A 237,260-nucleotide genomic window follows, 5' to 3' on the forward strand; every position below is an offset into this window, starting at 1 on the left:
TTAGGATGAAGATGACTTTAATATCACTCGTAAGAACTTCAATTCTATTAACTTTTTTTTTTTTGAATTGTTTCTTCTCTCACTTAGATTCATAATCTCTCTTTCCAAGTAGAAAATGTGCGACAAAAGTTTCACTTCCAACAATTTTTTTCTTCGAATAAATTGTTGTCAACAAAACTTACCACGAATTGATGATGTCCTCAACAAAGGATCACGATTTAGTCGAGGTATATAGTTTTGATATCACTTGTTAGAAACACTAAAATATTTAAATCGGATATCTCTAGATTAGTAACGATATGATATTGTTTATTTTGTATTTATATATTATTGTTTGCCATTATTTTGAAAGCATTCAAAAGGTCTAATAATGGCAAGGAAGATATATATTCACAACCTTCTCTTTTCCCAGGTATTTTGAGACTTTTGGTTCTCTTTCCAACCATTCAATTGAAGAAAAAAAAAGAAGAAGAAAAAGGAACGAATTTATTCATGTGGGTGAATTGATACAGAATGGTCCACATGGGTTGGCAACCTCAGCAATTTCTTTTGAGTTGACGAGTGATTATTATAATTAGTTTACATAAATAAAGTCGAAATATTAGAAGGTTATAATGGTAAATCATCAAATGCTTGATTTACTCCAGAAATTCTCTTTAGAATGTAGAAAGCAACCAAGAGAGAGCCAGCCAAAAAGCACATCTTTTTCAAGGTGAGTGATAGCCCATTCCCACTCTGCCCAAGCTCCACTGAACCCCTTTCTTCACTCCTGCAAAATATATAAAACACTTTTCTTTTTTGAGTCATATGCTTTCAACTTGTTCCCTAAATTTCTACTAATGTTATATAATGATATTGGTTCAAATATCTGAACTTCAAATCTTTCTACTGTGTTATGTGTGGGAGAGCTTTGAGTTATAAGACCATGTCAGTTTAATTAAGTTGTTAAGATTAATGGAAAATTGACAATGTTAATCAAGAGTGGATAATTTGCCTTGGTCTTGGCTCAAGCTGAGTGCCATCCGGTCTCCGGGATCGGAGCTCTGATGTCTGCTGCTGTGATGAAGTTGTGGCGGTTGGAGCTGGCAAGGATTCTTCAGTAGGGATTGAAATGTTCTTCACCTGTAATAAGATATAGACTGCTTTAAAAAGCTGAAATGCTTAATCTAATTATGTTCAAGATATGATATTCTTTAGATGCTTACCATATTCCTGAACAAGAGAGAGTAAATCATTTCAATGTATCTCATCTTGGCTTGTTTTTGATCCTTCGTTAACTGTCTCCAAAATCCATAAATTGATCCCATATTCAGAGCTTTCTTTGCATATATGTTCCAAGTGTAGCTGAAAAACCATAATCAATAAGTGAATTCCAACATTCCAAATTGGTTAGAAATGGTGTTTTGTGCCTATTTACCATTCGTGTATTCGCTGAAGACCAGCTTCTGACATCTTGTTCCAATATCCACCGTCTGACTTGCATTTCTCAAAGAAAGCAACAATCTTTTTGCTTGCTTCTTCTCCATTATTCGGATCAATGTGGAAGCCTGATACTCCATCCACAATTATCTCGGCTGGGCCTCCTTGGTTTGTCGCAAAAGTAGGCAATCCAATGTTCATCGCCTCAATGACTGTTAGGCCAAAACCTTCATAAAGTGCAGGCTGCACAAAAGCTCCTTTTGTATCAGCAATGCAACGGTATAGCTCTCCATTGCGGTACCGATCGGTTTGAGCTGCTATCCATCTGATTTGCCCCTTTAGTTTATATTTTTCTATCAGTGAATGCATCTTTTTTATCTCAGCAATTTCTTCTCTGTCCTTCGATTTTGATGGATCAAAGAATCCAGCTACCAACACAAGGTTTACTAAACTTCTCAGCCTCCTGTTTTTACCATACCATTCAGTCAACCCAGTAATGTTTTTCACCGTATCAAGCCTTGCCATTGAGAAAATAATTGGCTTCTTCTTATCTGCAAGGTAACCTCTGTTCCATATTTTTAAGATTGAAAGTTAGGGAAGTATACTGATAATTTTCTAATACTGTTCAATGGACAAGAGATGGAGACTAGGTGTCAATTACATGTGCTCATCATTGTTTTCTCTGCTATAAAGTAGTTCCTCGATTTCAGGATGAAAATTAGTCAGCCGCTTAGATTTCTCAGTGAAAGGAAAATAGACAGATTGATCAGCCCCAGGAGAAGCAATGTTGAATTTGGGGTCAAACACATTAATACCTGAGACTACCCTATAAAGTCCAGGCATAGTAAAGGCCTCATGGCTTTCATATTGTCCTGGCCTGTTTTTGCTGTTGGACAAAACTTTTTACTTAGTGACTTAGAGTATATATATTTCTAGAATACAAATCCAGCTTTCATTACTATATAGAATTTTTCTAACCTTCCTGAAATTTCTTGATATGTGCTTGTTATAATGAAATCAGTTGCATTCATTGAGATCATGTCAGCTGTGAATTGACATGAAAAATGATACTTTGGATCAAGTTCCTTCCACTTAGCGTCCGAATCCTCATATTTTGTTTTCTCTAAAGCGTGTGCTATAGTTCCCTGGTAGATCCAAAAAAGAATATGCTAAAAAATTTAGAAAACTAGAAACCAAAAAAGGAACCGAACTTGACAGATTTTTCTCAAGCTTTTATATTTTGTTCCTGATCTTTTAGATTGTGAGTTGAGCAAATGAAGTGGACCTGTGTAATTCCAAGTTTCTTAGCCATCAAAGAAGCAACCAAGTTTCCATCAGTGTAGTTCCCAATGATGAGGTCCGGTTTGCAATCCATGACTTCAAGGATCTTTGCCGTGGCATCCTAGAATTACAAAGTGGATTGAAGGATAAAAGTTAGTAGATGATGAATGAGCTGGTTCGGCAAAATGAAAAAGTTTTCGAGGTCAAATGCCTTGGCAAATCTCTCTAAGTATGGATAGACATCAAAACGCGAAACCCATTGGCGAAGGACTCCGTTTTGTGTGTAGAATGGGACCCTGAGAATGTTAGAATGCTTTGTGTTCTCAATAGGCTCTAACTCAACATTGCACTTCGTCCCTCGTGCATCAGGTATTAATCTTGTCACCTAAATATGTCAATTGTAATACACATTGAAGGATATGCTGCAGGTGGCAAAAACAAGGACAATGTTGTTGTGATCTTATGTGCATACGAAAAACATACCACAAGAATCTGAGGCTTTGCTTGCAGGCCTTGCTGCTCAATTCTGTGCAGCAGCTCTTCTTCTAAAGCTCTCACTTGATCCAGAATGTACACAATCTATCATTTATGTAGCAGGTGAGTGACATAGTTCACAGGAAGATATCATTGTATTGCTGAAATAAACAGTTGATCAAATTCTGACCTGACCACCGGTGTCGGGCAAGCCGAGGACACCTGCCTGGCCGAAATAGCCGTGAGGTGAAAAGATAACGATATTCAATGTGGTTGGAAGCTTGCTAAACATTAACTCCAATTTTGCTGGATCTGGTGCTTGCAGGACCTCAGAAAGGAGTAACATTGTTTCCCTAACCCTCTCAGAAGTACTTCCCCATCCTTTCTCAAATCCCCATCCTTTCATCCTTTAGGCATTAAAGATAAACAAAAATACAATCAGATAAAAGTTAAGAAAAATGGGAAATCAAAACTAGATTCCCTACGATCTAGGGAAATCAATAAGAATTCTTGGTTACTTGTGCTTAAATTCTTCATATGGTGTGTCTTTTGGCAGTGAAGATACATATACTTGAGCTGCAAACAATGCTGATTGAAGCTTGGAAACGGTGTTAAGTTTCTTATTGATCATAAGACTCTGCATGGTTTAAATTCAAATCAAGATCCGCTGTCAATCCTTGATTTGAATTGCCAAAGTTTTTCTTATAACCTTCAACTTTCTACAATTGAATGTTCATATTTTCATACCTGTCCTCGATGCTGAAGAGCCAGCAGATAATCAACAAGTGCATTAACATTCTGTTTATCCTCACCAAACCTTGAACCGATGAACTTTGAGATCAAGTTGACTCCGTTTCCAATCGACGATGGAAGGCTTAAGCGAGGGGCAGTGAATTCAATGGCTCCAAAATCTATCTCAAGAGCATTTTCATCATTTGCCCTGCAGCATCAAACCAATCATTTTGACAACTTTTTCATTCATCAAATCAAAGATTACTACACAACGCAAGTGCACATAAAAGAACCTTCTCTCAAGCTTTGACTACTGGAAAGATGAAATCAGAACCATTTTATGACTCACCAATTCTCATCAAAGATAGCTTCCTTAAATTTCAAGTACTCTGAAGCAGTAAAGTCTCCTACTTCCAAACTTGTAGCATTCACCATAACAAACTCCCAGAAACCGGGACTCGGCCTCACGGCTAGAGCGATGTTTGGAGGGACAACAGCAGCCTCCTGCATATAACCCATCAAAATCCATCCTCCTTCAAAGAAGAAACAGTAGAGAGAAAAAGTTTTAATATTACCTGAGTGTTGCTTAGAACGTAGCCAAGAAAGCCTTCCAAAACATGGCTTCTTTCACGCTTGTCTTCAATTGTTATCTCCACGTCCTTCATCAAGTCTTGACATTTCATCAACCTCTTCCCATTCTCAACAAACCTACTCACTCAAATGGGTTATATTCACATCTCAAAAAGCTACAATCATTCTTTTAATCTTAGTGTTGCTAGAGAAACTTTGTACCTGGCAAAGCATTTCTTCATTTGGTTACGGGATCTTCTCAATGCATCGTTTAGACTGTCAGAAATTGGTGTGTCTAATCTCATCAAGCTGGCTGATGCCATGGCCATTTTTTTCCCACAATTACACCTTCTTTCTTATTGTCTTCTGCAACAGTTTTTGAACCTGATGATAAAGTGACGATTGCCTTGATTTTGTCTAGTAACCTGAGATATATATACCTTAATTATCGAACATTGAAAAATGTTTGTGTTTGATGAAGAGTGAGAGAGACAAAAAGCTGAAACAGAAACAAGGATAATGATGAAGAGAAGAACATTTCAAGGGTTTGAAATATTGAAAGGAAGAAAGGAATTGTAATTGTAGGAAGTTATTTCAGATTTCCTTTACATAAAGGCTTTTCAAGAGGTGGAGGTAAAGAACTTCAAGCAAAGCAACTTTCCAGTTTCATTCGTATAGGTGTTGGAAAGGGAGGCTTTTATTCTTTCCTTCTTGAAGTTCCATAAGTGCAGCAGCCTGAGATTCTTAAGATACAATTGGAAATTTTAGGCCTTTAGAGTAATCATGAGTCCATGATTGAGAAGCTTCTGCTTTGGAATGTTTGATAATGATTTATTTAATCAAGGTTGTCACTTATAGATTACTTGACACGGACAGGCAAGTATTTTGTCAAAATTAATTATAAATGAGCATGTTTTTGCCTTTGGAGAAGCAATTGAAAAAAAAAAGGGGTAAATTAAGCATTTTTGAAACTCTGAGAACTATTATTTGTTTATCAATTCAAGCATAACTAAATTATTTAAATTATATGTTCTTGAAACATAAAAGGACATGGACAAGTCTCACCTATATATATGTGTGAAATCACATACATAAAAGAGACCATTAGTTACTGAATGTGAAATTTTCTGATTAAACAGTTTGTTCGAATGTAAAGAACAAAGATAAGGAGTCGTGAAATTTAGTTTGTCAATTCGATATCAGTTTAAATAAGTTATATTCACTTTGGGGTTGATTTGGCAGTGTAATATGATGTGCCATGAACTGGTTTTGCTTCTCTCCATCATATTAAGCGACAACCTGAATCAATCTGACTCAGCTCAAATTATAAACCCAACGATTAGGTTGTGAAGCAAGATGATGAGAAGTATAAAAATGTACCATGTCAACCAGCCCTACCAATCAAGAAGGCCTAAAAAGGGTTGTTGATTCCCCCATTATTCAGAGTGTCCCTGTCGAGTTCCTTGAAAAAGACATAGGAATGAATAATCTGGCAAGGGATCTATAGGGGTAGAAGTGCACTCAATTTCTATTTCCATTTAATTCATGTAGGGCCCGGTTAAAAGAGGTTGACCAAGTTATGCAAGGATGACTTTTAAAAGCATCATAGCAAGATCCTATAGATAGAAAGATTAATGGGTTGGCAGACAAAAAGGGAATCAAAATGGGTTCTAATCAAATGTATTGCCTTGCAGAAAGAAAGAAAAAAACAACAATTTAAGGAATCGCTTTTAATTTCTTTTGTAAATAACATTTTTGTGAATGAAGTCTAAGTTGATTTTTGACATAAGAAAATGGGAGATCGTAAGAAAGGACACAAACATCAACAATACTGTTGTCCGATCAAGGAATAAAGCAAATAAAGCAGTAAAAATAGTTATGAAATCTGGTGTTTGAGATCACAAGACTCGAATGGAAGGCAAAGCATGAGCCCACCAATGTGACACGAACGAAATAACAAACGAAAGCTGCGAGAATACCAAGTGTTAATAGTTAATCACACACGAGTGGGAAGTTTTCGGACGTTCAAACCAAAGCTCCGGGAAGAAATAAATGACACACCTTCAAAGACTTGGGAGAGAAACTAGTGGTAGTAAATAAAAACAAGTCATCAACAATAGAACATAACCCTCTTGACATTCTCTTTCAGAGCTGGCAAAGGTCGAACAGCAGCATTCAAACCTGGTGCCCGTGTACTGCGAGCACCACCGACGCCACCACGTCCAGCAACTTCACTGCTAATTGACCCACTGTCAGAGGTTTCAGGTTCCATATAGAAACGAGCTCGGAAAGCAGCAAGATGAGCGTAGTACGCTGGGGGCACTGTAGAAGGTAATACCAAATTAACAAACCATGAACCAAGGAAAAGAAGAACGAACTATACAAATAATTCTCAATGGTCGATTAGACAGTAGGGCAGAACAAAGTGATATCGTGTCAATTGAAAACTTACCAATAGAAACGGAGCGAGTACACCTAGCATATCTACAGAAACAAAAAAATTCACATATTTAATTAAGCCAATCTCACACAAGTAAAATAAAACTGAAGAACTTGGCCCGTAGTATTTTAGGGCTACACCAGGCAGAGCCAGATAAGTGGAAATTATTCAGAATGTTAAAAGGAAATCGAGAAAAGAAGTAGTAGCATATAGCAAATTTATTGGGAGAAAAATCACTCACGTGTAACAAAGATTATTCGTTAGGGTCTGCAATCCATCAGCAGTGAACTTGTTCTCATCCCATAGAACATGGTAATGAGCAGGACGACTTGTACCCTGGTCAACAAGCATCAAAAGGTCATTTTTAACGGATCTTTATCCTCATTGACATTTTAAACAATTAAGATAGTCCATTGTTCTACCTGGATTCCAGCATGACTGCACAGGTAAAAATCGAACTCCGTGGGGTGACAAATTTTAGAATCGACAACCGTGCCTGACATTCCATCAGCAGAGAGTAAAAATCCAATTTTATTAACAAAAATAAAGAATCAACAATTAATTAAGAGTTAAGAAATTGTTCTTCAATGATAAACAAGTCTTTTGCTACTAGTGAGGATTTATCAGTTGGTATGCACCAATTGTCCAGTTAAAAACCTTACAAGTAGCTAAAATTATGAAAATTTGAAGTTGAAAAGAGTTCATCATAATGCTTATATTATGTCCTCAAAATAATTGACTTTACATCCAGTATCTATAAACTCCAACTTCTCCTACTTCCACATTAATTAAATGTCAAGAAAGTAAACAAACTCTAGTCGACTTAATCTATACACAACCGATAAACTGTATACTAAATTTTACCAGGTAATATGTTCCCACTCTTATCGACTGTATGGCGATCAGAATGGTTATTAGCAAACAACCTAGTGTGATGACGCTTCTGTACCACCACAAATGTCACTGGAGGTTGGTAGTTTGGTTCCAAAGAAGCACATGCCTAAAACAAAATCAATTCAAAAGGAAAGATGTCAGAAAGATCCAATCCCTGCACTAGATCTCAAAACACATTGAAGAATCAACTCATGAGAATATTTGACATTCCCGTTTACCTTTCTAATGGCATCCAGCTCATGCAACAAAACTTGGTAGAACTGTCCTTCGCTAACCCCATCCCTACAAGAAAAAGATTCAGATAAATGTCAAATGAAAAGCAGATGAAAATAATTTTTTTCATGGTCAGTCAATAGATAAGAGACAAGAAAATGCCTGTAAAATATAATGCGTTGAGGTTTCTGTCCAGTTGCTCGACGGAAGGAGATGAGGAGTTCCCTGCATCACCGGGAACAAGGAAAGACAAAAGATAAGGACACAAGTTTACTAAGACAAGTTCATTATGCAACCAGAAGAAAGCACGCACTAAAAACCACTAGGTTTATGAGCCATACTTGATCATTCCACCCGTTACTGTCCCCCTAACAGGATCCTGCCATGTTTTGAAAAGATCTTGAATGAGTTCTTGCCTGTGGGCTTGAGCACTAACCAAACCAGCATATTTTGTAACTTCCGGCCAATCTTGAGAAGCCACAACCTATTTTCAAAATAATACAATGAACTTAGTGGCTTAAGATTAGACAGAAAAATATAGAATAAAAGAAAGGCCACGTCAATCATACAGCAGCAATGGATGGACTGGAGTCTTCTCCTGGGTGAGGATGAGTTACATCGGCGCCAAATATAATGGTAGGCCGGTCGCTAACCAAAGGTATGCGCCTAGATAATGCATCAACAAGAACCGTATTCCTTCCCCCAACCTTAACATTTATTTTTAAGGCCACATTGGCCAAATACTGTTTACTCATTTTGAAAACATGTTTAGTCAAACAGCACTGGGAAACGAGGCCAAGATCAGTTTCACAGATACGCTTTAAATCACCTACAAAAAGTATAACAAAAAGTATAACAAAACAGACAGAGATATAAATAACAAACACAGAATTTCAGTTGACATACCATAAAGGGATCCGTTGTTATCTGGTAATACAACAATAAGCAAATCAAGCTCCTTGCCCTGGGGTTGGAGAATGCTCATTGCATCATGGTACCTAGTTTTAAGGGCCTTTTCCACATGATCTGGACGAGCAAAAATAGGGGGAAGAACTGGTTCTGGATTGAAAGCCTACAATCATCATAGAAATTTTTTGTCTTAAAGGGCTTCAATGACTTGATGTAAATCTCACCAATAATAGAAGGCAATAAATTAATTAATCTAAAAGAACCCAAGTTATTACCATGCCAGAAATGTAACACATTTGAGCAAGTTCATAACAAAAGCCACGAGTAACACTGTCTTGCACATAGCGAGAGAAATTAATGCACATCCAGTTGTTAACAGTACCACCATTGAACATTTTCTGCAATATTCATAATCAACAAAAGAAAAATGTCAGTTTTTTATTTCATAAATAACTATGGAAACCATCAGTTGACAGTAGTTCAACATAATAGTGGAGACAACACAAGCAAGCATACGTCAACTTATCTACAGCAAACAAGGAAGGGACATTTCTCTCTCAAAAAACACTAGCATCCCTACTGTAAACAAAAAATTTGGAAATTTTTCATTCAGATGACTGCGACATCTCACTCATTGTAGAATACATATAAAAAAATTAGTCCATAAACTGTAGAAAACATACTATACATAGACTAATGTTCTTTATTCTCCTCTTGTAGTATCTCCACACAAGGAAGAGAAATAGGAAACTAAAAGTTCCAAATAAAATAAAAGACTGAACTACATACAGAAGAGGTAACCCGAGAAGGGAAAAGAAAAACCTCTAAAATGCAAATTGACACACTAAATCAACTACAAGCATTACCTTATTCATCATATTCCATTGTCCAACTTGAGGCAAACAATCTTTTTCTCTGCCGGTGTCATGATATTTTAGCTGCAAAAGAACAAATGATCATACATATAGTGTAATATAATGGAATTCATACAGCAATCTTGGCTCAATTATAAACGAATTAGGATGTGTTACCCATGGTGCTGGAAGAATACGAGCTTCGACAGAAGCAAGCTTCTCACTAATCTTGATTCCAAACTCCTTGGCATATGGATCATTATGGTATGCATTATGGTGTACCGTCTAAAATTAAAAGAATGTTAGTGTGTTTAACAATGGTCTATCTGAAAGCCGAATAACTAGAACTCTAAAATTTATGCTTGGGGGTGGGCAGGGGTGAAAATAGCCATTATATAAATTATAGGCTTCAAAGATAAGAGCCATTCCCAGACCTGCATAATGTCTTCCTCTCTATCTTTAGGCCGTTGGCATGTAACCTTGAGCAGAGCAGTTATTTGTCTTTCATTAAGCCTTTTGGAATACCTCTGGCCTTCAACAATCTTACATACCTGAATCAAAATCATTTTCAATGCTAAAACTCACAAAAGATATTGGGATACATGACATAAATTAACTATCCTAGAAAATTCAACCAGCAAAGTGAAATATATGTAGAAACATTACTTCCATCGGTAGATAATTAGGTCTCTGCTGATTCCCTACTTGAAGACAAGGCCACTGGGTATGTTGGATAACAAACCCATACGTTTCGTAGAAGTACTCAACCACTGACTTCATAGTACCTCTCTCATCGACAGGGAAACTAATACAAATACAAGGAGTATAACTGTATAAGTGACGTTGTTCAATACATACAAGGTACAAACTTTGTCATGCAAGACTTTTCAATCCAAGTTCAAATATTACATACGTTAGCTCGCGTGTTGCTTGTGATGTCAGACCAGAAATGCGATATTTTCTGCGCATATTCCCACGATGTGTCACTTCAACCTTGACACCTCGAAGAGCCTTCTTTATCTGAAATCACTTAGAAAAATTAAAACAAATCTCAAGTTCAAATATTACATGGTTATGCCCACAGAATTGGCATTACCATGAAAAGTCATAACATGAAAAAATTAGGTTAAAAAACAACTGAAAATGATCCTAGGAGTTCCATGAGCTAGTTAATTAAAGAATCAAAACCTAGACATTGACAAGCATCCAACCTTCACACGGTCAGCATCAGATAATGGTCTGGACGACACATCACGATTGAGAAGTTGAGTGACAAATTCAATGACATGCAAAGGCTCTATGAAAGCAGTAGATGACATATCTGCACCCATTGATGAATGGTCACTTACCCGAAATAAAACAGAAAGGGAAGAAACATAAGACTGAAAAAAAACAAAACATTACTTTCATTTTTGGAAACATAAAATGCAACCACCAAAGAGTGGGGTTAATACCAATATTAAGGGAGAGTCCCATTTGAGTAGGGCGGATACTCTGATAGAAACCACGCCAACTTTCCAGCCCCTCACCCAGTGTCTGACGTCTGCCAAGGTCTGGAGAGTAAAATGATCGGGCCACTGGACAATACCTAGACGACATAATAATCCTATTCAATAATCCAACCCAAGAAACTAAAAACAAACCGGAGATGTATGGTAATAGTTATGCCTTGAAGTAGGTAATTCTCGTAATACAATATCCAGAACTTGAAGAGCTTCTTGAGGGGCATCGGCCTGTCTGCCTTGCAAAAAGAGTCCAAGATGGTGTAGATCAGCACGTGCAGCCAATTTGATTACAACTTTAAATTCCCTTTCCCGTCTGCACAAAGAGAAAAAAATCATTAAGAAAAATGGAAAATGTATATAGCACACAAAGAAAAAATTAAAGAGGTGAGAGTAGAGAACCTTTGTCCACCAGATCCATCTTCTTCATCAAAAAGAGTTATTCTAAACTCATTAGATGTAAAAGGGAGGGGACCAGCCGTATATAAACTTTTTCTTCCATCATAAGCAGGAAGCCGATCTCCAAGGTGTGAGACTCTATATAATTTAACTAGCTGTTCCATTACAGCTCGGTTGTAGACACGTGAAGTAACTTCTGGGGTAATAGTAACCTAAATGCAACAAAAAATAAATGTCAGTGTAGAATTAAAATATACAAAATATATGCATAAGAAAATACGAGCAGCAGTAAATGCCCACATCATACTGATGAAGATCTTTGTCGGGTAACTCAGCAAAGAAATGGTTAGCCTTAACAATACACCTTGTGCCAGAGCTACCCTTTCCTGGTCTCAGTGGGAATCTCAAGGATTTACTAGATGGTGGTGCAGGTTGAATTGCTTGACTTTGAGAGGACTCCTGTTGAATGGAAATTTGTTGAAATTGTTGATCAATTGATGAAGTGTCAGATGGATGGGAGGAAGAACTCGCCCCAGATGAGACTGGCTGAGTCATCCCTCCTTGATACATTGGGGTTGCTTGGTGCAGCTCGGGAACTAGTGACCTGGATGGTCCACCAGAAGAAGGTCCTCCCCCAATGCCACCACCACCCATGCCACCACGATTACCACCACCACCACCATAGTTGTTATGTCCTCCATGATATGGCCCACCTCTACCCCTGCCTTGGTGATCGGGAGGTCCTCCATAGTGCTGATGTTGAGACGTTCCTCGGCCACGCCCTCCACCACCTTGGCCTCCACGTCCCCCTTGAGAACCCCAACCTCTCCCACGCTGGTACCCACTACCACCATGTTGCTGTGGGGTGTCTCTCCTTTCAGCTGATCTTTGGGAGCCACGACCACCACCATCTTGAGACTCAGAACTTTCACCACCAGCATCGGTTCTCTTCTTCCTCCCCATGATCACTACGAGAAAATGGAGAGCTGAACCAGACGAGTTAGAATTGATAAATGATGACTAAAAGTAGCGCAGACATTCTATCAGCACACACTTATTGTTGACTATAGACAAACAACAGGATTCCTGATGATCAAATACATATAGAACTGTAAAACAATAATAAAAACCCGACATAACCAGCAATCCGAGTAAAAATATTCCCCGCTAATTTAAAACACAGAATAAATTCGTATTTCCTCAATGCTTGATCAGAGTGGCTTTCTTTAAAAATAATAAGAAATGAAACTAAAAACAAAAAATATCAATGCGAAGGATTTTGAAAAGAAAAGTCAAACAGAGATCAAAGAATTTAACAGTATTTTCTAATCGGTGAGACAGTAAAAACGGACAGGAAAATTATAAGCGTTCACCAGAGAACCAGCAGCAAAATAAAAGATGAAATAGCGCAGAAACCAAACCCTAACGATAAAAGTAATTCCAGCCATAGTATTGACATCAAAACCAACAAGTAACTACAAAACCCTAAACGTAGCACAAGAAAATATGTTTAGAGTACGTTGAGAGGAACTAAAAATCAGTAAATCACTGAACAGGATCTATCGATCTCACACCGACGAAAGAGGAATAAAGTTCAAAAAACGCAAAGGAAGAAGTGAGAGAAACGGAAAGATCCGAGAATATAGAGTTCTGAAAGCAACCGAGAAAGCAAAGAAGACGGAAACATAGAGTAGATCCACAGAGAGTGGAAGATGAAGAAAGCAAGAAAAAAGAAGGTAATCAAACAGAAAAACCAATCGCATTGAGAAATAGAAGAAGCAAGTAAAGAAGAAGAAAACCTAAAATGGAAATGAGTAGATGATTAACCTTAAACGAGTATGTAGCCGGAGAAGCGCCGGCAGCGGTGTGATGGAAAAACGAGAAGAAGAAAAAAAAAAGAAGAAAGAAAGAGAGAAGTAGTGAGTGGCGTGGCTTTGGTTTGCTTTACAGAGGAAGAAATGCAGAGAATGGTAATAATAAAGAGCAACAGCCGAGAGAGAGAAAGCCCTTGGTTTTCGCCTGCGCCTCGTTTCGCCTCTCCTCTACTAATCTAAAAACACTACTTTGTTACTTTCACTTTCTTTTGGAAGGACACCCTATAATGCTCCCCACACCCTACATATAAAGCACCGGGTAGGTCTTCGAAAAAGACAACTCCATCCCTCTCCCCTAAAAAATGAAATAACAGATTATTTTAATTCTAAACAATTTTAATTATTCCCAACCCCCCTCCCTCCCTCCTCCGTGGCATATATCAAGACAATGACTGGTCTACTCAATTACGTGGCAAGTCTTCTGCGTTGCTTATGTGTCATTGCCAGCTTGGGTGGTGGGCCCCTTCATTCCCAGTAAATAGAACTGTACCGGACAACGGGGTAAAGTGGTAAACGGGTAGTGGCTGAAGTTCACATGATTGGCCTTCGCCTTGGCCCCGACCCCTCCTCACACCACACCGCCACTACTTCTGCCCCCGTTTCTATCCATTTCCCAATACCTCATCCCTTCTCTCTACTCGCTCTCTCCTCTCGCCACCTTTCCTTCTTCTCCCCACTGTTCCTCACGCTCCGCCGTATCTTCCGCCCACATTCTCACTTACCCCCTCACCTCGCCCCCCATTATTTAATTAATTAACACCTTTTCTTTTCTTTTCTTTTCTTTTCTTTTCTTTTCTTTTCTTTTCTTTTCCTTCTTTTTTTTCAATTTATATAATTATATCTTTTCCCTATGTTAATTTAATTTGTAATTATTATTTGTTTGTCTATTTTCTCTCCATATTCTTTTATCAGAAATAATGTATTTAGGTAATCTAAATCCAAAATGAAAAACAAAAAACAAAAAACAAAAAAAACTATTTAATCAAGACAGCCACGTCACTGCTGTTTGATGAATCTATATACCTTTCTAATGATAGGCCAATTTGAAATGCTTTTTTTAATAAAAGGAATATATTTATAAAATACAAATATATATATATATTAAATTATTAAATTATTAAAAGTGAAAATAGCGATATGAAGGGAAGCATGATGGAGTCTGGCTGTACCATGAATCTTTGCTATTACTGGGTGATTCTTCATTTTTAATTATTAATTTTCTTCTCACTCACATTACTATATATCATCTTATTGTTTGATTATTGCAGCACTCTATTTAATAAGAAAATAACAAAGTTTACTTACACTTTTCTTCAACATAACAATATCAAATATTATTTGGAAGTCTTACGTTTACTAATTGTACCTTCTGATTACAATACTTTGAAATCTATTCAATAAATTAGGCTAATTTGATAACAAATTAATAAACTAACGTGTATTTCGTAACAATTTCTATTCTAATTCCTATTTTTGCCTATTTTTAAAATATAACTTTATAAAAGACAGACTTTTTCTTTTCTCTTCTTTTCTTTTCTTTTTCTTTTAGCAGAAATGGCATTAGGTTGAAGTTGTGTTGATTAGTGATTTTTTAAGTTCTTACATAAACTAATTACTTGTTTGTTTTTCAATAGATTCGATAAAATAACAATGACACTGCAACCTTATATCCTATTAAAAGGCAAGACACCATTACTCTCTAAGAAGGAAAAAAGAAAAAAGATAAGTCAAAGTAAAACAACTTTAGGTCAATAATGTTAGAATTAAATTAACATGTCAACTGATTAATTAAAGTGTTTTAAAAAGGATTAAGGTGACAAGCAATCCCCATCCTTTATGTTTTGAAAACATTAAAAATGATAGCTTAAATAACATTTTTGTTTCTTTTCTTAGGCTTTGGTGAATGAGTTAAATGTGGCAAGTGATAACATTATTCACATCCAATAATTGTGTAAAATTTCAACTTTGGAGTAATGAAACCAACCCAATAACAATAATAGTGTGGTTGTTGTGGAGAATGGAGGACACCAAATATAAGTTTGACATAGAATAATAACAGTAATTTAATATAACAAAGTTAGTTTTGTAAATGCACTATAGTCGTTTATAATACCTTACAATAAAAGCATATCGAAAAGTTTATATTATATAACAAAAAATCACTTGTACATAAATTGAAATCCGAGTTAAACCCTAGTAAACATAAAGTGGCCGTTGAATGAGCTTAATACAAGAGCATGTGTTTAAAAAGGAAAAGCAAAGGAATGCTTTACAAAAATGTTGTTGTTGGATGGGTGAGTCTCCAATGGAAACAATACACTTTTTTACTTTCTTTTTTAAAAACTTATAAATTGAAATAAATGTCCAATCAAAATTACATCTTCTCCATTATTTATTTTTCTTGCCTTTTATTCTAATCACATCATTATCAATGTCTATTTTGTTGTGATTAAAAGCAGCTTATGTTGGACAAGCTTTTCTACTCGTTTTTTAATCCCTTTCACAAATATAGTTGATCTTTTAATTTAATTTAATACTATCATTACTATTTATTTATTTCACTTATCAATTTAATTAATCAGTTACTATATTAATTATCAAACTTTACATAACAAATATTGTGTGTATATATATATATATATATATATGCATGTGATGAGTTGTGCAAGTTTTGTACTGATTATATGCTCGCATGAATTGCATGCGGAAGATTGAATCTTTAACGGATGTTATGTCAATATTATTGAACACAACACGTTCATGTCGTTTTACTTATAATTGGAGGACTTTAATTAACTATATGTCATAAGTTTTGCAATCACTTCTCAAATGTGATTTATGAATAATATGCGTCAATGTGTGAATAAATGTTTTGTTTACCTAGTTAAGTATTTTTTTTTTCTTTTTTGAAAAAACTTGATTATATGTAACTGTTTATATATGAAATACAATTGATTTTGATTAGTTTGTTGAGTACCAACAAAGTGAACATTGATTGTGATAGGATTAAGACATGTTATCATTTTGTTTGACTCTCTACACCATAAAAAGCATTCATCAAGTAAATTATATTACGAAGAGACACGAAAAAGATAGTCAAACTATAAAAATAATCTCGGACTCTGTCTTTTGTTCGTATATATATTTCGAAATCATATTATTGATTATTGGCATTGGCAAATGTATTGAAAATAAGTGCCAAAATCCAATGTTTTTTTCTTTTCTTTTCCTGTTATGACTTGGTGGAAAAGACAAAATCTAAATTGTTGTAAAAGACTAAATAGGTTTCAAAGAGTAGGAAGTGTTTCGTAAATAGCAAAGGGTAAAAGCAGAATAAAAATTGATTTTTAGAAACTTATTTGGTTAGAGAGTCGTTGGGTATGGAATTGCATTATCAAATAATTGTGGGTTGCTAAGGTGTTGGCCCGCTACGCTTGCAGAATGGACCGCCCAAGGGCCCCAATATACTATTGGTTTGGTGTTGCCCAATTCCCCACCCCTTCAATTTATTCATTAAAGAAAAATTGGAATAGATGACTATTTAAATAATAATAATTAAGAAAACAGCAATATTTTTAAAAAATTGTAAATATAACAAAACTATTACTGATAGACCTGTATCATTATTGATAGAATTTATATGATATATCAGAATAATATTTGCAACATAGTCTATCAGTATAGATTTATATTATTGATAGAGTTTGACAAATTTTGTTATATCTGTAAATTTTTTAAAATTGTGTTATATACTTAATTAATTTGAATTTAATTGCTAAATTTGCAACTATCCATTTATTTATTCATTACTTTTTATTTAGGAGCTTTCGTAAAAAAAAAAATAATTAATTATAATTAACGATAATTTTAGGAATAATAATTAAGAATATAACAACATTTTAAAATAATGTAAATATAGCAAAATTATCGACTTATATCATTGATAGAATTTGAAAATTTTTGTTATATTTGTAAATTTTTTAAAATATTACTATGTACTTAATTATTTGACATCCAATTGCTAAATTTGTAACCATCCAAAAAATCATGATAATAGAATTTCTGTCACAACATTTTTTAAATTTACAAAAGTAGCAAATTTGAAATGATAACTCTATGATTGTCGTCACTAATTTTGTCATATTCGCAGTACACAAAAAATTTGTATGATAAGCTATTTTTTTAAAAAAATGTTTTTGTTATTCGATCCAGTTTTACTTCTTTTTATTTCTCTACAAATTTTACACCACACACCTATTCAATCAACAATTTCAAATTACATCATTATAGTTTGAAATTAGTTATTATACTAATCTAGTTGAAATGATTGAGCCATACTTTAATGCATATTATAAGTTATGTGTAATGTGTTTCAATTATGCGATTATTTTTATAAATTGCATCAAACGTGTAGTAAGTCATATCCAACATTTCACGTTGAGAAGCATAAAGGTAGTAACATAATAAGGTCTAAATTAATCTATTGTGAAAGTTTATAATTTAAATTACACCATTATTATTTAATGTTTAATTAATTTGATACAAAATTCAAAACTGACGGGTATAAATTATAAATTCTTCCAAATATAATTGTAACTATTGGATTTAAGTAATTTGAGTAATTTTATCCGTCCACATGTAGACTTAGGATAATTTATAAAGAAAAAGAATGATGTTTTTTTTTTTACTTTAAATAGCAAAATATTAAAAGTATTTAAAAAATTAAATATATCAGTTCTACATAGGTCTGGTAAAGTGAACTTATGGGTATAATATATAATAATTTTGTTCTCTCTACGTTTACAATATAAATACATACTTAGAAAAGATAATTCTGATATATATATTAATCCTAACGTTTTAGTTTAACGTGTAACGACCAAATAATGCATTCAATTTATTATAATGAGTATTCTTTTGTAAGAGGTTGGAGTTTAATACATCTCACCTATATATTATAATCTTTTTAAAATGTTAAAATATATTTCCAAACTCTCATTTTGTTCTTCAAAAAACACATGTGAGCCTTCAAAAGGTTTAAGAATATCTTTAAACTGATTTAAAAATGTTAAAAGATATCATTATCATTAGTATTATTCATCGAAAATCATTGACTATACTTGGTTTTGAAAATACAATAATTTATAAATCAAACATTAATGGTGAAAGTCAATTGATCAACTATTTCTTTGTTCCATAACGATCAAATTCACGTATACCATGCATGCACCTATATTTTCAAGAACACAAGAAGTATTAATATTATTATATATTACCATTAATTTTGGATCAACATTTGGTTTATACAAACAAACCTTAATGCATGGTAAAAATGAATTTATGGGTAGGGACTAGGGACTAGGGAGTATTATTATTATTCATTCATTCATTCATTCATTCATTCCATCAAGATCAGATTCAAATTTCATACTATATAATTTGAAGAAAAACAGACGACGACATCAGTTAAAGAAATTAAACAAGGAAATCAATGAAGTTGATCGTTTTAGAAATTAGAACATGGAAATACTGAAAATAAGCAGTTTCGTATGAATTAATGCAACTCTCCACTTGCATTTAAAGCCAAAATTCATGAGAAAAAGCTAAAGAAAAAGAAGAAAAAACAACACAAACTCAGTAACTCCTCCCCTGATCTCTCTTGATCATAAATTATTCATACATATAAAAACCAATCTTGAGAGCAACAAGAACAATATTCAATCAAAGCCAAATTAAAAATGACCAGTACTACTACTCAACAACTCTCTGTTCTGTCTCTCATTTCCTTCATTCTTCTGATCTCTACCGCAGTTTCTTATTCAGAAGCCCATGGCTTAAACATGAACGCCATTGACAGATGCTGGAGATCCAACCCATACTGGAGAAAAAACAGACAACAACTCGCCACTTGTTCAGTAGGTTTCGCCGGAAAAATGACCAACAACATGGGAAGAAATCTCATGCACTACCAAGTCACTGACCCAAGCGATGACCCTATAAACCCACGTCCAGGTACTCTCAGATACGGCGCCACAATGATCAAACACAAAGTCTGGATCACATTTAAAAAAGACATGCACATTGTGCTTCAGAAGCCTCTTCTTGTCAGCAGCTTCACCGCCATCGACGGCCGAGGCTCCACCGTCCACATCACCGGAAACGCCTGTCTGATGGTGGTCAGAGCCACCAACATTATAATCCACGGCCTTATCATCCACCACTGCAAGTCTCAGGCGGCGGGTCAAGTCATGGGTCCCAATGCTAAGGTAATTTCACTTGGAAACGTGGACGGAGATGCCATCCGTTTAGTAACGGCCTCGAAAGTTTGGATTGACCACAACACGCTGTACCGGTGCGAGGATGGGTTGCTCGACGTCACCCGTGGGTCCACTGACATAACCATTTCCAACAATTGGTTCCGGGACCAAGACAAGGTTATTCTTCTTGGTCATGATGATGGCTATGTTAGAGATCGGAGCATGAGAGTCACTGTCCTCTATAACCATTTTGGACCAAATTGTAACCAAAGAATGCCCAGGTATAATTTATTTAAATATCGTTTATGAAATTAATCAATTAATTAAAACTAAACTAACATTCCTAAGCATTTCATAATATTAATATCTTTTAGGTAACCATATGTGTAGGATTCGATATGGGTATGCACACGTTGCAAACAATTTATACCAAGGTTGGACGCAATACGCAATCGGAGGGAGCATGAACCCGAGCGTGAAGAGTGAAGCCAACCTTTTCATCGCATCAAAGTCAAAACAAGTAACAATAATAATAGAGTTTGGATTTTATAAATAGTTTTACAATATACAGTATTGATTTTGTGCTTTTTTGTTAATGGCAGGTCATATGGAGCACAGGGAAAGTAGAGGAGGCAAAATGGAAGTTTCACTCAGTGAGAGACGCATTTGAAAACGGAGCATCGTTTGCAGAAATTGGAGTGGGGAAAGGAAGAGTAAAGCCAAATTACAATCCCCAACAGCGGTTTCCAGTGGCAGATGCTAAGTGGATCAGAGCATTGACAAGCTCATCCGGGGCATTGCGCTGCACATCAAATTCTAAATGCTGATATATCTCTACTCATAACCTTATAGTTATTGTTAATTTTTAAATAAATGGATCTCATCGAATATTTTGATCCACTATAAAAATAAAGAGAACATTTTGATTAATCACTACTTTTTGTTATTAGTATATAATAACAATAATGCAATGCAGTTTCATTTCCAGTTAAGTTAACAAAGCTGGCTAAGGATATGGGACAGTAGCCACCTGATATCTGATGTACCAAACTTATTAATTCATACGAATATATATTATAATATATAATGTGTGTATGGATATAATGAATATAACAGAGAGATGAGAGATGTAATGTAACCAAGAAATGATTAGTGATATTCAAAGGCACACTTAATTAAGAAGGAGAAAGGGAAAAATTGATGAACACACTTAAAGAAAGAGCCTTTATTTAAGGATCGAAAGGAATATCAAAGAAGGAATTAATTAAGTACCGACATTTCTAAATATGGTGAATTAAAAGGAAAGAAAATAAACAAGAAATATTTAATCAGTAGCGTCCTGGGAGAAGAACTTGGAGAATACGTATTAGTTGTAAGAAGAAAGAAAGAAAGAAAAAGAGAGAGAGAGAGAGAGAGAGAGAGAGAGTGTGTGTGTGTGTGTGTGTGAGTGTGTGTGTGTGAGAGAGAGAGTGAGGTGTGTGAAGCTAAGAAGTAAAGGGCTTGTAAGAAACGTTTGTCCAAGAATCTGGAAAAGAGAAAAAGAAAGGAAAAGAAAAGAAAAAAGAAAAGGATCCCTAAAGAAGAGGAATTAGAAGGAGGGGATGGAGTTTTTGGTATATATATCGGGGAAAATGTGGAAGTGGGAAAAGAATTGGAAATTAAAGAAGAAGATCTCAAGAAATGGCACCAGTAGGGTTGCCTCCAGGGTTCAGGTTCCATCCCACCGACGAAGAGCTCGTCAATTACTATCTCAAGAGGAAGATCAGTGGTCAGGAAATCGAGCTTGATATCATTCCTGAAGTGGATCTCTACAAATGCGAGCCCTGGGAACTATCAGGTTAATTAATCAATCAGTCAATCAATCAATTTCCCATTTTAGTTACCCATTTTAGTTACTTAATGATTGATATTTGGGGACATTAAATTATATTTGTAGAAAAGTCGTTTCTTCCAAGTAGAGATCCAGAATGGTATTTCTTTGGGCCAAGAGACAGAAAATATCCAAATGGGTTCAGAACAAACAGAGCCACAAGAGCAGGGTACTGGAAATCCACTGGAAAAGACAGGAGAGTGAGTTCACAAAACCGAGCCATTGGGATGAAGAAGACGCTTGTTTACTACAGAGGTCGAGCCCCTCAAGGGATTAGGACCGACTGGGTCATGCATGAATATCGCCTCGATGACAAAGATTGTGAAGACAGCTCTGGCATTCAGGTATTCTTTTTTTTTTTCCCCCTTTAATTCTCTTTTTCCCACCCACAATCATTACCACATTCATATTTTTCTTTTCTTCTCTTTTGATTTTTGTTTCTTTGCGATCATATTCTCTTCTTTAGAATTTTTATGATTGGGATTTAAAAGAACATGAGCTGCCATCAGAAGGGAATTAAGAGGAGAACTTTGACAAAGCTTTTTTTTTCTTTTTTTTTGGGAGTCATCAATTTGTATCTTTTGCATTGTTGGGGGATATAAGAAAGCTCCATAAAGTTTGTGTCACACATTATATTCTTCTAAGTTCCTAAAGCCAAACCCAAACCCAAAGCTCTACTCTACGGTGTTTGAATCAAAGGACTTCACCGAAAGTTATGTTATATGCTCTCTTCACCCTCTCATCCACCATTTTGAACTTTAAACCTACTGTTTGTTTTACTGTCCCATGCACGCATGCTCCTCTCTCTAACATTTTTCGCTACATTGTTCAAACATTTTCCTTTACATTTAGGCTAAATAATCATTTTGAAAATCTAGACTCTTAAAACTTTTAAAATTATTTATTTATCTCTCTGAATTCATAGTTTTATGCATGTTTCATAGAGTCTCTAAACTTAAATCTCGAATGTGTCATTGAAATTGAAAGCTTACACATTTTGTTAAGACATTCATTTAGGTTTTTGAAAATGGAGCATATTTTTCTCTCAATTTTTGTAATGATTTTTTAAATTTTAAAATAAAAAAATAATCCTTTAAAGACATAGCTTATTTATATATATATATATATATATAAAAGACAAGGAAAATAAATAGAAAAAATTAAACATGAAATGAATGATCAAACACAACCTTAAATAATATAATTATAAAGCTATTGGATCATAGTGTTTAAAGAGAGATGTGTTCCAAATAATAACAAAATGAACATAAATATCTAAAAAAAAGAATACATTTTTCTTTTAAAAATTATACATTTGAACTATAATTAGTTGCTAACTAAACAGTCCACCAACAATAATAATAAAAATATGAACATGGAAAATTTTTGCTGTGTTGTTCTAAATAACATAGATTATAGTTGCTCCAAATGTTACGTGGAATTAAGAGAAATGGATAGGTAGTTACTGACAGTTATTATTATTTTTTTCTTTTAAGCAAATTGTAATGTAATGATGTTGAGTAGAATTTGAGAGTAGAAAGAAGAGTAGAAAGAAGAGTTGAAAAAAAAGAAAAAGAAAAAAGAAAGTCCATTTAGAGGGAAGCATGATAAAAAGAAATGAGTGGCATACATATTCTTTACTTGTACCAGGATCTTTCAAGTCATAAAGAAAGTTGAGTTTGGCTTTTGTTTTCTTATAGCAAATGAGACAAAAGTGCTATCCCCTATGGTTTAAAACACACACACACACACACACACACAAACAAACTGTTATATTTGATTTTAATATATTCCATCTTTACAGCATTTTAGATGATGATCTATTCCATTATGAAAGTTATTGTATTCTCTCATATTAATAAAAAGAAAAAAGAAATTATCTACCAAAATGAAGCTAGAGAGAGAAAGGCAAAAGAAGAATGTCCCCCATCATTTGCTTTTTTTGTTAGTTGTAAGAAGATGTCTCTCACTTTTCACTTTATTCCATCACTAAAATCACCCAATGGACCTTTCTTTGTCCACGAGTTTTGTTCTTGTTACTCTTTCTAAAGCGTTCGCCATCAATTTCTCCTTACATTCCTCTCTTTTCACTCATCTCTTCTCTTGACATGAACTATGTTCAGATTGAGTCTTTACAGTTGGTGAATGAAAAAAGAAAATCAAAAGCTGAAATTAAAAATATAAAGCAGAAGAAAAGAAAGATGACAAATCAGAAGGGAGATGAAAATTGCAAGTGTTTTTTGTTTTGTTTTGTTTATTGGGTTGCAGGATTCTTACGCCTTGTGTAGAGTATTCAAGAAAAATGGAATATGTTCAGAAGTGGAAGAAATATTAGTAGGTGGGCAAAGCAGCAGCAGCAGCTTGTCATTTATGGAGAACTCAAACTCAACATCACAAACTTTAGTCAATGATTACGAAACTCTATCACCTGATATTCTGATGGCAGCTTCATCTTCTTGTGTGGAAGAAGAGGAAAAGGATGATTCATGGATGCAATTCATTACAGAAGATGCATGGTGTGCTTCCAATTCATCAGCCATCGGCCTCGATGACCTCTCTCACCTGACTTTCACCAATTGAAACTCATATTGGTTCCTAATAATTTTATAGATTTAATGGTCCCTATATTTTTTCTTTATTATAATAATTTATACGAACGACGTGTATCTCTCTCTCTCTCTACATATATATACATATATACATACAAGTTGATGGGATTGGGAAGAAAGAGCAGAGGAGAAGGGTGGTGATATTTGTCAATTTCCATCTGTAGATTATGTATTTTGGATTGTGGGTGTGGTTGGTGACTTCTGTAGGGTCAAATTTAATCAAATCAAGTAGAAACAAGACCTCTATGGAATATATTTTGGTTTCACCTTTTCTTGGTGAATTATCTCATCTCTGGCTTACTTCATTAAAAACACCATATATATACTTTCTAAAGCTATCCATAATATCCACAAGCAATAAACACACTTACTTATTGATAAGTTGACAGGAAGCCATTATCGATAAGTTTCACAAGATCCTCCACCACCCATCTCGAACACTGCCAAGATTGGTCTGTGTAGATAGAATTCAATTCATGACAACGTATTCATTTCACATATAAGTTCAGCCATTAACACTATCTCACATCCTACCCACATGAAATCCTTGAGATTTATTCCAAGCTTTAGCACACCTTCTATAATTTAGAGTATAACAACTTACTCATTTCACCTCCCATAATGCTGATATGTCCCAAGGATATAACGTTACCTTCAATGAAAGACTAGCGCACATGAAATCAGCCTTTTGCTTACTTCTGTGTGTTCAAATCTTCCATTTCTGGAATTCTGTAGAGCTTAACATGAAGGAGCTTGCATTTCTATGGCCACCACCTCCAAATTCCTGAGAAATGGAAGCAAAGAGGTTGAGATCTCAAAAAACCATTGCCATTATCAGCTCATTAATGACTTAATGTTTGATTTCAAAAGATCAGAGGAAGCATTGAACCTGTGAGATGGGAGTTGTGTCTTCTTCGTTCACACTTCTAAGACTTATTTTCAACATCTGGTCATTCCCAAGTTCAGGGACTCGGTATACAACAGCCCCAATGCCTCTACAAGAATACAAGGGAATGAAAATAAACCAGACAAATTGTCGAGAATTCAAGACAGAGATGGATTGAAGGGTTAATTTTTTAAATATCTCTATCATTTAAATGAAGCTAGAGCCTGTTCAAAATGATTTTTTAAGTGTTTATGAAAGTATTTTTAAGCGAAAAAAGGTATATCTTTAAGTACTTGAATAGTCACTTCGGACGGTCTTAGTTATGATTACAAATACGTTGTATAACTTCTATAAGTTACGATTGCAAATTACTGAACAACCACCAAGACAAAACAACCTTATTGGGAGTGGGGGGTACATAAGCTTTCATACTAACAATCAATAAGGTACACATAGAAGGTCAGCCCAACGGACAAGAATTTAAGAGCGTGATTCAAAACCTTCTAACAATAAAATTACCAAAATCACAGCAGGAGCTAATAAAAAGAAGAAAAGGAGAAAATACGTTGCAAAAAGTTCAAGGGATGTATTAATGATCAGTGCAGATACCATCATACTAGACAAAATACAAGAAAAGAAACTAGAGAAGAAGAGCTACCGACTTTCCTGGCCAAAGAACTATTCATACTATATCTCCGTACATCCATAGGACAATGAGATGAAAAAAATGATTTAAAAATATACAAATAAGAAACAACCATTTCTTTTCTTGGATAATTTTTTTTATGAAATAGACAACTTTCATTGAGAAAGAATGAAAGAATACAAGAGACAAATAAAAAACACAAGCCCACCAAAAACAAACAATAAGTCTTGTACAAGAAGTGCTTCCAACTCAGTAAGATGTTACCAAGGGAATAGTTAAAAAAAAGAAAGAAAAGAAACTTCAAAAGCAAAGCCGAAAAAGAAGTATGGAACCTCGCTAAAAACCAAACCTCATAAGGGTCCTTCTCATAACCTCTAAAAACTCTCTTGTTCTTTTCACCCTAAATATCCCAAAGGTATATAAGTAGAAAAATTGACATACCTGAAGTTTAAGTTTTGACTCTTAGTAGCCAATTGGTGTCCTAATTCACTTCTTAGTTCTGAAACAGAATCTGCATCAACAGCCTATTGGGGGACAAACAAAATTAGAGAATATAAAAGATTAATTTTGGACTATTTCTCAATCTTCATTATTTTCCAATTTTTAGCTCCATTCTATTAAATAATTTAATGGGCAAAGACTAGCATGGACTGTAAATCAATGCTTATTCATTTGATTAAGAAGATGACCATTTTGCAAAGAAAAATTCAGTAAAAATGAAGCTCATGAGTCATGACCAAAGACCTTAAATACATTTAGTTACTTGAATTAAAAACAACTACTTGAAAAAAAAAATTAATCAAGCCAACATAACAATTATACAATATGGTGAGTAACAATTAGTTTCAAATTTTGGTTCAGTTAGAAAGATGGATAAAAGGGAACAAAAGTGAGACTAGTGGACATACCAGACAACGTCCAAAAGCTCCACCACCGAGTGTAATGCTATATGATTGATTCAGAACACCGTCTATTAATTTTTGTTTGTGAGATAAACTCACTATTCCTTGACTAATCATAGTCTCCATATCCAGAGATAGTAACTGCAAAAACACATACTCCTTAATCATCTTCAGTGCTATTGCTATATTGTAGTCATCCAAGAGAACGGTGACATTTTACAAGAGAAACGAGAAGGATGTAATGTGATATGCTCAAGAGTTTGAAAAGCTATGCATTTTTGCAACTTGGTGTCTTTCTAATCAATCTTGCTGCATGAAAGCGATCAAATGAACTGTAAAACCATCCATGTTACCTAGAAGCCATTAAGATTATTCAACATTGTGGTGCATTGTTTAAGTAATTGAATATTTTCATGGAACAACCAAGCACAAAGAAGATACTTGATGAGTAGACAAACAAGTTTGAAAATCAGCAAAGCAAGAACAATCTCACACAACTCTCAATGACCCCGGAGAAATCACCTGATTAAATAAATTAGGATTCAAGAGAGCATCAAACTCAATATTCAAATCTTTCAAACCGCTGCTTAGAGCTTTACTATTTGGAAGACTCCACTTCCAAAGATCCCCATCCTCAATATATTCATAAAGTTTCCTCATACGTTCAAATTCATTCAGCACTTTGTGTTGGGAAGAAGAACCAACATCAACATCAAAGTTGGCGACAGCATCTTGTACAAGCTTTTGCTTGAAATAGTCAAAAGCAATAGTAGCTCCACTTCTCTGAATATCAATAACTTTAATCACATTTTCACCAATTGAACAATCATGAGTGAGCTTTTCAAGAGCCGTCTTGTGGTGGTCCAGTATAATCACTCTAACCATATATAAAGAAGTGAAGAAAAAAAGAGATATCAGACACAATTTCCAAGCAACCATAGTAAATTTAAAAATTCCATTGATAATATAAAACCACAAAAGACCTGTTAACTTTAGAAGAGATGTCCTGCACAAATCCAAAAGGACCCACATAGTCCAAAAGGTAAACGTCGGCAATTTGATGGAGGGGAAGCTGGTCGGGTCTGAAAGAAAATAAATCAAAGGTAAAGTTCAGAGTTTTAAGAAGGTGGAAGGTAAATGTAAACGAAGTGAGCAAAAAACGTTAACCTGAGGGGATTATAGACAGTATTGGGGAAAAAGAGAAGAGGTGATTGGTTTTTAGAAACAGTGGAGAAGTAGAGATGAGCTGCCAGAGCGGCGAAAGCGCCGTCGGGACATGGATAGTGATATAGCACCGCCGTAGATTTTGTGATTACCGAATTCATGATGGAAGAGAAGTAAAACCCACAACTTTCACTTCATCAAACCAATCTAAATCTTAATATAATCTTAAACCCCTCCCCTAACTAAACTTAAGCTTCAAATTTTATATCTACTAAATTCTACTATATTTTTATTATTATGAAGATTTTAAAAACGAAATATTTTGACCTTCTATCTTAGGATTCCTATTTTAATCCACAACATTCAAATTTAGATAACCTATTTTAATATTAGTTTTAATTTTATTTTTTTAAAAAAATATCACTTTCAAATTTTTCCAACTATATGTGGAATGAGGATTCACACTTTAGACTTATGTTAGTTTCTTTTTTATATATATTTGAGATAAACTAATTTCAAATCTCATAATGAGAAGGCTAAGTACCAAATAATTTTACAAAAATTAGACATAATTATGAGTGAAAACTAATTCGAATTTATTAAGAAAAAAAAAAAGGAAAAAAACTTTATATAATTTGTTATTGTGATGCGGTGTCGTATTATAGATCTGGACTAAGAAAACTGGGGTACAATCCGCTAATATTCCGGATTGCGAATTCCTCGAAATCAAACTGTTTAGCGGCTTTGGGGTGGAACGCCGGAGAAGACGAAAATGACCGCCGGCTTGTCTTTCACGGTCACAGCTGCTCCGAAACCATTCTTTCAGCTTCAGACTACTCATCACAGCAGTATCAGTTCAACCGAGACGCGTATGCGAATTCGAAGCATTCAATCCAAATTGGCTTACAGTTCTACGCCACTCCCCTTCTTCTCTGCGAGGAAGACTCAATCAATTTCAGATTCACTGCTCTTTTCAGTAGCGTGTGTCTCTTCTTCACCTTCATCTTCTTCTTCTCCCAGAAGATACACACCTTCAACCAGGCTCTACATCAGTGGTTGGTTTTCTTTCTCTCAGTTGTGTATTTAGTCATAATTTGGCTGGTTATGTATGTGGAGACAATTTGGATTGCTTGAATCATTACAACTTCACGCGTGCAGGACTTTCGTTCCGGACCACTGAAGAGAGCTTGCGAAATGCTTTCAAAAGCTTTGGCCAACTTGTAGAAGGTCGTCGAGTAGTAGTTCTCTTGTGCATTCTGAACGTTCAATTATGTTTCAATTGTCGATATCTGGCGCTAACTGTTATCATTTGTTATTAAATTCAGTCAATTTGGTGATGGATAGACTAGCCAATAGACCAAGAGGATTTGCCTTCCTCCGTTATGCTTCAGAAGAGGAATCTCAAAAAGCTATCGAAGGAATGCACGGCAAGGTAATTTACGTGCTCTATCTTTGCAATTGATACTCTGTCTATTTTCTTCCAAACGAGTGTAATTGTTTTCTTCTGTGTTATGCATTATCCTCTTAATCGCCAAAATCCACTTCAAATGCCCATTTCTCTCATTCACTTCGATTTTGGTAATGCATACGATTAGCCTTCTTGAATTATATCTGATTTACTCAGCAACTCTAGCTGAAGACGGTAAATCCATCTATAAGAACTCTAAATAACTATAATCCACTCCAGAATTTGCGAGGTTTAATTCCTTTAACTGCCAGAGCAAGCCTTTCAGTATTTATGATATAAAATCACAGACATTATAACACACCAGTTTAGGCTTTACACAAAGGGGCAATAAACCTTGAAGTTCTCTATAATTTTAGCTAGAGAATAGATATCTAGAAAGGAAAAGCTGGATGCGATAGATTTAAAGTCGCATTTAGAGGACATAAGGTAGCGTCCATCCAGATCCAGTTATTCTTAATCATTGCTTCCTTTCCGAACTGTGGAACATTATAACTGTTATACCTTCAAACGAAAAAAAATGAACTTCAATAGATAGTTAATAACTGAATGTTCATATAAGCATTAGGTATTCATAACCTTGTTTTATTGCATTGGTGAACGTGTATATCAGCAGATAGATTACTTGTCATGGTTAGATTAACATTGTTAGGAGGAACAAAGCCAAGTGACTGAACCTGCCCTCGCAGTTTCTGTTTTACCACATACAAAACCTTGGATGGAACTCACTAGAGCTTTGCAAATGATCTAAATATTGAATAGACATTGCCTCTTCCCCTGTCTCCTGAGCCAAGTGAAACTTACCAGCAGACAGTTACTAATTCCCTCCCTCATCCTTTCCTCCTTAAAGCTTTCATATTAGCGATCACTTACCATCGAAACTAAATAGTTCCAACTAACTTCGGCTAAGGGCAGAAGTGTTTAAAGCAAAACATTAGTGTTTTTAAAATTTCACAATGATTTTTATCATTTGACTACATACTAAGAAAATTTTGAAATATGTTTTTGGGTAAATTTTCATCTTTCTAAAAGTGATTCCAACTCAATACCATTGGTGGTCATTCTCGCCTTTGCCCTTCATATTATAAGTAAACCATAGGGGAGGCTTAGGAGGCCTATCAAATACCGCAACCAAAATATAAAATGTTTCTTGAATATTCGGCATGCTCCACATAACTGATTGTAATAAAATTCAGTACAATTTAATATGGACTTGGAAGAGAACTGATTAAAGATGGTTAAACCCTAATTTGTGGCTTGACTTGTCATAGAACGATCCCTGTTCAATGAACTTGTTATATGAAAGGATTTATTTGTAATTAAAGTTTCAAACTCAAACCACACTATATTCAATATTCACGTTTATAGCTAAAAATTTGTGTATCCGAGTGCACAGTACCACTGTTAAATTTAAGTGTACTTTTTGGCCTCGAGGTTTCCTCCAATTTATAGTGACAGCTACGTTTGTCGAAGTTAACAGTCAAAGAACTTATTCCCAGGTTTATTTGATGGATATACCCTTCCCACCTCTTCTCATCGGGAAACATGAATTGATATGATATTCTCTTCTCGGATTCCATGGATAAAATTCCGATGCTTCCTAAAGAGAAAAAGGCTACTTTTGAAATCAAGCTTGTAGCTGGGAGGGTCTGATCTATGCCAACCAATTATAGAAGATTTTTGTTTTTATTTATTTATAGTAAATAAAAAGAAAAGAGAATCTGTGATGATCTTGTTGTCTTATCTTTTTTGGTGCATCTAATTTTCAATTACAGCAGCATCATGAACTAATAGGGGAAACTTTGATTTAGTTTCTGGATGGCAGGGTGATTTTTGTGGAAGTTGCAAAGTCCAGATCGGAGCTACGCCAAGGCCTTGAAGAAAACTCTAGTTAATGCATGCTTTAGTATATAGGCATCATTGTACCCCCCAAAGTTCAGATTCATTTTTATAAGAGCCCAAACATATTTTAGGAATATATATATAACTAAGGGTTGGGCTCTGCATTGTTATTGGTTTGCGAAACCTTGATCTTGACTATATGATTATAATATAGTCTTAGTGTATTTCAGGAGCAGTGTTCTGTCTTGAAATTAAGTGGTATTAATATTGGGGATTGGTACAGTGGATAACCTAACCAAACATGAACTTCTAAGGCATGGTCTATGGTCAAGGTCCACAGGTTGTAACACGTATATGTGAATGCTTAAATCATGAGAAGCGCAGATTTTTAGAAATATTAAGAAGAGGACTTTTAGGGCTGTTGATTGATACTAGACATGTACCCGTGAGAGAAAGTGTGGGACATAGTTGAAACAAACAAGAAGGGCCCCTTCCCGTTCCGTCCGTGCTGAATTCTGTCGTCAGGAACAAAGATATAATTAAGCCAAGGACAAGTCAACGATTCCCCTTGGAATCACAGGCACCTATAGAATTTTGAAGTTTATTTAAACTAATAAGTTTCCTCGGTTTTTGTACTTAGGTTGTTCATGAACCATCAGTGTAATGCATATTAAAACTGATAATTAATGATATTGACTTTGTAATGACAAATGTTGTGGTCAAGGTGTTGGAGAATAAAGGAGGAATTTTCCCATGACTTGGGATCTGTATTTTGAGTTATATTACTCTAGTTGAGAGTACGGAAGTGAATAATCTAATTAGAGACGAGTGTTCAAGATGGCCACTGATTGAATGCTTGGAAAGGTGGTTTTACTTGTCCTGAAACTGCTCGTCATTCTTCACCTTCAGGAAGGTTAAATATTTGATAGTTATACATTTTGGTCTTCAAATTTGAACCAGTTTGTTCAAAGATAGGTTAAGATTAATCGTATCTCTCTAACAAGCTCTATTCGCCTAGAAATTTAACCTTTTCCATTATGAAGATAAGAATTAAAAGGAAGAACCTCCAAAAATAACATTTGCAAATATGTTAAAAGTCATTGAGCAACACCCTTCTGTTTTACAGAATGAATAATTGTCACTCAAATATCCACCCCCCCCCCCCAATGTTAAATCAAACCTCGATCCTTCTGTTTGTTTACTTTAGATGTGATATGTTACAAATCAGGCCTCCATATTTTCATCTCAAAGTAAGAGAGAAATCTCAGAAACCCATGTCAGAGCATCGTGGTTATTTGCTTTTTATGGACCATAATTCTGTTGCCGATCAATTCCACTACGATTTTGCAGAAGTTGGGTTAGGAGCAAACTCGAGCTCTCCGGCTCTCTCTCTCTTCCGAAACGATCAGCGCAGAGCTTGTATCTCTCTGAGCCAAGCATCTCTTGTAAGGCACGAACCCCTTCTTACTCTCATTTGCATTACCTCTTCCTACCAAACAAGGCTCTTGACATTCTACCTCTGGGCTTTGGGTTTCATTTTGATCCTTTCTTGGGGAGCCAGAACATGAATCCGCAAAAGAACTCTCCTGGGAATTGTCATTTTGGATCCTTTCTTCCATAATATGGTCAGTAGATGTTCCAGTTGAAGTTTGATCCGATGGAGCAAGATAAAAATATGGCACAGTTTGATACAAAGACCAACAAGTTTGAGATGCATTAGGTAAGGCCTTAACATAAGGGACACTTCTGTTCTGCTTCCCTAAGGTTAGTGAAGGTGCTCCACCAGGCGACATGTTCAAATCACCGTTGTTATCCATTCCAAGAGCTAAACTTACATCCATATGTTTTGAAGTTAGCATCTCAACAGAATTCTCAGCATACACTTTACATTCACTCTTACTGTCATCTTCAAATGTCAACGTTTCAGTGACTTCAAAATCAAGAGGGGATGGTTGTTTGTCATTAGTTACCATTACTGTCCTTCCAAAAAGCTTTATGCTTTTAACAGGAGAATGTAACTTGTTATCCACTTTCTTACTTGCTGATCCTGGCTTGAATTTCTGGATGATTAGGCACGAGATAAACAGAAAGAAAAAAGTCAGATCCTAGACATCCAGTCAAGTACATAGAGGAAATAAAGTGCAAGATTAAAAGGGCATTTCAAATTACCAGAGTTAAAAATTCTTCTGGGAACCGCTCTGAGGATGATTCGAGTGACAACATTCCTTTTTCTTCCCCAACAATTGATTGAAGGTACAGCTCCCCCTTCCTAACAGGGGAAGATCTAGTTGGCTGCATGTCAACAGCTTGTGAAATTGGCGATGGGCATCTATTATGTTGCTCCGAAACCGCAGAAATTTGATCATCCGAACTAAATGCAGTCAGTACAGAGGTAGGTGAGTGGGTCTCTTTTTCAGCAAGTGATAGGTTTGGGGATGGAGACCTCTCTGATTCTCTTGCAACTGATATTGCCTTAAGAGAATCAACTGCTTTACGAGGGTAAGGATGCAGTGGCTTCCTTTTTGGTCGAGGTGGAGGAATCTCAATTGGGTTAATGGAGCTCTCATTGCTTCCACTTGACTCTCGCACTACCTGAAACACAAAAGACAACATAAAATTTCAGGTAAGAATGGTTGCTCAAAACGTATGTAACAAAATTACGTAAAAGGTTTGGTGGCGATCTATTTTGGTAAAAAAATCCACTATCATTCTGTTCATATTTTGTTTGGGTAATGATTATACAAATATATTTTTGGGTACTAAAACAAAAGGCATTTTTGACCTTAGAGAAGAATTTCTGAGCATGGCTTCGGATCTGAACAGCTGTTTTGGTGCCAACATGTTCTGCAGGAAGATCAAGGTAGCACTAAATGACGGGTTGGGTATTACAAATACCAGATTCATACAATCCATTTCAAACTGGGGCTTACCTTTGATCTGACGCCAGCCACGACCGTAGAGTTTCAGAGCTTCGAGAAATCTCTGATGCTCTTCCTCTGTCCATTTTTCCCTTTGTTTGGAAATAGTGTAGGGCTTCCTAACCTGTTCGTACATAGGAATTCCATTTCAATTCAAAGCTTAACCCTTTCGGAAAAGAAAAAGAGAAGTGAATAGAATTAAAATTTGTCACCTTCAATGCACTTTCATTGCCATAGGAGGATAGGGAGCTAACTCGCATCAGTGGATCTAATTGTGCTCCATCATTGGAAAGGCCATTATTAGCTGCAATTGACCCGTTTGACAGCGTGCCTTCATTTTTTTCCTACATTCCATATCGTAATAAAAACGAAACGTTAGAGCGCACAAGAAATTGGACCTAGTAACTCTAGAATTCCAACTAACAGCCTAACAGCAACCCATTTCAATTCTTGTAACAGTGCATTGCATAACCCAATATGCTTAGCAGTAAAATAAAAGCGTCGACTGCAGGGGTACTCAGCAGCACAAAGTGCAGAAGAAGGAGAAAAGGTTAACTTTACGAGTCCAATCCATTCACAAAGAACGAATCTTATAAATTACATGAGGATCTATTGGTGGCACCCAGTACGACTGGAGCAATAAAAAATAAAAAATCAGAACCAAATGAGTAAAAGGACAAGATTTTGGCTCGACTTTGTAGTCAATTACTTTAGTAAAGGACAGAGCAACAGGAGTTAGGTTAATAAAGTGGAAAAGAGATTAGAAAGAAGAAAAACCATCAAGTGAGATTTGGGTACTAAAGAACGTAATAAATGAATTAGGTACTCAAAATCCAAACAGATGGACGCTCCTAGTCCTACAAATCAATCAAGTCTCACAGAGAAAAAGTCCATTGGAAACAACAAGAAGGCAGGGGAAGAAGCAGTGTGTAGGATTTTTACCTGGACACCCATCAGCGCTTGCAACAAAATCGGGGAGGAAGTTCAATCTCGGAGTCAGAGTCCACCAAAAGGGCCTGAAATTAAAACAAAAGTGATGTTTTTAGGACATAATTACCACTTCCAAAATTAGTTATCAAAATCGAAGTTTTGCAGAGAATCAGCAAAGAGAAAATACACGATGGAAACATAAAAAGAAATGGAAGATTGAAGTAAGAAACCCAGAATAGAGGGATGAATTAAAAAGGAAAAAAAGAGTTAAAAGAGTAGAAAGAACAAACCTGATAAGTGGATTGGGAATAATGGATAGATTGTGCGCAGAAGAAGAAGAAGAAGAAGAAGAAGAAGAAGAAGAAGAAGAAAGAATGGAAGGTGAGATTGAGAAAGGGAGTAGTAAGTAAAAGAGGGAGGAAGGAAAGGCGAAGCAGGCGAAGAAGAAGAAGAAGAAGAAGAAGAAGAAGAAGAAGAATGGAGAGAGCAGTAGAGATGGGAATTGAGAAAGAAGGCATAATAAAAGAAAAGAGAAGAAGGAGGAGGAAAGAGGAGAGGGTGACACGTCAGACGCATATATTTTGGGAGTTTTATTAATTCCACATGGAAACCTCCAGAAGGCCTTTTCAATCTTGTGGCTGAGCTTCCACTTTGCCACCTACACGCGTCACTCTCTCGCCACCCTTTTTCTTTTTCCATTACCCTTTTATTTATTTTTGCAGTTTCATATTTTTAAAAATTACAGATAGATATTTGAGAAAATATATACACACACACATATATTAGTGAAAGACGAAGAGAAGGGTGGGCGGATTTAATCACAATATCCCAAAGTAAGTAAGATATATAAAAATTATTAATTTTTATAATATTAAGTGGAAAATTAGATATTTTTTAAATTTAGGAGGGTGGTGTGGTGTTGACAGGGAAAAAGGGGAGAGATGAGGTGAGGATGAGATTATTATTATTTGGACGACCAATCCCATTTTTTCCTTTTTCACTTTTTTTCCATTTTCAATGTGTTCCTATTTCTGCGTCCAAACACTCCCTATCTTTTCGTCACTTTCTTCTCTCCTTATTTCCCTTCCCCTTCCCCTTCCCCTTCCCCTTCTTCTTCTTCTTTCTTTCTTCCTTTTTATTTTCCTCCACCAATTTTATTTACCCTTTTTTTTTTCTATTTATTTCTCCCAACTTAACTAACACTGTCTCTGACTCTCTTCATTTTTTCGCTGCCCTTTTCTTCTTTTACTTATTATCCATTACTCTACTTTTGGATATTTTCATTTCTTTTATTTCTCTTTTTTTTTTTTAAATATCGGTCAAATATATTATGTTTTGGTTAATTTTGAAATTTGTGTTTTAACACATTTTTATCATTTAACTTAGTTGGTTTAGCCATCTCAACATCCCACTATCACACTCAACAAATCTAGAGCTAATTTTGAAAAAGTTAGGTTTTGTTTAAACAAACATTTTAGTGGTTAGTTAAATTGAAATAATAATAACAATGAATCATAACGCTGTTTATTTTTTAATCTTCAAATTTGGTTTTGAAAACAAAACAAAACAGAGAAGAGACCATCTTATTATGTAAGGTTGAAATATTAAACTTAAGATAAAAGACAAATTTTGACCACAAATTATTTAATCAAATTACAAATTAGAAAAACAATTCTTTTATATTTATATATATAGTCTTAATTATCCGTTGGCTCCATGGACCCCAAAGAAGTCCTTTTCACTCATGGAATATTTATTTTTCCATAACAAGCAAAAAAAGGGAAAAAATTGTAATTTCATAAACAACGTCCAGAAAAAAAAGATGCAGTTTTTGGTTTATATTTAAAGCAAAAAATTCCTTAAAGTTGGGTACATTGATAAGAGGGGAAAACCAATCATTTGTGAATTTTAAAATTTTGCCAAAAAGTATCATTTTTGCAAATTATATCCAAAAAAAAAAAAAAATCTATCCAATGAAGAGATTACTGTAATTTTTTTTAACCAATGCTTTTCTCTTAATAAACAAACCATATTTGTAATACAATGTTTACTATGGCTTCATGAAAGAGAAAAAAGAAACAAATTTCTCTAAAATTATTGAAGAAAGATTTGGAAATAATAATATGAATGATATGAAATGGGGTGTCCTTGTGGAGGCAGAGACATATATGGGACAGATTAAAGTAAGATTAATGTGTGTGTGCCCAATCTTTGTCATTATGCACATGAAATTGAAGCCTATGATTTTACAACAACTCAACAAAAACACTTAACATCAATATCTTTCTCCATTCAATATCTCTCTTTTCTTCTCAAAAATCATTAGATTTTATTTTATATTCAGTGGAAATCACTATTTGACACTAATACATATTACATATATAGTCTTTCTCCTAAATGATTTTAAATAGTACACTTCCATATCAAACTGCTTTCAAATCTCAACTTTTATCTATCCAACCCTCTTATTGAAAAAAAAAAACAACAAAAACAAAATATACCATCTAAAATTATCTTAACTTCACTCAAACCTTCTAAAAATTAGGAATTTTCGTTTATTAAATCGATTCGAGCGCAATGTGATTCATGGTTTATGAATGAATTAACATGTGTGTATTTCATGGATCGACCATTAACTTAACTAAATTTATCAAAAGAAATTTTCGTTTTATTAAATTAAAATGTGGAAAATGAGCAAGGCACAAACCACCAATGGTCTAACACTCAACCACCAACTATATATGTTCTATCATTTCTTAACGCTCTTTTAATCTATAACATTGCAATTTTTTTAGCATTTATCAAACAAATCCATTAAAACGTTTTGTTGGTTTTGTTATTGAATTTGTACTCGAGATTAGAGGTTCAAATTTTCATATCATGATGATTAAAAGTCACATTTAATTCTCTACGCTTTACAACTACTATTAAATCAAAAGAATATGCTACGATTGTATGTGCTACAACACAACTTATCAAAAAAATCAATCGAGTCTTGCAAATTACTAACAACAAATTTATTTACACGAAAATGTTAGAAAATGAAACAATTAAGACTACTTACAACTTGACTAAAAGTTTATCACCAATTGTCAACACAAGCTATAACTCGTCAACTAAGAAATATAATACACTTATTTTTCTCCTTAATTATAAAGTATATAAGAAGAAAACCGTACAATAAATTACATAGTAAATAGATATAGTTTTGAAGTATATATTTTGCATTTCAATATATTTATATTGAATTGGAAATAAAAGTATCTTGTGTGTCAGTGTGTGTGTGTGTTTCTTATTTTCGAATTTAATGATTGCCATTATTTAACAGCATACGTGTTTAATTAGTTCTACTTGTTAATTATACTAGTTGACATATTGACATATGGTATAGATGAGATTGAGAAACATATATAGTATATAGACATCTCTTCATCTAAAGATGAAATTAATTACAAACCTACAAATAAGATATGTTATTAATTTCTTTTTAATGCTATAAATTGTCAAATTAACCAATCCATGGGATGGTTAGACCAATGTTTGAAAGTCGTCGTGTAAGATCAAAATGTTTAGAAATTTAATATTTAATTATTTACTTACAAAGATGATAAGGAATTTGTTTTAAAAAAAATATCTGGACGGAAACTTTTTGAAAATCTTGAAATAGAAAAGGAGAGGAATGAATTTATAATTTGAATAATGATTGAGAGATTGTGTTTAAAAAGGAAGAGATAACATTTTGATGGCTCACTAAAAAAACACCGACTAATTTCTTTAATTTTAATTGTATTAAGAGAGAATAATTAATATGTGGCGGAGAGATGGACAGCTGTCCTTCTCCAAATGTTTGGTCTGTGAAAAAGACGTGGATGAAATATTGATGAGCTGTCATCACAAGACCCACTTTGCGCTTTTCCTTTCTTTCTTTTTCCTCTTAAAAATCATCAATTTTAATCCACAAGTCGCCCTCTAAACCCTATCCTCATTGCATACTCTCCCTAACCCTAATTCATTTTTTTTTTCTTCAAAATCTGTAACAAAATTTAACATGAAAAGGGTTTTAGAAGAGTTTGTGGAGAAATGAAATGATTGGTTACGCAAAGTGTTTATAATAATTTATAGGTAGTTTAGGCTTGAAAGAAAATATTAAGCAAAGCGAAACCTAAAAGGATAGAGAGAGAGAGTGAGAGAGAGAGATTTGAGGCCACAAATTTAAGAGAGAGAGGGAGGAGGAAATTGATGTAACTTAAACTCAAAGTTGAAGCATGAAAAAAGGGGAATTTATTTATGTTGAAATGAAAAAGAAAGGGAAAAAAAACAGCTCTTAGTGTGAGTGAAAGGCTGAAGATCAAAGTCCAACTAAGAAAAAGAAAAGGGAAAAGTCCAAATTAAACCAATAAATGCTTGAATTTGTATCAAAACGAGAGGCGGATATTTGTCTAAGATATTCCTCTTTCTCTCTCTATTTTAAGTGTAAATGAATAAAAAAGTGATAAGCTTTGTAAATGGGACCTTCCCCTTTTGGTAACATCCGCCGGAACCCCGTGCCACGAGACCACCAATCACGTGCCATTTCTTTCTTCTTTCTATTAAACAAATCCGTAATGGCCTCAGCTCAACCTCAGCCTCACCCTCACCCTCACCCTCTCATGCCTTTCATCTCTTCTGCTTCTTCTGTCCCCTTTTGTTCCTCTTTTTTTAATCTAACAAATTTTGAGAGCCATGATTTTGATCCTTTCCCAGATCTATATGCTCTCCTTCTGGCTTCTTCCAAATTACTTTATATATTTTTATATATATTCCAGACTACTCTCCAAAACACACACAAATACACACATACTACTCTCTTCCCCACTTCTTACTCAACCCCTTCATTCATCTTCATCATTTTTTTTTTCATTTCATTCTCTCTTTGTCTTTTTTAAGTATTAAACAAAATGCCAGACCATTGCAATGCAATAGCATTTAATTGGTTCATGCCTCTCTATACCTCTCTCTAACTCCCACACACATCATCTCTCCCCCTTTCTAACTATTTTTTATTGAGCATGTGACTTTTTTTTTTGATAATTTAAAGAAAAAGGAACAAAAGTGCTTTGTATCTGATCTTACTGGTAGACCAAATTGAATAATCATCCAACTTGGCAAATCTATTGACGTTGGAATTTGGTTTATTTGGAGGAAGTTCAGTGCCTAAATAAATAGGTAATTAAAGTTTGGTGATCTCCAATTGTTGTGAGCATAGGCCTAAATCCAATTGTTGACAATTCTTTGGATCTCTCTATAACTTAAGCCCATTGGCCCAACTCCTTCGCCATGATGTTTCTTTGGCTTCAATACATCCATTACCTGTGGATATATTATCCAATGAATTTTGGCCAACCAAATTTTACACCTCATAAAGTCACAACAAAAAAAAGTTTATCTCTTTATAAACTAATAACATTACTATATCATTCATCATTTTGTGTATATATTTGAGAATAAGAAGAATTTAGAGCAGCTGTGGTATTTAAAAACAGCTGAATTACTTCTACGCCAACTACATGAATAAGAAGGGCACACAGATTGAAAGCATTTTTTGGATTGTAAGTCACTTTTAGTCCAATTTTGGAAAATTGGAAATGCAGCAAACAAAACAAACTTTCTTTATTATCTATCTATATTTTCATACAAACCACAAAAAACCACATATTCCTCTCCCTGTTCCTATACAAATTACAAACAGTTGATGAACGGAAAGGAAACCTCAAAGCTCCTCATTAGAAGAAAAAAGAAAAAAGAAATAAAATGAAACAACGTATTCCTCCTCGTCCTAGTCTAGTCTCCTTTTTTTCTTCTCTTTTGAGAAAAGAAAACAACGTTACATCCTAACTTCTCAGCTGTTAATGAAAGGTATCGGATTGTAATCGGAAGCTTTTGATGCAATCGGCGCTCATGGCGTCCCTTACTGCTCTCTTCCTTTTGGGAAGACAAACTGAAGAGATTGTTTTGGCAGACAACACCTTTTTCACCAGCAGTTTCCACTTCGCATCCTCTTTTTCAACATTCTCTTGCTTCATTTTTTGTTTGAATTGTCTGCCAAACCAAACCCAATAACGGTTAAAAAAAACAAAAAACTTGCAAAATCATCATTGGGTCTCCCCAACAACTGCAACAATAATCCATCATTGACTCAAACACGCTCAAGTAAAAAGGGCGAATTTTGATTCATTCGGCTTTTGGAAAAAGGCATCCCCGCCTAAGACCTTTTTCCTTTTCTTTTCTTTGAAAAACCAGCCGTAGACTTTCCTAGAAGCCCATCCCCAACAATATTTAATAGGAAATTGGGATGCTTTTCTTTTTTTTTTTTTGGTTTTGATCGATTCCTTTTACGCATGTCTAGTTATGAGTCAATAAACGCTCAACAATGAAACAGTCAAAGTCAAAGTCAAATCAAAGTTTGTTAAAAGATGGGATGGGTGGGTTTTTTTTGTTCATGTATGTAAAACGGGATGAATTTAGGTATGAGATGGATGGCATAAGAAAAGAGGGGTATTGAGAACGAACCTGCAAAGAGGGACTTTGCAAGCATCGGATTGGTGGCAGATGGAGGCATGCAAGCGTAGAAGCTGCCACATTCGTTTGCACCGCCAGCAAGCTCCTCCGTGGACTCTGTTCTCACACGTTGCAAAGTGCTTAATCAGAAGTTGAACTCCACGACACGTAGAGTATTTAGAACATGGCTGCTTCTTTGTGGGTACCACGTCCAGCGGCCCAACGTTTGTGCACCCTTCTTTACAGATGTGCTCTAAACACTCCATTGCGTCGCTTAGCTGAAGATAAACCCTCTGCTCTTTCCTCTGCCTTCTGCATCTCTTTTTCCTCTGCACATAAATGCAAACAATGAATAATTGAATTGATGTTGTGTCTTGATGTGAACAAGGAAAGAACTAGTGGAATGAATAGCTAAAAAAATACCAATTCGGATTCATCCATGAACTGCAGAATTTGAAGCTCGAGCCAAGAGTCGTGTTTTTGCAGGAATTTCCAGCCTTCCGTTTTCTCAACGGCCTTGAAGTGGGTGGACACCATTTTCATACAGCTGAGTGAGAGATCCGGTGCATCGCACATTCTTGCGAGTTGGAGTATATCGATAACGCTATGGATGGACAAGTTTCTAGCCAAGTGCTTAGTGCATCGCTGCTTCAAATGTGGAACAAGGTAAACGTGTGATAGCGCCAAAAGATGAATTCCATATTTCTTTAGATATTCTTCAGGGCACCTAAATGCAACGCCGACAAATTTAGACTTACTCCGCCTACCAAGACTGACTGCTTACCAAAATTAAAAACTGACTAATTCTAATTACAAATTGCCAATTGCATACTGACCTAGATGTGTAGAGGAATTGAACGAACGAAACGACTGCCTCACACGGAACTCCAAGCATTTGAATCACTTTCTCGGAGCTCCTGTGCTTTCGCGGTTGCTCGATCATGTTTTCCAACACCGATGAAACCGAGGCCTGTAATTGAAATCAACAAACTCAGATCCCCCAATCCAATGCAAAATCAAGAAAATCGCACCCAATAACCCCAATCCGTTTGGTCTAACGACAATTAACCAACACTCTAAAGGCGAGAACTTGTTCAAATTTCAATTAATTCGAGAGATTTAAGAAAAGACCAAGATAAAGAAGTACCAGTACGGTAGAATGCGCAGGTATACGAAGTCCACCGGAGGTAACGATATGAATGTCAGACTCCGGCATCTCCTGGAAATCCGATTTGCGATCCTTGACAGGGGAGGCGAGAAAATGGGGGTGGATTTCGGAAGGAAGATGAAGGGCTTCCATGAGAGAGATGGAGATGGAGATGGAGATGGAGAAAAATAATTGAGTGTTGTTGGTGTGAGGAAGAGAAGTATGAGAGAAAGAAAGAGAGGTGGGTCTTGGTTGGCAGCATTGAGTTAATTATATATATAGGCGGCGAGGGAAAGAGAAATTTAGAAAGTGGAGGAGTGGCACACGAAGACGAAGAAGGCAAGGAGTCAGATGGGATGGGAGATGAGGTGGAAACACGCGCGAGAAAAAAAGGCACGTAAGGGAAAGGAGTGGGCTCCCAGACTCCCAATCGGACCCGGAGAATGGTCCCAGTCAGACTCGGAGAATGGTCCAGGTTCCAGATGATTGCAAATTACAACATATGTTAAACACAGCATTTATTGCCAATTTACTAAATTATTTGCACGCCAATATTTAGGAGAAGAATTCAATCTACGCGTTTCTTTGTTTCTTTGCCACCTGTCAATTACTCCAAATTTCCCTTTTCTTCTAATCTTATTTATTTTAATTTGCATTCTTATTTTCTTAAATTTTTAATTCTTAATACTAAAAGTATAACCTTATTGATTTTTTTTTTTTACCATTTTGATTTTTCTTTTAAACTTTCAAATATATTAAAACTGCATTTAAAAACTATATCAATTGTATTGGAGTGTTATAGCATGTTTAAAAGTTGCATCTAAACATTAAAAATTATATATGAGTAATACACGTTTATAGGAGATTTGGAATAAAATAAAATATATTTGATTTTTTCCATTTCAAAATGATTCTTATATTTTTTTATCAAGTCAAATTATAATATTATTAAAAAAATTTAAAATTAAATGCAAGGGTTTTAGATTTCATCAAATAATGTATATTCATGAATTAGTGTTTTTTTTCTTCTATCGTGATAGATCCCAATAGAATTTGAAATTATGTGGCTATATTTTATAAATATCTTTAGAAGTGTGTCATTTACAATAGATCTTATTAATATATTAGTTTTAAGATACAAATTTATCATTTAACAATATTTTTTATTACAATCATTAAATTGATACAAAATCTAAAACTCAATACAAAACAAATTGACAAGTTTGTGAACTAAGATAATAGCACTATTCTTTTAAGTATAAGAGTTATTTTCTTGTTTTAAAAAAAAGAACAAATTATCAAATATATTATTATAAACTATGTATATATATATATATGTTAGAGATGGTTTTAATGATTATCCAGAAGCATTGAATTGAAATTGATGACATAATCAAATAACAAACATTAAGTAATGGTAAAAGTATAGAATCCAAAGTAGATAATTTAATTTAAAAAAGAAATGTAGAAAAAAATCCAATAAAGTCTAAAAGTGCTCAAATGGATTTACATTTAATATGGAAAAGTAATACATCAAAAGTTTCAACATGGATTAAAGAACAGAAAAGAAATATATATATAGAAAGAAAAGGTTAATTTACTCCTTCAAAACTTGAAGGTGATAGAGAAGGGTGCAAGGGAGAAATGTTACATCCAAAGGCAATTAAGCCTAGAAAAATCCACGTAGGCCCTACTTTTTTGGAATCTAATTTAGCAAATATCTTATTACAAAAGGGGTGATCTTTTTAGTCCTACGTGGAGAGGATAAACCAACTCAAGCTGAAGGGAAAAGGCCATGTATGCTTAAAATGACCTTTGGAGTTCAGAAGAAACGCTTATTCCTCGTCCTACGTGTACATTGTCTTAATCCCTTTTCCATCTCACCAGCATATAGCCTTTACCACGTGGCATACCACTTGGTCATACACAAAAGGAAAGGATGTCACATAGACATGACACATAAACATTCTTTTATTTTCTACTTGCAATAAATTAAAGAATGGGTTTTATGGTTTAGGATTAGGATGAGATTTTGTTTTGACAAAATGTTGGTCTTTGAGATATTAATTTTGTTCAAGTGGTGCCCTAAGGCCTTTTTTTTAAACCCTTTTTGCTTCGCAAATCATTAAGAAAAAAAAACCCCACATTTTGTCATATATATATATATATATTGTTATTGTTACTTACCTTTTCTATGTTATATTCTTCTAAAAATGTTTCATATTATATATTATTAACTTAAAGGGTAGTTATTTATAACTTTTACTTCACAATTAACTCATTATTTTGTTAAGTCACAAATTAATATAATAATTATAACTAAAATATAGGAAAATTGTATTGGTTTAAGACAGTAAAGTACACCCATTGTTAGTTTAAAGAAACCTATACCCATACCCTAATCTACTTGGCTTGGCTTTAAATACTTTGTGCCCATTGGTATTTTGGTTATGGAAAACTTTCCTTTAATCCCAATCCCTAGCAACTGGATTCTTGCCGTCTCTGCCTTTGATCAGGCTGCTGCTTTCTTGGCCGATCGTTTGAAGTTTGGAGGGACATGAGGTTTCCGCGGTCAAATGCCCTTCAAAGTTTGTACTCTTTTAAAATAAGGGGGCAGGGTTTTCCATAGGAGGTTGGTTTGGTTGTTTCTGCTTCACTCAAAACTTGGTTCAAAGATGGGTTAGAAGAAGAAGGTAGGGGAGGTCAGAAGGGTCATATTTTGCAGAAGGATTTGATTTGGAAGGCTTTTGGAAATGGAAATTTAAAGGAAAGAATAAATGGGTTTCTCTCTCTGCATTTTTAGATTGAAAACAATTATGAAGAGGTAGGGGTTTTAGTAGCTACGCATGAATAAACTTCCATAACATGTAACATGAAACTGCAATGTAATTCCATATTTTATTTGGACTTTTATCAATTTTTGTGAACAAAAATTATTTTTAAAATTGATAATAACATAGGTTGTGGGTAAGAGATTAATAATTATAATAAACTAGTGCATAAAAACACAACTAAATTAACCATAAAATAATCCTATTTTTCCTCCTTAAACTTCGATTCAAAATTAAATTACATAGAAAAATGTTACATTTTAATTTATACAAAATAATTATTCCTAAGGTTTGAGGTTTGTTCCTCCACCTCACATGGGTAAAAAGAAAGGTTACATTTTATCTTTTTCCTTTTCAATTTAAAATTAATGTTTTGTTATTCCTCCTATTTTCCATCATCATTTGACAGTATTTTCTAATAATATATTTTTTTCCAATCTTATTGTAACTATATAATAATTTTGAAACTTATGTTTAATTCAATAAGTTGGGTTTTTAATACGTTAGCCGTTAGCAATTATTCAGTAGAAAATAAGTCATCATATATAAAGGACATTATTGTTTAATAACCTTTAAATTTAAAAATAAAAAAAAAGCAAGTAAATAAGTGAACTAGATTTGATACATGTGACTTAGGTATAATAATTAAAATAAACATATTATATAATACGTATGTTTTTCTGGAAGAGAGATACGACTTTAGGTATATAATACGTAATGATATTTAATATATGAATTTTATTTGTTAATTATTTATATTTTTAGTAATTTGATTTATAAATGAAGAAATATTATTTCAATTTGAAGTATTTTAATATAAGTTGGATTTTTTTTGGTTAAAAAGTTAACTGTCCTATGAAGTGTAAATTTTAAAAAACAATTGTCATACAAAAGGTAGAATCATTTAAAATTTTATTGATATGAGATTGAAATTATGGGAAAGAATATAACAAGAACACATGTAGGTAAAATGAAGATTCTCTATTTTTTAAAAAATGCATTTCATTAATAAAATGGTATATAGGGTTTAGGGTTTTAGTTCAATTGGAAGATGTCGTATATATGGACTATCCCACTCAATATCTAGAATTCTTGAAATTCGAGATGAAAATGTTATTGGTTAAAGTGCAATATTTTTCATAAAATGGTTGTGCATCAATCCATATAATAACCGAATATGGCTATTTTTGATCATTTTGAAAAGAATTTTTAACTTCATATCAGATATGTTTTTGTATAATATTTCTCTTCACAATTTATACTTTTATTGTAAGAAATTGCCAGAATTTAGTGGAGAAAAATGAAAGAATAACATAGTAATACAAGAAAAAACAAGTCCAATAAAAATGTAAACCCAAAGAACTACTAATAAATTTAAATATTTGGAAATGTGTCAGTAGTTGCTAATTGAATTCCCCTTCATTTAATGGTTGTTTTATTTGACACAATGTATGTATTTCTCAACAAAATTTAAGCTTAATGCCCTAATGCTTTAATTTTTTGTTAAATTATTTTAACAAGTCAAATTATAATATTATTTAAAAAATTAATAATGAAAGGCAAGAATTTTATATTTTATATTTTATTATTTATTAAATAAAACTTTTAAAAATGATTAGGTTAAAGATTTCTTCCTGCCGCGTGCCTTTTCCTCACGCGCCCTTTCCTCTCTTCTCACATCTCCTTCCTCTCCTCGCCGTCCCTCTTCGCGGTTAGTCTATCTTTTCCGTTCGTTCGTTCGTCCCTTCCTCTTTGCGGTTAGTCTTTCTCTTTTATTCTGTAATCTTTATGTCTTGGTTTTTGAGTGCTTCCAATGGAAAGAAATCTATATATGTTTCTAGTACATTATTTTCTCCTATTACTTCCTAATCTTTATGTCTTGGTTGTTTGGGTGGTTCGAATAGAAATAAATCTATATATATTTCTGGTACATTATTCTCTCCTATTTACTTGGTAATATTTATGTCTTGGTTATTTGGGTTCTTCGAAGGGAATAAATCTATATAGATTTCTGGTACATTATTCTCTCCTATTACTTCCTAATCTTTATGTCTTGGTTGTTTGGTTTTACTGTATGTTTGTATTTGCTTTGAGATATTATATATATATATATATATATTATTTGAATGATCTCCTCCAAAAATGGAAAAATATGAATGATCTAATAGTTATAACTAAAACTTGTCGTATATTATAATTAAAGGAAAATGGGAATTTATAATCAGAATTTATAGAGCAAACACTCCCGAAAAAAGGATGATGTTAAAATTAATTGGTGTGGATAACATTGTTCGTTGGCTTGGCTACGGTTAGGTTAGGTTAGATTAGGTGTTCTCTTAGTTCATCATTTAAAATTGCTTCAAATAAAATTGCTTCAAATGAACTTCAAAGCTAAAATTTTATTTCTACACCCTTCCTTTGGAACATCTCCAATAATAGAACACATACCTTTCTAATGAATTGACAAAGTGGAGAGTATCTCTAAACCCTTATTTCCTATGTAAGAAACCATTATTTTCTTAGGGTGTACTAAATCTAATATTATTTAGGTGCTATCTATTCTTTCCATTAAATATATATTTGCAAATTAAATATATATATTTATATATTTTGGAATAATACTTTCCTTTTATCCACAAGCACCAAAAAAAGAAAATAAAAACATATCATTGGGATTATTTCTTTTATCTTATTCTTTCACATATGTACTTTATTTTGATTATTTCTATTTCCAAAATTAAGTGATAATTAGTGTATACCATTATTACACAAAAGGGAATTTTATAGCACCAAATTTCTTAGAAATCCTATTTTCCTATTTTGGAATAAGTGCAGCTCACATTATATAATTAAATAGATTGCTGCTGGGCAATTGTAGTTGCAGATACAATTGAAGCAATCCATAAGAACTAGAAAAAAGTTATTTCATGCACCGCCTCAACATATTATTGATTGTCTCATTAAGAATCCACAATTTAGACCCAAGAATCCAAGATATGATGCAAAAATATATCATAAAAGCTTTTGAATGGGTAATATACAATGCAGAATAGGGGGAGAGAAAGATTACCCCTTTGAAGCGGAAATAGGAGTTTGTAAATCCAACCAAAAGGTAAAAACACTTTGCATACTCTTATTAGATTAATATGTATATGTATAGTAGTTTTTCTAAACTAACATATATTATAGCCGGAACCAAAAGTCAAAATTTTGGTAGATAGGGATCCCATAAAAACTTCTTTCGAGGACTGAGCCAGACCAGGTCATTTCTTGAGAACAATATTTCTTGAGAACAATAGCTAAGGATCTGGAACCTTCATGCTGATGCTCATGATTTCGATATTAATATTTTAACGGTGTTTAACTCATATAGCCTAATTTACCGTAGGATATTACAAAAAAAACACAAATTGTTAATATTTTACACAAATGTACCAAATTGACCACAATATTACACAAAAATAGGTCCAAATTACCAATATGCCCATACAGTATTTATTTATTGTTTTAAAATATACATAAATATTAATTATAATGAAGAGATGGTGGATCATTAAGATAGGGAAGTGATGGAACAACTTCCTCATTTTCCATATTCAAAAAAATCAAATCACAGTTTTCTCATTTTCCATATTAAAAAAAAATCAAATTCGTTTCGTATTATATCTTCTATAAAACATGCATCAACTAAAAGTATTATATCTCACCGATAATATATAAAACTAATATAAATATAAATAAGATGAAGTATATATATAATAAATCACATATACAAAGTAGTATATATATTACGATAATATTATAAAATTAGTATAATTGTAAATAATATATAGTATATATATAATAAAAGATCAACTTAAAAGTATTATATCTTACCGTTAATTTATAAAACTAATATAAATGTAAACAAGAGGCGATACAAATCTCTTTTTTTTGGTTAGATTGCTTTCCTATTGATTGGATGAGAAATTTTAATCGATAGCATTTAAAGGGAAACATATTATCTTTTGTTCTCACATTTGGAGAATGATGGTGCTGAAATTACAAGTGTTGACTCATTACCGGAAGGTTTGAGTAAAATCATGGCTTTCTTTATTTTTATTTTTTTGAGGTAACAGAGTGAGTAATCATGTAACTACATCACGAACATTAAATATTGTTAAGGGTAACACTAATACAATCATAAGTGATTGACGAAAGTGCTTTGAAAACAAATTAGAGTTGGAGAGAATAAAGTGTGTAAACCAAACCAATGGAATACAATAGAACAATTCTATAAAAGTTAGAGAAAATCCTAAAAAGCACCGAATGACAAAGACTATTATATTGCTTTATCATTGTGTTGTTGGAGGAAACCTACATGTTTAGTACACAATGATATAATAATGTATTTACCTTCAAATTTTCTATTTCTTGTTTAGGTTTTCAATTTGTCCCTACCTGCACTTATTCTACACTAATAAATATATCTTTCACATTTACCCTCTTTGCGTGTCCGTCATTTCATTCTTTAAATGATCATATAGAAGAAACGGGAAGCATAGTTCGATTTAATTCTTGGGAGGGGGTTCTGGACGACAGAGTTCAACCTCTATAACACGAATGCCATACAAAACTCGAGCTTGGAAGGTAGTCATTGGTAACTCAGGAGCTGCTCCAGCTTCTTTAACATCAAAGGTTATGTAATACAAGATACCACATGCAGCTTGATGATTAGCCTTCACAATATTCACAACCTCATAATTTGTACTATATATATATATATATGAAATAATTAATCAAACATCATTAATTAGACAATTATATATATATATATATATATATATATATATATAAAATATGGCGTAGGGCAAAATGTTATATGAACATACATGTTGATTGTTATAATGTTCAATAGCTTTTTCTGCTAATCCTTGAACCTCAGGTGTATTGTAAGGAAACATATGAACAATGTGCCCAATCAAGTCCACCTCATACAATAAAGGTGCATCAAAACCCTATGAATGAATGTCAAATAAATAGGAATTGGAATTGAAATTTGAATGAAGATTTTAAATTAATAATGGTTAAATTTGAAAAAAAATTAGATAGCATACCTCGCTTTCCTTTTATGTGTCCAACAGTTCCGAATCCATGTCAAGGAGGTCAGAATCATCGCTAGAAAGCTGATCATTCTCCTACGGAAGTGGCGAAGAACTCATATTAACCTAATTAAACTACTCCTTAAACATACATATTGGTAAGCCTAAGCCCCATTTATAAATGAATGCAACAAAAAATTAAAGACGGAGATAAAAGAATAGGCTATTTATAATGGTTGATTTTTTATCTCATCTAACTATGAATTTGAGGGTTTGATTTCCATACGACTTTAATTACAAGGAGCAGATTATGAGCAGATTATTGAGATTCCCACAAAGCAAAATGAAAATATTTAAACCCTAACCAAATATTAGAATCGTCATAAGTTTCATGTTTAATTCACTTTAGATTTCATAGATCAGTACATCCATTAGCGTTGGCAACAGAGCCTAGGAGGAGTGGAATTCGTCCCCGTCCCCATGGGTGAATTCATCCATCCCCAATGGGGAAACGGGGTTTAAATAGTTTTCTTCTCACGTAGAGATAAACTAAAGGTAGCATAGGTGAGAAGTAAAACTTAAAAGAAAAGGTGAATTCATCCATCCCCAATGGGGAAACGGGGTTTAAATAGTTTTCTTCTCACGTAGAGATAAACTAAAGGTAGCATAGGTGAGAAGTAAAACTTAAAAGAAAAATTGAGATCAGAAGCTTAAAAAGAAAATGGAGATAAACTAAAGCTAGAAGGGCCGATGTGAGAAAGCTCCTGAACATTATAACAACCAATATGAATGTCAAATAAATAGGAATTGGAATTTGAATGAAGATTTGAAATTAATAATGGTAAAAATTGATAAGAAAATTAGATAGCACACCTCTCTTTCGCTTTCATGTACAGGTTCATAGTTTGGGTCCAATAGGTCCGGAGTCATATGAAGGAGGTTAGCTTTAAAAGAATCGTCATCCGAATCATACTGGAGTGCTAAAGAACTCATATAAACCTAATTAATTAAAGGAAGATACTTAAACCCTAACCAAATATCAAAATAAAACCGAGGCAGTCAAGTTTTATGTTTAATTCGATCAATGCATCCAGCTAGCTTTGCATGAAATTAAAAAGAAAAAGAAGAAAAACTTACGAGGGTTTGCGAGAGAGAGACTACGTAGGGAGACGGTGTGGAAGATGAAAAAGGAAGAACGTATCAATGGGAATGAGAAGAGAAGAATGTTGTGATGTGTGGCTTTGAATCAACCGTTTTATTTTATTAAATTATTTATTATGTTTTCTCTTTCCTTATTATATTTTATTTCTTTGCAAAGTTAAAAGAAAGAGTTTTCTTCTTTTTATTTTTAAAAAATAAATTGAATAGGTAATTCCATCAAACCCGTAATTAGTTATCAAACAATGATTTATTTAATGTACAACACCATGTTAAAATGAACCTAAGGTTTGATGCTAAATAATAGGAGACAAATATATATATATAAAAAATAGAGATAAATTTATTTATTTAACGATTTTAAACAAAATTTCATAGAATATTCCCATAATCAATTACTAAAAATAGTCAAATGAGATAAATTAATTTCTTAAAAATGAAATGCGCTAATTTGTCTCACATTGAAATATTTTCGTTTGTCAAACATGTTCATATATGTGACAAATACCACAAGGTATAGGAAACTAATCCATGGAATCAAAGTTATGCATATCATTTTATTACTACTTAGCTCGTGTATTGCATTATTATACTATAAAGTTATGATCTACCAACTAGGAACTTCAATTTATATAATTAACCACAATTTCTAGCAATACACTATTTTGTAAATAATTTAATCGGAATCCACAAATTTAGAAGTCGAAAAAGTACTAAAAACTAAATATAAACTAGAAAAAAAGAGGTCGAAGGGAAATCAAGGGAGGTGTGGTAATAGTAATCAAATATCATTTCATTCCCACTTTTCCAGTTTATATTATTGGAACAAATAAGATTGTCTATAGCAGGTTAGATCCATTGATGATGGGATCATTCAATCTCAATCTCGGTCGGGCCATCCTCTTGTACAGATCCTTGAGTATCAACTTCCTCCCTCAGTCCAGCTGATTCCACTGTCTTCTTAACCCATTCCTTTAGTGGATCTTCGTTCAAATCAAGCCTTAAAAGTCCCGCAAATAGCCCACCTGCAAACGCCACTGGCTCCTACAACAAGTCAAATTACTTTACTTTCACATCATATGTTTGATTATGAGCTACAAAAAGACATGGAAAAATTGGAGTTGGTAAAGTGAGTGTTTTCATCTAAAGAATTCATACCTCCCAGGCCCAGCTATTGGAAGCCTCAACATCTAATTCTATATAGTTCAGAAGGAACCATGCCAAAAGAGAATCCTAATGCATTGGTTACAGTTTGAACTGGGCTTGCCTATTTAGTTATAAATGATGAAAAACCAATAAACACTCAAACATTCAGTCTCAACAAGTGATTGGGACTGATTCAATTCTATGGAAATGTAAACAGTCTTTACTTTTCATTTCAGCAGTCTCTATAGCAGTAAAATTTTTGTAAAACAACCAACAGTATGGGCTTGTTTGCATTGTGTAAGCACTTTATCCAAACACATCCAGTATCCTCACAACTGAACCTGGTGCCAAATAGTTAGTTAAAAGATACCAGAGTGTGAAAGTGAGTGCACCATGGTGACAACGACGAGCCTTAGAGATGAGATGTTAATACAGTAAGCTTTCTAGCAACTTTCAATCTTACTAAATAACAAGGCAAGAATCAGCGAACTAAATGTGTTGAAGCACCAATACTGGATTCTTTCAGCCAGAACAGGACTCATCAATCTAGAGGGAATCCATTGGAACATTTCCTACTTAGAGACATGGATGGAAAGAATTTGAATAACAACCAAGCAGTGTAGCGACACAATTGAGGGGAAAATCTGAGCAGGGGCCGGTGTACGGTGAAATGAGTTTCCAGTCTTTTGTATGGTATGAAATTATGAATCAGGTAGAACTTTATAAGAGGAGGTTTTTTCTCGGAGATAAGTAGCTAGAGTGGCGTACACCTTTTGGATTAATCTGTGAATGCTCTGTCACTGAGGTAGCAGGAAACAAAGAAACCAATCCAACAACTGTCTTATTAACTTCTTCCTCTAGAATTTTGGTTCTACAAGGTAACCAATATAGATTCATAAATGTGAAGAACATGGTTTCAAACTTTAAAGGATTTGTGAAAGTGAAGCAACTTAAAGATATCCTCTAGTTAGAAAATACTAAATTGCCAAAATTTCCATTGCAAGTGTGCATTACTCCCTGCCGAAGTTCTCTATTGCTTAAAGTTTACAAATCATAAACATCTTTATGCAATTTTCTGAACAAATAACCTTCCAGATCATAAAGGGATATAATTTTTCTCCTTTGAAGTTAGTTCGAGGTTATTATTGGCAGATCAAAAAAGCTGACTCAACTGTCCGACATAGTTCTAATACTTTCAACATGACATGACTAGAAAAAAAATTTAGATTCATGCATCCATCTATCCCAACTCGCACTTGTAGACCAAATTTGTAATTCTACTTGAAGATAATCAGTCTTTTAAGTGCTATGGGAATACAATGGGAAATTAATCGAATCCTCCATATTTTGAACATACTTAGAAATCAAGACCTTAATCCAGGAAGAAACTAAGCGAATGAACACAACAGCCAAAACCCAGGAAGGGTTTTTGATGTACGAGTTAATGGGATACCTTAAGAGCTTCTTTGAGAACAGGATCCCCAACTGGGTTGAAGAAAAAAGCGGAGATGCCATTCGTAGAATTGTTGGAGCCGAGACGAAAAAAGCTACTGCGCACAGGTTTCTTGGATGATAAAATGGAATTATGATTCCGTCCCTTTAATTTCCCCATTTCTCCAAACTTCAATAGAATCAAAGAAGAAAATCGAAAACATCGGAGAAGAGACATAAGAAGCAAATATAATAGAAAAGAGCGAAAGCAATTGAAGAGTGTAGAAATGGGCATACCAGAACGCTGGCAGTAGAAGAGGAGTGAAGAAGAAGAGCGGCCATGGGTTAATCTCTGATGATGCTAATGGAACAGAGCTGCTTGTGATTGATTGAAGGATGGAAGAAGAAGAAGAAGAAGAAGAAGATATTTGCGTTGGAATTAAGGTAATGGCTTCAATTCGTCATCATTTCTTCTTACAATTGACCAAACATTTCGAGAAACAACCACATGCCCGTAGTGTTCTTTCTACATTAGATTTAATTCCACACATCCACCGATGAAAATATATACGATAAAGAAAAAAAAAGAAGAAAAAAAAGCCTCAATTTTCCCAGCCACCCTTTTGTCGGAAATAATTTCCAAACAAATACCCAAATATTTTTCCATTGTCTATGTCAAAATTAAAATCAAATCATATAAAAAGAGTGAAATAAAAATTCAACTTAATCTGATATTTGAAAGCTATTTCGAAAATTTGTCAAACGTAAACCACTTTTTAAGATGGTTAGAAGTTAGAAGAATATTCTTGAGTGGAGAAGAATAAAAAAAAAAGTATTTTTAAGCCTTTCAAGTACCTAAACTACTATCTATCAAATATACATTCCATCAGAACTTCAATAGAGCAACAACTAATTTCATTAACTCAGCAAGGTTTAACTCGAACAGTTAATTACAGTCTTCAAAATTTAGAACAAAATGAGGATCCCTTCAAAACTCCTAAAAGTTACATTTGATATTACACCCTGAACTATCTTACATTGAACCCTACAGACATTCTTTCATTCGTCCTCATCATCATCAGAGCTAGCATATGCCAAACCTAGTAAACTCTTGACTGGATTTTCAGCTTCTGTCTCTCCTTCAGTTTTGTTTGTTTTCACTAACGGCTTCTCTTTCACCTTTTCATTGTCATTGTCATGCTTCGGATTTGATAAATCTGCTTGATTTGAAACTCTGGGTCTTTTGGGTTTAACTTCCACTACTCTTTTCAATAGATCTTGCTGTCTGCAATCCAGAAACCATTGATCACATATAAAATGAGCGAAGTACACACGCAATCGGCCTGATCCAATAGAAAACATTAAGCGTAGTGGGTATGCAACCATAAGTGGTAAAATGCAGACAGAAACCTGATTCCACTCTTTGGTTTTGGCTCAACACGAAGGGCCAAGGGAACAGATGCGGGTGCAGAATCAGCCAAACTAGCAGCTTTGTATTGATTTTGTTAAGGAAATGACACAGTAAAACGAGGGGTTGAGAGATTATTTTATCTAAGAGGAGAGAACTTTTAGAAGGAAAAAGGAAGTCACCATAGCTACTTTGAATCCCTAATCAACATGAGAGTATCTTTAATTTCCATCACTACAAGTTTTCATAATGAAAAAAGGATATCTTGAATGCTGCAAAGGCTCGTTTCTCAGTGCGTCTAAGGAGGCGCTCTGCATCCTCCTCTGCTTCCATCTGCTCCTTAAGATAGAGCAAATCATCACTGTCCAGGGCTGCAAACTCCAAACTCGAGTTAAAATTAAGAATCCAAAACTAGTATCAAGAATTGTTAGAGGATGCACAAACAAACAAAGAGACAGAGACAGAGAGTGTTACCGCCTCGTCCATGAAGGTAACCTCCACGTTCTCCTGCAACCTCCTGCATCTGCTTGTATCAGCCACCCGGTAAGAAAAGCCAAGATCCCTGCCAGGGCATGTTATTAGAAAACTTTCCTGAGAATTTCACAAGAGAAACCAAAGAACTTGAAAACCAAGTACAACAAATATTACACTACTAACAAGGCATAAGTAGAAAATGTGGGAAACCTGCAGATAACCTAATTCTACTGGGAATGTGATTTTTTTTTTATATAAAAGGCCACTTCTTCCGGAAATGAAATGGTTTTCTTGACAAGTACAGATACAACTTAGGCTAGTTCTCGCCTTCATTGAAACAAAATATTCGTCTCCTTGTGAAAGTGAGTACAAAAATGATTAAAAGAGAGGAACTCTTGCAAAGAACCAAGGCTAAAAATTAAAATTTAAATCTAGGTCACCTGGATATATTGGTTATCTGTATCTATAAATTCAACAACTCGTGACTCTAAACAGCTTGGGAAAATTAACAAAAGTATCAATACTGCAGATACAGCTGATGATCAGGGAATCAATTGCTTGGAACAGGGATCCATACCACTAAACCAACCTTTAGGTCACGCTTGAGATAACCCTGTTCATACTTAGAAATAGATTTGGGATTTGACCTTCTTTGTAAGATGTAATCAGCACACGAGAACAAGCACATGGAAATTTAAAGCTCAAGCTGGCTCTACCAAAAGCAGTCAGCTGTTAAGTTTTCAATGTTCTATTTATGAGACATTTAAAAATAAAACATTCCAAGTTTAAGAAATGCTGGCAAATCAGAGAAGCATGGAAGCTCTATCCAGAATGCCAATCTTCCTATCCAAATCTATCACTGTCAAAGAAAGTCAAGAAATAGACAACAATAAACAGAACGAGGCAACAAAAGTTTAATAACAATTTCTTAAATCAGCAAATAACAAGGGATAATAAGCAATATATAGTCATTTACGGTCCCATAGGTTGGCCATATCATAAATAATGGATTATATAACTCTCTCAGATCAAATTCATTGTAAATTCCTACACTACAAAGATAGCGTTTTTTAATTCTTTCTTTCCTTTTTACATCTATATTTTTGGAGCCCTAATTCTACGTTCATGACCCACCTCGGAAATCATCAGAGAGGCTTAGCAGTTAGCCCACCCAATGCTAGCTCCAAGAGATGGTTTAACACTTTCTTGAGTTTTTCATGAAGACCTAAGTTGAAAACTTGGAAGTTGAGTGATATAACGTACTCATAGAAATCAACTGTTCAAGAAATCCAAAGAAGATGAGTGCAACTTCATATTTGCCAAACTTAAGAAAGTAGGGGGACATTGAGTAAATACACAAATCACAAGTAAATTACTGCATTAAAAAAACAATAAATTGCAGTTTTACGCAAAAGGAGGGATTTATTGGATCAATTCGTTTGTGCTGTGTCTTCTTATTACGATCGTATAGAAAGAATAAGAATGCCGCCAACAGTAATGAACATCATCAAGCTGATAGTCAATTTCCTCCAATTTTTTCTATGCAATCGATGCAGCGTCTTATTACAACCAGTAAGAGTGTTATTAAGAAAACAAACTCTTAAGAAATTCTCAAGTTACACCTTGAGATTGCTCAGTCCAATTAGGAAAAACGTTAACTCAATAAACCAACAAATGATTATACGATGAACAAAGAAAGATAGAGAAGCTAAATAAAAGGAAACTTATTGATGAAGAAAGAAACACGAAAAAAGTTGGCTTAGGCAAAATTGCGCTAACCTTCGCAACCATCCGTTGAAAGGTAATATCTTCATCGTCAATCTTATCTTTCCCTTTACCCCATTTCTTGTCTGCAATTATAAGAGCAATGGGAATGGGGGGTCAGAAAAACACAAAATAAGAATAAGAATCAAAGGCCCAGTAAGATAATTAAATGTGGAAACCTTTTGGGTCTGAGAGATTGGTGTATTCACGAACTTCTTTCCCAGCCATAGCTATGAATCTGGATTGCTTCCCTATAAACTAGAAATCAAGAGGAAACCCCTTTGGCAGGCTCCCTCCCTGCTTCACCCTTGGCGCCTAGAGAGATTGACCAGCGAAACAGAAACCAAAAATCACTGGAGATTGCGTTTGCGTTCGTGTGCGAGAAGCGAAGCAAACAAGCAATGAATCTTCGAGAAGGGTAATTTGGATTTGGGCTCTACGGCCCAAATCATCGGGCTTTTCAGGTGAAAGCCCTTACAAATTTAACTTTATTTTCTCTCAATATTATTTTTTATTAGCAACAATTCCCCTATTTTATTTTTCATTCTTCTTAATTTTTTTGTTGACCAAAAATTAAAAAGAAAAAATAGTTTTTAAAAACCATTTTTTAGTTTTAAAATTTTAATTGTGATGATTCAAAATTAGTCATTTAATATTGCTCTAATAGGGACAACTTTAATTTAAATTCACCACGAAAAATATTAAGGTTTTAAATTATAAATCATGATCACACTAATACATCATTTATCATGTTGAATTCTCCAAGTATTATTGATCAATAACTAATTGATATAGAATACGTATATATTCATAATATCTCATATAACTAAATGGCTAAAGGATTTTAGAAAGTATATTCATCTACACTAACATTACTTAGGACTTCATTTACACCTTGAAAGAAGAAAACAATAATTCACTTTTGAGTAGTACATCAAATAATAGATAACAAAATCTATCATAGCTTTAGCCTCCTCCTAAAGTTGCTATTTGATTTAAAAAAACGTTTTTTTTTTCTAATTGTGTCTTATAAAAAGGGGTTCAAAAAATTTTAAAGATCAATATTTATACATTTATTGTACATACACTAGACCAAAGACGTATTTAAATTCTCATTAGTTAATTATAACATATTGATCTACATATCAACCGAGTATGATTGAATCATAATAAAAACACTATTAACTTTAATAAGATTAAAATACATCTAAAAAGAGAACAATAATTTTTTTTTTTTTTTACAACAAATATATGATCTCCTTTAAATTTAAAAGTGCAATGGGTTCAAAGACCTAGGAGGATATGAACATAATATATATGCATAAGAAAAATGGAATGGTGGGAAATATTGAATATTTTGAAAAGGGAAGTGGAAAGATGACACCAAATTTGGCCTTCAAATAAAATAATTAAATAGATCTCAAAATGCTGGTCACACCCCTAAGACTATGGAGGGTTTTTCCAATAGAGATTGTTGATATTATTTTTCTATCTCTAATCATAAATAAATGAAAAGGAAAAGGTGAGTTTAGAATTTTAAATGTTGTACAAATGGGAAGGGGAGAATGGCCCAAAACCCAAAAGAGATTTTATAATATTAAGACATATATATATATAAGTAAAACCCCACCACTTTGATCTCTTCATAAAATTGGTTTTATTATTCAGTACTATATGTTAATAAAATAAAGTAAGATGGAATTTTAGTGGAGAAAGAATAGGACAACAAAGTAATGTTATGTTTTCATGTATATATCTTCATCAAAAACATAAAACAATATATCATCAATCCAAAATTTAACGTAGTATATATATATATATATATCATAGAAATTTGAAAAAAATAATTCATCTTATACAAATTCTTAAAGGAAAAGGCATTCTCTCGTATTTCTCTTCTTATTTACATATATATTAATTTTCAGTTTTCATTATTCTAGAAATGTGTGTTCTCTACTCATTAAAGTTTTAATTGTAAGAGTTATAATGAGATTAATGTAATGTGTATCCTTGAATGCCAATTATATGGTAGTTTTTATTCTTTCGTTTCTCCTATAATCATTGGCTTTCATAAATAACGTAACGACAAAGAAACGATCGTATGTGAATTTTGATGAACGTGGGATACGTTTATGATATAAAAAGTGCATTATTGATGTAATGCATAATTATAGAATCAACTATCGATACTTTCTTTTTAGGTATATTTGTCCAACGTTGTCTACAATTAGGTAGTATGACATTATCAAAACCGAACAAAATCTATTTAAGATTTCATGCGTCAACTTATGTAACGTAAAAGAGAAAAAGTCTACAGTACATAGGTACTCCACAAAGATCAATATTTTCTAATGAAAATAATATTACTAGATTTTCAATGTTTGTATACTTATGACCAACATGAAACATAACTCAACTAACATAAAATATACACTTTCAATAATCAAGAGATATTAAATAAGACGACGTTTGAAACTCATCTCCAGATATTGTTATATTAAATAATAATATATAATAACAATGCATGCATGCATACGTGTTAAAAGAGTTTCATGAATTTATGAAAGATGAGAACTTTGAATAAAAGAAAAAAGAGAAGAATTCATTGCATGAATTATGAAGCTTTTATAGAATGTGAAGAAAGCGTTACAAAAAAAAAAAGTGAAGATAAACCAATTTTATATATATATAAAAAGAAAAAAAAAACAAAGTTCTTTAAAGAAAATGGCATTCTCTCATATTTCTCAATCTTAATTACATCTATTAATTGTGTTAATAATTTGTTGTCAATTATGTAATCTTTTTTTTAAAAAATGAATAATTATAAAAATAAGGATGGGATAATAATCAATAAGAAATTATAAAAATTTAGAAAAAACCGTTTATAACATCTCTTTTTTTACATTAGATGATGATAATCATATGGTAATCTAACGATAATCTGTTTTTAAATTTGTTTTACTTTTGCAATTTTAAAAATGTAAGTGAAATGAATTTTATTACTATATTTTTCTTTTTTTGCTATTTTTGCAAACTTTTCATAATTAATTACATTCATCTAGTAAGACTTATTATGTTCGAATTGATTGTGTTGATTATTTTGATTTAGTGTATAATGAATTAGTTTAATGTGAGTATGTATTAAAGTTAGGATACGATACGTTTTATATTTGTTTTTAAAAATGACGCTCATGTTATTCTCCTAATCATCAAATTTCATGAATAGCGACATAATGTAATTAAATGCAAGTCGACAAAGATGAGATACATTTTATTTTATATAAGATATTGATATAGCATGTCGTTATAGAATCAATTAACGGTATCATTCTTTTTCAAGTATATTTGTCAAGCATTATCTGAATTTGGTAATAAGAAATTACCAAAAATGAAAAAAAAAAAGAAGATAATATACATCTATGTGATAACATGTTAACAATAACCAGTCTAAAAATATTTTCTCATAAAACCAATAATATTTTCTCAAAATGTTTAACTAAAAACAATAGTATATGTATGTGACCCATATGAAGTTTGCCTCAACTGACATATATACTTCGGTGCTCGTAAGCTGATTTGGACACACTCACAGATATTAAACTAAAGAAGTTAGATGTTCAAATATCTACTCCAAATATTGTTGTACACTAAATAATAATATGACAGAAATGTATACGTATTAAAAGAGTACTATCGTACTATCACAATAAGTTTTCAAGTACTTACAAATAAAATTTTGAATTCAGTTTTGCATGAATTATGAAGCTTTTTTAGAAGGTAAAAAGATGGTTACACAAAACGTATAAGTGAACACAATAATTTTATGTATTAGTTTCAAATGAAAAAGAGAAAAAAACAAATGATGTAATTGGAAGGTAATAATGAATTCAGTTATATTTTGTTTGTATATTAATTAAAAATTCATCTGAATTTTTTTTAAAAAAAATACATGAATTTAAAAGAAAGAAAGAAAATGTTTAATGGTAATTAGACATATTTTTATCTAATGAGTTTATGTTCGAATTCAAATTGATATTATTTTGGTTTAGAGTATAATGATTTGATGTCGTCTATTATTTTCATATTCTCGATACTTAATAACTGACGAAAAAAATATGTCATATATGAGTCGATAAAATATGATGCACTTTATGACATAAAAGTTGAATTGACGTAACATATTATTATAATAGAAATCAACTAATGATATCGTCTCTTTTAATTTAGTGTATTTTTCGCATCGTTCGAACTTGATGATAAAAATATTACCGAACAACGAACAAAATCTATTTAACAAACTTAAATAACATATCAATGGTAATCAATCTAAACAAGAAAAATGATATGGTCGTTTCTCTATAACGATGTTTTCACACATGAAATTTTTTTAAATGAATGCAATAGTGTATTTGTGACAAATACGAACGTATAATTGATATAATTAAATTAAGTATACACTTGTAACAAAAAGGTTCGTAATTAGGCGTCGAAATGTTTACCTAAACTGTGATGCATACGTTAACAATAATATGTATAGATGTCAAGAGAGTGTGAAGGACTTTTGAAGAGTAAAGATAAGAATTTGAATAAAAGCAAAAATGGAAGGTTACGTTCACATTGCATGAATAATAATTGTGAAAAAGCATTTTTAGAAGGTGGGAAAGAAAGAGCGTTACATAAACATGTAAGTGTGCATGAAGAGATGTAATGATTTTATATAAATTAGTTTCAAATGATAAAAAAAACAAAAACAAACAAAAGAAAGTTAGAAAGATAATAATGAATTCAGTTATATTTTGTTTGTATATATCATAGAGACTTGAAAAATAATGCATGAATTTGAAGACTTAAAAGAGAGAATTATGCATGAAAAATTATCTCATAAATTTGGAAAATTAGAAAAAAAGAAATATAAATCCATCTTAATTAACAATTTCTTAAATACATTCTCTCATATTTCTTTGATCACATTTACATAGTACTTTCTAACCATGTAATTGTATAAAAAAACATTTCTCTATAAGGATATTATATTTTCTCATTCAAAATTATATTTTAAAAATCAATATATAAACTAATTAAACTAATCAAGATAATTATATAATAGTAATGTGTATATGTGTTAAAAGAGGCTCACAAACTTATGAAGAGTAGAAATAAAATAAAGTTTGAATAGAAACAAAAATGGAGAGTTCATTCCATAAAGTATGAAGCTTTTTTTCAATTAGAACGAGCGTTGCAAAAGGTAAAACATATAGATGAAAATAACTCGTTTCAAATGAAGTTAAAAAAGAATAATGAATTTTGTTATATTTTTTTTTACCTAAAAAGTTCATTTGAGAATTTGGAAAAAGAAAAATATGAAATTTAAAACAATTATATTCTCTCACGTTAAAAATTGGAAAATTTTACAAAATATCTACAACATATAACAAATTCTATCACTGATAATTATTGATATGTTATGGTGATGGAAGACTATTAATGATATAATTAAAAAAAATTTATAGCTTGAAAATATTTTAATTTCGAAAAAATTGAAAAAGAATTTATCATATTTCTTTTTAAGTAAAATACATTTTCTCATATTTCTTATCAATTTTTTAGAGTTAAATAATTAAGAAGGTGAGGATTGAATCGTTCATATTTGAGATGATCTTTACTACATTTATCTAGTGAGCTTCATATTCAAATTTACATCGATTATTTTAATTTAGACTATAATAAATAAGTGTAATATGTGTATATGCCGGAGCTAGGATGAGAGCTTCATATTCAGAAAAAAATCAAGTTCTTTTATATCCTCAAATATAATGAATGACGACAAAGTACGAGATACTAGTCGACAAAATGCGATACGTTTCTTGGTATAAAAGGTGAATCGATCATCCAACACATCATTATTGAATCAACGAACGATATCTTCTTTCTATGTATACTGTCGGACGTTATCGTTGTAATAAAAACAATACCAAAAACGAACAAAATCTATCTAAGATTTTGTCCGTTGATCATTCAACGACATATGAACGGTAACCTAATTTTAAAAGAAGTATTCTCTATAAAGATATTTTCTCCAAAAAATAATAAATTTTCAATATTTAACTAACACAATACTGTATTTATGGTCAACATGAACATAACTCAATTGACATCAAACACCTACTGATCTTATACTGTTGAACTAAATAATAATAAAAATATATATATACACACATGTCGAAAGAGCCTCATGGACTTTTTCAGGGTAAAGATAAAAGTTTGAATAAAAGTAAATATAGAGGGTTCGTTGTATGAGTTGCCGTGAAGCTTAATTTTTTAGAAGGTGAAAAGAGTGTTACAAAATGTAGGAGTGACGGAAGAGAATAATATAATATTAATTTTGGAAAAATAAATATGAAGAAAATGATTAGAGGTTGAGAAAGAAATAATGAGAGAGAGAGGAAAAAAGGGAAACTCCAAATGTTGAGAGCATGAAGAAAAGGGGAGGGGGAGTGTGAGAAGAGAGGATTTGGTTACCTTTTATTCATATTAAAATGGTTTTGATTTTTTTTTAATGAAGTAGGTCGGTTCGGTTTTTAAATTTAGTCGGAGAAATTTCGGTTTAAAATCAGACCGAACCAACCTAGTGTTCTCTATATAACCCAACCCATTCTTCCTCCACATTCTTCAAGTTTCATCTTTCCTTCACATTCTTTGTACTCTTCAACCTCTTCTTCTTCTTCACACTCCTTCCTTAACTACATTGCTTCGTTGATTGTCTTTGCTTACCTCGATGCCTTTCGATATGTTTTCAGGATTTGAGGTACCTCTCACTCTTATGATGTGGTGATTGATTTTGCCACTTATTTCATGTACTTCTAATTTGATTTTCTTTTTTCTCTTGAAGTAACCTTGCAGCGGAGAAATAAAGTTGATACAATGTTGTCTAAAACGTAAGCGATTCTTTTTCTATGTGTGTACTGTTCATTTCATCCATAAGAATTCTTTTCGGATTAACAAACAACTTTCCTGGATTTTAAATCCTTAAACTTAAACATTTTTTTTAGTATTTTATACAAGAACATGTTTCTTTTTTCTTTTAGATATGACCGTCACTATAAAAATCAATAATATAAAAATAATTCATTCGTTATAACTTACTATATTGTTTATGCATTTGACCAAGCTATGCCCTGAAGTCGTATTTTAATTCTCAAAAACACATAAAATTAAAGCGGTGGAACTTGTTTATGAATTTTGATATTAGGAATTTAAATTAATATTGCTATATTTTGAATTCTTGTTTGGGTTCTAGTGTTTTGAATATTCTATCAGTGAATCTAATTTTAAATTGACTTCACATGTCTTATTCTATTTCAAAAAATAATTGACTTGATATATTCAAATTTTATTTGGCTATTAAACCCATTTTTTTGTTGGGAAGAAGTAAGATGTCTTATACCTTATTTAAAAAAAAAAGGATAGAAAGGAAACCAAAGGAGAAAAATGAAATTGGTTTAGATGGGAGAAATAGAGAAAGCAAGAAGAAAAGTGAGAAGCCAACGCAGAAAGAAAAACACCGTTAGCTTTGAAAGTAGAAAGTTGGAAAGGGCATTCGTAATTTGAAAACGGCGATTCTTACACGTTTACACCGCATCGTAGGCCCCACCTTTTACACCCCCAATTCCCTTTTTCTGTTATATTCTAAAAACCAAAACCAATAATAATATTAATAATTTGATGAATAAAAATTAATTAAAAGTAATATTTTCGGTAATCTTAAATTTAATGGTAATACTCTCTCTCCCACACACCGAATATTTCCAGAAGCAAAAGAAAGAATCTGTAGCCACAGCCCAGAGTGGGATAGAGAAGAAGAAGCATTTGGGTCTTTGATTTTCACTAAATAAACTCCAACACCCTCCACCCACTTCACCCCCCCCTTTTCTTATCCAATTTGTAAGCTCTACCTCTGTTTTTTTTGCTTCTTTCTTTTTTTTTCCCTTTGATTATTGTTATTTTCTTTTGCTTTGTAGTTTTAGCCTCATGCTTTTCTGGGCACCCACTCAATTTGTAATTACTGTTTACAAATTCAAAGATGAACCTCTTCTTCGCTCAATACCATAATTAGCTTCAATGGGGATTTTTATTATTATTGTTATTGTTATTATTCTTCTTTTTTGTTTATTGTGTTTTCGCTTCCAGAAATGAAGTTCTGACTTTAGATTGGCTTCAATTATGTTTTTGCATTTCTTTATCATTGCTTTCTGCTGCAACCCTTTTCCCCTTTTCGATTATTTACTCATGCCTATGCCCGACTTGATCTGAAGATCTTGATTTTAGGTTTTGGCTATTGTTTTTTCGATTGCTCTTTCTCTCTGTAACTGTAATTGTCGTTCTTTTTTTAGATGGGCATGCACTTAATTTGTTTCTCGATCTGCTCCCGTTGCTTGCATGCACTTAGGTTTTGTTCTTAATTCAGATTGTTGGAAATTGTTCAATGAGTTTCCTTCCTATATGCATTTTTTAACAGTATGCAACGCTTTTCTTTCTTTCTTCTTCTTCTTCTTTTTCTTCCTTTTTTTTTTTTTTTTTGGCATTACCATTCATATTATTAGCTAGCCACTTAGTTGGCACTTCCATTCGCATGGAATGATTAAGGAATTGACATTCTATTTTCATTGTTACCTGACATTGCATTTTAATACTGCTAGTTGTGAGAGGGTCGGTTCATTTGGATCCTATAAACATGTTGGAGGGTCCATCTTATCTCATCTCGAGGGACTTGCCTAGCTCTTGCGAACAAGAGAGCAAGTGGGTTTACAATACTTTCCGTGTGATTGAGATGACGAATAAGAAGCATCACTTAGAAGATATGGAACAACCTTCAGCGAAAAAGTTATGCAAGTTGATAGACGGTGCTCATAATGAAAGGGCAGATTTAAATCTTCCAGCAACCTTAGTTGACGATCAGGATAAGCAGCATTGCGGTGGAGACCAGTCGGATTCAGGTTCGTTGATCCACCAACTTGGTCGGGACATGTCAATTAATTGCCTCCTCTACTGCTCAAGATCAGAATATGGCTCAATTGCCTCATTGAATCGGGACTTCCGATCTCTTATTACAAGTGGTGAACTTTATAAACTACGGAGGCGGATGGGCATCGTTGAACATTGGATTTACTTCTCCTGCAGCCTTCTTGAATGGGACGCATATGATCCAAACTCTAACCGTTGGATGCGTCTGCCTATAATGGCATCAAATGAATGTTTCATGTCATCGGATAAGGAGTCCTTGGCTGTTGGGACTGAACTTCTTGTTTTTGGGAAGGAAACGATGTCCCAAGTTATATATAGATACAGTATTTTGAATAATACATGGTCATCTGGGATGAATATGAATACACCTAGATTTCTGTTTGGTTCCGCTAGTCTTGGCGAAGTTGCAATACTAGCTGGTGGTTGTGATCCAAAAGGGAACCTCCTGAACTCAGCCGAGCTTTATAATTCTGAGACAGGAACTTGGGTCACTCTTCCTAAAATGAACAAAGCAAGGAAAATGTGCTCTGCAGTATTTCTTGAGGGAAAGTTCTATGTGATTGGCGGAACTGGGGCAGGTAACACAACTCTTACTTGTGGTGAAGAATACGATTTGAAGACTCAGACGTGGCGTGAGATACCTAACATGTACCCGGGGCGAAATGCTGGAGATGGGGCTGGTGTGCCAGTTGCTGCAGTTGAGGCACCTCCTTTGGTTGCAGTAGTAAATGAAAATTTGTATGCTGCAGATTATGCACATAGGGAGGTGAAAAGATATGACAAGGCAAGACAATTGTGGGTGGCTGTAGGGCGATTGCCTGAGCGTGTGGTCTCAACAAATGGCTGGGGGTTGGCATTTAGGGCTTGTGGAGATCGACTAATCGTCATTGGTGGACCGAGGGCTTTAGGTGGACGTATGATTGAGATATACTCTTGGGCCCCGGATCAAGGCCAGCTGCATTGGGGTGTGCTTGCCAGCAGGCAGTTAGGAAATTTTGTGTATAACTGTGCAGTCATGGGATGCTGAGGCGTCCGGTATGCTTAACAACAACCCTCTGTGCTGTCTGGAGTCATTTCATAAAGGACTTCTTCATGATCCTCACTTTTCAAGGCAAGCTATCTTTCTCTGCCTTCTGCTGCTGTGGAAATTGCGGTGATATTTAAACACAGATAGAATAGGTCCAATTGAAGAAGGTAGAATCTTTCTCTTGTTTCTATTTATTGCTTTTATATCTCCCCTGTTTTTCCTTTACTATGAGATATTCTCATATGTCCGTATCATTTAGAACAGTCAAAAAAAAAAAAAAAAAATTAATAATCTGAAATGCTGATGCATGTTTTTAGGTTGTTTTGACTATGTGCACAAGTTCAAATCCAAATTACTGAATTGTGAAGTGAAATAATTCTGTAAAGTTCTCATCTTTTTCCTTGAAAACAAGATCCCCTCCCCTATCCCCCCACCCCCATTGCAAGCAATTAATGTGTAAGAACCAAAAAATTGGAAAGAAAAAGTAAAAATAATCTCTCTCTCATAATCACAGTAACTGGAATGGCATATGAGAGCTACATACTTTTGGGTTTCCACTTTTTCTGAATTTGATTGAAATGATGAGATAAATGAATTTTAACCATGAAAGGGATCGTAAAGTTATTGAAATATTTTCCAACTGGGATCCTTTTCAGTAAGGGAGGGGGTCCTTGGCAACTAGAATCCTTATCAAGATCCCTTCTCTCATCCTATGATTATATATATTATATAAATAAAAAATCCCTGTAGGCATTGTATCCAATCTTAACCATACAGTGAAAGCTCTGAATGCCAATGTCAGGCCACCCAAAATTGCTCTATTTAGTCTGCATTTTCACATAATTGTTAAGTGGCCCCCAATGATGAGTTCATAAACTTCCTTACCATATTTTGATACGGAATCGGCATAGGCAATGCCATTGAGTTGGGGTGTTTGTATATAGTATAGTATAGTGAAAAAGAAGGGAGGGAAAAAGGGGAGGGAAACTGGGTTTACAGTGGCCTGCCCTTCCCCCCCGCGGACAAAGGGTCGTGGGGCGTACTTATGGGCTGAAAGAGCCCACCTGAAAGCTGAAACTGTAGCGCTGGTGCACAGCTCGTTAACCCCTTCCCTTCCCTTCCTTTCCCTTCTCAATTTCTAAACTACCTGCCCTTGGCCCCTACCTTTTCTAACACTTAGATCTCTTCTGTACCTTTTCTCTCTCTCTCTCTCTCTCTCTCTTTTTAAAATATCTTTTAAATTAAGATTTGAATATGATTGAAACTCATATAACTCTCCTACTTATGGCCTTTCTAACCATGGAAATATGGTCCCATAAATTAAAAAAAGAAAAACAGAAAAGTGCTTCAAATCAACTCAATCAGGTGGGGGAGATAAAGAGAGAAAAAAAAAAAAAGGAGGGAGAGGGAGGGAGAGAGATTCTTTGTAATATCATTATTTGCTCAACAACTGACAACCGTTGTTGTCTATATATGAATGAACAACAATAATAATGATAAATTAATATTCTTTTGCTTATTATTATTGCTTTCATTTGCTTTTCAAGAATATATACACACACAAACACACATAGGGAAATAAATTTGATTTCCATTAAAGAAAGAAAAGAAAAAAAAGAAAAAGAAAAAGAAAAAGAAAAAGAAGGATTTAAATGAGGGGTTTGAACTTGAAGTGGGTGCGTGAGTGGTGAGGTAGTGATTATTTATTTTGGAAGGCAGAGAACAGAGTAAGTCCCTTTGATTGAGTTTCAGTTTTGTGGGGTAGGCTGCCCTGAAAATTAGTGCAAAACATCCAAAGAGGTTTGGTAAATTAGGACTGAAATACATTACAATTATTGAATTTACATTACAAATGCCAATGTCAGATTATACTTTCTTTTTATTTTTTTGGTCACTGGGCCCTCTCCCCATTAACACAGGATGCCCCATTCACAGCTCAGTGGCCTTTCTTTTCTATTTTTCATTTCTTTTTCCACTAAACTTAAATCTCTTTTTAATTACTATACACATATATACATATATACATATATACATGCATATTATATAGATTTATTTGTCTAGTATGCTTTACGAAAATTTTGATCCTTTTAAATGTTCTGTTTTGAGTATTTTGAATCATGTTTTTACGTTTGCTTCGTTGGCTATGGAGATATTCACGTGCCCCCATCTTTCTTATTCAATTCATCCCTTAGCTCCTTAACTATATTTATTAGTTACTAATAACATATGTGAAAAATTAATTTTGGTGTGACAATATCTATTTCTTTTCTATATAAAAAAAGAAATTATTTCTACAATAAAACTATATATTATCATGTTTTAGAAAAAGAGAACCTTTCTTTTTCCTCTCTTTCCTCTCTCTTTTTTCCTTCCTTCTCCTCCTCTTCAATGGCTGCCCACAAGACACAAATAACCCTTGGTTGCTTGCATTTTTGTAGGGATTAAGAGTGATTTTTGAAGATGAAGTAAAGTTTAAGAGTGAAATTATTAGTTCACATGCGAATTTATTCAAATTTCAAAGACCAAAACAATATGTATATATTTTTTTTTCTGGGGTTCTTTTAATACATTCACATGCCTAATTACAATAGGTAATGGACCAATATAATATGTACATAAATATAGTACTAAATTGGCATTGGCAATTAGAGTCTTAGCGTCGCCATATGACACATAGAAACAAATTAAAATCATCATCTCTTTCTTTTTTTCTTTTTTATCTGTTCTTTTTTGTAGAATAATTTAACAGTTTATTTGTTTGTAAAAATGTGAACTAAATTTCAAGAAATTACTTCCAAGTGTATACAATAATGAGAAGAGTAAACACAGATGTACTTGAAAACTTAAAAAAAGAAATAGACTATGTAAAGTTATGATACTAATAAATGATGAATTGGGTGTGATGTAGTTAACTACTAAGTACTGATCTCCGAGTAGCTATTTCCTCACTAATATGTACCAAAGAGCTAAGGTACAACATTGAAACACACAAAATTAATTATAATGTTGACACATATGAAACATACAATATGATAAGAGTACCAAACGTAATTTAATATATCAAAATTAATTACGAACATTAAATGTTTATATATGTATATTTCAATTTTTATTATATTATGTAATTGTTGAACTTAAAAGAAATCAAAATATTGAATTAAATGTCTGATTATTTTCAACTCCACATATTAGAAGAAAAGAAAAAAAGAAATTGATGTTCATTGTGAGTATGCAACTGAACAACTCAGTACTTCTTAAGGCTAAACCTACTACATCGTCCTTGGCTGCAAAATACTCTCTCTATATACATATGTTTACATTTATTTTCTAAAATAGACGAAGGGTAAACTATTTTTGGTGACTCATTATATAATAATCAAGTAATGAATATGGATGTATAGCTACTGAGTAACACATACTTTGAGATTGGTAATTGTATACAGTAGACAATAGAGTAGCAGGAACGACTTAAGTAGTACTCAATCAATATGGACAAATTAACCAAAAAGTGATTAACGTACATGGCACATGGACTTGATGAAATAGAAAGCCCATGAACATGCATAACAACGAACAATCTTGTCTTTGTAAGTGAACTCTTATCTTACAATTAAGTTACCTAATTTTTTTCAATTTAAAATACGATATGAATTCTAAATTAACATGTCAAGAAAAAAGGGAACAATAATTTACATGTATGGGAAAGAAAGAACAAAGTGTCGATATCAAAATTTAAATGAGAGAAAAAAAACACACACTAGCATTCACCTACGTGACAACAAAGTAAATTTGTATTTTTGGAGGAGCGAAAATTTGTGAACTAAAATAACATAGACTCTAGTTCTAAAGTTAGAGTCGAGGAAAGGTACGAACAAGAAAAAGTTAGAAATTAAAAATAATCTATAGTTTACCTATTTTTCTTGGAATTAAAAAAATGAGACGATATAGATGTTTTCTTACTCTACATAAGTTAGGACTAAGAAGAGAAGTAGAAAGACAAAAAGGTGGTGGAAGGAGAGGCGAAATGGCCATTGAAGGAGATAACGATTTGGTTTCAAAGATTTCATTTAGATTTGAAGTTGAAGGAAGAACTCAAATAACCCTTAGCTCTAACTCTTTCACTTTGTAAAATTGTTTGTTTCACACTGCTACTTTTCTGACACTTTCTTTTTTCTTTTTTGTACCATTCTCTCTCTCTCTCTCTCTCACCCAACAACAAAAAAAAGAAGAAAAAACCTTATCGCTATTAGAACAGAAACAAACATGATTGGACTTTTAATTCTTGGAAAGGCAACATTAATAAAACTTAAGAATAATCTACATAAAATTTAAAGAGTTGGTCTGTCTATAAATATGTTTTGTAATGGAAAATCATTTGATTTGTCGCTGAAATTGAGCACATAGATTAGATAATAGATATACATAGGAATACAATATTCCCTCACAAGACACAAAGTTTGGAAAGAAACAACGAATGTGGTTTGGTATTGGTATTAAAAAAGATGGTTAGTTGGGAAATTTTCAATTAAGATTTTTGGAGACCAAAGAAGGAGAAGAAGAAGTGGTAAGTAAAGGAACGACATATGCGAAGGGATCTTCTGGTAGAAACGACAGTTGTTGGATTGTCGTAAGCTGATGGTGTTTGATTGTGGGACTTTTTACTGTTCATATTGTAAGAAAATGGGCCAACCCTGATTGGAACTTTCTCTTCTTCTACCCTTTTTAAAACCTCATTCTTCCCCCTTCCTAAAAGCTAAAACGCTAAAACACAAACACCATTTCCCTTTTTGTTCTCTCCAACTTTGCTTCTTTTCATTCATGGCTTCCTCCAAATTAGGTGATGATGAGCTTAAAAATCTTGTCTCCAAATTGCAAACTTTGCTCCCTCAACTCAACCATAAGCCCCACAACTCCTCTGAGGTACTTAGTTTCGTTGCCCTCTACTTAATTTCTTCTTTAACTTAAACTTAAACTTAACTTAACTTCTTATATGTGAATAGGTATCGGCGGGGGAGATATTGAAGGAGACGTGTGATTATATAAAGAAGTTGCAAAGGGAAGTGGATGACTTAAGTGAGAGGCTATGGAAGCAGCTGGATTCAATGGGTATTGACTTTGAAATGGTTAAAGATCTTCTAAGTTTTACTTAATTAGTCTCAGTTATTGTATGTGTTTGTATTTTGAAACTGATGAGTTTGGTCTCTTCATCGTTACCAAACAACCGACAGTTGAGAGAGAAAAAGGGTTGTGGATTCTATAATATATATATATATATAGATATTTCTATTTCTCCATATCCTTCTTGTATATGTGTGTGTATATGTATATATGTGTTGGTCTCATGTTGGATATTCAATTCTATGCCTTTAGTTGAAAAAAGATCAAAAGAATAATAACAATCAATGTAGAGGTAAAAGGTGGTGAACTCTTTTAAATTTGGACAAAAATATCAGTTTTGGTCTCTAAATCTTTAGTCTATTTTGTGTTATATATGTTTTAGATTTGGGTTTAAAAACCATTACTTGAATTTTATTTGAGTGTCATCAAGATTTTACACTGTTATTTCATTGATTTCTAGTCACTAATAAAATTAGTGCTACCATATTTGAAAACTTAAAAATCAAACTCAAGACAAAAATGAAGAAATGAAACCCAAACATAAACAACACTTAGAAAAACCAGAAGGATACAATTTCCATCTAAACTTTCAACATATGCATACCCAAAAATGGAGGAGATATGTTCTAAAAGTTTTAACTTTTAGAGGTAAATAATGAATAAGGAATTTGAGATTAGAATTATTACTTCTTCGTCAAAGTTGAGAGATAAGGGCATGGTTTATATATTAGTTGAGATGATATAAACCCTAAAGCATACCATAGCATAGCATGCATCTGTTTTATATCTTATTTACACTTTACACCACCTTTTTTGGATTTTATTTGATACCCATCATTGGTTTATTTCAAAGTGGAATCAATGTGCAAATTGAGGGCCTTGTATATATTTGAAGACTAAAATGCTAACATATTTTGTTTATTAAATGTGTAACGAGAAACATGCAACCAATGTTAAATCATCGGAAATTTGATAAACTTCCAAAAACAAAAAGGGCTTTGAAGGACCATTGGTGTTTAAAGAGAACAAACTACAAACCCAACCACTTTCTTCTTTATAAATAAATAAATAACAAGTCACCACAAATTGAATTTTGAAAGTATGATGATAGAAATATTGAAGTTCTGTGTTATACAAATAATTACAACATAATATAACATTTAAAAATAATTTTGAGATCATGCAACCTTTTTCATTGTACGACTTGTATCAATTTATTAAAAAAATGATTTGAGTTAAAATTGAAATTAGAAAAAGTATCACGTTGTAAGTGATCCATTCTTTGTCAACATTTAACATGCAAAACTATAGAATTATGTATAATAAAAACGGTAAGATTAAGCAAATGTAACTCATTAAATATTTTTTTTAATTTTTTTTCGAAATAGAGAAGAATAAAATAAAACATTCATGATATTTTTGATAATTTGTTGGTATCCAAGAAAAAACAAAAAGATTATCACTTATTTACAAATCTTGGTCAAAATGATCAAAATCATGAGCTAAAGATCGTAACCCTTAAAAAGTTATAATGCCATTTAATTCAATCCCCATTTCATTCCACATAGGGAATGAATGAATTCAAGTTTTCTCATGTCATTAGTACATGAATAATTATATGCTCATGTTCATAATACAAAGAATAGATTGCATTGCAAATTTGAGCATTTCATTGTTAGAGAAGCAAGACTAAAATTTGTCAAATAAATACAATTTCCAAAGTATCAACAAGGACTATTTATTTTTTCTTTTCATTGAGGGAATTAAAAGAAAAACAAACAAACAAAGGGGTATTTGTATTGAACATGATGATGATGATGATGATTACATTTTAAAAATAAAAATTAGTGAAGTGGCATATTAAATTTGTCAAGAATGACGTGGATGTTAGCCACGATGGCCAAGCTGTTGCTTACGTATTCTATGGACTTTTTCATCCTCCTCTTCACCTCTTCAAACGACGTCGCATCCATCTCCTCCACTCCCTCCAAACAGCTTTCCTCATTCGTCATCGCACTGCTCATCCACGTCTGAATGTTCCCGATCTTACTCTCCGTCAACGTCTTCTCCCCGGAACCGCCTCTCATTTCTGCTACCGAATCATTGACTTGGCTAATTGCGTCTTCGATTTGGCTCTGGCAGTCCTTCAAAGCTGCTGCTGCTCCTCCGTCGCCCTCTCCACCTACGCTTTTTAGCCATCGGGACATATTGGAGAGCTCGTTTAGGGAAACTTGGAGAGAGAGGTTTAAAATGAGTTCGGGGTCGGGTTGGGGAGAGGAATTGAGAGAAAAGATTGAGGTGAAGCAGGAATTAGGGTAACGAGTTACGTTGCAGACGATGCTGATTGTGTGGGCAGCGTTATTAGATGATGATTTGTTGTCGGGGGTGGAGTTGTGGATGTAGACTCCGACGATCAGACTGATGATTAGAGCGGTGAGGAGGAGGGCGGAGATGGCGGCGGCGAAGCGGAGTAGGAGAGAAAAATTGTGGTTGGTGGGGAATTTGGAGTTTGGTTTGGAGGGGGGTGGGGGAATTTGATGTTCGAGGTCGAGGTTGAGGTGAGTGAGTTTGCCATAGCCTTTGAGAGCATTGATTTGATCCATGATTTTACAAATTGATCGGTTTCTGTTCAAATTTAGAGAAGGAAGGAAGGAAGGAAGGAAGTTCGTTCCTTTCAAGTTTGCGAAGGGAAAGGGAAAGGGAAAGGGAAAGTCAAAGATAAACCCACAGTTTTCATTTATTGTACACATCAACGTGTGGGGATTTGATTTTTCAATGAGATGGTTAAGATTTGGGCTGAGTTGCCACTAAATAAAAGCCCAACCAAATGCAAACAATACTACCCATTTTAGCTTAGCAATCAAGTCTAAGAAATAGTTCATCATCATGCAAACTATATACTGCATTATGGAAGAACATAAAAAGGGAAAAGAAATGCAAAAACTGATCAACTAAAAAGAAAAAGTATAATTGGAAGTAAATAGAAGGAATTAGCTCCCAAGAGTGTTGTTTTGCCATTACATCTCATTCTCTACCCACAAGATTGGACTCAACATCCAATCAATCTTTCTTGTCTGTACAATAAAGGTTCTATCAATCCCTCTCAATTCTTTGGCTCCATATCAACCAAACCTATACAACCTTTGTTATCTTCTAGTCTTCCAACCCCTTTTCTGTTACTCAAAATCTCTAATGTTTCCTAACTATCTAACCATAAATAAACAAAAACAAAAAAACTCTTTCTTTTTTTATCCAGTTTTTAAGTTTTGACTTCGTTTCTTAAGTTACTAGTAAAGAAAAAGAAATATATGAGTGAAAATAGTGTTTAAAGTCTCTATTATTTAAGAATTAAATTAAATTTATAGGTCAAAACAATTCTCTTATTTTTCTCCCCTACATATGGATCTTACTAAGGTTATGCCAAATGCCAACCAATAGAAGAAGGGGATAATTGGATGTGCTTATTGATATCAAGTGTATATATACACACACACACACATATATAATAATATAAACATACATATATAATAATATAAAGAATAGTTTTTGTCATTTTATTTAAAAGAGGAAAAAGAAAAACAATAAATGGCATATACCAACCTCACCACACCCATTGCCCATTATAACTCTTTCTTTAAGCCCTTTCCATTCCATTTGGACAAAGAACATTTGCTCCCCCACTTGCCTTTTCTTCTCCTTTATAATAATATGATTACTCAACAAATTAAAATTTTTAATTAAGGCAAAAGAATAACCAAATTCAAAGCAATATATCATGCCACCTGTCAATTTGGACTTATTTACACTATTTTTATTAGTTAAATAATCCAAATATATAAAAGTTGTGAACCACATTAATTTGGCTCCTATGGACCATCTAAAAGAATCACTTTTTGATAAAAAGAAAGATTAATGACACTTCTTTAAACATGCCAACTTCTTCCTTAACTGACCACAACGAATTAAGAAAAGGCAGATTCTCTTAATTTTCTTTTTTAATACTTAACCCATATATTACTTGTTATGATAACATATGACAATATAACTTTACCATAAGTCAAAGTTATTATATTTATAAACTAAAAAAGTACATTCTTTTGTTAAAGAAAAACTAAAACTGCTTATACCCATCAAAGTCTATGTGTAGTACAACAACGTTAAGAAGTTAGTTTATCGTTTGAAGGAGGAAATTTTTAATTTGTTCTGTGCAAGAAGAAATTTAAAATGGATAACAAAATCCCATTTGTATTTTGTCATTATACAAATATTTAATTCGATCCTATTCCTAATGGATTTGTATTCAATATATTTGGAAGGAATTCGATTTTTTGTCGGTGGTCAGTTGTTTTTTTTTTTTTCTATTGGGAGGTGACACAGAGAGAAAAATGGAACCGTACGATTCTTTCTTTGTTTTCTTGTTTTGAAAGACTAATTATTCGTTGATTTGATGAAAATGAGATCGGAGGCTAAAAAGGAAGGGAATTTACGTTTTAATGTTGATGAGTTGGGGTTTAAAGGAATGGTTAATGAAGATGGTAGTTTTTTGTTTTGTCTAACGCTAATTTGTGGTGCGTGAGGAACAGTGAATTCCCTCCACCGTTCAATTTCACCTTCCGTTTCGAAAGAATATGTTAAAAATCTTTTAAATGTTCTGTTTTTTGTTTTTCTTTTCTTAAAAAAGATTAAAATTTTGTTTAAACTAAGCAGCGTTTCCCCCTTAATATCCGGCCATAAGCCGCCTCTTCCTTAATGCCGTCCTTCGTTTCCAGTTTATTTTAACATTTCTTTGTTCTTCCCTCTTTCTCCATTTTTTGTTTCTTTCCCCCTTCTTATGATTTGGGTTTTCTGGGAACTGCTTTTCAACTATGGCTTCCAATATTGGAATGATGGACAGTGCTTACTTTGTCGGTAGGAATGAAATTTTGACATGGATCAACAATTGCCTTCAACTCAATCTCTCTCGCATTGAAGAGGTTTCTTTCTTTTCTTTTTTTCAAATACCCTTTTTCAACTTTTTGTTGTTGGGGAAATGTTTGTATTGTAATGTCTGATATGGGTTTTTTCTGTTTGTGCATTTGAGTTTCTCTTCGGTCCCCTCTTTCCTTTTGGAGAAAGGGAGGTTGTGTTTTCTAATTTCTCCATCTTTTTCTTTGTGATTATTCATTGTTCATGATGGCGAAATGTTATTATAGACATTGTTTTATAGAAATGTTTGGAAAAAAGGAATTAATGTTTGCTCTTACCTTGAAACATTTCCTAAGAATGTTGTTTAGTTGCTTTCTTTCAGGTTTTGGTTGAGGAAATAGAGGTTTACAGGCAATGGCAAACTATGCCATATGATAGTGATTTGGATTTTTCATAATTTTTTTGTGTTAAATCTCACATTATCCTTTTGCATTCTAGTGATTTTGGACCCAATTACTTCTTAAGTTGAGGATTGACTAGTTCCTTGTCAATTTGAAGCATGTCATTCGAACCATGGAAGGCAAGCGGTTTTTTTCTAATCTTAGTTTACAAATCTTAAAATCTATAGTAACTAGAAGTAGTTACGGGAATTGGATTAAGTAATAGAAATTAAAGCAAACGAACTGTTTACGATATGCTCATACTGCGATTATCGACATGAGAGATTCTTTGAATAGCTTTCTCATATTGTTATGTCCAGCTACATTTGTTCAACCCATAAGCGTTTTTTCAGTTATATGGAAGTCATTTCCCTCTATCCTGGTTTTCTTCTTGTTCTCTTTCCAACCATTATAAGTTATTATGCTTATCTCAGTATGACGGTATCCCTTTTCCCATGTTTGTTGTTCTGCCTAGGCTGCTTCCGGGGCTGTGCAGTGTCAGATGATTGATATGACCTACCCAGGAGCTGTCCCAATGCATAAGGTTAGTTATCTCTTATCCATCTAGTTTCAATTGTCATCTGCTTTGGATTGGAGAATTGTTAACTGCTACTGTATGATACTGACTTGCGCCTTGGATGCATGTAAAAGGTCAATTTTGATGCAAAAACTGAGTACGATATGATCCAAAATTACAAGGTTCTTCAGGATGTATTCAATAAGTTGAAAATTGAAAAGGTATGTAACCCAATGGTCTGCCTAAATCTCAGCATGCTTAGTGAAATGGATGGTGTTTTTTTAAAGCCTATTTCTCATGATTGTTAGCTAAACGGATGTTCGTTCCTTTAATGGTATACTGAAATCTCTGATGTTATTTGTGGCAGCACATTGAAGTCAACAGGCTTGTAAAAGGTAGACCTTTGGATAACTTGGAATTCTTGCAATGGCTGAAACGCTACTGTGATTCAGTTAATGGTGGCATAATGAATGAGTATGCTAAATTTATCATTATTTATTTGCCTCTCGAGTATTGGATTATAAACAGTGTCTTCTTTCGATTTTGTCCTCAACTTTTTCTTGAATGTCACAACAGGAACTATAATCCCGTGGAGCGAAGATGTAAGGGAGGAAAGGGTGGGGCCACAATGAAGGGTTGCCAGAAGGCTGCTAAATCACTGCAAACACATAATATGCATAGCCATGGCTCTGGCGATTCAGTTGAACCAAGTAAAAGCTTTACTCATCTTGTTCAAGTAGTTTTTTTCATTGAGAACAGCCATTGATTAAGCTATTTGATGCTGTATCAAACCAGGATCCAAGCCAGGGAAGAATGGCGTAACAGGCGGTACAAATTCTTCGACAGAAATCCAAGCTTTGTCCAAGGAGGTAGGATGCAAAATAATTTCTGCTTTATTCTTTGTTCTCAAGGACCGCTCCAACTTTTTACTTCCCTTTCTCCTCCAATTGATATTCCATTTGACTCTCCCTCTTTCTTACAAGTTGTTGCTCTTTTTGTTGCATTTTTTTTCTTGTGTTCAGATTACAGAGCTGAAAATGTCTGTAGATCTTTTGGAAAAAGAAAGAGACTTTTATTTTGCAAAATTGAGGGACATAGAAATCTTTTGTCAGATGTCTGAATTAGAAGATCTCCCGGTAAGAAATCCATGGATATAGAGAAAAACCTTCAGGATGATTGACTAGAAAACGATTCTTTGTCAGAACTATCAACTTTCAAAGAGTACATCGATAATTGTATGGTTAATAATTGTACGTCTGATGCAGATGACAGCAGCAATCAAGATGATTTTGTATGCAGCAGACGCGAAGGAATCAGCACTAACTGAGGCGCAAGAGTACATATACCAGTCACAGAATAGGAGTGACGTTGAAAATGAAAATGAAGAGTAAATTCGAAGTTTCAAACAAATTTGAGCCTGTAGATTGAACAAGAAAAAGCTGGAGCATTGCCAAGCAATTCCACAGCTATCACTCATCATCATCATCATCCATCACTTAATGATATCTAATGCATAGAATTCTTAATTCTTAGACCTAAATAATCCTTGTCTGTGCTGTACTAATGATCAAGATTGTTAACTGGATATCAACCGTTGGGGTTTTGTAATAACAACAGATGCTCAACATCAGCTTTCCTTAAATTCTTTTTTATTGTTTGAGAAAATGTTGCAGTTTCTTAATGTATCTAATTGTGTTGAGTGAACTTCGATAAATGACTACACTTTCTCTTCATGTTTATTTGAATTTGCTTTGATATTACAAAAAGACGACCAAAAAACAGAACAAATTTGGATAAAACATCTACAACAATGAACAGAGACTAGTTTTTCACAGACCCAAAAAAGAAAAAACACAAAAAAGGAGAAAACTTTCAGCTTTGTTTGATTTCCACTCTTATTCTAATCCGAAGTAGTCAGTTGAATTCGAGTGGCATCAGTTTCAATATCCATAGTCATCTGCATAACCATAATAACTGCTACTATTTCTCCTGTGCACTTCGGCCTGTAGAAGTAGAACATAATAAATAAGCTTTGTGAATTGAAGGGAGAAGCTCAAAGTAACAAAAATATTCATCCTCACATTGTCGAGCATGTATTGAAGTTCACCAGTTCCATGTTCCTGAATGTACTTCTCCGCAGCAGTGATAATGTCCTCACGTTTGTTCAAAGGATCCTTCCCTTTAGGAACATACCAAACGTTAACTCTCTGTTGGTTCACCATTAGAGGTCTTAAGTAATGCTCGTACACATACGAAGCTCCATTAAAGCCTGATAACCAACACAGCACAACCAGCTTCAAATAAGGCCATATTGGAATCCTGCCATGGAAAAGTTTCTGTTAACAGATCAAATTCAAAGCAATTGGAAAAGAAGTAACCCCATTAACGCCTACCATTCAAGAACCTTGGCAAAGGTCAGCTCGAAGAGAGTAATCATGGAGTGTAAAACCCAATAAGTAAGCCATTGCTGATCATCGACTTGAGATTTGGTCTCTATGGCTCTGATTGAGGCATATCTACCAAGAAAAAGAAAAAAAAATGAAAAAAAGCCCAAAACCAATATTCAAAACGATTGAATTCAGCCCAATTGACCAACAAATTTTGATGGATTAGAGTGAAAAAGAAACTTACAGAGGATAGACAAGACCGACAACAGGGCTGCAAATCAAATAATGACAATGTATCAATATATGGGAGCATTAACAAACTAATTCCCCATTATGGGATTTTTTTTTTCCTTTTAAAAAAGCAAACTAAAAAAAGCAACATAGAGAGTCGGTGAGATACCCAGCAAGAACATCGAAGTTTTTAAGAACAACTTTAAAGAAATTTCCAGCCCCAGATCCCATCTTTGGGTCAATGTATCAATTATCTTCAAAACCCAGAATCCCAAAACGAAAGAACGAAGAGAAAAAGAGCTCGTTCTTCCAAAATCCTTCACTTTATCTTTTCTTATCCTTCCTCTAGATGTCAAGCTCGAAAAGCGGTGCAGCTGTGTGCGTGTTAAACGAAAAAGAGTAACAAGTGTCATCGAAAGTAAGAAAAGATAAAAAAGCAGAGGAATCAATTCCAAGGGATAGCATCGAAAGTTGGAGTCGGTGGAAGGGAAATCAAAAGGTGTAATTAACAAAATCACAAGTCTAATCAGATAGTAACACATACAAAGATAGGATAGTTAAGAAGAGAAGCAGAATGAAAAAGGGTATAGAATTGAAGATTGGTTAAATGAAGTGAATCATCATCGTACTGAAACTGACAGAGAGATGTTAGGAAGAGAATAAGCAAAGAAATTTGTCGTGAAAACTGAAAAGGGTCCACGTAGCTTTAGAAAATAACGTGTTGAAGCTTGAAAGTATAACGGTGTCCTCTGGTAGCAGAGAAGGAAGCGATTCGGATTAAGAGAATTGATTTGGTTAATGAAGTGGAAACAGAGTGGGGACAGAGTCAGGTGAGAAAAACCTGCAAGTGATAAGGTGTGGACACAACAAGACGATCCCACCATTTTTTCAGAGACAGAGTTTTTGAATCATTGATGCAGTAAAAAGATGGCAACGAATCTAAAGGGAGAGTGTTTGGGAGATTGGAGTGAATGGCTCAACATATTAACTATCATAAACCATTTAGAACACTACTCTGCTCATTACCATTACCATTCAATCATCACATCTCTCAAGACTCTCCCTCCTCATTCCTATCTTTCTTTGAACAAACTAGTTTTAAGCATATAATCTCCCAACTTTCGATCTTCTATCTCTCCGATCAAAATTGAGTTAGCTTCAACTCTTTTAAATGATAATAAACAGAGTTTCATTTCGCAACACCTAATTTCATATTCATAATTATAATACAATAAATATTTTTGTTTTGTTTTCTTCTAATCATTTTAAAAAAATATTTCTTTTTTTTGTCAATTTAACATAATTTTAAAATTTGTGTTTAGTTGTAAATTTGAACAACACTGCTTTTAAAACAAGTATACTAAATACGTTTTTGAATAATCGATGGTATAATTAGAAAATTACTAAGTACTTAAATAATAGCTAAGGAAAGGTTGCATATTTGAAAGTTTGATTCTAATTTGTTTAATTGTATAAAATATGTTTGATATTGTATTTACACATCATGAAACTACTTGTCTACTAAATATTAGTTGGGAATAAAAATATTATTAAGTTTATTTATAACATGTTTTACATTAAAACAATTTGTATAATTATTAATTTGGAAAATACTTTGTATAAGTATTGACCTTGTAATATTACATGTATTAGTTTTAAAAAGGATAATTGTATTAAAAGATATAAAAAAATTAGAAAAAAACCATTCATAGCATTTTTTTTTCATATTCTAAATTTGACAAATATGCTATTTTTACAATTTTGAAAATGTGAGTCATATCGACTATTTTTTTTAAGTATATTTACAAACTTCTCTTTTAAAAATTGGATTGAGTGAAATAACATGACCTATTTCTAAATGTTTTACTTTTTAAAAAAATATAATTTGCCATTTTAAACTTAAAATTCAAACTCTAGTTTAATATATATATATATATATATATATACAAAGGTTGTGTTTAGAATAAGTATTATTTGGATATCCCAAAAACTTAAAAAAAAAAAACTTTCAAAATCAGAATTAAAATTGACATATTTGCTTAAATGAAGTAATTAACTAATTTAAACAAATTAGTATAGATGCGTTAATTCTTTTAAAATGAAGGTGATATACCACCGAAGGTTAAAGTATTTTTGGAATAAGTTGCTTTCTTTTTTGAGTTGAACAAGAGGGAAAGTAGCAAACATTCAAAACTCTAACAACTCAATCAAGGACAACATATTTATGACTAAACCAATAATAGAATTAAATGTGGTGAAGTTAAGTAGTTGTTTGTGTTTAAAAGAGAAATATATGCATTCCAAAGTGCATGATTATATGTTGCATTTTACGTCAAAGAAATATTTATGAAGATGTAACATGATGTACTTTGGATTTAAGTGATGAATTGATTTATTTTTCAATCAAGGAATTGGACGACTTTGCTTTTGTTGAGATTATATATTCTAATCAATTGACTTAATTATACTTAAGTGATGACCGTGAATACACTGTCTATATCAGTAATAATTTTATTCTCATCTTAATTTTCCATCCATTCTAACTAGCTAAATTCATTTTTATAGAAAGACAATTATTAACCATTAAAGAAATATTTAACTTTGAGTATATGTCGAGTTTCAATTAATTAATACAATTTACTATTAGAAAAAAGAATGACTCAAAAACTTAGGGAGATTTTATGCACCAAGAACTAAATTAAAAACAAGTTTTGACCAAGAGTACTGCATGAACAAAAATGAAACATCTTCATTCTAAATCTAATATTTATGTGACAACAAGAAGGTAACTTAATCTAAGCATGGTTGATTGATTTAATTGATCATGAAAAAATTAACACATACTTAACATGTATCCAAAAGTTGATTAAGAAACAAATAATGGAGATTATTAAAAGTTTTCTTTTTCCTTTTTTGGTATATATATATGTGTGTGTGTGTGTGGTGTCATGTAATAGTAAAAAGAGAAGATGAAAACAATAAATTGAAAAATAATATTGATAGGAAGATTGTTATAAGAGATGAAGAGAATGATATATGTCTGTCTAACCTCATGACGTCTCAGACTATATATATATATATATAATATATATATATATATATGAAGAAATTAATTAGTAGGCAAAGCCAATAGCCAACATATAATAATTACGAGACGCCGGTGTCCGGCGCTGCCCCATGCGGTGGATTTTGGGTGGCATAGATATTCAAGTGTCCATTATGATCATCATCATCATCATCATGATCGTTGTTCAAGTTTCCACGTCGTGCAGCTCCGGCAGTGGGTCCCAAAGAGAGTGGCTTTCCTGGGAGGAGCGTCAATGGAGCAGGGCCGCCGAGAATATTATTCGACAAACGTAAGCCACCGGAGGGTGAGGGTTGTCCTGATCTGAATAAAGAGCCGTCTTGATTAGCCGACTGAAGCCTCCATAAAGGGTCAACTCCGCTGGCGAGTAATTGGTTGTTGGGGTCGGAAAGCATCCAAAAGTTTGCCGGAATAGTAGTGGGGGGGACTACTCCGGTGGTGGTGGATTGGTGAAGATGGTACTGATGATCTTCTTTTGGTAATTGTGTCGTAATTTGAACCATATTATTCATTGCTTCAGAGTTGAATCCCATCACTGAACAACTTTAATCATATTCCATTAGCCCTAATTAACTTCTCCCTTTCAATTATGCATTTACACACTTTGTTTATATAATATATATATATAGCTCAATCATTTCATGGGAATAATACATAATAGTAAGCCAAATGAAGGAAGGTCATGAGACATCATTCTTTTTATATACTTCATCTTCTTAGCCCTAATTTTTCTTTCTAATTATTTGTTAGTGAAATAAAGATCCCATTTTTGTTTTTCATGGATCTTGATTCTTGAGTGAGAGAGGAAGGAAAAATACCCTTTTGTTTATCTAGTCCTATTTGATAAATTAGTATAACCATTTTGATTTTAGAAATTGTTTTCTTCCACAATTAATTACTCATGGCTTTCATTTTTGTTATATAATATATAAACAGCTAAAATTTTCAGCCAATTTTAAGAAATAAGTTTCAAAAAATTACTTTATTTTTTTAGTTTTCACAAAAATTGGTTTTGATTTTCAAAAACACTCTTGAAATTTAGATACAACAAAATACATAGTAGATCTTAATGATATTTATAGACTTAGTTTTCAAAAACTAACTAGTAATCAAATGGTATTGGTATGCTGTAGTTTTATTTTTGAAATTAAGTGTATAAGATTTGTTCATTCCTACTCTTCACAAATGTTTCGATATTGAAGTAAAGATTTGAAAACTGGAAAAAAGAACAAACTAATTAAAAATCAAATGGTTATTTCTTAGAGACTTTTTTTTTTTTTTTTTTTAGCTACAAACCAAGAACATCTTAACCTTGCAACTCAATATTGGAAAGAATTTAAATTTAACTCTAATGGGAAAGATTTAGAAAGAGAAAAAAAACCCAAGAGGACTTCTTAAAATGAACATTTGAAAGGATGTGTTATGGAAATGAATGATATATAGATATTTTAAAAGGTGTGTTCAGCCTACCTCCCGGGTGATAATAAGAAGAGGATCTTAGTTGAGATGGTAAAGAAATGCTTGTAGCCGATCTTCTTAACGACGTATTAAGAGAGTTGAAGTTAGCCGGTATGGTTCCAGTTCCCGTTGCGGCGATAACAGCAGGCTCAGCCTGCTGAAGAAGCCATTCGATCGTTTCGCCATCGGACTTGTGGCCAAGCTCACGAGTGAGCTGAAAAACTCTAGCAGCACAAAGAGCAGGCATTCGGGTGCGTCGGCCTCGACCATCGACTTTGGTGTGGCGATCCTTAGTAGAAGTCCTCTTAGGGGAGGGCTTCTTAGAGACGATCTCAAGAGGAGGTTGAGGATCATATTCTTTCTTCTCTAGCAATTGAAGAGGGAAAGAAGCGTTTGAGCGATGGTTTTGGTGATAGTGAAGTTGGTCATTTCCTTCCATGAGTACTCAAAACGAATCTCTCTCTTAAATTGAATATTTGGTGGGTCTCAAATAATGTGAGGATGAGGAGTTGGAGAGAAAATAAATAAAATGGGTTTGGTTTTGGAATGGGGAGTAATATTATACACACATATATATAATGGGGTTTGAAAGAAAAAGAAAAAGAATAAAAGAAAAGAAAGAAATGAAGTGAATTATAGGGTTGCTATTATTGTGGGTTGTACAGCCCCATTGGTTCAGAGTCCACGTGAAATGGGGCTTTTTATGATGTAATTTATAAAGACAATGGTGCCCAAGGGGTGGGGCTCTCAACTTCAGGTCAAAATTACTTTGATACTCTCAACAAATACACGTAGTCAAATAATATAGTAATTGACATGTAGTATAATTCTCTTTTCTTAACGTCATGTTCATGTTCCTACTTACATAAATTTCTTATGCTAAAAAAAACTTTAAAGAATTAATAGAACATATAATCAACCAGAAAAAAAACGTAGTGAGTTTGATTCTTCTTCTATTGTGTGGGTCAAATTCAATGTTAACTTATCATTTTTGTTAGGAACAATGAATCTTTAGACATATTCTCATATTAATTGTATGATATTATTTGTTTTAGACAAAATTTTCACGTTGTCCTCTTTTATCGAGCCAATATATAGGATGAGGACGGGTTTAGTCGCATTTTCAACGATTTGGTTTGCCCTTTTCCTTTTTCTTCTCTGCATCTATGTTGGGAATTTGAGGATTTTTTTCCTTCCACCTTATCTAAATGAGACCCATTTCCCTTCTACTATAACTTAAATTACTTTTTTTTTTCCTTGTTTGTTGAAAGTCTTAGTAGACAAAACTTAGTTGAAATATAAAGTGAGATTCAGGTTTTACTTGAAGTGGTTGATTTATGATAAATTGTCAATAAAAAAGAAAAGGCTGCTCCATTCAAAAGTGCTGTCTCTATCTCTTTCTTTAATTTCTCTCTTACCCTTTCAAACTTTTTCATGAATGTAATTCACAAAGATGTATGCGAGTAGGGTTCATATATTCCCCTTTTACCATCATTTTCAATGTAAATTTATCTTTTCATAATTCAGACACTTACCCCACACACAATATGTGTGTGTATATATATATATATAAGCTAGTGATTATAATTGAAACACAGTAGGAATTACAATAAGATAGTTAACTAACTATGGAGAATAATTTAGGTAGTAGAATAGTAAGAAATGTTGATGATATCTTGAGGGTTAGAGGGAGGGTGAGTTTTGTTTCTCAATCTTAATTGAAGGTACTCCTTGTAGATGAAAGATTTGTAGTTTGGTGGTTGGTCAATGTGGGTAGTGAAATGTGGCAATGGCTGCACCAGTTTGTCTCCTCCAATGTTGTAGAAAAATGCATAAGAATGACGCTCTCTCCCTTCCTGTCTCACCACCCGATGGCTTGCGCTCTTATACCTATCGTTGCTCAATACCTTACCCACATATGTATATGAATTTTAATTATATTGTCTTACTCACAACAACAAACACATAATCATATAAATTATTGTGAATAGAAATATAGAACGGAAATGGAAAGTAAAGGAAACCTGAATGACATCTCCAACGTTGATAACAAGAGTATTTTGGTTGGGAATAATTGGGATCCATTGATGATCTTCTGTTTTAACCTCAAGGCCTCCAACTTCATCTTGAAACAACAAAGTGATGAAATTCACATCCTTATGTTCTCTAAGTCCAACATTTTCAATCTCACTTGCATTTGGATATCTGAATGTCGACATTAAATCCCATTTCCTGTCGTTATTGTATTCACTTAGGAAGTTTGGTGGAAGCCCTAAGCATTCGTTTATAATATTTTCTATTACTGAAGCTGTCTTCACAAAACACGAGAATAACTCCTCCACTACTTCCCTGCAATTACATACAAAAGAATGATTCAGTAATAGTATATATAGAGTCTATCAGTTATAGAGGTTTGTTACTGATATAACAAATTTAGAGAAAATGAACATAAACATCAAAACCAAAAAGCAAAGAGAATATAATGATTATGAAATATGGAGAGTATATATAAAATTGATGAGTCTGAATGAAAACATACAATTACGGATATAATATATAGCAAAAGAGAGAGTAAAAGTAAAAGCTAAGAGAGAAGAAATTAAAACCTAAAGCCTTGAGGATGGGAAGGGAAGACATTGAAGGTTGAATGAGGAGGAAACATCATAAAGAATTCATTTTTATCAGGAGAGTGGTCCGGCTGGCGGCCATAACCAGCCGGCATAGGAGCTCCGGGGAGAGGGCTTGCCTGAAGTTTACGATCCAAAGGGTATCCAAAAAACTGATTTGATAACAAAAGTGCTTTTTGCATAAGGTGAAGTGGAACACCATGGTTCACTACTTGAAAAAAACCAAACTCAGAACAAGCTTTTCCAATTATTTCAATTGCAGCTGCCTTCTTCTTCTTTTGATCATCATCATCATCATCGTATGAATATGATCCTTGATCTAATTCTTTCAAAAATGGAGAAAGATCAGCTGTGGGGATCGTTATTTCTTCTTTATTCACCATTTTAATTAATTCATTCCTATGTTTTCTGATGGCTTTGGATCATCTAAATTTATATATATGATATATGGCACTTGCAAGAAAAAAAAATAATTATACACACCACTTGCATATTACCAACTAGTAGACTCTCTCTATATATATAAATTATGATGTTAATTTATTATTGTTATTGTGACACTTGACCCTTCACACTTTGTATTTAACGTCAAATTCATAATATATATATATAGTTAAATAAATAAATCTAATGACTATCCATCGTTCCAATTTTTTTTATGGGGATTTGTTTTGGTGCCAATTTGCCTTTGTTTTTCATGTTTGGGAGTTTGGGATTATGACAAAAGATTATACTTTTATTTTTTATTTATTCTAAATTTTCCCTTTTCTTTTTTTCTTTTTTAACAAATTCATCCCATGTTCGTTTTTTATCTAGAGCTAGTAAAAATAAAAAAGAAAATTATGATAATAGGATTTATATCATTACATTGTCTAAATTACAAATGAACAACTATCTAATAGCCTTTTGATAGTCGTATGATATCACTAATTTTGTTATATTCGCATTATGCAAAAAAAATGGTTGTCATGAGTTATTTTTTTTCTAAATGTTTTTATCTTAAAATTTTTTTTTAGATAAGTTGTTTTCAAATTTAACAAAACGAATTAAAACATTTACAAAATACAGTAAAATTTCTCCCATTTATGTTAGAAGAATGATATCATTGATAGACTCATAGATGTGCTTCTTCAATGGGTGTCTACAAATTAATATTATTGTTATAGATTTTGAAATTTTTCTAAATTTATAAATATCTTCGACAATTTTGTCATTTACAAGAATTTATTTAAATCAATTCATTTAAAAACTAACTAGATAGACCCAAGTTCTCTACTTGATCATCTTGGTGTTTGATTGTTGAAAAAAGGGGTCTAAGTTACAATAAGTCTTGGTGTGCTCTAGAGAAAAAGTTTTGGGTTTAGATAAATAAGAAAAAGACAAATCTAGATCATGTAAAACTATTGAAGGAAATGAATGATCTTTGAAGAATGCGAACAGATTGGTATGAGTGATTGTTTCTAGTTTGAAGTAAAGAGGTGAAGTGTCATCTTTTGTGAATGTAAGGAAGTGGTAGGTGAAGTGTCATCTTTTGTGAACGTAAGGAAGAGGTGTATCTAAGGAATGCAGGGTGAAAGATGTAACAATTTGAACATTTTATTTTTCTCTCTTCATACAATCGTGATACAAAGAGAGAACATAATGTAGGATGACCAAATAAGAACATTCCAAAACGAAGTAAAGGACTTCCCCAAGTACACAAGACAGTAAAAGAAAGAAACAGACACAGCAAAAGCACTTAGCTAAATTTGTACTACATTTCTTTTTCCCTGTGGTTCGGTTATATATATATATATATATATATATATATCAACTGATCTCATAATGTGTGATACGAATCTCATCTTCCACTCTAGAAGGTGGATGAGTTTTGTTCTTCAATCTCAAGGCTTGGTAATCTTTGAACTGAAATCCTTTGTATTTTGGTTTCTCTCCAATTTCTTCAGTGAACTGTGGCAATGGCTCAACCCATTTGTCTCCATGCAAATTATGGAAGAATGCATAAGAAAATCTCTCTTTTCCCTTTTGTCTCACAACTCTATGTGTTGCACTCTTGAATTTCTTGTTGCTCAGCACCTAATTACACCAAAACCCCACTTGATATCAGACATCCAAAAGCAGACCACGATTCAGAATAAAGTTTGAAATTTTTTTACCTGAATTACATCTCCAATGTTGACTACTATGGCTCCTTCAACAGGAACCACTGGAATCCATTCCCCATCTTTCCTTACTTGAAGGCCCCCAGTATCATCTTGGAATACCAAAGTAATACAGTTTCCATCTTCATGGTGAGTGAGTCCATTTTCACCTTCTTCAGTTGCAGAGAAGTAGTAAAGAGTTGTCATGAAATCCCAGCTTCTGTCATTGTTGTATTGTTTCAGAAAATCAGGAGGAAGCCCCAAACTTTCATTGACAATGCTCTCTAGAAGCAAGCAAACCTTGCTTAGTTTCTTGAACATTTCCTCCAACAGTTCCCTATAAACAATTTCAATGTCATGAATCAAAAGGCTTTTAACATGAAACTTTTACTTTTGTCTCCTTAGAATTGTACAACATATAGAACAGATCCTGTTCAAGTAAAAGTCATAAAAGAGAACTTTTACTTAAAAATCAAAGGGATGCAAAAGGAAAACTTACTTGAACTGTGGTGGCTCTTGAGGGTAAATATTGTAGTTAGATCCAGGAGGAAACACAAGAACATATTCATTCTTGTCGACACAATTTTTCTTCTGCTTGTTGAAACCAGCAAGAAGAGGTGCTCCTGGCTTGGAGCTATATTTGAGTTTTATATCATCAGGGTAATGGAAAAAAGTTCTTGACAGTTCCAAAGCTTCTTCAAGAAACTCAATGGGGACTCCATGATTTACAATTTGGAAGAAGCCATAGCTAGAACAAGCTTGGTATATGGTTTCAAAGGCCTTCTTTTTGGCTTCAGTTTCATTTTGTGCGGAGAAAACAGAAAGGTCCACAGTTGGAATGCCTGTGTCTTTAGCCATGTCAAAGTGAAATGTGAAAGTTTGGTTCTTTAGGTCCATTTTTTATACCAAACAAAAAGGCTGTCAAATATGGAAAATGACACATGGAATCCATGCTCTTGGTCAATTCAGAGAGATTTTGGAAGCGTTTCTTCTTCATCTTGCTAAATTTGCTTCAACCTAATTCAATATTTATTTCATTACGTAAATGTCTTCCAAACCAAAAAAGAGAAAACAATCAAAGCTTGGGATAACCATCTTAATTCCCATTTGCAGTTTCAACACCAAGTTGAGAATAGGATAAAGATTCAAAATTCTACGGAAAATTTATTGTTTTAATCGCGTGCCATAGTAGAAATTTACTTGATAAGACATTAAACTTTTTATCAAGAAAAGTGTACTGTCTAGCTACTTAAAGAGAAGATATCCTTTATAAGCAAAGACTAATATCTCCAACAATATAAGATCTTTTGATTGAAACCAAAAGTAAATGATATTATTTCATTGTAGAGATGTTTAGAAAATGTTTGTCATATTTGAAAAAGAATTAAGATAAGCACATCAGAGTTAGAAGAGATTCCCTAAAAGACATGGTTTTGTCAAGTAGTATCTGGATAACATTTCCAATCCTTCACGTGTAAAATAATAATAGACATGAAATTTGATTCCGCAAAGTAAATAAACATGGAGAAAAAGACATGAAATAAGCGTCGACACTTGACCTCTTCTTCTCGAGGACTTCAATCATATTAAATACTTAAATGAATGCATGACTGCTCTAACTTTCTGTTTGTTTGTTTGTTTTCTCTCTCTTTTTATGTTTTTTTTATTGAGTAAACTTCATCACCAAATAATGAAATTTCTGCTTGGACAAAAAATTTCTGATTCAGAGACAATTATAAATTATATGTGTATGTATATGTACATTTTAAACCAGTCCATCTTCATCTCCTACTTTGTGTAGTATTTTCTGTTATATTTATATAATCTTTTGTATAAAACTAATTATCAAAAACAATTTCAAAGACCTTGTAAACTGGTATCATATATGTATTTATGGCACTCGTTACAATTTAGTTGCAACATTTATTTTGTCTATATCTTATTACAATTACTTCTTTTTTAATGATACACTCATTACTACAATTTACTTGGAACATTTAATGTGTCTTGTTGGGCAATGAGCATGTAAGTCGTTTGGCTTGAGATTAAACCTGATTCCTGAACTTTAAAATCCCTTGAGATTCAAAAGCTGATGTATGAACTCTACATTCAACAGAAAAAAACTTTTGCATTAAATGTTTGATATGACAAAAAAAAGAAGCAAGAACTAAACTAAAACTTGGAAGCAGATTGTGTCCGACGAACGCTCAAGATGTACAAAGTACTCGCTCTGGCTTTGGTTCAGGAACACCAGCCATGGCAGAACAGAAGCAAAGGTCACCATTAGCAGTGAAGCTTTGAGAGGGATGGCAATGGTAATTAGTAACACAATTAATAACATATGCATTAAGGGGGAGTCCAAAATAACTTTACACATCAAAATACTTTCTCCAATGTTAGCATTAGAACAAAACATAAGATTAAAAAACCATAAATATCCTCAACAACCTATATATTAGAGAGTAATTTACGCAACGAGGAAGGAGAAAAGGAAAGGGCTCCTAGGGAGAAAGTAGAGTCGAGTCGAAATGCCTGACCAACTGAACTTACAAACCGTTACCCTACCACGACTGCAAGGCTACCACAAGAAACGATTCTCCTTTACCAACTGATACTTGAGCAACTATTACAGAAATGAGCCATTTGAAGAGATGCATTAAACTTCACTAGTCATCTTAGTCATCATCCTCATCATCACCAGCATCATTGTCATCATCTTGATCGTCATCATCATCATCTGAGTCGTCATCTTCTTTTCCCTGCAAAGAAGAAATAACAAAAACACAAAACTATTATCTTGGTGAAGATAGCAAGGGATAAACAAACACACAAATGATTACAGAAACAGCCATCTATTGAACTATCCAACGACCAAACACAACGAATTGACTGCCTTAATCAGGGGTTTAAAAAAGGCCCGTAAATTTGTTTTTCTTCACCTCTTCATTAGATTCGTCTTCATCCAATTCATCTTCATCAGCCTCCTGTATATCACAGTACAGTAACAGTTACAAAAAATAGTAAACGTAGCTAACATTAATTAAGTACAATTTCAGCTTGTGAGCTGAGAAGAGGAAAACCTATGGAGCATAAGGAACATACATTATTGAAGTAGGATAAAGGGTTAGGCCATAAATCCTCCTTGATAATTTCCGCAACCTGCAACCCAGAGAAAATTTCAAAACATAGCTTTTTACTTTGAAGTGAAAAGGGTATCTCATCATAAAGATTACAGTATTCATCTTTTTTTAAGTGAGAAAATTTCTTTTCTGGTCAGCAACGTAAACATCTGCCTCTGAGTGATGCAAATGACATAAAAAATGAACTTTTGTGGGGTGATGTAAATGTGCAATATGTTTTCATCATACCTCATCATGGAAGTCATCAATATCTTTCTGTTCTGTATCGCTGAACCAGCTAAAAAAGCTGCACCCAAAACAGGAAAAAGAGTCCTATCAGTGAGGTCAAATGAATTATTTTCCTTTTAACGAAAGTTATAGGCATTTTCTTCATTTCATACATAGGAGGTATGACACTAGGAAATGCATTTTTGAAAATAAGATCATAGCTGTGAGTATATGACATCAGACTAACACTTGAGACAGTCAATTTGAATCTCTTGATGTCCATTGAATCTGAAATCTGATTAAAAAGACAATTGGAAAGACAACGAAAGAAGAGGTGATGAGAGAAAATAGCACACCATCTAAATTATGACTACGACATAGATTTTGCCCCTCCCACCTATTCCTCTCTCTGTGTTCCTCTCATAGCTCAGTCAGTGAGTTCCCCATCTCTAACTGTTTATACTTCATTTCTCAGTTATCTCCTCTATCAGCAACTAGATGTTTCTTTTCCTCTCTTTGTACCTCCTCTCAAAGTTTTAATCATTTAACCACAGGATAACCAAGTAATTTAAGGTACTTGGATCCTCCCTCCCTTGGAACTTGATCAATTTTGCCTTCCTCTGTTTCCTTTCCACTACCTCTATCTTTTACTAAATACCATAAAAAATTCCCTAACTAATTACTTATATATCTCCTAATAACATTCATACCAGCCTCTTGAGGTGTACAAAATAACAAAGAAGGATTCGTAAGACGCAAGAGAGAAGAGAAGGTGCCCAAGTTATTTATGGTCAGGATGTTCTGAAAATAGTTGGTTATCTTGTACATGGTCAGATGCAGTGAGAAAGACGATGTTCTTTCGACTAGTGGTTAGGAAAGAATGGAGAGGTAGGGAGCTCTAAATCTCTCTAATTAAAAATAGAAAGAGTTCTATCATTACGTTATTTTATTAAGCATCTTTCCTTTTTGTTCTTTGCTCTACTCATTTTCAAAGGATTATATGATTCTAAAGTCTGAAATTATTTTCATGAAATGCAAGAAAGCTATTCTCTATGCATAGCAATTCCATCTATTGAATTCTAATAACACCAAAAAATTGAGAATAAAGTCAGACTCGGCTTAGAAAGTTGCCAATCAAATAGTAGGGAAGTAACATTTTCTAAAATTTAGGCACTGTCTCACATTTGACCGTAAGAGTTATCATTGCCTTCTCCATTATAAAATGTCTCTTAAGGTCACCCTTTTATAACACTGATCATAATCTACCATTGCATGAGTTTTGACTCAAATACCCAAACTGAATCACTGGTATTGCATCATAAGTGAACACAAATTTGTATAACAAACAAACTAGCATAAATTAGATAGTCTAGTGACGGTGCTTTCACAATTAACAAATAACCAATAATATAAAACATAAAAAATAAATGAAGTTCCTAAATGGTGATTATTGATAAACAGGTTTAACAACCAACCTTTCCTCGGCCTGAGGTCGTTTGTTCCCTTTCTTCTCGTGGTTAAACCCATTAGGTAAACCCTGTAGATATGCAGAGTACAGTAAACAGTTAGTGAAAATAATTTGACTAACTAATACAAGCATATTTTAGAAAGGAGAGAAAAAAATCTCTCACCATTCCTTCTTTCCATTTTATCGATGTAGCATTGATTTTCCTTGTTCCTTCATCAAGAAAGGTGAAGGTCTTCGTCAGCTTTGTATCTTCAAAATAAGGGTTGGTGTTGAAGTTCTGTAGAAACAAAGAAACAAAATAAATACTCCTAAAGAAATAGAATGTAAGAGACACAAAGGACAAGAAATCACTAAAGAAAAAAAAATAAAAGCAAAATGAAGGAACATAACAGAAAAGGAGCAAGTTAGGGCAATGATTCAAACTCACAAAAGTAATTGAGTAACCCGATTTGACATCTTTAAAATCTTCCACTTCCAGGGAGGTGAGATGTTTGAATATCTAACAAAAGCAAAATGACCAACAACAATTTTATGGGCATTTGCACAGAAGATACTAAAACAAGATTATGAGAATTCAAAATCAGCTTCACTATTAAAATTCGGTATTTTACTTGCAATTTCATTTATTATTTTGAAAACTCAAAAATATAAAACGAGGGAGACAAACCAAACCTTCTGGTCCTCTTCGGTCAAAAGTTCACAAAGAGCAGGATGGCTCAAGAACTGCAAGTTGAGGAAGAAACAGTTATTTTTATCACAGGACACAGGGAGGACGAATCAGTGATGAAACTCATCAGCATGACAAGAAGTTCATAACCAGTTCAAAGATGACAGATTTGAGAAGGAAATACAAACCGCTGTTAACCAGAAGTCAGGAATTGATTTGATGATCTCATTCCGCTTGTCATAGACAGGTTTTCGTACTTCATTGTACTTCTGTTCCACTTCCAATACTTTATCACTGGCCTCCTCGTTGATCTTGAATATCAAAGCAAATAAACAACATGATCATAAAGCAGCAGTTATCTCAAACTTACTGGAAAAAAGTAATTACCGGTATAATACACGTCGTTCTTAATTGAGCAGTGATACTATACAATTAAATGTACACCCTATAAAAAAGATAGCAACTTTGCACAGTAATTCAAAGTTAGAGGCAGACTTCATAATTGCTTGGTCCCAGGAACAGTGAAGTCGCAAAGTGTAATTCAAGATTAACATTTATCGTAACGCGATTCATTTCATCCAGGTAACATGGGATGTAAAACTATCAAATAAGTTGTCAGCGATATTTTAGAATTAGATTATAAATCACACAAAGAACTAAGCCAGTCAACCTTAATGAATTTAAGAACGAACAAACAGATTTCCCAAGAGCAGGTAAAAGAAATTAAACGTCGGAAATGACGTTCTTCAACAAAACTAAAAAAAAGCCTTAAGCTTTGGGTAACAATTGAAGTAGATTTAGAAAACAATGTGAACCCAATTCCGTTCAGCTCGGGACAAGCTCAACTGAGCACCCAAAAAAAAAAAAAATGATAGATCACAAGGTAACATTTTTTTGTCTCGGGTTCATTGATCTCCTGGTAAACATTAAACAGAAAGAGCCGAGGGCCGCAAAAAAATTATAAGAGCGAGAGAGTTAAAGAAGCATTGAATGAATGAGTACCTTCTCGAGCTCGTCTTGAATTTCCTGCAACTTCTCGATCGACATAACGAGTTTCTCATCGATGACCTCAGAATTGTCGTCTTCGGGCTTTTCAGAGAGCTTGGCCTTCTTGCCCTTATCAGTAATCATCTCGGCGTTGTGGGGGAAGAAGCGGTAAAACCCAGAAGAAGAGTGTCTCTAAAACCCTTTTGCTTTCTTTCTCTTCGTTGGGGACTCTCTTGAGATTATTTCTCAAATGAGACAGAGCTCTCAACTTAGGGTTTTTCGGAGTTTAAATCTGCTACAATTACACTATCTTGCGTCCACTCTTTCCAACCAATTATTTTCCGCCACGTAATCATTCTTACCACTAAAGTCAAACATTTTCCCTTTTTAGTTTTAGATTAGGAATTCTACATCTCTTTTCAATCCAACTTCATTTTCATCAAATTAACACATTCAATACACACAAACTCACTTCAATTTATCTCGAGAGAGGTTATCGGTGTGAGCATAGTATTTCTTCGTATAGTGCGATCCGTAAGTTCACTATTTATAGAGAGCTAAAATGATTAGTCAAAATTTGGAACATCGGTTTTTTTTAGCATTTCTATCTTTAGAGAATATCGCATTTGATATCCTTTTCGCAAGGTGACGATATTTTGTTATCTTAATTTTGAGCCATGTGTTTAGGACTTACCTTAGATAACTATATTGGACACTTTTACCTATAACAATAACATTACAAACTTAAGTATAGAGATTTGAATAATCAACTTCTATATACTATCCATTGTTGTCTTACTTGTTTCAAATCAATTTCTCGTTTTTATTAAAATAGTGATTATAGTATAAACTAATTACATCTCAATGTTTCAAATAACTCTTTATCTCCACGCAACATTAACTATCTTTGTTCTATTGTGTACTTTGATTTGTATAATTATATAATACGTGACCATAGTTTAACTAGTTATATGTGACTAACGATGAACAACTAACGCAAAGATAAAAGTGAATGTACACAAAAATGTCTCCTCAAGAGCCCACCATCTAGTTCAATGATAAGTTCATCTAACATCAACTATCGTCAACATGCACAAGTTCTTCAATTCTCTCCCTAACTTCTTTCATTGTGTTTAACGACACTTTTATCTACAATGGCTACTAAGCCACTTCGTAGGTCAGTTGATCTAATATTGATTAAACCATAAGCTCTTTTTATGAATAATCTAAACAATAATATAGACCACTTATGTTACATCTCACTTAGTAGCATACTGTTTTTTAAGTCCAATAATGGCCAGGGTGGAGGAGAATGGAAGATGAGACCATTATAAGATTGGAAAATGTACAAACAGAAAGTATTGCTGTTTCTCTCTTAAGCCCATGATTTTTAGTAGAGCCCAACTTCATTGTTTAGTGGCACAAACCCAATTGACTGATATCAGCACGTTTCATATTTGAGTCCAGCTGCTACTCATTCATAGATCATTATTTCTTGAATTTTTTAAATTTGAACTTTTGTCAATGAGCCACTTAGAAGTTAGATATAGCTGATACGTTAGTTACCAAACAAAGACAACTCTTTATTCCTTATCCTTCCAACTACACAAATAAATTGTATAAACTCAGATTGAGATATAATATGATTGATTGATATATACTTACAGAAATGGAGATTTAAGCATGAAGGGGAAAGGGAGGTAGAGGCCTCAGCATCCTACCATTTTAAATGGTTGAAGTGAAGCCACTAATCACTATCTACAATTCTTTTTAGCTTACAGATGTGATATTAATCCAACCTTCAATTTAGTCCTCTTCACTACATTCCTCCCTGGACCATGGCCTTCAATATTGTTATTCAATAACAAGAGGCTCAAACTTTTAGCTTTTTCTTTTTAATTTTAATTAATTTAATGCTCTCCCTCTCTCTCTCTCTCATGTGCATTTATAACTTATTTTACCTACTTTTTTGTATTACTTCTTTGTCACATCATGCACATGGATTTATAAACTCTCATCTCCATGTACTACTTTTATTTATAGATGAAATTTTAAGTTATGTGACATATTCTTGCTTGGAAAGTGTGTTAGCATCCAAACATGTGAAATTCATATTTTTTGTATACAGTAAACTTGCTCCTTCAGTGGCAAACATGACATATTCTCTATGGACCAATCCCAAGTTCCTAATTTTGTTTCAGTAAGTGTTGTCATTCATCTATAAACAATGCTTCGTTAATAGCTTTCCCCACTAATATTCCTTTTCAACAGAACCATTCTAAAAAAGGCCTCATCTTTTTTACTTAAGACCCCAATAAATTCACTACCCATATGTCAAAATCACTGCTTTTTCCTCATCAAAGTTTGATGAATGACCTCGACTGATTGAATTGGAGGAACATGAACGAAAATGGCTAGATATGAAGTAAGTTTTAATGTGTAGGAAAGTGGTGGAAGCAGCTGTTAGATGAATGCTTTGTTATCCAAACAAGTCAGCAATGGATCAATCTTGTCATGCCTGCCATATGCTTTGATCACATAGCTTTTCAGGTATATGTTTCTGATGTTGTACAATATTATGTTTAGTTATTATCCAATAGTTTGATTTGCTGTGTTGATCATGGATTTGATACAATCTTGTGGATGCAGTGTTTACTAGATTTCCAACCCAGTTTCTGTGGAGTGAAAGGGAAGGAAAAGACCAATGGGATCCACCATAGCAGTAAGATGGTTGCAGAATTTAATGCTGCCAACCCAACTTGTTCCAGCTTATATTTTTCTCTGTACCACCACTTAATTACCTGAAAGTGTCCACTCCACTGCCCATTCAAATTTTCTCATCTTAAAGTATAAGTACAGGGTAGTTTTTTTTCTTTAATTTTGATGTTACATGTCACAAGGGTCTTGTCCCTAACTCTATATTTGTCACTTAAGCGGGATCTCATTAGTTTTTCCAACAGGGATTCTTCATTTGTTCAAGAATTTGTGAGAGTTTAAGTATTAGTTAACAACTCACTTAAGAATTTGATTATGTAAGTACCATGCTTCTTGTTCTCATCCATTTTAACTGCCATTTCTTATGGTGCTTTGTTTTCAATCTTTCATAAGATTTTTTTTATAGAGCAAAAAGATCTCAAGGGGAATTCTTTTTTCCACTTGGACATAAATTCTGAGATCAGATTTATTCGTGAAATATATATTGTAATTACCCCATACAGACATAACGATTCTGTCATGTCGGATGTGTGTATATAAAGCTTAACGACACATATCTTGAAGCAACAAGCAGTAGTTAGAGACATAATTTCAAAGATGTGTTGCTCTGTTAGGCAAGCAAAACCTGTAGGGCCTTCACTTTCTTTTTTTTTTCTTTTTTGGAAAAATAATGAAGCTACATGGCCACCTTAAAAGGCCATGGCCTTGTTCCAAAAGTATCTTTGAAACTAAAAAACGAAACATTGAAGACCAAAATGGCTGTTAATCAATGAATCATAAACAAAAACCAGAACAGCAACTCAGAAATTTGTTGCCATGTAAATGTTCCTCTTTGACCTTACTGACTTTGCAAATCAAGATTGTCTCATTTTCAAAGGCTAGATCACGTGATTATCCATTATGCATAAACTAAAAGGGTGCAAAGTAGGAAGCATCATTTGATGGACAAATCCCAGTCTTCCATCCACATGTTTCAATTTTACTGCACACTCAAAGAAATAATAGTGCCATTTAACACTGAGATAATGGCAGTTTTGTGTAAGCAGAAACATAATCTTGACAGGGAATCTTAATCTTCCACAATAATCTGAGCTCAGCCTGTTGCATTAGTAGCGATCATGGTCGAGTCCAATCTTGGGAAACGTCTAGAATCAGAATTCAACTTCTCAATATTTCTGTATGAAGTTTCAGCTATGCTAACTGCCTTATAACTTTTACAGCCTAACAGTCCACTATGGTGACTTTTATGCAAATCCTTCTCCAGTTGTGTGGTTTTAGTCCTGGCTGTGACTTTCTTTTCATCATAGTCTGCAACAGATGAGAAATCAGCTGCACTAGCGGTGACTGCACTCCATTCAATACTGGCTTCACTTGGCTCATAAGCTGTCATGGAGCTTGATATAACATCCGAAGTATTTCTTGTGAATGGCTTTCCATTGATTCCAGATATGTTTTCGATCTCGAACAGATCGGAACTTGCATCGCTCCCTATATCTTCAATCATTTGATCGCTTCTTGGAGCAGTTTGAGTGGCCTTAGCTTTTGGAATGGCATCCCATTTTAGAACAGACAATTTCTTCTCTAGATTCTTAGCCACCAAGTCTTTCTTATCCAACTTGTTTGAGCCAAATACTTCAATGGATTTTCTTGGATCTTCATCCTGAATCTTTGAAAGATTTTGCAATTGAGAGTTTGAAATTGGAAATACCAACTCCTCTTCTCTTGTTGTCACACCAGAAATTGAACTTTTTGGTTTGTGTTTCACCATAGTAGCTGTTTGAAACTTCATTCTACCATCCATGATGATATGATTTTGTTCATTCCTGGTAGCTTCTTTTTTGACATCATTCCCTTGCAATCCTTTTTGTCCTTGAAAATTCCTATGGACAAGAATAGACTTTTTATCAGAACAAGACCTGTTGCAGGTAAGGCTAACCAACAGGCTTCTTCCTTTTGTCTTGTTTTGGATGTTTTGAGATGAATTTCTCAAAAAACTTGGAAATAAAGCAGCTTGGCTATTCCAACTTGATTCAGAAGTCACACTTGAAGTTCCTGATCTGCTCTTTTGTCTCCTATATTGCACATCAGGTCGTTGTTCTTTCTTCTTTGCATAGTTGCTACCACAATTCTCAACAACTCTTGTGCTTTCATCTTCCAGTTTCATGCCATAGTACCTTTCAGCTCTGAAAACTCCAATCTCCTCTTCTGAACTTGCCGTCTTCTTCATGTTTTTAGAACACAAAGCCTTTTGGTTCGAACTGGTAGCATAAGGAAGTTGCTGCTGTTCAGATTTCACAGGAGGATTCTTCTGTAGAAATTTGTCTTCATTTGGTGTAGGATATGAAGACAAAACATTGGGAGGATGGGCTTTGCATTCACTTTCCATAGTTCACACGAAAACCAGGTATGACCTTGAAGGATTTAGATGGATCAAGGAGTTGAAAGAAAAGACTACCCGAGGGGGAGAAGAGAGCACACCACACAGAATGAAGGGGAGAGAAGCTGGTGGGAAGAACAGAAACAAACAAGAAACAAGTACAGAATGAAGAGAAGCGTGGCAAGTTTGGAAACCCCTTCCCATCTTATTAAGTAGGCTTCAAAGGATTGGATCATAGACAACAAAAAAAGTAAAGTTAAAAAAAGAAAAAAAAACTGAAGGGCCCTACTATACTACTTGATTTGACTTTCATCAAACACCCATTAATCATTAATTATAGTAGATATAGTTGTGTAAACTAAAAGATTACTTCAACTGTGTCAGATGAGCTTTTATAAACAGAAACACTATAATGCATGAAAATCCATATCATTGTTGAAACTATTGACTTGAAAACTAAAAAGTTTGTTGTCCTCAATTCTATGCTTAAAAGCCACATGGTACAGGCTCTTTTATTTTCCTAATGTATTGCAGAACCATTAAATCTACCACCTTGTTTTTCAATTTTTGTTCTTCTGGAAAGACCATATGGAAATAGAATAGTATTACCTCTAGTGTATGACTCTCAATTTTGTTTCACATGCATACAAACGTTGGAAAAAGAATAAAAAGACAAACAACATTTCGATGCCATTATAGTGGCAAATTCTTGAATTAAAAGTGTAGAGTCCTACAATAGGTTTTCTTTTTTCAACAGAAGCATCAAACATTGTTGGGAATACATAATTTATTAACAAAAAACTGTCGGCTGGGATGTAAAATGTGGAACTCTCGGAGGTAAAAAGGAAAGGGTAAAAGAACACAATGTATATGAGGCGTAAAGGACAAAAGAGATATCCTGCTGTGAAAAGTTTTACACCGAGATCAGGCTACTAGTAAAATTGAACACGAGACTTAGAAGTTAGCTAAGTAGTTACGCTTCAACCAGCAAAGAACATTCATAATTGTCTTCTAATAGCTGCTGCCTATGATTCATAAAAGGCCCCCTTCCAAGCTTTCCTATTGAATAACGTTTCAAACACTTTCCATCATAAGATGCTTCAATTCATTGCTATCATGCTGCACCCTTCCAGTAATTTCCAGACAAATGCCTTTTTTGCCAACGGCTTTGTTTGAGTTTCTGTCTTTGGTGGATTTCTCTCTGGGGCCTGGATCTAAAAAGACAGGATGTATTTGAAGAGATGGATTTGGTTTAATTCTATTCACTTCTCTTTCATCTGCTGGCCGCATGATATTGGTGTGTGATTCAAGTTCAGAAGAATCATCTTCATTCAAAAGAACCTACAGAAGATTAAATTCATTAAGCTAAAAACAAGAAGATAAGAGAGAAAAATGGAGAATGAGATTTCAATATTTCCAGAAAAAATCAAAAGATCAAATCTTCCAAAATCCTAAGCAATAACAATGTGCAGAGAGGGATACTCGAGAAGCTAACTTTCCAATGATATATTTGAGGGCAAGGAACGGTGGTCTATCCATATGCTGTTGGTTAGAACTAAAACATAGTTAAATAAAGAGGATTACCTTGCGGCCAACCAAGTCAAAGGTTACAACCACTTTGTTTCGTTTAGCTCGTTCAGCCTCTTCAATCTCCTCTTGTTTCTTTTTCAAAAGCTCCTTTTCCTTAAACCAAAAAAAAAAAAAAAATGGTCAGTCTAATCTGTAGTACAAAATTAGAGAATCCATTGACTGATGCTGCACCAAATTGACATACCTCATTAGACAACCAGCTATTGCCCTCAATCTGGTAATAATCACTTTGATCATCGATTACAGATGTTCTTGCAGCAGAGTTTCTGTCATATTCAACTAACCTTTTTGCATAAGCTTCAGCTGCTGCTTCAGCATCTGAAAGTGGGGTAAAACCTTCATCCATACCAGCATACGTGCTCCCTTCTCTCAGCACAAGGGATCCACAAAAACTGCATGGGCCTTCTCCCTCTTGTTCACATACAATCTTGCCACATGATAGACAATTGCTCACTAATCTATGACGACGAGCTTGGCATGAACATGGTTTTCCTTGCTGGAACACAATTGATCCTTTGGCAGCTTCAGCCAGAGAAACAACTTTGGTAGCCTTCTTCTTTCTAGAAGAACTTTGATTCCCTTTGCCAGATGATGAATTGCGAGTATCTGATGAAACCTGGCTTTCCACGTTACTAGAGGTAGTAGCCTTCTTTGGTTCTATCTCTTTACTGGAGATAGAAATGGTTTTTGGTGTTTTAACAGGTTTCTTGGATCCGCCAAAAGAAACTTCATGGGAGGGTGGTTTGACATAGGTATGTAAGGTTGAAGTTGGAACATCCAACGTTTTGCTGCAGAGGTCAGAATGACCTCGCAGCCGCAAATACTCATTTATCACACTTTTACCAACTTCCTGACCTATGATGTTCTGCAGAAAAATAAATGAAAAGCTTGAGAACCAAGGGATGTTAAAAGAGAAGCCATACAATCAAATAAGCAGATAATCAACTTCCATATCTACTTTTCCTTAACCAGATTTTGAAAACCAAACATAAAAAAAAAACAAGGGATGAAATTCGTTTAAATCCATCATACAATTCTAAATCAAACCAAGTGCAGAAAATTGACTTCCAGTGAAGCAGTTTATCCTTTTGGGAAAACCATAAAACGCATAGAAAGCCAAGGATTATTGAAAACCTTCGTTTAGGAATTCAAGCGTGGATTGAGATGAATTAGCTAATCATCAATATTTCACTTTCTCATCTAAATGCAACTATTTAGCATCCATAAAAATAAGAATCTGCAATGTTCTCAAAGTGATGTGCGAATACTCTTAAAACAACAACAATATCTAAAGCCAAACGTAAAGTTCCTCGAAAAACATACATATCAATCATTTAGATTACTGAAAAAAAGGAAGTTGAGAGAAGAAACTTACATTAAGATACACGTATTACTCTTTTCATTATCAATTGTCTTTGTTTTAAAATGAAACCTCACGTTCCTCTATTATGGTACAAGAGCTCATAAACTCTAAACAAGCCTCTTCATTGTTATAATGTGTGAGACTAATGCTCAAAATACAAAGGAATGAGTCGAAATACGATATAAAAGATAATAAAAAGAACCAGACCCAAAAATATCCAAACCAAAAGAACAAAACTATAACAAAGGGAAGAAAAGTAAACTAACATCAACTCCCGGAAAATAGCATCTCACAGAAAGCTCCAACCAGATTCTTTCGTCATTCCAACTTCCTTCATTAGGCTTCTAACGTTCAGGACCTCTTCCCACAATCCCATATCAGCACAGATGTTTGAAAGGGAGACATACGCACCAGTATCACCTGGGTTCAACTCCATCACCTTTCTTGCTGCTAGTTTTCCGAGTTCAATATCTCCATGTACTTTACAAGCAGCTAGAAGTGTTCCCCAAATGAGAGCATCAGGTTCAATAGGCATATGGTTAATCAGTTCTTCCGCCTCTTTCAGTTTCCCACACCGGCCAAGAAGATCTACCATACATACATAATGTCGATATCCTGGTTGTATACCATAGTCTTCCACCATTGAATTGAGGTGGAAATAGGCTTCATCGACCAAACCATTATGGCTACAAGCAGACAAAACCCCAACAAAGGTGACTGGATCAGGCTTGAATCCTTCTTTCTTCATAAGTTCATAGGCACATAAAGCTTCAGCACCTTTCCCATGCTGAGCATAACTGACAATCATGGATGTCCAACCTATCAAATCGGGCTTTCCAATCTGCCCAAATGCTTTGCAGCAGTCTTCTATACTTCCACATCTGGAGTATACCATTACTAGCGAACTCCCAACAGATACATCTTTCTCCAAGCCTACTTTCACAATGAGTGCATGGATTTGAGTCCCAATTGCAGGCCTATTTAGAAGTGCAATAGCTCCCAATATGGACGAGATTGAGAAGGGATCAATGGCTAAGCCAGCCACTAGTAGACTGCGAAATAGCAAAAGAGCTTCTTTGATGCACTTTTGTTGAGCATATCCTGAAACCAATGAAGAACACACAATATCATCTTTCTGGGGCAATGTTTCAAATACCCTCCTAGCCAATGCCAGGTTACCACATTTTGAGTACATAGTCACAAGCGAACTTCCCAAAGCTACGTTTTCATTAAGTCCCACACGAACTGAGTAACCATGAATTTCTCTACCTAATTGAATAGAAGGAAGGGCGTAGCATGCAGTTAGGACTGCACTCAAAGACGTACCATCAGGTACACATTCTAACAACATTTCTCTAAATAATTGAATGGCATCTTTTGCATAGCCATGTTCTGAGAAGCAGGAAATCATTAAGGTCCAGGAAACATTGTCTTTCTCTGGCATGTTTTCAAAAACTTGAAAAGCTTCCTTTAGATGGCCACATTTAGAATACATTGTAAGAAGAGAACTCCCAACATGAACATTAAATATTAATTCAGTTTTAAGTGCGTAGCAGTGTATCTGCCTCCCAAAAGTAATACAGTCAGTCAAACTCAAGAGGGCGGAAGTACATACTGAATCTGGTCCCATTCTTTCCCTTAACATTTTTCGGAACAAATCACTTGCTTCCTCTTTATCATTATTTTTTGCAAACGACAATATCATGGCTGTCCAAGAACTGAGATTCCTATGGTTATCCATCTCTCTAAAAATCATCAATGAAAGATCAACTGCTCCTATTTTTGAATACATAATAATTAAAGCAGCCGCCACCTCTGAATGTGAAGAAAAACCAGCTTTTAGAATCCAGGAGTGAAGTTGGGTTGCCTCTTTTCTCATGGCTGGATTAGCACATGCCCTTAACAGGGTAGTAACTGTGTAGCTATTAATTTCCTCTCCTACTTTTCTCAAATCTTCAAAAAACTTGATGACCATTAAATAATCATTACTTTGCACAAAGCCAGACATTATAACTGTCCACGAGACTACATTGCGAATGGGCATCTGCAAGAATGTCTTAACAGCCTCATCCATGTCTCCACACTTAGCGTACAAACTAACAAGGGCTGTCTCAACAAAAACGTCTCCTCCACCACATTTAATCACTCTCCCTTGAACCTTTTTCCCAAATTCAAGATCTTGAAGTGCAGAACACGCAGTTAGAACACTAGAAAAGGTGAAACTATTAGGCTCCAGAAATTTACTACACATTCTGTTGAAAAGATCCAAAGCCATCAGATTCTCCCCATTTGTTACCGCTGCAGAGACAATAGCATTCCAACACACCACATTCGCACAATCAACATCATGAAACACCCTTAGAGCATCCAAAAATTTAGAATCTTTTGCAAATAAATCAATCATTACGGTTCGAACATAACCGTTATCGAAGAACCCATTTCTCACAGCAAGTGAATAAACCTGCTTGCCAAACATTGAGGCTTGAATGGCAGCACAAGCAGATAAAACACTCCCACATGTTACCTCATTAGGTTTAAAACCCAGGAAATGCATCCAGCAAAATGTTCTCAACGAGTCCAAATGTAAGAAATTGTTGTTCAAACCCGTGATAATGGTATTCCAAGAAATAACATTTGGGTATAGGATTGTATCAAAAAGTTTGATTGCATGGTCCATAGCGTTAGACTTGGAGTACAAATGTAGCAAAGAATTTGAAACATAGATATCGAAACGAAGAGTTTCTCGGAGCAACTTAGCGTGTAGAACTTTCGTGTTTCTCAAAGAGAATTTTCCCAATTTAACAAAATCATTAAGCAACTGAACAGGATTGAAAGGAGCGAAAGTTCCAATTTTGGTGAAGGAAAAATTGGACACATTGTCCACAGCCGCGACAGAGGAAACCAATCTACGTGGGGATATCAGCGTTTTGTTAACAAAGTTTTGAATTGCGATAAAATTCATTTGATTGCCTAGAGTGGGAAGAAAACGGAAGAAAAAGGTCGGTGAAAGAATTAGAAATATAAAGCTCTCAAAGCGACGGTGCGAAGACTACTAATACAGCGACAATATCTAAAGCCAGAAGCGAAGTTCATCGATAGGAACAAACATATCTCAATCATTCAGATTATTGCACAAAAAAAAAACAAAAAAAGGAAGCCGAGCTAAGAAATTTACATCAAGATACTCTTTAGCGTCTTGGGGCTGGGCGAGCTCACAGTATGAAACCAAGCCAGAAATCATATCCTTATCGAGACCCCAACCAGTTTCCATCTTCTTGCAGAGATCATCCAACGCCTTCTCCAGCCACTGCCCTGAAGTCGCCATTCTTCTCTCTCTCTCAGACGACAACCCAAGCGACTGACGGCTAAAGCTTCAATCCTCGAAACAATAAGAACGGCGATTGGTAATGCAGTGTTACGTGCACCACATTTACTTTAATACGCACGCTTTTAAGATCTTGCCACGTGTAAGGAAAGTGGGTTTCGCTTTCGTCTCTCCCTTCATCAGTTCATCCTCTTCGTCTTCTTCTCTTTGTTCTACAGCCTCCTTTTCAGAACCCTAAACCCCAACTCTGTTTCATTTAACCTAATGCTCATTTCGGCAACCGTCTACTGGAGCTTCGAAGTACCTAGCTTTTTTCTTCTTATGAAAGTTAATTGGCGCAATCATATCAACTTTGATCTTTATGAATCATTAATATCGGAGGAAGATGAAAACAGAGAGATAATGGCACCAAGATCTCCTTTCCTAGTTTGCAAAGTTTTTCTGTAACTAATGGACTTTGCTGGAGTCTATTCCTGAAGGGTAACAATATTTAAGAGCTTTGTGTTAATATATCAAGTCCTTTATTGAGAATGAATCGAGCTTTGCAGCCAAAACATGTAGCTGCTGTAATAAGATACCAGAATGATCCCCTAAACGCACTCAAAATGTTCAACCAAGTGAAAACTGAAGATGGTTTCAAGCACACATTGGAAACGTATAAGTGCATGATTGAGAAACTTGGGCTGCATGGAAAATTTGAAGCAATGGAGGATGTGCTCGCTGAAATGAGGAAGAATGTCGATAGCAAAATGCTTGAAGGAGTGTATATTGGAATTATGAGGGACTATGGAAGGAAAGGAAAGGTTCAAGAAGCTGTTAATGTGTTTGAAAGGATGGATTTTTATGATTGTGAGCCATCCGTTCAATCATATAATGCCATCATGAACATTTTAGTTGAGTACGGGTATTTCAGTCAAGCTCACAAAGTGTATATGAGAATGAAAGATATTGGAATTTATCCAGATGTTTATACACACACAATTAGGATGAAGTCCTTTTGTATAACTGGTAGGCCAACTGCTGCCCTGAGGCTGCTTAATAATATGCCTGGCCAGGGATGTGAGTTCAATGCTGTTTCATATTGCGCTGTGATTAGTGGATTTTACAAAGAGAATTGTCAAATTGAGGCATATCACTTGTTCGACGAAATGCTCAAACAAGGTATCTGTCCTGATATTTTAACATTCAATAAGCTCATTCATGTTCTTTGTAAGAAGGGTAATGTTCAAGAAAGTGAGAAACTCTTCAGCAAGGTCATGAAGAGGGGAGTGTGCCCAAATCTGTTCACATTCAATATCTTCATTCAGGGGCTTTGTAGAAAAGGTGCAATAGATGAGGCTGCTAGATTGTTGGAGAGTATCGTATCAGAAGGTCTAACTCCTGATGTAATTTCGTACAATACACTGATTTGTGGCTTCTGTAAACATTCTAAATTAGTAGAAGCAGAGTGTTATTTGCATAAAATGGTGAATAGTGGGGTTGAGCCAAACGAATTTACCTATAATACAATTATTAATGGATTTTGCAAAGCGGGTATGATGCAAAATGCAGATAAAATTCTCCGTGATGCAATGTTTAAGGGGTTCATCCCTGATGAATTCACATATAGCTCTTTAATTAATGGATTATGCAACGATGGAGATATGAACCGAGCCATGGCTGTATTTTATGAGGCAATGGAAAAAGGATTTAAGCATAGTATTATTCTCTATAATACATTGGTAAAGGGGTTGTCCAAGCAGGGCCTTGTTTTGCAGGCCTTGCAGCTGATGAAAGATATGATGGAACATGGTTGTAGCCCTGATATTTGGACTTACAATCTAGTTGTGAATGGGTTATGCAAGATGGGTTGTCTATCTGATGCCAATGGAATTCTGAATGATGCTATTGCCAAGGGATGCATTCCTGATATATTTACCTTCAATACATTGATTGATGGTTACTGTAAACAACGGAACATGGACAAAGCTATTGAGATTTTAGACACAATGTTGAGTCATGGTATAACTCCTGATGTGATTACATATAACACACTCTTAAATGGCCTCTGCAAGGCAAGAAAGCTAGACAATGTGGTGGACACTTTTAAAGCAATGCTTGAGAAGGGGTGTACACCAAACATAATTACATACAATATATTGATTGAAAGCTTTTGTAAAGATCGAAAAGTTAGCGAAGCAATGGAGTTATTTAAGGAGATGAAAACTAGAGGCTTGACTCCAGATATTGTTACTCTTTGCACCTTGATTTGTGGGTTATGCAGTAATGGCGAGCTGGATAAAGCTTATGAGCTATTTGTGACAATAGAAAAAGAATACAAATTCTCATATTCAACAGCTATATTCAACATTATGATCAATGCCTTCTGTGAAAAACTAAATGTTAGTATGGCAGAGAAGCTCTTTCATAAGATGGGTGGCTCTGACTGTGCTCCAGACAATTACACCTACCGTGTCATGATAGATTCTTACTGCAAAACAGGGAACATTGACCTTGCACACACTTTTCTCCTGGAAAATATCAGTAAAGGGTTGGTTCCATCATTCACAACCTGTGGAAAAGTTTTGAACTGTCTTTGTGTGACGCACAGATTAAGTGAGGCAGTGGTTATTATCAACCTCATGGTGCAGAATGGCATTGTTCCTGAAGAAGTGAATTCAATATTTGAAGCTGACAAGAAGGAAGTAGCTGCACCTAAAATTGTTGTAGAATATCTATTGAAGAAGTCTCATATCACATACTATAGTTATGAACTGTTGTATGATGGAATTCGAAATAGAAAGTTGGACAACAAAAAGTTCAAACGAAGTACTTCCCTAGTTTCAGGAAAGAGAGTTGCGAATCATCATAGACATATTTAAAAGATCATGAATTAGAAGTTAGATCTCAGATAGAGTACAGAAAAGATGCTAGTAAGCAGTGCTTTTCTACATAGAAAGTAACTGAAAATCTTGGAGGAATGCATAAAAGGTGATTTGAGAAGTACATTTGCCTGTATAAATCAGTTATTATTTGAATTCCTCATATTCTCAAGAATTGATAAAATATCTGTTTTCGACATTGACACTCGTGAATTGAACTATCACAGAGTAGTGGAAGCCAGGCCGTTGTTGTATAAAGTAGCATATCAGAAGGCAAAGCTTCAGTTGGAGTTTGTAAAGCGTGATTGGTATCTGGTACTGTATTTTCTGGTGATTTTAGTTTTTAAATTATTGTTGGTGATATATAATTAAATTTGCCTTCAACCACCAGCATAAGCTTTCGGATGGATTGGTGGTTTAATATACTATCAGAGCAGGAGGTCCTGTCTTCAAGCTCCTGCATTGTTGTTTTCTTCCCGATTAAAATCAATTTCCATTTATTGGGCCTTTCAATATTTCAAGCCCACAAGTATACAAGTGAGGTAAAATTGATTCCACTTGTTGCAGATATTTATATGTTTCTGTGTGAACACATATTTGTGTATATTGAACCACCAATTCATCCAAAAGCTTAAGCTAGTGGTTGAAGGCAAATTTAATTATATATCACCAACAGTGTATACCTCTTCAATAAATTTGTATGGCAATTTCTTGGTGAATCACAGTAAAGCATGAATCTGTAACTTTGGATGCAAAGATAAAGGCACTAAGCAAATATTTTTCAACATACTGTAAGTTGAAAGGAACGACCAATTCAATTGACATCCTTGGATCAGTTATTGATCATTTAAGGAGAGAAAGCTGTGCAGGCCTATTTATCAGGATTTGCAGGTTTCTACATTCACTAATTTTCTATTTGACTTAAGATTATAATTTCTTGAATGTCTGATATAGTTTTTTGAACATTATATGTACTTTTTCAGGTGTTGAAAGTAGATGATTTTGAGGAAAAAAAATGATCACTGCACCAGACTTCTCAACTACCTTGGTTATGCCTGCCAAAGGTTGGAATTTTTTTTCTTTCTGTTTTTCTGTGTTTGTTTAAGAGCAATTAATGATGGATGAAATTTGGAAAAAAGGATTGATATTTGGAGCATATTCAGTAGGATCTCAATTAAAAAGAATTGAAAAAAAGAAAGAAAAAAGTTTGGTGGTGTGAGATTGAAAATAAAGTAGCAAAGAATTTTTTTTGAAAAATGCAAGTCCTAAAGATTTGTGGTAAAGCACGTAGCTTTCTGAATTCAACCCAAAACTTAAGACTTGTTCTTTGTTCTTTTTGTTATTCTTCCCTTGTTTTTGAATGGATTTTCAATGATTTCTGTGAGGGTAGGGATGCTAGGAAGGAAATAGAGCTAAAAGGTGCCAGGAGAGAGATGGAACTGGAAGATACTGAGCTTGGAGAAGGAGAAGCTTGGTCCTACTAGAACAATGAAGATTTTGATTTAAATATCGACACTGATATTGCTCTCTCCTACATCGTAAGCCTTTTGTGCATCTTGTTTTTATATTGCAACTTCCAGATTCTCAATTTGACCTTGTTTACAGAATTAGATCCAGACTATGATGTTTTATTGCTTAGGATTTTGGATGATTTGATCTTTGATTCTCTGGAAATATTGAAATCTCATCCTCCATCTTTCTCTCTTATCTTCTTGTTTTTAGCTTAATGAATTTAATCTTCTGTAGGTTCTTTTGAATGAAGATGATTCTTCTGAACTTGAATCACACACCAATATCATGCGGCCAGCAGATGAAAGAGAAGTGAACAGAATTAAACCAAATACATCCTGTCTTTTTAGATCCAGGCCCCAGAGAGAAATCCACCAAAGACAGAAACTCGAACAAAGCCGTTAGCAGAAAAGGCATTTGTCTGGAAATTACTGGAAGGGTGCAGCATGATAGCAATGAATTGAAGCATTTTATGATGGAAAGTGTTTGAAACGTCATTCAATAGGAAAGCTTGGGAAGGGGGCCTTCTATGCATCACAGGCAGCAGACATTAGAAGACAATTATGAATGTTCTTTAGATGCTGGTTGAAGCATAACTACTTAGCAAACATCTAGACTTATGTTCAATTATACTAGTAGCCTGATCTCGGTGTAAAACTTTTCACAGCGGAATATCTCTTTTGTCCCATATACGTTGTGTTCTTTTTCCCTTTCCTTTTTACCTTCGAGAGTTCCACGTTTTACATCCCAGCCGACAGTTTTTTGTTAATAAATTATATATTCCCAACAATGTTTGATGCTTCTATTGAATAAAGAAAACCTATAGTAGGACTCTACACTTTTTAATTCAAGAATTTGTTACTATAATGGCATTAAAATGATGGTAATAACGTCGAAAGCTAGTTTGTCTTTTGTCATTTGACAACACCAAACGTTTCTTCCTATTCTTTATCCAACGTTTGTATGCGTGTGAAACAAAATTGAGAGGTAATACTTATCCTCTTTCCAAAAGAACAAAAATTGAAAAACAAGGGGGTAAAAAGTTCACTGTAGTTATGAACTGTTGTATGATGGAATTCAGGATAGAAAGTTGGACAAAAAGGTTCAAACTAAGTACTTCCCTAGTTTCAGGAAAGAGGGATGCTAATCTTCATAGACCTATTTAAAAGATCATAATGTGAATTAGAAGTTAGATCTCAGATAGAGTACAGAAAAGATGCTAGGAAACATTGCTTTTATACATATCAATCAGATCATTTATATGAACATTGTCTGAAAATGTTCAAATACAGATACCCTGCAATATTCTCTTCTACTTGAACAAATTTTAATAAACGAACAACTCTTGTGTATTGAGTATACTAGCTTGACTTAATACAGTATAATTCAGCTTGAAGTTCTCCAATGAACCATATAATTGGTCGACGTGAACCTTTCATACTCACAACTTCAAATATATTTCAACCCAAACAAATAGTTAGAGTGAACATTTATTACAACTTCTAAGTTGCGGTCGGTCAAAGAACTGATTACTTATGGCTTCTTGGCGTTTGCTCAACAGAGAGTCAAGATGGCCGAGTTGGTCTAAGGCGCCAGTTTCAGGTACTGGTCCGAAAGGGCATGGGTTCGAATCCCATTCTTGACATGAAGTTTTTTTTACTTATAATTGCGTTGGATGTCTTATTTTCTTAACTAAGTTTCCAAGAAGATGTTGTTGGACCCTTTTCTTTTATGAACGTCACTGCAAACATCATCTTAAATCCACCTTATGGGTTTCCTTTTATTATTATTATTGTTCAATGATATCTGAGTATGAATAAACATTTTAGAAGTTTCAAATGGTCAAACTTTTAAACTTTTGTATCAGTTTGATTCATACATAAGCTTACAATTTTTATGGAATGAGTCAAACTTATGAATTAAAATTACATATTTTAGTTAAGATGTGAACAAAACCTCCACAGACATGCAATTCTCAAGAAATGTGGCCAAGATTCTGATGGAGGAGATGACTTTTTCTTGTTGAATAAGAAAAAGGAGAAGACCCATCTAAAGTTCCAGACTATTCTTAAGACCTTATTTATAGCTTCCATGGAAACCACTGAACTCATCACAAACTACTTTAAACATTCTTCATACACAAGATTAAGAGATGGCTGATCAAAACAGAGTGGTGCTTTATGGAATGTGGGCTAGCCCTTATGCCAAGAGAGTCCAACTCGCTCTTAAAATCAAGGGCATCCCTTTTCAATATGTGGAAGAAGATCTCCAGAACAAGAGCCCAGATCTTCTCAAATTCAATCCTGTTTACAAGAAAGTTCCCGTACTCGTCCATAATGGAAGACCCATTTGCGAATCAGCTCTAATTTTGGAGTACATAGAGGAAGTTTGGAACAACAACGGCCCTTCTCTTCTACCTCAAGATCCTTACAAACGAGCCCAGGTTCGATTCTGGGCTGATTACGTTCAGAAACAGGTACATGTGTTTTATGCAATTGCTGGTTTAGCTTGTATTGCTCTTTTTAAGGAAAGTTTGTAAATAACCTTGTGTTCTTTTTTGGGTTGGTGCAGGTGTTTGAGGGTTTCTTTTTATTAATGAAAACAGAAGGGGAAGCACAAGAGAAAGCCGTTGAAGATGTGAAAGAGAAGCTGAAAGTTCTTGAAGAACAGGGGTTGAAGAATTTGTTGGCAGAGGGAAGTACCTTTGTGAATGGAGATGAACTTGGATATTTGGACATAGTTATGTTGACATTGCTTGGAATGTACAAGGTTCATGAAGAGTTTTTTGGAGTGAAAATTGTGGAAGAAGAGAAGATCCCAGTTGTGTTCTCATGGTTGAATAGATTGATAGAACATCCATTTGCAAAGGAGTCTGCTCCTCCCAAAGAAAAGGTTTTAGGGTTTCTTCACTTCCTTAGACAAAAATTCATACACTCACAGGCTGCTGCTTAATGCTCTTCACATGTGTAATAATACAACATAAATAAACCTTAATTTTTTCTCTGAAGTTATTGTATTGTGTGTTTTACTCTATGGTTTTCAATAATAAAATTTGATATGTTTTCTTCTTTTTAGTGAGCTTTTATGGTTTTTGAAATAGTAGATCAACTTATATGATAAACTGGGTGTGGCTGACAGCAGGAAGTCTTGGGAATCATTTAAACTTTTGAACAAGTGGACACAAATTTATGTGTATTTTATTCCGAAAGATTCCTCGGCAAATGATGTTAGCAAACAAAGTCATAATTAACTCTTTGATCAAAATTAGTTATTTTAATCAAGATGTGAACAAAATCTCCAATTCTCTCGACTGTTTTACAACGATTGCAATGGATGGTGACACTACATTGACTTGGGAGGAGCTGCCTTGTGGAATACGAAAGGAGGAGAGGAGACCCCATTTAAAATTCCTGAGTATTCTTAAAACCACCTTCATCACACAACATTAACAGCCTATTTATGACTGTTAAACCGATCACAAAACCTCAGAGAATGATTAAGATATGACAGATAAAAACAAAGTGGTGCTTTATGGATTCTGGGCTTGTCCTTTTGTAAAGAGTGTCGAACTCGCCCTTAAAATCAAAGGCATCCCTTTTGCCTATGTAGAAGAAGATTTCCTGAACAAAAGCCCAGAGCTTCTCAAATTCAATCCTGTTTATAAGAAAGTTCCTGTACTCGTCCACAATGAAAGACCCATTTGCGAATCAGCTATAATTTTGGAGTACATAGAGGAAGTTTGGAACAACAATGGCCCTTCTCTTCTACCTCAAGATCCCTTCAAACGATCCCAGATTCGATTCTGGGTTGATTTCGTTAAGAATCAGGTACGTATATTTTATACAATAATTGGTGCTCTTGACTTATATTGTTCTTCCGGCCAATACATCTTTTTAGGCGAATAACTTTGTTGTGTGTTTTGTGTTGGTGAAGTTGTATGATAGTCTACTTTTATCAATGAAGACAGAAGGGGAAGCACAAGAGAAAGCCATGGAAGAAGTGAAAGAGAGGCTGAAAGTTGTTGAAGAACAGGGGTTGAAGAGTTTGTTGGCAGAGGGAAGTCCATTTGTGAATGGAGATGAACTTGGATATTTAGACATAGGGATGTTGACAATTCTTGGAAGGTACAAAATTTACGAAGAGTTTTTTGGAATGAAAATTATGGAAGAGGAGGAGATCCCAATTGTATTCTCGTGGTTGAATAGATTGATAGAGCATCCTATTGCAAAGGAGCTGGGAGCTCCTCCCAAGGAAAAGATTTTGGGGCTTCTTCACATCACTAGGCAAAGATTTCTACAATCCCCTGTTGCTGCTTAATGCTACAACTCTATCTGTTTCTGTGCCTTCTCATCAAAATCTATATTTTGTCTCTAATGTTGTATGTGTATTTCACCCTATATGGTCTTCAATAATAATATCCAAACTTTCTATAAAACCCATTGACATCCTACTTCATTATATAATTCAAAATACAGTGACGATGAATATGAATATTAAAAAATGACAGACAAGACTAGGAGTCATTGTTGACTGACAAGATAAGGTTATGGATCCTTGGTGCATTATTAATTTAAATATATTTTATGAATTTCATAACTTATAGGAATATGTATTGATATATTCGTAAAATTGAAATCTCAGTATTGATATTCACCTCTATATTTTTCTTGCTCGAGCTACCTAGAATTGTTTTGACATCCTGCAAAGTAGATAGGCTTTTTGGATGTCTTATTTTCTTACTTAAGTTTCCATGAAGATGTTGTTTGTCCTTTTTCTTTTATGAACCTCACTGCAAACATCATCTTAAATTCACCTTATGGATTTCTTTATTATTATTATTATTATTATTTATTCATAAAATTTGAAATGTATTTTGTACATAAACTTACAATTTATATGGAACAAATCAAACTTCTGAACTAAAAATACACATCTCAAACTTATAATTTAGTTATTTGATTAAAATTAGATATTTTTAGGTAAGAGGTGAACAGAACCTCAACAAACTTGCAGTTCTCGAAAAATGTAGCCAAGATTCTGATGGAGGAGATGGCTCTTTCTTGTTGAATCAGAAATGGAGAAGACCCATCTAAAGTTCCAGACTATTCTTAAGACCTTATTTATACCTTCCATGGAAACCACTGAACTCATCACAAAAAACTTTAAACATTCTTCATACATAAGATTAAGAGATGGCTGAGCAAAACAGAGTGGTGCTTTATGGAATGTGGGCTAGCCCTTATGCCAAGAGAATCCAACTCGCTCTTAAAATCAAAGGCATCCCTTTTCAATATGTGGAAGAAGATCTCCCGAACAAGAGCCCAGATCTTCTCAAATTCAATCCTGTTTACAAGAAAGTTCCCGTACTCGTCCATAATGGAAGATCCATTTGCGAATCAGCTCTAATTTTGGAGTACATAGAGGAAGTTTGGAACAACAATGGCCCTTCTCTTCTACCTCAAGATCCTTACAAACGATCCCAGATTCGATTCTGGGCTGATTACCTTCAGAAACAGGTACATGTGTTATATGCAATTGCTGGTTTAACTTGTATTGTTCTTTTAAGGAAAGTTTGTAAATAATCTTGTTTTTTTTTTCTTTTTTTTGGGGTTGGTGCAGGTGTTCGAGGGTTTGTTTTTATTAATTAAAACAGAAGGGGAAGCACAAGAGAAAGCCATTGAAGATGTGAAAGAGAAGCTGAAAGTTCTTGAAGAACAGGGGTTGAAGAATTTATTGGCAGAGGGAAGTACATTTGTGAATGGAGATGAACTTGGATATTTGGACATAGTTATGTTTACAGTGCTTGGAATGTACAAGGTTCATGAAGAGTTTTTTGGAGTGAAAATTGTGGAGGAAGAGAAGATCCCAGTTGTGTTCTCATGGTTGAATAGATTGATAGAACATCCAATTGCAAAGGAGGTTACTCCTCCCAAAGAAAAGGTTTTGGGGTTTCTTCACTTCATTAGACAAAAATTGCTACGCTCACAGGCTGCTGCTTAACGCTCTTCTCATGTGTACTACTACAACATAAATAAACTTTAATTTTGTCTCTAAAGTTATTGTATTGTGTGTTTTACTCTATGGTTTTCATTAATAAGATTTGATATGTTTTCTTCTTTAATGAGCTTTTATGGTTTTTCTTAGAAATAGTAGATCAACTTATAATATGGTAAACTAGGTGTGGCCTACAGATGAAGTTTTGGGAATCATACTTCTCTGTAAACGCATTGAGATCTTCAAAATTTTATTATTATACAATTCAAAGGTCATGAAATGAAAAATACTTTTTAAATGGCATAAGAGTTGGAAGATAAAATATTGAGATGAATATGAATATCTTAAAATGATGGAAACCAGGGAGTAATACTTCACTTTTTTTACTGGGAAGGTTGGGTCTAAATATGTAGACTAATTTGCAATGCAACTCTACACAGACAATGATAACTGATGCATTCACAATCTCAGCTTCACCTTCAACTCAATGTCCAAAAAATATTAACATTATCGATGGTAGAGGAGAAGAAATCTGGTGGTTCATGGAATGTGGATAGCTCTCCTTTTGTAGAAAGAAGAGAAGATCTCAATTACCCAATTGCATTCTCATGGTTGACCAGATTGAATGAACATCCAATTGCAAAGGTGATAGATCCTTCCAAGGAGAAGGTTATGGGTCATCTCATGGTGAAATCTAACTCTCAAATTTACAAATCTCATAGTTGAATTCAGAAGAAAAATGAAAACTTGACATGTTAATTTCATTGATTAAGGATGTTTATTATCTACTAGATGAAAGGAACGTGTAATGCTGGTGGCTTACATTTTTTGACATAATTTTTATGAAAGAGAAAGATTGCTCAGCAAATGATGTTGGCAATCAAAGTCATATTTTAACTCTTTGATCAAAATTAGATATTTTAGTTAAGATGTGAACAAAATCTCCAGTTCTTACGACTGTTTTGCCACGATTGCAATGGATGGTGACCATTCCTTGACTTGGGAGGAGCTGCCTTGTGGAATACGAATGGAGGACAGGAGACTCCATTTCGAGTTCCTCAGTATTCTTAAAACCACCTTCATCACACAATATTAACACCCTAGTTATGACTGCTAAACCGATCACAAAACCTTAGAGAAGATTAAGATATGACAGAGGAAAACAAAGTGGTGCTTTATGGATTGTGGGCGAGTCCTTTTGTAAAGAGGGTCGAACTCGCCCTTAAAATCAAAGCCATCCCTTTTGAATATGTAGAAGAAGATTTCCTGAACAAAAGCCCAGAGCTTCTCAAATTCAATCCTGTTTACAAGAAGGTTCCTGTACTCGTCCACAATGGAAGACCCATTTGCGAATCAGCTATAATTTTTGAGTACATAGAGGAAGTTTGGAACAACAACGGCCCTCCTCTTCTACCTCAAGATCCCTACAAAAGATCCCAGATTCGATTCTGGGCTGATTTCGTTCAGAATCAGGTAAATATATTTTATACAATAATTGATGCTCTTGACTTGTATTGTTCTTCTGGCCAATACACCTTTTTAGGCGAATAACTTTGTTGTGTGTTTTGTGTTGGTGCAGTTGTTTGATGGTCTACTTTTAGCAATGAAGACAGAAGGGGAAGCACAAGAGAAAGCCATAAAAGAAGTGAAAGAGAAGCTGAAAGTTATCGAAGAACAGGGCTTGAAGAGTTTGTTGGCAGAGGGAAGTCCATTTGTAAATGGAGATGAACTTGGATATTTAGACATAGGGATGTTGACAGTTCTTGGAAGGTACAAGATTTATGAAGAGTTTTTTGGAATGAAAATTATGGAAGAAGAGGAGATCCCAATTGTATTCTCGTGGTTGAATAGATTGATTGAGCACCCTATTGCAAAGGAGGGAGCTCCTCCCAAGGAAAAAGTTTTGGGGCTTCTTCACATCGTTAGGCGAAGATTTCTACCATCCCCTGTTACTGCTTAATGCTTCAACTCTATCTGTTCCTTCACATCAAAATCTACATTTTTTCTCTAATGTTTATGTGTATTTCACTCTATGGTCTTCAATAATAATATCTAATATGTTTTGATTCTTTTGTTGTTGTTTTTCTTTAATGAGATTTTGCAAACTGTCTATAAAACTCATTGACATCCTACTTGATTATAAGTTAAAGTACAGTAAGGATGAATATGAATATTTAAAAATGATAGACAAGACAAGGAGTAGTAGTAGTACGCCATCGTTGACTGGAAATGCTGCTTGTGGAATGGGTCTATCTAACTTTGTAGACTAATTTTCAAAGCACATCCACATCAATCAAGCCTTTGGAAATTTAGGATGAAAGGCCCCACAAACAAGAATTTAAACGAAGGGCATTCACAATCACAAATTCACAACTAGAACTTCCAACTAAAGAGCCAAAAAAGACAAAACATTATCAATGGCAGAGGAACATACAGTGATGCTTCATGGAATGTGGGCTAGCCCTTTTGTGAAAGGGGTCGAACTTGCCCTCAAAATCAAAGTCATTACTATTGAATCTGTGGAAGAAGATCTCCAAAACAAAACTCCAGAGCTTCTGAGCTTCAATCCCATTTACAAGAATGTTTCTGTACTGATCCACAGTGGAAAACCCATTTGTGAATCACTGGTGATTCTTGAAAACATCAACTAAGTTTAAGTTTAAGTTTAGAAGAGTAACGAGCCTTTCTTTTTGTCACATGATCATGTTAGTGAAACAAGTAAATCTTCTTTACAATTTTTTGAAAATCTATTTATTTAAATGGGGTTTTTCGAAATTTTGACTTCTGGAAGATAATTGGGATTATATCAAATTCTCTTCATTCACCGTTACAATCAACTAAAATAAAAACTATCTTTTCAAACGAGCAATGGACTCAACCGAACAAACTTTTCTAGTCATACAATTATATTGTAACTTAGAACCCCAAAAAGTGGAACAAGAAAAGAAAATTTGCTCACCGGAGGACTCAATTCCCAGCTTGGAATGATGTTGGCAAGAACTGAGAATGAATAGCAGAGAGCTTCACTGTCTTGCGTTATTTAGCAAATGTAAATCTCTTAGAACTGTTAAGCAAATCCAGGCTCTTATATTCAAAACATGCTTAAATTCCTATCCATTGGTCTCCGGAAAGCTTCTTCTACATTGTGCAGTCACACTTCCTGATTCTCTACACTATGCTCGACGCCTTTTCCTCGACATTCGAAACCCAGATGTGTTTATGTACAACACTCTCATCCGTGGCCTTTCCGATTCCGACACTCCCTCCAATGCCCTTCAACTGTTTGTTGAAATGCGTCGCAAATCCGTGGCTTTACCCGATAGTTTCTCTTTTGCTTTTCTACTCAAAGCCGCCGCTAATTGCAGGGCTCTGACCAATGGGTTGCAGTTGCATTGTCTAGCTGTTGGTTATGGCCTGGATTCCCATCTTTTTGTTGGGACAACGCTGATTAGCATGTATGCTGAATGTGCATGTTTGGTCTTTGCACGCAAGGTGTTCGATGAAATGATTGAACCAAATATTGTTGCTTGGAATGCCATTGTTGCTGCATGTTTTAGGTGCGAGGGCGTTAAGGATGCAGAGCAAGTGTTTCGTTGTATGCCAATTAGAAACTTGACCTCTTGGAACATCATGCTTGCAGGGTACACAAAAGCAGGTGAGCTTCAGTTAGCTAGGGAGGTGTTTATGAAAATGCCTTTGAAAGATGATGTTTCTTGGAGTACTATGATTGTTGGGTTCGCTCATAATGGCAACTTTAACGATGCTTTCGCATTTTTCAGGGAGGTAAGGCGGGAAGGGATGAGACCAAATGAGGTAAGTCTCACAGGTGTGCTTTCTGCATGTGCACAAGCTGGGGCATTCGAGTTTGGAAGAATTCTACATGGGTTTGTTGAAAAATCTGGCTTTCTGCAGATTATTTCAGTGAATAATGCACTGATTGATACCTACTCTAAATGTGGGAATTTGGATATGGCTCGTTTGGTCTTTGATAATATGCTTAGAAGGAGCGCTGTCTCTTGGACAGCCATGATTGCGGGGATGGCAATGCATGGCTACGGGGAAGAAGCAATCAGACTATTTAATGAGATGGAAGAGTCTAATATTAAGCCCGACAGTATTACCTTCATATCCATCTTGTATGCGTGTAGCCATGCTGGATTAGTTGATTTGGGATGCTCTTATTTTTCTAGGATGGTAAATACTTACGGTATTGAACCCGTAATTGAACATTATGGTTGCATGGTTGATCTTTATGGTCGAGCTGGTAAGCTGCAGCAAGCTTATGATTTTGTGTGTCAAATGCCAATTTCACCGAATGATATTGTCTGGAGGACTCTTCTTGGAGCTTGTAGCATTCATGGTAACTTATATCTGGCAGGGCAAGTAAAGAGACAACTCTCTGAACTTGACCCTGAAAATTCTGGAGATCATGTACTTTTGTCAAACATTTATGCAGTTGCAGGGAAATGGAAGGATGTTGCCGCTTTAAGAAGATCAATGACTCATCAAAGACTCAAGAAAACTCCAGGTTGGAGCATGATTGAAGTCAACAGAATTATATATAGTTTTGTTGCAGGAGAAAAGCAAAATGACATAGCAGTAGAGGCTCATCAAAAACTAAGGGAGATAATGTCGAGACTAAGGATAGAAGGAGGTTATGTTCCAGAAGTTGGAAGTGTTTTGCATGATATAGAAGTAGAAGAAAAGGAAGACTCTGTTTCACAACACAGCGAGAAACTGGCAGTAGCTTTCGGGATGGCGAAGCTGCCGAGAGGAAGAGCCATAAGAGTGGTTAAGAATTTAAGAATTTGCAGGGACTGTCACACTGTAATGAAGCTGATTTCTAAGGTCTATGAAGTAGAAATTGTGGTGAGAGATAGAAGCCGTTTCCACTCTTTCACACATGGTTCTTGTTCATGCAGAGATTACTGGTAATTAGTCAAGAGAACTACACTTCAAATTAGTATCCTATATCAGAAGAGGAAGCCTGCTTGATCAGCGGAAGCACAATAGATCGCTGGCCCTTAAGAAAGTTAGCAAGACCAAAGAATATTGTTAAGCAATATATTGTTTTATGGAATGTTACAATCAAGGGAGAACTGATGTTTGAGCACTTGAGCACTTGAGCACATTCATGTTTCCTTCGTTGTGATTTACAACTATGATTACTAAATTAAAAGCCTCACCTTTAATTTTGCAAGGGTCGGTGATCTTTAGTTTATCATATTGTGAGGCTTATGGATGTTGATCAGTGAAATGGGATGGCAATGAAATAAGATTTTAGCTTCTTACAACTTCCAAGCAAATAACTGCCATTTTGTTGAGAGAATTGTGTATATATAATTTCTCAAATAGTAAATAAATAAGATTATTATTGTAAAAGGGAGTTACATTTACACCAATGTTTGAAGAAAATACTAAATTTTGTCATTATACTCATATGAATGAAAAAGGGAAAAAAAAGAAACTTGATAGACTTAAAGTTAAAGAGTATGTTTACCACTATGAAAAGGTTAAACTTGAGAAACAAGAGCACTTATATCAAATCAAATATCAAATGGTACGACAAGTCAACCAAATATTCTTGGAAGATACTTAGACTCGCATAGCCATCTTTTTCTATGGACTAAAACAACTCATAATCTTGTTCTTACCAACCTACATTTCAAATGGAATACAATTCAAGAATGATTTAGAAAAATTGAATAGGTTTTTGTCTAAATATATTTTCAATTTGTGAGTAAAAGAACACAATTTAATTGGATGGTTTAGGCAGTTTTAACTGTGTTGAACTTGATATTTTGAAACAGGTGGTCGAAGATGCCGTCGTTGCCTTTGTTGACCTTGGCGCTTCCCAGGGTTGCTGATATTTCTCTACGCTCAACCAAACCAATCTTATAAATCTGCAAAGCACCAATTCCAGCTGCTTTTTTGCATATCTCTTGACTTCTTTAACCATCTACAATGGCGTTCTCTGCGAAATTGCACCCTATCTCACCACCATCTCTCGTTTTTTCCTGCAAATCCCGCCGACCCTTTTCTCCTCATTACGCTTATTTTCTAAAGCCCCTTACAATTAGAGCTTCGACCACTCTAGATTACTCCAAAACCTCTTCAGATCCGAAATCATCGACCCCATTAAAGGTACTCTACACTCGGCTGACCATGTATTCTAATATTGGATTGGTTTTTATGAGATTGATATGGATGTTTTGAAATGCTTTCCTTTTTCCGTTATTCACTACTTTTTGGAGTATTGTTAAGTGGAATTTGTGACGATAATGAACCCCATGTCATTGGCTCTGTTGAAACGAGTGCGAATCATTCAGTTGCTTGGTATTTGGTGTTCAATTCTATAAGACCCTGTTGTTTGTGGGACTTGATTTGCTTGTTTCCATTTCCTCTTCTTACAAACAGTTTGAAAGTACGAATTTTTGTATGTATGTTGGTCCTATGATCTTAATCTTATACACTACTTACTTCATTCTAGCTCAGGCTAGTAACTGGCAGTGGAAATTCAAAGACAGTCTTATAAACATCTATTATGAGGAATATGAAGGCCAGAGTTCTGATTCACCTAAAGATATTCTCATGATACCGACGATTTCCGATGTTAGTACGGTGGAGGAATGGAGAATAGTGGCGAGAGAACTTGTACAAAAGGATAGTAAAGTCAATTGGCGTGCTACTATCGTTGATTGGCCTGGTTTGGGTTTCTCTGATAGGCCAAAGATGGATTACAATGCTGACGTGATGGAGAAGTTTTTAGTGGACTTGATCAATGCTCCTGATGGTCCATTGAGCAGCTCAAGTTAGTATTCCAGTCACGTTTATATTGATGAACTCCTATGATTATAAAATGGGATGGCTTTTTCACATAAACCTTTTTATTATATCAGATGAGGGGTGAGATTTGAATTTCCTACCTTGAGAAAAGGAATTTTGATACCTTAACCATTCAAGTGTGCTCATGTTGGGGATGTTTTCTTTTCTCACATATTGTTAAGATAATGCTTATGTTTCTTTATTCTTTTGGCTAGTTTTGTTGAAGTGTAGGCTATATAGTAGTTCTTATCGATGGTAGTAGAAACCCAATTGACTCCTGTAAATTAATACTTGATTGCACAGGGTGTAATTTATGGTAACTTTGTGCTCTTGTAAAATTCTATACTCATATTCGGCGAACTTTCTAATGTACTTGTTCCAAATTGTTAGGAAATTCACAGGCTTTATTGTTGGCTAACTAGCTGAGAGATATTAAAAAAGATATTAAAAGACAAAATACTCTGGAAACTCATTTGAATGACCATTGGGCAATGTTGTGTTAGAACGCTAAGGTGTTCTAGCTGCGGTGGGCACAGAAATATATGGTGTCCTGTCCATACTATAAAAATCTTACTCTTAACCCTTGCCCTGTTCATCTCAAGAATGTAGAACAAGATTTCCATCATCCTATACGCATGCAGTGCAACCGTGCACTTCTACTTTAGTTATTGATTTTGTTCAGATTTCTGTTTGTTTTTTCTTTTCAACATCTTTCTGCTTCCATATTTTGTTGATCTTCCAGCTTCTCACCTTCTCGTCAGTTCTAATGGTAATTACACACCATCTATAATCTGCCTGTGCCTGTGCCTGTGCCTGACCTCTTTTATCCTATATACATCCGCTTGAAATAGTTTTTCTTCCACTGTTGCTTGAATGATGATTGCAAAACGATTGTGTTCCATCCATTCTTTGGCTTTCCAAATTTTCACTTCAACACTAAATTCAATTACAATATACAACTATATTCATTATTTATATTATTGCTAATATTCTTTCTATGATCAAAGCAGAAGATGACTTGGTGGTATTTGGAGGTGGTCATGCGGCTGCACTAACAATTCGTGCAACAAATAAGGGTTTGGTGAAGCCAAGGGGCATTGCTGCTGTTGCACCTACTTGGGCTGGACCACTTCCTATTGTATTTGGTCGAGATTCCACCATGGAGTCAAGGTACTGGACCTATTACTTCCTCCATTAATTAAGTGTAAGGTTCTGCATTTTGAACGCTCTCTAGAACTGGGAACTAGGTGGCTACATGATTGATTTTGTGAAATGTTCACGTTGTTGAACTATCTTTGTCCTTACCCTAGGCTGGCCTATGTATAAAGAGGGTTTCCGTGACAGTTGATTCCATCCTACTTATAAAGAGGCCTTCATATGAACTATAAGGAGTGTTTGTGGTAAGGGAAACTCAGCCTTATGTTGTAGTAATCAAAGTCCTGAATAACTTATGACAGTTGAACCCATCCTACCTTCCAGACCCAGTTGATCAAAACTGTATCCAGAGATGAAGAAAGAAAGCAAACAACATGCTCTCACAAAGCAAGAAAATTAACTGTCATTCACCCATTTACGAGATTATTGTTTGAAACTTTAAGGAGTTGTTTGGATAGTTTAGTTGGTTATTATAGTCTACTTTATGTGTTATAATAATTTGTGTTTATAATTGAAAACTTTAATTATTATAATTTGAGGGCCAATCATTGAATGGGCTATAGGCTAACAGAGCACCCCATCTAAAGCAAATTGGGGCCCAAACACCCCCTAAATGTTTAGATCCATTGTAGCTATAACAGTTTCTGCTGCCATAATATGCAGAACAAGATCCCTTGAAGCTGACCTTGGTTGGCCTCTTCCCTCCACTGCCACCATACCTTTCTCTACCACCTTGGGATCCGTTCTAGTTGTGGTCTCTCGCATGCCGTCCCTATTTCCATGCTTAAATACAAAGCACCACCGCCACCAGAACCCTCTCAGCCACTACTACCATCATATTAAATCCACATTTTCCACCATCACCATGTCCTCATCTTCTATAATTCTACGATCTCCTCCTCAACAATGAAACTCTAAAACCCCTCTCAAGAAAGATTTTTTATTTTATTTTTCCTTTTACTTGCTTATTTTGTTTCCTTATGATCTAATCAATATCTTTGAACTTTTTTACATATGTTAAAGTTTTTTTTTTAAATGAAATTATGTGAAACACCACTTATATGCTAGGGAAGGCGGACAGACTGGATTTTTTGCTTTTTACCATGAACTTAATTAATCTAAATGTGTTACTTCTTGATCACCAGGTACGGATTTCTGAGAGGCACATTAAGAGCACCCGCTGTCGGTTGGATGATGTATAATATACTCGTCAGCAATGAAAATGCAATTGAATCACAGTATAAATCTCATGTCTATGCCAACCCTGAAAATGTTACTCCAGAAATTATTGAAAGCAGATATGCACTGACTAAAAGAGATGGCGCTCGTTACGTGCCCGCTGCTTTCTTGACTGGTCTTCTTGATCCTGTTAAATCCCGAGAAGAATTCGTCGAAATGTTCGCAGGTTTGGATGGAAAGATACCAATTTTGGTTGTATCAACAGAAAAATCTCCAAAGAGGTCAAAGGCAGAAATGGAAGCTCTACGAGGTGCCAAAGGGGTAAGCAAGTTTGTGGAGTTGCCAGGAGCCCTTCTGCCACAAGAGGAGTATCCAACAATAGTTGCTGAGGAGCTCCATCAGTTCTTGAAGGAGAATTTTGAAGCTGCTGATTGAAATAATATTATTTGTACCTTAAAGATGTCTAAAGATGTCGATATAGCTAAAGGATCTTAAGACTTTTAAGAACATCAAATTTTGTGAATTGGCCTTAAAATAAGTAATACAATACAAAGACATTCTGTGTCATTGCTTCTGTTATCTAATCTTAAATCATTCTTTCTCGAGATCTTCAGCTGTGTTAAGTGATTTCACCCAAAACAAACAGACTATATCAGTTATAAGATACTGATATTAACAAAGAAAGATTAAAAGAATTAAAGAAACAATTTCATGAGATAAGATCAATGTCTTAATATAATCATGTTACAAACAAGCAAGCGAGATCGATATCCTATGTGAACGAGAGAGATAACTAGCAAACAAGGTTGCACTACATGCACCCATATGTCCTATATGCAGTAAATCGACCGATTTTCATCAGATAAAATGGATTGCACAAACATTTACCACCTAAATATTTTTCTATATATAAAAGTCTATCTAAGAACTACTAAGTAATATAAACCTTAAAAGAAAAAGGAGAACAACAATGTAGATTTGACAAGATATCAAACTACATATATCAAATCAATCTTTCTTCAAAGAGTTAGTTCCTATTTATTTCCTCAATTATGATTGTAATTTGATGTTGATTGTTGATAATACAGCCAATGTTTATCAATCATTTGTAAGGTTGTTAACCATATTATAAATTAATGTAATAACTAATAACATTCTTCAAAATTCCACCGACACATAGAATTATCACTCATCAAATTTAACCACATGATTATGTTAAATATATGCTTTCATTTTATACATTCCAATCATACTTCAAACAATGTTAGTTTTGATTAAGTTATACTAAAATTTATAATATATTGAATGTCTTCTCTTATATTTTAGTTGAAAATTTTTATTTTAGATCATCATCTTCATCTATTTAGGTCTCTAGCCTTTAAAATATTTTAGGCATAGGGTCTTAACTCTTTTAAATCTCTTTCAATTTTTCACCTAATTTAATCAGCTCATCTTATAACTACAACTCTACATTTTGTAGTTTCAATTAATTTTGATATAAAGTAATTGATATGACATTCAATTGAAGATTATTACTTAACACACAGACATACTTTATGATTTATTATGCTGTATGATAATCATTTAAATTTCCTTAGCCTTCAAAATCAGTATATGAAAATGAGTATTTATAAGTTTAATGTCATCACTAAACATTAGCATAAAATTGGATATTGCTTTTTTTTTTTTCTTTCTATTTTGAGTCAGATAATGATAATTATTGTGTGTTGATGCATCAAATTTTATAGCAATATCCAAATGAATTTAAAAATGGGAGTGATTAAATGAAGAAATCTTGAGAAATCTTAAATACAAAATGAAGGCATAACCATGTGATGATCATCAAACAAACTCACACCTATTCTAAACTTCAAAATAGATATTGAATTGGGTGTCCAATTGAGAGGCCCTACCAACACCAAAATTCTACACCCCAACAATATTGAACAACCCATTTAGTTCAAAATAATACTCAAAAACAGAAATGCTTGTATCGATTAATTAATTAGATGTTCATTTTTGGATTGTGGATCATAGTTGCGAGGCTTATAAACTTCTTGAATCAAACGAGAAGTAGAGTTCAACACAACAACTCCTAACTCTTTAGTATCATCCCTTTCAACTCAATCACTCTTCAAACCTTTCAACTTTGGTACCATAAACCCTAACCCAAATCACATCAAGATTTTGACACCTCATCCCTAACTTATGGGTTTCGTTTGGTCCCATTTCTCTTTTTAACATTTAGTTTTTAAAAATTAAGTCTATAGACATTACTTTCGCTTCTAACTTTACCAATACATTTAGAAAAAATGTAAATATACGTAAAGAAATTAGACTTAATTTTCAAGAACAAAATAGTTATCCAACACGAAATAATTGTAAATATAACAAAATGTTTTATCACTCAAAATATTATATCTAAATTTGGTTACATTTTATAATGTTTATATCTACAATACTTTTAATTGTGGGTTTTCTTTTCCTTTTCTTTTGTGGGATCCAACTTCACCTAACATACCCAATCTTTCATCCTTACACATTTTTGTCCTCTTTCTATTCTTCTTTTTAATACAACAATTACCTAATCAATTTTCCAAAACAAAATGGATATATTATTATATGTTTTCTTTCTCTATTAACTCATGAGGGAATAGACTTTTCCTTACCCATTTTTATTCCCAATTATTAGAGAAAGAAATATGAGAAATTGATGACAGTATAATGCAACCTATACCCCTAAACCTTCACTTTCTTATTTTCATTCTTTTTCAAAAACTTTTATTCTCTCCCCAATCACATTATTTCATTTTCATACAAAAAAAAAAAAAAAAAAAACCAAATGTATCGTTCGATAATTATTTGATCTTTTTTGTACTTTATTTAAAATTAAGTTATAATCCCGACAACTCATACCTCGAGACATGTCAACATTATTCAAATACAAAAAAAAAAAATTGTTTTAATGTCTCAACCAAACTTCTCTAAATTATTTCATTATCATATACATTTTCGAAAAGTCACCATAAATTTTTCGTTCAAGAGAAAAAAATAACAAATCTATTATTGACAATTATTTCATAGGTACGATAGATAATCGAGTCTCTAACATAATGAATCGAATATTTTATTACGTTTAATTTAGGTGGTAATATACATTTCTTTTTTATTTTCTTATTACATGATGGTTGAATTTAAAAACAGATTTTAAAAATTGTAAATTATTATCATGAATGAAATCTAGAAATGTCTATTATTATTAGTAACTTAAATGAAGACTGAGTCTTCGGTACATCGTTTGGAATTCCATCATCTTTAAATGCGAAACTCAAAGCCACAGCGCTGTCACCCACACACGTGTCCCTTCTGCCAAGTATCAAACTGCGTGGCATTTGGTAGCTTTACAGTGGATGACAAATGGGCACACATCACCTTTGTTTTTTAATTCACGTACCCCTATTTATTAATTTATCCATTATTTAATTCTTTTCACACGTGGCTTCTCCTAAGTGGTCTCCTCGAACAGCGTGTGCAAAAAACTTATTGTAGGTTAAAGTAAGTTTTAGTCACACGTGGCTCCTTCTTTAAACACTTTACTTCACTATTCACTCTTCTCTTTATATCATCAAGAAATTACTGCTCTTTATTACACGTCGCACCCTCTACTGGCTTGTAAAATCCCACAACCTCGCGTTCTCATTTAAATCCTATTTAATTTCTTTATATCAATAAAACAAAAACTAATTTAAAAATAGTAGAATAAATTAAAATATTTACAAATCTATAGCAAAATTTTAGATTATATCACTATAGTATATAAATAACCTAATAGTAGGATTGAATTAGTTTAAAATATAAGTTGAATTTATTTTTGTTGGAGGGTTAAAATTTTCGAATTAATCCAACTTAACTCGAATTAATATATATATATTATTTTTTATTTTTTATTTTTTAATAAAAATTAAATAATGAATTTCAAGAGTTTTTTCTTTTTAACTTAGATGCAAAACATATTTGATTTATGTCGGATGATTTTCATTTACAAACATTAAAATTTAGAAACGAAAAAGAAAAATAATAATACAATCAGACAATCCAACCTAACTTGTAAAATATATTTGGACTATCAGGGTTGGGTTTTGGAATGTTTCTCAACTTGTTTACACCTTTAACACAACAAAAAAAAATGTTAAAACATTGCATTGTTGGTTGCATTGATATCTTGAAAACGTCGTATATTTAGAATGATGGGAAGTGATATATAATACTTTTATTTATTTCATATTGATAAGTATAAGATTTACGATATGGTTTATGATTCTTTTAATGATAATTTTTGAAAATGGAAGTAATTAGTATTGATATAAGGAAGGGTTGGAGTTGAAATGGAGTTGTTTGGATGGAAAAAGAAGGGTGTGCAAAATAGTCAAAGAAAGGATGTGACCATAATCAAAATGGAGGGATGATGATCAATTGGTCACATCTAAGTAGTTAGAATAATCACAATCTTTTTTTTGTTGACTTAAATGCAACCACATTCATATTATAAGAACCCTAATTAATCTATGCATGCTTCCTGATTTTATTGCAACATAATAGGGGAGAAAAGTTCTATATGATACCACTTTTATTGTTTTATTTTAAAAGAAATTACTTTATAATTTTTTTTCTAGACTTAAATTGTATAATGAATTACTGAGATGGTAATACATTGGATCCCTATTTTATTAAGCTGCTAGAGAGAAATTGGGTCAAAATGAGAAGCTGTGTGTGTGATATTTTTGTTTATTCTATCATATTAAATGAATATTGCATTACATTATTACATTTATATGCATGTATTTAATTAATTATAACTATTCATAAAATTGGCTTTTTATGGAACAAAAAACTATTTCAAGAAAATGATGATGAGATGATATGATAAATGAGAATACTATTTCAGCATTCATTATAACTTTCATCATTCGAGAAATTAAATAGCATTTTCTCAATTCAATTCTTCTAGACTATTTTCTAAACTATTTCAATTTACAACTCTTTACTATGTAACATTTTTTTAAAAAAAAATTATTCTATTTGTGGGTGAATGTTTTTCTTATGATTAAAGAAATTGGTGGGTTGAATTTAAAAAAACAAAAAACAAAAGAGGAAAAATAATTATAAGATCACATGAAAAATAGGCAATTTAAATTAGATTAATGAATTTGAATTAAACTTTCCCATCTTGGATTTTTCTTTTGGCTCACTATAAACTAAATTTCTCCATTTTTTTGATTCATAACCATTACTCTAAAAAGTACCATAACATAATTTAAAAAATGTCAAACAAGAAACTACAAACAGACGAAAATGCACCTAATTAATCAATTACTTCAAATATAGTAAAATGAATCAAAATGTTGATAATTATCAATGTTCATGATTACTATATGTCTATTAGACATATATACAATAAATTTTCTACTTTTGGTTGGTAGTATAGATTATGGTAAGTGTTTGCAAGTAATGTGAACGTGACAAAGAAGGTGCAGTAGAAACAGTCTTTATTTTATACGTATCTTTCTCTTCTAGAAAAGCCATATATAAACATATTAACGTAAAATATGAAGGTTTTTGGTACGTTTTTCTTTTATTTGTCGTAGAGTGATATACACATTATTATTACATATGCCTTGTCACCCTGACACGTGGCTTTTCTTATTTTTCAACATGTCCTCATCGACTTTCTCCGTCCAATAAATAATAATAATAATAAAGTCTCTCTTTGCCTTTTTCATTGTGAGTATATGACAAAATAGAAACAATTAGTTCTTTTGGTTCAAATTAAGTTCAACCTAAAGCCCACGTAGCCACTCAACCTAGGTCTCTCTTCTACATCAATTCCTTTAACATCACATTATAATTTACTACTTAATTAACATAGTTTTAATCTTGTATTATATTACATTGCACACACTATATTACTTTTTCAATTTACGAGTAGAAGAGATAAACTTGATTAATTAGTAGGATTTGTATGTAGACGTTACAACAAAAATCATCTACTATGACAGTTATTTATATTACAAAATGGATCGAGAAAAAAAAAACTGTCACAAAAAGAGAAAAAATGTAATTTTTTTGGATAATACTTTTCGCGACAGTTATTTGATGTCATAGAAGAGAAATAAAATAATATATTTAATATATGAAAAAAAAATTAATTTTTTTATTTAGGATTAAATCTTAACCCCTATCGAAAAACCATCGTTCCATTCATGCGTTTCCGTCTCCTCACTCCACTCCCTTGATTCCGTTCCCCATCTCCAAACTCTTTGAAGGTCATCTCCGGACGACGTCCAGTTTCGTCATTGACATCGCCCCTCGTGCTCGTCTCCTTACTTTTGAGCCGTCGGAACCTCCTCTATTGGACGATGAAACGTTCTCTATCCTAAGTTGTTCAATCTGTCCCTGTAAACCCCAATCCGCTGCAATTTCTTCAACATCCAATCTACAGTCGTCACCTCCTCTACTGGTAAGTCGTCTGTTCCTTTTCTATTTCTCTATCTCTTTGTGTTGTTCACTGTCACTCTTTCCCTCGACTCTATGGACCGACTGTAAGGTGTGCAATTTTTAATTTTGTCTGAATTCCATCTTTTAGACAAACACTCGTACATACATCGTGAATTAAATCTAGATTCTGTAAAATAGTTTGAGTTTGAATAATGTTGTGACATAAAAAGCAATAATATATCACAAAAACACCAAGTAAAGAAAGTTGTTTCTAACTTTTTTTTGGTAACTAAAATTATTATTAAAAAATGGTAAGAAGAAACAAACAAATATATATATATATATAAACATGTAATACTTTATGAAAAGAGGTCAACTATGGAAAATCTCAAGTTTAGGTTTGATTATGTACATGTACGTAGAAAATATGGGTTTAGTTTCACATCAACAGCAAGAAATTAAATTTAAATGGCGGCCGGCAGAAGCTAATTTCAACACCCAAAAAGGAGAAGAAGAAGAAAGAAAAAAAGTTAGTCTAAGATAATTTATGGACATTTTCATAAAAGGTAAATTTTCTAAATTTGAAAACATTTACACAACTTCTTCTTCTTCATATTTAGAACTATTTCAAAATTATGTAATTATCAAATTCTGCTGTCAAATTATTACAGTTACATAATTACCATATCATTAATAGAACTATCATATTTTCAAAAATCAAATCCACTACTAACCCCACAAAATCACTCTCTGTGGAAATTGGAAATTCCAATGAATTTATTGCTACCCAAATAGAAAATACTTTTCCTTTGAAATGGTGAATTTTTTTCACATACCCATTTCTATTTGAATTATGCATGCAAATGCAGATGATTATTTATTAGTTTTTAAAGAAAGAAGCACCTGACTTAGAAGTTTGAGAGTGCAAATGAACTTAAATCTTCATTAAGTTCATAATTGCTCGATAGACTTAGGCTTGTGAGTTTTATATTTGTTTTCTAGTCTATTGTTTGCCCCTCAGATGTCATGTAGTCAATCTAATCTTTTATTATGATTAATTAATTAACCTCAGGGGATATTGTAATATACTTAATTTCAAACTACTGTAGTTTGAAAATTTAGTGAGTAATTAATACAATTCTTGTAGGACTATAAAATTTAACCATCAATGTAACTCGTTACTTAAATTTGATGAAAGGGCACATCATTTACAGTTCTTACATATTTTCAACAATTTCCATTTAATTACTTAACTGGACTTCTATTTGATTCGCTCTTTTTTATTATCTTAAAATCGAAGTTATTGTGTGATCTTTGACTTCTCTTTTTGTTCAATTGAAAATTCGTTCAAACGGTCTTGCAATTTTAAACATCTATTAAATGAGTTTATCTATATATATCTGTTTGGTCGAGTAATTCGCCACGATGAAAATTCTATTAGAGGAAGAAGTTTGAATATGACCAATTCAAAATTGATATAAAGTTTCATTTAAATCTTGAATCTTATATATATGTATATAGATTTACAAAAGGGAAAAGTAAAAAAAAAAAATGATATGGAGTTTAATTATATGAGAAGAGTGGTGTGAGGCAGACCCACGTCTCCATTTTCACACAATTTAGTGGACGATCAAATCTTATGGGCGGTGGAGATTTCAACACGTAAACTAAAGAAGTCCAAATCACCATTACTAGGACGTCCCCACGTGTCATAAAAATCAAAAGATAACTCGAAGCAAACAAGGGGTTGTCTACATCATCATTTTTATTTTCCCCTAATTCAATTTTCTTTTCATTTAATGGGTCAATTTCTTTCGTATATTTTATCTATGATTATCTTTTTTTGAAATTTCTATAAATGATCATTTAACTTGATCAAAAAAGTGAGAGTTTACAAAAATATTCCATGTAATTGGAGGTAGGAAGAAATATCAATATGATTGTAATAATTTTTAAAATAGCAAAATATTTTCTTTATGTGATTTTTTCTTCTATTGTTGTTTCTTAATTTTTTTTTTTTATTCTTATGGTAATAGTTGATGTCAGTAAAATGGTTTTCTAACCCTAAATGATACAAGTTCCAGATGACCCTAATTTAGATGCTAATATATATTTTTATTTACATATGTAAAAACACTAATTTTGAATTAGAAAAATGAGAAATTAATAATGGGATATCTCACCAAATTTTCACTGTTTTTAGATATTTAATTAAGAGATAAAAACATCGTAGTTATATATGTAAAATGTACGTCGTTTAACTATATATATGTGATTAACAAATTTTGACCCTAGATAGAGATCATAAACAACTCATCTCGATCTCAAACATATGATGTATTTAATTTGAAGCAACAACATAGGGGTTGATGATGGTCAAATTATACCATTTAGCCATAAAATATAGGTTAGGTTTAGGTTAATTATAAGGATTGCATAGGAAATGAGGGAAAATGGGTAATTAATTAGTGGTTTAAAGGAGGAGAGAAGTTGAAAAGGCGTAAAAATTTGGAACCCCAATAAGCAATAACTAAATAAATAAACCGTGCCACTCTCTCTTAAAACGAGGTTTAAAAATTTTAGAGAAAGTTCTCTGTGAAGTACTCCTCCCAACATTGTAAAGTCCGAAACCACAAAGAAGAAGAAGAAGAAGAAGAAGAAACAAAGTAAGTAAATAAAGCTAGTCAATTCTGACTTGAATTAGAGTTTTTTTTTTTTTTTTTGTTGGTTTCTTCTGCTGTGCCACCACAATACCCACATTCAATGCAGTTCCACCTTATAAGTACAATGTGAAGATAGAAAAGAAAAAAAGTTATTTAAAAAAAGAGAGTTGACTTTGTGGTATGAAAGAGTAAATGCTGATGGGTGTAGGTTTGACTCTTTTTAGTGAAGATGATGATGATGATACACATACAGCCCATGTAATGATATCTGATTCAGTCAGCCAATTTATATATATCAAATCTCTACCATATACAAACAACCCCTCAATTTCCATTTATATTTCAAATCCCTCTCCCTCCTTCCCTCTCTCACTTTCCTTCCTCTTTCTCCATTTCTCTCTATATTAATTAACTCTTCTATCAAAGAAGAAAGAAATTATAGACAGGTAGATCAATTGGGAAATGATGGGAAGGCCACCTTGTTGTGATAAAATTGGTGTAAAGAAAGGGCCATGGACTCCTGAAGAAGATATCATCTTAGTTTCTTACATTCAAGAACATGGGCCTGGCAATTGGAGATCAGTTCCAACTAACACTGGTAAATCATAGTTATTATTTTCTCAATTCTTATTAATTCTCATTTATTTTTTCTACCTACCCCTTTTTTCTACTTTCTCAAACCCTTCAATTAATTTACCCCCCCAACCCCCCCTTCCTTTTTTATCTTCTAAGTATATATGTTCTTCTTTGTTGTGTGTTCAACTTTAGGTTTGTTAAGATGTAGCAAAAGTTGTAGATTGAGATGGACTAATTACCTTCGTCCTGGTATCAAGCGTGGCAATTTCACTGATCATGAAGAAAAAATGATAATTCACCTCCAAGCTCTTTTGGGCAACAGGTATTTTCCTCCTCCATACAGAGATTAATTTTGATATCATGCTCTAATTTTCTTTGCTTTGTTTCTTCTTCGATTTAACTTGATTCGTCCTAACTTAGGGGTGTAATTGATTGTGTGGATATTTGATGAAATTACAGATGGGCAGCTATAGCATCGTATCTTCCGCAAAGAACAGATAACGATATAAAGAACTACTGGAACACGCACTTGAAAAAGAAGCTGAGAAAGATGCAATCTTTAGGAGGAGGAGGAGGGAGTGAAGGAAGTGGTGTGCAATCACAAAGTAATACAACACTTTCAAAAGGGCAGTGGGAAAGAAGGCTTCAAACAGATATTCACACAGCTAAAAAAGCCCTTTGTGAAGCACTTTCCCTTGAGAAAAAGCCTGATTTAGAGGAATATTATTATAACAATAATCTCAAGATCCTTCAAGAATCACCAACAGCTCCAACACCACCACCACAGACAATAACAACTACTTATGCATCAAGTGCTGAAAATATTGCAAGATTGTTAGAGAATTGGATGAAGAAATCACCAACAAAATCATCAGAAATCACAACAACAACACAAGTTTGTATGAGTGAAGAAGGATCACAAATTAGTGCAACCAATAATTACAACAATAACTCACCAGATCATCAAAACCCCAACAACGACAACAACAACAATTTGGAGGGCTTCTTCAATAATTATTCTTCCCACTCAACAACAAATAATCAAGAAGTAGTTCCTCTTACTTTTCTTGAGAAGTGGTTGTTTGATGATGCAGCTTTGGCTCATGTTCATGATGATGATCATCATTTAATTAGTGTGTCATTAGATGAAGCTCAAAGCGAAGGTTTGTTTTAATTAATTTTAGTTTTAATTTTAGCACAAAATCTTGATTAAGGAAAAGTAGTGTCATGGTATGTGTGTCTTTGGTTTGTTAGAGAGCTTCTGCTTTTCTTTTGTGTACATGATGACACCACCCCAAACCCAACAAAAGAACAAAAGTGTAAATTAACATAGTTATAAAAAACGAGTATATATATAAATACATATATATATATTTCACATACACATATAAAACTATGTGCTATATATATATCTATATATATATATACATGGGAATAAAAATCTTATATTATTTTCTCCATGGACTGTGATGATCGTCTGATAATGCATCCTTATATCTTCTTACTTTAGGAGATTAATTAACTTTTAAAGTTTAAGGGGATATATTTTTAAGTTCAAATTAATCTCTAAGTACACATTCTATAACATTAAGAAAAGCAAACAAACAAACTATTATTTCTATAAATTTAAAGTAGTGAAGTAGATAAGATAATAAATAGAAATTCAATCCCTCTGTCATTTTAGGTCAATAATTCTGTGAGGTCATAAATTGTGTAGACGAGTTTCAATTGTCTCACTTTTGAAATGCAATAATTATTAATATTTTTTTAGTTAAACAATTGGGATTGATCCATATTATCAAGTTGATCAAATGATATTTATCTACTTAATTATGTTAAATCGATGTTATAGTCGTATTAATGATATCATTACTTAACTTCTTATTAACTCATTCTATATGATAAGTTCATATTAATTATGATTTAACCAAAACATGTGTGACTTGTGAGCTCATTTAAATTTTGGCCGACTTGATCTATATATGAACAGATATGACCTATGTGCTCATTTACGATTATAGGATTGTTCCCTTTTGATTTGATTTAAACTGAAAATTACATTGAAAAAAATATATATAGTGTTTATAAGACTAAATTGTCATATAATATTGAATGTAAAATGATTATCGTGCAACCCCTCATTCATAGTATTCAGTACCTAATGATTTTGACATTCTTACTCGTCTTGAATTAATTTAAGAGTAGTGAATACTATTCCACAAACCGACAAAACTCACATGATAAATTCCATGGAGCGTTATATACATATATAGGATTGTTACGTTCTAGGTTAAATACACTTAATTATAATTTTATACTTTCAAGAATTCTTCCATTTGAACGTGATATTAATTTGTTCGCATGTACTTCTCTTGACTTTAGACGTTACAAATGTATACAATTTGAAAGCATAACCTAACCAAATTGTTAGAAATCAAATTCCAAAAACTGTTTTCGTTTGGTAGCCATTTGATTTTTAGTTTTTTTCAAATTAAGTCTATTTTCCTCTCATCTTTTTAAGCAAGTTTTACTTACATTTTTCTTAATTAAAAAGTTAAATTTTTAGTAAATTAAAAACAAAAAAACAAGTTCTTGAAAATTACTTCTTCTACTTTCAAAACAATCGATAAAAAGTAGATGACAAAATCAAAAATTCAAAACTGAACTATAGTGTGTATAAGCTTAATGGTTACTTGTACGAGAGTCTTCAAATGGAGTTGCTTGTTTTAGAAGTAATACTTTCTAGACATATTTACTTTCGAAAATTTGAAACTTCCAAAAGTTGTTGTTTGGCATTAGACTAAAATTGGCTTTATAAAAATCTCTAAAAGAATATAGAAATGATTTTTCAAAACCATCAGTCGAAATGGTACTTTGGTGAAATGATTTGACAGAAAACCACATAGCAGTATCACTTTTATAGTATGTAATTTGATAAACGTAAGTATAGAGGTAGAAAGGTAAGGACATAATTAATATAAAGCAGTGAGCGAGTGACTGAGGTGATTACTTATTTATTTATTATTCAGAAGAGAAGAGAATATGTTATGAAATGAATATGATCCATTAAATTAAGTCTCTTTTTCCAACCTCTGAAACCATATGTTATCATATTCCCTAAAACCACTCTGTGTTGTATATTTGTATGGATCAGGAATTTGTATTGGAAATCTGAAAGAAAAGTGAAAATGCCAACAAAGCCTCTTAAATGCCTTTCATTATACCAAACCCAACATTTTCTTTACTTTTCTTTTTACTTTTATTAGGTTTGAAATTGAATTTTCTTTTCATTTTTGCCCCCAATTTTCAACCTCAACTGTCTCAAAACTCATTAATTGCAGGTGCAAGAAAACAATCATGTCCTCTTTTTCTTCTTCTTCTTCTTCTTCTTTTTCTCTATCTATGTAGACCTTTTAAATTCTTTAAAACAAAAAGACAAAGAAATTTATGTGTGGAAGCATGAAATGTGTGTTTTCATGGCTTTTTCACAACAAGGCAGCACAATGGGATTGGATTTAACCACAAACACTTTCACACACAGTATATCAGTATACATCTCCCTATTCGAGCTTTTGGGTCCATTGATTATTTAAGGTAATATTGTTATTTTCTATAGTATTAATGATATGAATATTAAAAATGTCTTTCACCCATGAATTAATTTAAAAGCAAACTCAATTAGCAAACAAAATATTTGACATAATATTCAAGGTGAAGATTGTAGTTGCTGTACTACATTAAAAAAAATGGGTTTAATTAATTAGAGGAAGACGAAAAAGTTAGTGTCTCCAGTTTTATATGTTTACCAGAATAATTATGGATATGGATGCTTTTGGTGGTGTTATGCATGGCGGCAGATGTGAAAATCATCAATTTCTATCATCAAAATCTTTAAATTTATAACTCCAGCTTTCTCTTCTCCCACAATGTCAACCACTGCGGCCATCACCTTTTCTTATTTTTCTGTCATTTTTCTTCTAAAAAAACAATAGTTTAAATACTATCTACTCTAATGTATAATTAGTCATTCAACTTTTTCATTTATATATCCAAAAATGGGATTAACTAATATAGAGACATGTTAACACAAAAAGGTTAGTTTGTGGTTTGTATAGTAGATGAATACTTTTCAAATTTGAACCTGCTACTACATACCAAATTTGAAGTTTAATGTGTAAATGTAGTTAGTGATCAGTACTTATCATGTAGTTTTTAGTTAAAAAGGTTAGTAATGATATATGATATGGAGTGAAAATATGAAAAGTAAGGAGAAAGTTCAAAGTTTTGATATCTTCTTCTTCTGCTTGATGTGGACCATATGATCAAGAAAGAGAAGCTAAGCCATGTTTTAAAGTTTAGGAGTTTTGTTGTCTTTGGATCTTGTGGTTCATATTCCAAAAACAGAGAGAGAGAAAGAGAGAGAGCATAAGAAAAGGGTGGGGGAATTGGGACCATCTCTATCTTTACTCTTCTTTACACCACACCTTCTCATTGGGTCCTTGTGTGTGCATAAACCTTTCCTTTAATGCCCATTTGCCATGAAACTTCCCTTCACCTTAGGGTTTCCTTTTCCCATGTTTAACCTCTCTCATCACCTTCCTTTCATATCAAATTTTCTCTAAATTTATACTACATTTCATTCTTTATTTGATGTCTCAATTATCATCTTAAAAGTCAGTCTAACTATCGATATATAGACCGATTTCTCTTGCTTTCAAAGAAATAGGTGAAGTGAATGGTGGGTATGGCTTATTGAGATAAGGTTAGGCCTCTTCATATTTTATCTAAGAATGTTTTGGACTCATACAATATAAGCCCAATATAGTATATTAGTTTCTTACACTCACATATTAAGGCTACCAAAGTCTCCTCTCAAAATTAACAATATTAAACAAAAAAAAAAGTATAAATGTAACAAAATTTATGAGTGTATCTAAATTTTTCTATATTTAAAAATATTTGTTTGTTGTATAACATCTTTGCTAATATTCTAAACTTGGTATTTACATGTTAGCAATTTTTCTTCAAAATGTTACCCCCACATGTTCGAAATGACTTACAACTACATGAGTCTATGGTCTAACTTTTATGTTTAATTTCTATTTTCTTTTGATAGTGATTTCATAACACCCTGTTATTTTCTTTTCCTATCCTTTCCCTTTATTAAAATAGATATAGCTTAAACTCTCTTGTTTGATGTGATTATTCCAAATATGAAACTTACTTCCGTATTGGTTTTCAGACCTTCAAACGTTCTGTTTTTTCTTCTTACAAAACAGTAGAGGATTATTTTTCAGATATAACAGGTTTTTACGTAATCTTCTTCCAATTAATTACCTTCTCTTTTTTAACCCAACTCATGTCTAACAAGTGCACGTTTGAGGTGGATGTTGTGTTAACTTTGAGGAGTAACCAACTTATACAATTTGAACTTTTACTTTGACACAACACTTAAGTTCTTATATTGTCAACGTTTAACACAAAATACATTTCAGGGTAAATATGATCATTTTGGTAACTAGAATCATAGTAAGGTTCAATTTGGAATGGTTTAATAGTGTTTAGAAAATGTGTTTATAATTACTGGGGGCAAAAGAAAATCCTTTTTAATTGCTTAAAAGATCTCATTCATAAATAAATTATATCTATATCATATATATAAAAAGATAGCCAGAGAAATCATGCAAAAGCATGGTCAAGGAGACCCATTTGATGAAGAGACAAAGCCTAAAGAAGGAGTATGGGTATGAGAAGTTTCAATTACTTTGGCATATGCCAATCCCCTTACCCCCTCCTAATACATGGAGTCGGGTAAAGAATATATCAAGAGACAAAGCCTAAATAAGCCCTTCACCCAATGCCCAATGATGTTGGCCACACTCAGCTTACAAATGGACACATTTGTATTTAATGGATAGCAGGTTGGGCTTTACCAAATTGAGCATACTATTTGGGGCTACCCCTTCTTAACGTTTCAAGTTATATACAATATAGCTAGCTAGAAGAGCATAATCACTATTCCATTGGACTAAAAAGAAAGAAAAGCAAAAGAGAATTATAAAAAGAAAAGAAAAAAAAGAAAAGGGGTGTAATGGATTGATGTAGATATCCAACTGATTTTGTCTGTATAACCAACCCCACAAAATATATATATTATATATATCTACTCTTTTTCTTTGTATAGGGAGAGAGTTAGAAAAGGAAATGGTGTTTAACTTTTTTATTTTTCTTGTCTTTTGTCCTCTTTCATCTTTTTCTTTTTATGGGGGTGAGAATTGAGGGGCCTAAAAGAGAAGAAGCTTAATGAAGAAACCACTTTTCTTCAAGTGACCTAAAATTCCAAAGAGTGGGGCAATTCCAATGCTCCCACCAATGACTATGATTAAGTGGGTGGTTGCTTTGTCCTCTCAATTGTGGAAGCAAAGAAGGATTATTATTGGTTTTTAATGCCAAAATCTTACCAATTTTTGAGGGTCCTATAGCCCACAATCTCAGCCCATCATCATAAGAATCTTACTGTCTGTTATACCAAACCATTAGGGATACAAAGGACAGGTTTTTTTGATTGATGCCATTTGATGCTCAAAATTGGGCCTCCTCCTCATCTATTTTATTCATTAAGCCAGATGCTTTTTGTCTAAAGCAATCTTTTCCACTATTCTCAACATATCACGACATTATTTCAAGAACCTACTTGTTTTTATTTATACATGTCGTTTCCATTCAACCATATATCAAAGTGTGTGAGATTGGAAAAATTGAACCATCGATCTTTGAAATGGTTGTGTGTGTAATTTTAGTCTTATAAGAAGAAGTTTAACATGAGGATAACGAAACAATAAAGTCGATCGGCCTATCTCAAACGAATGTCGTTAGACAAGCATAAAATAGGACATGAGAGATGATACCAACATATATAGAGTGTAGGAGAAGCAAGCCCAATTGGGTAGATCGACCCACCTAGCTAGCCGTTATGGCCTAAGATGCCAATGTCGAGGCCAACTCACCCCTTTCCTTCTAGTGAATGACAAAGAAGAGAGGGCAAAACAATTAACTTGTCTCGATCTTGAAGGTTGAGACCAACTTTTTCACTGTCTTTAGAGTCTATTCTCAGTAAGCCCTTATCTGATGGTCCAGTCTAGCCCTTAAGAGTTCTATTCGTAAAAGGACAAAAAGGAATATAAGTCATTTTCTTAAAAAGATGAAAGAAATCCTAGGTTTAGTCCCACTGCATAACATGATGGTTCCATATCAATAATTTCACTTTCTTCTCTAAATTTTGCTTGCCTTGACCCTTAGTGCTGAAAACTAACTATATATGTGTCTATAAGAAGCACCACGATAGTGTGTTGTTTTGATTGTTTTGCAAATGACTTATTGTCTGAAATACAAATTTACCATTTATAGCATATGAAAAGTACTCAGGTGAGTCTTTTTGTTGGAGTGTGTATATATATATATATATATTAGATTAGAGATTATTATATATATATCCCATGAAACAAAAGTTGGGGAGGAAATGATATCAAAGAAATGTTGTTATGTTACCACAAACTCCGGGCCGTGTTATATGTGAAAGTAGCCCCGGGCCTTAAGGGCAAATGAATATGAAAAGGGGGATGAAGGAAGAAAGTGAAGATCGAAGATCATCAAGTGGGCAAATAATGGCATATATTAATAAAGCAAAGTCATTGGATATCTGCAGCCCCTTCCCTTCCATATATTCTTCATTGGAAGCATTGAATATTTCAAAACTGATCTTCACAAACAAACCAACCATGACAAGACCATAACTTTTTACCTTAAAGTAGTGTGTGTGTGTGTGTGTGTTTCTCCATTCTTCCTTTACCTTTTCTTCTAACTTCTTCCCAATTAAACTAAATTGGTTACCGTTCAAAGCTAAATTACTAAAAATATAATATACCTTACCTAACTACATCTTTCAACTTTAAAAAAAAAAATTATTATAAAACTTCTCAATTAATGGATTTTGCAAAGGAGTACCATCAACTTCTTCTCTAACTATATGTTGATACCAATACGAAGGAACTACAGTTTCTCTTTAATGAGCTTTTGTGTATATATATATATATATAACTTTTTTGTTATATGTATACACAGTATAAATTAAAGTCATATGTTTACTATTATGTGGGGGGAAAGGAAAGAAAAAAAAAAGTTAAATATTCTTAGACAAGAGCTCCTGCATAGGAAGATTGATTTTGTGTGTGTGTGTGTGTGTTTTCTTTCATTTTCCTCTCATTTATTCTTTCACTTTCCCATCAATAAATATGGTGTATATTCTCCTCTTCTTTTATCAAATCTCATATTGTTTTTTTTTTAAAAAAAAAATCTGTTTCTACTAATACAAGATTTACATGCTGTCATTTGTGTCAAAGTATATAAGATATCATTTGACAGCAAGTAATTTTATGTAATAGATTGTGAGAGTGACTGATATAATAGAAAGATGATGTGTTCTCATAGATGTGGCGTTTGTCACACAAGCTTTAATTTGATGCCTAGATAGTGAAGTGAGTGTATGTGTTTAAATTAAGAGTTTACAGGTGGAGAACTTAGCACCATTATTGTATAAACCAGTGGAGAGATGATGGTTTAAATGTGTAAGATTAAATGGGAAAATGGGGTTAATGACAATAATAATAATTTAAAGAGTTGACAAATTGTTGATTGACAACCATGTGTGATTGTCCCACTCCACTTTTAATAAGAGTGACAAATAAGCACATGTTGCCACGCCATTGAGATTGCTTAAAAATCCCTCACTAATTGTGTTTCTTTGAATATTATATGAAATTATTATACACATAAAATTCTATAGTATACATCATTGGTGCCAAGAGTAATTAAAAAAGCTTATCAAATAATAATAACAATAATAAAATAAAGAGCTTAACTTGACGATAATATATAAGTCAATAGTCTTCTTTTTGATCTTTTTATCTCCATAACTGTTATACTAACAAAAACAATAATAGTAGAGGAGGCTCTTTCACGCCGATAATTGTAATCAATAGGTTCAATTGAAGAAGCCCACTTCTTTCGCTATCAAGAACCCTAAGTTTTTTTTTTTTATTTATTTATAAAAGAAAATTTGCACAAACCCAACAAAAAGAACTCTTCAGTCCTTGCACCCCACCAATATCAACAGTCAATCATTCTATCTAATCATCTTTCCACTCTTTTTCTCTACTTTTCTTTTTCCCATTTTAAGGTTTGTATAGACAATAATCTCCACACATGAATAAAACTCATAATTTATCTAATTTTATTTTTTGCTATTTTAAGCTTAAGAATGATTGAGCAGTAGTACGTACTTGAAGAAAGGTGAGAAGTAGTAGTATATATTGAAATTTGTATCAAATGAATGTTTTGATTTGATATACCAAAAATATTGATCAGGGGCCAATGTGTACTACTGGGTCATCGTTATTGGTCCTTATTAATACTTTTGGCCATTTTAGGAATCACTTTATAATAATCTTAGGTAATACGAATTAACTTTAGCAGCTGAATGAAGTGTGTGTTATTGTAAAAGGGCCACACCCCCTCTAAAAAAACTTACATTAATTATAAAGAAAAAGTAAATGAAAACTTTACTTTCCAAGTATGATTGAGACCCACCCTGTTGATTTTTATAACATAATATCCAGCTAATTAAGTTGTTGGGATTTTGGTTCTATTCATAATCAGTAAATTTCAAACCTCAAAAAGCACTTCTTCTTCTTTTTCATAAATAAATTTTTTTAAAGAAAAGCTTAGGTAAGGATGCTAGAAAAGCAATGGGTGTACTACACACACGCGGAATTGCAATTATTTTGTTCAAATGTCTTCCACGAAAGAGAGTTATTGGAATTGGATTATATTATTGGAATATCATTTATTTATTTTCAAACAAACACACTCAGATTATATTATATTATATATACATATTCATACATACATACATATATATATATATTGATTTTCAAAGCTTATTTTATAATATCCAAAGACAGAGACCCCAAAGACACGTAGCAGCATGGACTACAGGCAGTTTTTACAATATAATATATACATATATATATATGTACATGTATGTATATATTTGCATTAAAAATATGGGTTTTTCTCTTTTTCTTTTTTACTTTATTCATAATAATTATTATTTTGTTTTTTTGAAGGCAGGATAATGGAAGTTTGCGCAGTGTGTTTTTTGGTGATATGCTGTGTGGATACTGGTCGACAAGATGAACTTGAGTGTCAATCTTTGCCTTCCAAATGAATTTGTAGTGTTTAGAATGCTAAGATTCGGTTTAGGGATAACGTATTTGACCTTTCATGTGTCACTAAGAGTGTATTTGGTTTAAAGGTGATAAACCGTCTCCTAATGTAGTATTTTGATGTTTGAATAAGAGAGTGGAAAGAATATAGAAGTTTAGCTAGGGAATTCAATTTATGTCTATAATAATTGTATTTATATATAGTAAGTTGACCTATGTATTCTAATGTTTGATTATTTGATAACTTAACGTGATCTTTATTTGAAATTGATTTAGTTTTTATTCGTTTGGTTCAAAATTACTTTATAACATATTAATATGTAACAACTTGTGCTAGGTAGAGAATTGTAGTATAAATGTAATCAAATAATCTACATATCTTTTAGTGATATTGTTAACTATTACGAGGAGTTTTCGATATATTCTCGCATGGGCAATCTAGATATATAGTCTCGATCATGAAGTAAAAAGTTTGAAATCTATTTTTATTTAGAGAGAGAGAGAGAGTAAGAAAGAGAAAAATATATTTTGATTATAGTTTGGCACTATTTTAGTAAAGCCCTATAAATAAAAGGAGTATAGGGTAGGTAGGGTTTAGGGTTAATGCTCATAGGGCTTCAAAACAGAGATAAAGCCATTCTCACTTCTTTTTTCTCTTCTCTTCTTTTCTTGATATAGAGTGAGAGAAGATCATCAAAAGATCAACACACACACAAACTCTTCAAATCTTTGACAAATTAACCCATTTCATCAGATCTTCATCTCATAAAGAAAAGAGAAAAAAGGGTAAGGTTTTTTCTTTTTAGTTTCAATGATGATGAAGAAACGTCAAGTAGTAGTAAAAAGATCATCAGAAGGAGGGGGATCATCTTCATCATCATCAGCAAATAATAATAACAGAAACATTAGTTCATCTTCAAGAGTGAGAAGTGTTGTAAGATATGGAGAATGCCAAAAGAATCATGCTGCAAATATTGGTGGATATGCTGTTGATGGGTGCAGAGAATTTCTAGCAACTGGTGAAGAAGGCTCTCATGGTGCTCTCACTTGTGCTGCTTGTGGTTGCCATAGAAATTTCCACAGAAGAGAAGTTGAATCTGAAGTTGTTTGTGAGTATTCTCCTCCATAAATTGATATGTTTCTCTTTTTTCTTTTTTTTTTTTTTCCTTTTTCAAATTATATTTTCAATATATATTACACCCCAAATTTTCTTTTCTATTTTAATTAAATACCTTCTTTGATTCTCATATATTTTTGTTATTATTATTATTGGATATGTTTTACAAACAAAAACAATTGGTTGGTTGGTTGGTTGGTTGGTCATGCTTTGAAGAATTGAGAGATTGAGAGAGAGATTTGTAATTAAATTGTGTATTATTATTATTTGAGATTTCTCCTATTTTGGCTTCTGTTTAATCTCTTCATCTTCTTCTTCTTCTTCTCTGTAAAGTCTCTTCTTTGAATAGAAAATGACTATTTGTGATTGAAAAGAAAAGACAAAAGCAAAAGTAAAACACTGCAGTTTTAGTGTTGTATTGTCAACAACAACTAATTTTCTTCACCCTCTGATCTCTCTTTCTCCTTCTTCTTAGATTCTCTCCTCCTTTTTATTTTTAATCTCTACACTCACACCGATTACCAATTTGGAAGAATCGCTATCTATCTCACTCCACCTCAGTTTACCTTACATAACTTAAGACGTAATATTAAGACAAATACAGATTCTAAATTTGCTTCGAATTATATCCTCCGTTGAGGAATTTCTGCAACAATTACCTCTAACAACGCTTTAGTTTTGTCGCTTAATACCATATTACTCGTTAATTGTGTAACAATAGATTTTATATATAGCAGTAGACATGATAGTATATGCTCTATTGAAGGTCTTTCTTCTAGTCTCTACATTTTGGTATTCTCGAGTACTTATTTTGTAGCATACAATGAATTGTGTTAATAACCCAATTGAAATATTTCGATACAACTTCATTCTTTTTGGTCCTCTTGTGCATTGTTAAAAGAATGAACTGTATCTTTTATGAAATTATTTAATTTTGTTCTTAAAACTTTGACTTTAATTAACATCAAGCCATGTGTGTAAAATGTTAATTTGCAGTACAAACTGGTATATATGTGATTTACCCACTTCGATTCAATACTATATGAACTATGAAGTACATCATTTCATTTTAGAACTTAGAGGTCAATGTTATTTGAAACAACTAATAATTAATTAAGATAAACTCCGATCCAATTTGTAATCCTTTTCAAAAATTTTATATATATATATAAATTTATGGTGCCTGTATTGATCAAACCATGACCTCATATAAATGGAAGTTACCTTATCTTTGAAGCAATCATTTGTGAAAAGAAATATTATATCACTCCTTTCTCAAGGCCCACAAAAATCCAATCATATAGCACATCCTTTGTAAATTAATTATACAAAAATTTGGCAAGTGAATTTCTTTTTTTACTTGAACTAAGCTGACCTAAATTTCAATAGCATGTGAAACTTTTGTTTTCTTCTTAGGCTGCCAATGGTGGATGGACACCTCTTTTGTACTGTGTTTCTTTCAACATCACTTCACATCTCTCTCCTTAGCTTCATCATTTTGGTTAAAGTTGAATGTCATTTTACAAACTTCATCTTTGATATATATTTGAAGGGTCTTTTCTCAATCAATTAATAAAAGAAAAACTTTTGGCTGATTAGAAATTGAAGTGATCATCAGTGATTAAAGCAACAAATTAAATAACACAATATTCTCTTTGGACTAATTAGCTAAATATTATTATTAATCAATTGTGTCAATTCATTCAGAATTGCAAAATTTGGAAGGGGCTCAAACATTTGCATGTGCTTAATTATATATTGCCTTGTTAGTCAAATACATTTTCTCAATTCATTTTGGTTTATATCATAAAACCCTCAAATTCATTGAATATTGATCTGAACATATCAATTTCAATGTGATTTGATAACCAAAGATAAGCCCCCTTTACTGTTTGTCATGATCAATCAATAGTAGGGAATAAAATTTGAAACTGTCTTCTTCAAGTATATAAAGAAAGTGTCCAGTTTCCCTAGCCTATAGGTAATGTTTCCCCCCCTCTTTGTTTCCTTTTTGACAAAGGCAAAGTATAGGGTCAAAGGATTTCAAATTCTTGTACATAATGTTAAATGGAGTTGCTATTCAGTTTCCTGTGGGAAAAGGTAGCATAGTGTTTTCTTTAAACTAGATAATGAAGATCGAAGGATTAATCGGTGCAACCGAATATATTTCCAATAGTTAAGTTGAATGTACAATACAATGGAAAGCGAGAATAAAGTTCAAAGTTATATATACTTAAATTTGATAAAGATGCATTAAAGTTTTCATTGCTTTATAATATAACTTAAGAATATAATGGAGAACCTCAACTCATTAAGTTATAGACACACGGACAACCACTCTTTTAAAGATTAGATATTCAAAGTCTTCACCACCACTCCTAAACCGTTTGTAGTGTGTATATATAAATGACGAAGAAAGGGAGATGAGAGTTAAATAGATTTGTAGCGTAGTTTATTGTTTGGAGGCATAAAAATAAAAGAAGGGGGGCAAAAAAAATGAATATGCAGGAGGTTTGTGAAGGGGTATAAACTAAAAATGACAAAACTGAGGTGGGTATTTGTGACAGACAGATAGTGACATGAAAAGTCTATTCCTTTCAATTTTTAACATTGTACACATCCATCTCTGTCCCTGTCTTTGTCTAAAAGGTTAGGGGATGGGGTGGTAGGGTTACACAATAATAATATGCAACTTTCTTTTTTTCCTTTTTAATTTCAACCCTTTTGATGGGGAAATTATTAATTCATTTACATATTATTTTCTTATTCTCTCTCTATATATAACACTTCAAATTCACATTATATATTTAAATAATATGTGTGCTGTTTGGTTTAATCTTTAAACTACAAAAGGAATAATTAAAAAAGAATTATGCTATATGTCTTTCAAATGGATAATTAAGAGAAAAATGTGAAAGCTAACGTGAAAAATGGTTCTTATAAGGGAGAGAGTGTGACATCTCTACTACTTTAGAACAAAAAAAAGCAATTATTGGATATCTTATTGAAATTGGCCACATTCAACTATTAGTTAGTCAAAACTAAATTATAACTTACTCTATTTTATTATTGTATCAATTAAATTTTTTTTATTTATAATTGTATCAACATTTACGAGTAAATCTAGTTGGTAATGCTACGTGAATAAAAACGTCCTACTATTTATCTATCTATATATATATATGCTGATTTTTAACCTATGAAGGCTATAAATTGAATTATTTGTAATTAATACAAGTTGACTTAAGCGAGACAAGTTTCAAATATGCTAATAAGCTTTTTTTTTACTTTTTACGTTTTAACTTATAATTAACTTTCATCTTAATATGAAGACAAAAATGGGATGTGACACAATAATAATAATGTTGCCCTAGTTAGGATCAATTACTTTGGTTTCATTTTGTTTGCTTTTTCCACTTTTTGTTTATGCCCAATTCATCTTTTTCTTTTATTAGAGGTATGTAATGAGAAAAATAATGAGAGCAAATCATATAATAAAGTCCAACCAATTTAAGCAATAGATATAAGTATTTGTATTTGTCCAAATGAAATGGTAGGAATAATGCTTTAAATCTTTTGATCATGAAAAGAGAAACAATCTTAACCCTCAATTTTATACCTCTTAATTCACAAAATTAAACGTTATAGTGTTCAATGTAAATAGAAAGTAAATAATTTGGAATTAAAAACGATAAAGGTTAGGAAAGTTTGAGTGGCATAATCGAAACGTTTACCCAACAAATTTAAAGATGTATATATTATTGGATATACAAAGTAGTTTTTTTAATAGCAAAATAAAATTTATTATTTATAGGTTAAAAGTAAAATTACAATATCAATTATTGAGTTGTGTTTATTTTGAAATTACAAATTTACGTATCTTTGTTGGAGTAAACTTTAACATACATCCAAATAAGATGATATTTACTAACAAGAGCTTCGAGTATATTAGTAACTCCGAGATAGGTGGTTCGATTATTCCCTATCTTCGATTATTATAGTAAAAGAAAATATAAAACGGTATCCATTACAATTATGAATAATAATGGATTTCTTTGGTAAAGAGATGACAATACATTTGGGCTCAAAAGTTAAAGGAAAAGCCCAATATAATTGCCTTGTATAGGATCAAAGCCCAGTCCATTGCCCAAACTCCTCATTTTACAATTCAACGCTAAGATTAAAATAAATAAAGTTTTGTTTAAATACAATTAAAATATTTATAAGCTATATTAAAATTTTGGATTCTTTTATTAAGTGTCTATTTAAAATTCTTAAAGGAAAAACAAAATTTTAAAATCTAAAATTATTTAGTTTTTCTCGTATATAAATTTTACAAAATGATTATAATATTTTTTGAATTAAAACAAAAATATATAAAATTTAAAGTTGAAAAGGACCATATATATATATATATATATATACTTAGAGTTATTAGAAAAGCCAAATGAAAAAAGAAAATCAAATTTCAAATTGTAAAATAGACAAAAAAAGAGAAACATTTGAAATTTAATTTAAAAGTTGTGGAGTGACCATTTAGCCCTCCCTCCCTACACAACAAAACTCTTTAGGTTTGGCCTTCCTTAGTTTTCTTCAACCCTTCACTTTCAATTTAAAAAAAGTTTTGAATCCTTAATTATCAAAATTAAAACCACTTCTCACTACTCCCAACACTAATTACTTCCTTAATACTTCTAATCAAAAAGTGTTAATCTCAATGCATTTTGTAATTTTCAAAAAGAACAACTCATTTTAATATTCCCTTTCTTTTATTTTTTCACCTTTCATCTCTATCTATCCTTCTACTTTACACCTCCTTTTCCTACTTTAATTTCTTCTTCAATCAAATTATGAACGTTTCATTATACTTTACAATTATAACATTAACATACACACTAGCTATAACATCAAAACTTTAGTCTAAAATTAAATATATATATAAAAAAAAAAAAGGTCATTAATTGAATGCTTTTGTAATGGGAAGTATATATCATATATGTTACAACATGCAAAAAGTTGCTACTTCCAAACACATCACATCACATCCATCTTTTTCCCACTTTTGCCTCTTCTTCTTCTTTTCAACCCAACAGATGCCTCTTTCTTCCTTTTCACAATCTAATGCATAATTTCTTAGTTTTCCATCTATACATGGGGAAATTATTTTATAGAGATGAGAAAAAAGTAAGAGAATTTATTGGTGGAATAAAGTGATTGTGAATTGTTAAATAGTAAAGGAGGAATTAAATAAGTTAAGTCATACATTGTATGTTTTATGCGCATGAGATGAAGCATAGGGAAGGGTAGGTTGAGAGTGTTTGTTTCATGGATTGCATTTAAAAGAAGAAATGGCACAACAAAAGCTTTTCTCAACTACTTCACTATGAATAGCAATTATTACAAGGTTAAGAAGAAATGAGGTTAAAAGAGGTAATTTAAATCATATAAATGTGTGTATTTAGGATAATTAATGAGGTGATTAAATGGTAACCATGCAATAAATACTAAAAAGAGTGGGGGTAATGAATGGAGGATTTTGTATTTTAGTTTAAAACCACTAGAAAATGTTGATAATAGTAATTGGTCAAAGCGTATAAAATGGGATTTTCTTTTTATTTCGAAGTTTGTTTTGTTTTTAGTTTCATTATTCGCCGTAGAAATTCATAGCCTTTCTTCTTCCAATTGATTTTTCATCATTAATGCTTCAGAACCCAGATGACTTTTCATCTACAATCACCTTCAATTGAACCTCCTCTTCTCTGCTGCTCGCCACTACCATTTGTAAGCTTTACCTTATTCTCTCTCTCCCTTTCTCTCTCTGTTTCAAAATGCAAAACCACAAGCTTCTGGGTTCTGCACAAATCCAAAGCTTTCCGTAGCTGTCATTTCTTCTGAGTTTATACATACATTACCCATTTGAATATATTCTGTGAAGTGAACGGATTCTGCCCTTTTTGTTGTTGAGAGGATTGGGTATTGGATTGGTTTCAATGGGTTTCTGAAAAGTTCTTTGATAGATGCGAAATGGGATAGGATGGGATGGGATGGGATGGGATGGGATGGGGTCCCTTTTGACTTCATTTCTGAATGAAAGTTGCTAATTTGTTTGACAATGGCAATGCTGGATTGTTGTCTGTTCTAATTTTCTGAATTTGTAACGGACTTGTTGTCTTTAGCAATGTCGGAGAAAAGCATGCTTCCCACTAGGTTGTTTTTGTACTTGATAACCGTATCTATGTTCCTTCTAATCCTTTCTTCTGTATTCATTCTACAATCCAACTATAATTCATTCTTCCCCAGTTCGGTACTCAAGTTTATTGTTGTTAATAATACTTCAAATTACCTAAAGCCCAATGTGGAGGATGAACCAATGGAGCTTCCTACACAACCTGGGGAAGCCAAAGAAGCCGTTACAGATAGGGATGTTGATTATCCAGTTTCTAATTTTGTCAAGGATGAAGTTTCTGTAGAAAATCAGTCAGACTTGGGTTGTGATCCTGCAAAGGCTCGTTTGAGAGTTTTCATGTATGATCTTCCACCTTTATACCACTTTGGGTTGTTGGGATGGAAGGGAGAGAAGGATCAAATTTGGCCTTATGTCAGTAATAGAAGTCAAATCCCACCATACCCTGGTGGGTTAAATTTACAGCATAGTATGGAATACTGGCTTACACTTGATCTTTTATCATCGAATGTCCCGGATATGGATCATACTTGCACTGCGGTTAGGGTGAAGGATTCAAGTCAAGCAGATGTCATTTTTGTGCCTTTTTTCTCATCCTTGAGTTACAACCAACATTCTAAGTCACATGGGAAGGAGAAAATCAATGTGAACAAGATATTGCAGCAAAAGTTGATTGATTTTCTGTTTGGTCAGAAGGAGTGGAGGCGAACAGGTGGAAAGAATCATCTCGTAATTGCACATCATCCGAATAGTATGTTGGATGCGAGAAAGAAACTTGGCTCGGCTATGTTTGTGCTTGCAGATTTTGGAAGGTACCCAGCTGCGATTGCAAATATTGAAAAAGATATTATTGCTCCTTACAGACATATAGTGAAGACGGTTCCTAGTTCTAAATCTGCCACATTTGATGAGCGTCCTATTTTGGTGTACTTTCAAGGAGCTATATACAGGAAGGATGTAAGTCTTTCTGCGCCTTTGAGAAACTTATTGATGTGCTATTACTTCTCAGAGGTTCTTCTCTTTTTATCTTATTTTCTGGCAAGCAATCTAGGTTATGCCTAAATTATGTTCTGCATTGGTGTTTCATATCATTTCCTAAATCCCTTTTGTTTGTGATCGGAAATGCATGATTATGATCCCTTATATGTTGGACTTGGTAATCTCGTTGGAAAAGGTATATGATAGAACGTCCTTTTTGGTTTATGTATGAACTTGATGTTTAAAGCAGGGCCATGAACAGTAATATTGCAGGTTCATGGTAAGAAGAATATTTTGATACTCTAACTAAATCATTATGATCTCAAATTCAATGCATAATCGGACTTGGATGATCTTTTGCTGATGAGTTGCTTGCAAGCAGTGGTGACCTATAGCCAACTGTTGATATGCAGGTGAAAGGAATCTTGAGGAGTACTAAAAACTAAATATTTAATGCTTTGTTGGATTCATCTGCACCTAATTAATCTATGGAATGACCAATCCTGTTATATACAGTGCAAAAGAAATGACATGCATTAACATACTAAACCAAAGAATTATCCTTTGTTACGTATGGCTATTTAAATTGCTTTTCATCTGCTTAGTTTGGTTTCTACTGTTGCATTGCTTACCTTTATCATTTTTTCTTAGATCCTTTTTAGCGACCCTGCGTTCTTACAATAACTGATAACATTTAAGTTGATAAAATTTATTCAAATTTTCTGTTTGAATTTGTCTTCAGGGAGGTGTAGTTCGCCAAGAACTATATTACCTTCTGAAAGATGAGGAGGACGTTCATTTTACTTTTGGAAGTGTTAAGGGGAATGGAATCAACAAGGCAGGCCAAGGAATGGCCTCATCCAAGTTCTGCCTCAACATTGCAGGAGACACCCCCTCATCAAATCGACTTTTTGATTCTATTGCAAGTCATTGTGTTCCTGTTATTATAAGTGACGATATTGAGCTGCCATATGAAGATATCTTGGACTACTCAGAGTTTTGTGTCTTTGTTCGAGCAGCAGATTCTATAAGGAAAGGTTATCTACTGAATCTTCTTCGTGGAATTGGACGGGAAAGGTGGACAAAGATGTGGGATAGAATAAAGGAAATCGTGCATGAATTTGAATATCAGTATCCATCTCAAAGTGGTGATGCTGTTGATATGATTTGGCAAGCAGTGTCACGTAAAGTGTCAAAAATAAAATCTAATCGGAATAGGAAGAACAGGTACAGTAGATCTCAACTTCTCCTAAAGAACAGTTGATAATGAATTTAATAATCATAGGAAGTTTTGTAGTCACGGAGATCTGTCATCCCTTCTCCATGTTGCTGGTATCATGAATCTCTTAACTCAAAACAGAGTAGTTTTGAGATTATTGGCTGTCTAGAATCAATCTTTACTCGATTATTCATTCAGTTAACTTGTAAAGTTCATTGCAGCCTTAGACCTTATCATCTTCATTCTTGTCCAGTTTTTGACAGCATACATAATCAAAGGTCTTTTTCTTAAAAACACCAGGAGCAGTGATCAAATTGTGTAAATCAAAATAGGAAAAAATGATTTGGTAAGAAAACTGACAGAATAAGATCGACATTCACTTCCCTACAATCCAATTATTAAGAATTGTGGTTACTCAAGTATAGATCATTTTTAACTTTTTAGGGCCATTCTTCAACTTGATAACTTTAGACTCGATTTAACGTGACATGTCTGACATCTCAAATGAAAATTTGATGAATAATTGTCATCTGATGATATTGTCAACAGACATGAGAAACAGAATGAGGGCTTGGAAAATTGTTGTCAGATATGCATAGCTCTTGCTTAGGGAACTCTAGTGATGAACGTAAAACTTAACAAATAAAGCATGGAAAAGAATATATATATATATATATATAGAAAACATGGAATACATTTTTCTACAGAGCATCTACCTATTTGTATGGCAGAAGAAACCTTTTTTCTTTCTTTCTTTTACATCTAATAAAGCTGTTTGGTTTGTTAGAGCTTTGGGTTTGTACATCACTGAAGCTACTTACCCAAGTAGATGTAATCTTCAATTCTACAAGAAAGCTGCCAACAATCTTTGATAAACTATCTAGGATATCATCTTTTCATCAACAGGGCTTCCCAACATTCTATTTTTCTTTGAAAACAAACGGGTACGAAACGTCTTTGTATCTTCTTCATTTCTTCTTCTCAACATTTGTTGTGGATAGGATCAGATCCTCTTCGAACCCTTCTTTTGTTCAACTGGGTTGGATCTAAACCTGTGGAAGGTGCTGGAGCAAAAGCCAGCATTCTTCCCCAATCATCCTCAACAGATACATCCTTCACAAACTTGAAGCTATTGAAAATGGGAATGTGTGCTTTATCCCATCTGAGTGCTAGATCAATGTTTGTCAACCCATTGGTTCCTTCTGGTTGAAGAGCCAAAAACCAAATACAGAGAAGTAGCATGGTCACCCTATGGATCAAGAACCCCATTTGTACTTAAAACCAGAAGAAGGATGAAAGTATTTGTGTTCGATGAGGAGGGAATGGGGAGGAGAAGGATGTGTCTGAGATATATGCAGAGCCAAAGTTTAGGATGGGTCATTGTAGTAAGAAGTTAGGAGTTCCATCTTTTATGGGATAGGAATAGGATGACCAAAAAGCAAAAGACATATTTGGGGCCCAGAACATGTGTAGGGAAATCTAAGATTCATCTTATGATAAGCCTGCAAAAGAAGCAATATGAGGCTGTTTTTGAGAGGGGCTTTGACAGGTTTGAATTTAAAAGGGGAAAAGAAAAGAAAAGGTTGAATGGAACAATATCTTTGAGAAGACAGGGAATACGGATCTTTTTCCTTGTGATGTGCATTTCATTAGTTCCTTACATTTTGTTCCAATTTTAGGATTTCCCTTTTGGCTTTTTTACCAGACCAAGACTGGTCTCACTTAGCTGTCATTCCATGTCATCAAACCACAAATCCCAAACTGAATTATCAAGTCTCTAAACATCATTATAGCAAATGATAAATGCCTTAACATTTTAATCTATGTAATCATGTGAGAATAATAGGACACTAATCCCCTTTTCTTCTGTAAAATATCTCTTTCTGGCCTGCAGGAGTAAAAGAGAGAAAGAGAGACCCGAAATGAATAGACACATACCCCTCCAGAGACGTTAAACGAGAGAAGGGGTACAGAGCTTCTACCGGAAAGGAAAAAAAGAGGAAGCTTTTTTTCCTTTTGGTCCTTGCAAGAAAATTTGGTCTTGAGAATCAGTCTAGTGTTCTCATTCTATGCTTCAGTGGAGCTCTTTAATGCTTTTATTTTAGGTCCCTTTTGGCTGCCCAACCCTCGACTGAGACCAAACTCCTTTAATTTTCCCTTTAGAGCCTATGAAGACTGACCATCTTTGAATCACCCTCCCTCCTCTCCCAATTGTTTCATTCATCAACTTAGCTTAGCTTTCGTATGCCTTCAGCTTCCACACCCTACTTTGTTTGTTTAAAATTGCCTCTCAAGAATAGGTTCCTTTAATTAAAGATCATGCAAGCTAACTAAAGTGCATTCTAGACATATTTTATAACATGATAAACTAAGAAAAGCCCTTCCAAGTTGAAACTAATATGGAATAATAGATTGCTTGGTCATCTATGGTAAAGTTACATATATTCTAAAGAAATGGACCATGAGACAACTAGTGTGTTGAAACGTATTCATCGATTAAATTTATTACAACCCAACATCTTACCAACTTAAACACAACTCAAGGAGATAAATCTATAGTTATACAGGAATAACTCTTGAACAAAGAAACTCAATTCTCTGGTGCAACCATCACTGATTAGGTGATATCCAGAATTATATACAGACGTAACTCAGAAATTGAGGATGATAGAATGCAAGAGACAGATTGAAAGCAGTACGAAGAAAAAACTTGTGGAGGATGCTAAGAGGAAGATAGTAAATTACAGTTTACTGATGAAAGTTTTTTTTTAAAAAAAAGAAGGTGAAATACAGTAGAATAAATTTAGGTTGGAGTTAAAATATATATAAAGCCTCTCTGCACTCCATAAAGAAACGTTATTATTGGAGTGGCTCTTGATGGGGAGTAACCACAGGCCCAGGAGCAATGGTAAACTGAAGGCTTTGGCCTTGCGCTGCCTGCAGCATAAATGCAACTTCAGTTGCTGCAAGTGCTGCGGCTTCCTGTAAGAAAAGTAAAAGATCAGACAACAAAATAAATTCAGGTTTTGTTCATAAAAATTTAAAGCACAAAAACGGGAAGATTATTAAAGTTTTGTAATGTAAAGCATAAATTCAGCTCTTTGTACAAACCTGTCTTTGTCTTCGACGCTGTAGTATGCTGATGGCCCACGCCATTATGTAGCAGGGAAGAAGAAACCCAGCAGCTCGCAGCAATAAAAGCTGTCAATGTATATAAAAGTTAACAATAGCCAGTACACAAACTTAAGTGTTAAAGGGCAAAAAAATTCAATGTCTTACTTACCGAGAAGAAAGTGTAAGCATCATCTTCTCCATCACCATTTGTAAGGTACAGAGCGTGCCTCAACAGCAAAAGAGCCAACAACTGCCATGAAGCAACAGTAATAATCAACATTATGGAGCCAAACTACAGATGTTAATTCTAATCTTAACAGATAAATATTCGGAGAGAGATATGAAGAAACGGTATAAAGCTACAGAACATCTTGATGTTGAAAGACTCAAACCAAGTTTGGATTAACAAAATTCAGCATCTAACAAGGAATTAGAGTCTCACAATCAGAGCAGCAGATCGGCAAAATGCCGTTCCATTCGCACTAGCATCTGCATATTCATCGTATTCTGCCTCAAGAAAGTGACGTTCTGCAGCTGCCATAGCCAAAAGTCGTGGATCATTCAAATCTAAAGCAGTTTCAGAGACTGCCCAACCTTCACTGCAAATGCATTTGAGGAACAGAAAATCAAAGATTAGATCTAACAACATCCGTAGTAATAGCAGTAGACAAGATAGAGGAGTTCAAGAAGCAAAAGTTAGAATGAACAATAATAGAACCTTCAGAAACTGTGTTAGTAGAAATTCATGAACCAAAATATACATCATTAAGCTAGGTGAACCAAAACTTGCCTCACATCAATGGTGGCATCTTCCGATCGAGGGGGTGGTACAGGCAAGGTATAACCAGGCTGATAATTCTGAAAAAGAGGGAATTAAAATATTAACATGTTGATTTGACCTTCCCAGTACTTGGAGTAAAATGTGAGAATCAAGATGCAATTTACATAAGTCAGAGGAGAGGGAAAGTTTGGCATCAGCATAAGTTAGCTTCAGATGTCATTAATATTTATGCAAGCATTCAAGCACAAGCTCTTATTGTGCAAAAATAATATTTCATAATGTATTAACACACATCAACCTTCAACTTAACCACCATCTACATCATTTTTCATGAGCCTGGCATGTACACGTGATAATAACAATGATTCACCATGTACAAAGGTGCAGCCATTTGTAGCTTCCAAATAAAAAGGTTGTTTCTTACTAACTTCTTGGTTTGACTCATCGATTACTAATCAGCCAAAAGAATCCCTAGAAACTAAATATAACAACAAATATTCCAGATTTTCTAACGGTCGTGATATAATTTACCTGATGACAGATTTCACAAGTTATATCTCCCTTCTCATTGCACCATCGCTGGACACATTTCCTGTGAGCATACTGGAAAAGAGAAATGAATAGAATCAGAAACATCTAAAACAGAACAAATTTATCAGTAATAATAATAACAATGATAAAATCAGACTTCTCCAAAGGAATCAAGGCACGGGGTTTAATTAAACAACAAATCAAGGGTCTGGCTTGAAATGTGGTATGTCCTCTGTCAGGGAACTACACTACCACAGCCCAAAAAAAAAGGTTTCTTTCCAATATAACTTCTAACAGAAAGAACATATTATACATTGCCATCACACTATAAGATCCCATACTCTCAACTCAAACCAACTAATGCAAAAATACAGATGACAATTAAAAATTGAAAATAACTCTTTTATCGTGCTCTCTTCTGACACGAGTCAAGTCAGGTAAATGCCTCTTCACATTTAGAAGCTAGAAATGGTGTGCAGAAGCAATAAAGACAATCAGGATTGGCTCTTCGTGCCCCTTTAAGTTAAGGGAGCAATGCAAACCAACCACCAAAGGATTCACAACTTCATGGGGAGTAAAGTAATACAATAACTCTACAACACGTGTTACATTCACAAAATATACTCTTCTTTTAATAAACTGTCTATTGATCGGCGAACCATTTTGTTAAACTACAAGGACCATTGCAATAGAAGTGTTAGCAAATGGTACCTATACATACCTTCAAGCTGCCACTGCAAGCACAAGGAACCTCCAAATTCTTAATGCTGTCCTCTTCCTGACATATTCGACATTCAACTGTCTGAATAAGGGGGTCTTCTTCAGATCCATCATGTTCATCCACATCTTCTACAGCAATAGCACAAACAGGTGGCTCCGAATTTTGAGAAGATGAAGATTCTAAAGAAGATCCTGGAGCAGTAGTTCCCTGCAGCGACTGTAAACTTTCAGGCGTAATGAGGCGGTCCACGCACAAAACCATGTGATCACCCATTCTTGTACAAAAACAAAAGTTCCTGCATCATCAAACACATTACATTAACAAATGACAAAATATTTCCCTTAGTTCACATCCAAAAAAACTAAAAACACAGAGATTGAAGTTAAGTAACTTTCAGTAACACATCCATAAAAATAAAGCAAAGAAAAGAACACACACCTTCAAACGTATCTCTTGTGTTCAATTTCCCTCAATTCTCGAAACCCTCAGCTACAGAAAAAGAAAATCCACAAAAAAAAAAAAAAAATTCAAACTCCAACTAATTGCATCATAAAAGGCAAGGGTCACATTCTTAAAATCAACTCCTCCCCCAGAACAAAAGATATCATTTTTCCGATCAACAACTTTTGAAACTATATTTTTCAAAAACAGTATATTCCCCCACTAAAAACAAAAGATGAGAAAACCCGTTCTTCTAAAACAATCCAACTACAAAATCAGCACCTTTCTGCTACAAAACGATCGCAGCTAAAATGTACACAGAAAAAAGTAGAAAGAAATCCCCCAACTTTCCCTCACCCCACCTTATACTTACAAGCCATAAGAACCCCCAAAGTTCAAAATTTTCAAATTTCAACCAATTGCTAAGCTTCACAAGAAGAACCCAAAACCACACCCCAACAAAAAAGGCAAAAAAAAAAAAATCAAACCCACAACATGCAATTCCACAGAAACCCCTAAAACCCAATGATCACAAGAAAAAGCAGACAACAAAAATGTAAAAGCATGAAGAAGGAAAATGAAAGTTGAATAAGAATTAGATTGAAGTTGAAGTTGAAGAAGAAACCTTTCAAATCAAAGAGGTTGGAAAAAAAAAAAAAAAAAAAAACGAAGAAAGTCTCAGCTCTCTCCCTCCCTCCCTCCAAAAAACTGTGTATCGGTGGACACTATCCGCTTGTTTGGAAGCCTTGTGAACGAAGGGGATCTTTTTGAGTTTGTCTGTCTCTCTGGGACTCGGTCTTCTCTCTTCTTTTTTTTCTTTCTTTCTTATTTTAATTTTCAAGTTGGAAAAGGTGCGGACACTCCGAAGCTAAGGTTCGGTAACGTTGGTGTAAAGTTAAGGTTACGTTGACGTTAAATTAGTTTTGGTGAAAGTGAGAAGGCTCAGTTAGTTTATTATGACGGACGGCAGAGAATCAACGTTTTGGGTACAGATTTTTCCACAATACCTCTGGGTCCCACACCCACCCCTTCCCCTTTCCCAATCCTCTTTTTTGGTTTTCTTTCACTAAATTAATTTTTTTCTTTCTTTAGTTCTTTGATTTTCAACTTCAATTTTTTTTTTCTTTCATTTTTCTTATTTGGAAACTTTCTCCCATTTTTATTCATTATTATTATTGTTATTATGGAAATTTATTAAATAATAATTCGTATTTCCATATTTCATATAAATGTTCATTTTTATTTCTCAAAAATAGATACTAATACACAAGGAAATAATTGTAGATGAAAACGGGATGTAGTCTTAGAGGTGAGAATTAAATTTAAGATTTATTAAAAATATGTTAACTAAAATTCAACAAATTTATAAATATTTTTTTTTATTGTTTTAGATAATAACATAATATTTAGGATTTTTTTTAAAAAATATAAGAACCTACCACGAAAAATACCAAAATTAATCATTAATTGCTTGAATATATATTAACAATTTTTCACAATCTTTTATATTTCACACAATATAACAATCCAAATTCAAAAAAAAAAGAAAAATTGCAAGAAAAAGATGATGAAAGAAAAAAAATACTTGGCACAAGATAACAACTCAAGTTTGAAAAAATGAAAAAGAAAAATTGCAAGAAAAAGACAGAAAAAAAATTGCATAACAAAGAGGATGGGGATGGGAAAACCTAAAAGAGTAGCCGATTTAATGAATTTTTTTTATTTTGTTACAGCGACGATAAATATTTGAGATAGCTGCAAATTTAACAATTAGATTCAAAATAATTAAGTATATAGCAACATTTTAAAAAAAAAAATGCAAATATAACAAAATTTGTCAAATTTTATCAGTGATAGAAGTCTATCACCATAGACCATGTTGCAAATATGGATCTATCACACGAGTCTATCAGCGATAGTTTTGCTATATTTACAAAAATTTTAAAATATTGCTACATCCTTAATTATTATTCTTAAAATGTTCATCAATTCCAATTTTCGTATGTTTTGTTATATTTATTAAAATAAACCTAATATTTAGGTTAAAAAAAAGTTTCTCCTCACATTTTATTTTCTCATATCTTATGAGAGACTTATTTTTCATATAATCAAATTAATTGAACAATAAATAGTTGGATGGATATGAGGTATTTTTCTTTAATAATGTGTCTAACAAAAAAATACAACATTTAATTTTAAAATTTATATTACAAATAATATGTTAGTTGAATCACGCTTATTTTAACATATAAATGTAAAATTTTAAAAACAAAATTTACATAAATAGAAGAAAACGAAAAGTATTTACATCCTATAACAAAAAAAAAAAACATGGATACTTTGGACTATGGACCGTAAATAATTTGTCAATTCTTATATTTCTAAAAATCTTTCATTTAAATATTAACGAGACCTACCATCTAGCTAATGTAAATCTTAAATAATATTAATTGTGATGATGATGATCCTATAGTCATTATCATAAATATTGTATAAATTTCAATACAATAAATGTATAAGAAAAGTTCCCTAGAAAAACAAATGCATAAAATGAAGACAATTTGCCTTTTTCTATACCCATTTTCAAATCATCTTCTCTTAGCATTTTCTAAGGGACAAATTACCAACATTAAAATCCAAAATCATCCTTATGTGATAAAACCACAACATATATTTATCTTAATAATCACTTCTAGAAAAATAAAATAACTATTGATATTGATATTAAAATAAAATTGTTTGTTTGTAGTTTGGAATATAAAGAATTTAATAATTTAACTATTTGGGAAAATGGAGTAGGTTTTATATATATTAAAAGAAAATGAGAGGGAAATTCCCATTTGATTAATGTATTGACTTTGACATTTTCTTAGTAGAATAATAATGATGGTTTTGTTTTAATACTTTATTCTAAAAAAAACAATACATTTACAAATTTACATTTCTATTCTAAAAAATCCATATTAATTGCTATACTATTTTTTCATATTTAGTTTTTCCTTTCCAATTTAGTATCTTCCTTTCTATGGTAACATTTTCCAATTTAGTGTTCCATCATTGTTCAATATAAAAGTTAGCTTATAATCAAGCAAATACTATGTCAATTGAGTTATTATTCAATTGTAACATTTTATAAAAAAATGAAGCATTTCAAAGTGTATATATAGAATTAAACTTTTAATATTATTTATTGCCTTTCATCATTTATATTAAAGTAGTTTAATCTTAGCTTCCCATCTGTTCTGTTTATTATTTTTTGTTCTTAAAGAAATGGTTTCTGCTTTCTGGAATCTTAGAGGAGGAATCATCAAGAGTATTAATCATTATGTACAGCTTCATGATTCCTTTTAATATTTTTAATTACATATGTTTGGTTTGACACAATGGATACTTCTTAGTTCTTTCACATATGCATCTTTCATTTTTATTATTCACTATGCTTAAAACTGAAATCCCACCATACAAATAATGGTAATAATGTTATAAGATGTGTTCTCTTCAAGCTTTCTTACGTGTCTTTTTCTATCTTACGATATCTTTCCCTCATCATCTTCTTAATTCAAGAGCGATTTCAAATGACTTACGAGTTTGGTCCTTTTTAGGAGTGATGGTTTAGTTTGTGTTGATGTGTGGGGTTCATTAGTGGTTCGGTTCAAGTAGGGACTTACATTTGGTGGATAAACTATTTCAAACTTTTGGGTACATAAATGACTTACGAGTTTTGTCTTTTTTGGGAGTGATGGTTTAGTTTGTGTTGATGTGTGGGGTTCATTAGTGGTTCGGTTCAAGTGGGGACTTACATTTGGTGGATAAACTAATCAACGTGTTTAATACAGAAGAAAGTTGCTGATATGTTTGTATTTCAGTACAATTTCTTTTCTTTTGACTTTTCCATTGAAATTTCATCTTCAATTATTGCCTACCTACTTTCATCAATTTTCTTATCTGATTTCTCAAATGATGGAAGCCAATCATTTATTAATACCTGCCCTCTACTTGCTGTAGACAGGGGCTGCATCTAAATGCATCCTTTGTTTTTCAGATATTTTGTCATGGTATGCACTCGTCCCTTTGCTTTTAGGTGACTCCATTTTTCCGTTAATGTGAGACTTTGTCTATACTCATAACAGTTGGGAGATTAAAGACTCGTTTCAATATTGTACTGTTCGCAAGTTCTCATGACTTTATACACTTTTAGATGACTCATTTTTCTAACTACTGTTTTAGTTTCTATATTGAACGATTTCTGTCAATGGTCCTTGATCTTCCTCCAATCAGTTGAAGTAATTTTCTTCTAATCTCTTGAAAGTGAGGAAGTTTGAGTAAAGATGGTTTTTTAGATTTGCTTTAGCCATTGAAAGAGATGATTGCAGGGGGAGTTCATTAGAGGTATGTTATATATCTCTCCAGCAGGTTAGAAGGGTGATGTAAGTTAACATTCATGCAGATATTGCAATTACTTGAATCAATTTTGATATTGCAATAACATGATCTAAACCTTGTCTTCGGGATTCTCCTAATTGCTTATGCTACAGTTCTTGTGTTGTTTGTTTCTGAAATATTGCTACTTGGATGAATGTTGGACTTGGATATTTTAGCAACCAATACAAAGAGAAGGTATGATGCTATTGCTATTGCTGGACCTCTAGCTGCCCAATCTCTTTCACAAGTTTTAGATTATATGGGCCATAGTACCATACAGCCACAGTGGATCCAAGCCTACTTGTAAACTTTGAGAAATTGATTTTGTGTTGTTGCTGAACTTAATATTGCCACCATGTCCTCTTGTTCTTTCATACCCATGGTTGCTGAAGTGGCTGTTGTTTGAGAATCCATGGGAGTTGATTTCTGTGCACTTCAATGAGCGGCTATGTCATTGACAGAGTTGAACTGCAGTAATCTATTTCCAAAGGTGATTATAGTTGTATTGAATTCCTGCAATGTGAATGACCCTCTTGAGTTTCTTTCGCCAATAATCGGTAAGTTCTCAAATAAGATAGCTAATTGAAATAAGTTTTCTAATTATTTTTCATTAAGAGCCATTTTAGTGGAGCCTTTTCAAGCTGTCTAAAGAGAACTGATCAGAATTTGAAACTAAAATTGGATTCTGTCCTGGAAGTTCAATGGTTTCTAGTGGAGATGCTGTTCTAACCAAACAAAAATCCATCAGAGCTTCTTTACAATGAAGAATAGTTTGTGCCATTGGTTACCTTAACATTGACAAATTGCCCAGCTACGACTCCATCAAATGAATTTGCTAACAACATTTGTTGGCACTGTCATTACGCAGATCATTCTGTTCTGATACAAAGAAAGAAACGATATAGCATAGAGGAAATGGTTTTGCGTGAAAGATTTGACCCTCCTCTTGAGGGTAAGTACCATTTAGATAAATTGAAAGGTCTAGTAAACTTAGAAATACCATTGATGAGACACCAATGTGCATCAAACACTAGAGGATTACATCTTTTTTAGGCACTAACTTTATGTCTGTAGAAGGAAAGCATGAAAGATAAGTTTTCTTTTCATGATTATGTTGTTTTCTTTACTGTAATTCCCTGTCATAATGTTCCTTTTTCCCCCCCAATCAGCTACTCCCATATGATTTCCTCAAGCTTGACCTTCTTGTTTACAATTTAAAACTACTCTTTCTACTCATATCTTCAACCCCAAGTAAACAAAAAGTACTGGAAGTTTCTATTCCCAGAGTTTAGGATCAGAGAGATCCTATATTGCCTTTTTACTAATTATTGATTCTAACAACCTATGTAACTGTCAGGCATCTTCAAAAAATGTAAAATTGTAAATTTCCATAAACTTCAATTTGTGTTCAAGTTTAATTCATGTCTACTAAATGGGAATGCACAATATCTACAGGACAAGTATTAGCTGATTTCGGTATATCGTAAGTGCTACTTTATTCTGTCAAATTTCTACCAAATCACTAATATGTCAGTTTAATCTTGTAATTTAGAGAGTAGGATTCTAATTATAAAAATGAATAGTATGGTTTTGAGAATGAACAGTATGTTTTCAATGACATATCAGAGCTATATACAGTGTTTAATGCAGGAAGATATTGCTTATATGCAGTTTGAAATGTTGCCACATACAACTTATAATCAATTAAATAATGAGTATGATGGACAATAACTTAATACGGAGGGACTCCACTTCAGTCTATTTTAGTGGTGCTTTGGTATTGAAATTTGTAGCAATTAATTTGATTGTGGTGGAAATTGGGTATGTTGCACTAAACCAATGCATCCACTTTCTCCACTCACCACAAAGCCTCAAAGTTTGAAATGGTTTGAGATTTTTCAAAAAGAAACCCATAAATTAAGCAACCCTGAAACCAAGCTTCTAAAAACCCAACTTGTAAATCTTTTTTTTCAATCAAAAAAGCACCTTTTATCATCTTAAAAGTCAGCAGTTTCTGGTCGTTCAAAAACAATTTATATTCTTTTTCCATTTTCAGTATATCCTTCTTTGAAATACTTAAATTAATCAGAAGGATAAGGATCCATAATCCAAGCAGCAAGGACCCAAATCACTTAACAGATCTTTAAATATATTAAAAAACTGATCCCACCAAATTGTTGATAGTGGCCATTCATCTTTTAGTTCAATGTATGTAAGGTAGGGATTTGAACTTCTAACAATAGATAGTTCATACTTCAATCTATTTTAGCTATACTTGCGTTGGTAAAATGCAAACAATTTCGATGATGGCTTTGATTTCAGCCCTGAAAATTATATATTACTAAACAAATAAGCCAAAGAAGGTCTCTTTGCTTTGTTTTACAAAGTACACAATTTTTTGACTCATTTTTCACCTAATCTTATGAATTTTTCTACCCATCTCTTTTCTCAGCTTTTCAACAGCTTAATTGAGTGATGAAGAAGCTCAAACCCTCCTTCCATATTCCCATGTAATACATATAATATGATCATAGATAGATATAAAGATAATTCAAACCAATAATATCATATAAATATAAAGCCCAACCAATCCCTAAAATATGTAATGTAAAATCTAATCAACAATCAGCACAGCCCCTAAATTGTGGCCTTGGTGTGTGACGATTGTTGGCTCCTGACCCTGGATAGTCATTTAGTGCCACAACCATTCTTCCATGGCTCTCTTCTTCCTCCGTTTTAGTCACCTGCATAAAACAGAAAGCCTTCTCTGTTTAAATCTCAGTAACATAAACGGATACATTACAGTAAAGTTATTTTCATAACACTCTAATTTTCTAGTTGTTGAAATACCTTTGAATATTTTATCTAGCGCTTCAAACAACTAAGGTATAGAACAAACACCAGAGATTAGAGACCCTAGTTTTGCAAAACCCTTGGTTGTATTTGTATGTGTAATGTATGTTATTTGCATTATTTACAATTTTGATCATAGGATTTAGTGGAGGTGTCTCATATAACTCCTTAACATCCTTATTGATATCAGTAAACATAGCTAACACACTATCAATGAACTATGTAAATTTGTATGTTGATTCTTTAATATTCTATGGTTTATGTTCATCTTTGGTTATTGGTCTAAAGACTAGGAATGGAAAAAGAAAGAGCAATAGAGTTTCAACACATAATCACTGCTCTGATCCTATGATCGAAAGCTAAAAACTTGGAGGGATAATGACATTGAGGTTGAAGGGTAATGTAACATACCATGAGGGTGTTGCTTGAAACATGAGGAAATGGAAGAGATCCATGCAAGAGGCTGACACTTCCTACAGAATCAGATCAGAAGAGTTTAGTTCATTTTACAAGAAGAAAAAAAGAAAAAGAAGAGAAAAGAGATTGATTTTAGGGACTTACTTGAAGTTGGGACAGCATTGGAACAAAGAAGGTTATAAAGTCCCAAGAATATGACAAGCAAACGAAGGAAATGAGAGGCTGCTGCCATTGATGAAACTGCTGCTCTGCTTCAAACCAAAGAAAATCAATGGAGGTATTTATATATGAAGTCTCAGAGGCTGATGGAGAGAAAAGGAAAAAAAAAAAAAAGTGTTTGATGGGTGGTTTAGATAGAGGGCAATTTATAAGATTGTTACACACCCAAGTCAAAAAGAAAGTGATAGCAACAAGAACATTTTATATGGAGGTGATTTGTTTGTATGTTTTGACATAAGGGGTGGTTTTAATTAAAGGCTTGGGATTCTCTATGGAAAATGAAAGATGAAAACTTAGGAAGTGGGGGAAAAGGGGGAAAAAATTATGATATTTAAAAAGTCAATATGGTGAGAAAAAGTTGGAAGACACTGTGAGAAAGTGGAGGATGACAGAAGAAATATGAGAAGGGCAAACTCATGGTGTGCACTCATTTATAAGGTCAATGGGGGGTAGTGGGAATATAATTATAATCATTTATGTGTGAGGAGAGGTTTGAAGGGAAATGTGGTGTAAATATGTGTTTGTGTTTTATACAATGGGGAAAGAGAGAGGTTTGGAGGAGTATAATATCTTGGAAACTTCATTAAAAGGAAAGTGTGGTGCAATCCATTCTAATGGCACATAAAAAAAGGCTAGTGGGTTTGAAACCAAATTTGCACCAAACTATGTGGTACTACTTTTGCCATCACATGTGGGTATATATCTTTGCATCTTCTACTTAGCTTCTCTTTTTTTTATGTTACTTGAGCTAACCAACTATATGTATTGATAGTATTGTTTACAAAAGAGAGTGCAAAGAGAGAACTAAAGAGGATGTGTGTAGTAAAGAAATAACGTACGACTCAAATAGACTAGAATGTGTATAATCAATCAAATATATTGACGGGAAAGAGTTTGCATAAGTTTGTATACTTCTATACAAGAAAGGTTTACTCTACAATATCAGAGAAACTGTATCTTTTTTTTTTTCTTCTTTTTTTTAGAGAAACAACACATAAAACCTACATCGTAAGAATCCACTTTAGGTAACTAACGAATGTAATTTGAAAAATCATCTCACTTAACTTGGGAACAAACCTCATTTAAAATCCATGGAACTCATCGATCTGCAACACAAGGGTTGAAAACCCCACTAAGCACGTCGACAACCAACACCCAAATTAGATGTGGTTAGATTCTTGGGAACAATACCAACCGACATTAGGGATATGCGGTCATCTATTTACCACTCGAACACAAGCTTTCTTGCTTAGACATATAGTTTACATCAATCAATTTTTTCATCTCTATCTTATTGGACATACGTGCATACTCATTCAACAAAAAAGAGAAAAAAAAACTAGGTAAGCATATCATACCTGATTGACAACTTTAACTAATAGATTTGCTTTACCTTAGTAAGTCAATTAATGATATCAATACATTAATTATTGATGTCACACATATAACTATATGATGATTGATAACTATGTGCATCACTAAGTACATATACAGTTGTACTATATATGAACATGATAAACAGTACATAAAGTTTCCTAATATTCACGTAGATGTGTAAAAGTTTGATTTATTAATCCCTAAAAGCAAAAGTAATATAGTATGATATGAAATGGATTTAATTAAGTTGGCCAAGTTGACATAGGTATGTGCACAAAATCCAGCCAAAAAGTTATTGAAAATGATGATGATGAGAGAAAATTCTAACATATGAAAGTGTTACCTAATTGGTCAAATTTGTACCAAAGTTTTATCTATTTCACATTGTTCAATACCATACTATAAATATAAACAAAACATGGTTTTATTTCAATTATATTCCATTTTCCCAATTCTTTCCTCAACCAAATTTAATAAAGTGGGGATTGACTTTTAATACTCATGATTAAATTAAAGTATACTTATTTCTTTTCTTGACTTCTTTGGTCACCCATTGTAATTCAATTTCATGGGAAGGAGCCTAAGTAATTCACCTCAAAAAAAAACTACTTTTTTGTAACACAAATTTATATACATTCTCTCTTAAATCCCGACTTGAAAATGTTATGACAGTATTTTTAAGGGACGTTTGCAAAAATAACAGAAAAAGTTATAATAATAAGACCCATATCACTGTATTTTTTAAATTTCAAAAATAGTAAATTTAAACGCGGATAACTTTGTAACAGTGCTTTAATATATCTAACTACTTATCATTTTTTTTTATAGGATGCAATTTCTCGGACTCGATATATTTGGGCCTTATGGATCTTTCTCAAAAGGCCATACCTTTGCGTGAGGAAGACAGGCCCACTATATATACTCAAACTGGCAAAGGCCCAAATGAAAGGCCCAAAGAAAAAACGGGTTCGTCAATGATTTATGATTAGAAGGAAATTAGAACTTTAACTTATAATTAATTAGTCAAAATTTAACATCACAATCACAACTTCTTTGATCCTAAAAGTAATTAATTTAGATTTTAGATGACACGTCAAAATAATAATAATAATAATAATAATAAAAAGGTTATATAAAAAATTAATTTGTACTTTGGATATTATAATTATACATATTATTATAGTTAATGTGAACATGCATGCATCCAATTAACATCATGAGTCAAAAGTCATAATGTTGTTGTGTGCTTATATTGACTCCAAAACTTTTATACAACCACTTATTTAACTCATGAATGCAATTTGTTCATCATCTCTATGTTTTTCTTACTTTCAAAAGATATCATATTTTAAATCGACTCATCAAAGAGAAAAATAATAGTGAATAAGAATAGTGGCATGTGCATTAAATGAACACAAAAACATATATGTTATAGGGTATTGTGATTGTACATTGATTAGGCTTAATGTTGTCCATAACTTGATTTCTTTTGTGCAATTTTGTGATATGTTTATCCCTTTTGTTAAATGCAATTCATAGCTCAATGATAATATATACACACATATATATATGAAGCTAAGAAGGCCTGAAATTAGATTTCTTAATTAGCCTGATGACAAAAAAGAAAAAAAATATCATTTGGATGATAAGTGGATTAGTGAGAATATATATAACATTCCTAAGTGGACAAATGTCAATATTATGATGGTCCATGTGGCATTTCAGCAGCCAACTGTCACTCTTTATTTATTTAATTTCACATCACCTTTTTTTTTTCTTTTTCTTTTTAGGAAATTTCAAATAAATAAATAATAATAATAATAACAAAACTTTTTGGAATATATTATTCATTGTGAAGTAAGATTTTGGTCATACATTATTAATAATAAAAGGGTTCAGCCCCACAAAAGAGAATAATATGAAATTCCTTACTCAATTTAATTTTTCATATATAAAATTAATTTTCTATTATAGTTTATAGAAAAGGTTGAAAATATCCACAAAATTCTTGTAATATTATTTATAGATAAATTGATTGATTGGTTACTAATAGTAATAGTAAATAGTGTTTTTAAGGTTTTGTAAAAGGTGAAGGGTATGAATATACAAAACACTAAATATTTTAGTTTCTAGAAAACAATTTCAAAATTGAAAGAAAACCCATGTGCCTACTATAGTAAATACTAAAAAATTGTGGATATACAAAAAAAAAATGAGACGTGATTAATTGAGATAGGGTTTAAATTAGGGTAATAAGATGTTAAGAAAAAAGGTGAAAGGAAAAGGAAAAAAGAGAAAGGGAAAGATGGAGAAAAAGAAGGTAGAGGGGGAAGTGGAAGTGGAAGGGGGCAGCCAAAGTTAAGATGAAGAAAAGAGTTGATAGGGGAAGGGGGTGATGGTATCGGGCATTGGGTGCACCAACTTTGGGTACAACCCGAGAGAATCACAAAATGGAAGAAAATCTTTGTGTCCACATAAATTTGTGGCTCACAATCGAATTCACTCCCTTACGTGGCACCACCACCCCTTTCTTTTAACGGATTCATCCTTCCAACTTCCTAACTTCTCCCTCTCTCTCTCTCTCTTGAACTCTATCAAAAATCCCTCTTCTTTCAACTTCCTACTACTGCTACTCTTCTTCTTCTTCTTCTTCTTCGATTATGTTGGATTCTAAAGACCCTACTATTAAGCTTTTTGGCCGTCAAATCCCACTTTCCGACGACGCTGAACCTCCGGCGCTTCTTTCACATGCAGAACACAGAAAGGTACAGAGTGTTTTAAACAGAGAACACACCGTAGATTGATTTCAATGCACTTTTATTCAACAGATGCTCCCCATTTCATTTCACTAAATGCTTTAAACAATTCTGGGTCGTTTTTACTTTTTCACTTCCGTTTGAAAACCCCCCAAAAGAAACCCGTTTTTTTCTCTGTTTTACTTTTGGTTTATTTGATTATGCATCCTTCGAGTTTTTTTTTTTTTTTTTTCCTTCTGTAATTTGGGTTGTGTTGTGTTTTTCTTTGGGTGTACTTACATACTGTTAGGAATCCATGAATGTTTTTTTTTTTTTTTTGGAAATTGAAGTTTTTGGGTTATGGTAAATTCTTCTCTCTCTGTTGTTGCTTTGTTTTTCAATCATTGACTGAGAGAAAAGTTACGGATTTACTCGAAAGGGAAAGAGGGGGTTTCTAAGTTTAGATGTTTCTTAATTGGGATTTTAGCAATGAACTAAACAGAAACTGGATTGACTTATAATTTTCAATATAGATCATAAAATTTTCTTTCTTTTTGTGGATTTCAGGATGCAGCTATTGATGAACCTGAAAAGCCTGTTGATGATTCAGATGATTCAGGAAATATAGAGAGAGGGGAAGAGGCTAGTGTGAATCCCAAGACGCCATCTATAGATGAAGAAACTACTACGACGCCTGTTGATGGAGAACCCGAGAGTGAAAAATCTAATTCTGAGAAAACCCTAAAGAAGCCTGATAAACTGCTTCCATGTCCTCGCTGTAAAAGTATGGAGACAAAATTCTGTTACTACAACAATTACAATGTTAATCAACCTCGCCATTTTTGTAAAGCTTGTCAAAGATATTGGACTGCTGGTGGCACCATGAGGAACGTGCCGGTAGGAGCCGGTCGTCGGAAGAGCAAAAACTCTGCTTCTTATTATCGTCACATAACAATCTCTGAGGCTCTTGAAGCTGCTCGAATTGAGTCTCCAAATGGAACCCACAAACCAAAATTTATTAGCAACAATGGCAGAGTCTTGAGTTTCAATTTGGATGCACCAACTTCTGATCCTGTGATGGGCTCTGTTTTAAACCTTGGAGAAAACAGAGTTTTGAGTAATGGAGTAAAGAAGTTTGAAGAGAAAGGAGTTGATCAAGGGTGTGAAAAAAGCTCGAGTTTGTCTTCCATGCCAGTTCAAAGTTCATCAGAATTGAAAATCAATGGCTTCCCTTCTCAAATTTCATGTCTTTCTGGAGTTCCATGGCCTTTTGTTTGGAATTCATCAGTTCCTCCACCAGCCTTTACCCCTCCAGGATTTCCCATGTCTTTTTTTCCAGCAGCTGCTTGGAACTCTGGAGTTCCTGGACCATGGAACACTCCATGGTTTTCACCACAACCTGAAAAATCTCTATGTTCTGACACTAAAGCTTCTTCAACACTGGGAAAGCATCAAAGAGACCATGAAATGTCCAAAGAAGATGCCATCTCAAGTAAAGAAGAGGGTATTAAGAAAAGAAATGGACATGTGTTGACCCCAAAAACTTTAAGAATTGATGATCCAAGTGAGGCTGCAAAAAGTTCCATATGGGCAACACTTGGAATAAAGAATGAATCAATCACTGGAGGGAAAAATCTATTCAAAACCTTTCAACCTAAAGGCCATGAGAAAGTTCACGTGGCTGAAACCTCCTCAGTTTTGCAGGCAAATCCTGCAGCCTTGTCAAGATCTCTCGTCTTTCACGAGAGCTCTTGAACATGTACGTCGACGACAACAACGAAGGTGGTAAACCCTTCATGTAGATTAGAAGAATGAAGATGGGATTTTCAGCTCATTCAAAGCGAGTTAGAATTTGCTAACCTTTGAATTAGAGAGTATCAGGTAACTTGGTGAGACAAATGAAACAAATAAGAGGAGGAAAAGGGTCCATCAGTTACCTAATTTTCTCAACAATAGAGCCAAACTAGTACTAAGAAATGCAAATTATTAATATTATTTATCTTTTTAACTGTTTTCACTTATTTGCCTAATTTACATAACCAAGCTGATTGCTGAGCTTGGTTTCTTTAACCATCTAATGTACAGCTATATGTAGAGATATGTGAAATACTGACATAGATTGAAGAAAAAAAATTTGTTGTTTGTGTTGCCTCTTACTCTTATGACCAACAAAAGCTTTTATGTCTTTTTTTGCTCAAATTTTCATCAGTTGATCTATAAACCTCAGACAGAACTGCCACAGCAGAGAGAGAGTATCTTCCTAAAAGTTAAAAAGAATTGATGAAAAGAGAAATGGCAAAAAAGACTCAAAAAGCAAATAATATATAATAAGCAACAAAAAGGTGATTCTACTATGTGTGGCTTTATGTAGCGCCAAAGAACCAAAAAGTTCTTATCAAAACAGCTGTAATGGGATAAGATTGAGATAGCAGACAGTTGAACCCTTTCTTTTGTACTGCTTTCTTTCTCTTCATGTTGTTTTTATATCCAACAAGTTGTGGGCTATAACGTTGGCTTCCCCCCAGAAAAAGCAATATATGTCTAGCTATGATTAATTCATAACCAATAATTGTGCTTGCATCATATTAGTTAGCTATCCAGAAGCCAAAAGATTATCCGTTTTATAACTTTTGAAACAAACAATATCATACCAATAGTACCATAGCGTGAATGGAACGTTTAACTTCACTATTAACACTTCAAACAATTCATAACTCAATTCAACACCTCAAACGCTCTCAAATTGAACAATAACTAAAGTGGAGAAAATGGATTACATATTTATCGAGTAACTCCATCCTCACAAACACGAACTAATCCAATTTAGTACCTCAAAACACTCTCTTTTTGGAGTGTGGATAAGTGAAAAAGGTAAGGTTTGAATTTTCAAATGGTAAAGTGGGGGAAAAAATGCAGAAAGGAAAAGTTTTGCACACGAGTCTGATCAAAGAGAGAATGAAAGGATAGGTAATGAATAGGGAAAAAGGGGGAGAAAGGAGAGTGAGATATTTTAGAAGGTATAAGCAAATGGTGGCCACATTTTTATTATATAAAAAGATGAGCTAGCTGTTCAAAATAGGGACCCAAATTAACATAATGCCATGAATCCTTTTTGGAATTGTCTCTTGCTTTTGCTTTCCAACTTTTTTGCTCCTTTTCTTTTCTTTCTTTCTTTTATGACCAAAAAAAAAAAAAAAAAAAAGAGATTGAAATGACTCTTTTATTGGCATGTGTATCCCTAATTTCAGCTTTGTAGGTAAAAGCCATTAATGAGAGTTAGTTCAAAAAGATTGGTTTATTTGGGTCCAAACAGAGAAACCCCACTTGGAAATCTGACCATAAAAAGTGTAGGCAAAGAACATGGATCTTGAGGCCACAAACACAACTCTGCCTAACACTTAAAACATTATATATCAGATGGTATTGGAAAATGAGGAAGGTTTTGGAACTACTTTATAGCTTTCATTAATCATTAATATGTTGATTTAAGTAAAGTTTAGTACAAAAAAAAAAAACTGTCTGATATATATATTAAACCCTTAGAAACCCCTTCTCTCAATCAAATCTAAAGCTAACTCCCCTATTGTCTAAGTTGCCACTGTTTTCTTCTTTCTTCTCCCCTTAACATATAGATTTTTTGTCTAATGTTCATGGGCAGTATCAATTTTAATTAAAAGAACATAATCAAGTTGGCATCATAACTCCAAAACTCATTATCATCTGCTCCTTCAACTTTTTATTTTTAGTATACAGAAATACATTGGAAAACTAGAATTGCTGGTGTGGAGTATTATATAGGTTAGTGGCAGTATTAAATTCAACTGATGTTAAAAACTTAATGCAATGTCTAAAGTGTAATAATGGCATTGTTCTTTACTTTCTAATTTGCTCAAGGTGTGCCAAGCTTTTAACAATGTCAATTATTTTTTTTCTTCCCTTTCACTATTTTAATTAATTCTGTCTCCAATATGGAAAAAGTCTCATATTTCCACTACCCCAATTAAAAGAAGAAGAAGAAAAAAAAAAAAAATTCATACTTACAATATGAACAATGTTCTATAGAATTAAGTGCACTGCTTTTTTTAAAAGCTAAAATTGGTGGTGAGTAAAAAAGGTGTCACATGCACCCTAATTGGGAGTTAGGGTCAACCTCCCACTTAGTCTTAAACTAAATTATTAATTATCTTCTAACTATTTTCTTCTTAACTATGATTCATAAATCATTATTGTTATTATTTATAACTTCTTGAGGATAACAATACAAAACAATGGTTTAATTTGAGAACACATGTATATATAAAACAAACATGTTGTTGATAGATAATGTATAATATTTATAATTGTTAATATCCTTTTAATTAATACATGGGTTTGGATCTATAGAGAGGTTAGATTGTAAGAAAAGACGTCGAAGTCGAAGTTGAGCTGTCGGGTTACGATCCAGTGATGAATCTTTCGAGAAAAGTTCATATGTTTACCTCCGTAGTATCCAACTATCGATTACCGTAGCAACTGTCCCGCTTCGTGGGTCGATAGGTCTCGTTCAAAAGCAATTTTAGTTGATGTTCACTCCCTCAACTCAAAGCTCCAAAGTCACCTAATAAATACTGAAGAAAAGGTTAGAAGCCAAACACATTTATCTCAGACCTAGGTAATACTTTAAACTTTGATTAGTCTAATTATAGAGTTTTTGATTGTTTTTTTGAACACTATGAGTAACAGTGAGGACTTTTTTTTTTTTTTGAATATATATTTGAAAGCAAATGAAATTAAAAGTGAAAAAAGGTTGACATTTTATGTGGTTTTGGTCAAAGGGAGAGTGGGACACGTGTGAAACAACTACACAAAAGCATTATATATATATATGATATGATATGAATGTGCTTCATATAAAAAGAAGGTTGAAATTTGATATAGCTTTTGGAAAAAGCATATATATTTGAAGAAATGTGTTAGCTTTTACTTTATGTGAAACTTCTCTTTCCAACAACAAAACACCTATCTCCAACATATTCTAGAGAACTCTTTATATAACTTAATAACTCTAATACACCAACCTACATCTTAATTAATATCTCTTTCTTCTAATCTCATACTTTTATTTGCTTCATTACAATTTTATTTTAATTTGATATCTTATGTAGTATAATTGTGGTATGATGAAGATTCATCATTTTTGTTAATTAAGATCGGTTGTATGTGTTTATACATACATTTTCGTTCGTGAAATAAAATTTCGTGGTATGGAGTTTTCAAAATTTGTTAATCTTAGTACGTTAACAAATATATTATGCAATAGTGCGTTACTTTAAATTCTTTTTAGAGAATTTTTTTTTATGATTTTTCGCTATAGTTTTTACTTTATAGGAAAGTAATTTATTTATCTATATCTAAGATTTTTTGTTTTGTTTATTTATTAGAGCAAAATTATGAAATGATTATAAACATTTCAGTTTTTTAGTTTTGTTTTAAAAGATTTGGATTTTTAAAAAATACAATTCTAGGCAAATTTTATGAATTAAAATGTGTATATATATATATATTGTATAGAGAAGATTTAAAGGGTTAGAGATTGCTAAAGTACTTTAAAATTTAATTTCAAATGGTTAGTAAATTTTTTTGAATTTATTATGTATTTGTGATTTTAATATTTATATATTTTACAGAGGTATTTTTTTAAAATAGCAAAATTATTCCAAATATAGAATTTTGTTATATTTTGTAAATATTTTAACATCTTTATCATTTATAATAATTTTCCGTCTTTCTATTTTTTAACATTTATTTTAAGATATCTATATATATAAAAACCTTCAAATAATAGAAAATCTATTTATTTATGAAAATTGCATCAAATAACCAATACATTTAGAAAAAAATAGCTATGATTCCGATTTTTTTTTTTTTGCATATTGTAAATATGACAAAATTAGTGATATCAAACGACAATCAGACGACATAAGTTATTAGAGAGATATCGTTTGTAATCACAGGACTATCATATGATTATCACTTTTAAATTTGTTACTTTTGTAAATTTAGAAAATATTGTGACATATGCTTTATTATCACAAAGCCCCTTTATTTAATTTAATTTAGTGTAGTGAATTTAGAATAACGTTGACGATATTTGTTTTTTTAGTTTAAATTTAAATATAATGGCATATTTGTAATTAATTACAATTGGATAGGATAAAGTTGTAAAAAAATGCAAATATTGTTGCTTTTGGTTTAGTTTATATTTCTTGGAATATATTCATAGTTGTAATAATTTATGGAATTTAGTCTTCATAAAGTGATGACATTATAGTATTTGAATAAATTACATCATTTTGAAGATGCAAGTCACATAGGAGAGATTATATTATTTTGTAATTGTTAAGAGAACATGAAAGAGTAAAAGCATTATTAATTATTTCAATAAACATTGACTTCTTGACTTCCATCCATAATTAAATAAGATAGATTCAATAATTATTACTCAACTAGGTTAGGTAGAAGTATATGATATATATTAATATATTGAACGAGGTGAAACGTTTTTGAAAAAGAGATATATAACAAAGATATCCACAATTGTTTCCACTTTTTCCTTGTTCGTTCTATATGAATGCATATGTAATCATTGTAATTCATTTCAAAAAACTGAGAAATATTTAAAGTTTGAAAGTAAAGTCGATAAAGTTGTAGCAAAAACTTAGTCCATGAGAGACGATTATTCTATACTTCAGTCTTGGAGACGAAGGTCAAGTCAAGTCTCCCCTCACTCTTGGGTTGTACTTATGAGGTTCCTTTATACGAGACATTATGTAAGCACTGTATAAGATGGAATTAAGGGACCAAAGAGCACGTGTCACCCTCACAAGGTTGTATATCGATCATTCTTTGTGCTATAAACGAATCATGACTCGCTTCATTAATTTTGTTATATTAATTAGATTTGATTTTTATGTTCTATTTAAAAGTTTAAGATGAAAACTCATTAAAGATGCAAAAGTGAACAAAAGAAAAAAAAAGAAGCGTAGTTCCCTAACTTTTAAACATTCTTTCTAAGAAATTTCCTAAGCAATTTGCCAAATAGTTTTATACTTGATTAGTAGGGTTTTAAGTTGTTTTTGTAGGTCACTTTAATCTCACCAACATAGATATATATTATTATTTTACGAAAGATAAGAGAAATTTGTCGTAATAAAATATGAATCAATAGTTTGTTTAGTTACACACGAAAGTATTTAACGTAACTTGATCCAAATCATGCTTCATAATTCCATTATGTGTCGTTTTTAACATCGTCCCATATGTTTAGTAATTCTGATTTCATTGGAACGTTTTAAATAATGTTTTAAAAAATTTCACTTTATTACCATTTTGTAACATTCTATGCTCGAGATTCAGAAGCAAACATCTAAACGTTGAATTTGAATTATTCTAAACAACCATATATATGAGATTTGAAATTGTAACGCACGTTGAATCTAAATTCTCCATCATAATGCATGTCCTATACTTGTACCTTAATGGTTTGCAACTACTGATCAGTTTAGTAAGAGCGTGTTTACTGTTTACTCCATGGAGTTCTAAAACTCCACTTATAAAAAAAACATAAATCGAAAGAGTTTACAACAAATTGATCCCCGACTTCACAACTTTTTACTCCTAAAAGGTAGGGCAACTCTTTGTTTATGAGAGTGATGACAGCATTCTTTTCTTTTAGAAAAACCTTTTCGTACTTGGCATCGAGCCTGCCGTCCAAGAGTTTCAGAAGATGACCCACTTCTATATTCTTTGAACCTGGCTTTTTCTGCGGAGTGGTTCTGAAACTCGTCTAATACCCAAAGGTCGAAGAAGTTGTTTTGGCGCCTGAATAGTCCGACGGAAGATACAAAGTATGGCTGAGACACCCCCGTGGTATACACTTTGATGGCCTTCTCCAGCACGGTTATAAAGAGTGTCTACTGGGTACTGGGCTCCCCAAAACAAAACAAGTTAATAAAAAGGTTGAGCCACATAATTCAACGAGAAGGATGATCTTCATCTCAACATGCAAGTTAAAACGTTAAGATTGTCCAAGCATTGCCACTTCAAGTTCATACACACTTCCTAAAGAAAAATATTTAGGTGCGTTACAAACAACGACATCTGTCTTTATGCATTTTACTAAATTGTTCAATCATAATTTGTCACGTGACAAATTTTGTTATTTTAAATAAATATATGAATAAATTTTTAGACGTGAATAGAAAATATTATCCAATTAAAATATAAGAAAGTATACGTAAATAAAAGTGAATAGAAAAGAAGAAAACGAAGACAAAGCTTGACTTGGGATGTCACTGTTTGAACATAAAATTTCATTGCAAAATCCATCGAAACCCTTAGCCGACGGGCCGTTTGGAGAGAAGACTTGAAGAAGAAGATACCACGAGGCACGAAACTTCTTAGAACTTTATACAATTACTTCTTTAACACCAAACAACTATCTAAAGTCATTGCTTTCACTCCCTCCATTTCCCCATTTTCATCTTCTAATTTTCTCGGAAGTTACACTGTTGATTCTCAAAACACGCAAACCCAACCGCCCAATAATTCAGAAACAACAATCACTTTAATCCTTGACCCCAAATACAGACATTCTTTACTCCACATATAAATTGCCAACCCCATCAGTCTTCTTCTCTTATCTGCTTACTAAACTGCCCATTTACATATCTATGCTACTTGTTCTTTTACTCTTTTCAAAATGGAACCCATTGACGTCGTTGATTATACCAACCCCATTTCAGTTTTCCATATTTTGTTTCTGTTTTTTCTCAATTTCATACTTGGACGTTTCTTTCCAGGGTTATTCAACATTTTCATACTCTCTGCTGCATTTATTTTTTATCTCTGGAATTCATGGGTTGCCCAACGTAGCATCATCACACCAAGTGTTCGACGAAATGACCATGAAGAGCATTGCTGCTGCACAAAAATCGTGGGAATGCTTGTTAATGACAAACGGGTCGAGCAAGCGAAACTATCGATTGAAGATGTGAAAACTATGATGGAGGTACTTGATCATGAACATAATAACAATAATAGGGATAGTGATAGTGATAATCTTGAGCTTGAGGGGATGTTTGAGGAAGAAGTGAGTTTGGGGGAAGTTAAGGAAGCTTTTGATTTGTTTGATGAGAATGGTGATGGGTTTATTGATGCAGAAGATTTGAAGAAAGTGTTGTGTGGGTTGGGATTGATTACAGTGGGTTCAGACATTGATGAATGTAAGAGAATGTTAAGTGGGTTTGACAATGATGGAGATGGACGTTTAGATTTTGAAGAATTTGCTAAGCTTGTTGAACAGAGCTTCTGTTGAAAACATCTCTTTGTTTGTTAAAAACAGGACTCTTCCTAAATGTAAATTAGTCTTTGAAAATAAACAAACTGTTTTAGGTACTTGAAGGTTCATTTGTTACAAGACCATTTGTTTAAGTTTGTTTTTTTTGAAACGCTCTTCGTGAAAATGCACGAGGTATTTGTCGATGAACTAGAAGAAATATGTATGACAATATATAAGAAGAATTACTAATGCTCCGGTGGAGTTGATGATTATGTATTGTATTTTTTATTTAAGATTCAAATTGTGAAACCATTTCTATCTTTTTGGAAGAGACCCGTTGGAGTAAGCAAGCAGTGTGAAAGAGAAAGGTTTTGCTTTGAAAGACTTTCTTTCTAAAGCCACACTTTTAATTGAAGAAAAGAAAATGTTGAACTCTTTTCTTTTTGTATTCTTTTGAACAATACTTATGGATGCAAACTTAAAACTGTTTGTGAACTATTGACTTTCCATGTAGGGATTACATACATGAATTAACTAAACTATTCATACAACTTGAAAATATTTTGACACCCAGAAAGTTTAGAATCTACTGGTTACAAAAGTTATCAATCAATTGGAAAATTTTGTTATATTGGTAGATATTTTAGTTTATTTTTTTATATTTGAAAATAACGATTGCTTTAAAATATGTATTATTTTTAAAATAAACCTATAAAATTTAAAATACTCACAAAATTTTTTATTCTATCCATGATAGAAACCGATAATCTTATATTATTGAAAATAAGAGATCTCCATTTTAAACCTGTGGTACTAAAAAATCATAAAAAATAAAATTTAAACTTATGAACGATAGAAAAAATGGCTAAAAATAAAATTCATTACATTATGTCATTATTATATTTTTGACAAAAATTTAAATTATTTTATATTGTGAATTATTAATTTTGAAAATAAAATTAGAAGAGATTATGATTTGAATTTGGTTGTAATTATTTGTTAAGAGCAGTTTTCTCTTCTTCAACTCCCGCGAAATCGGTTGGAAAGTTCCATCTCTGCCCAATGCAATTAGGGCACAAGAATCTCCTCTCCTACATTTTGTTCTTCATTTTCTTTTTGGAGAATCATCGATTCCATTGTTTTATTGATTTTTGGCTCTCCCGCCCTATTTCTGCACCGGGAGATCCTTCTCAGGTTTTCCCATCTGCATTCCACCGGTTCCTTAACTAATTGTTTTCTGTAAAGCTACTCGTTTTCTCAGAAATAGATTAATCTTCTTGCTTGATCATCAAATTCGATTTGTGGAAATGTATATTTCTCTCTGTTAATTGATCGGGTCTGGTTAATTTATGGAAGGGATCTGTCCTTCCTGATTGCTGGGAGTTATTTTTTTAGTATGATGATGTGACTACAACAAACTCAATCTGCTCTTGTTGTAAGATTTAATTTTCAAATTTCTTCAATCCTTCCTTTGTCTTGTAATTCTTATTGGGTGTTTTTTTCTTTTGGCGAGTTATTCAAGCGAGTTTCACTTATTGTATTATCATTTTTTCCTTTTTGTTTTTGTTCATGAACACTGTATTTCTCCACTGTCATTGTTTCTGAAGCAATTTGCATGTTTTGGTTACTTTGACTCTCTGGGTGTTACAAAGTTTGCCTCGTTATATTACATTGTCCATTGTTTTATATCATTCCATCCGTGCCTTGTAGTATCTCGGAGACGGCTGATATTCATCTCCATTCTAACTGTTTCCTTGATGTTAGAATCATATTCGTTTTTATTTTTATTTTTGAAGCATGACGTGAAAGTGATAATAATGCTTCTTTGTGGTGCAGGGAGTTATTTCAACTTAATTGAAGTCAACTTCTTTTTCGGAAGTAGGAGAAGAAAAGGGAGCTGATTTTCAAAATTTTGGCTTTTCAATGGCGATGTATCAAACAAGAAACATTGGACATCCTTTGATGAATCTTGTGAGGTTGAAAGGTTTTCCTATACTGCAGCAACTAAAATTGGAAGAGCGCCTACTTCGAAACTCATCAGATAATTGGTGTATCATAAATGATGGAACAGATAATCCAGCTATTGTGATGGGCGTTTCTGGGTACATACCTCAACATGTTGTTGTACTTCGAATTCTGTATTTTTCTTATGTTGTTATTTATTGGAAGACTTTATTTTTCTTTTTTCTCTGGATGGTTTGAGTTTTATGGCGCTCATAATGATGTAGTTAATTTCGAAATTATATGTCACAGTTTGATGACACATAAATGTATATTTAAAATTTTTGTCCAAATACTTCTAGTGAACCATTGAATTGTGCTGTAAGGTGAAACTGTCTTTATGAAGTCATTAAATCTGTCACTACAAATTGGAATAGCTTTACAATTTGATTGAGTTTCATTGTACATTTTGGTGTTCCCTCTCTAATTCTTTTTGTCAATTCACCTCTCTATGGCACACGAAGTTAGGTATCATTTTATTTGCTACTTTTCACCAAACCTTTGAAAAGTTTGCTTCTATAACCAAGAACCTCTTTTTACAAACTGTTTCTGGATACAGAAAAGTCTCTGTGTCATTTCCTTCTGGCTTATTGATCAGTTAGAGAGAAACCAATTGAACTTTTATTTAAATTGAGTATTGTTTTGATATGGATTAGTAACAACTTGATGACATAATAAGATCTGGCTAGCAATTTGGTTGGTTGTGTTTAGTCTTGAGTAGTGGACACTCCTAATTCAGGGTCATCTGAACTCTTCTTTCGTTTTTTCCTTTTGTTAATTCATTCCGAAGATTTTTGAATTGTGCCCAGGAAACCTGATGAGCTCCTTGACATCAAATCTGTGTTAGGAGATCAAATTCCAGTCATCAGAAGGTTCACTGGGGGTGGAACTGTTATTGTTGATCACAACACGGTCTTTGTCACCTTCATATGTAATAAAGATGCTGTTTCCGGACTGAAGCCATTTCCTCAACCTATCATGTCCTGGAGTAGTCTAGTATATAATAAAGTATTCCAAGGAACTGATTTTTATCTTCGAGAAAATGGTGGGTAGATTGTGCTGTTTAGAATAGTCGCCATTTCAACTTATTCATATGACTTCGTGTATATACAATTATATATAAGATTAAACGCTTGGACATTAACTTTTTGTTTTTCTTGGACTAAGATTATGTCTTTGGTAACCGCAAGTTTGGTGGCAATGCTCAGTCTATTACTAAAAGCCGGTGGATCCACCATACATCTTTTCTGTGGGACTACGAGGTTAGGAATATGGCATATCTGAAACATCCAAAACGGGTTCCTGATTACCGTGAGGTATATTGTACTGTTCCTTGCATTTTTCTTTCTGAACTTATTTCACGTTTCTCCCGCTTGTTTTTCCATGACCAAGCCTTACTACTACAATTCAAAATGCTACACTTTTGGGATCATTAAATTATTCCCTTTTTATTCTTATTGCTAATCGTATTATCTCTCTGTGATTTAGCAGTTCCTGGACAATTGCCGTATCTCTGTCTAGTGTCTCCTAAGCTCATTTTAAGGCTGCAATTAGTAATATCCACGTATTGGGTTTAGTGAAAAACATTTGGGACTCAATCTGAACGTTGAGTTAGCAGTTTTTTCCAACCAAAACTAGACCTAAGCTTGGTGATGCCTAGCCTAACCTGAACCATCTGATAGTTTCATTGGGTTGATTCAAATTGTTATGGCTATATATTTCAAGTTTGCGTGAAAGAATTTTTAAAAAATATTAGCACGGTGGCTAATTAGCGAGTCACACATTAGCTATGTGGCTGATTGTTCTGTGTGAATGGTCAGTAAGCTCACTTAGAGCAACATCGGTTGACAGCCATTATGTTGAAGATAGATTCTGTAGCGTCACTCCAAGGCTGTGGATATAGATATCTTAAAAACCTTGTTCAAACTCGAAATAGTGAAAATGATAGTATTTGGTGGACCATTTTCACTCCCTGAACCTGAATTGTATGTAATATATAGTTCAACATCCTATTTTAACTTGTGAAAAACAACGGTAATATCCTTGAGATTTGAACCAATTATTTTCTATAAGTTGTAAAGAGGATAAAGAATATAATGGAGTTATTTGGTAGCTGAAATGAATTGGTCTATTTATTGAGTAATATTCTACGGCCAAGGTATAAGGGTTTATAGAGAATGTAGTAAAGGGTTTATAGAGAATGAATTCAAATCATGGCTAGCACCCAACGGTTAGGCTATTATCTTGTGAGATAACAAATGTTATTGGTGCAGACTAAACTAATTTCAGAAGCAATCTAGCTTCATGATCTAGAAATTTGAAGTCTTTCTATAATTTCTTAGAGATCTCAAAAGAAGTTTGTAACCTAACGACTAATGATTTTGATTTGAGTTGTTTGGGTCCTTTGAACCATTATCCTTGTTACAATAGGTTGGAGGAAGTGGAAGACTAAAACACACGTTGACATGCATCACATACCATTTAGTTATAATATGATAATTGACATGGTTAATGTTGTTATCAATGCTGCTTTAGTAAATGAGTATGTATGGATGGAGTAACAGGTTGTTCAATATTGACAGAGATCCTTTTCAATGCATCATGTCGCTTTTTCTAAATTTTATCCCTACTTATTGGGAAACACAAAATTCTATCTAGTATTTTGCAACAAAATGCAAAATTCGAGCTTACTGACAAACATTTATACGTTTCAGGCAAGGAGCCATTTGGATTTTTTATGCAGCTTGAAGGAGTACATGCCAAGACAGGTATTTATTGACAAAACAATAGAAGCAATTGAAACTGAGTTTGCTACAAGTTCAAAGCAATTAGAAGAATGTGAGAATTCTTTGACTGGAAACTATAACCCCACAACAAGGATGTTGACAGAGCAAGAATTGGAAACGGCTGCAGGTTGTGTATCTCAAGATAGTGAGCTTGAGAAAGTTTCGGACATAGCATTATAACAACAAATTTTGCTTACATGATTATTTAACACCAAACAATAACTTTACATACCCCTCATTTATATTAATCTTCAAATCAATTCAAGTTTTAGCTTTATTTATTGTTTTGCAACCTCATAGTATGTCCAGATTTGTTGCTTCTTGAACTTCTAGATCGTGGGGCACAATTGTCTCAATTTGTGGTATATCCTCAACTGTTTAACAGATGATTGTACATACATACGTCATTATCGACTTCCATGCAATAGATTGATGATAACTCGAGTTCTTTAACCTCATTGAGCAACCTCTGCTTGAACTTGGAAGGTTTCAGTATTGGTTCAATGATTGAAGATGGATATCCATCCTATCTAGGAAGAGTGTATGAATATAGACAATAGAATCATGGAAGACACAAGAACAAGCTTGTAGTAAACTTTTCGATGTACTAAAACTGCTCGATAAATTGTACTCTCAAATAAGCCAAATGAATAGTTGCTCCTCTAAAAAAGTGTTGATTTTGTTGTTTTTCTCTAAGTTGGCCCCTCAATTTGCATAACAAAAGTTCTAAAAATCAACCAAATTTGATCATAAAATCTAACAAAATTGAATTACCTTATATTCAAATCAAATTCCCATCATGTTTCTACTTTCTTTATACAATACGAATTGAACCAAGTTAATTCCATCAAAAACAATATCATTTCCTTGGTTTTCTATATCTACTTCCTACATCACATATTCAAAGGGAGAAACCCACGAAAAAAATATCAAACTATTATAACCTTCTTTTAATTTATAAACTACGAATTTACACCATATGCTATTGAAATTAATTGATTATCTATAATAAAATGGACATCCATCATAAATACCTAAAATTTAGAATACGAAGAATGTAGTTATTTTAGTTTTTCAACAATTGAATCATTTTTACCCGAACAATTAATATTATTGTGTTTTTTATTCAAATTATTTACACATGGTTTTTTAAATTTAGTTAGGTAGTATTGAAATTTGGTTAATTAGTAGGTTTAACTTCACAACTATTATGAGTTTGTTAGAAGACGGGTGATCACCTATTGAACGTTTAATATCATATTTTACTAGTAAATTAATATTTATTATTAAGCTATGTTATATAATAACTATTAGATTTGGATGCAAGAAAGTAAGAATGAATTTGTGTAAAAAAATATGTATATGTATGAGAAATGAAAGATTTCACATGAAAGATGATATTTATTAGGGAAGTAGAGAAGAAGGTGAAGAGGGAGAATGGTTATGATTATCGTTAAGGAATGAAAATGAGAAAAGGAAGGGGAGGGAGGAGGGGTTGAAAAAGAAACAAATTTTGCTGATCGGTTGCTCTAATTTTCACGGCCGAAATCTTAGGCTGACCTTTCGTGCGATCTTGTAAGCAGAGGATTGAATGCCTTCGCCTTTGCCTTTGCCTTTGCCTTTCCTGTTTTGCTGCCCGCCATTCTCCCTTTCCGCCAGTCCCTTCCCTTTTAACTTCCTCCATATCTTCCTTTTCTTCTTCTTCTTCTTCTTCTTCATTCATTTACTCATTGTCGGTGCGATTCATATCGTACCTCCCCCTCTACACTTTCTCTTGCCTCTTTCCTCACTTGGGTTTTCCCCTTTTTTTCTTTGATCTTCCTCTTCTTTGCTTTCTTTCCCATTTCCCTCACTTTGGTTCTCTCAATCTTCTCTTTTTTCCGCATTTCCCTTCTTAAATCTTCCTCCTTTTACTTTCTTCCCCATTTTCCTCACTTGGGTTCTCCCTACATTTTTCTTTTCATCATTGTAATAGTTCTTTCTTGGTTGGTCATTGTTTGCATCGCCTTGTTTTTGGAAACAGGGGAACCCCATTAATGGCGAGTAACCGAACTTGAACGAACTATTGATCGCTTGGATGAATACGGGGATAGAGATAGGGGTTTGTTGATTTCTCTGAGATTTTCTTTTCTTTTTCTTTTTTCTTTTTTCTTTTTTCTTTATAATGGGAAGGGTTAAGCTGAAAATAAAGAAATTGGAGAGCACTGGTAGCAGGCAAGTGACTTACTCTAAGAGAAGAAATGGGATTATGAAGAAAGCAAGGGAGCTAGCTATACTCTGCGATATTGATATCGTTCTCCTCATGTTTTCGCCAAGTGGAAAGCCGGCGCTATATGAAGGTGAACGCAGGTACTATATTACACAAGCTATCGCCTATCCTTTGTATTCACCATTAGACGATGTTTAAAGTGATCGAATTGAAACCTGCATTGTTGGTGATTCTAGTTTTAGCTTACGATATTTTATTGAAGCGTTTGATGCCCCTAAATCTTGTTAGTGCCAAGTTTTGATTAGATGGGAATTTGGAATATATGAACCATCGGTTCATAAGTATCATCCCATTGGCAATTTTGTTTCATAATCTGTAATTCATGGTGTTTATCTTTGTATCTGGGAGATGGAAGAAATTTGCATTCATCCACAGAAGACATTAAGTTGTCAGGTGGTTCAATGACCCTATGATTCTTAACCATTAGCTACCACCACAAGAGAGTCTACATCTGATTTTTCATGTGGTTTATGTTGAAAAAAATTAGAAATCACACAACAAACTAGAGCTTGAAAGGATAACCGGTTAATCTTCTGTCTTATGCTCAATGTGAATATTTAATTTTTCAGCAACATCGAGGAGGTCATTACAAAATTTGCCGAATTGACTCCACAGGAGAGGGCAAAAAGGTATGAGAACCTGTCCCAAGTGTTTACGATTCAATTCCTTTGCAAAAATTTTCTGCAAAAGGTACCATAGTTGGCTAATTTTTTAAATTCTATTTGGAACAGGAAAATGGAAAGCCTTGAAGTAAGTCTCTGCATGTCTCCTTTTCTCTGGTTAATCCATCTTTAGAGTTTTTATCCTTTTCTTTTTTCTGCCTGCTTTTCTTGTAGTTGTACCCAAACAAACTTCTTAATTCTTATCTCGTATACAAGTGTGCTTATTTTTTGTATGTTCTATTCGAGCATTTAGGTGCTGAAGAAAACATTCAAGAAGTTAGACCACGATGTTAACATAGACGATTTTGTGGGTTCAAGGTATTAGTCTTTCTTTGTCGAATGTATATTGTTTCCTTCTGTCTGTATTTCAAGATGATTACAATGAATCTGACTTTTCTTTTCCATTTTTCTCCTGTCCTGCAATACCTTGCAGCTCTCAAGATTTTGAGGTACGATGCTTTTTTCTTTTATCACTGGTTTCTATAAAACGATAGTGTTTTGTGCATTTTATCAATTTTGTATAATTTATCAGCAGGAATTGACCAATGAAGCTTCCTTATTGCGAGATCAGATTGGTGAAACACATAAGAGACTGAGGTGCAACTTCGGAGCTTTTATTTTTAAAGTACATAGCCTTTTCTTTTTTTTTTTGGGCCTTTTTCATTTCAACTAAGTTTTCATTGAGAAAAAGTTGAAAGAATACAAAGGGCATAGAAAAAACCCAACTACCAAATGAAGCGAAACTAAAGAAAAGGGCTCCAATCATATGAGATAAGATGTAACGGGATAACACTTTTAGGTATTTAATCCTTTTGTACCAAGTGTTCACTAGTCCCACAGGTGAAATCAACATTTTCTTCTATTGTAGCCTATTGATAAAATATTACTTGTAAATGCTTTTCTTTATGCATAAAATTTTTGGTTAATCTTTATTACAAGCAGAGAGAGACCTAGAGGGGTAGAGGTGTAGTGTAAATGGGATATGGCAGATGGTAGTAGAATTGGACGGAAGTGATGGAATCTGAAACCACAAGTTTGTGTGCGAAAAAAAGGTCTAACTGTTTACAAGTTGTTGCTATAGGCACAAGCATATGCATGTTTAGTGTCAGACATGGAGTTCATTCTGTTTGTGTGTTGATCTTCTAGTGTTCCTCTTGTCTGTCCCTTCAGCTATTGGAGGAATCCTGATAGTATCAACAATGTAGACCAGCTCCAGCAGATGGAAGATCTATTAAGGGAGTCCTTAAACCAGACACGTCTACACAAGGTATGTTACATGTGTTATAATTGCATACATAAAAAAAAAATGTTTTTGTCCATGATTTTATCCCTCTGGTCTAAGGATATGTTTATTTTTTGTTTGGCTTGAATATTTTAAAACACGTTTGGCTGCATAATTTTGGCATAATATTGAGAGCAGAGAAGGGGTTTTCCATGTTACCCATTGTTCTCAAGATTTTATGTTATTTGTTTAAAGAAATTACGACTGGTACTTAAAACAGGTTCTGATACTTGGCAGGAAAATTTAAGAAGACATCAACTACTCTCACAGGACTTCACAGGCCAGGTAAGAGCAATCCCTTCCCTACTCATTTTTACAAGCATGCTCACGTTGTGTCCATCTTGATAGAATCAACATATTTCTATTTACCACAGTATTCGTGTGCTGGGATGTCCTTACCTTTGTTAATGGAAGAAATGCAAGGCACTCAACCCTTGTTATGGCTTGCCAACTATGGCACTCAACAGATTCCTTTACCAAATGAGCCCAGCTTTCTGCAACCAGGGTGAGCCTACATTTGCAAGTATCTGGTTTTTATAATCAATTTGTGTAATGTCTAATGTATGTAGTTGAAAAATGTTGTAGTATATCTCTATTTATGTGGGTGATTATGTGCCCTTGAATTTATTCTGGGTAATGTCTGCAGTGATGTTGAATGCTCATTTCCAAGCTATCCTAGTTTTTTCAACCCTGGGAAGCAAATTGAAGCTGGAATCTCTGGTCAAGTTGATAGCATGCCTCAAGGTGATGGGGCTTTAAATGAATTAAGTGGAACTTCTTGCTCAACGCTGCAACTTAGTGATCAATATCCATACCCTACATGTGATGGTTCAAACTTCCAAGATGAAAAGAGACTGAAAATGGAAATGGAGATGAACTTGCATGCAGCTTGTGTGGATACTCAACTAAATGACAGGTTGGAGCTCTCTAGATCACTATATGATGATAACCAGCACCCTTGGGCTTCTATACCAGGGCCTTGTAGCATTCCAATGTACCAAAGCAATGAATATCACCATGTAGGTTCTCTTTTAACTGGCCCTTCTAAAACTTAGTGTAGTCCATTTGCACTTTTTGTCCATATTTGTAGTTCAAAAACTTTAAAATTGTGCGAAAGCATTTAATATGAGCTATGCATTACCCAAATGCGACAAAACAATGAATGTTACACCCCCCCTATCTTGTTTGATAACCTCAAACTTTGGAGCTTCAAAGTTTTGTATTATGATTCACCTGGCATATCTTTTTCATCTAGCACATCATACACAGTTTTCAATTCCTTACCCTCTATTAGTTTGATGCGTCTCTTGTTGTTTCAATTAATTAATGACTTGGCCATCTCTTGCAGCAGCCAAATTGATTCTTATCAAATTTCACCAGTAATTGGAGGGGGTAACAGATTAAAGAAATGTTCCTCTTGATTGATTTGGTCAGCATTTTTGTTGGGATAGCATCCTTCTCCAAATTGCCAGATAAAAGTATTCGATATATAATGAAATCAGAATGATCTTCTGCTCCTCGTTTTGCCGTTTAACCAATAACCTCGACTTGTAAATAGAAGATATACGAGATCGGAGGTCGTTTTATTTTAGGTTAGATTTTCTTTTCTTTTTTTTTTTTCCTTTTTCTTTTCCCTCATGGAAGAGCTGTAAAGTATTTGGGGGTTTCTGGTTTCCTTAGCTGTACATTGAGCTATTGTAAAACATGGATGCGAATTTCATATTTCTATATCAAGTTTCGAGAAAATCAAAGAAGTCGACATGATTACATTCTTTCTTTCTCGGTTAAAACCAAGTTCCATGCTTACACTACATTCATATAACTGCTACCATACTGTACACCGATAGTTCCCTTCTCTACAATCACACTGATCACTTATTCTTCTTGCATATATTTTATTGTCTCCTATCACCTTAGTGTTTGAACTATTGTGTTGTGCCATGGGTCTGAAATGTGCTGCATGAAGTTGTCAAATGGACCTTTTCCAGTCACGTTGTGTTGAACAATAAATCCCAAGAATGCCAACATTGCCAGTCTTCCTGTAGAGAGATCATCAAAACTTTTGATTAATCACATTATTACAAGTGTAATAATTAAGTTATTTGATTAGCTAGTTTGTTTCTGAAACATTTACCATTAGCAATCTCCTTTTCTCTGGCCTCAAGAGTTGGTTCAAAGTTGAGTGGGTTGAAAATTCCCCCTGGGTACCCAACATCATTTGGTGGCAAGCTGTATTGCTTAAAAATTGGATCTTGATTTACACTTCCTGGGTTCTTTATATCTTGCCATCTTCTGATTTCCACATAATGGAACAGAATGAACTCAATCACAAAGAGAGTCGATGACGATGCAAAATACTCTGCTTTCCCCGCATCGTACCATTTTGGTACATTGATGATTCCATAATTTGTCAAGACTTCAGGCAATACCATACCTGCAACTCCGAGCATCGCCCATCGACCATTCACTAGCTCGGCTTGCGTATACCACCTCAAGTTTTCGGGATCCTCTGCAAGTCCTAGAGGATCAAATCCGTTGTCACCTGGAAGGCTGCAAACAGAAATGTTTAAGCTGTTTTCTTAATTCACATGTCCATTGCCAAATATCTCATATATTTTTTAATAATCCATACCTTCCATCAAGATAAGTTGGTGATGGCAAACCCGGCAACCACTCTCCTTTCTTGGCCTCAACTTTGAAAGCATTAGGAATTGAAGAAGTTGTTGGCTTAACAGACAAGGCTCTGTTAAACTTTCCCGAGGACCCCGAGAGAAACCTCGATCTTGAAGCACATGGCCGGAAGACAGTGGCAGAAGCCTGAGTAATGACAGTTGCCATTTTTTCAGCAAGAAGGGTGGTAGAAGAAAGCCTGGTTTTGGTGTGAGTTCAAGAAGTGTATTTTGTGCGTGGCATTTAAGATTAGGGTGTTCATTTGCTTGATGGAAATCAAGGGTTAGAAAGTATGAAAGTTGAGGATCAGATGACTAAGATGAGTTTTATGAATTTTTAGATGAACCAATAGGAACAAAAAGAACCCTTATCCTTTATCTTAGAGTCCATTGCCATATCTATAAATCTAAATCTTTGTTTTTGTTGGTTGAAGAAAGATGGTGTAGGCCAGCTTTTAGCCTATGATAGAAACTTGATTTTTTCCTACCAAATGGGAAGTATTTGATGACTAACTTTATATAGATATTTCGAGAAATCTTACGCAGTTCTAAAGATACTTATTTCACAAGCTATTGAAAAGATTCTCATTTCAAACTTTCATCTTTGATTTGAATATGTTTTGTCATTATGGTTGAAGGTACATAAACACATCAATCAATACTTCAAGTAATTGTTTGACATGTCATGTAGTGAAACTACTCAATCATCCCTTAGTCCAAACATTCAAAACAATACAAACTATTCTGCAGAAACAATAAGAAGAAGGGTTTTATTGACAGTTTATTTCAAAGATTGGAGCAATTCAATACAATACGATGGTAACAATGACCTCACTCCCAAACTTAAACAAGTATCTAAATCTACATTTAAACTACAAAATATACGATGATATATATGATCTAAACCAAAGTGTTTCTCTTCAAGAGAACTGTCTGCCAATATAGGTTTGTCCAAATGACCAATCGTGAGGGGCAACATTGGAAGACACAAGTGAGCGACCATCACCAGTAATGACCTTAAAAGACAAGGGTTTTCCAACAAGGTAGTCATCGCTTTGCCAATTTTGACCCCAATTTCTAGTCATTGCCTTCCAAGAATTAGGCCTACCCTTACCCCCTTTGATATAAACAGCACGAACATCTCCAGCACCTCCCACATTGCTTATCAGTACCAAATTGAAATATGGATTCCCACTTATTTGAAACTTTATTCCTCCTCTCCTTCCGCAGTTAACCCTGCAATAATAATAACCATGCACGTAAAATTCAATTTATATACAATATATCAATCATTTTATTAACTAAAGTCATAAGCATCTTAAGGAGAGACGACGTAGGTACCTGCGATAAGCAACAGGAACGACCCCACCAATGAAATTAGCAATGGTTTGGAAGGCAGGTTGGGAGAGATCAAAATGGTGGAGGGAAGGGGCGCACCAACCGCCGGGAGGACAGTAGTTGGTGGCGGTGACAACGACGGAGCCGGGAAGGCACCATTGTGGGTTATTTATACATTTAACCTCGAAACAAGCACCGCAGCTTAGCCCATTGTCGTACAACGCTGGACTCAATGCCGTCGTTATAGTCCCATAATCAAACCCACTTCCATATCCACATGCTCCACCTACAAAACACAATAACAATATTCAATATACAAACATCTCCAACAATCACTTAGTTCGTTCAGTTAGTAATCACAAAATTTCAAACTAGACGTATAATCCATTAGTTACTGATTAATCTTATTATTTTGTGTGTACGTAATAATAAATCCAAGTTTATTCTACATTTTTTGTAAGATCTTGGAAGAAACCTACAAAATACAAAATAGAAAAAACAAAGTTTACAAAGACTATAGAACACAAAATAAACAAATAAATAAATGAAAAGGTTGGAGATGCATGCATATATGTTTTGATGACGGTCTTCAAAACATACCTGAAGTACCAGAAGCGTCGGGGCCGCCATAGAAAGTAGCATGGGCGTCAGTTATCCATCGTCCACCTCCATTTCTTCCATGAACCAAAGACAGCAAACAAAAGATCCCTATCACCAATATTCCAACGTTAACTGATCCCATTTCTTTCTTTCTTTTTCTTAAATTCAATTCTGATTAAGTTTTGACATACAAATGTGTGTATATATATAGGATGAAGGTTTGGGTATATTCAATATATATTGAATACATTTATTTTAAGGAAGTTTTTAATTTGGATTTGAGGTTGTAATTCACATTTAAAACTCTCCATTCTCCCTTTGCCTCATACTACAAACCTTTATTGTTTCATTTCAATTAAATTCATTCAAATTAAACCTCTTTTTTCTTGATTTCTTTTTCTAATTAGGAGTGCAACAATAATAAAAAAATTATATTAGAAAACCAAAATTATTGATTTAGTTTGGTTCTTCGTTGATCCTAAAACCGACAAAATCGAATCGAACTTTGTATACAATTATGTAAACATCTAGAACAACGTCTTGGATCATTTCTTAGAAGTAAATTATCAAATGCATGCGCTATGATTCAACCTTATTGAAAGTTAATTAACTTATCCTATTAACGTAAGATTGATTAATATTTAGATATATATACTTATGATTTAACCTAAAAAAGAATGAGAAAATTTGAAGGGTTACTATTTTATTTAAATTAAATTTAGTTATGAAAATAGAAAGTAGAAGAAAAAGAAGAAGAAGTAAGACATAACGCAATGAATGTCTCCTTGATGAAAGGGATATCAAAAGAAACGTATAGTTTTTATTGGAATTTAACCTAATTTCTCCACAATTTCTTCAATCAATAAGGGAGTTTTTATAATTTCAAGTAGTCAAAGTCAAATCTTTTTAGGGTTTCAACTTAATTACTGATTAATTTTATGTTAAGTTGTCAAACCATAAATATGTATTAATGTTAGGGTTTCAATGTTATAATTGAATATGCATGGCATATTATTATATATCTCTTTTCATAACACAAATAATTAATTACTATTGAATTTGATTTCTTCTTTTGTTACATTTTGGAGCATTCTAATTAATTGGATCAAAAAATTGGCATGAAAGTTTTTATTTGTAGATATGTAGGGTTTTAGTTAGCAAGTTTAAAAGGTAGGTAAAAGGGTTACTTTGTTATATATACTTATAGTTTGTTTTTCAAATTAGTTGGGCAAAATGGCACTATTTCATTGGTGGAATTATGCTTGAAAAGTGGTTGAAATCAAAGATGATAACAATTATTAATTGAAAGAAAGAAAAAAAAAAACCCAAATGTATTTTTCAAAAAATATTGAAAAACTAGTGTAGTCGCAAAACTAATAACAAAAATAGATTAGTGAAGTTGTTGATCGGGTATACGCCTACGAGCCAAAATCTGACCGAAGTTGTGAACCTAGCTAGCCCATGACGTCTGATTGGAGTTGTGTACTCGGTACATAACTCCACTCTTTGTCCGAATGCAGGAAGTGAGTCTGGTACGTGACTTCACTTCTTTAAAACCTTCGAGCCTTCTGCCTTTCATTCTCACATATTTTAGTTTCTTTGCAAGTATGCCTTCCATTCTTCATAAAATTCTATCTACACTTTCATCCTTCACCAAAACTTAGTCATCGGCTTCCATTCTTCACACCAAAAATCATCCACGTGAAAAATTAGCCACTAAGATCCCTTTGTAGTTGACTTTGACCAAAAACTCTTCCTCTCCTTCCTTTTCTTTTAGTTTTTTTTGTTCTAAGATATGTTTATTTATTAAGTCGTAGGTCGGATACATGATTTTGTTGTAAAAATAATGTAATTTATATATGTTTGTTATTTGATTTTACTATTTTTTTGTAAGAGTTATTTGAATTTAGTTATATTGTTTGAATTTAGATATATTATTTGTATTTAGATTGTTATTTGATTTTGTTATATTGTTTGATTTTAGATATATAATTTAATTTTAGGTATGTTATTTGATTTTAGGAAGTTTTTTTAATTTTTGTGAAATTGTTTGATTTTAGGGAAACTTTTGATTTTAAGGAAAACGGTTTGATTTTAGGAAATTTATTTGATTTTAGTTATATTGTTTGATTTTAGAATAATTACTTGATTTTAGGAAATTTATTTATTTTAGAGAAATTATTACCTTAAATAGAATTGTCAAAAATGACAAATTTTTTAAAAAAAATTATAAAATACAGCAAAATTTCAAATTCGATCAATGATAAACATTAATAGATAATCAATATACTTCTATCAGTCATATTGATATATATTGGTAGAATCTAAAATTTTATTACTTTAATTTTTGTTGGTGCTTTTAAAATGTCTTTTACTTAGTAAGAAAATTATTTGATTTTAGGAAAAAAATTATTTTAGAAAAATGGTTTGATTTATGTTTGTTCCAAAACTACAAATTTAAATGTAATCATTCAAAGTTAAAAGAAAATTTTTGCCTTAAAAATATACAAATTTTTTATTTATAAATTATCATTATAGTTTCAAAAGTAAGTAATGCAAGCAAATTAGGTGGACGAAATTTTTTTTAATATTTTTGTTAAAAAGAAAAATATTGGGAGAAATTTTAATTAATGTACTTAAATATAGAAATTAAAGTTCTTTGTAAATGATTATAGATAATCATAATATAATTTTAGTTGGATTAAGACAAAAATAAGGGATTGATTAACTAAGTTCTTAATAAATTAAATTATAATAATCAAAACAATGACTTGATTGATTAATTGATTAAATGTTTAATATTTTAAAAAAATATGGTAGATTTCTTTAAGAAATTAAATGTCTAAAAATTTAAAAATATATAATCCTAATAAAGGTTTGAATATTAAGTTTTCTTTTTATAAAAGAAAGTATATATTTGATTAATTAGGTTTAATTAAACCATAGTTCTTTTCAAGAAGTGTACATTTCATTAATTCTACATGGATTAATGAAAGTCGTGTACATAATACACAACTTCTTTCGTTTTTATAAACTATTTTATTTTTGTCATCATTCTTTAAAATCACTGTATTTATTAGAATAGTTTTTATATGCATTTTTTAGAACAAAATCACTAAAAGACAAAAATTCATTACATTTACTTCTTCTATGAAGAGTAAATATTTTATAAAATATTATATTTTCACAATTTTCAAAAAGAAAAAATTAATAATTTATTAGGTAACCATTTGGTTTTCGATTTTAAAAAAAAAATTAGTTTTCGGTATTGTTAAAAAATATAAACACCCATTATTCTAATTCTTAATTTCCTACTTTATTATCTATGTTTTATGAATGTTTCCAAAAACTAAGTAAAATTTTCAATATTAGGATAACTCATTTTCATTTTATTTTAAAAATTTGGCTAAAACTTCAAAGCATTTTTTTTATAAAAGGGAATAAATAGTAAATATAAAAGAAAAAAAAAAAGGAAAAGATAGGAAGTTAAATGTTTTTGTCACAATCATAAGCTTTAGTATCTAATTGTTTAGGAATCACTAGGAAGCATGTGCCATACCCAAATAAAAACAAACATAACATGATATAACCTAACCTTACCTAGTATATACACGTCAACTTATATCTAACCATCACCCCATTTATTTCAATTAAGAAAACCCTTAGTTTATAATGAAATTCTAAAAATAAAATCAATTTGTTTCTATTTATTGATAACAACACAATAAACACTGTTTTAAAGAGATTTGATTAGTAACTCTAAAGTCAAAAAAAAAAAATACATAGTAAACATCTAACTCGTGGAAACATAAGAATATATAAATTATAACCTCAAACATTTACACCAACCAAAAGATCATCTCAAACAACTAACAAAAACATCATCTCAAACAACTAACAATATGATCCAAAAGATTCCATACTTATTATTAGGTCAGAAAGGATTGATGATATTAAAGAAATGAGCATAGGGCTGAGATGGGAAATGGGTATTGGGCAATGCAATGCAAGTAGTTGAAAAATGGGGTGATATGCCTTGGAATTACAAAAATCTGACTTTGGACTTTATAATAAACTATGAAAAACCAATGGGCTACATTATAACTTATATATATTTAAATTTCTTTGGAAAATGTCACATGAACATACCCAAAAAAAAATCTGTGGATTGTAGCCTACAAAACCATACAAATGATTCAATTTTTTAAAATGAAAAGATAAATAATATATGGTCACTAATTGCCAAAACTGGTAGGGCACACAAGTCATAGAGTTCCATAAAAGGGTGAAGCAGCCTAAAACTCTTGTGTACATAGTAAATGATACCATCTTTTCTCATCCACCTTTTTCTCATCATCTTCTTCTATTCTATTCTCTCTCTTTTTTATGTCATTGTCGTTAAAAAGTAACTAAAATACAATATTATTTCCAAACTTATTAGAATCAATTTAAATCGTAAACTTGTTTGACTTAATGACACTTATGTAAATGAATAAACTCTTAGATAATCTTTCTTTGAAAATCTTCCATGCATGCATAGTTTATACACGTTAGAGAATAATACATACATGCACACGATTATTTACAATGGTATTTGATACGAGAGGTTTAAATCGATTACGAAAATATAGAAATAAATAAAACCACATAAAATTAAATATCTTAACCTTTTAACTATTTAGTTGGAACGTGTTCAACATTAATAAATGCATGCAAAAGAGTGGGTCTTATCTTTTCTCTAATAATTGTAATGCTTTTCCCTTTGCACCAACTACCAACCTTTTACCTTTTCTCATAATAAGAATTTGGAAACATAATATTTCAAATGGGAAATTAAAGAAATTGTATTTAATATACTCTTAAATAATGTATTAAACTGTATATTCAATGCAACCCTACAATCACTCAATGTCTTTTTTTTTTCAAAATTTTTTCTTTTCAAATTATTCATGTAAAGGAAAAAAAACCCTTTTTAAGTTTCCATCTTTGAAAATATTTTTTATGGAAAGAAACATAATTAATTAGATATTTTCTCGGTTCATGTTTTGGAAGAAAAATTTTATAAAAAATTCAAACTTGTTGTATGATTTATTGTTTGAAAAAGAAATTTAAACTAAGATAAATATATTTGTAATATTTTAATCATTATAAAAAGAAGTAATATATATATAATATGGTTGATTGGTACATGATTTGGAAGAAAGAATATTAAATAAATAAGCTATAATACAATAATAGAAATAGGTTGTATGTATATCCATTTTAAATTCATTATTAATACATCTGTCATTATATTATTTTCTTAAAATATTAATTATTCTTTTAAACCTAATCTATGGAATTGAATTTTATGAAATTTTGAGTCAAATAAACGATAAAATATGTATGTGTATCAAATTGATAAGGTAATAGTTAGTTGATTGTTTATATTATATGATTTTTTTTACTATATGAAAAGAAAATTGATTTACTTATTAAATGTGATGTGATGTTGATAATGTTTGATTTTTTAAAATAAAAGAAAAATTAGGAATGGGCAAAAGGGTAATTACGCAGTAGAGAAAATGTGAAAAATCGACGGGAGGGAGGGGCAAAAGGGTAATTTGGGAGGAGAAAATATGTGAAAACTCAAAAGTGTGATGTGGGAGAAACAGAGAATCCTTATCCAAAAATGTGTTGAAGATAATTGAAATGTGAAATTATTGAGAGTATTGTGATTGTTAATCCCCGATATTACCGTTCCATTCTCATGAACTACCCTTAATTCTCGATTAATTCAGCCTATAATTTAGATATTCAAAGAACACTGATCCAACTTTAATCCATTCCTGATTATCCTCAAAGAGTTAAAAAGATAAAAATAAAATTTGAAACAATTCAAAATGATAAATCTTACATGGGTGGATCAAATGGATAAAGTTTAATCCGAATCAGACTGCCCCACTTGGTCCTTTTTCTTTCTTTTTATGTCTTCTTCTTCTTCTTCCTCTTTCTCCTTCTACCCTACTTTTATTCAGCTCAAAGAAACCTCAGGCTCCATCTCTTCTTTCTTTTCATTTCCCCTGTTCCGTAGTTTTCTTTTTTATTGCTCTTTTCTCCCACTTTTTGGTTGAAACTTGAATCATTACAGGTGGGTTGCGATTCTGCTTCAACAGAGATTGATTTTGAGGGCCATTCTTTTTCTGGGGTCCTTCTATTTTATGCTGTTAATCTCTGAAGGGTCGTTTGATTAATTGATTTCTCTCCACCATGGCTTCTTCGTTGAAATCTGCCCTCTCTGTTTCAGGGCTTGAGGACAATTTGCGTTGCTCTATTTCATCTGGGATTTCTGGGTTTTCCACTTCTATTTCTGCTTCCAATTTAAAAGGGTATAAGCAGCCAGGGTTTCCTGTTTTGAAAGTCGATTTCTTGGGGAGACCTTTAGTGATTTCGGATCAAAATGGTGTTACAAACTCAAACCCTAAAACCCCAAATCGCTTTACTATTAATGTAAGTCCACCTTCTATTTTTGCCTCTTTTCTCTCTCTTTTATGAATTATTTTTCAGTTTGAGATTTTCCGAGTCTGAAGTTGACTTCTGAATTGATTTGTGGTTTTAGGCACAGACGTCTATCTGTATAAGCCGAGCTCGGAGATGGTGGGAAAAAACTTCAAAACCTAATATGGTGGAGATCCACTCTGCCCAAGCCCTTGTGGATGCATTGCTTGATGCTGGTGATAGATTGGCTATTATAGACTTCTATTCTCCTGGCTGTGGAGGTTGCAAAGCTCTTCATCCTAAGGTATTATCTTTGTTGCTACTTGTACTTTGTTTGCCTCCTATTGTTGAAATTTGTTTTATATGTTAGCTATCAACCTTGAACTTGGATTTTGGGATGTTTGCTGATTGATTCTATTTCTAATATCAGATCTGTCAACTGGCTGAATTGAACCCTGATGCAGTTTTTCTCAAAGTTAACTTTGAGGAGCTCAAAACCATGTGTCAAGCTCTTCATGTTCGTGTTCTTCCTTTCTTTAGATTCTATAGAGGTGGAGAAGGTCGTGTTTGTAGCTTTAGCTGTACAAATGCAACTGTAAGAACTCTATCCACATTTTTCAAATTTTCAATTATAGAAAAGCAAAGACACAACCTTATTTCCTTTTTATTGATCTTCAGATTAAGAAATTCAAGGATGCATTGGCAAAACATGGAACCGACCGGTGTAGCATGCTTCCAGCTAAAGGATTAGACGAATCCGAGCTCGAACAGTTGGTAATGGCAGGTGAATTATCATTAAGTTCACCTTCACCATATCTCAAGGAAGGAGCATTAAAGGATCTAGTGATGAGAGATATGGATTCTTATGGTTCTTGGAGCAGCAGATCAAGCAATAAAATGGATCTCATGGAAGACGATAACTTGATTCTTAAGGTTTAAAGGAAAAGCTATGATGACACTGAGCAGATTGAAAGATTATTAGTTGTGGAGGGAAAAATTGTACTCCATGCTTTTGTATTTGTTTAGTTGATTTTTTTCTCCCATCTCTTTTTAGGATTGTTGTTGTACATGATTAGGATTTGGGTTTTTACCCTCCACAAGCAAGGCCTCTGATTTTTCTTAGTGTGTGTCTTGCCCATTGCCCATTGCCCATTGCTCTGCTCTAGCCAATCTGTTGAAGGAACTGGAATTGGCTGTCTGTTTCAGTTTTTAATACACAGATGAAGCTTTTCTTTAACTATTATGGTTCCATTCTTTCTTATTCATTCTCACCTTTTTATCTAATGTTTCACTTTAAGAGGCTTAAATGAGCATTTAACTTCATATTCTGAAGCTATATCTAATGGTTATTAGGAGTGAACATATATAAATTTAGACCCATAAGAAATTAATCACAATTAAGCCAACACTCAACTAGAGTAAACAGCTTCTCAACAAGCACCGCAACCTCTATCAAAGGAAGGAACTTGAGAGTCAAATAAACAAACAGCCACATGTTTTAGAGAATTGGCGATAAAGCAAAAACTAAAAGATGCGTTGTCAATATGTTTAGCAATCACAATAATGTTATCTAACAGATTGGCATTCTGATAATATATAAGTCCATCTGAATAGCTTCACCTTCTCATGGGGAAGAATTGAATTTGAAGCATAAGGACGACATATGAATTATGATCAAGAGGGTCTAAGTCAAATATCAAACAGTGAAAGTTGAAAAAAACTTGGTTCCATCTCTCTTAATTGTAAAGTAAAGAATTAGATTCCTATGGAGAAAGGAAGTTGCAGTGTGAATGTTCTTACCAAACTTCGATTCATTTCTTGTTATCAGAGGTAAAAAATTTGAATTTTCCATCCCCAATTATATATGAAATTTAGTCGGTGACTCGTGACAAAAACATGGTGTGTTATTTGTCTCTTTCTAACGAATGATTCATTGCCCCTAAATCCATACTTCCTGATGATGACAAAATGTAGCTAGAAAGTTGAAGAAAATGAAAACAAAAACTAAAAGAAAATAGTTTACACAATGGTATATATATATAGAGAGAGAGTGGTCAGAGGTGGGGTGTGGTGACGGCGGCAGCGGCAGCGGCAGCGGTGGCAAAGGGAAAACGGAGATGAAAAGAGGACGGGCGCACATGCTCCACGTGCCAATCAAACTTTATTATTATTTTATTGGAAATGAGGGTCCCACTTAGAAGTGGTAATTGGTGGAAGTGACGTGGATTAACAAGATTCCAACTCAGCATGACTCAACGTTTAAGCATAGTCTTTCATTATGTCGGTTATGTTTGAATATTCCTATTGTGATCTTAATCCATACAATATTCCTACATCTTACTACATGATTTTGGATTAATTTGTGAAATGATTTGTTGGGTAATGGGTGGTATGTATACACATGTGATGTCGCGTGATAATTTCAGTAATCAATGACTTGGACTATATTCTTAGTTCTACCGCGTTTTAGAGATTCTATGAGATAATTCTTTATTCAGTTGGATCAAGCATTGTGAGGAGGATGTCATGCTAGTTATTCGTTGGAGTCGGCTTCTGTCCAAGTCAATTCTTTATTGGGTACATTTTGGTTCTTATCTGTTCTGTTCCGTACATTCTCAAGTTGTGTTTTACTTTTTTTGTTTGTGAGAATAATTCTTATATTATATGTACAATGATATATGATATTGTTCTCTTTTGACCTAAATCTTCACTGTTATACTTTTTGTACTTAGTTTTCATATTTATGACCATCCATTTATCTAACAGATGAGGGATTTCAGTCGTATTTCCAACAATAGAGTTCAAGCACATGGATCACACCATATTATTATAGTTTTACATAAACGTGGTACCTTATTAACAAGAAACCTTTAGCCATTTTAGAGGATGTAAGAGATGATTTTGAGTATGCTCTCGACGAGGATTTTGATGGAATGAAAATGTCAATAGAGTGTTAATTTGATTTACTATTTGCTATTGTTGACATCGGTGTGATATTGTCTACTTTATTGGTATTGGTAGTATTTTACATAAATAATTTCATGACGACTTATCGTTGGCTACCGATTTACCATTATTAATATTTGTTATATTAAATTAGAAAATAGAAATGACCGTTCGACTTGAAAAAAGAAAAAGAAAAGACATATATTGACCATGGGCCGTTCAATGATTTGGGCCTCCTTGACCCAGTTAAGCAGTTGGCCCATACCCATATCCAACTCTCCCCCATGAAGTCCTTAACCCATAAGGAAACAAAGCGAAGAAAAAAACAATACTATTTGTGATTTAGCCAAATACGTCTTGGAAGAGAATCCAAGTAAGAGTTTAAAATACTATTTGTTGTTGTTGTATTCTTTTAACTTTGGATTATTAGAATCATATACTTTCAAACTAAAACATCTCCTTTTGTCTCTATACTCTAACTTTTATCAATCTTATTGTTAACAATCATATTGAAAGTTCATGTTTATCAAAGTTATTATTATTATTTCTTTTGAACAAACATATCTCTAAAGTTTGTGGATGAAACTTAGATTTGAAGGAACAGATATGAATTATACATATGCGCATCTTAGCAATCTGAACAGTGAAGCCGTCTTGAAACTTCCGTTCCATATTTCAACGCGGCCCTAAAACCAAGTCTGAAGCTTCCAAATTTGACGCCATATCTCTCCCATTCCCCACTCCACACATTGGATTATATATAATTCAATGTGCCTTTTCGCTCCGGTTTTTCTAATCCCACGTCGTCATCTTCCCTTTTAAACCCACCTGTTCTTCCCTTTCTTTATCGCATCGCACCCATTTCCTTCTGGATTTCACCTACTCGATTCTTTACTGATCTCAATGGGTAGGCGTGGATTTTTCGATCTCGAGAGGCATTTTGCATTCTATGGCGCTTATCACAGCAACCCAATTAATATTTTCATTCATATTCTCTTCGTTTGGCCTATCTTCTTCACTGGCCTCATGCTTTTCTATTATACCCCTTCCTTCTACTCTTTTCCCAAATGCCCTTGTGGCTTCAATACTGGCCTTGTTTTGAATTTTGGGTTCTTGTTTGCTTTGCTTTATGGTGTTGTTTATATACTTTTTGACAAGAGAGCTGGATTTTTGGCTGCTTTTATGTGTTTTCTCTGCTGGGTTGGAGCTAGTGTTTTCGCTTTTAAACTTGGATGGACTCTTACTTGGAAGGTAAACGTTAAACTCTAAGCCCCTCCTTTTTCTCTTCCTCTTTTGATCCTTTTTTTTTTTGTTTGTTTTCTTCTGTCTGATAGCATAGCAATTTAATACTTCACTATTCTTTAAATAATCCTATTGAGGTTGTTTGGTTTCTGCTCCAATTCAATTATTTCAACCATTTATGAAGCTCTGTTTTCTGTAGTTCTATTTAATTTCTTCTGGGGCCAGAACTTACGGTTTTGATCGGATGTATGAAGGGTTGGCCATGGTGTTGACTATGCTTTTATTGACTTTATGGTTGTGCTAGACTAGAATTTATTTCTCCTGGTACACTAGGATGGATTTCGTTTTCGTCGAGGAAAGCTTATTATAGCATAAAAATAATGAAATTTCGATCCTTTTTCCAATCTAAGAAAGAAGAAAGAATGTTATTTGAACTTCTAACTGACTTTGTGGTTGTTGGGAATTTACTGCTCGTATTTATTATTTGTTAATTTTTTGTTGTTTTCTGCACAATAAAGGCTGATCATCCTGAAATTGAGAAATACGTTTTTCTTTCTGTCCTTTGCCTATATAAGATAGAAGAAAAGAATTGTGGCTCTGCGTTGAGTTCTTCTTTACTGATCTGTCGAAGTTTTACTGGCTAACCTAACCATTTGATCTTGAAAATTTTCAAGTTAACTATGAACCTATCTCAGTCCTTGTTGGTCTTTTTGCTTCAGTTTAGTAAGATTGTGCTGGCAATTCACTTGGACTCTAGATATGGCACCTCTTGTTTAAGCATGTTGATATGGCTAAAATTATTTTGTTATGCTTGACGATTTTGACATGTGAAAAATCGTGTTTAGAACTGTGAAACCAAATATCAAACCGATTTTGAATGATTAAAGTCATCTTTAGAGTGGTTTTGAACCTGAAGAAAGTGAGTTTAACTATTTCGAAACCACTCCATTGACTTGCACTTGGGTTTAAATTACTTTTATCATTTTCCAAATTCGTATTAAAGTTGTTTACAATAACTCAAAATAATGGTGCGAAAATCACATTTAAAAATGTAAAACTAACTATTAAATTGATTTTGAATGATTAAAAGCATGTAGTTTTTCTAACAAAACAAAGGTGATTTTAATCGTTTTGAAGACATACACCCTATTTTTTTGATTTGACATTGTCAGGTGCTCCACTGACAATTGTTAAAGATTTTTCAATGTTATAGCAAAAATTGAATTGACAACTCCTTTCAATTTGTTTATCAAACTGGTGTAACATTTGTCTTTATTTTATTATCAAACCATCGTTCTTACAATAGTGTTTGGATGGTGGTTTCTGGTTTAAAAGTTAAAGTAAGGCTTGTTAGGCTTGGTTTAACAACACTTTAATTTGGCAGATGTCCTTATTTGACTGCTTTGTATTACAAAGAGCTTAGAATTTAGAATCCTGGCTGCTGTGTCCTTTCTTTTTTTCTTCTTTAATATCATTTATTGAGAGGCGGTACAGCATGTTAATATAATTGTACTAAGCTAAACTTGATAGACATCAAATCTGGAAAATATTTTTTTCCTTAATCTCAAGTGCTTTTGTTAGAATTATCTCAAAGTCTTATGCTGATATTTGGGATGAAAAAGCTTGCAGCTTTTGAATTTTGGACCAGCTTGGAGATTCCTTTTAGATAATATAATCTTAGGCCACCTTTTCTCAAAAAGTCTTCACCAGTACATAGTATGATTGACGTTGTTTCCTTCTCCTTTTACAATATCGTAGTAACTTGACAGTCACCGCCATTTTTCACGTTGGTTCGAGTACTCCTCGGCATACCTGTGACCCAGTCATTCCACGTAGATAAAATTTTGAGTACTACTTTGCATATTATAATTAAAGGATCTACAAGACACGATCAATTCATTGCAGAGTCTATAATCTCTAGCATAAACCTAAAGCTAAAGTTAAAGCCAGTTATTTTGTTGTTTGATGATATCAGGTAGTGTTGGCTGCTCAGTTGTTCTGCTGGACTGGTCAGTTTATTGGCCATGGCGTGTTTGAGGTAACTAGTTAGTTAAACATCTTAAACAATAACTCCTTTTTCAACCTTAATTCTTCAATAATGCTGGATTTTGGTTTTGCATGGTAGAAACGAGCACCTGCTCTCGTCGACAACCTTACTCAAGCTTTCTTAATGGCTCCATTCTTTGTTGTATTGGAGGTAATTATAATTATACTCTTTCTTAGCTCAAGAATGAAACATTCCATAATGTTACTAATTCATTAACTACTTGCACAGATTCTTCATTCTTTATTCAAATACGAACCGTATAGTGGTTTTCACGCGAACGTTAAAGCAAGGATAGAAGCTGAGAACAAAGTTTGGCAAGACAAGAAAGAAAAAAAGAGTTCTTAACTCGAATCCCCTTTTTTAGTTGTATAACAGAGAAGTTATGTATCAATACGTATGTATGTCGTCGCGTAGTCGATACGTTGTTTGGTTTGTTTGGAATTTGTCTAATGGAAAAGCAGCTTCAAATTTGTTTTGAAAATTTCAGTAAATAGAATTTGCATACTGTTTTTATTTGAATAGATCAGAATGCTCCTATTTTCATCTCATTCTTCTGTTCTTATGAGGAAAAAAGGGTGCCGTACAAGTATTAGATTAGTTATTTTTGTGCATTAATTATTTTAGTTAAGGATATTTTTGCCAATAAGGTTATTGTTTTACATAATCATTTAACATCTCTTTTATAACCATTTTATCCTTAAAAAGCAGGTAGTTTTGTATAAGTGTATTTTTGTTTATTAGCAGCATTGGCTTGGTCAACAGTTGAATTTTGTCTTTATCTTGATTATCAATTGATGGTATTGTTACATTTTAGATTATGTGAAGTAATAGTATATAGTAATAGGGTTATAATTTAAGATGAAGGAAGTTAATGGAGAAAGATGAGATGAGAATGGATGGGTTATTCCATTATGAACACAAGTAGGCAGATGAACCAATGAAATGAAAAGTATGATTTAAAATTCCAATTGCTATCAACCATAAATAGTTGTAGGCTATATTTGTTTATTAGGAATGAAAGTGACTACATATGTAAATCTCATTTTAAATTCAAGATTAAGAGAGTGAGATTCCTCCCAATATACAAAGTGACTCATTACATGTTTTTATTTTATTACATTTCTTAAATCCTAGTTGAACAAAACTTTAGTAGAAATTTAGACATTTTTTTAAATAAAAATAATGCAAAGACAATCGACAGATATGGAAGAACAATTATCGAAAAGTTAAACTAAATAAACCGATATAATACACTCTAATCTTGATTTGTAATTCGTATTACCGTTCCTTTCTATGTGTTCAATTAGACTCTACTTCTACTTCTTATCATTCTCATCAATTTCATCATACACGAGAGTCTATTACATTCTCGCCTTTTAAACCGACTCTATAAGTTGATGACTAAACTTGTAATTTAGGGTGTTCGGAGTTACGTGGCTTGCCACCATTTGTGTGAGGGAAATAGGAAAGTCAGTTAAGTAGCATATTATTTTATGGAGCTTCACTACACTTCATTCATGTTTCTCAATCTTCTCCACTTTTCCCCCATAACCTCAACTTCTCCACCTTTCTTCTTTCTCCTTCCTTTTCTTTTTGTTGTTCTTTCTTTTTTCCTTTTCACTTTCAGTCATCTCTTTCTTCTTTCTTATCTCTCTCTCTCTCTCTCTCTCTATAATCTCTCTCTGTTTTTGTTTTCTTCTGCAAGGAGCTCTGAACCCACCACACAACTTCAATCAAACCTGAAATTGAGAGTACCCATCATTTTCTTTCCCACTTAAAACCCTCATAAATCTCCCTAAATTCTTATTCTATTGGACTATATAACTTCCTACCATCCGATCCGATCCTATTCGTCAACGGACCAAACATTTCTTCACACAAATTATGGAACAGAACATCGCACCCCCCGTTCTTGAAGAATCCCAGATTGTTTTGCCTCCTGGATTTCGATTTCACCCAACTGATGAAGAGCTTATTTCTCACTATCTATGTAAGAAAGTGGTGGACTCCAATTTCTGCTGCAAACCCATTGGAGAGGTCGATCTCAATAAGTCTGAGCCTTGGGATTTACCCTGTAAGATTTCTGTTTTCTCGTACCATTTTTTTTTTCTTTCATTCATTCCTTGAAATTATCTGATTTTGTTGGGTTTTTTTATTTGTGGGTTTCTCAGGGAAAGCAAAAATGGGGGAAAGGGAATGGTACTTTTTTTGTTTAAGGGATAGGAAGTATCCAACTGGATTGAGAACAAACAGAGCTACTGAATCAGGGTATTGGAAAGCCACTGGAAAAGATAAAGAGATTTATAGAGGAAAAATTCTTGTGGGTATGAAGAAAACTCTTGTTTTCTATCGTGGAAGAGCTCCAAAAGGTGAAAAATCCAACTGGGTTATGCATGAATTCAGGCTGGAAGGGAAAGCCTCTGTTATTAATCTCCCTAACACTGCAAAGGTACAGACCTTTTTCAATATCTTTTTTCTTCTTCTCTTTGAATCTTTTGAAATTATTGAGCTTTCCGTTATTTTCTTCATATTTTGTAGAATGAATGGGTGATCTCGAGGGTGTTTCAGAAGAGTTGTGGAGGGAAAAATGTTCACATTTCTGGGTTAGTTAAATTGGGTTCCTGTTCTTCTGCTTTGCCGCCATTGAAGGATTCTTCTTCTTCATTATCACCATTTAAGATCAAACCAGTTTCTGAATTGGCTCACGTGCCCTGCTTCTCCAACACCATGGATTCTTCTCAAAGAACCTTACCTAAAATAAATGATTGTTCTTTCAATTTCTCTTCCTTTTTCCCCACAATTTTCCCAAGAAACACACAGCCCACTTCATTACTCAATCCCCAATCCATCTCTTTCCCTTTAAATTTACAGTTTCAGAACATGGCTCGAACAGAAGCGGATGGAAGAATCAGTGTCTCTCAAGAAACAGGTCTAACCACTGATATAAACAATGAAATCTCTTCTGTTGTTTCGAATCTCGAAATGGTTCGATTACCATTTGAAAATCAACACAATCCTTCTGCTTCAACCGTGCCATTGATGAACCCACCCATGGTGTGGAATTACTAAAGAAACTCAAAAAGATGGCTGCCTTTCAATAGATGAATTATGTGTAAATGGGTTTTTTTTTTTTTCTTTCTTTTCTTTCTACTTTGGAGTTCGTTTTGTTTGTGTGAAAGTGAGGTTGAAGCCGTACTTTAATGGCTTCGTAGCCATTGAAGATCTTATGTTGAGATTATTGTTAAAGAAGTTGAATGAATATCAATATGATATGATAAGGATAATGGATGGTCTGTCTCCATCTTCTCTCTTTTTCAAAAACGAAGTGTGATCGTTCGCTTTCATATTCTGATCTTTACATGATAACTGAGTAAAGTAATTAGTACAATTTTGAATGATTATGATTCAGTTTGAGTATGATTAAGTTCTGTTTAAAACTTGGATGGTTATATCAAGTGAGGATGACACATGTTGAGTTGAGTTTGGATCACTTTTAGGAGTTCTATATAAGTTTAAATTCGAATCGCTTTGACTAAAGACAGAGAACATATGCTTTCATCAAGTGAACTGTAATTAAGATTTAAGTTCTGACTCTTTTTTATATCTACATTTTTCACTCCTACAACTTTATATCATCACTTCCTTATTTTCCTTTAACTATTCTATGTTTTTGTTATCAACCTTTTATGGTTTTCTAAACCAACCTTGGTAGATCTAATTCACTATATTTATGAATCTAAGAGGTCGTAGGTTAACATGATGCTCAAATACTGTACGGTTTTGTGCAAGTTATCTTCTGAGATTAGACGAAGTGCACATTAGCTATTCTAGACACTCACGAATGTAGAAAAAAATTCTCTCAGAAAATCATGCTTAATTGAAGTTTAGTTTACAAGAGGTGTATTATAAGTCTTCAAATTCCCTTAAGAAAAAAAAAACTATACTTTCTTTTAACGCGATCAAATCAACTACTTGAGAAACATGCACAAAGAAATTATCTACATGGGAGTGGTTCTTTGACAAGCATACATTGGTACTTGAATCACTATAAATCTAACGTGTGTTTGCAAGAGTTAACATAGTATTTTTCACTTCTACAAATAATTATAATTGATGTTTAGAATCATTTAAACAACTAAGTATCTAAATCATTTATAAGTCTTACCTATGCTTATCACGTCATAAGCCCCACATAATACATACAATCTTATGTAGTAGACATAACACTATTTGGGTATACAAACAAGGTAAAGAGGATGGTTCTATTCTACCCATGGATTTCATCTAATATAATAATACATTCAATTCCTAATAAATGAAGAGTAGTTTTATTAGTATATTCCCTTTGAGTGTGTTGTGGTGGAAAATGATGAATGTTATCCATTTTTCCATGTTAAGAAAATTCCACAACTTTTATACAAAGTGTATTTGTGTATATATATATATATATATATATATATAAAGTATAGTATGGTATACATGTATATATGTTTTTTAGTAGAGGTGTAGAAACCAAATTAAAGTGAATACACTTTCTATTTTCTCATAAAAATTTTCAATACACATCCATTTATATTGTTAAAGTTGGATGATTTATTGAGAGTTGTAAAGCACTCACAACCAATACATATTAGTGGTCCCTTGTTAACCTTTTTTTTTTTTAAAACCTACCTTTGTCAACATTATCATTTTGTATAAACTATGTATGTTAGGTTAAATGCACAAACTTAAGTTAACTATACTCTCAACTATTTATTTAATAAAGCTTTCATAACGTCATCTAACAAGTCATCATATTAAACTATGCTTACCAATATTGATCATAATGATAAACTAATTAAAAAAGTATATATTCTTTTAATCTCTTCGTTTTGGTCTTTATGTTTCAAAATGTTTTGTTTTAGATTTTAAGTTTTGTTCTCGTTTGGTTCATAACTTTCAACATTCTATACTCTTACTTGAAATTCTTTCATTGATCCTTGATCATCTTTGGTATTTAGTTTTTACCTTTAAGAAATGAAAAGTGAAAATATGACGATATGAAACCTAATAACTAAAGGAAAACTAAACAAATAGATAAAATTCGTGAAGAAAAGAGATGAAGAAGAAACTAGAAATTAGGGTTTGAAGGTTTATATCTTTGGAGAGTAAGTTATATATATGTATAAGGAGTCTCTTTCAAAGAAAAAAGGTTTGGGATTGTTTTTATCCCATCACTTCACATCTTCCTCTTCCAAAAGATGTCAATAAGAGAGGGTCTAAAGAATAATAATGGAATCAAAATCAAAGGGCACTGTCACCTTCATAATGTGATATGTCTAACCCCCCACCCCCCCTCTTCCACACAATACTATCCATTTCTTTCTACACTATACTATATTTTTTTTTCTTCTTTGCTTTTCTTTTTTTACATCTTGATTATTCATTTTTATTACTTTATATTGTATAAGCTATCTTATCTGTTTTTCAAGAAAAAAACAGATAAGTCACTTTTGACATGTTTTTCAGTAAATGTTGTCATTTTCTTTCAACATCTTTCTTTATTGGGTTGGTAGTGGGGAACTTCTTCATGTTCTTCTAGGAGTGAAAGAATAAAGAGCTCAAAAACTTTACTAATTTAAGACTTAATCCACACTGCCAAATGTTCGTAATAATTTCTTCGTAAAAAGAGCTTTGATAAATGACATTTTTATTTGTTCGTAGCCTTCAAAGTATGAGATCGGTACATATGTTGAGTATTGGCTAAGAATATTAAGCTTAAGAAAAAGGGAAAGTATTGATAAACCATCATCTCTCCCTTTCTTTGGATGAGATTATAGGCCCATGCATGGCTAAGGGAAAGTATTTCTCTTGGATGTTTATCCTTAAAATAGGTTCTTCCAATCCAAAACTTCATCAAAGATTTTAATTTCACAAAGCTTTCTTCAGAAATATGGTTTACATAGGGCATTCCAACATTTCTAATAATGGAATGGGAAACTTCAAAAGTTTGTTTTGAGTAAACTAATGATCTTCTACAGTAGTCTACAAACTGCAAAATTTGTTCAATACAACAATTTCACAACATAAGCAGCAAAATCAATCATATGGATCATCAACCAACTTAAGTCCCCAGCTCATGTCCTCACAGTGCCTCACATGAGGAACAAGCTTACCAGTGTCCACTCCTTTCTTAGCCTTGCAGTCATAGAAAGGAGGTGCATGGAAACAAGGCTCCATGGACATGGCTCGACGGCAAGGTGGATCCGGTGCAGTACGATTTTCGGGTTTGTACAATATCCATGGCTTCAGACCACCAAGACCTTGAGCCACGTATCCAAAGGTCGACCATGAACTGGTGACTAATACATCAGTTGTACTTAACAAATACATCTCTGCCAATGCCTTTTGGTTATGTATACTTTTTTCAGTTTGCTGGTGTTCCTCATGACTTGGTTGGTAGAAACTAATTATCTCCCCCGTTACTGTTGGATTCTCCCAGTAAATATCTCTTAACTTCTCAAAGTAACCAGCGCTCAATGAAGTTATCAGCACGGCTTTTGACTTTTGATTACTAACTGGATCAATGGCATACGTTTGCCTCTCGGTTTGTGGCAACAGATTCTCTTTCATGGTGCAGTCCAGAACCTGGTCCAGAATGTGTTGAAAAGGTCCAGTTCCTGTATCAAACACTCTAATCTGAATGCCTATTCTTTCGCTAGCTCTAGCCAAGTAAGCGTGATAATATCTCGTAATCAGTCCCCAAACCGAATTTGTGGGGTGGAACAGATATCGACCCAAGAAGTGGAAAACCGTATCTTTATTTGGGAAAAGATCATTCAGTTCTTTCTCGAATGATGGGATCAAAAAGAGAGATGGGACAAAATAATTGTCTGTTTTCATAACAAGCCAAGGAGATTGCTGCAGAAGAGCTTGGTCTTGATCACAGAAGAAAAGCTTATCATCATCGTCGTAATCATGGACCAAATGAAGATAAACAACAGATGGCAAGATCATTCCACTTGAATCTGGCGTTATGCTATTCTTCATTATTTTCCCATAGCAATTAGGAGAGTTCTGGTTGAAACTACTGAAGTCATCTTTTAATGGGAAATCTTGGGGAAGAAACCAAGAAACCTCAGGAAATGGTTCACAGAGAAGACCAGCCATGTCAGTTCCAGGGTCAACAAGAAGAACGCGATTTGTGAGGAGAGCATAAAGAAACGCTGAAGCAAGGGTTAGTATTCTATTCCCTAATCCACTGAAGGAAATCCACAGAAGATATTTACAGTCTGAGGGGCTGCTACTACCATTAGACCTAAGCTGCTCCAAAGTTTTGTTGTAAGATTCAGTATGAACTCCACAACGCTTATGAAGATCTTCATAACCCCGCAATGTGGAGAGTAAGTAAGCAGAGGGTTCGTAAGCCAGCTTGTGTTGATAAGCAACTGAATTGTACCTACTGAGACAAGAACCAACCACATGTTTGGCAGAAAGAAGGCCACTAAGCAGTTTATCAACTGGCTGTACAACTGTTTGAAGATCTCCAACCTTAGAATCTACTGAAAGAATATAATAAAAGGACGATAAGAGAAAGCCAACAAATTATACATGGAATGAAGTGCATATTTCATACTGGTAAAGATTAGACCACCTTTTACTGGAATTCAGCAAAAGCAGTATACAATATAGAGATAGAGAAATTATGAATAGCAAAGAAGGAACTTGACCTATGCAAAATGAAAAACAGGATGTCAATCGCACTTACACATATATGATGCAACATCTTTGGATAAAAAAGCAAACGAAAACTAAATTAACCTCCGAAGTAGTGAAAGCATTCTGATGTGTAAATGGTAACAGCCTAACAGGAGAAGACCGTTTATAAAGCCTACTTACAGCTTTAACTAATTTCCTAAAAATCAGCATATCAAATCATTAGATTACATATCTCAGCACATTATAGCAGAAGTCTTGAATTTTTTTTTCTCATTCTTCCTCTCCAATGGTTCAGTCCATCGTGAAGAAAGAGTAAGAAAAGTCAACAGAGCATGAATAAGCCAGAACTCAAACACCACTGACAATGATGTATGGAAATAAAATAAGAGTAGGGGCAAGTGAAAGTGCTGCATTTGTAATAAACTTGGTGCAGTTCAATCTAACTGTTGTCAGAATGTTTCTGGAATGCCATATTTAAGACGCTTCCCACAAATTTCCAAATCATTTTGAGAGCTTAAACGCTGATACTAATTCAGTCAATTTCACAAACAGAATGAATGCAATGTGGCTCTTCTAGCACTTGACAGACAACGAATGAAAAGCAATTCAAACTGAAACTCACAACACAATGCCTCAAACACAGAGCTTGAAGATAGAGGCAAAAAAACATGCAGTAATTTCCAAGAAGTTCAAAATCAAATACCTGGGTCAGAACTCCACTGAGGAATCCACACATCTGAACCTTCAATTACAGCATCCGACGGTGGATCTCTAAAAACCACCGAGACCGAAAATATCACAGAAATGAACATCATCAGAACCACAAACATACCCATTACTCGAATCGAACTGAACCCAAATTTCAATTCATGGTTGCTCTTGAAATCAAAGTGCGGATCCTTGTCCGATAGGTTCTTGTGATGATCATCCTCAGTCTGCCTCATGGATCTCCTAACATTCGCATAGTTTTCATCTGGGTATGAATTGAATGTCCGGTTCATGGATTTAAACTTGGTTTGGAGCAAAAGGGTAGTGAAAAACAGATGGCTTTCAAGAGTACCTGTGTCGGCCTATGAAGATCGCCGAATGTGCATATTTTGTCTCAGTGTAAGCAAATAAACCGAAGATATCCCAATAAAGCAACTCGTGATCTATCTATAAATCAATTCCTGTTTTGTCGGTGTTGAAAAGCTTGGGAAATCTTCCAAAATAAGAAGTTCATTTCAACCAAAAAGCTCAAATATATTCAAAGACTCAAATACTCAAATCTCTCGCTCTTAGATTTAACTTTTTCGAATTAGAGATTGAGATTTAAAGTTTAAACAACTTCTAAATTAGCATATATATTTTTAGAAAAATGTAAAATTTTGATACAAGACTTGTTAGGGATATTCAAATTTTGAGAAGATTTGAAAAGTTAGTTAAGATTTACTACCTGATTGGAATAATTATATACATTTTTTGAAAAGTTATAGATACTAAACCACTTTTCTCACTTGAAAAAATTGATTACTTTGGTAACTAATGCTAATTGCTGTTTAATTTAGATATATTGAAACAGAGAAGAGATATTTTTTTTCATACATATTAACAACATTGATTAGTTGAAGATAAAGGACTTTTCCATACATTATTAGATACTAACCTTGCATTAAAGTGACATCCACATTTAGTCTAGTACCAACTACTTAATATCATGATTTATCTTAAGAGCTAATGGTCCTATAATATATCATTTGAAAAGATATATGGATACATTTTTCCCTCCCATCAATTATATAGTTCAATTTTTAGTTTAAATACTATTTCGATCGTTGTAGAATTAAAGTTAATACTCACTTTTTAAAGAAATTTATGTTATCGTGAAGAAATATTAAGAGATAAAAGAAAATGAAGATGAAAATTTTCTAATGTAAAGGTCTACATGATTGAGGCTTTAACACAAATTTACTAATGAAATAAAGTTAAAAGCATAAAAATGAGGACTTTGAGATTAAAATTTGTTGAAGAAGGAAGTCAAAATCTAAAATTTATCGTCAAAAAGAAGACATTTGAAGGTCTCTCTCTCTCTCTCTCCCATGTCAGCAAGATGGAAGAAGGCCAACCATTGTCGATAAGCAATCTCTGAATTCTGGTGGTACGCCCACCATCCTCATCCATTCATTTTTCTCATACCCTTTTTCTAATTAATTGCTTTTCCATTTATTTCAATTTCTTTTGTGTTAGGTTTGGCAGTCCTTTACATTGTTCATGCTGGAGGGAACGAAAAGGGAAGAACAAATTATCATCATTCTTTGAATTCTTACCTAATCTTTCCTAAACCCAGAAAAGGGTTCTTCGGTGGAACTCCAAAATGGCTGTTGCTTCATTATGTCAATCCACTATGAAATCCCAAGTCAGTGGGTTTATCGGAGGTCTCACTTTTCAGAAACCACCTAACTCTCAACCTTCATCTCTTACCGTTTCGAGGTAATTTGATTCATGGGGTGGTGCCCCTTTTTCTTATTTCTTTGTTTGAACTTTTTAAGCTTTCTTAGATTGCCGTGCTTATCAATCTCTCAACCTTTGTGAATACTTGACTGTAATTGAACTAGGATTCGTGTCTTTTGCTTGCCCTGAATTTAGGAATTCCTAAGTAATTTTAGTTTGTTTATGGAATTACAATTGAGAGGTAGGTTCGACTTTCCCTTTGTCTTCTGATTCATGATCATGGACCTCATGGTATGAGGTCAGGTGATAGTTTAGTCTCTTTAACATTTTTAGAGTTTGACAATGAATTCCATATTTCAGTTGAAATCTATTGTCGAGATGCCACATCCAGGCTAGATAGGGTAATTTGGGGTGGGTGTGACAAATTCTCTTTCTTATCTATTTGATTTGTGTGTTTTGCAAGACCTTCTGTATGTGTGATAAGTCCCCTCTCTTTACATTGAAAATAGGGGAGATTTTGTGACAACCATTGGGGTTTTTTGGTTCCACTTTCAACTCAGTTACATAACCTTTCTGTGTGATAAGTCCCTCTGTTTATGTTTATGAAGAACTATTTGGTATCTTCTGTGCTCCTATTTACTTTCTGTTCCTAATTTTCTAGGAGAAGGTTCAGAAATGTGGTGAAAGCTTCAGCTCGGGTTGATAAATTCTCCAAATCTGATATCATCGTCTCTCCCTCAATCCTCTCTGCCAACTTTTCCAAATTGGGAGAGCAGGTTCTGTTTAGTGATCTGATCTTTCCATTATTTTAGTTTGTTTTGCTCTGCACTCCCAAATAATTAATCAAACTGCTTTGGAGATTTATGCAGATGGTGTTTTAGATTGACATTCTCATCTTTTGTAGGTGAAAGCAGTGGAACTGGCAGGTTGTGATTGGATTCATGTCGACGTAATGGATGGCCGTTTTGTTCCAAATATCACAATTGGACCTCTTGTCGTTGATGCTCTACGACCCGTGACAGATCTTCCTTTAGATGTGCATTTGGTAGGCATCTTTCTTATTATGATTCTCTTTGTTGTTATCAGTGATTCTTAGGCACTTGTTTTAACATAAACTCAAATCATTATAGATGATTGTGGAGCCTGAGCAGCGTGTGCCGGACTTTATAAAGGCTGGTGCCGATATTGTCAGTGTTCATTGTGAGCAATCTTCCACAATCCATCTGCATCGCACCGTTAATCAAGTAAGATTCTCTCTGCTGTGACGCAAGTACAGAATTAGCTGCATGTTTTCAATCCTATTAAGATGTATTTCTTAATGAAGAAACAACTGCAAAATCAACATGTTCTTTAGAATACAGTGGAACTGTGTGTTCCCGTCCGTGCTTAAGTAAGATTGCCTCTGTGATGCAATACAGAATTAGCTGCATGTTTCTAGTTTTTAGTTGTTTTTATTTTGAAAAAAAATCAGAAGACTAAACTTAAAAATAAAAGATCAACAAAGCTCTTTTTTTTTGTCTATACCAAGAGTACAAGTGTTCCTACTGTTCTTATTTTCTGAAACTTTTTGGATTGAACTGCTTTTATAGGCCTTCATAGCTGTTTTCCAAATTCCCTTTTGCTTCATTCTAGAAAGGGTTGCTTGCTAACTTGCCAATGAAAATGACTTTCTTGTTAGACGGAATTCATGCATTTTAAGGAAAGATCATGTATCTATATTCATAATGGCTATTCCTTCAAATATGATTCAGATAAAAAGTCTTGGAGCTAAAGCTGGAGTTGTCTTAAATCCTGCTACTTCACTCAGCACAATAGAATACGTCCTTGACGGTGACTCCCTCTCTCTCACCCTATATAATTGCTGAGATATTCCTCTCTGAGGATTATTAAAAGATCTGGAACTTTGGGAATGATATTATCTGTTGAGAGCTTTGAAGTTCTGTGGTGTTATATAAAAGAAATTTGACGTAAATTTAGGGTAGACAAGTGACCAAGAAAGTAGGGGTTGATTGGATAAGAGAGTTAAGCTTGTTTAAGCCATTTGGAGGTTAAGAGTGGATATCATTTACCACAACAAAAAGGAGATGATAGGCAAATATGCTTTGGTATTTGTGTGAACAAAATGAGAGGAATTAATCAGCAATGCTCTTTGTGTGTTCACAGTGGTTGATTTGGTCTTAATCATGTCGGTAAATCCTGGTTTTGGTGGGCAAAGCTTTATTGAGAGCCAAGTAAAGAAAATTTCAGATTTAAGAAGATTATGTGCTGAAAAGGTACAATTTCCCCTTTTGGTTGCTTTTTCGGTAACTTTTTCCTGATGCACTTCTCTTTCCCAGCATTATGAGGATTACAAACGCATTGGCATTTCATTTTCTTTGTTGTAGGGAGTGAACCCATGGATTGAAGTGGACGGTGGAGTCGGTCCAGCCAATGCATACAAGGTGCATACAATAATATTTACTAACAAACACCAACTTTTTTTTTTTACTTGAGTTTCCAAAGCAAGTTTTCAATTGGCACCATGAATGTAGGTCATCGAGGCTGGAGCCAATGCTTTAGTTGCAGGTTCTGCTGTTTTTGGAGCCAAAGATTATGCTGAGGGTATGATCCATACAGTTCCTTCCATTCCCCTTCACAAATTATTTGAACAATTTAACTAAAATATCCCCTCGAATCGTTCTTGAACAGCCATAAAAGGAATCAAAACAAGCAAAAGGCCGGAAGCAGTTCCAGTATGAAAGTGACTTGTACAAGATCTGAGTTGTTTCAGCTGATAGTATCGTTGTGTTATTCATCCCCATGTAAGTTGTTCATCGCACAAAGTATTTATTGTTTCAATCGATGGAGAACAGCTACGCTTCTTTACAATCTTCAACATCTCCTCCTATGATGCCCCCTGATCTTTCCACTTTTTTCTTCTTCAAAATGCAGAGAGAATCTCCAACTGCACAGGTAGCAGAACATTGTGTTCTTGAAGCTCTTATATCTCAGCCATGGTTGCCACCTCCACAGTTTTATTCCTTGTGAAAAGAAGCCTGTAGATTGCCACTTGAAGATTTGTTATGTACTATAACATCCCAGTATAAATTTGAGTACAAATTCAATAATATGAACTTAAGAACAATAATATTCTACTTTCCATATTGGTTGTCCAATCGAAACTTCTTAGGATATTTTAAAACATGTTATGAGAATAAAGAAATAAAAAAGTTAAATCTACTTCTGTAGTTTATTTTGATAACTTATTTCATATCTAAATCTTGTGAACAATTGAACAAAATATATGAAGGAAGACTAAGCTGACCATTCAAAATTGATTGATCATATTGATGTAAAAAAGAACCTAAAGAATTTGAGTTATACTTTGAGTTTATCTTATAATTGAAGAGATGGAAATTTTAAAATTGTCTCTTAAATTTATACTTTAATCTGATAAAAATACACAAAATTTTGAAGTTCAGAATTCTGAGTTTTATAAATATTGAAGACTAAGGCAAAGATCAAAATCTTTTTCTGATGTCCAATCGTATTGTGCCGATTTTGAGAGAGAATGCAACCGCCATTTCCGCCATTGGAAGAAGCTCTAGAGTTAGGCAACAATTTATTTTCTCTGTATTGAAGTCCTGTGTTTCTTTTCGTAATCTTGCAAAAACCCATGCGCAAATAGTTGTCAGCGGCTTTTCCCAGAAAAATTACATCCTTAACCATCTTTTGTCGCTCTATATCTCTTTTGGTTCTCTTGGAAGTGCCCAGAAAGTATTTGAGGACATAACTGCACCGAGTACGACTGTGTGGAACCAGATAATTAAAGGCCATACGCGGAGCAAAACGTCAAAAAAATCAATTGAGTTGTTCAAACGAATGACATTGGCGGGAGTTGAAGCTAATGGGTTCACGTATTCGTTTCTTTTGAGTGCGTGTGTGAGGTCGAGGTTATTCAGAGAAGGGGAACAGATTCATGGGAGAGTTTTAGTGAATGGGTATTGGTCCAACTTGTATGTCAGAACGAATTTGATCAATTTATATGCAAATGGTGGAGATGGAGGGGATTTTGATCTTAAGCGTGCGCTTTACTTGTTTGATGAAATGCCTGACTCAAATGTCGTGGGTTGGAATTCCTTGCTTGCAGGGTATGTTAGACGTGGTGATTTTGATGGGGCTAGAAAAGTTTTTGACGAGATGCCTGAAAGGAATGTCCGGACATGGACTATAATGGTTGCAGGGTTTGCTCAAAATGGCCAGTGTAAGCTAGCTTTGTCACTATTTGATCAAATGAGAAGGGCCGGTGTGGAATTGGATCAGGTGGCATTGGTGGCTGCATTGTCAGCTTGTGCTGAATTGGGAGACTTGACATTGGGAAAATGGATTCATGGGTATGTTGAAAGAACATGGCGGAGTAGACACCTCCCAGTATTGGTGTCTTTGAACAATGCTCTGATACATATGTATGCAAGTTGTGGTGCTATGGATTTAGCATATAAGCTGTTCGAAGAAATTCCTCAACGAAACACTGTGTCTTGGTCGAGCATTATCACTGGTTTTGCGAAACAGGGTTGTGGAGTAGAAGCCATTAGAATCTTTCAGTTGATGTTGTGCTCTGGTCAAAATGAAGTCAGACCTGATGAGATCACCTTCATTGGAGCTCTCACTGCTTGCAGTCATGCCGGTTTAATCAGCGACGGTATTCGACTTTTCCAGTCTATGCACAAAACTTTCGGAGTTATCCCGCAGATTGAGCATTATGGATGCATGGTTGATCTCTTGAGCCGTGCAGGCTTACTGACTGAAGCGTTGAGTCTGATTGAAAGCATGCCAATGAAGCCAAACAATGCTGTGTGGGGAGCACTTCTCAGTGGCTGTAGACTTCACAAGAATGACGAGATCGTATCCCATGTTGCAAAACATTTGTCTTTCGAAATCGATCCCAACAATCAAGCTGCTGGATACTTCATGCTCCTAGCTAATGTTTATGCTGCAGACGGTCGTTGGCAAGACACTGCTACCGTCAGACGGAACATGCACGACATAGGAGTGAAGAAACCTTCAGGAAGAAGTTGGATCGAGATTAATGGAGTCTTATGTAGTTTCATGGTGGGGGAAGAGACTCATAAGGATGTGAATTTAATTTACGAAATGCTTGGTAACATAACCAGACAAACCCAGATGGGAGAGCTGCAAATCTAAGACAATATCAGAAGCATTTATTAGTGTCTAAGAGACACAGTTGGAGAACAATGAAGAAAGACTTCTGGTAAGATTGCTATTTTGCTGCTGCAACATATTGTAGAAGCTGAATGTAGCATTCGTTTGGTCTCATAGCTCTCTCAATCTCATTCTGTTTGAAAAAACCATGCAAATGCAAATGTATGTAGATCAATGGAAGTTTCAATTATAAAAGCTTCCATGAACTCAAGGTATGCTGATTTTTCTTATTTCTGCTGTGTTCATAGCAATTATTCAGGACTTATTGGTAATGTTTTGATCTGTAAACTTCAGTTTTAAAAAAAAAAACCAAACAAAGCTTTGAAAACTAACTAAAAATTCAAGTGTGTGGAAAGTGTAAATTCGTGAAAAGCAGTAATTAGCAAACCCAATCTCGAAAAGTTGTATACTTTTAAGAAAAGGAAGAAAAAGTAGAAAAAAAAAAAAACAAAGAGAGAGGGGGGACACGTGGACAGTGCTGGCTGGACAGTGCTGGCATGCCACGTCAAATGGCAACACTTGTGGTCCACCAATAGTAAGTTTTAGAATATTAAGTGAAAAGAATAATTTGGTGGGAGAAAATGGAAATGGGTCACCTTTCATTTGGTTCATTGGTGAAGATCTGCAGGTGACGTGGCTTCTTCGCCATCTCTACATAACTATCCAAACCTCACGATTCCAATATCCCCTTTTGCACTTTTTCCCTATCTCTTCTCTCTCTTTTGCTATCCTGAGCTTCATCTTTAATCAATCTCACCCCTTCATCTTCCACCATTTTTGATCAAGGCTGTGCATGTTAGCTGGGAAGCTGATCAAGCAAAGATATTTGTTTTTGCGAAAAGAGGAAAGGGAAAAAGAAAAAAAAAATCCAAAAACAGAGGCAAAGCCAAAGCTTTGTAGATAAATGCATTTACGGTGGCTGACTAAAAATCTTCTTTTGCCTTTCGCTCGCGGCTCGCCGTAAACGCCACAGAGCATCCCATCCATCTGTGTGCTAACGTGCGCCTTCTTCGGTGAAGTGATTCTTTTTTTTGATTGATTTCTGGTGGTCACTTCTGATCTTCGCTTCTCCGATCTTTCTGAAGTAGTTGTGTTACCCTTTGTGGAGGAGTATTGCTTGTACAACTTAGCTCTATTAATTAACTGGTTCCACAGTCTCATGAGTTCTTAACTGGGTTTTCTTTTTGGTTTGATTTTGATGTGGTTGGTGTTTGATGAGATGGGTGATCTTCCGATACGTGAATGAAGTTAGTGATCGAAACCCTAACCCTAATTTGGATTCTTTGGGAAGATTGACGAAACTGTGGATGGAATTTCTCTAGTATGTATTTAACCTTTTTGTGTGTTTCCTTTTCCTTTCTTTTTCTTTTTCTGTGGTCTATAGTTGATTGGTTTGTATTTAGGAAGGGAATCGCGTTTTGTGTAGGTTCTGGTTTACCGGTTATGGATTGCAAGGAGCTCAATTTAAACGAAGATTGTGGTGGCTGTGGTAGCGGTGGAAAGAATGGGGGAGATGGGTTTATAGACAGGAGCAAAGTGAGGATTTTGCTGTGCGATAATGATTCAAAAAGTTCAGAGGAGGTTTTCAAGCTTCTTTTGAAATGTTCCTACCAGGGTACAAGTTTCCCTTCTTTTTTATTTTCTTCTTTGTTTTTTTCTCCTTTTAATAGAATCGTCCGGATTCAAAGTACTGCATCATAAGTAGTCATTTCAGCTATGATTTTTGAGATTTAAGACTTGGATTAGGTTACGGTATCTAGAAGTTGCTCAAGGTACCATGCGATTGTGTTTAATTCTAAGATCTTCTGTTACAATGCGAATATCATTATTGTCCTATTCTACGGGTATCTATTATTTTATTTGTTCACTGTTCCTAAACTTTCTACAGCAACACTAGCTATTGACAGAAATGTCAACTACTTTACTGATGCAAGGTTTTCTTTTCTGTTGACAGTCATCTCCGTGAGTTCAGCTAGGCAGGTCATCGATGCTTTGAATGCAGAGGGACCTGAAATTGATATTATACTGTCGGAAGTTGACCTGCCAATGGCCAAAGGTATGAAAATGTTGAAGTATATCACTCGAGATAAAGAGCTCCGACGCATTCCTGTTATCAGTAAGTTCTGGTTTCTTAACTGCCAACTCATCACACTTAAGTGTCCGTTTGGATTGAATTAAGAACAAAATATTTTTCAATAATACATTTCCTTTTAAACACTTCTTTGTAAATGAGTTTAAAATTTAAACACTTAATGTTTGGTTAAACTTTTTTATAAGTGTTTATACATGAATTTGGTTTTTAAAGGTTTCTCCAAAATAGATTACTCTATAAATAAATTTTTAAAAAATACATTATTTTAATTTGCAAACACTACCATTTTTTTTCAAAATAGTTTTTTGACAAAATTAAACACTTTAGAATCTCAACCAAACACACCCTAAGTATCTCTAGATCAAGAGAATGATCTAATTCTCCGTTATTTGTTTTATCTTTGTCTTGCTTTGTAAGTGATGTCAACACAAGATGAGGTCCCTATTGTCGTTAAGTGCTTGAGGCTTGGAGCAGCTGACTATCTTGTAAAGCCTTTACGGACAAATGAGCTATTAAACTTGTGGACGCACATGTGGAGAAGAAGACGCACGGTGCCTCCTTGAACTGAGATTTTTTTTACTCCAAACATTTACATTGTTCTTCCTTGTAGTAGTTTTCCAAATAGAATTGGGTTGCACATTAGTTGCAAATAAATATGCAATTGAAGTATCTATGGCATTGTCCCTTTGAACCTTTGCTGATGATGTTTGTATATCATGGTTATTTATTACTTCCCTAGTATCTCACTGGTTAGCTTTTGGTGTCTGCAGACATCTTCCTTTTCACGTACAAAAATATTCACAATTTCATCTTAACAGCATTCTATCTGGTTTGTGATGACAGCTTGGACTGGCGGAAAAAAATATTTTGAATTATGAGTTTGATTTGGTGGCATCAGATCCAAGTGATGCTAATACCAATAGTACTACTTTGTTCTCGGATGACACTGATGACAAGTCACGTAGGAGCACCAATCCGGAAATGGGAATTACCGCGCCTGCAACACATCAAGAAGATGAGGTTTGTATAATATGATTTTTGAAGGGTTTTTGTTGGTAAGGAAATGATTTTTCTTTTAAGTTTTGAAATTATAAATGCAATATTAAGTATTGGGATGTTTTGTGCGTAAATTTCTCTCTTCTTATCTATCGCTAACTGTTACACAGGTAAGACTGCTTGAGCTTCTAATGCTAAATAAATTGTACTTTGCCTACAGTTTTGGATAAATGTAGGAAGTTATCTATTAATAAAGCGATACTATTTTGATGTTCATTTGTGTTTTCTTTTTTCTTATGCATATCAACTTTCATTAAGTAGATTGTGCATCACTTAGAAAATAATGCTTTATTTTTCTAATAACTCCACTGCAGCAATTCTTGGGACTTTATGCACCTTAATTCAATTTGATTGATAGCAATGGTTTTCACAATTTCTATCTAGCGGTTCAAACCAAGACCTCTTAAAACTTCTCCCAAGCACCATGTCCTTGCTATCAGACTGCTCCTTGGTGGGGTTTTCGAAGTTTTTTAAAGTGTAATTAATGTTTGATATAATACAAAGAAGTGGTTTATGGATGAAATATTATATATTATGATTTTGGCTTGGCCTTGTTACAGTTGATAGGTCGGTTTCAATTATGATTAAACGTCATAAAACTCAAGGATACAAAGACACAGTTGGACATAATGACGAATTCCCTCAATTTGGGACTTTAAATTTTCTTTTTTTAAATTCCCGTACTTGTCCAACTAGTAGTATCATAAATAGGTTGAGTACAGACTAGTTTATCAAATTCTTGATGGGTTTATCCTAGTATTATGAAGTGGATTACATGGAAATTCTTTTTCTTTTATTTGTTCATTATTTTATCGACTCCATCTACATTGTACCCTCAAATGGGAACCTAATTTCAATTCATTGACTCTCATTTTTCAGCCTGGTATTGCCGCCACAATTGTAGAGCCTCCTGCTGTTCATTCAGTGCAACATCAGCCAGATGTACCTGGAATTAGTGAGCGCCGAACAGGTAAGCCAGTGATCAAATCGACGTGTTCATGATTAAATTTGTCGAAGAAGTTTCTTTCAGAAGCAGGCAAATACCGTCACTTCTGCTGGAAACATATGTGATAAATCTTGTGTAATAGTTGGTTGATTCTTAGTTAACTTTTTGTTCCTTCTACCTTTTTTCAGTATGTAATATAATAATTTTTGTGACGTCTTGCAGGGCAACCTTCTTCATGTCCCAGAAAGAGTGAACTAAAGATTGGGGAATCATCCGCATTCTTTACCTATGTCAAATCAAGAACTGTGAAAAATAAGGCAGTAGATATTGAAGACAGTACTAAACGACTTTTGCTGGAAGAAAATCATCAAGAAACTAGTCAGCGTGCGGTTCGTCTTCCCCCAATACAAGAAATTGGGGAGGCCTTGGAAAGCCATTCACAAGGAGACGAACACCCAAGCAGTACTAGTTTTCCTGATTCTTTTTCAGTGGAGAGATCTTGTACACCACCTGCTGGCACAGACGTTCACAGGGAAAGAAACATCAATGAAGAAAATTGTTCTCAAGTCCTTCTGCACTCTCGAAATGGATCTCAACTTGATATTTCAGGCCTTCCTGTGCAAACGCAAACTGCTGCTTATCCTTTTTATATGCCAGAAGGTATGATGTCGGCGCAAATTTACCAAAACAACCTGCATGAAATGCAAAATCATGCGGCAATGATGTCACAGTATGGTCATTTTCACCATTGCCCTCCCAATGTAAGTGGGGTGGCATCTTATCCTTATTACCCTATGAACATATGTTTACAACCCGGTCAAATGCCAACTACCACTAATACTCATTCATGGCCATCTCTTGGGAATTCATCTTCCAATGAAGCAAAGTCTAACAAATTTGATAGAAGAGAGGCAGCATTGATTAAATTTAGGCAGAAAAGGAAGGAGCGCTGTTTTGACAAAAAGATTAGGTATGTTAATAGGAAACGGCTTGCTGAGAGAAGGCCGCGTGTGCGTGGCCAGTTTGTAAGAAAGGTAAATGGTGTCAACGTAGATCTTAACGGACAGCCTGCATCTGCTGATGATGTTGAGGATGAAGACGAGGAGGAGGAGCTACTATCAAGGGATTCTTCTCATGAGGATGACGGTTCAGGATATTAGAAAAATATGCTTGCCAAGTGACCAAGGAAATTCATTTTGGAATGGTTCCGGTGGCATTACTTATCCCTGGAATACCTGAAACTTATGCTATTAAAGCTTTATGATCATTACTCGTTCCTGTATGGATCCGATGGAATATTATGAAGAATGCATAACCATTTTTATCCAGGGAAAGCAAGCAAGTGCACATATTTACTACATGCAATCTCAATGTTGGCAAGAGATCAAATGTCCATTTGCCTGCACCAGGTCTTTGTAGCCTTCCTGAGTACTGGTGGCTAGAAACGATTTCTCGTGAGAGTAATTTAATCCGGTCTTGCTGCTCATGGAGTGCCCAAGCACACGGATCTTGAGGGCCAAATTACACTTCAAATATCAACTCCCTGGTGTTAAATGGGTCGAATCAATCATCGAAAATACATCGGCCAACATTGGACATTTGCAGAGAAGAATAGCTTTTTGGAATTTCATTCAAATGAAGCCTAGATCTTAACCTACTCCCAATCTCAACTTATGTAGTTTGTGATAGATCTGCATCGAAAGATCGACCAATTTTATCAAAACTGTATGAACTATTTTCATTGTATTGTCTGATAAAGCTGATTAAAGTTGTGTCAATATAAAATTATATGTAAAATAGGAACTTGATTCTCTAGTTCCAGCACAGCCAACATCTTCATAAGATCTCTCATATTTCTTCAAAAAGTACTTAACAAATCTATTTACAAATCAAATACACCGGTGCATAAGAATAAGCTTCCCAGTCAGTAAACCAAGTTGATAAATGGCTGACAATATAAATACTTTGAATCGCACAAATAATGAAAAAATCAATACAAAATCATCTGTATACATTCCAGCTCTGAACTGATAACTTGCTTTTGTGCAGCACAAACAGACTCCACTCCTTCGAGGCTTAGATGGTGTCTTGTACTCTTGCTCTGTTCTTCAACGCACTGCAAAGACTGGAGCTTTTGTTTCGGTTCACCAATTAGCTGCTACTGGAATCCATCTATAGTATAATAAATCTGAACAGAACAAGAATCTGAGCCGGTGACGGAGCGGGGGTTCAAGATAGCTGTTCTTGCTGTATCTCTCTCTCTCTCTCTCTGAGATACAAGCTAAACATTCCCATCTTGTTTCATTTTCCAATTTGAAGGCAGTACTTTCTGTTGAGCTAATATCAGTGATCGATTCAATTGTGCAACTTGTTGCATTAGATGACTGATTTTCTGGATAAAGAAATAAAAAATCCCAGAATCTATCAGACAAGTATGAATCAATAAATCTACAACTAGAAGAATCCAAACCTTATCAGCTTTACAGATAACTAAATTGACAGTGAAGAGGACCAGCTAAAAGTATAGGGGAACAAAGATAATACCGAGAAAGTCAACAACTTCACTACTTATGATGCCTCCCACATGCAAAGATGACTTACTTTTATGTATAATACAAACAACCCGACTCAATGCTAAGTTATATTTTTAAGATGGTGTCAAAATTTTAGTTGTTTTAAATTAGGAAACGCCATGTTGTGTAAGCACGAGTGTAATTATCTTCTCTAATACCCATTCTACATAATACAGGGGCGTGTCCAAATTCAAACAGGCATTACCACAGACACTCGGTGATTATAAATTGACAAACCTCGTCTTTCTCCTTGATCATCATCTTCAATTGCTCAGAACTTCGACGCAAACGGCGTTTACGAGCTCTCTTGTACAACCACAAAAGAGTCACCAATAACCCAATCCTTCCTGCAGGGGAAAACAGCCAAAAAGCAGCATTGGACCAAATTGTGGAAGCCATTGCAGTAATCCGTGGTCGTAGAATCTGAACCCCCAAAAGCAGCCACCTAGAAGCCACCATGGGCTTTTGAATTTGAGAATCAGATGGCTTGGGTGAATGTGGGTGTGAAGCCTCGTCATCGGAAAATGAGAAAGACGAGAAGGATGAAGAGGAGTGAGACGACCTAAAAGACGAGGATGGCGAATTGGATTGAAACGAAACTGAGCTTTCTCGTTCGTCTTCTTGAAGCGATGGGGGCTGTAGATTCTCGTGTTTTGAAGGGGGGAAAACAGAGAAATCGTCCTTGGGAGGAGAATCCCTAATCACCACCATTGACGAGGAGTGATGGGAAGTGAATGGAGGGAAGTCTCCCCAGTCGAAAACCGATCTGGATTCATCACCCGCCATTAACACGCTGACCCAAACACTGAAATGAGAAATGGAGGATTAATTATGAGTTAGAAAAAGCAAAGAAATATGGGCTGTGTTCATGGAACAAACAAAGAATTCGAATTTGTTCCATTCCAATTGGGGCCTTAGATGGAGTTTATCCATTAGAAGAACACAATTACAGGAGTAACCCTCACACTTGAAACTTCAAAATCCAAAATTCCCCTTCAAGATCTTTGATCTTTTTGGAACCCTAAATGTCCATATCCATAAACAGAGAAGGCCCAAACAAAACAACCTCCATCAATCCTTCTCATTTTCTCTTTCACATTACAATTACAATTACAACTTTACTTTTTATTTGACATCCAAATGCTACGATTTCGTAAAGTCTAAGTAGGTTATTATAAACGGACTCATACACTCGTGAATATAAAAGAACAAGTTATGAAAAGTAATTATGAAGTTTATCTTTATAATAATATCTCGTTTCTTTACAAATATTTCAAAACTATGAACTCTTAAGAATGTTGGATGAAGATTGTGATATAAAATATAATAGTGTGGAGGTGACTTTAAAAAAGAAAAGAAGAACATCGTTAGAGTGTCTATGATTCGGTTCGGTTTAAAGTTAAAACTGCAACAAACCGAAAAATACAAAAAAAAACTCATTCGAAATTGAATCGAATCACTCAAATGTGTCAAATCGAATTGCTTATGCATAAATAAAATTGAATCAAAATTGAACTGCTTATGCTTAAATATTAGAATCGAAACCCTTTATGAACATTATATATAAATAAAAGTCTTACAAAGTTACAAACATAGTTTAAATTAATTTATAGAGTAATTAAGTACAAGACATAGAAGTTTGAAAATTGATTATTACAAAAGTACATTTATATCCTACCCTAAGTTAAACTGAATCGAACCGCATAAGAATTGGTTTCAATTTAACACAAACCGAATTGAACCACGTGCATTTAATTTCAGTTTGGTTTTCAACTGAACATCCCGAAGCATCACTAGATAATCACTAAATCATTTTAAGTTCGAATATTTCTTTCAAATTCATAAATTAGTAAGACAAACTCAAAATTAAAAGATAGGTTTGACTCAGCACGAATTGAGAAACTTTCTCAATACATTTTATATGTAGGTAAGTTATTAACCCATTAATTGCTTCAAAACCTCAAACCCAAACAATGATATTAAAGACTAATCATAGATCCTAACAAAGGCAGCACTTCAATTTTGAACCTATAGATTTGACTTTATGGGCAACCCTATTTGTTGCATTATCTCACGTCCTCAATTATGACACCCGCTTTACACAAACTCTCTCTTCGTTATTCATCATATTCGCATATTGTATCTCATACACGAAAACTAATATTAATATTCAACAACTTTCGTAGAAGTCAAAGTTAACAAAAACGTAGAGATAAAATAAAATTAAAATTACTATATTAGTAAAGTAAATACATACCAATAATAATGATTAGCATATGAATGAAATCTAAAAGAATATATAATCTTATAGTTTTGTATAAGTCAATTAGCCACCTCTCAATTGTCTTTTCAAAGGCTCATAAATAAGATGTTCATATAATTCATATCTTTATCCCTTTGTGAAGGATTAACACATTGACTAGTTTTTAGTAGGTGAGAGATCTCTTTTCAATTATTGTTTTTTTCTTCTTTTTTTCTTTTTTTTCTTTTTTTGTTTTTCATTTTTAAATTCAACTTGAAATTATTTTAACACCCAAAAAGAAAATTTAATTAATAATATGTCAGAGAAACTCATTACTCAAAATTAATGTGTCAAATATTTAGGTATGCTGCCAAAGTTGTGTGTCATGCAAAATTAATATATGAATTTTCATATGACATTTCTTAATTCATTCATTCATCATTAAATTAATCAATTGATTAATTTAAGTGATATTTAACCTACTAGTTGACATCTTCATCCCATCAATAATATATTCATTTCTATAATTTGGGTTTGATCAACATATAATTGATTAGAACTAATTATAGATCTTTAAGTGTCGGTTGTATCAAAGTCTAATCCTATCCTAATCCAATAATTTCAATTTTAATTACTTTAATCTTTTCATAAAATTAAAAAAAAATACCAAAAATTATCAAAAATAACAAATTTGACAAAATATTATAATAAAAATTTCAGATTTTATCAATAATAGGTATATAATTTGAAGACAAAACTATCTTTTTTTTTAATAAATTAATTAATTAAATTAGGAATAGAGTATCTTTTTCATTGATATAAAGCATAATTGCAAATAGGAAAATGAAAAAATTGTTTCTTTCTTTGTACAATTGTAAAGTGTCATCTAATGTTTATTTAATCAAAATCACTATTTTGCTTACACCGACACTCTTTAATACCATATTTATTCCAATTTTTGTTTAGTAATTATAACAATTAATTTAGCACTACAAAATTCAAATAAACTTATGAGAAATTGAAATGAATGGATGATATATAATTATATTTGATTAGGGTAAAGAGGAAGTTGTGATTGAATAATTTGATGATCATAATTTAGGTGAAGTTTCAAAGTAATGAAAGGCCACCTCAAACGTTCTGTCTACCAACCTCTCATCATCATACATATATTCTTCTCTTTTCTAAACTCCACCCACAAAAATACACACCAACTCTCTTCAATCCTACCTAGCTATCTAGCCACCCTTCCATTAATCTTTCATCCAATCTATCTATACGTCTGTCGTGGTAAAAAAACATATAAAAAGTCAGTTCAATTCAATGAGATATCTGTATCTGTATCGTGGTTCTTGCTTAGGTAGTTGTTGATATGATTGTTGTTGTGTACCATTTATCTTTGAAGCTAAGGTTTCATTCACTCTCTTTCTTTCTTTTTTCATGTGTGAGAGAGATGTGAGAATGGATCAAAATGAGAAGAAATATATATAGAGAGAGAGAGGAATATGGTCCTAATATATATATTACTATTTGGCTTCAATATGGTCTTTTTGAATTCTGAATTTCAAAGCAACCAACACCCCTATTTACTTTACTTCCTACACCAAACAAAAAGGACAGTGATTTCTTCGATTTCAAGGCACAACGAGTACGCACAACCTCACTGTCATAATCTCTTTCTCTAACGATACCCAGTTTAAAATTTGAACTTTTGTGGACATATCAATTTACATTTTTCATTATAGTGTTTGTTTGAGAAAATCTCGTGTGATAACCCCTAGACTTTTGTAAGTGAATCAATCTACACTTTGTAAAACTAACATTTGAGGAAGTTTATGTAGATTTGAGAATTATTGATGAACGGTTTACTGGCTCGTGAGAATTTAAGAGTGAGAGAGAGAATATACCTAA

At 33.5% G+C, this 237,260-nt stretch overlaps 47 protein-coding genes, 2 long non-coding RNA genes and 1 other non-coding gene across 63 annotated transcripts; 28 read left to right on the forward strand and 22 right to left on the reverse strand.

The window, feature by feature from the left end:
* Positions 1–464: 464 nt before the first annotated feature.
* On the reverse strand, positions 465–5,269 carry LOC101216865 (sucrose synthase 6). Its single transcript, XM_004137525.3, has 15 exons — positions 4,699–5,269; positions 4,482–4,614; positions 4,256–4,410; positions 3,922–4,114; positions 3,693–3,811; positions 3,365–3,581; positions 3,184–3,279; positions 2,912–3,085; positions 2,705–2,821; positions 2,398–2,564; positions 2,081–2,305; positions 1,418–1,984; positions 1,206–1,344; positions 995–1,122; positions 465–769 (listed from the first exon to the last, which is right to left on the reverse strand). The coding sequence occupies exons 1-15, from the start codon at positions 4,803–4,805 to the stop codon at positions 610–612; spliced, it is 2,697 nt and encodes an 898-aa protein (XP_004137573.1). The 5' UTR covers positions 4,806–5,269; the 3' UTR covers positions 465–609.
* Positions 5,270–6,200: 931 nt separating this feature from the next.
* On the reverse strand, positions 6,201–13,780 carry LOC101212130 (protein argonaute 1). Its single transcript, XM_011651337.2, has 22 exons — positions 13,515–13,780; positions 11,988–12,673; positions 11,691–11,899; positions 11,455–11,604; positions 11,241–11,374; positions 10,998–11,107; positions 10,700–10,806; positions 10,453–10,591; positions 10,221–10,337; positions 9,964–10,071; positions 9,799–9,870; positions 9,208–9,330; positions 8,930–9,095; positions 8,593–8,852; positions 8,365–8,507; positions 8,186–8,248; positions 8,029–8,092; positions 7,781–7,916; positions 7,339–7,412; positions 7,158–7,252; positions 6,929–6,960; positions 6,201–6,798 (listed from the first exon to the last, which is right to left on the reverse strand). The coding sequence occupies exons 2-22, from the start codon at positions 12,648–12,650 to the stop codon at positions 6,587–6,589; spliced, it is 3,177 nt and encodes a 1,058-aa protein (XP_011649639.1). The 5' UTR covers positions 12,651–12,673; positions 13,515–13,780; the 3' UTR covers positions 6,201–6,586.
* A 5,536-nt stretch (positions 13,781–19,316) lies between these two features.
* Positions 19,317–21,017, forward strand: LOC101217103 (putative pectate lyase 2). The gene is made up of 3 exons (XM_004137526.3): positions 19,317–20,099; positions 20,209–20,338; positions 20,421–21,017. Exons 1-3 carry the CDS (start codon positions 19,402–19,404, stop codon positions 20,643–20,645), a joined length of 1,053 nt encoding a protein of 350 aa, XP_004137574.3. The 5' UTR covers positions 19,317–19,401; the 3' UTR covers positions 20,646–21,017.
* Positions 21,018–21,233: 216 nt separating this feature from the next.
* Positions 21,234–24,578, forward strand: LOC101214224 (NAC domain-containing protein 86). Its single transcript, XM_004137348.3, has 3 exons — positions 21,234–21,655; positions 21,755–22,032; positions 23,957–24,578. The coding sequence occupies exons 1-3, from the start codon at positions 21,499–21,501 to the stop codon at positions 24,266–24,268; spliced, it is 747 nt and encodes a 248-aa protein (XP_004137396.1). The 5' UTR covers positions 21,234–21,498; the 3' UTR covers positions 24,269–24,578.
* Positions 24,579–24,642: 64 nt separating this feature from the next.
* On the reverse strand, positions 24,643–28,127 carry LOC101214462. The gene is made up of 7 exons (XM_004137349.3): positions 27,899–28,127; positions 27,715–27,813; positions 27,254–27,608; positions 26,738–26,872; positions 26,271–26,353; positions 25,187–25,292; positions 24,643–25,081 (listed from the first exon to the last, which is right to left on the reverse strand). The coding sequence occupies exons 1-7, from the start codon at positions 28,054–28,056 to the stop codon at positions 25,004–25,006; spliced, it is 1,014 nt and encodes a 337-aa protein (XP_004137397.1). The 5' UTR covers positions 28,057–28,127; the 3' UTR covers positions 24,643–25,003.
* Positions 28,128–28,536: 409 nt separating this feature from the next.
* On the forward strand, positions 28,537–31,597 carry LOC101214703 (organelle RRM domain-containing protein 6, chloroplastic). Of its 3 annotated transcripts, none has more exons than XM_031887977.1 (4): positions 28,537–28,950; positions 29,054–29,122; positions 29,221–29,327; positions 31,186–31,597. In XM_031887977.1, exons 1-4 carry the CDS (start codon positions 28,668–28,670, stop codon positions 31,237–31,239), a joined length of 513 nt encoding a protein of 170 aa, XP_031743837.1. In that variant the 5' UTR covers positions 28,537–28,667; the 3' UTR covers positions 31,240–31,597. The 3 variants fall into 3 exon arrangements, with proteins under 3 accessions (XP_031743837.1, XP_011649654.1, XP_011649648.1); XM_011651352.2 differs by lacking the exon at positions 31,186–31,597 and adding an exon at positions 30,860–31,103; XM_011651346.2 differs by having other exon boundaries at positions 28,538–28,950; positions 31,172–31,597.
* A 614-nt stretch (positions 31,598–32,211) lies between these two features.
* Positions 32,212–35,558, reverse strand: LOC101217341 (protein REVEILLE 7). The gene is made up of 7 exons (XM_011651360.2): positions 35,341–35,558; positions 35,063–35,136; positions 34,333–34,464; positions 34,133–34,244; positions 33,985–34,046; positions 33,372–33,794; positions 32,212–33,262 (listed from the first exon to the last, which is right to left on the reverse strand). The coding sequence occupies exons 2-7, from the start codon at positions 35,072–35,074 to the stop codon at positions 32,561–32,563; spliced, it is 1,443 nt and encodes a 480-aa protein (XP_011649662.1). The 5' UTR covers positions 35,075–35,136; positions 35,341–35,558; the 3' UTR covers positions 32,212–32,560.
* A 5,100-nt stretch (positions 35,559–40,658) lies between these two features.
* LOC101217572 (BTB/POZ and TAZ domain-containing protein 1) lies at positions 40,659–43,000 on the reverse strand. The gene is made up of 5 exons (XM_004137528.3): positions 42,735–43,000; positions 42,424–42,557; positions 42,011–42,314; positions 41,600–41,916; positions 40,659–41,128 (listed from the first exon to the last, which is right to left on the reverse strand). The coding sequence occupies exons 1-5, from the start codon at positions 42,885–42,887 to the stop codon at positions 40,936–40,938; spliced, it is 1,101 nt and encodes a 366-aa protein (XP_004137576.1). The 5' UTR covers positions 42,888–43,000; the 3' UTR covers positions 40,659–40,935.
* Positions 43,001–49,801: 6,801 nt separating this feature from the next.
* Positions 49,802–51,880, reverse strand: LOC105434652. 2 transcript variants are annotated; one of them, XR_968765.2, is made up of 5 exons: positions 51,784–51,880; positions 51,520–51,645; positions 50,662–50,742; positions 50,437–50,562; positions 49,802–50,283 (listed from the first exon to the last, which is right to left on the reverse strand). It is a non-coding gene; the product is annotated as an uncharacterized LOC105434652 (long non-coding RNA). The 2 variants fall into 2 exon arrangements; XR_004215674.1 differs by lacking the exon at positions 50,437–50,562.
* A 560-nt stretch (positions 51,881–52,440) lies between these two features.
* Positions 52,441–54,956, reverse strand: LOC101215183 (UPF0426 protein At1g28150, chloroplastic). Its single transcript, XM_004137352.3, has 3 exons — positions 54,679–54,956; positions 54,404–54,571; positions 52,441–52,848 (listed from the first exon to the last, which is right to left on the reverse strand). Exons 1-3 carry the CDS (start codon positions 54,721–54,723, stop codon positions 52,675–52,677), a joined length of 387 nt encoding a protein of 128 aa, XP_004137400.1. The 5' UTR covers positions 54,724–54,956; the 3' UTR covers positions 52,441–52,674.
* Positions 54,957–55,274: 318 nt separating this feature from the next.
* On the reverse strand, positions 55,275–58,406 carry LOC101214943. Its single transcript, XM_004137351.3, has 6 exons — positions 58,207–58,406; positions 58,043–58,113; positions 56,264–56,312; positions 56,054–56,160; positions 55,792–55,874; positions 55,275–55,666 (listed from the first exon to the last, which is right to left on the reverse strand). The coding sequence occupies exons 1-6, from the start codon at positions 58,253–58,255 to the stop codon at positions 55,441–55,443; spliced, it is 585 nt and encodes a 194-aa protein (XP_004137399.1). The 5' UTR covers positions 58,256–58,406; the 3' UTR covers positions 55,275–55,440.
* A 7,394-nt stretch (positions 58,407–65,800) lies between these two features.
* On the forward strand, positions 65,801–68,460 carry LOC101215424 (F-box/kelch-repeat protein At1g74510). The gene is made up of 2 exons (XM_004137353.3): positions 65,801–65,968; positions 66,724–68,460. The coding sequence occupies exon 2, from the start codon at positions 66,759–66,761 to the stop codon at positions 68,073–68,075; it is 1,317 nt and encodes a 438-aa protein (XP_004137401.1). The 5' UTR covers positions 65,801–65,968; positions 66,724–66,758; the 3' UTR covers positions 68,076–68,460.
* Positions 68,461–72,809: 4,349 nt separating this feature from the next.
* LOC105434654 (transcription factor PRE5) lies at positions 72,810–73,382 on the forward strand. Its single transcript, XM_011651376.2, has 2 exons — positions 72,810–72,995; positions 73,076–73,382. The coding sequence occupies exons 1-2, from the start codon at positions 72,894–72,896 to the stop codon at positions 73,223–73,225; spliced, it is 252 nt and encodes an 83-aa protein (XP_011649678.1). The 5' UTR covers positions 72,810–72,893; the 3' UTR covers positions 73,226–73,382.
* Positions 73,383–74,831: 1,449 nt separating this feature from the next.
* LOC101217810 (pectinesterase 3) lies at positions 74,832–75,930 on the reverse strand. The gene has a single exon (XM_004137529.3). The coding sequence runs from the start codon at positions 75,794–75,796 to the stop codon at positions 75,038–75,040; it is 759 nt and encodes a 252-aa protein (XP_004137577.1). The 5' UTR covers positions 75,797–75,930; the 3' UTR covers positions 74,832–75,037.
* A 1,815-nt stretch (positions 75,931–77,745) lies between these two features.
* LOC101215821 (microtubule-associated protein RP/EB family member 1B) lies at positions 77,746–80,740 on the forward strand. Its single transcript, XM_004137355.3, has 8 exons — positions 77,746–78,166; positions 79,014–79,082; positions 79,190–79,276; positions 79,423–79,529; positions 79,632–79,765; positions 79,851–79,924; positions 80,078–80,191; positions 80,321–80,740. The coding sequence occupies exons 1-8, from the start codon at positions 78,059–78,061 to the stop codon at positions 80,444–80,446; spliced, it is 819 nt and encodes a 272-aa protein (XP_004137403.1). The 5' UTR covers positions 77,746–78,058; the 3' UTR covers positions 80,447–80,740.
* A 20-nt stretch (positions 80,741–80,760) lies between these two features.
* Positions 80,761–82,702, reverse strand: LOC101216063 (HVA22-like protein a). Its single transcript, XM_004137356.3, has 5 exons — positions 81,843–82,702; positions 81,687–81,713; positions 81,449–81,571; positions 81,137–81,374; positions 80,761–81,058 (listed from the first exon to the last, which is right to left on the reverse strand). Exons 1-5 carry the CDS (start codon positions 81,902–81,904, stop codon positions 80,996–80,998), a joined length of 513 nt encoding a protein of 170 aa, XP_004137404.1. The 5' UTR covers positions 81,905–82,702; the 3' UTR covers positions 80,761–80,995.
* Positions 82,703–84,647: 1,945 nt separating this feature from the next.
* Positions 84,648–86,769, reverse strand: LOC101218047 (transcription factor TCP15). The gene is made up of 2 exons (XM_004137530.3): positions 86,229–86,769; positions 84,648–85,293 (listed from the first exon to the last, which is right to left on the reverse strand). Exons 1-2 carry the CDS (start codon positions 86,653–86,655, stop codon positions 84,821–84,823), a joined length of 900 nt encoding a protein of 299 aa, XP_004137578.1. The 5' UTR covers positions 86,656–86,769; the 3' UTR covers positions 84,648–84,820.
* A 1,087-nt stretch (positions 86,770–87,856) lies between these two features.
* LOC101218285 (gibberellin 2-beta-dioxygenase 2-like) lies at positions 87,857–89,226 on the reverse strand. The gene is given in 3 exon segments (NM_001287478.1): positions 87,857–88,123; positions 88,241–88,565; positions 88,823–89,226. Coding segments are annotated over 3 exon segments (996 nt in total).
* A 1,188-nt stretch (positions 89,227–90,414) lies between these two features.
* LOC101216299 (flavonol synthase/flavanone 3-hydroxylase) lies at positions 90,415–91,896 on the reverse strand. Its single transcript, XM_004137357.3, has 3 exons — positions 91,484–91,896; positions 91,000–91,321; positions 90,415–90,919 (listed from the first exon to the last, which is right to left on the reverse strand). The coding sequence occupies exons 1-3, from the start codon at positions 91,879–91,881 to the stop codon at positions 90,653–90,655; spliced, it is 987 nt and encodes a 328-aa protein (XP_004137405.2). The 5' UTR covers positions 91,882–91,896; the 3' UTR covers positions 90,415–90,652.
* Positions 91,897–93,303: 1,407 nt separating this feature from the next.
* On the reverse strand, positions 93,304–97,729 carry LOC101216549 (NAP1-related protein 2). The gene is made up of 10 exons (XM_011651416.2): positions 97,469–97,729; positions 96,655–96,777; positions 96,472–96,522; positions 96,227–96,298; positions 95,963–96,076; positions 95,807–95,868; positions 94,353–94,410; positions 94,087–94,143; positions 93,924–93,968; positions 93,304–93,743 (listed from the first exon to the last, which is right to left on the reverse strand). Exons 1-10 carry the CDS (start codon positions 97,595–97,597, stop codon positions 93,660–93,662), a joined length of 795 nt encoding a protein of 264 aa, XP_011649718.1. The 5' UTR covers positions 97,598–97,729; the 3' UTR covers positions 93,304–93,659.
* A 1,809-nt stretch (positions 97,730–99,538) lies between these two features.
* Positions 99,539–100,533, forward strand: LOC116401821. Its single transcript, XR_004214222.1, has 2 exons — positions 99,539–100,003; positions 100,103–100,533. It is a non-coding gene; the product is annotated as an uncharacterized LOC116401821 (long non-coding RNA).
* A 728-nt stretch (positions 100,534–101,261) lies between these two features.
* LOC101218524 (protein PHYTOCHROME KINASE SUBSTRATE 1) lies at positions 101,262–102,554 on the reverse strand. The gene has a single exon (XM_004137532.3). The coding sequence runs from the start codon at positions 102,552–102,554 to the stop codon at positions 101,262–101,264; it is 1,293 nt and encodes a 430-aa protein (XP_004137580.1).
* Positions 102,555–103,227: 673 nt separating this feature from the next.
* LOC101216786 (uncharacterized protein C1A6.01c) lies at positions 103,228–108,904 on the reverse strand. Its single transcript, XM_004137358.2, has 4 exons — positions 108,674–108,904; positions 104,320–105,000; positions 104,130–104,228; positions 103,228–103,886 (listed from the first exon to the last, which is right to left on the reverse strand). The coding sequence occupies exons 1-4, from the start codon at positions 108,821–108,823 to the stop codon at positions 103,620–103,622; spliced, it is 1,197 nt and encodes a 398-aa protein (XP_004137406.1). The 5' UTR covers positions 108,824–108,904; the 3' UTR covers positions 103,228–103,619.
* Positions 108,905–109,316: 412 nt separating this feature from the next.
* On the forward strand, positions 109,317–114,044 carry LOC101218759 (putative pentatricopeptide repeat-containing protein At1g74580). 2 transcript variants are annotated; one of them, XM_031880439.1, is made up of 7 exons: positions 109,317–111,793; positions 111,912–111,999; positions 112,076–112,226; positions 112,410–112,575; positions 112,668–112,748; positions 113,075–113,222; positions 113,431–114,044. In XM_031880439.1, the coding sequence occupies exon 1, from the start codon at positions 109,354–109,356 to the stop codon at positions 111,682–111,684; it is 2,331 nt and encodes a 776-aa protein (XP_031736299.1). In that variant the 5' UTR covers positions 109,317–109,353; the 3' UTR covers positions 111,685–111,793; positions 111,912–111,999; positions 112,076–112,226; positions 112,410–112,575; positions 112,668–112,748; positions 113,075–113,222; positions 113,431–114,044. The 2 variants fall into 2 exon arrangements, with proteins under 2 accessions (XP_031736299.1, XP_011649732.1); XM_011651430.2 differs by lacking the exon at positions 112,076–112,226.
* Positions 114,045–114,757: 713 nt separating this feature from the next.
* On the forward strand, positions 114,758–114,838 carry TRNAL-CAG. Its single transcript has one exon. It is a non-coding gene; the product is annotated as a tRNA-Leu (tRNA).
* Positions 114,839–115,198: 360 nt separating this feature from the next.
* On the forward strand, positions 115,199–116,267 carry LOC101217019 (glutathione S-transferase U9). The gene is made up of 2 exons (XM_004137359.3): positions 115,199–115,669; positions 115,765–116,267. Exons 1-2 carry the CDS (start codon positions 115,346–115,348, stop codon positions 116,143–116,145), a joined length of 705 nt encoding a protein of 234 aa, XP_004137407.3. The 5' UTR covers positions 115,199–115,345; the 3' UTR covers positions 116,146–116,267.
* A 146-nt stretch (positions 116,268–116,413) lies between these two features.
* On the forward strand, positions 116,414–117,628 carry LOC101218987 (glutathione S-transferase U9). Of its 2 annotated transcripts, none has more exons than XM_031880364.1 (2): positions 116,414–117,020; positions 117,157–117,628. In XM_031880364.1, exons 1-2 carry the CDS (start codon positions 116,697–116,699, stop codon positions 117,508–117,510), a joined length of 678 nt encoding a protein of 225 aa, XP_031736224.1. In that variant the 5' UTR covers positions 116,414–116,696; the 3' UTR covers positions 117,511–117,628. The 2 variants fall into 2 exon arrangements, with proteins under 2 accessions (XP_031736224.1, XP_004137582.2); XM_004137534.3 differs by having other exon boundaries at positions 116,417–117,020; positions 117,127–117,628.
* A 549-nt stretch (positions 117,629–118,177) lies between these two features.
* On the forward strand, positions 118,178–119,314 carry LOC101203766 (glutathione S-transferase U9). Its single transcript, XM_011651454.2, has 2 exons — positions 118,178–118,709; positions 118,813–119,314. The coding sequence occupies exons 1-2, from the start codon at positions 118,386–118,388 to the stop codon at positions 119,191–119,193; spliced, it is 705 nt and encodes a 234-aa protein (XP_011649756.2). The 5' UTR covers positions 118,178–118,385; the 3' UTR covers positions 119,194–119,314.
* Positions 119,315–120,165: 851 nt separating this feature from the next.
* Positions 120,166–121,257, forward strand: LOC101203519 (glutathione S-transferase U9). Its single transcript, XM_004151640.3, has 2 exons — positions 120,166–120,660; positions 120,767–121,257. Exons 1-2 carry the CDS (start codon positions 120,337–120,339, stop codon positions 121,145–121,147), a joined length of 705 nt encoding a protein of 234 aa, XP_004151688.2. The 5' UTR covers positions 120,166–120,336; the 3' UTR covers positions 121,148–121,257.
* A 192-nt stretch (positions 121,258–121,449) lies between these two features.
* LOC101219230 (pentatricopeptide repeat-containing protein At1g74630) lies at positions 121,450–124,493 on the forward strand. Its single transcript, XM_004137535.3, has one exon. It carries the CDS (start codon positions 122,194–122,196, stop codon positions 124,120–124,122), a length of 1,929 nt encoding a protein of 642 aa, XP_004137583.1. The 5' UTR covers positions 121,450–122,193; the 3' UTR covers positions 124,123–124,493.
* Positions 124,494–124,978: 485 nt separating this feature from the next.
* On the forward strand, positions 124,979–128,930 carry LOC101217261. Its single transcript, XM_004137360.3, has 4 exons — positions 124,979–125,331; positions 125,683–125,998; positions 127,023–127,182; positions 128,313–128,930. Exons 1-4 carry the CDS (start codon positions 125,152–125,154, stop codon positions 128,779–128,781), a joined length of 1,125 nt encoding a protein of 374 aa, XP_004137408.1. The 5' UTR covers positions 124,979–125,151; the 3' UTR covers positions 128,782–128,930.
* Positions 128,931–137,811: 8,881 nt separating this feature from the next.
* Positions 137,812–139,451, forward strand: LOC101217491 (myb-related protein 306). Its single transcript, XM_004137361.3, has 3 exons — positions 137,812–138,102; positions 138,273–138,402; positions 138,540–139,451. The coding sequence occupies exons 1-3, from the start codon at positions 137,967–137,969 to the stop codon at positions 139,252–139,254; spliced, it is 981 nt and encodes a 326-aa protein (XP_004137409.1). The 5' UTR covers positions 137,812–137,966; the 3' UTR covers positions 139,255–139,451.
* A 9,488-nt stretch (positions 139,452–148,939) lies between these two features.
* Positions 148,940–149,924, forward strand: LOC101217725 (mini zinc finger protein 1). Its single transcript, XM_004137362.3, has one exon. The coding sequence runs from the start codon at positions 149,175–149,177 to the stop codon at positions 149,490–149,492; it is 318 nt and encodes a 105-aa protein (XP_004137410.1). The 5' UTR covers positions 148,940–149,174; the 3' UTR covers positions 149,493–149,924.
* A 5,050-nt stretch (positions 149,925–154,974) lies between these two features.
* Positions 154,975–158,155, forward strand: LOC101219466 (probable arabinosyltransferase ARAD1). Its single transcript, XM_004137536.3, has 2 exons — positions 154,975–156,621; positions 157,385–158,155. Exons 1-2 carry the CDS (start codon positions 155,659–155,661, stop codon positions 157,904–157,906), a joined length of 1,485 nt encoding a protein of 494 aa, XP_004137584.1. The 5' UTR covers positions 154,975–155,658; the 3' UTR covers positions 157,907–158,155.
* A 2,168-nt stretch (positions 158,156–160,323) lies between these two features.
* On the reverse strand, positions 160,324–164,248 carry LOC101217964. The gene is made up of 9 exons (XM_004137363.3): positions 164,075–164,248; positions 163,447–163,497; positions 163,009–163,303; positions 162,288–162,359; positions 161,766–161,833; positions 161,418–161,574; positions 161,145–161,225; positions 160,973–161,062; positions 160,324–160,843 (listed from the first exon to the last, which is right to left on the reverse strand). Exons 3-9 carry the CDS (start codon positions 163,279–163,281, stop codon positions 160,721–160,723), a joined length of 864 nt encoding a protein of 287 aa, XP_004137411.1. The 5' UTR covers positions 163,282–163,303; positions 163,447–163,497; positions 164,075–164,248; the 3' UTR covers positions 160,324–160,720.
* A 5,921-nt stretch (positions 164,249–170,169) lies between these two features.
* LOC101218201 lies at positions 170,170–171,835 on the reverse strand. Its single transcript, XM_011651513.2, has 3 exons — positions 171,286–171,835; positions 171,136–171,197; positions 170,170–170,615 (listed from the first exon to the last, which is right to left on the reverse strand). Exons 1-3 carry the CDS (start codon positions 171,371–171,373, stop codon positions 170,490–170,492), a joined length of 276 nt encoding a protein of 91 aa, XP_011649815.1. The 5' UTR covers positions 171,374–171,835; the 3' UTR covers positions 170,170–170,489.
* Positions 171,836–175,134: 3,299 nt separating this feature from the next.
* On the forward strand, positions 175,135–177,628 carry LOC101219706 (cyclic dof factor 3). Its single transcript, XM_004137537.3, has 2 exons — positions 175,135–175,502; positions 176,040–177,628. Exons 1-2 carry the CDS (start codon positions 175,398–175,400, stop codon positions 177,225–177,227), a joined length of 1,293 nt encoding a protein of 430 aa, XP_004137585.1. The 5' UTR covers positions 175,135–175,397; the 3' UTR covers positions 177,228–177,628.
* Positions 177,629–183,928: 6,300 nt separating this feature from the next.
* Positions 183,929–185,101, forward strand: LOC101219946 (probable calcium-binding protein CML47). Its single transcript, XM_004137538.3, has one exon. It carries the CDS (start codon positions 184,213–184,215, stop codon positions 184,825–184,827), a length of 615 nt encoding a protein of 204 aa, XP_004137586.1. The 5' UTR covers positions 183,929–184,212; the 3' UTR covers positions 184,828–185,101.
* A 695-nt stretch (positions 185,102–185,796) lies between these two features.
* LOC101218442 (putative lipoate-protein ligase A) lies at positions 185,797–189,992 on the forward strand. Of its 2 annotated transcripts, none has more exons than XM_004137364.3 (5): positions 185,797–186,226; positions 186,628–186,893; positions 187,602–187,837; positions 187,960–188,108; positions 189,507–189,992. In XM_004137364.3, exons 2-5 carry the CDS (start codon positions 186,715–186,717, stop codon positions 189,756–189,758), a joined length of 816 nt encoding a protein of 271 aa, XP_004137412.1. In that variant the 5' UTR covers positions 185,797–186,226; positions 186,628–186,714; the 3' UTR covers positions 189,759–189,992. The 2 variants fall into 2 exon arrangements, with proteins under 2 accessions (XP_004137412.1, XP_011649831.1); XM_011651529.2 differs by having other exon boundaries at positions 185,797–185,985.
* Positions 189,993–190,991: 999 nt separating this feature from the next.
* Positions 190,992–195,560, forward strand: LOC101220182 (agamous-like MADS-box protein AGL65). 4 transcript variants are annotated; one of them, XM_011651550.2, is made up of 11 exons: positions 190,992–191,927; positions 192,417–192,476; positions 192,579–192,597; positions 192,763–192,827; positions 192,943–192,958; positions 193,042–193,106; positions 193,680–193,776; positions 194,029–194,076; positions 194,166–194,296; positions 194,438–194,810; positions 195,143–195,560. In XM_011651550.2, the coding sequence occupies exons 1-11, from the start codon at positions 191,743–191,745 to the stop codon at positions 195,149–195,151; spliced, it is 1,068 nt and encodes a 355-aa protein (XP_011649852.1). In that variant the 5' UTR covers positions 190,992–191,742; the 3' UTR covers positions 195,152–195,560. The 4 variants fall into 4 exon arrangements, with proteins under 4 accessions (XP_011649852.1, XP_011649843.1, XP_011649849.1 ...); XM_011651547.2 differs by having other exon boundaries at positions 190,993–191,927; positions 195,140–195,560; XM_011651541.2 differs by lacking the exon at positions 195,143–195,560 and having other exon boundaries at positions 194,438–195,045.
* LOC101218675 (chlorophyll a-b binding protein P4, chloroplastic) lies at positions 195,497–196,781 on the reverse strand. Its single transcript, XM_004137365.3, has 3 exons — positions 196,424–196,781; positions 195,926–196,341; positions 195,497–195,830 (listed from the first exon to the last, which is right to left on the reverse strand). Exons 1-3 carry the CDS (start codon positions 196,627–196,629, stop codon positions 195,700–195,702), a joined length of 753 nt encoding a protein of 250 aa, XP_004137413.1. The 5' UTR covers positions 196,630–196,781; the 3' UTR covers positions 195,497–195,699.
* Positions 196,782–197,205: 424 nt separating this feature from the next.
* On the reverse strand, positions 197,206–198,598 carry LOC101218913 (expansin-A15). Its single transcript, XM_004137366.3, has 3 exons — positions 198,399–198,598; positions 197,802–198,084; positions 197,206–197,696 (listed from the first exon to the last, which is right to left on the reverse strand). The coding sequence occupies exons 1-3, from the start codon at positions 198,538–198,540 to the stop codon at positions 197,381–197,383; spliced, it is 741 nt and encodes a 246-aa protein (XP_004137414.1). The 5' UTR covers positions 198,541–198,598; the 3' UTR covers positions 197,206–197,380.
* A 5,779-nt stretch (positions 198,599–204,377) lies between these two features.
* On the forward strand, positions 204,378–206,115 carry LOC101219391 (thioredoxin-like 1-2, chloroplastic). Its single transcript, XM_004137368.3, has 4 exons — positions 204,378–204,887; positions 204,997–205,179; positions 205,306–205,470; positions 205,554–206,115. Exons 1-4 carry the CDS (start codon positions 204,648–204,650, stop codon positions 205,812–205,814), a joined length of 849 nt encoding a protein of 282 aa, XP_004137416.1. The 5' UTR covers positions 204,378–204,647; the 3' UTR covers positions 205,815–206,115.
* A 2,302-nt stretch (positions 206,116–208,417) lies between these two features.
* Positions 208,418–211,631, forward strand: LOC101219629 (uncharacterized endoplasmic reticulum membrane protein YGL010W). Its single transcript, XM_004137369.3, has 4 exons — positions 208,418–209,072; positions 211,039–211,101; positions 211,189–211,260; positions 211,339–211,631. The coding sequence occupies exons 1-4, from the start codon at positions 208,725–208,727 to the stop codon at positions 211,453–211,455; spliced, it is 600 nt and encodes a 199-aa protein (XP_004137417.2). The 5' UTR covers positions 208,418–208,724; the 3' UTR covers positions 211,456–211,631.
* Positions 211,632–211,792: 161 nt separating this feature from the next.
* On the forward strand, positions 211,793–214,435 carry LOC101220421 (NAC domain-containing protein 100). Its single transcript, XM_004137540.3, has 3 exons — positions 211,793–213,184; positions 213,282–213,559; positions 213,649–214,435. The coding sequence occupies exons 1-3, from the start codon at positions 212,995–212,997 to the stop codon at positions 214,177–214,179; spliced, it is 999 nt and encodes a 332-aa protein (XP_004137588.1). The 5' UTR covers positions 211,793–212,994; the 3' UTR covers positions 214,180–214,435.
* A 2,532-nt stretch (positions 214,436–216,967) lies between these two features.
* On the reverse strand, positions 216,968–220,075 carry LOC101219153 (galactoside 2-alpha-L-fucosyltransferase). 3 transcript variants are annotated; one of them, XM_031880297.1, is made up of 3 exons: positions 219,869–220,069; positions 219,512–219,781; positions 216,968–218,651 (listed from the first exon to the last, which is right to left on the reverse strand). In XM_031880297.1, the coding sequence occupies exons 2-3, from the start codon at positions 219,750–219,752 to the stop codon at positions 217,189–217,191; spliced, it is 1,704 nt and encodes a 567-aa protein (XP_031736157.1). In that variant the 5' UTR covers positions 219,753–219,781; positions 219,869–220,069; the 3' UTR covers positions 216,968–217,188. The 3 variants fall into 3 exon arrangements, with proteins under 3 accessions (XP_031736157.1, XP_011649884.1, XP_004137415.1); XM_011651582.2 differs by having other exon boundaries at positions 216,968–218,648; positions 219,512–220,075; XM_004137367.3 differs by having other exon boundaries at positions 219,512–220,068.
* A 730-nt stretch (positions 220,076–220,805) lies between these two features.
* On the forward strand, positions 220,806–224,457 carry LOC101219871 (ribulose-phosphate 3-epimerase, chloroplastic). Its single transcript, XM_004137370.3, has 11 exons — positions 220,806–220,945; positions 221,035–221,277; positions 221,900–222,014; positions 222,143–222,283; positions 222,369–222,482; positions 222,990–223,068; positions 223,402–223,511; positions 223,623–223,679; positions 223,770–223,839; positions 223,927–224,039; positions 224,170–224,457. Exons 2-10 carry the CDS (start codon positions 221,162–221,164, stop codon positions 223,974–223,976), a joined length of 852 nt encoding a protein of 283 aa, XP_004137418.1. The 5' UTR covers positions 220,806–220,945; positions 221,035–221,161; the 3' UTR covers positions 223,977–224,039; positions 224,170–224,457.
* A 297-nt stretch (positions 224,458–224,754) lies between these two features.
* On the forward strand, positions 224,755–226,422 carry LOC101220656 (pentatricopeptide repeat-containing protein At1g05750, chloroplastic). The gene has a single exon (XM_004137541.3). It carries the CDS (start codon positions 224,755–224,757, stop codon positions 226,420–226,422), a length of 1,668 nt encoding a protein of 555 aa, XP_004137589.1.
* Positions 226,423–227,205: 783 nt separating this feature from the next.
* On the forward strand, positions 227,206–232,349 carry LOC101220107 (two-component response regulator-like APRR1). Of its 3 annotated transcripts, none has more exons than XM_011651603.2 (7): positions 227,206–227,761; positions 227,844–228,055; positions 228,395–228,556; positions 228,950–229,083; positions 229,376–229,552; positions 230,468–230,558; positions 230,757–232,349. In XM_011651603.2, the coding sequence occupies exons 2-7, from the start codon at positions 227,884–227,886 to the stop codon at positions 231,692–231,694; spliced, it is 1,674 nt and encodes a 557-aa protein (XP_011649905.1). In that variant the 5' UTR covers positions 227,206–227,761; positions 227,844–227,883; the 3' UTR covers positions 231,695–232,349. The 3 variants fall into 3 exon arrangements, with proteins under 3 accessions (XP_011649905.1, XP_011649915.1, XP_004137419.1); XM_011651613.2 differs by having other exon boundaries at positions 227,848–228,055; XM_004137371.3 differs by having other exon boundaries at positions 227,867–228,055.
* A 20-nt stretch (positions 232,350–232,369) lies between these two features.
* Positions 232,370–234,201, reverse strand: LOC105434678. The gene is made up of 2 exons (XM_011651616.2): positions 233,345–234,201; positions 232,370–232,926 (listed from the first exon to the last, which is right to left on the reverse strand). The coding sequence occupies exons 1-2, from the start codon at positions 233,891–233,893 to the stop codon at positions 232,816–232,818; spliced, it is 660 nt and encodes a 219-aa protein (XP_011649918.1). The 5' UTR covers positions 233,894–234,201; the 3' UTR covers positions 232,370–232,815.
* Positions 234,202–237,260: the final 3,059 nt, after the last annotated feature.

The sequence above is a fragment of the Cucumis sativus genome, chromosome 1 (genome assembly GCF_000004075.3).
Source record: "Cucumis sativus cultivar 9930 chromosome 1, Cucumber_9930_V3, whole genome shotgun sequence".
NCBI lineage: Eukaryota > Viridiplantae > Streptophyta > Magnoliopsida > Cucurbitales > Cucurbitaceae > Cucumis > Cucumis sativus.

Coding starts and splice junctions, on each gene's coding strand:
- LOC101217103 (XM_004137526.3), top strand. CDS start 19,402: ATGAACGCCATTGACAGATGCTGGAGATCCAACCCATACTGGAGAAAA. Junction 20,100..20,208: donor TGTAACCAAAGAATGCCCAG/GTATAATTTATT, acceptor CCATATGTGTAG/GATTCGATATGGGTATGCAC. Junction 20,339..20,420: donor TCGCATCAAAGTCAAAACAA/GTAACAATAATA, acceptor TGTTAATGGCAG/GTCATATGGAGCACAGGGAA.
- LOC101218987 (XM_004137534.3), top strand. CDS start 116,697: ATGACAGATAAAAACAAAGTGGTGCTTTATGGATTCTGGGCTTGTCCT. Junction 117,021..117,126: donor TTGATTTCGTTAAGAATCAG/GTACGTATATTT, acceptor GTGTTGGTGAAG/TTGTATGATAGTCTACTTTT.
- LOC101219230 (XM_004137535.3), top strand. CDS start 122,194: ATGAATAGCAGAGAGCTTCACTGTCTTGCGTTATTTAGCAAATGTAAA.
- LOC101216063 (XM_004137356.3), bottom strand. CDS start 81,904: ATGGGATCTGGGGCTGGAAATTTCTTTAAAGTTGTTCTTAAAAACTTC. Junction 81,572..81,686: donor GTCGGTCTTGTCTATCCTCT/GTAAGTTTCTTT, acceptor TTTTCTTGGTAG/ATATGCCTCAATCAGAGCCA. Junction 81,375..81,448: donor TTTGCCAAGGTTCTTGAATG/GTAGGCGTTAAT, acceptor TTTCCATGGCAG/GATTCCAATATGGCCTTATT.
- LOC101219946 (XM_004137538.3), top strand. CDS start 184,213: ATGGAACCCATTGACGTCGTTGATTATACCAACCCCATTTCAGTTTTC.
- LOC101217491 (XM_004137361.3), top strand. CDS start 137,967: ATGATGGGAAGGCCACCTTGTTGTGATAAAATTGGTGTAAAGAAAGGG. Junction 138,103..138,272: donor ATCAGTTCCAACTAACACTG/GTAAATCATAGT, acceptor GTTCAACTTTAG/GTTTGTTAAGATGTAGCAAA. Junction 138,403..138,539: donor CAAGCTCTTTTGGGCAACAG/GTATTTTCCTCC, acceptor ATGAAATTACAG/ATGGGCAGCTATAGCATCGT.
- LOC101218442 (XM_004137364.3), top strand. CDS start 186,715: ATGGCGATGTATCAAACAAGAAACATTGGACATCCTTTGATGAATCTT. Junction 186,894..187,601: donor ATTGTGATGGGCGTTTCTGG/GTACATACCTCA, acceptor AATTGTGCCCAG/GAAACCTGATGAGCTCCTTG. Junction 187,838..187,959: donor TTTTTATCTTCGAGAAAATG/GTGGGTAGATTG, acceptor TCTTGGACTAAG/ATTATGTCTTTGGTAACCGC.
- LOC101217261 (XM_004137360.3), top strand. CDS start 125,152: ATGGCGTTCTCTGCGAAATTGCACCCTATCTCACCACCATCTCTCGTT. Junction 125,999..127,022: donor TGGTCCATTGAGCAGCTCAA/GTTAGTATTCCA, acceptor TGATCAAAGCAG/AAGATGACTTGGTGGTATTT. Junction 127,183..128,312: donor GATTCCACCATGGAGTCAAG/GTACTGGACCTA, acceptor CTTGATCACCAG/GTACGGATTTCTGAGAGGCA.
- LOC101216299 (XM_004137357.3), bottom strand. CDS start 91,881: ATGGACCTAAAGAACCAAACTTTCACATTTCACTTTGACATGGCTAAA. Junction 91,322..91,483: donor CAAGAGCCACCACAGTTCAA/GTAAGTTTTCCT, acceptor AATTGTTTATAG/GGAACTGTTGGAGGAAATGT. Junction 90,920..90,999: donor ACATTGGAGATGTAATTCAG/GTAAAAAAATTT, acceptor TGGTGTAATTAG/GTGCTGAGCAACAAGAAATT.
- LOC101219466 (XM_004137536.3), top strand. CDS start 155,659: ATGTCGGAGAAAAGCATGCTTCCCACTAGGTTGTTTTTGTACTTGATA. Junction 156,622..157,384: donor GAGCTATATACAGGAAGGAT/GTAAGTCTTTCT, acceptor ATTTGTCTTCAG/GGAGGTGTAGTTCGCCAAGA.
- LOC105434654 (XM_011651376.2), top strand. CDS start 72,894: ATGGCTTCCTCCAAATTAGGTGATGATGAGCTTAAAAATCTTGTCTCC. Junction 72,996..73,075: donor AGCCCCACAACTCCTCTGAG/GTACTTAGTTTC, acceptor ATATGTGAATAG/GTATCGGCGGGGGAGATATT.
- LOC101218675 (XM_004137365.3), bottom strand. CDS start 196,629: ATGGCAACTGTCATTACTCAGGCTTCTGCCACTGTCTTCCGGCCATGT. Junction 196,342..196,423: donor CCAACTTATCTTGATGGAAG/GTATGGATTATT, acceptor TTCTGTTTGCAG/CCTTCCAGGTGACAACGGAT. Junction 195,831..195,925: donor AGAAAAGGAGATTGCTAATG/GTAAATGTTTCA, acceptor ATCTCTCTACAG/GAAGACTGGCAATGTTGGCA.
- LOC101217341 (XM_011651360.2), bottom strand. Junction 34,245..34,332: donor GCAATGAAAGTGCATTGAAG/GTGACAAATTTT, acceptor ATGTACGAACAG/GTTAGGAAGCCCTACACTAT. Junction 33,263..33,371: donor CAGAAGAATTTTTAACTCTG/GTAATTTGAAAT, acceptor CTAATCATCCAG/AAATTCAAGCCAGGATCAGC.
- LOC101214943 (XM_004137351.3), bottom strand. CDS start 58,255: ATGGCTGGGAAAGAAGTTCGTGAATACACCAATCTCTCAGACCCAAAA. Junction 58,114..58,206: donor CAATCTCTCAGACCCAAAAG/GTTTCCACATTT, acceptor TTATAATTGCAG/ACAAGAAATGGGGTAAAGGG. Junction 55,667..55,791: donor AAACCAAAGAGTGGAATCAG/GTTTCTGTCTGC, acceptor TCTGGATTGCAG/ACAGCAAGATCTATTGAAAA.
- LOC101218913 (XM_004137366.3), bottom strand. CDS start 198,540: ATGGGATCAGTTAACGTTGGAATATTGGTGATAGGGATCTTTTGTTTG. Junction 198,085..198,398: donor CGACGCTTCTGGTACTTCAG/GTATGTTTTGAA, acceptor TGTGTTTTGTAG/GTGGAGCATGTGGATATGGA. Junction 197,697..197,801: donor GTTCCTGTTGCTTATCGCAG/GTACCTACGTCG, acceptor TTATTATTGCAG/GGTTAACTGCGGAAGGAGAG.
- LOC101217725 (XM_004137362.3), top strand. CDS start 149,175: ATGATGATGAAGAAACGTCAAGTAGTAGTAAAAAGATCATCAGAAGGA.
- LOC101215821 (XM_004137355.3), top strand. CDS start 78,059: ATGGCTTCCAATATTGGAATGATGGACAGTGCTTACTTTGTCGGTAGG. Junction 79,925..80,077: donor TCCAAGCTTTGTCCAAGGAG/GTAGGATGCAAA, acceptor TCTTGTGTTCAG/ATTACAGAGCTGAAAATGTC. Junction 80,192..80,320: donor CTGAATTAGAAGATCTCCCG/GTAAGAAATCCA, acceptor CGTCTGATGCAG/ATGACAGCAGCAATCAAGAT.
- LOC101219871 (XM_004137370.3), top strand. CDS start 221,162: ATGGCTGTTGCTTCATTATGTCAATCCACTATGAAATCCCAAGTCAGT. Junction 221,278..221,899: donor TCATCTCTTACCGTTTCGAG/GTAATTTGATTC, acceptor CTAATTTTCTAG/GAGAAGGTTCAGAAATGTGG. Junction 223,840..223,926: donor AGCCAAAGATTATGCTGAGG/GTATGATCCATA, acceptor GTTCTTGAACAG/CCATAAAAGGAATCAAAACA.
- LOC101219706 (XM_004137537.3), top strand. CDS start 175,398: ATGTTGGATTCTAAAGACCCTACTATTAAGCTTTTTGGCCGTCAAATC. Junction 175,503..176,039: donor CACATGCAGAACACAGAAAG/GTACAGAGTGTT, acceptor TGTGGATTTCAG/GATGCAGCTATTGATGAACC.
- LOC101203519 (XM_004151640.3), top strand. CDS start 120,337: ATGACAGAGGAAAACAAAGTGGTGCTTTATGGATTGTGGGCGAGTCCT. Junction 120,661..120,766: donor CTGATTTCGTTCAGAATCAG/GTAAATATATTT, acceptor GTGTTGGTGCAG/TTGTTTGATGGTCTACTTTT.
- LOC105434678 (XM_011651616.2), bottom strand. CDS start 233,893: ATGGCGGGTGATGAATCCAGATCGGTTTTCGACTGGGGAGACTTCCCT. Junction 232,927..233,344: donor TGATCAAGGAGAAAGACGAG/GTTTGTCAATTT, acceptor TTCTTTATCCAG/AAAATCAGTCATCTAATGCA.
- LOC101216786 (XM_004137358.2), bottom strand. CDS start 108,823: ATGGCGACTTCAGGGCAGTGGCTGGAGAAGGCGTTGGATGATCTCTGC. Junction 104,229..104,319: donor ATAGCTGGTTGTCTAATGAG/GTATGTCAATTT, acceptor TTTTGGTTTAAG/GAAAAGGAGCTTTTGAAAAA. Junction 103,887..104,129: donor TTGACTTGGTTGGCCGCAAG/GTAATCCTCTTT, acceptor AATCTTCTGTAG/GTTCTTTTGAATGAAGATGA.
- LOC101215424 (XM_004137353.3), top strand. CDS start 66,759: ATGTTGGAGGGTCCATCTTATCTCATCTCGAGGGACTTGCCTAGCTCT.
- LOC101214703 (XM_011651346.2), top strand. CDS start 28,668: ATGACCGCCGGCTTGTCTTTCACGGTCACAGCTGCTCCGAAACCATTC. Junction 29,123..29,220: donor CTTTGGCCAACTTGTAGAAG/GTCGTCGAGTAG, acceptor TATTAAATTCAG/TCAATTTGGTGATGGATAGA. Junction 29,328..31,171: donor TCGAAGGAATGCACGGCAAG/GTAATTTACGTG, acceptor ACTTTGATTTAG/TTTCTGGATGGCAGGGTGAT.
- LOC101214224 (XM_004137348.3), top strand. CDS start 21,499: ATGGCACCAGTAGGGTTGCCTCCAGGGTTCAGGTTCCATCCCACCGAC. Junction 21,656..21,754: donor CGAGCCCTGGGAACTATCAG/GTTAATTAATCA, acceptor TTATATTTGTAG/AAAAGTCGTTTCTTCCAAGT. Junction 22,033..23,956: donor AAGACAGCTCTGGCATTCAG/GTATTCTTTTTT, acceptor ATTGGGTTGCAG/GATTCTTACGCCTTGTGTAG.
- LOC101219629 (XM_004137369.3), top strand. CDS start 208,725: ATGGGTAGGCGTGGATTTTTCGATCTCGAGAGGCATTTTGCATTCTAT. Junction 211,102..211,188: donor TTGGCCATGGCGTGTTTGAG/GTAACTAGTTAG, acceptor TTTGCATGGTAG/AAACGAGCACCTGCTCTCGT. Junction 211,261..211,338: donor CATTCTTTGTTGTATTGGAG/GTAATTATAATT, acceptor CTACTTGCACAG/ATTCTTCATTCTTTATTCAA.
- LOC101217810 (XM_004137529.3), bottom strand. CDS start 75,796: ATGGATCAAATCAATGCTCTCAAAGGCTATGGCAAACTCACTCACCTC.
- LOC101216865 (XM_004137525.3), bottom strand. CDS start 4,805: ATGGCCATGGCATCAGCCAGCTTGATGAGATTAGACACACCAATTTCT. Junction 4,115..4,255: donor GCTATCTTTGATGAGAATTG/GTGAGTCATAAA, acceptor TTGATGCTGCAG/GGCAAATGATGAAAATGCTC. Junction 3,582..3,692: donor TATGAAGAATTTAAGCACAA/GTAACCAAGAAT, acceptor TAATGCCTAAAG/GATGAAAGGATGGGGATTTG.
- LOC101215183 (XM_004137352.3), bottom strand. CDS start 54,723: ATGGCCGCTCTTCTTCTTCACTCCTCTTCTACTGCCAGCGTTCTG. Junction 54,572..54,678: donor CTTCTACTGCCAGCGTTCTG/GTATGCCCATTT, acceptor ATTCTATTGAAG/TTTGGAGAAATGGGGAAATT. Junction 52,849..54,403: donor TTCTCAAAGAAGCTCTTAAG/GTATCCCATTAA, acceptor GACTTGTTGTAG/GAGCCAGTGGCGTTTGCAGG.
- LOC101212130 (XM_011651337.2), bottom strand. CDS start 12,650: ATGGGGAGGAAGAAGAGAACCGATGCTGGTGGTGAAAGTTCTGAGTCT. Junction 9,096..9,207: donor TGTGTTACATTTCTGGCATG/GTAATAACTTGG, acceptor TGATGATTGTAG/GCTTTCAATCCAGAACCAGT. Junction 7,917..8,028: donor AGCTGGATGCCATTAGAAAG/GTAAACGGGAAT, acceptor ATTTTGTTTTAG/GCATGTGCTTCTTTGGAACC.
- LOC101220421 (XM_004137540.3), top strand. CDS start 212,995: ATGGAACAGAACATCGCACCCCCCGTTCTTGAAGAATCCCAGATTGTT. Junction 213,185..213,281: donor TGAGCCTTGGGATTTACCCT/GTAAGATTTCTG, acceptor TGGGTTTCTCAG/GGAAAGCAAAAATGGGGGAA. Junction 213,560..213,648: donor ATCTCCCTAACACTGCAAAG/GTACAGACCTTT, acceptor CATATTTTGTAG/AATGAATGGGTGATCTCGAG.
- LOC101203766 (XM_011651454.2), top strand. CDS start 118,386: ATGGCTGAGCAAAACAGAGTGGTGCTTTATGGAATGTGGGCTAGCCCT. Junction 118,710..118,812: donor CTGATTACCTTCAGAAACAG/GTACATGTGTTA, acceptor GGGTTGGTGCAG/GTGTTCGAGGGTTTGTTTTT.
- LOC101218201 (XM_011651513.2), bottom strand. CDS start 171,373: ATGGCAGCAGCCTCTCATTTCCTTCGTTTGCTTGTCATATTCTTGGGA. Junction 171,198..171,285: donor CAATGCTGTCCCAACTTCAA/GTAAGTCCCTAA, acceptor CTGATTCTGTAG/GAAGTGTCAGCCTCTTGCAT. Junction 170,616..171,135: donor TTTCAAGCAACACCCTCATG/GTATGTTACATT, acceptor TGTTTTATGCAG/GTGACTAAAACGGAGGAAGA.
- LOC101220182 (XM_011651541.2), top strand. CDS start 191,743: ATGGGAAGGGTTAAGCTGAAAATAAAGAAATTGGAGAGCACTGGTAGC. Junction 193,777..194,028: donor ACCAGACACGTCTACACAAG/GTATGTTACATG, acceptor GATACTTGGCAG/GAAAATTTAAGAAGACATCA. Junction 194,077..194,165: donor CACAGGACTTCACAGGCCAG/GTAAGAGCAATC, acceptor TATTTACCACAG/TATTCGTGTGCTGGGATGTC.
- LOC101218759 (XM_031880439.1), top strand. CDS start 109,354: ATGAATCGAGCTTTGCAGCCAAAACATGTAGCTGCTGTAATAAGATAC.
- LOC101220656 (XM_004137541.3), top strand. CDS start 224,755: ATGTCCAATCGTATTGTGCCGATTTTGAGAGAGAATGCAACCGCCATT.
- LOC101219153 (XM_004137367.3), bottom strand. CDS start 219,809: ATGAACCGGACATTCAATTCATACCCAGATGAAAACTATGCGAATGTT. Junction 218,652..219,511: donor TCAGTGGAGTTCTGACCCAG/GTATTTGATTTT, acceptor ATATTCTTTCAG/TAGATTCTAAGGTTGGAGAT.
- LOC101218524 (XM_004137532.3), bottom strand. CDS start 102,554: ATGGAAAGTGAATGCAAAGCCCATCCTCCCAATGTTTTGTCTTCATAT.
- LOC101217964 (XM_004137363.3), bottom strand. CDS start 163,281: ATGGGTGATCACATGGTTTTGTGCGTGGACCGCCTCATTACGCCTGAA. Junction 161,226..161,417: donor GCCGATCTGCTGCTCTGATT/GTGAGACTCTAA, acceptor GCTTCATGGCAG/TTGTTGGCTCTTTTGCTGTT. Junction 160,844..160,972: donor AGCGTCGAAGACAAAGACAG/GTTTGTACAAAG, acceptor CTTTTCTTACAG/GAAGCCGCAGCACTTGCAGC.
- LOC101217572 (XM_004137528.3), bottom strand. CDS start 42,887: ATGGAAGCCCTTCATCTTCCTTCCGAAATCCACCCCCATTTTCTCGCC. Junction 42,315..42,423: donor CAATTCCTCTACACATCTAG/GTCAGTATGCAA, acceptor CGTTGCATTTAG/GTGCCCTGAAGAATATCTAA. Junction 41,917..42,010: donor TCATGGATGAATCCGAATTG/GTATTTTTTTAG, acceptor ATTTATGTGCAG/AGGAAAAAGAGATGCAGAAG.
- LOC101218047 (XM_004137530.3), bottom strand. CDS start 86,655: ATGGAAGGAAATGACCAACTTCACTATCACCAAAACCATCGCTCAAAC. Junction 85,294..86,228: donor TTCTTATTATCACCCGGGAG/GTAGGCTGAACA, acceptor AAAGTTGTTCAG/TGATGGGATTCAACTCTGAA.
- LOC101216549 (XM_011651416.2), bottom strand. CDS start 97,597: ATGATTACTGATAAGGGCAAGAAGGCCAAGCTCTCTGAAAAGCCCGAA. Junction 94,411..95,806: donor CGACCTCAGGCCGAGGAAAG/GTTGGTTGTTAA, acceptor TTTTGGGTGCAG/CTTTTTTAGCTGGTTCAGCG. Junction 94,144..94,352: donor TTGATGACTTCCATGATGAG/GTATGATGAAAA, acceptor TCTGGGTTGCAG/GTTGCGGAAATTATCAAGGA.
- LOC101219391 (XM_004137368.3), top strand. CDS start 204,648: ATGGCTTCTTCGTTGAAATCTGCCCTCTCTGTTTCAGGGCTTGAGGAC. Junction 204,888..204,996: donor CAAATCGCTTTACTATTAAT/GTAAGTCCACCT, acceptor TTGTGGTTTTAG/GCACAGACGTCTATCTGTAT. Junction 205,471..205,553: donor TTAGCTGTACAAATGCAACT/GTAAGAACTCTA, acceptor ATTGATCTTCAG/ATTAAGAAATTCAAGGATGC.
- LOC101214462 (XM_004137349.3), bottom strand. CDS start 28,056: ATGAATTCGGTAATCACAAAATCTACGGCGGTGCTATATCACTATCCA. Junction 26,873..27,253: donor ATCCTAATTTATTTAATCAG/GTGATTTCTCCG, acceptor GTGTTTTTGCAG/TTACTATCTCTGGATATGGA. Junction 25,082..25,186: donor ACACAACTCCCATCTCACAG/GTTCAATGCTTC, acceptor TCCATTTCTCAG/GAATTTGGAGGTGGTGGCCA.
- LOC101217019 (XM_004137359.3), top strand. CDS start 115,346: ATGGCTGATCAAAACAGAGTGGTGCTTTATGGAATGTGGGCTAGCCCT. Junction 115,670..115,764: donor CTGATTACGTTCAGAAACAG/GTACATGTGTTT, acceptor GGGTTGGTGCAG/GTGTTTGAGGGTTTCTTTTT.
- LOC101220107 (XM_011651603.2), top strand. CDS start 227,884: ATGGATTGCAAGGAGCTCAATTTAAACGAAGATTGTGGTGGCTGTGGT. Junction 228,056..228,394: donor TTTGAAATGTTCCTACCAGG/GTACAAGTTTCC, acceptor TTCTGTTGACAG/TCATCTCCGTGAGTTCAGCT. Junction 230,559..230,756: donor AATTAGTGAGCGCCGAACAG/GTAAGCCAGTGA, acceptor GACGTCTTGCAG/GGCAACCTTCTTCATGTCCC.